This window comes from Lissotriton helveticus, chromosome 12, assembly GCF_964261635.1.
Source record: "Lissotriton helveticus chromosome 12, aLisHel1.1, whole genome shotgun sequence".
Taxonomy (NCBI): domain Eukaryota; kingdom Metazoa; phylum Chordata; class Amphibia; order Caudata; family Salamandridae; genus Lissotriton; species Lissotriton helveticus.
Genome location: NC_136073.1, coordinates 221,697,009 through 221,985,366, shown reverse-complemented (window position 1 = coordinate 221,985,366; position 288,358 = coordinate 221,697,009). Strand labels below are relative to the sequence as shown.

Sequence of the window (288,358 nt, the reverse complement as noted above, 5' to 3'; positions counted from 1 at the left end):
TGAGCATTCCCTGCCACACTTATGGCGGCCAAAAGCGGTACAAAAGGGGGTGGTGATGGACGGAGCATCTGAATCAATCAAACACTCACACCCAGTCAAAAGATCTGGGTTTAATCCATCACCGTTCTTTAGCCCACTCTGCCACCCCAGTTCAGACATGGCTATATGCTAATCAGTCTGACTCTGTGCCTCATGGGAACAGTCCAGCCCGAACTGCCAAGCCATGTCTTTCCTGGACCGGAAACAAGCTTCCGGGGACCGGAAATAAGCTTCCGGGGACCGGTTTCTGGCATTCCAGCCGTCTTCAGCCCGGCTTGCTTGAATCCAGTGGCAAAGTGAGCAAGGGACTCACGTCTGAGCATACCCTGCCACATTTATGGCAGCCAAAAGCGGTACAAAAGGGGTGGTGATGGACGGAGCATCTGAATCAAACAAACACTCACACCCAGTCAAAAGATCTGGGTTTAATCCATCACCGTTCTTTAGCCCACTCTGCCACCCCAGTTCAGACATGGCTATATGCATATCAGTCTGACTCTGTGCCTCATGGGAACAGTCCAGCCCGAACTGCTAAGCCATGTCTTTCCTGGACCGGAAACAAGCTTCCGGGGACCGGTTTCTGGCATTCCAGCCGTCTTCAGCCCGGCTTGCTTGAATCCAGTGGCAAAGTGAGCAAGGGACTCACGTCTGAGCATACCCTGCCACACTTATAGCGGCCAAAAGCGGTACAAAAGAGGGTAGTGATGGACGGAGCATCTGAATCAATCAAACACTCACACCCAGTCAAAAGATCTGGGTTTAATCCATCACCGTTCTTTAGCCCACTCTGCCACCCCAGTTCAGACACGGCTATATGAAAATCAGTCTGACTCTGTGCCTCATGGGAACAGTCCAGCCCCGAACTGCCAAGCCATGTCTTTCCTGCACCGGAAACAAGCTTCCGGGGACCGGGTTCTGGCATTCCAGCCGTCTTCAGCCCGGCTTGCTTGAATCCAGTGGCAAAGTGAGCAAGGGACTCACGTCTGAGCATACCCTGCCACACTTATGGCGGCCAAAAGCGGTACAAAACGGGGTGGTGATGGACGGAGCATCTGAATCAATCAAACACTCACACCCAGTCAAAAGATCTGGGTTTAATCCATCACCGTTCTTTAGCCCACTCTGCCACCCCAGTTCAGACATGGCTATATGCAAATCAGTCTGACTCTGTGCCTCATGGGAACAGTCCAGCCCGAACTGCCAAGCCATGTCTTTCCTGGACCGGAAACAAGCTTCCGGGGACCGGTTTCTGGCATTCCAGCCATCTTCAGCCCTGCTTGCTTGAATCCAGTGGCAAAGTGAGCAAGGGACTCACGTCTGAGCATACCCTGCCACACTTATGGCGGCCAAAAGCGGTAAATACCAGCATAACAATTTGCATCGGTTTTGCATTGCAAAAGTAAAACAAACCTGGTCAAAGCATTAGTAAATTTGGGTCTGCTTGCTTTATGAAAATATCTTTAGATAAGCTTGTATCATAGCTCACAGAGTTGAGTGCATGTGTGTATACTGTAAAACAGGCTAAAATATGAATAAGAGAGCTCAGGGAGCTAAGGTTAGTTGCAGAGATCATGTAATTAATGTTTCACTGTGTTCGTTCGACTTACAAGTAAAGAAGTTCTGAATAATCACCTGTCTCATTTGTCCATCGTCTGAGTCAGTCAGTGTTGGGTTCTCTGCTGGTGTCATCCACCTCAGAGTGCACATTGCTGTTGAGGTATTCACTAAGAGGCCTCCATCTCACACAGCTAGGTTATTAACTGTACAACACACAATACTCACATCACACATAGTGGCAGTAATTGATTGTTTGAACAAAGTAAATGGATTCTCCCGCACCCCAACAGCGAAATGGTGTCTTCTGAAGAGTTGGGAGGAAATAGACCTGGTGGGTAGGGAATGTATATAGTTATCGTTGGGGTTGACCATCTCAAAAAGGAATATTGTCAAGATGTGGGGAGCGGAACAGGTGCCCCAGTTAGAAGGTTGGAAACACGACATGGACTAGTGCGTGCTGGCCGAAAGGGTTGTCTATGAAAGCTCGGGTTGCCCTTGAAAATGGGTAAAAATATGGGACACTAGAATGACTGCAGTGGTAATATTTGTGGTGCCCCAAACACTATTATAATTTCCGAACAAAGGGTTATGGCAGAACCATCCAGTAATGTTGAAAATTGCACTCAGAGGGGCAGGTCACAGGAAGAAAGGTTTGAAAAAGTCTTGGTGTGATACCTTGTTTTTTGTAACATTGCTCATTTTGTATTGTTCTCTTTATTGAAAATGTCAATAAAATGATTTAGATAAAAATAATCACATCATGCACAATCTTGAGATGGTGAAGATCTTATATTAGACAGGTCTAGACATCGGAACTGGAGTATGCCTAAACCCTGTTTAGTAAAGCCCCATGTCCAGGGCATAAGTCGTAAAAAAATAATTGGGGGGACGCTGTCACCGGAAGTGATGTCACGACAGGAAGTGACGTCACGAAAGGTGCCGAGCTCCTCGTCCCAGAGAGGCCAAAGGGGGGACGGAATCCCCTCGGTAAAATAAGTGGGGGGACGCCGTCCACCCGCATGGTACCCCGACTCGAGCCCTTCCCATGTCCTCTTGTGTGTGTGTATTATATGCTTATAGTGCTGTATTCCCTGAATTTGTGAAGGATGTCATCAGCCAAGGTCTCAATGCAAAAGCCTGGTCACCTATGGTGGGGGACTGATTACAAATGACTCATGCTGCCTTTTATCTGTCCCCTTCTCATGTTTACTTGGCCAGGTGTGTCCTACACACAGGCTAATATTCCTGAAGATTGTTGGGGGGCTCACCTTGCTCAGAGCTCTGCACTATCGTCCAGTTGTAATATGAATGAGATTCAAAGCAGCTCGCTTGACTATCACTGCTGTTCATGGGAAGGCTTTTGTGATCAGACTCCATCAGTTGCTCAAGTCTGGAGACATTAATAGTTCCACGCTTCAATCACACAACAGATCGTAGAAGGAGTATCAGAGTGAAGAGTTTCCTACTAGCCTTTCACAAGGTGCATAAGCAAGTTTTGATCACTTACATGGATGGCAGCTGTTGCTATCCAGCCTTTGGATAGTTAATTTAATCGAATTGCACTATGTGAATGATTTTCCATCACTCAATCAAGATGACCCACAAATCACCACTGAACAACAAACCAAATGCCTGGACCCAATATTCTACTGGAAAAATTAAGATTCTTCTGCAAAGGTCATATGTGATTTCACAAACAATTCCACCTCAAATGTTTAATTGGCATTTTCATGCCAATTGACTATTACACTTTGATTGAAATAATTCATACAATGCTTTTTATAAATTGGATTTTTTTCATGCAAATTGTAAGAAGCAACTGACACTAATCATGAAAAAGTTGGTTGTGTCTGTTGGTTTTTCAACAAGGTGTGCTGAAATTCTTCCAATCTTCATCCCCTACCCTTCCCACGTGCTGGAACTGGGTGAAGCTTAACTTTATTTAGTAAATTGCTGTTACCAGGAGCTCACCCGCATTTTCCTTTTTTCCACTGCATTTTCCACTCCCATGTTCCAACTTCCTTCTTCCTACAAAGGTCTATGGAAATCTTTGCAATTTCGTGAAGTTTATTCTTTGCCCCACCTATGTGAAAATCATGATTTGTGCAATGCTTTGTGTCACACATATCTTCATTTAAGGCTAACAAAACGTTCCGTCGTAAGATATAATTTGCATAAAACAGAGGGGCATATTACCAACAACTAGCGATAATTATCGCTATGTTGGCTTAGCGGCAATATTTTTATCGCCGAGCTGCGGCGATTTTTATCGCTTAGGAACCTTGCTATTATTAAGGTTTATCTCCTAAGAGATAAAAATCGGCCGAAGTGCATGAATATCGCTGAAAAGTCAGCGATATTCATGCATTACCGAGCTAATGCTCTTAGCCATGTTATCCACCTGCCATTGGATAACATGGCTAAGAACTGCTCAGGGGCAGGTGTTAGCTTTTGGAGATATTCGCGCTTAGCACGAATATCTCTAAAAGGTGGTAATAGGAGATAGCGTTGTTAGCGACTGTTTCCAGTCGCTAACATCTTGGCACGCCCACTTTGCATGTCATTAGTGATAAATTTCACTGACATGCAAAGCGGGGCCCAAGATGGTCGCTATCTCCTACTAGTTGTCGTTAACTGGTGTTAGCGACAGCTAGGTAATAGGGAGATAATTTTATCTCCGCTTTCTTGGCTTTTAAAGCCAAAAAAGCGGACATAACCCCCCTTGATAATATGCCCCAAGGTTCCTCTGCCCTGCAATGCCATTGCGCATAGAAAAGTTCACCAAAGGTAAACTTCCGGAAAAAAGCATTCAACATACAGTTTCAAGCTCAGTGTTAGAGTGAAAATGACTCCACTGTGCAGTAAACACGATCCTCCGCTGCGCACACAGGCAAAGATAAGCCGTGAAACCTTGGTGACTTCATGGAGGGTGGAAATCTAGAACTTCGTAAAACTGTGCCAGTGGAAAAAGATTGTGTACACCTTCGTTATTGTGCAGAAGCAGATAGACATGACCTTTCATAAGGTGAAGAAATAAGTCTTAAGTGCTTAATGGATGTTAAAGGAGATAGATGCTTTATCAAGAACTGTGATCACCATAAACGTATATTTTAGGATAAAGAGTTTAGAGGCAGCTTAAAGGGAAGAAGCAAGCAAGTGCCAACAAACTCAGGGGCATATTTACAATGAAGCGCGGAGCGTGGTGTTAGCCTTGTTGGCTTAAGGCCATGCTCCACCACTTCTGAAACACAGGGCTGCACCCTGCACCTTAGTTACAAAAATACAGAGCAGCCTTGCGTTTCCCCCGTGCTGGCGCTAATTTAGCTGCCTAGCGCCAAAGCAGGCACCCTGGTGCCTGAGTTGAGGGGAATGGTTGTTTATGTGCAGGAAGGTCTCCCAGGTTTCTGCACATAAACAATCCTAAATGACATTTGTAAACTTCTATGTGCGCTGCTTAATGCAGCACACATAGAAGTTGCAAAACTTTTTTTTAATGATTGTTTATGTGCAGGAAGTATGGTGTTTTGAGTGCCTCTATGTGTGCTGCAAAAAGCGAAAAACATGGAAACAGCAAAACCACTGAGAAAAGAAACAATTCTCCTTGTTACGCTAGGGTAAGACCAGGTTTTCCCTGGTCTAATTTTTGGCTCTGCCCCATATTTACGCCACCCTTGTAAATAAGGGGCAGTGTAAAATCAATTGGTGTTGCCCTGGCACGCCCACCAAAACACCCATTGCTCGCCCCTTTCTCGCTAAGTATAGCTTGAAAGGGTGCTTTGTTAGCAAGGCGGCGTTAAGCCGCATTAGGTGGCTTAACGCCGCCTTGTGGATAAGGCAAATCCCCTATCGCCACTGCGTTGAGAAAAGTGACATTGTGGTGGGGATAGGGGCTTGTAAATATGCGCCTCTGTCTGTCCATGGCTGCTGGGTCAGCAATAGCATCATGCATAACGGCGCCATGATGCACTCAAGATATTGCATATTAATGACGTGGAGTAACGTTCTGCACCTTACCAGCTTCCATTGACTCACTTCTTCCTTCCTGGCACCTCCAACGCTTCACAGCGCTGACCTTGGTCCATGACCAGCAACAGCACCTGGGCCACCCTAGTAGATGGCTCTGAGGCACTGGGATCTGCCTATGTTCCACAAAGCCTACCGCCTGAGGGCAAATGTTTGAATTTCCAGGAAAATAACAGGACCTCTCAATGGAAGACACTAGGACAGATTTAATGGATAGAGAACAGGAGCAATCCTTGAAACCACACTGGGTAACTTGCTCAGCGAATCCCAGTTCAGGGACTTTGAGAAAGCCTTTGAGTTAAATTGTACCATAGTCTGGTCTGCGATTGACGCCAACCCGTCCGCTGAGGTCTGCCTCTCGCGGGCTGGTCTTGGTGTCTAAGATTAACAGACAACGTTGGGGAGGGAAGAGCTTCTCACATCTGGCCTCGAAGCTTTGGAATGCATTACCTCAACAGCTAAGGCAAATCCCCAATCATTTGTAGTTCAGGAAGGAAATTAAAACATGGCTCTTCACTAGATAGGATAGTGGCAAGTTCTTCAGCATGTTACCCTACACAGCGCCAAGACGCCTCGGCATTAGTGCGCTTTACAAATACCAGCACTCACTCACTCACTTGACGAATGTTGGGCATGATACCCAGTCTACAGCAATGGAGTTTAATAACTTGAATTTCCACCAAACCACAAGACGACTTCGCTCCGCATACCTCTTCCTACCACATGCCCAACATCCACAGAAGCAGGAGCGGTGTCCGAGCCTTCTCCCACCTGGCCGCTAACTCCTGGAACAGCCTTCCCCTCCACATCCGAGCGGCCTCAACACTGCAGGAATTCAGGCGAGACCTAAAAACCTGGCCATCCCTCAGCAGCTAAACCTCCAACCCCCCAACTCACCCCCCAGCACCTGGATACCCTCAAGGGTGATAAGCAGTGCTTTACAAATCTCATTTGAGTGATTGACTGATTGATTGAATGTATGTATTTTTTCGCGAGAACTATCAGCCAATATCGAACAATGATTTCTATTAAACCAGGTGCTTCTTCGAAAAGGAAAGAACAGTGATTTGAAATTCAAATACGATTCAATTAAATTAATAAGTTAACCTGTGCAATTCAGAAACAGTTAATGTATTGTGTGATATTCTTATTGTGATTGATTGACATGCATCAAAAGCGACTCCCATGTGATCGCATCCAAAACGTTAAGAGGGAAGCACACAACGTCACCTTTAGAAGGACGTATTAGTCAATCCCAGAAGACAGGTCTTCCCTGAATACTGGAGAGATGACGACGACACTGAATCTTCTCACTCAATTCCCAAACCCCCCTCCACCTGTGGAACAATTATTGACTCACATTCTTCAGTTTGTGTATTGGTACTTGCCTCAACGCGATTGGGTAGACTTGCATCACTCGGTAGGAAAGATCAAGGTGAGTGGCTCATCCTAACACATAGGTTGGGTGGAAGGTAGCAGAATGAGTTGCGGAGAGTGGAAAGTGGTATGTGAGTAGGTCCTTTGAGTTCAAAGATGCTTGCTTACTTGTGGTGCAGTACCAAGAAGCCCTAGGGATGATGATGATATCACACTCTTCTTATGAGTGTGGTTCATACACTGTCTGGATGTGCGGTCTGTATATGATTGTAGAGATAGGTATTGTGAGGTGTTTGGTAAAGCACATGATGAGATCATACCATGTAGGTGCTTCCTATGGATCTACCCCAAAACCCTTCCTGACGCTAACATCCCCGAATAGGTGAGATACCCTTGTCTGTGTCTGCGGCAGCTGGGGACACTAAAATACTAGGACACTCTGAAAAGCTGACTGATAATAATAATTCCATATTAGTAAAGCGTGAACTTATCACCCCTAAGGGTATCCAGGCAATCTTTTATAACTTCCGGCGTCTCGTTGCGTGAAGGCAGTACGTATGGACGCCGGAAGTTACAAAAGATTTAGTACGTTGAAGCACCCGGGAGATTGATGGTCCTAGCACTAGAGTGATTTAGAACATATCCACGAGCGGAGATAGTGCAGACACGCCTATTCCTAACCACTGCATGACATAAAACGAACACATATAATTGGACCCTCCAATTAGGGTGATGGAGCAATAATGTCCAGCTAAGGATTTATTTACCCATTAGGATTCCATATTGTATTAGGACAATCGTATGAGTCCCATTGGTTATATGAACAAGGATTTCTAAGAGGGATATAGAAAGTCTGTCTTGATAAAGGTGGTTACTGTTTGCAGAATACTGCCAAAATTCATCGACATATTGGATAAACTAAATCTACTTAACAGGCTGGCTTATTTAATAAGGAAGTCTGTACCGATCATATGCCTGGTTCGGGATTTTCTTATTATATATATATTTAATGGTCTAAATAAATACATTATATATTTGTTCACCATTTGAGAGTTTTCTTGTTGCATTGCAATTATTGCCTCACTGGCCTTTGGTATGTTTGATGTATGGGTGTATTAAGGTTCTCAACAAAAGTATTATACGATTTAGATACCGAAGGGAATATAAAAAAAATGTTGTCTTGTTCAACCCTGTGCCTTTGGCACGAGGGTCCTATCTCATAATATTAGTTGTCATTAGCAATTGCAGCCATCACAAGTATTGTGGCCTGGTGGGGTCAGCAGACCACCATATCAGTGATTGCTTTTTACTACAGAAATCTTTTTTTTTTAATTCAGTCTGTTTTCCTTAAAGGAAAACAGGATGTGGTTTAAAAAAATAAAATGAAATGTTTAAGTTTCATTTTTTAAGATTAGGCAACAGTCCCTTGAACCACTGCCTGCTCTTAAAAAATATTTTTTTCAGCATTCACAAAGGGGAAGATATCCATCGGGACCCAGTCCCATGTGCAAAGGGTTAGCAGCACCCTTGAGATTTCTGTAAAAAAATGAATGTCTTGTTACCGTAATTCAGTCCCAAAACATTCATACATAGCAATGGAATTCGTATTTGGCCGGGAAGCCCTAAACACGCTCCTTCCAAATACCGAATCGCTAAACACAGATTGAGATTCTGTAGCATTACAGAATTGCAATTTGTGTTTTGTACATATGAAAACATTTTTTTGCTGTGGTTAATGCCCCGATTCTGCGAATCAGGCCGTTTCCTACCATAAAAATGTGTTTGTACCCTAGTATATTTTGTTTATATGCCACATGGACAGTGGGGAATGTGATGATTGGTGAATTTAATACTATTGTAACCATAAAAGCCTGGAGATCATCCCAATAAATCACATACCATGTCAGAGTCCTTTTCAGGACACATCCTAAAAGTCTGGAACTCCCTCCCTCCCAAACTTAGAATCAATATCTCACCCAACATGTTCAACAATGACTTAAAACAACTTCTCTTTGCAAGATATTTCCATACTGAATTGTAAAATCACTCCCATATGGCTGATTTCCGGTTACCTATATTATCAAAACTGAGGGAGTGTGATAGCTCGGTGAGTAGAATTCTTGCTGCTGACAAAAGAGTTAATCTGGAGGCCGGGAGTTTGAATCTCAGCAAAGTAGACTCAGTCTTCTGTCCTCCAGAGATCAGTATTTTGAGTACCATGATTTGGGTAATATAATATCTGTTATTTACAGTTCCTAAAAGTTGTAGAGGTGCAGACTGAAGCACTATATAAAACACATTATTATCATTCTCTAAGGTGAGGGGTTGCATGCTTTGATATCTGCATTGCATCAATTTTATACAGTTCGGTCGCAAGTTCTCCCCCAGGTGTTTAACGATAATCTCCTTAATACTTACTACTGCTTCTCTGCAATACACAAATCAGAGAAAACAGCCACTTTAACACATATTGGTCGTTTCCTCTTCCAGACACCCTCACACCTATACTGAATCACTATTTTAATATTAATAAGTGGCTTCACTGACTCTCTACGTTTTTCGCTTGTACACTACTATAGCAAGACATTTTTTGTTTTCTTTTACAATATTAATCAGTTTATATGTTTCCTCCTCTTTCTTAAATACTTGAATACCATGAACGAAGATTATCTGCAAGTTTGTTGTTTCTCTTTTTGTATTTATTCAGTCTCCCTTAAAAGATTTTATGTAGTTACTTTATGTTACATCATTACATCATATATATTACCTGTATGTAATAGGGGCATTTGTCCTTCTGCATTTTTAAATCCTCTCTACAAGTCACTTGATGGAAAAAATTATTGTTCAAATGATGCAATTTTTGAGAAAGTGCTCTAAAGCGCTTCTGGTCTAGATGAATGAATTAAATGAATTGTTGAAATGAATGAACTGAAATGAAATGAATGAATGAATGAATGAAATGAAATGAAAATACGTTTTGTAAAGCGCGAATAGCTGCCCGGAGGCGTCCAAGCGCTGTGACTGAAAAGGTGTTCTTACAGTTGGGCGGATAACACAGAGGTTGAAAAGGACCTATTTATTGAACAAAAAAGTTTTCAGATGTTTCCTGAAGGAAGTTAGGTCGGAATTGGACCTTAAGTGGAGGGGTAGAGTGTTCCACAGCCTGGCAACATTCAAGGTAAAAGAACGGCCTCCCAATCTGGTCCGTTTAACGTTGGGCACGACAGCAAGAAACGCGTTGGCGGAACGTAGCTGTCTGCTGGGGATGTAGGGGGTGATTAAGGGATGATGATTGCTGGACCAGTTTCCCAGAATGACTGATGGACAATACAGAGGGACTTGAAACTAATCCTGTCCCTGACAGGGAGCCAGTGCAGTGTTGTTGGTCCAGGTTTGGCAGAGAGCCTACGGGGAATTTGATGTAGGGTCCGGGCCGCACAGTTTTGAATCACTTGTAATTTCCGCAATGTGAAGTCAGGGGCTCCAAGATAGAGGGCGTTTCCAAAGTCCAGCCTAGAATGGATCAATCCCTGTACGACAATTTGTTTGGCTTTGAATGGTAACAGGGGGAGAATCCTCCTTAACATTCTAAGAAGGCCAAAACAGGTGGCAGATAGCTTGACAGCCTGGTAGTCTAACGTTAGGTACCTATCCAGACAAATGCCCAAGCTCTTAATGGCATTTTTGGGAGCTGGAGGGGGACTCAGACAGGCTGGCCAAATCGAGCCCACCGAGGATGGAGCCGATCGTCCCAACAGCATGACCTCTGTCTTGTCCCCATTAAGTTTGAGACAAGACAGGGTCATCCAGCTGTTCACTTCACTCAGGCAACCCGCCAGATCCACCATGGCCGCAGAGCCCTCGGCCCGCGTCAGAGAGACCACCAGCTGGGTATCGTCCGCATAGGCAACGATCTTAATACCATATGGACAAACGATCCCAGCCAGCGGCCTCATATAGGCGTTAAACAACGTCGGGCTAAGCGAGGAGCCCTGCGGGACTCCACAGCCCAGAGGTCTACTAGTGGAGATGGTATTTCCCTCAAAGACCTGAAAAGTTCTATCGCTCAGGAATGACCTGAGCCATTTCAACGCTCCTCCCTGAATCCCGATGTCATAGAGACGCTGCAGTAAGATTTCATGATTTACAGTGTCAAAAGCGGCACTCAGATCGAGGAGGATGACTGCCACCGATCCTACCCGATCTAAGATACCTCTACTTTCCTCCAGAACTGCCAACAAGGCAGATTCTCTCCCATGTTTGGGGCGGAAACCCGTTTGTGAAGGGTCAAGCAACTGATTATTTTCTAGAAAATTAGTCAAAACACTGTTGATATATTTCTCCAGTATCTTGCTGACCCAAGGGAGCAGGGAAATGGGACGGTAATTACTGAAGTTGTTAATGTCCATGTTGGGTTTCTTCATGAGTGCCCTCACCCTAGCCTCTTTCCATGCTGGTGGAACCGTGTTAGTGGAGATTGAGGCATTAAGTACCTCCAACATAACAGGAAGGATCGTGTGGCTAACGGCCTTTAAAGAGCTCGGGGGAGCAGGATCACTGGGAGAGCCTGATTTAACCTGCGCCATTAAAGTGGCCAGTAGGTCCGAGTGTAGCAAAGGGAACTCATCCAGCACAGGTGACAAATTGCCTATTGTATCCTGCTTGGAATACGCCAAGATGTCTACTGAAGCGTTTGGAATGATGGTTGAAAAGGATGAGTAGATGAGATCCACTTTGTTATAAAAAAAGTCCGCTAGACCATTACATCGGGTTTGTAAGTCTTCACTATTTACGGGGGGCTGGGGAAGTTTAGCGAGGCTTTTTACAATCAGATTGATCTCCTTAGAGTTGGAGCTGGCTTCGGAAATCTTTTGTGTATAATACAGGGCTTGTGCTTTCTTTATTTCCTTCTTGTAATCCCTGATGGATTTTCTTTACCGGGTTTTATCTGGGTCAGTATAACCCAGACGCCATTTCCTCTCTAGCCTTTTGCACTTGCGTTTAATATTCCTAAGCTCCTCAGAATACCAGGGGGCCGAGGTCCTAGATCTCTTTGCCAGGGTTGTCTTAACTGGGAGTATGATGTTCAGTGCTTTGGTTATCCAGTTGTTGAATTCATCATTAGCTACAAAGGGATCTACGTTAATCAATCAATCAATCAATCATTGACACTTATAAAGCGCGCTACCTACCCGTAGGGTCTCAAGGCGCTGGGGGGGGGGGGGGGGTGCCGCTACTGCTCGAACAGCCAGGTCTTCAGCTTCTTCCTGAAGGAGAGGTGGTCTTGGGTCAGGCGCAGGTCGGTCGGGAGGGAGTTCCAGGTCTTGGCGGCCAGGTAGGAGAAGGACCTTCCTCCTGTAGTCGCTCTTCGGATGCGGGGGACGGCGGCGAGGGCGTGGTTGGCTGATCGGAGGTGGCGTTTGGGAGCGTAGAAGTTGACTCGGCTGTTGAGGTAGCTCGGGCCTTGGTCGTGTAGGGCTTTGTGTGCGTGGGTGAGGAGGCGGAAGGTGATTCTTTTGTTGACGGGGAGCCAGTGAAGGTCTCTCAGGTGTCCGGAGATGTGGCTGGTACGTGGGACTTCGAGGATGAGTCTGGCCGAGGCGTTCTGGATCCGCTGGAGTCTCTTCTGGAGCTTGGCGGTGGTACCGGCGTAGAGGGCGTTGCCGTAGTCCAGTCGGCTGGTGACGAGGGCCTGGGTGACGGTCTTCCTGGTCTCGGTGGGGATCCACCAGAAGATCTTCCGTAGCATGCGTAGGATGTTGAAGCACGCCGAGGAGACGCTGTTGACTTGCCTGGTCATGGAGAGGGAGGCGTCCAGGATGAAGCCCAGGTTGCGTGCATGGTCTGTTGGTTTGGGTGCGGTGCCCAGGGCGGGGGGCCACCAGGAGTTGTCCCAGGCGGAGGGCGAGGAGCCCAGGATGAGGACCTCCGTCTTGTCTGAGTTCAGTTTCAGGCGGCTGGTCGTCATCCACTCGGCTACCTCTTTCATCCCTTCGTGCAGGTTGGTTCTGGCGGCGGCGGGGTCGTTGGTCAGGGAGAGGATCAGCTGGGTATCGTCGGCGTAGGAGATTATGCTGAGGTTGTGTTTGCGTACGATGGCCGCGAAGGGGCTCATGTAGACGTTGAAGAGGGTGGGGCTCAGAGATGATCCTTGGGGGACGCCGCAGATGACTTCGGAGGCCTCTGACTTGTACGGTGGTAGGCGAACTCTCTGTGTTCTTCCGTCGAGGAAGGAGATGATCCATTCCAGTGCCTTCCCCTGGATTCCGGCGTTGTTGAGACGCTGTACTAGGGTGCGGTGGCAGACCGTGTCGAAAGCCGCGGAGAGGTCTAGGAGGATGAGGGCCGCTGTTTCTCCCTTGTCCATCAGGGCTCGGATGTCATCGGTGGCGGCGATGAGGGCGGTCTCGGTGCTGTGATTGGCACGGAAGCCTGACTGTGAGGGGTCGAGGGATCCGTTCGTCTCGAGGAAGGCGGCCATCTGCTTGTTGACGGTCTTCTCGATGACCTTGGCTGGAAACGGGAGGAGCGAGATGGGTCGGTAATTCTTGAGGTCGGTGGGGTCCGCTGTTGGTTTCTTGAGTAGAGCGCTGAGTTCGGCGTGTTTCCAGCTCTCCGGGAAGATGGTGGTGTCGAAGGATGTGTTGATGATGTCTCGCAGGTGGGGTGCGATGACAGCGTCGGCCTTGTTGAAGACGTGGTGAGGGCAGGGGTCGGTCGGTGATCCGGAGTGGATGGAGTTCATCGTGCGGATGGTGTCTTCGGTGCTGATCGGGGTCCAGGCGTGGAGGGTGGTGGTGGGGGGTGGTTGTTCGGTCCTGGTGTGCGCAGGTTGGTTGTTGAAGCTGTTGTGTATGTCCGCGATCTTGTTGTGGAAGTATGAAGCGAGGGAGTTGCAGAGGTCTTGCGATGGGGTGATGTCGTTGTTACCTGCGCTGGGGTTGGAAAGCTCTTTCACGATGTTGAAGAGTTCCTTGCAGTTGTGTGCGTTGTTGTCCAACCGGTCCTTGAATGCTGTTTTCTTGGCGGCGCGGATCAGCTGGTGGTGTTTCCGGGTGGCAAGTTTGAAGGAGGTCCTGTTGTCTGGTGTCGGTTCCCTTCTCCAGACTTTCTCGAGGGCTCGGCAGTTCTTCTTGGAGCTCTTGAGTTCGTCGGTGAACCATGGGGCCTTCTTGCTGCCGGGTCTGCTAGGCGGGGTCCTCAGTGGGGCGAGTTCGTCGGCGCAGTTGCTGATCCACTTCGTGAGGTTGTCGGCGGCCTGGCTGGGGTTCGCTGAGCTGGCAGGAGGGTGCTGGCCCAGGGAGGTGGCGAGCTGGTCTGCCGTGATCTTGTTCCAGCTTCTGCGGGCGGCCTGTTGCTGGTGTTGGTGGGTCGTTGTTCTTTTGAAGGTGAAGTGGACGCAGCTGTGGTCCGTCCATTGAAGCTCTGTGGTGTGGCTGAAGGTGACGTCTTTGCTGGATGAGAAGACGGCGTCGAGTGTGTGTCCGGCGAGGTGGGTGGGGGTGGATACCAGCTGCTTGAGTCCAAGATTGGCGAGGTTGTCGAGCAGGGTGCTGGTGTTGCGGTCGTTGTTGTTCTCCAGATGGAAGTTGAGGTCTCCCAGGAGGATGTAGTCATCGGAGGGGAGGGCGTGCGGGCTGACGAAGTCGGCGATGTCCTCGCTGAATTGCGTGCGTGGTCCAGGGGGTCGGTAGATCAGGGTGCCTCTGAGGGTGGTGTTCGGGTTGGTGTGGATCTGGAAATGCAGGTGTTCGGCGCTGGTCGGAGTGTTGTCGGTGCTGGTCGTGAGCCGGATGGTGCTCCTGTGGATGATGGCGATGCCTCCTCCCATCTGGTTGGCGTTGCGGTCCCTCCGGACGATCTTGTAGCCCTCCGGGATGGCGATGGCGATGTCGGGGGCTGAGGAGGCGTTCATCCAGGTCTCCGTGAGGAAGGCAACGTCAGGGGCTGTGGCGTCTAGGAGGCTCCAGAGTTCGATGGCGTGTCTGTGGACGGAGCGGGTGTTGAGCAGGATGCACTTGAGGTGGGTGCTGCTGGTGTTCGACTTGGCGGGTGCTGGTGCGAGGCAGGTCCGGATGCAGGTGAACTTGCAGGCGTGGCAGCTGAAAGGTCCGTGGGTACGTTAATAGAAGGTGTTGTGGCTTGTAGCTCGTCGGCCCACTTATCTAATGAGAGTTTGGACCAGTTTCGTGCGTCCCGTAATCCTGGCATCAGAGCAGGGGGTTTTTGAGTGTTCCAGATTAGAGGGACTAACCAGTGGTCAATCCACGGGAGCGCAGTGGGGAGCTCTGCCTTCAAATCGGAGCAGTTACTAAATACAGGATCCAGCAAATGCCCTTTAATATGTGTGGCTAGTAAGACAAGCTGAGATAACTGTAATGCGGACAAATCGGCGATTAGCTCTTGGGCCGTATAGTCCCCAATATCATCAAAATGCTTGTTTAGGTCACCCAACAGTGTGAAATTCGCAGAGGTGGCAGCAAGGTCTGCAACTACTGAGGGCAAGGAGCATAAGAACTGTCTAACCGGTCCTGGGGGGCGGTAGATCAGTGCTCCAGAGAAACTTATGTTTGGCGAAAGCTCCAGACTGAAGGACATACTTTCACAGTCCAAGAAAGGGCTGGGGGAGCAGCGGCAGGAATAATGATCTTTAAATATTATTGCTAATCCGCCGCCTTTCCCAGATAGGCGGTCTGTCCTTGCTATTTGATATCCCTGTGGCAGTGCTTGTATTATATCGGGCTCCGAGGACGGGGTTAACCATGTCTCAGTGAGAAAGAATATATCCGGGTTAAGCTCGTCAAATAGCAAAGATAATTCTGTTTGGTGCTTAGGTAAGGACCTACAATTGAGAAGAAACATCCTGAAGGTATGCTGGGTCTTAGTAGTGGAAATGACTTTGAGATAGGAGTTACAGTGCTGACATTGGGGGGGCAGGTTTAGAGGGTGATAAGAATGGTTGCATGATGCCTTCGCTGGAGGTCGCAGGCTGAGCAGCTCGCTGGAGCTGTATCCCCTTGAATAACCTGGTAAAGGGGCAGGGGTTGTGGCCCCTGGTCCCGTCCGGTCGCGGACGGGCGCAGACAGGCTTGCCTTCGGCGCGCCACCGGCGCGCCCGCTGCGCCCGCCCGCTTCGCGGGCGGGATGACAACATCTTCTTATTCAGTCTAGAGGCGGGTGGGAGGTGTCCAACAGCTCGAGCGCAACCCTTAATCCCCCCAATATGGCGTCCTAGAGCCCTTCCTCCCACAGCGTCAACACTCAATCTGCTGCGCTGGGGGCGGGATCGAATGCGGCAGAAACTGACTGGAGTGGTGAGAGTTGTTAAAAAGTTTATCAAGTAACACAAGTTCAAACAAAATTAAAATGCACACAGCTAAAAACAATACAACCCCCGGCTTCCGCCTCAGGGGTCCGAACACGCTAGCAATCAGCGCGCTCGCGCCTTTGTGCAGATTTTATACCTGGGCGGGCGGGAGGCGTCCAACAGCTCGAGCGCAACCCTTAATCCCCCCAATATGGCGTCCTAGAGCCCTGCCTCCCACAGCGTCAACACTCAATCTGCTGCACTGGGGGCGGGATCGAATGCGGCAGAAACTGACTGGAGTGGTGAGAGTTGTTAAAAAGTTTATCAAGTAACACAAGTTTAAACAAAATTAAAATGCACACAGCTAAAAACAATACAACCCCCTGCTTCCGCCTCAGGGGTCCGAACACGCTAGCAATCAGCGCGCACGTGCCTTTGTGCAGATTTTATACCTGGGCGGGCGGGAGGCGTCCAACAGCTCGAGCGCAACCCTTAATCCCCCCAATATGGCGTCCTAGAGCCCTGCCTCCCACAGCGTCAGCACTCAATCTGCTGCGCTGGGGGCGGGATCGAATGCGGCAGAAACTGACTGGAGTGGTGAGAGTTGTTAAAAAGTTTATCAAGTAACACAAGTTTAAACAAAATTAAAATGTACACAGCTAAAAACAATACAACCCCCGGCTTCCGCCTCAGGGGTCCGAACACGCTAGCAATCAGCGCGCGCGCACCTTTGTGCAGATTTTATACCTGGGCGGGCGGGAGGCATCCAACAGCTCGAGCGCAACCCTTAATCCCCCCAATATGGCGTCCTAGAGCCCTGCCTCCCACAGCGTCAACACTCAATCTGCTGCGCTGGGGGTGGGATCGAATGCGGCAGAAACTGACTGGAGTGGTGAGAGTTGTTAAAAAGTTTATCAAGTAACACAAGTTTAAACAAAATTAAAATGCACACAGCTAAAAACAATACAACCCCCGGCTTCCGCCTCAGGGGTCCGAACACGCTAGCAATCAGCGTGCTCGCGCCTTTGTGCAGATTTTATACCTGGGTTTTATTAGATCACACTTAATAAAACCAAAAATTAAATAAGATCACTGAAGAACAAAAGAGACTTGCTTCTTGATGTGGCAGAATCTCCAAAATGTGAAACAAAATGAATGTTAAAGATATGTCAGTGAGTACCCTGCCACGAATTCATGGATCAATAATGTAGTATTTGTAAATACTTCAATAAAAAGTACTGGAAATCAAAAAAAATTTAAACATTTTCCTCATTGTGTGTCCACTATCCAAGCTTGGATAAAATGGACACAAAGTTTTTATACGCCCTCGATTCATACATCATATATTGTGTTATCAAATGGAAATGCAATTGGGGACACAGCTGAAGAACCTGTTAGATTGTTGTTGTTAAACTTTGGATCTCTTTCGGTGTATATCAGCATTCTGGCACATTACTTTCCAAATTTTTTAAAATAAAGGTTTTGACATAATGGTGGTGATGTAGTTGCGGTGGGGGACTTGCAAAACGTAATTGATATAAGGTGCAATCCTTCTTAAATAATTTGGAAATTAATTTAAAATTTAAAATTTGTGAAAGAAATATCGCTTCATAATTATAGTTGTAAGTGTATGAAGGACCAAGTTACTTTCTTCTCTTGTAATCGGAATACATGTGTAAACAAAGAATTGTGGAAACTTTTCTATGTCTATGTACTATTGAACCTATTTCTAGAGGAAATTGATGTAAGGAAAACTTGACAAAGGCTAACGCCGAAACGCATCCTCCTTTACTTGGTGCACAGTAAATCATTGTGCTGTCTTCTGGTATGCCGCCTCTTGAGTTACCGTCGATTGGGGCGTTTCTCAAGAAATCGTAAAAAAAAATATATATATATAATATATATATATATATATAAATTATATTTATATTACAGGTTTATGTATATATATATATGTGTGTATTTATAATTGTTATTATATTTCTAACATTTTATAATTAAATCAAATAAGTATTTATTAATAGTAGTAAGTTAATATTTATATAATTTTTTTAAATATGTGTTTCATTTTTTATATTACATTTATTATTTATCAGTTTTAACTTTTTTAAATAATTCTGTTTTTATTAAATATATTTATTATTTAATTAATTTTATATTACTTTTAAGACATTTAAAAATATATATTTTTTTTAACAACGATATTTTAAACAACGATAGTGGTTTCGATATTTTTGTACTTACCTTTGTAGAGATAGGATGTCGATATTCTGTCCATCGACATTCTGTACTCGATATTCCTGTAGGTCGATATTCGGTCCGTCGATATTCTGTCAGTGATCCGCCATGGATCTGGTGCAAGCAAAGGAAATGGTACATTTAATTTCTATTGGGGAAAGTAAAATGCAACCATTATCAGGAGTCAATGGGATCCTCAAGCCTCTGTGCCCAGGTGACACTGCTCCAGCTGCACCAATGGTAGCTATGCCCCTGAGCATGCAATAGTGGTAAGATTGGGTATATGAGCCTGTTACTAGTTTACTGTGTACACAGTTCTACCCACAGCACTGAGCACAAAACTCTTTGCATAAGGTAAATTTGGGAGCCATCATGCCTAAAATTCTGGTTTATTGCCGCGCCTGCATCCCTTCTGGAGAGTGGTGCTTGATCAGATCTCCGAGATAGTGAGTCCAATAATTGCATTTCTCCTAAAGCTGATCCTTTTTCTTCCTATCGTGGACATTAGTTCTAACATATTGTCTGGAAATATGTTAATCCGCTGTGCAACCTTTGTCGCGACTTCTTGCATAATTTTTTTGTGTAATACTGAACCTCCTAAATCCGATGATTGGTGGAAGGGAATGAGAGAATTTATGGCGATAGAAAAACGGATAGACAGAATGTCGACTAGAGGGATTGAGTTAGACAGAATCTGTGCAGGGATTCAAGGAGCTGCTGAGAGAAGGAAGGTTGTGCAGGCTGCACATGAAGTGAGGTGGGCTCATTCCACTCATTTAATTAAAATATAACTGATACCGGGCTCCACACATCAACCAGCGTTTCCCAATGAGTGCACTAACCTAACCCCTCAGGTGGCATACTTCAACCCGAATGTAAATATTGTTTGCCGCTACCTGCACAGGGGTGGGACCACTATTTGGTATTTTCAAATACTATAGGACAGGACATAATTCACTATAAATCAATATGCCACTATTCTGGATAGTGAGCATAGAAAAACTTCATGCAACTTTTATTGACACATACACAAATGACTGGGTGTTGTGTTCATCTTTTATTCACAGTATCGTCTTTTGGAGAGTGGTGAATTAATAGGACCATAATATGTCCACGGCTCTCCAGAAATTAGGCTGCAGATTGTAATGTGAAAAAATGTTCTCACTCAAACTGTTTTCATCCTCAATCCCACGTGCCCTAGTGGCTCACTGGCATAGCCACTAGTGAAATAAGTACTCTCCCTCCACTCCTTCTCTTGGGCATGGGCGATCCTTGGTAGTGTCCCTTCAACTCTGGGTAATCAATCAAACAATCAGGGGGGTTATAAAGCAAGGCCACTCATCCGTGAGGGTCTCAAGGCACTGGGGGGGGGTTGAGTGCAGTCCGGTTCAGGCGAAAGTCTTGAGGTTCTTCCTGAAGGTGTGCAGGGTGGGTGAACGTCTGATGTTGACTGGTAGCTGGACTGTAAATGGTGAACACGTAACTTGTCTCGCGAGGAGGTGTGGAAGTAATGTGCCATAAATGCCTATGCTGGGTCCACATAGTGCCAATGATATCCATCTGAGAATACAAAGGTCTGAGGCCTTGGCTGTGGATCAACCTCTGTGAGAAGGAACCTACCACTAAGAGTAAATACTCAGTGCCCTGTTTCTCGCCCATAATGTTGGCAGCCCTTAACAGTTACTAGCTATACTTTGCTCATATACTGCCCAATAAGAACCTGCAGCCGCAGGTCCAGCAGATCCTGTCTATTACTGCATCTTGGCGTATGGATCCTTGACATGGGGATGCTCAAGGAAATCGGTCCATCAGTTCCGTGACTGGGATTGATACCTACTTGTCTAGTCCTTGTGCCCCTAGATGGCTCAATCGTTCTTATCATGTGCAGAGCAATAGACTAAGGCCCTGATTACAAGTTGGGCAGTTAATTCCATCCTGTGTGTAAACCCCTGTTTACGCACAGGGCGGAATTATGAGTTTGGTTTTATTCAAAACATCCCATAATTATCGGATGCGCTAAATAACCCAACATTGGTTATATTTCAACAGGGGAAATGTGTACGGTATTTACCATGCCATGTGGCTTTTGGTGTGTTAAAGACCAAAATCTGCATGTTATTCTCCAGTGACTCGCAATTATCTCACCTGATAAATGACGAACACCAGGGTATCGTTATTTGCAAAAGTAAAAAAACCCATCCAAAACGAATGTGCAGTGGAGTGGGCCCATCACACTGTTGGGCACCAATACCACTGCACCAGCTGCACATACCATTGATAGCCACGCTCATGACAGCACATCCCCAACCCTCCCAAATCACCTCCCCCAAACAGGTACACTCCATTTCCTCACCGGTCCTTGCATCAGCCTGCCTTCCTGGAGCAGATACAATGTATGCTTCCTTCCAAGCTTGTAAATACATGTCTGGCCTGGTGGTGCATGCAGGGTACCTACTGCAGTCCTTAAACACTAAAAGACATTTCTAAACACACCTGTGGGCAAACGTAGGCCTACATATTCCCCTTTCAAAGGTGGACAACCACTGTGGACCAATCAAGGGCTTGCATTTACACCAGCAGACACCAATTATCCTGCCTGATACACACCAATCTTCACACGCATCTTAAGAGCTCCCCTGAGACTCTACCTCTCCTGCCCTTCCAAGAAAAGGGCATGCATAGAACACAAACTCTAAAACCTGTACAGAATGAGAAACTGGTATCACAGCATATAAAATACACTACCTGTGTACCCTACAGTTTATGTTCGCATCTAAATCTGATCTGTTCTTGTGCAATTTAATGGCTCTTCCACTACTAGAAACGTACCAAAAATATGCTGTGCTAAATGCTAGAGTAATTACAGTTTCCTGCTTTCAGTATGCATTCTTAATAGACTCCAGTGGCTTGCTAACTTTTAAAAATCAGCTCAGCCCCTATAAAAAATATTCCAATAAGGTGTTTTCAGATGTATTCGAAAAAATATGTTAGTGTATTGCAGTGCGTGTACAAGTTGTATATTTGATATGAAGCAAGAATATAGCATGGTAAATAATCTGCCCTTCCCCATTGCCTTTACATGCAGTTGTGTTCTGGTAGGCTGGCTAAGAAGCAGTGGCGGCTTGTAGGTAATGGTGGTGGTAGACAGGAAGAGGGGTTGGAAACAAAAAAAAGACATACCTGCTCGTCACATCGTCTGTAACCAGCGGGAAACGGCCACTATAATGCGGCCATTTCCACGCATAACTTAACCACGCATGCATTACAACGTATGCGTGGTTACCACGAAAACCTTTACACGCATACCTTTACTAAGAAATACGTAGTAAAGGCATGCGTGATAAAGGCTAAAAATATAAAAAGCGGCTTGGGGGGTCTCCCCCCCCCAAAAAAGAAAAAACGTGAAAAAAAACCAGGGGACTTGGTGGGGGTTTCCCTCCCCAAAAAACCGCACCTGTTAAAGTTTCTATGTGGAGGCAATCCGTCTCGTTAGAGGCAACGGAAAAACACTTCCGTTTCCTCTTAACAACGTGTGACGTCAACAGGAAGAACATTGAGAAGAGCCGACGTGGAGGGGTAAGGGGAATATTAGATTTAAGGAAAAAAAAGGTCCGATTTAAAGGTTAAGGGCAGGGGAGGGGTATTTGTAAGAAGGGTTTAGGGGTGAGGGAATAACCTTTACCAAGAGTATGCCCTTACCATGCATAAATTTACAACGAAAGTTGTTGTAAAACTATGCGTGGTAAAGGAATATTCGTGGTAAAGGTTATGTGTGGGAAAGGCATTCCGTTGTAACGCATGCGTGAAAAAGGCATGCGTTACAACAGAATGCGTTGTAACATCATACAACCGTAACCAGCTGCAGTCTCTTCCTAGTCCTCGATATTCTGTTGGCTCCTGGCAGCACTAAGGCTTTTAAGCCAATCACGACGCTGCTGTCACCATGACAGCAGCGTTGTGATTAGTCTGAGTGCCATGGTTCGGTGCTCAGACGGGGACTGGCAGACAGCCTGTGCATGTTCTTCACTTAGACTGTGCATTAAAGCCTGGGTGGAGAACATGCAAAGTGTGCATGACTGTTTGGCCGACCCATGGGGGCCAGCCAAACTATCATGTGCACTTCATGCATCAGCAACCATTCCTCCCTCAACGTCATGGAAGCCCGGCCCCGCCCCTCCCTAACCTGGCTGGAAGATACTAAAAATTAAATGATGATAACTTTTGTTATTATCATTTTATTTTTCCTTTTACACAGCTCGAAGAGCAGTGGGGCGACTCTCCTGCACCTTAGCGGAGGAGCCGCCACTGCTGAGCAGTTTCTGCATGAATGTATCTGTCTCACACACTGTCCACAATCACTGCCTCTCATGCTCTGAGGACTCAGCAGTTTACATCTCTATTCATGGCCTCCTACTTTATTGTCCTGTGAATATTGTTTATTAAGCCAACTCCTGCTCACTGTTGGATGTCATTGATCCCTGCTTAATATTATAATATTTTCTAGGGGTGGGAGATTAACACATTCCTTTGTGGAATTACACATGTCCCTGAGTTGCACCAGATTAATTTGTATCTGTGCATGCTTAAATATCCCGAAAACTAATTCTTTCAGCGAGCTCAACACTGCTGCTCTGCATTCTTTGAATACCTACATAGAAGTGATGTTGCTATTATGGCGAGAATCACAGCTGCTAAGTGGCCCAATGCCAAGTGTAACACTTACTTTCTTTTGTGACTTTTTAACAAACTTGTTCTTAGAGTCTGAGATTTATAATTCTGATTTTAACTTTTCAGTATAGGCTTAAATACTCGATTAGCAAATGTTTGTTTACTAAAAAGCCACGAGTGGCTGAAGGTGCCACAGACATAAGTTACTTACTGGGCATTATTCTGTTTTTGTATGTGGAATTGTTTTCCATCTGCTTGTGCCTCACTTCATTTACTTTCGGATAATATTTAAAGTTTTTTTTTAATCATCCTTTTCTATTTGTGGCAGACACCTTACTTTGGAGGAGGGAAGTCTTTTCCGGTGTTTATCTGTTTACATCAATAAGGACAGTTTCCCTTTCGATTGGGGTTTCCTGGCTTTTAAAGGTAAAAACTGAAAACGAGAAAGCACATCTATAACACATGACTAGCCAATGACCTATATGCTGCAACCACAGCATCACTTCAAAATCCTATAACTCACACTTCTCTATTAGATAAAATCATGTGACATTGTGGGATCTGTTACATCCTAGTCACTAGACTTGAGTTTAACAGTAATTTCATATCCCACTCTCTGACACTCCGTGAAGCATCCAAACCGACACCTCAGGATCCAACATCTGGTTTTGCGAACGGGTATTATCTTACTACACCACGGGCTTGCCCGCAACCCAATTTAGATTAACTTGGGTGCATCAAATACACATCTTTTGGGCACTCACAACTGTACAATTACCACTCTCATTAGAGGGCCAATGTCATTGGCACCAATGCAATTGCAGTCATCATCAGACAAGTTCTCCAAATACCCTCACAGTCTCTCAGAAAAATATCATCTACTTGACAAAGTTAAAAAACAACTAATACATATATTTCCTGCCTTGCAAACCAAAATTTCCATAGGATGTGATACTTTTTAAATATATTTTGGCTGGGGTCCCCGCCAGTAGAATCCAAGAACTCTATTTTTCATTATCAGACAAAACTGAGTCAATACGAATTGGGAAAGGGAAATCAGGCTCAAGGCAGATCCTGAATCACTACCTGGAAAGCCGACAGGGAGAAGGAGCCTTGATCCATCACAGCTCTCTGTATATCACATACTCATCAGTGGACCGCGTACCTACTTAGGGTGTGGCCTGGCCATGTTTCTTTCTCTACTTTATTCTTCCCTTCCATGGAAGCTTGCGGATGGTTCTGTCTGGCTGCCAAATTCCATTTTTGATGCTAACAGCATTTCTGAGTTCTCCAGGGAGTAGTTCTGCCATATACCAGCAAATATATTGTTTAATGCGGCTTCTCATGCTTTTTTAACTATTCATTCTGCTTAACTTCACTATGGATAGTTTCTGCTAGCAGGAGTGTACTTAAATACTTGTTGATTTTTAGCTAACTACTTACTCTATCAAATAGATCAGTCCTGCGACTTTCTGTACTTCTCTGGTGACTCTCTTCCCATGACCTCTAAACATATCAGAAGATCCAAGAAGAGACATGTCTGACCAAAACAAGCACATCCTAGTAGTGCCTCAATTGTGTAACCAATCTTCCCACTAGGTTTCTCCATATGGATCTTAATGCTGTTAGGCTCTACTTGCACAGGGGCAGGACAGCCAAACTAGCTGTTCTTGTGCTTAATGCCATAAGGGAAATTACACATTCTAGACTGCAGGCCCAGAAACCCACATTTGCCTATCTTTTCACAGTATCCTCTGCCACAACAAGGTACGATAATGTAAAACATAACCATGCAAAGTTGCTCCAAAGATATCAAACTTTCTTCCACCGGAAGCACACAGAATCTCCTCAACTACGGCTTTCTAAGTGGAAGATAAAAGATTCTTCCTGAATAAATTCCTACCTTAATTGGGCTAGATTCACCTACTCGAAGTCACTGATCCTACAACCATTGACCATGATTCGATACTGCTCTTCTTTACAGCATATTGTGATCTCCTGCGTAGCTCGCTATATACTTGATTATTGTATTATCATCATTTAAGTTTAGTATTACTCCCCTGATGTCATTTGTCCTGTAATTGCGATCGTTCCTGTTTCTTACTCCCACTTGATTTCGATATTATATTTATGTTCTTCCTTCCATCCTAATATAAAGCGCTTTGATATCCTTTGGGATCTTGTTCGCGCTATATAAAACCTTATAAATAAAATAAAATAAATGAACTCCAGAATGTCTGGCTCGCGACCAGGGAAACCTATACTCAGTCACACTATATCTCATTCTCATGTGCCATGGTGCCCCCTGACACTCATATTAGCGAAGTAATTAGATTCCCTCCATTAACTTCTTTTAGGCAGGGACACTGCAACCCTCCCAATGTGGCAGTGACCATACTTGTTCCAGAGATGCACCCAGCAGTGATGCATTGTGAACCATGAATGCAAAATTTTTCAACTGAGCAGATTGTGGACTAATGTCCCCTACAAACTCATTTGATTGTACAACTATATATTTAACATCAATCAGTGAATATGTCACATTTGTTTGCATGCGTTTACAACGCATGCCATTACAAGGCGGATGTTACAACGACCGAGTTGTTACATCGCATACCTTCACAACGCAAGTCGGAACAACGACTTGCTGTAGGGGGGGCGCTGGATGTTGGAATAGTATAATTTACTATTCCAACTCCAGTCCGTGCAACAGTAGGGAAGGTGTTGGACTTTAAACCACGAGATCCAGCGGGGGACAGCTAGGTGCCGAGAGGGTGCAGAGCGTTGCGGGCGGTGTGCCATTGTCGCTCCCACCCCCCTCCTGAATCTATGGGGCGTGGTTCACTTTATGTACAAACTTCTAGGTTCCTCGCAACAGAGGTAATTCCCCAAGCCTACTGGTTTGTACTTTTTATGCACCAATTTTACACATAGTGCTATTTTTAACTTTCACAACCTTTGGCAGGGTGGGCCTTAGCGCGCCCACACCTGTCGAGGTAAACACTCGCTTATTGGTCCTGAAGAAAGCCCTGTAAATTCACACATACAAAGGGCAGAAACATGTTGACCTTTCCCTAACAGGGAAACACCAGTATATTTTATTTGGCTAGTTTTCCCTGCACATAGTCAATTTAATTCTATTATGTCGGGTTGACCAGTTAATAAATGATTTTTTGGTACAACTTTAGACATTTTTAACCACACTTAACTTTTTTCACTCTTCACTCTCACACAACCTGCTCCGCAGTCTCCTGGCGTCGCAGCACACCGGGGAGGTATTCGATCTCTCCCGGTGGACCCGATGATGAAGCATGTCACCACTAGGGTGAGTGAGGGTTTCCTGAAAAAAATCCAGCATTTTTTCTTGAAATTTGGTCTAGTCATCTGACCACTTTCATCTGGCCTCATTTTTTACGTGCTACAATCAGTTCTAAATGCTTCTCCAATGGACACTCTTCCTTTGTTTATTTGGTTGGACTTTAAACACCTTCTACCCCCTACAGAAAGTCGTTGTTCCGACTTGCGTTGTAATGGTATGCGATGTAACAACGCAGTCGTTGTAACAACTGCGTTGTAATGGCATGCGTTGTCTTGCATGCGTGGAAACGATGTTTGCCCTATCAGTGATCTTCAGCTGAACATACAAACTATGAGGCCATAGCAGTGGGTCAAACTCTCTGTGAGAATAAGCCCCCCTTTGAAAGTAAGTGCTTCCCTCAGTGCCCTCATATCACCTATTGGGTTGTGAGCTCTTAGTGTTGACTTGTTGACTATTGCCTATGTAAGAAAATCAAGCTTTTATGCCATGTTTCCCACTGATTTGCTTGAGTCTCTGTGTGCATCTGCCTTGTCCTAAACACTGAATGCTTTTGGAGCAAACCATGTAGTTTGAGCAGTGGAACGGATTTGTAGAATTACAGCCTAGGGCTGGATGCTTAGTGTAAATAAAACTGAACAGCTATTAAAATTGAAATTATATAGTTAACACTGTGTAAGTAAGGGGTGCCTATACCTTGTCAAAGTTAGGCCCAGTTCAATGCATGCATGCAACCTAAGATGTTCCATTCGCACTCCCTTATATTTAAAAAATTGTATAATTAACTGAACTGCTATTTTAAAAGTGAAGCTGCAGCCAGTCTGCATGCATTGTAAACTTATGAACTTTCAAAACCTATTTCTTCATAACTTCTGGAATTCTGGCTTGATTTCCCTAGAAAAACGAATCTATTACACTTAAATACACCTTATAATACCTGCTCCAATCACTCTCAAAGATGGGTGCTGCTTGGGACTGAGAACAGGTTCAAAGACTACATGATTTAAGAATTCTCTCTGTCTAGTAATGGACTGAGTAGTGGTGACACCTGCTTTATCTTGTATCTCTGGACCTGGAAGTTTTCTCTGAGGGTCAGGGAAGCGATCTGTTGCTGATCTACAAGGGGGAAAAAGGATATAGGATAGGATTAGAGAAGCTTGTCTCCTGTGAAACTTCTTTCCTAAGGATTTAGTATAAAAGATGCAAGGAACAGAGACACACAGTGAGGAGAGTGGTGACCGAACATTTCTATGTGAATTGGACTTTTGACGTGACAGAGAAGAAATTACATCCCTCATCATTTAGATGTTTAATCATCAGATACTGTGACATGAAAGGTTTATCTGAGGGTCAGAAAAGCTGGTCTCTCCCTGACCCACAATGACTGAAGGATCCGAGGACTAACTACGAAATCTTTTCTGTTGTGTAAACTCTTTCCTGAGGGAGTAGTATGGAAGATCCAAAAAACAGTTACAGATACATCTGTCTGGAAGAAATCCAGCAAGACTAACGTGAATGGACTTTTGGCTGTGGTCCTGACTAAACAATGAAAAAGCCTTTTTTCCTAGCAAAAACTAATAATGTAGTGGGCACCCCAAAAATCAAATTCTATAATAGGTGCATGTTAGAAATTGGGATTCTGTAGGCAAGTGTATGCATCCTGTCCAAGCAAAAGCCACAACTCTATTCAGGGTAAGCTAGATACACACTAAAAGATAACCTGTGCTCACCCTCTGGTAACTTGGCACAGAGCAGTCATGCTTATCTAAAGGGGCAATGTGTAAAGTACTTGACAACACACACACACACAATAACACTATGAATACACCACAAAAAGACTCCACACAGGTTTATAAAAATAGGTTTTTATATTATAAACAAAACAAGACATAGAAGTAGTGATATTTAATTTTAAAAGAATAAATGCAGTAAATTGCTTAGAAGCAAGTAGTGCTAAAAGGCTACTTTATGTCGCACCGGACCAGGGTAAAGTCAAAGTTCGGGCTGACCTTGTGAAGCTTAGGCTGGCTACAGGAGCTACGAAGGCCCTGGTGAACAAAGTACCTTTCCTGGTCGCAAGCAACAAGAAGCGTCAATCTTTCCAAGCAGTCAAGGCAATGCGTCAGTTCTTAAGACGGGTGCTGGAGTCGAGAGACGTCAAGTGGTGCGCTGGATTCTGCAGATGCGATCTCACCAAGCTCCAGCAATGGCAATACGCTGTCCAATGCGTCGATCTTGGGAGGCAAAGCGTTGGTTCCGATGTGATGCGCAGATTTTACTACCCCAACCAGGTCGGTTCTCGGTTCTGTTACACACAGACAAGAGATTAGTTAAAATCTGTGTTGCAAGTATCTGGGCCACTTTCAGTGAGCCTAGCACAGGAGCAGAGGTAGAGACTTTGATTTCCCTGAGTCTCAAGCAACACGAGGCAAATCAAGAAACCCTTGGAGTTCATTTGAAGTGAAGGCAGAGTCCAGCTCTCCTTGAGCAGAGTCAGCAGACAGCAAGGCAACAGACAGAAAATTAGGCCTTCCAGATCAGCAGTCTAATTGAGTCCTTTAAGCAGCACCACAACTCCTCTGGCAGGGCTTAAGTTACAAGTCCAGTAGTGTCTACTTTTATGAGATCAGAGGCTCAGTACTTATACCCAAAAGTGCCTTTGATGTGGAAGATGACTTCAAAGCAGCCCTCTGAAGTGCACAAGTATCCAGTCCTGTCTGCCTGGATACCAGGATATTTGGGGGGTGGGTAATCAGTCTTCTGTGTGGGGGCTGGACACAGTCTAATCAAGTGAAGTGTTAGCCCCTCCCGTCTATCCTGCCCAGGCAAGGTTATCAGTATGCAGAGATACATAGATGGGTACTCAGACACACCTATTGTTCCTTTGTTGTGGCTGTCTAGAGGGAATACACAAAGTGTAACTGTCACCTGTCCCAGATGTGTAGTGGAGCTAGGCTGTCAGCCACACAGAACAGTAAGTGCAGAGAAATGTCCGCTTTCTAAAAGTGGCATTTCTAAAATATTGATGTTAAATCCAACTTCATCAGTAGATAGGATTTATCAATACCATTTCCAAACATATGAAACATGAAAAAGCAACTCCTCTTTGATCAGGAATTACAGATTAAAAGTGTATTAAGGAATTCCCAATGCTAACCTATGAGAGGAGTAGGCCTCACAGTAGTGAAACACAAAATAGTTTGTCACTACCAGGACAATCAAGACATAACGGTTCATGTCGTACCTTTTACTTACATAGCAACCTGCCCACAGGGTCTATCTAGGGCCTGCCTTAGGGGTGACTTATATGTCATTAAAGGGGAGTTTTAAATGTAAATCCAATTGCAATGCAGGTAGTTTTATATGCCAAGTCAAAGTGGCAGTACACTGCACACACAGGCACTGCAGTGACAGGCCTGAGACAGGTTTGAAAGGCTACTTTTGTGGATGGCACAATCAGTGCTGCAGCCCACTAGTAGCATTTAACTTACAGTCCCTGGGTATATATTACACACATTTAGGGAAGAAGCACATGCACTTTAGCACTGGTTAGGTGTGGTAAAGTGCTCAGAGTCCTATAGTCAAGAAAAGATGCAGCAGAAGGTGTAAGCAAAAAGCAAAACGATTGGTTGAAGACCACCCTAAGTCTAGCAGGTCTAACAGTGCAGAATACAATGCCTATTGTTTCGTAATTGCACCTATTTTTCATGTCATATGAATAATTTCTTATATACAATAAATCAATCAGCAAAATGATAAGATAATAGAAAAGAGAATGTCATCATCTGAATATAATCATAATACAATCCTCTAATGCTGTTATATATTTATTTATGCGTTTTTATATAGCGCAGACTTTACCCGAAGGTGTCAGGGCAATTCACAATGGGAACAGTACTGATACATGAGGAAAAGATTACAAGTGAACAAATTACAAAAGCAAAGGTTGAGTTACATGAGGCAAAAGATTTCCTGTATATAATTTCAATGTAAGTACAAACAGAAAAAAGTAAGCTAACTGATAAAATTACAAAGTAGAAATGATCATCTCACTACAAGATCCGTAGTGTGTTTCTTCAACGTAAATATAGTGATTCTTCGTACATTTTTTCAAAATAGGTACAGTCAACATGTTTTTGGTGATTTTTGTAACTTTCTCTAAACTAATTCACACATTGAAGACAATGCGACATTACTATTATATCCAAGGTACTGCCCACCACATCCTTGTGTTAAATGCTTGAAGTCACAGAAACGCCCTTCTCATATACATATCACCTCCTTTGCACACATATTATCCTGTCAGCAGGAGACTGATTAACCAAACATCCAGAATAAATGTAAAACATGACCAGGAAACTTAGACTTCTCCCTTCTAAATACTCATATCGGCACAAAAACTACTTATCTTCCATTCAAAAATTGAATTGCACACAGATGAATTCATCTTAAAGGTTATTTTCTTCATACACCCATTGTAAGGTGTGCAGATTTCACCTGCACCATCCAAAGTCGCCCACTTAATCAGGAGCCTTTTTCCAATTTGCTCCCCATAGCTGTTAGCTAAGTAGTCCCTGGACCGTGGGAGGACTTTTGGAGCATCCCTTAAGAAATTACACTCCTAGAGGTCTGAACATTAGCTCATCAGCTACTTCTACAAAAAAGTACATTTGCTGCTACATGTGCCTGAAGTTCTCTTTTTCAAATACAGTATATTTTAAAAACTATTCTCATTCCTAGGATATTTGCTTTATTGTATTGCAAACAAAGAAATACTGCCTCAATCGTGAACTATTGTAAGAATCACAGCCAGCACATTAGTGTGGTTAGATGCTTACGTTCACATGCTACCTCTGGTTCAAAGCATCTAAATGTGCTCTTTTCTGTAACACCTAGGGCCTCATTTATGAGGCTATGCGTCACTTTTACGCCGCTGGTGCGTCACTTTTTGTGACGCACCAGTGGCGTAAAAAATGTGCCTTGTTGCGCCAAATTTACAAAGTGACGCATCTAGGTAGATGCGTCACTTTGTAAACCCCTGGGCACATTATGCATGCGCCAGGTATAATGTATGCAAGGGGGGCATATTGACGCAAGAAAGGGTCGTAGAAGTGACGCAGTGAAATCTATGTGATTTCACTGTGCCACTTCTAGGACACAAATGCATCCATTTCTTACGCCTGCCTCACATCAGGCATAAGACTGACGCAGGCCCTTTCACATGGGGCTTGCCACATGTGAAAGGATACATTGCTGGAGTTGCGTCACTTTTGTGACACACTCCAGCAATGCGCCACTTTTGCGCCAACAGATACGTCAGAAATACTGACGTATCTGTAACTCCTTGTGCAATGATGCATCATACTGTAAATATGACGCATCATTGGTGGTGCAAGGAGGGCGCAGTGAAAAGTGACGCATCGCTGTTTTCACGCAGCAATGCGTCACTTTTCATATATGAGGCCCCTAATCTCTAAATCATCCCTGAATCGTTAAATTATGCTATTTTTAACTATATTGGTTTGGGAATGTTATCATATTTATTTTAACCTTAGTAATGCTTAGATGTTGCTATTTGTGTACCATGTGCAATTTGCTCCGTGGACGGCTTTGCTCACTGAATAATGCTACTGATGGCAGACTCCTAATTTCTCAAAGAAACATGCTTACTTAATAGGAACTAGATTGCATGATGTTTGTGGAAGCTCAACCCTCGCTGGAATTCGGTCCCCTCTCCATAATTTAACAAACAAGGGGGCATATATACAAGGGTGTTGAACCACCGGAGCGTCACTTTTTCCGACGTTTCGGTGGTGCAATGCTCTACTCCATATTTCCAAGGTGGCGCTCAGTCACTGTGCATGGCTTAATGCCGTCTTGTAAATATGGTCTTTCTTGCCGCAGTTTTCTGTGACAAAGGAGCATGCAATGGGCGTTGCTGTGGGAGTTCCCGCACAACAGCCATTGTTTTTGGACACTGCCTCAGATTTAGAAGAATCTGTAAATCTGAGGCAGCGCCAAAAACTAATGCCTTTGAAAAGGAGGCACTAGAGTGGCACAACAAAGAGAAATATTTTTATTTCTCCTAGTTTTTTGTTCATTCCTTGAGCCTCATTTATGAGGCTGTGCGTCTTTTTTACGCCGCCGGTGCATCACTTTTTGTGACGCACCAGTGGCGTAAGAAATGCGCCTTGTTGCACCATATTTACAAAGTGACGCATCTAGGTAGATGCGTCACTTTGTAAACCCCTGTGCCACATTATACCTGCGCCAGGTATAATGTATGCAAGGGGGGTATTTTGACGCAAGAAAGGGTCATGGAAGTGACGCAGTGAAATCTATAAGATTTCACTGCGCCATTTCTTGTGCGCTAATGCGTCAAAATCTTACGCCTGCTTCATGGCAGGCGTAAGACTAACGCAGGCACTAACGACATGGGACTTGCCGATGTGAAAGTACACATTGCTGGAGTTGCGTCACTTTTGTGACACACTCCAGCAATGCGTCACTTTTGCGCCTACAGATACGTCAGAAATACTGACGTATCTGTGACTCCTTGCGACATGATGCGTCATATTATAAATATGACGCATCAATCATGTCGCAAGGAGTGCGCTCTGAGAAGTCACGCACGCTGCTTCCACGCAGCGATGCGTCATTTCTCATAAATGAGGCCCCATGTGTGCTGCATTCTGCAGCTCACATAGAAGGAACAAAACGCCATTAATGATTGTTATGTGTAAACAATAATCCCTGCAACGCAGGCACCCTTGCACCATGTTGCAAGGGTGCCTGCGTTGGCACTAGGCAGCTTTTTTTTGTGCCAGCGCAAAGGAAAGCACAGGGATGCGCCATATTCTTGTCAGTAAATAAATAAATAAATAAATAAATACGGCTCATACCTGTGTTTTTTATATGACGCAGCACGGCGTAGCTAAATTGCTTAGAGAGCCACGCTGCGCCATGTCATTGTAAATATTCCCCCAGTTTCCTACAGTCACTGCCCACCAATGAACCACGTATTGGGATACACCTCACAGTCACTATCATCTTGAACAAATTATTCTGTGCTTGTTTAAGATAATATCCACTGTGGCCTCTGCATGCCAGTGGATCAACGAGGCCCAGTGCCTGGCTGTCAGGCCCTTGAGCCCCCAACTGGTATATTCCTTCTTGTTAGAGACTAATGCTAACTCCTCGAAAGTTTCAAGCTAACACATTCATGCATGGACGCTCAGCCAATGAGGCCGCAGCACCTCACCCCAGGCAGGAAGACACCATTACCTAACAGGTTTCTGCACCAGCCTCACTTCCGGTAGTAGATCGATGGCATACCTTTTCCAGACTTCCAGACAAAGGGTTTTCTTCGTGTTCAGTATGTAGTGCACCTGCTGCAAACCTCAAACACTAACACACACTTCCAAATGCACCCTGAAGTAACCCCCTAACTTGATTCCTCGATATTTGTCTGGCGTGGCAGTAGTTCGTGGGGAGCAAACTCCTTTTTGGAGAACACTTTTCATGTCTGCAAGGAAGCAATGTTGCCAATGCACATGTTTCAGAAAAAAAGTGTTGAATGGTGTTAATTTACTCTTATTTCAATATTAATATCCAACCATTACTACTTAAAAAAAAATTAAAGCAGCATAATTCAGTTGCTCTTTGTTAATGAAAAATTTACCTTTTAATGCGCTAAACCAAATAACTTATTTTTTTTTAGTAATTTCGATGCGCAATTGTCATTTTAAATGTAAAAGAGATGCATGAACTTACAGAAAATGAAAACAAAATGTTAATACGTTTCCATAATTCTATGTGAGACTATTTATTATCTTTGTTTTCATTATACAGTTCTAATAGAAACACGAGTTCACGGTGTTAATAATGCAACATGGCCATGCATCTGTGCCACGTTTTCTAAATGTTTCGAACATCACTTAACGCGCATAAAATTTTTAGGAATTAGGATAGTAGCATGTGCATCGCTTCCTAAAGCAATCTTTTCTTGCTTAATTCATGTTCCGAGATTGCATGGCAGGTACACAAGTGTAGACCTTTGGCTTGCAATATGAAAGGCACAGCAGGAAAACGATCACTTTTTTAATGAAAACTCACTGTAAGATTCTGAAAAAAATCAACATTTTGCACTCTTTGTTAATTTTCTAAAAGCACTCACCAAAATGCATTTCAATAAAAAGTTTAAGTAAGATAATGATTGTAAGGTCAGGGGAAAGGACTCTACATTTTTGAATGAACTATGAGGCAGGCAGACCTGTGTGAATTGACCTTGTGCCAGTGGGGTGGCTGACCCAAGGGTATGGAGGCTTCAATGTTCCTGTCTCAGGAAATCATGAGATTGCATGTATTTTGCTAAAAGTATTATTACCAATGGTCCCAGTTAAGGGTTCAACAGATATGTTTAATGATTTATTAAATTCTTTAGCAGTGCATTCTTAGAAAGCATGATCAATCTGACGGTAGTAGGATAATGTACATATAACAGGTGAAAAAGTGAAACTGGTGGGAACATTAAACATTATTACTGAGCAGGCAATGGCGAGAGAACCAGGAAAAGGCAAATGTAGACCATTGCATAAAAATATGGTGTGACAGAAAGGATGGCGAGTGAGGGTGGCGAGACAGTTAAGAAGGAGTTAATATGTATGTGTGGGTGTGTGCGTGTTTAAGAATCAAGAATGGGGTTGTGTGGCTGACATTTTCTAGCATTTTCACCTAGAGCAGCAAATGTTCTAGATACTGTCCTGACACACCAGTAGTGAAAGGGAGGCCTGCCACACCCCGAGCTGTTTATTTAGAGTTTACAGTAAGGTGATTTGACAGCTCTTCGTGCTATTGTAGAATGCCTACATTGTGTCAAAAAGTACTTCCTTCATGCCAAAGACCGCATGTCTAGGCGCTTTAAGTTCTGGTAGACTAATACATTTGGTAGCAATTCAAGTTTCTGGAAATACATTAAAAATGTTGCATTCGTTTTTTTCAATACTCAGTTACTGATGCAGGTATTCTTTTTCGTGCTGTATGGAAGACACCATTAGTTCATATTAGTGGTATGTGAAGATTCATAACATTTGCCTTGTGTTATTGTGACTTTATACTATGCGCTATTTTTTTCTGACTCCTTTGCCATTATCCCAGTGGGGATGCCACTTTGCATAGGAATTTAGGGGCATTTCAAAAGCATGCAATGAAATAAATTGGATAGAATAGAAAAATGTAAGAACAGGGCAGACAGACATCTTTCCATCTGGTCATGAGACACCATACCAGTCAAGTTCTCTCTTCTACACATTTATAGTGAGGTGGAAAGCCAGTTGCTTAAGCAGTCTTCTCAGTTGAATGAACTTCTTTGTGAGCCTTGTCAGTCGATCATACACTTGCCACCATGGAGGTTTTTTGTTATTACTATTTAATGCCTGACAACTCAACCTTGTTTGGTCTGTGTCACTAGTGGGCCACCTTTCTCAGAATAAAAAAAAACATATAGGCCATTTGGTTATGTTTTGCTGCTCTGGAATAGCCAAAAGCTGACAGTAAAATAATTTGTGTAAAAATTGCAGTATTACCCGGTACCTGGCAATTAGCCCTTTATTTGCTTTAATAATAATTAAATCAACCCTCAAATACTTTCAAACATTTTTATAATGTGTTTGCTGTTTTAGGTTGTCATGTTTAAAGGAACAAAATCGTATTTCACAACCTTTCCCATTTTTGCACTGGGATATGCATAAAAAACACAGGGCAGTGCAGATGCCAGCCAGGTGGCAGGCCTAGCGGTGTCACCCCCTTTTTAAGTTGCAGCCTACCAGACAGCGCAGTTGTGTAGTATGCAAAAAACATCTTGGGGAGTTTCATAAGTTGACCAGTGAACGCATTCTACCTGTTGCTTGCCATTGGCTTTGTGCTTTGTAACTCACATTTTTTTTCTTGGTTTTTCATTTGCTGGCTTAGGCTCTTCAGGATCACTTCATCCCTCTCATGCTAAAACCTTTTTTACCATTATCCTTCTGACAATTCCCTTTCCGTAAACGGGCATGCAAATCTTGGGGCATATTATCAAGGACCGGTGTTAAAATTATCGCCAGGAAACTGCCGATAAAACGGCTTTAATTGGCTTGATAATACACCCTTCTTAATTCACATAGAAGCCTATGTTCTTGTGTTAACATGGGCTTCTATGGGAATTTTTGAAGGGCGTATTATGAAGCCCATTATCGCCGTTTGATCAGCAGTTTCCTGCCGAAAAAACGGCGATAATTTTAACACTGGTCCTTGATAATATGCCCCCTTATTCTTATCTCGTCACATTTACTGTGCATTCAAAGACTGAGGTCAAATGTCAGGCTGTGTCTTCGAGGGAGCATGGTGTTTAATATGCTTTCGGCTAACTTCAAAGTGAGAGCATGTTTTCAAGTATTTGCAGTGGCTCTGAAGCATGCCTAACACAGTGATCCCAGCATTAGGTTCTCAAATCGCACTCTCTTTCGCCAGCATTGATTACAACTTTTGCATTTGCAATGGTTGTAAGTAGAACGGAAAGATACACTTGCCATGTAAACATGTTTCCAGTGATGGAATAACATCGGAGCAGGTAACAGTTACGAAAAGCTATTGATAGGTTGTGCCAGACAGGTTCCATATGGCATATCAAGCTGCTGTATGTACAAACAAATTATTAACACCAGGAAGCATAACCTTACAACGAGCATTTACCCGGGAATTCATGGCAGGGTGAACGGCTGGTGCACGAACAAGCGCCTGGAATCGGTCTGGCTCAACCTGAGGCACGTTGGTGGTGTTAGAATGTTGCACGTTGAACCTGTTGCAGTGCCCGATCTTGTTTCAATATTCCAGCAGTCATGTTCAATGCATATGAGTTATGCATGTGCATGATGTTTATTGGAGTAAGTAAAGTTCTTTACATACATGGAATATGTTTACATCTCACCACTCTTGAAAATTCCGGACCTGCCACCTCAAGTGCTCAGTTGGGTCTCTATGAAACCCAAAAATGAGTAGATGCCCAGTTGTGCGAGTTTCCCCTGGAGTCTCTGACTACTTTGTCATCCTTAATTGCCAAAGAAGCTCTAATGGCAGCCTGTTACGTCATGGTTAAAAACACAGTTTGGTGTTCTTTGCTGATCTAGTAACACTCGAGCTGTGGAGATAGTGTGCACAGTTCAGATCAACAATCGTTTTTTAGGTCTCGTGGCGTTGACCGCGCGAAAGCGCGGTCCCGCCAGAGACCTATTGTTAGCGACGCAGCTTTCCAGGAGACAGGACCTGGCCACGCGCATGGCGATCGGAGCGGGCCACACGCGCACGAACGCGCTCGCTGTGGCCATCTCCTGTCTCCTGGGAAGCTCCAACACACACGCATACGCACACACAGAGACACACACACCAGCGCCCATGCACGCACATACATACAGAGACACCCCCCCGCACACATACACACACGCGCGCACACACACACACAAGTGCACTGAGCCCCCCCGCCGTCGCACACATACATACACATACGCGTGAGCACACACACACACACACACACACACACACACACACACACACGAGTGCACCGAGACCCCCCCCAGCCCGTTTGAACTCACCGGGCCAATCTCGGGGGACTCCGCTCTCAGCACGCGGCAGGGGCAGGCACCGGGCATGTGCCTCGTGCCCCCTCTGCAGAGTTCACGCTGCGGCTCTTGCCAGCTCCTTTCCTGGGGCTCCCTCTTGGTCAAGGGAGCCCCGCAACACTTGCGCAACCTCCTGCTGGCTGCCCCGGGGCTCTCCACCTCTCACAGGAGCCCCTGGCCGCGAGACACATTTACTCCGCTTGCCTCCTCTTCCGGTCCGGACAGGGCCCCGCCCCCGTCACAGGCGACCTTGCCTGACCTCCGGTGCGGCCGCGGCGGGATTCCGGGGGCATTTTCTGCCATACAAACCTTGCCAGAAATCGCATTTGTGCTTAGTGGACACATCTCTTTCTTTAACATTTCCTGTTCTAACTTTGAAAACTTTTTAATCGGGACGTCCAGAATTACTGAATTGTGCCTTTGTCCTCTCTATCAATTCTTCCTTGGAGTTGTGGTAATAAAGGGAACTGTTTGCATATGTAGGAGTATTTGCACACTTTGCTTTTATCCCCACCGGCAGAAAGGTAAGCTTGGTATATTTTAATACTATTGTCCAGGTAACCAGTCATTCCTAAATCTCTCCCATCCGCGCTTTTCTATTTCGTATAACCCCATGCAATGTGCCTAATTGCAGATTTTACAGGAAAAATGTACAGGCAGTAATGGTAGCGAAAACAAGTTGATTAAACCGGTCAAACGACTCCAAATTTAGAATCTTGCAATGATGCAGAACATACAAAGGGAAATAACAGAGTGCAGTAGCTTGATACACAACTTGTGTCTCACACGTTGGGACATTTGCTGACATTTGCTGGCATTGACACCTGGAGACAACTTGCTTTTCCTATGATCTATATAGTCCTGTACTCTAGCATCTCCCCATATTTATGTTTTGACGTAGTGAGTGTAGGGTTCTTGATCAAGTGTGTGTGATGGGATTTGCTAGGAAGGTGTGTAGCTCCATGCCGTGCATGAGGTGCATCATCAGAGCTGTGTGAATAATAACTGCGTCAGCCCCGTGCCTGAGGTGCATCATCAGAACTGTGTGAATAATAACTGCGTCAGCCCCGTGCCTGAGCTGCATCATCAGAGCTGTGTGAATAATAACAGCTGTGAGCCCGTGCCTGAGGTGCATCATCAGAGCTGTGTGAATAATAACTGCGTCAGCCCGTGCCTGAGGTGCATCATCAGAGCTGTGTGAATATTAACTGCGTCAGCCCGTGCCTGAGGTGCATCATCAGAGCTGTGTGAATAATAACTGCGTCAGCCCCGTGCCTGAGGTGCTTCAGCAGAGCTGTGTGAATAATAACAGCTGTGTGCCCGTGCCTGAGGTGCATCATCAGAGTTGTGTAAATAATACCTGCGTCAGCCCCGTGCGTGAGGTGCATCATCAGAGCTGTGTAGAGCTGTGTGAATAATAACAGCTGTGAGAACAAGGAAAAGTCCTTCAGCCTCCCAGTCCAGCAGGCATCCAGGCAGCCAGGGGCTGGGCAGGGCCCAGTTATGTTTTACTGTAGATATGCCTCTCTGTGTACTTGTCTATACAATTCCTGTATCCACCCATTCCTTTCTCTCATTTATCAGTCTAGTGGCTGTCCTTTGTCCATATTTTGGTACATTGATATGTCAATCCAGTTATCTCTCCCTTCTGTCTATAAGTTTAATGTTATTTATCTGTCTTTGTCAGTCTGTTGTCCTTCCATATATCTATTCATCCGCCCATCTATGCGTGTCTGTCGGTTCGTCTTTCAGTCTGTTCCCCGATTCCCCTGCAACCCTCCGCCTGTCTGTCCAACCAACCGTCTTTCTGTCTGGCTAGATGGATTAATATCTGTGTATAGCTTTATATTTTTAAATGCATAAAGATATGTATATTGTTGGTGCCCACATGTTGTTCACTATATTACCACACCAGGAGTAGTGTACTATCACTATCTCGTGCATGGCATCGAACCTCTTTAGCAATAGTTACCCGGAGTCCTGCTTCAAAAGCACACGAGTACCACACACTGACAATTTTTTCTTTAGTTTTTCCAAAGTGCTAGTTTGTTGCTGCTTCCCAGATTGTAAATGGCTGCCCCCTCCGTTCCCATAAAAAAAACGTCATTTTGCCTCTGCCTCTAATATGACCACTAGTCTAGTGTCACACTCCAATCCCTAGCATGGTCCAATTTGCACCTATATTTAAAAATATACTTATTTACCTGCCACACTGACCCCCCCTCTCATTGGTCTTCCCTCACCGTACATTTCCCAGAACGGTAAGATATATCTGAGGTACCTACTGCCTCATACCCACTTCTGTCTGGGTGTGTCTCCTCCTTCATTTATGAGGGCTGTGCTTCTGTTCTCTGTGAGAGTGAAGTGAGCAGGCATAGTGCTTTCAGTGGCTGTTACAATGGCTTGATGATAAGTATGATAGAAATCACAATCTACTGAAGGTCCATGTAGACGGTTGGGAGACAGAGAACATGGCAGCACCAGTCACACACACATAAACACACACAATCACACACACACAATCACACACAACCAAACACACACTACACACACACACACAATACACACACAACACACAACACACAACCACACACACACAACCACACACACAAAACCACACACACAACCACACACACAGCCACACACAACCACACACACAACCACACACATACAACCACACACACAACCACACACACAACCACACACACACACACATAACACACACACACACACAACCACACACCACCACACACCACCACACCATCAGTGCACACTTTCACCAGACACAAACACCAACAGTCGTCAGTGTACGCTTTCACCGGGCACAAACACCACCAGCCATCAGTGCATGCTTCCACCAGGCACACACCACCAGACGTCAGTGCACACTTTCACCAGTCATCTACACACCACTAGCCGTCAGTGCACGCTTTCACCAGGCACACATACACCACCAGCCGTCAGTGCATGCTCTCACCAGGCACACACACACCACCAGCTGTCAGTGCACACTTTCACCAGTCACACACACCACCAGCTGTCAGTGCACACTTGCACCAGGCACACACACCACCAGCCAGCAGTGCACACTTCCACCAGGCACACACCACCAGCCATCAGTGCACAATTTCTACAGGCACACACACCACTAGCCATCACTGCACACATCAATTGTTAACGCATCCACAATTAACTATTGCAGCAATCGCAGTATGGCACACTTTAATTTTAAACATATTCATCTAAAGTGCAGCATGCCACCATTGCTACAAAAATAAAGACACTTTTTTTTGGCCTACAATTTATTGACTTTTGTTGCAATTAGTGTTGCAATATTTAGCAATGCCAAAAGCTCAAACTTAATTACTGCGAGACCTATTGCATTGCAAATGCTTGTTTTTAAATGGCATCGCAGTGTTGCTCAAATTATTGAGTTCAGAAAAACAAATCAGCAAATGCGTGGGCAAAATGACCTTTATTTAATTTGCACACATGTCTCTGCAGTGTGTACATTAACTAACTGAGCTATCTATTTAACAAGCAGTAGCGCCTGCAGTGGAAGTGCAGCAGCGTCTTTTAGGTCTGACTTATGTCTGCAGTGTGTAGGTTAACCCATTGAGCTATCTATCAAATAAGCAGTGGAGACTGAATGAATGAATTGAATTTATTTTTATTGCAGTTACTTAAAACCATTTGCAAGATAACTTACATGCATAAAAATGTGTTAAAAACAAAATTGCAATTGTTTAAAATCCATACAAAATGGAAATCACTTGGGGCTTATCTAATTCCAAGAGTAAAGAGACAAGGTAGTATGATAATTACATTTAAAAGGAGAAAGGTTACCAGTACTTCATTGCAGCAAAATTAATATGTCTTATTAAGGTGAACATTTAGAGCAGGCGGCTACAAGACTAATTACTGGAGGCTGACTTTTGTCAGACAAAAAACCTTCAATGTTGCCAGGACCAACTACTTCAATAAGTCTAAAACGCAGCTCGCCCATGTCTCTCCCAAATCATGCCAAGTCTGATGGTAGGGTGCAAGAAAATAAAACCAAAGCCGCTTCTTTCACTGTCCGAGCACCATTGCGTAGCCATATTTGTTTTAAAAGCATCTGACGGGGCTGTAAAATGCCGGGACAACAACAAAGCAAGTGTAGTAGAGATTCTGATTTAAAATTGCAGATTCTACATTTGATTTTAGATTCGAAGGACTTCCACCTGGGATTTAATTCTGTCATTGGGAGGGGTATTAGTCTGGCCCACAGAATTTTTTTTAGTGCCTTTCTCCCCAACGCTTGATTGAGGTAGGACTGGATTTATGCTCTACATAAGCTGTAATAAGCCCAGGTTGTCCTCCTCCCATTTCGTAGTCTGCTAAGTCATTTGTGCGTGACAGTTGATAGCATTGTTTGTTAATTGGATTTTTAATGGCAGATAGTTTATCTCTTCTTGATCCTATTTTTGGTATTGCTAAACCAAGTTTTTCCACTGCTTCCTCCATATAGCGTTGCCATGAGTTGGTTGACCCCCCGTAGATCGGTTTCAGCATGCTCTTTAAGCTTTCTGCAGGGGCTGTAAGTACTTGGTAGTAGTATTTCGCCTGCATTCCCAAACATTCTTGTTTTTGTTGCTTCAGGCCAAACTCCAAGCGGATCAGGCTGTTGCTGGTGTATTTTGGCAGCTTGGAAATGTGTTTGCACGCCTGGTATTGTGCTTTTTCTAACATGGAATTCATTTTACCTGGGAATGCCTGTTGTGCGTGCCCTGCAGTTGCCCTGATTTTGGCTTGTAGAACTTTAGTGATGGGGACTGTTGTTGGGCTTTGCATTATCTCGTGTAATTTGCACAGGGCATAGATTGTCGATTGTGCTTTGGCGTTCATTTTATGCTGATGTAGCGTCGCTTTGCCCGAGTCACTTAACCAGCACCCAAGGTAGTTATAAGATTACGCAGTCAACATAATCTCTTTGCCCACCTGCCATTTAAGTAATGCTTTTTTTGGACAATGACCAAAAATAACTACTTTAGTCTTTTCAGAATTTATTATTAATTAATTTCTCTCATTATAATTGTTAAGGGCGTTTAGGCCCCTTTGTAGTTCAATTTTCATGTGGTCCATCACCACTAAATCGTCAGCGTATTGTAGTATTTGAAGTTTATTGGCTCCGATTTTAGGGATTGCAAGATTGGCATCGCGGAGCATCTTTCCTAGGTCAGCTGTAAATAAATTAAACAATGTAGGGGCTAGTACGCATCCCTGTTTTAGACCACGATTTGTGAAGCACTTACTTGTTGAAGTGTTATCTGCTAGTTTTACTTTGATCCAAGTAGCACTATACAGCAAAATGATGGCGTTAAGAAGACCTGCTGGGATTTGCCAGTTGCGTAGTTTAGCCCAAAGCTTATATCAAAGCACCCCATCAAAAGATGCTGAATAGTCTACAAAGCAGGCAAAGACTATTTTTTTGTTTTTGACATTTGCTTGCTGGCTTAGGTACGACATGACCACGACGTTGTCAATTGTAGAGCAGCCTTTGCGAAACCCAGTTTGATGGGGGGAGGATTTCATTCTTCTTGATCCATCTATTTAATTCTATCAATAGGGTACTTGCATAGGCTTTTCCTTCAATATCTAAGAGGGCAATCTATAGTTTTTTGGTTCTATAATATCGCCTCTCTTGAATATTGGTTGTAGAAATGACCCGCGCCATGCGTCGGGCAGTAGTGCCTGCATTGGGAGTCGAGCAGCATCCTTTAGGTCGGACTCATGTCTCAGAAGTGTGTGTGTTAACCCACTGAGTTATCTAACAAGCAGTATTGACTGTACTGGGAACACGAAATGCAGCTCCCCCGCCTAGGGAGAGAACACCTCCGAGCACAACCCAAGTGGACCAAAGGTCTTATTCCATAATCACATGGTAGTCATCCAATGTTAATCCAAATATAGTTATCCAACTTTCAAAGTTTATTTAAACAAGAAAATGTCTTAATTTATCGGCATGTAAAGATGATGTTATTCCACATCAGGTTCAAATGGTGATTCATATTTTAACACACATCCCGATGCATTTCGGGCGGAGCCCTTCGTCAGGGGATTACTCTACAAAAAAAGCAACAAAACCAAGCTATAATATAATGTCACGTCCAAAAGTACAAAAATTCATAATGCTACCGTATCATTCATTAAAAGATAAAATAAACATGCAAAACTGCGTGAACCAGTGATAGTCGACCTAAGTGTTAAAATAGTGCCTAAATCAGAAAAAAATCCACCAAAGTCAACATGCGTCGTGCACAGTATTTATAATGTTAACCATACGTCGTGCACAGTATTTATATATGTGATCAACAAGTAAAACCCGGAACATACCAAAAAAGTGAGAGGAGTATAAGCTGATTCACTCGTGTGTTCAAAATATAAGTGAAAGCGGTAAACGAAGACAAACCTACGTGTGCTAAAGCCCGGTTAACTCATACGGTGAAAGAACGGTGAAAACAGTAATGGAGTCCCCAGTAGGGTACTTACGTTAGTGCGCTAAATGTGTGGACCCCGCGGAGTTCCACAAGCAAGGATCAACCGCGGGGACGGAAACAAACCAAAATAAAGGCGAAGCCGGGTGTATCAACATAGAAAACGGACTAAGTCACCGAAGGTGAAAAAGGTGCACATATATTCAAGCGCCATATTGAAACGATAAAAAATGATGATAAATGAGTGAACACACAACAATAAAGCATGAAGAGGTAGAAAATAAAGAGAATAGCGAGGAGAAATAGAACTAAGAGGAATAAAAGAAATTACAAAGTGGGAAATTCAAAGGATAGAGATATACAATGAAGAACAATGTAAATAGAACAAGCATAATACATTATAGGTAGCAAAGAAATTCAATACGGTCATTGAGCCCATGGGGGACCATCGTGGACAGAAAACGGATCCAGAAGTTTTCTCGTTTAAGTAAGGTATTCTTATTGTTCAACTTGATTTCAACTCGTTCCAGTATCTGAAATTTAAGTTGTGCAACAGTGTGTCTATTCTCCAAAAAATGGGTAGCAACGGTAGATTTTAGATTCTGTGTCCGAATGTTGCTCTTATGTTCTAAGATCCTCACACGGATCTTCCTCTCAGTGTGGCCAACATAACACTTGCCGCAAGGACATTTAAGAACATATATGACATTCATACTGTTACATGTAGCATTGACCTTGAGTTTAATGGGGTTACCTTTCATCGGGTGGTTGATGGTATTACCATCACTTGGGTTGTGCTCGGAGGTGTTCTCTCCCTAGGCGGGGGAGCTGCATTTCGTTTATCACTTTCCACTGCCTGGCCAGACAGTGTTCCCCCAGCAGCACACCACAAATCTTCAAAACCCTTTCCTCTTTCGATTAACTTTGCTGTGCGAGCTCCTCTCCATTTCTGATATTGTACTGGGAACACAGCAGTGTCTTTCAAGTCCCCTTCATGTCTCAGCAGTGTGCACTTTAACCCACTGAGTTATTTATCTAACAAGCAGTAGGGCCTGCAGTGGGAGTGAGGGAGCATCCTTTAGGTCGTACTCATGTCTATGCAGTCTGTACATTAAGTCACTGAGCTAGCTTTCTAACAACCAGTAGTGTCTGCAGTGGAAAATGCAACGTCCTTTCTGGTACTTGTGCCCTTGCTGGTCCGTCCTGGGTATGGAGGCAACAGTTTGTATTAGGCCTCGACTCTGCGCCCCCAGGATTTAGCAAAATGCTGCAGTCACTGTTTCAGCTATTCCACCATAGCGATATCAGGCTGGGTTGAAATCGATCCACCGCCCACGAGGGCGCAGGGGCCACCTAGTGCCTCACCATTGCTGTAGGTAGGACAAGAGGTGTGTGAACTGAGAGCAGGACATAACAGACATTGATAGCGGTAGATACTTAGGGCAGTAGCTCAGTGGGTTGAACTCTGTATGTAGGACAACATCTGCTGATTCAGTCTTTCATCTTTTCAAGAGAAATAATAGAAGCATCATTGCATTGCATAAGTAAAACACCTACTATGCAAGTGTGAAGAGGCGATTAATAATAAGGTGTAGAAACAGGCAGCAGCTCATTCAAACATGCTTATTCCTCTTTTCACATAGCTAGTCCTCCATGTGTGACTGGTACCAGAAAGTACCTAATGCAAGAGTTGCCATTTGTTTGTGAACTACTTGGAATACTGAATAAATTATGCATTTCTTAAAAACAAATTCGGTATCTCAGTTATTTAAATGCCCTTTATTGTCTCAACAAAAGCCATACAATAATAATGACTCATTAAAATCAACAGAAAAACACCAAACATACCATACCATACCATACAATACTATACAATTACAGGCCTTACCATACAATGACAGGCAACACCATGCCATAACTTAGCATACTATATCATGACAGACCATACAATAATACACAATGAACGACAAAACATATTATGCCATACACGGGTAAAAATAAAAATAAACACTGGCAAGGCCAATAGCCTCAGCTTGCTAGTTACCAAATACACATGCCATAACTGTACAGATATTTATTTACCTGTATCTATGTCATTGATGTAGATTGCTCAGTCTTGACTGTGTATCAATGTCCTTTTTTTCCAGATAGCTGTTTTTCCTTTCTGAAATATTGTAAATTGCATGTATTCGATTTGCTCTTTTTTTACGCTAACCTGTTTGAATTCTTTATAAACAATTTTTTTTACTCCTGTACTATACTTTTTAATCATGTAAAGCGCTCTGATACCCCCGGGTCTAGCCAGCGCTATTAATAAATAAATAGATTTCGAATAGAGGCGCCCTTTTGGCTTTGCTATTGCTTGTCAATTTTACAACCTCCTAAAATGTAACAAGCATCGATGGACTTTAATTCAAACCTTCATCACCCTCCTAAAATAAGTGATCCTTTATCCACGTTACAGGGATGCCGTTAAGCATCGGATTTCACTCTCATTCCCAAACTGCCGTTGCAAGGTGTTGTTTGCTGCCTGCTTTACACAGCTGTAGTAATCTGCGGTGACTCGAGGCGGCGGCCTGGCAGAAGTACACCAAGCGCGAGCTGCACCGGGCTGCGCGGCCACAAGATGGCGCCGCCGCTGGCGCGCGCGAATGCCGGGTTGCATCAGTGAGTGACGCACTTGACTCCGAAGAATAAAAGGAAGCGTTGGAGGCTGAAGCTACCGTTGGTCCATCCCGCAGCGCCGCCCGAGCTGTCATCGCTGTCACCGGCTCTCCCCGCTGCTAACGCACCCTCGCCATGTCGGGCTCCCTCAAGAAGCGCCACTCCGGCCCGTCCTCTGAGGAGGGCGACGGGCCGGCTCTGGAGAAGATGCTGGGGGAGAACGGCGGCCCGGCAGTCCCAACGCCGGTCACCGAGACGGTGGAACTGAAGCGGACCATCACGCTGATGAACGGCGTGGCCATCATCGTGGGCACCATCATCGGCTCGGGCATCTTCGTGACGCCCACGGGCGTGCTGCGCGAGGCGGGCTCGCCGGGGCTCTCGCTGGTGGTGTGGGCCATATGCGGGGTCTTCTCCATCGTGGGCGCCCTCTGCTACGCCGAGCTGGGCACCACCATCTCCAAGTCTGGCGGCGACTATGCCTACATGCTGGAGGTGTACGGGGCGCTGCCCGCCTTCCTCAAGCTCTGGATCGAGCTGCTCATCATCAGGCCCTCCTCGCAGTACATCGTGGCGCTCGTCTTCGCCACCTACCTGCTCAAGCCGCTCTTCCCCAGCTGCCCCGTGCCCGACGACGCTGCCAAGCTGGTGGCCTGCCTCTGTGTCTGTGAGTACCGGGGGGTGAGGGGGCAGAGGGAGCCCACGTCATACCTCTAGGCATGAACAATAGTGCTTTGAATGGGAATATGGAAGTGCAGATACCCACTATTTAAAGTACCTGCCTGCTCCTAAAAAGTGCAGCCACTCAGTACCGGACAGTACCTGCCCACAGAAAGCACTGGGTATAAAAGGTAATAACTGTGATGTGCACCTTGGGGGGCCTAGGGAGCAGGAAGGCTACTAAGAGGTCACAAAGTGACACACGTGGATTTACACACACTAGTCAGACAGGCACACCGGGTTGTGGTGGTTCATAAGAGGGTATATGTAGAGGCAACTGGGCGAAAAATTGGAGGGTCATAGGTGGACATAGTGGTACGTACGTAAGTGGGCATGTTGGAATAAAATGATTGTGCAGGTTGGCACACAATCATGGTCATGATGTGGCATATTGCGCCAAGGCACCACACAGTGAGTGATGATGGTGTACGTAATAAGAGGTGGTGGTGAAGCACATGGTGGCTTCAGCGCCCACTGAGGACGACAGCTGTTGGGTGCAAAGGTGCATAGCAAAGACTGGGGCTACTGAGTGTTGGCACTGGAGAAAACAGTAGGTTAGAAGTTAGAACTAAATGCTACACAAGGGGGGAGAGGCAATGAAAGGTAACCAAAGCACATGAAGAGGCGGGAGAAGGCTAAGAGCATATTGAAAACACAGCATGACTGAATGCAGGGCAAACTGAGGGCATGGAAGGCATACAGGTGGCATTAAGGGTTACAGATGGCGAATGGACATGTACCCTAGTTGATTTTAGAGCATCAGCTGGAAGGTGCCTGTATGACTTGTAATCTAAGACATTATCACAGTTGTTGGTGTTTTACTTGATAGATTGAATGGGTTGTTTGCGTTTTGCGTTATTTAGTCTGAATTTGATGCTTGTGTTAAGTTTTTCTTTTAGCTTGACATGCACTAAGTCTCTATGTAATTAATGTGCCACTATTAGCCACGCCCACTACTAATAAGCAGAGAATGGGATTAACTTTAAACTTGATGATCCCCTCACCAGCTGCCACTCTAAATGACAGCGTTGCCTCCATCATCCACAAATGCACACTAATATATGTGCACAGCACCTAGAGACGTGGCACCCTATATTGTGCTGTAGTACTATTATAGCTCACGCAAAAGTATCCGCCTTATGACTTTAGAGCTGAAGGATTGGGTAAGCTACCACTCGCCTTCCAATTTACACAGCCCACGACCCCCAAAACATCGGTTGTTGTATTTAAATGGGAGGCGAAGAAAGCAGAGAATAAATTCTTCTGTATTAGCAGGTGCGTCCCCGTTGCCATCGACCCCGCAAAAATCCCTTGGATAAATCCTCTGCCCAGTAGTCTGTAAATGGGTGACTTTGTATTTAATTACACACTTCACTTTAATTAACTCATACCTGTACCATAAATCTATCCTGGCGGTAGAGTACATTCTGTGTGTACATCATACGTTCATGGCGAAGGGGGCCTTTTGTTCTGTGTTTTGGTCGTCGAAAAGAACATTTTAATTGTTTTCCCGAAAACAACAACGCACACACTTGGCACCAGATATCTTTCCTCGTTAATAAACGCAATGGATTCTACACAGCAGCGCTATGTCTGCTCCTTCCAACAGCACATGGAAGACGCGTGGTTCCTTCTATAATATATTCTTCTGTTCCCTTCCTTGTTCACTCAGGCCCACGTGGACTTGCGCGGCCTCGTTTATCACCAATGCCATTTATGTGTTGTACTGTAGGAAATCCGGTCTAGGCCGGAAAACCTGCTTTACTGGAAAATGTCCCCGTCTCTTGCGCATTCTCACAAGGGCTGGAACAAAGAAAACGTATCCAAAGCATGGTCTGAGGTGAAAGCATGGAGGGAGATTGCATCACCTACTGTCCTGGAACCCCCTCGGTTTGGTCTGAGAGACTGTATCGCTAGATTCGTCCTATACACAATCTTCCCTCAATAGTGCTTGTTCTTTTGCTAGAAAGGCGCTCGCAAGTGCCAACAGAATATCTTTCTCATTGTGCTCTGAGTTGAGAGAAACGTGTACTAACTAACGCTGCATATTTCGGGTTATACAGCTGCCTCAGGCGCGCGCAGGGGCGAGGAAGACATACATAAGAGACATTTTTTGTGTAAGAGTCGAACTCTGTCAGGGGTACGTGAGGTAATTCAGAGTCCCGCCGTTTAGGGTATTCTGCCTGTAATGGGATCTGCGGTTCTTTCCAAATAGATGTTCGCTGTGCAGTTGAAAAGTGGATGGAAAGAGAAGTGATTACCTTTCTTTGCCGCAGACATTTGAGGTTTCTTTTACTTTTTCCTAAGTAACTTGCTACCTCCCCCACCTTTTCAAAGAGTGAGGATTTGTGGATGTCGAGATTAGGGAAAATCCTGTACATATCGCTAGTGCTTAAAAGATTTCAGCTTGACAATGCCATAACTATTAGGGGCTTCTCTGTCTAAGCGCTGTTCTTGTGATGTCGAATATCTTGGTAATGCCTGTGCTGTTGCCAAAACAAATCTGACTGTTGCAGTAAAAAAATATCAGCTGAGATCTACGTGCCTTTTCTCTGTCTATAATGATGCATGCTATTCGTGGAAAGAATGGTGTACAGGCAATTCCCTCAACTTGTAAAAACCATTATTTCCCCTTGTGTGTAATTACCAGGATACCGGTAACGTTAATTCAGTTATGGGGTGCTGTCTAGCATTATACTAGGCTAATGCAAAAAGAACAGAAGATGGACAGAATACTGAACAAATCAAACATTCTACCCCAGTCACAGTTCTGTGTTAAATCCATCTCTTTTTGCTCGCCATTCCAGTTTGGACCCAGCCATTTGACCCTGTGGCCCATGTGAACAATGCAACCTGAACTGCCAAGCCAGGGCCCCCCTGGACCAGAAATAAGCATCCTGGGACCGGTTTCGGGGTATCACCCTTCATCAGCCAGGCACGCTTCAATCGGTGGAATAGCGAGCATGGGCCCCATGTCTAAGCATACCCTTCCCACTTAGGGTGCCAATTCATAATTATGCTAAACAAATCAAACATTAACCCCAGTCACAGATCTTGGTTGAATCCATCTTTTTTTGCTCGCCATGGGGACGAATGTTTGACAAACTTCAGCACTCCATAGATCATATTTTTGTGCTGCCATTATACTATGCCACTCATGGTTAGAGCCTCTTAAAGCAATACCTCACAATTCCGATATGGCCCATATAGCCCATTAGAATCATATCTGTGGCAGTACCTCAGATCTGCTTTTTCAAGCAGATGTTCTAGTGAGATATTACTGGGATAAGTGAAGAATTCCCTGTCGACTCAGAGCGGAACTAACAATTCCCCTGGAAATTACTCATTTCTAAGGGAAACCTGAGGGTCCCAATTGTAGCTCTCCTTTTGGAGTTGCCAGTTAACCCTCCCACCCAACCAACAGTAACACCATAAGAAAGCAGAGAGAAGGTAGGACGCCACTTTGAAACATGACCTTCGTATTTTAGGAAGGCTGCAAAGAAGGTGGTTGCAAAGGAGTGCTCTTCTGCAGTGTTTGTTAATTGTTCATCCAGTTTATCTCTTGCTTGGTGACGTCTAGTGGCACGGACATCACGCAGAGTTCACATTAAAGACGCCCCCTCTCTTTTGACTGCACTCTTCCCTGGACTGGTAGTGTGATTTATGATGCAAGTTTTGATATAGATTAGCACGTTTTCTTGTTTGCTAACATTCCACTGATATCAGTGCAGGCCTCTGAAGTGTGGCAGGATAGTTGTGCATATATGATTAATGTGTTTTTACTTGATTTTGAATACCCACTACCCAGTGCAGTGCTTTAAATGTAATTAGAACATTGGAATGTTGGGAGCTCCATTGAAAACAATGGAGTGCTCTGGGCTTATAGTGGCTGGTATAAGCCTGGAGCTCCAACATTCCAATGATTCTTTGTTCACAGCTCTGGCTGTGAACAAAGGCTTCAAGGACCCTGAGGGGATTCCAGTCCCCTCACGCTCCCATAAGGCATTGTTCTTTTTTGTTGGAACATTCTGCCCTCTAGTGGCAGAATGTTCTAATAGCCTTATAGCTCTTCGTAGCTGGGCTATACCGGCTATTAAAGTCCCTCTCCCTTGTTAAAGGCCCTCGCCTTCGGCTCGGGCCTTTAACGCTGGAGAGGGCCTTTAATAGCCGGTATAGCCCTCTATGGCGGGCTATAAGGCTATAATATAGAATTGTAGGTTCTCACTATTTAAAGTATGTTTGCTCTTGAGAAGTACAGATTCTCTCCCATTCAATGTAGCGCTAGGAAGTGCAGGTACTCTCCCTTTCAAATTAAATAGGTGCAGGCTGGGCGTTAAGTGGTCCTGTGGGTGCTCAGCACCTGTTGTTCTAAAAAGTAGGTGCTGAGACGGGTCTCTATCGGGTCCTCCATTTTTGCCCTCACCATCAGGGTGAAAAACCAATCTTAACTCTATAGCAGCCTCACCCATCACAGCATTTGTTGTAACTTCAAAGAGACTCATTATAGTACTTTCACATTCTCATCTTTTCAGAACTGAAGCATGTTCAATACTATATACAATGAAGCTGCTGTTGTTTATTATTTATCTTGTGCAACTAATAACCAATTGACAAAGCAGAGAGTTCTGTCTTGTAGATGTAATGTTACTTGTTGTATTATATGTCTGAATGCAATGACGGATTTTTGTAGAGTTTTTTTTATATAGCGTCAACTAGACCCGAACCGAATCAGGTATCAGAGCGCTTTACATAGAACAAGTTACTTTTTAAAAAAAATGTTATTACATGAGGACACACACTTTCATTTTTAGGCACGGGGAGATTAAGTGATTTGCCCAGAATCACAGGAGGTTTTGGCGTCGTTACCGAGACTCGAACCCAGATTCCGAGGTCGAGCGTCTTTGCCGTTAGGCCAACTCCTCTCCCCACGGATGCAGCAAAATACCAGTGGGTCGGCACACTATGCTAAACACAGGTTTTTAACTTAGGTGTTTTTAAGCCACGTCCTTAATTATATCAACCACGCACCTTTCAGAGACCCCATCAGTTTTTCATTCCACTTAAAGCCCTGAGTGCAGGTACTCAGGACCAGACAGAACCTGCTCATTTAAAGCACTGACACAGTGCCTTTCTCCAGAAAAGAGTTATATGTGGCATGGAATAGCGATTTGGAGGGCGGTGTTGTGTGTGTTTGTGGGAGGTGGTGGGGGCGGGTGATTTTGTAGCTTCGTTATGGTGTGCTAGGGCAGGAGGGTATTGGAAGAGTATATAATGTCAGGCATTACATTATCAATTGTACTACTAAATGTGGCCTATTAAATGCCTGTTTCATAGCGTCTGCGTTTGCATGCTGGGATGGACTATTGCTGGCCATGTGCCAATAGCAAGCGTTGGGCTCCAGCAAAGAACATCTGCCTTCATTGGTGGGCACTTGAAGTTCCAATGGCACCACTGCGACTACTTCGGGATTACAGACCGTGAGTGGCAAAATGAGCAGTGATTCTTGTGAGGGCGTGTGACAGGGGCGCAACTAGGGCTTAACTTCGGGGGTGGCTAACATAGCAAATGCGGGGCGTGGCTAAAGTTAATCAAGGGGGGCGGAGCTAAAATGGCAGACAATCAGGATCAGGTAATGCTCAGGCCAAGCTGAGAAACAGAAGTGGCGATTCTGCATTACAAAACTGCACGTTGGTATTCATCATGCACCGCATGGAGACGCTTTCCGCAGAGGCTCAAAGCAAAGACAACACTTCCAACCACACACGCCCAAGGTGTAACCTGCTACTCGCATGGACAAGTGCTTCAGCATCGCACATAGGGGTAGTAAGTGCTCTACAAATACAATATAATACGCCCTGCATTGTGTGTCTCTCTTGGAACACAAAGACTATGTGAGGACTGTGCCTGCCCTCTGCATTAACGTATCTCAACTATTGATGAAAAGTGTCAGAATTGGTAGGACTGATCTGTCCCGTCGAAGGAGAATTCCAAACAGGCTATGGCTGAAGGATGCACTGGTTGACAGTATAGATTGGGGTCACAGAGATGGAAACACTCATGGCACAGATTTGGTAGAACACTGGGTATGGGAGCACCCAGGAAGGGAGGAGCAGAGATAGAATAAGAGCCACAGTCCCCTGAGTATTCTCACCTGCGACAGCATTTGGTGAGTTACCGTCACTCCACGATATTCTATCACATGTTTGTGTCACTACAGTTTTATTTTGTTCCGTATGGGGTTGGCGCTATGGTCTTGAATCTGGAGCTTGCAGCTACTTCACTTCTTTCTATGGGGTTGACAGTGTCTTCCACCTCAGCAAAGTATCCTGCCTTTCTTCTCTCAGGTTCTCTGGCTGGATCCAGGCTGCCGGGAGACTGGTCACACTCTTGTTCTGAATGTTAGCAGTAAAATTCTCTGTGCTAATGTAGAGATCTTTTGGTTCACCATTTCTTAGTTTGTATTTGATCATATTTTCTCTAACCTACTCCAGACTTTCCCTCGGATAGATGGACCATGGCAACGCATTGATTGGCGCGTCCTTGTGGCTGAGGTCTTTTGGGGGGTCTCCCTTTTCTCTCTCCGTTATCCCTTTTTCCTCCCAAGGGTCAGTGACAGACCTCACCTCAACCGCTGTTGATATTCACCATCATAGGAGACTGAGTGAATTTGACGGCAATGATGCAGTCTCGTCCATACTGAATCTCGAGCCTAACACCAGCCCATGATGGCCCAGGTGCCTTGATGCTCATGTACCATTTCTCTTAAAACAACTGTTGACATGTGAGGCCCATGTGCCCAAAACAACATGCACCGCCTATCTTCAAGCATAGTTCTCCGTCTGGGGCCAATGTTCCCCTCAAAGCAGCTGCTGCCTTGCCTTGTTAAAACAACTGAAGACAAATTCAACACACCAAAAGGGCTTAGGTGAAACCTCCGCATTCAGGCAAGGTTATCACCTCGGTGGCAGACCCTTTCAAACAAAACAAGAGGTGGGGGCAGGGCAGGTTGTTGAAACCTTTCAGAGGCTGGCTGGCAGGGGCTGGTTCTGGGCCTCTCAGAAAGGGTCATTAAAGTCACATTCTCGGATGCTAAAGCATCCGATGCTACACGCAGCCTAAATAGAAATTCAACTGGAGAAGAAAGGTTTCCATGCTTTAATTATTTATTTTAATGCGTGTCAGGAAAGTGTCATGCGGTCATCATCATCTTAGCCGGGCTGCAGAAGACGAAAATGGGGGGGAAGGGAGGCGGGGGGGGGGGGGGCTGAAGCCCCTTTAGCCCAATGGGCGTTGCGCGCCTGGCGTGTGGCAAACTCTGCCTGTGGGACTCTTAAGCTACGAGACCACCCCAGCATCATTGCCATTACGATTGCAACAATCAAGATACAAGGAGAATGTGAACCAGTGTGTTAAATGCACAAACATAAGAGGGAGGAGCGGTAGGTACGGCATCCGTGGGACACACTCGTACCCTGGCAGTATGTTTTTTTTTAATTAAGTCTATTAGTGTTTTTGTTTACGAGTGTGAGCTCCCCGTTGAATCTGGCCTTATATGTAGATTGGTGGCAGCTCTTCCGCTGCAGGAGAGAAATCCGATAGCTTAGGTATCCCAAAATAAGACAGAAACTTGGCAGCATATTTCTGAAAACCGTTAGACTGAGTAAGAAATAGAGGCTGGGTGTATGAAAGAGCAGGCAGACACACCATGGTCATGTTGTGGATGGCCTGTGTCTCCTATAACTAGCTGCCCCTGTCAGGCATCGCCATCTGCTCTCAGCTCGCCTCACAAAGCTCCAGACAGACGTGCAGGCATTGGATTGTAAACAGCCACCCGGCCATCTATTCCCTACTGATAATTCCAAACCTGCACCCCTATCCGCCAGGCCTGTAGGACGTCTGAATGTGATTTGAAATAAAGATTGATTTGAGATTTTTACAACTTAATAGACCTTTAAAACATTTAATGCCACCAGACGGAGTGTCCTCTAAGGGCAGGGGTTATTGTGAAATCACATCAGTGGACTGTAATCAATTATAAATAGCAGAGTATTTTTATCGGGGCAGCTGATTCGTGCCAGCCATATAAACTTTCTCCGGCGGGTTGATTTATGATGTGTTGTAGTGTACAGTGATTCATTCGAGAAAACGGCAACAAAAATGTGTTCAGTAATTGAGAGTAAGAGTCGCCAGTTCCCCAGGCAGCTAAGAAACGTTTTACCTTATTCTTTAATATTTTGGCTACTACGGTGTTGCTCACCGTGGAATGGGAACAGTCTGTGTCATTGCTAGTTTAAATCTGGGTGTGATAGTACATGCACTCCAAGGCACGCGCTAGCATCTGCTACACACATCTCTTAGTAACGGCGGGAACACAGTGTACAACATCATTCTGCTAACACCGAGGAACTGACGATATGTAGCCCAAGTGTCTCTATGACGGTGATTGTCGCCGAGACACTGCCCAGCGTGGCAGGTTGTGGTACTTCGTTAGGGCCACAACACAGGAATACTCTGGCAGCGAGAAAGGTTTCTGCCCGTTTAGGGATGGAGGTTCACGGTGGCTTGGAAGAGGGCCTAGTGTTCGGTCCAGTGGCAACACTACATCCAGAGCCTCTGACAGGAGAGGGGGAGTTTCAGGCCCAGTGTGATGAAGAATATAAGAAAGCTTTTAGTCTCAGAGACAGAGAGAATGTCCAAAAGGGATGTTCTGCTGCCTCATGGTGAGGGATACTCCCAAGTATGAGTGAAGGGTCTGTAGATGGTGTGTGACACATAGTGACTTTTTTATATATATTTTTTTATTTTCTGCATTATTTATCACACCATTACAACATTTGGTTCCAGCACATTATGCTGTTAACGTTATACTGTGTACATAAAGCTTGAGAATACTTAATATTGCAGTTTTTTTGTTCAAGCAACTTATCCCACATAATTCTTAAACCCCTCTCCCGCAACTTCCCTCGCACTCTGGTCAAAGCATCTGTGTGGTTCATGCTGTACTGGGTCATCTCTATACATTACGATAATATCACCCGCTCCTCCTACTGACAACACCCCTGTCTTCTGTATTAGCTTCTTCCAAGTTTAACAACTACTGCACTCTTCGGTGCGCGACCACTTCAAGCAGGGGGGGGGGGGCGGGAAAGGGGGGGTGAGTTGTCTCGGGTTTCTGCATCCGTTATTTGTTATACCTATCATACTAACAACATTTGCCTATGCCAATGCAGTGATACCATATGCTTCAAATTCTGTGAGTATGGCCTGCCATTCCATTGAGATGTGCGTCTTACGGAGGCCTCTACGCTCCTCCCTCTGCAGTTCGGTCCATTCTGCCTTTCCCCATTGTATCACCTCCCCGTGCCAGTCACCAGGGTCAGGGGGTCTGGCTGATTTCCACCTCGTTGTTATCGTTCTTTTGGCCAAGAGAAGTGCCAGATCCACGAAACGTGTGGCGGCAATTTTCTTCTTTTCAGTGAGGCCTAAGCCTAGTATACAGTATGTCAGGGAGGAGTAAGGTCTTGCGGGGGCAATCGCTGCCAGAGCCTTGTGGATTGTTCCCCAGTAATGACCCAGCCTGGGGCAGTGCCACAACATGTGTATTAGGCCAGCATCCGCGGCCATGCATCGGGGGCACGTGTCCGCCGCGTCAGGAAACATGATGTGCAGTCGGTGGGGAGTAAGGTACGCTCTATGCAGAATCATTAGTTGTATACATTTAAATTTAGGGTTCTGTGACACCTTTTTGGGGAATTTCCCATTCCTTATCTCTGAGCGCCCGCCCTATGTCTTGGTCCCAGCGCTCCCGGGTGGGTTGTAGTGAGGTCGCCTTGCTAGCGACACATAGTGACTCTAGAAGGAGAAGTTGGGGTTCCTCTATGTTCAGGTGTGACGTTGCTGAATGAAGCTTCTGCAGTTCTACACGTGTCCTGAGAATCATTTCAAGGAAAGAGACTCCTTACTCTTGCGAACTCGCTGCTCTGTATGTGGTGCAGCACCCTGAGGCTGCTTTTAATACAAGTGTACACAGCTTGCGTATGTTTAGCATATTCTCTGAGGCTAATGTAAATCACACGAGATGTCCGCATTCGCACTTCTCCCTATTTCAGTGTTACAGCGTGTTCTTGTTAAGGGGATTGAACGCAAAGAAACACAAATACATAAAGTAGTCACATCAAGAACACGAGAGAGACCAGATAATGATTATTCCATGCAACTTGGTCGAGTGGGATGTGCAGTCTTTACCTTGGGTACTAGACCACGTCTCCTCTCGTGGCATTTCACAGGAACTGTATACATTTAATTGACTGGGTATGCTGAATAGGAATAAACACTGAAAGGGCCATCATATGCATCCCTCATATAATCTCAAAACAAGTGCGTATAGGATAAACAGTAGGGAGTAATAGCATGTAGCAGTTTACCAAAAAAGAAAATAATTTGAAAGAAAATATTTAGATCTATGTTTTTCAAGAATTTTCTGCCACTGCCATGTAGACAATGTCCAGACCCATAGCTGGAGTAGGAGCTCACCTGGCGAACTTGTGCTGTGTAACCGTAAGCCAATTTATGGGAAGTATACAACTTGTCCTTAGGAGCTCTGTGGTGTCAAACGTATAATTGTGGGTTGGCCCAGTTCAGGAGACGCTTGCCTTATGCGATCAGGTTGTACTTGCTTGGAAGCGGGCTAGCCCAGATTCTGCCTCGTGTTAGTTCTTTTGCCAAGCAAACGTGACTTCTTCCACGCAACTGATGAAAAAGTGGAAGGGTAGGAAATGTGTACCTTTCAGATGCCACCATGCTGTGTGTAGTCTAGACAACGGCTTGCTGATGAGAAGCAAACCGAAATCCCCCCAATGGCTCTTCTGTGTAGAGACTGTAATTCTGGAAAGGGTTTTGCGTCCTGGAAACCTCACCTGATGCCTGATGCCCTTACCTTTATTTATCATGGCTGCACGCTGCATACAGTTAGAACCAGTTTTAGGTCCTGTTGCAGCAATATATTCTTCAATTGTGTAATATTATGCCGGCAGCAGTGCAAGGGTGACTTTGACTGAACAGTTAATCATAGCTTGAATTTCAGAGATTGTGATGTTTTGAAAGCAAAGTTGACATCCAGTCAACTGAAGTATTGCATTGAAATTTGTTCGGACTTTTATCAACATAGGTTAGTATATAAGGCTGGTAGAGAATGGTAGTGTTGTTTGACATTTTAAACAGATGCAATGCCTGATCCTGCTGAGGTAATGGCATCCTGCTCTGTACTTTCCCACATCAAATAGTATCCCGATTGATACTGTGACGATGCGGCAACCTCTGCAGATGTTGCTTAACAAAGTACAGTCAACATGTGTGCCTTGTTATGGGGTCAGTTTTATGCCGGTATAAATGATTCGTATGTGTATGTGTGTGTGTGTGCATATATATTTAGAGAGAGGTTTGTATTTGTGGATAACTAAGATCTAAAACGATGTGGTGGTCCAGAACAAAGTGAAGAATCTCTTTGGAGGTTATGACTAAACATTGCATGTCATAGGAGTGGGTTAACTAAGCATCGTTATTCACCCATTAGCAAATATAGTGCTTTATTTTATTTATGAGGATTTATTTAAAGGTGAATGCTGTTGATGGAGGTGCTGGCTTGTATTTTATTGGAAGCTGATGCATAGAGGTTTGGTGGCTCTCCTTTCATTATCTGTTTCTAACTTTACTCTTTTATTCTTGAAAAGTTTGGGGATGAATGTTGGCCTAATCTGTTCCATACAGGCTTCTCAAAAGCTGATGTCTGCTTGAGCAACCAGCAATCTTTTCAACGATGAGGGCTCCCAGGAATCCAATGCAAATCGGAACACTTAGCCACTTAGTCAAGATGATCCTGATGTCACCTGCATACCCCTTTTCCTCCCTACGTTCAGTGTACATATTTAGACACTTCAATCAACCTAGGACCCCCTTCCCCTGTTAGGAACTGCATACTCACCGTGTTTTGACTTGCACACTGATGTCTTTAGCCCAAATACGTGTGAGCATAAAAAGGACTTTCCCAATTCAGTCAAGGGTGGGCACCAGGTACAAAAAGTTACTTAATATTTAGCAACGCTCTGTTGCTCACTCAGCCAGTTGTCACTTTGGTGGCCCTTCTATTTATGTAGACATCTTAATTTTAAAGAGATAATGTGTTTTTTTCAGGTTTTTATTTTAAATTACCTTTTTCTAGTTATTAAGTAGATTTTGTAAAGTGCATTGCCCCACAACCAGATTTTGAAATATTGGGAGCCATTAAAGGCTCAAGCAAGTACCGATTTAGGAGTCTGTATACTTGTGCGCAGCAAAGCACTGGAACAGTGTACATTGTCAAAGGCAGAGATACAGTGAACAAATGATTATAGCTGAGTTCTGAGAGCAGACATTGACTGTTACTGCTTTGTGATGTAGTATTCTTTAAAGCAACATATCTTCTGCTATTTCCTAAATTGTGGTAGTCCTGATGGTTACAGAGATGTCCTTTACGGATCCTGGAGAAGGGCTGTTGTCTTATTTTGTCTTTTTTACACTTCGAGTCTCATGGTGTCCTGACTATTCGTGTTCCGAGAGGTATTGGGCTTGTCTGCCAGAGAGGCAATGGCATCGATCTTGATGGCATTGTAGATGATGCAGCTGGTTCTGACGATGGTGCAGGCCCGAAAGGGGAACTACTTGAGTTTCGTCATGTCGGGGATGCATTGTCCTATTTCTTCAGGCCCTTGAGGCATATGATGGCGTGTAGGACACCCTTAAGTTGGCAATGGTGGAGCCAGGGAGGCCACAGAGCAAGGTGTTACTGCCATCCAAATGCAAGCTTATGAGGACTTGAAGGGCAGTTCTGAAGTCATTTTGTAAGAGAAAGATTTTCACTTTCTTTAATGGGAAAGCTTGTTCCAGGCTGTTTTTATTTCTTCATGATGTATTACTTCAGTGTGAGATCTGTGTCCTGGGTCAAGTGACTTGGCATAGGACCAAAGATGGATTTCGAACCCGTCCAGGTTTAGACATGGAGTTACTTGTTCATCGTAGCAAATATCAGGAATTCTGTTTACATGGGGATTGAGCTCCAGGTAAGACCTGGATGTCCAGTTCTGGACAAAGCAGAGACGGTGTATGAGACATGAAGTGAATAAGACTATCATGTAGAGTTGAGTGTAGTTAGCATGTTGGTGAATGTTGATTCTTTTATTGGTGAGTAATGTCTAAAGGATCTCTGTGTAGATGTTGAAGATGACTTGTGACCGGATGGAACTCTTGAGGGTGTGGCAGGTAATAAGGAGCTTCAGGTACCTGTAGGTGCCCATGTGAACAAACTAGTGTTAGTTGATTGGGAAGAGAACTACTGAAGAACGTTGCCATTCAATCCCATTTGAGAGTTTGTGGTTGAGGGTGTAGGTTGTTAACAGTAGCGAAGGAGGCTGAGAGATCCAGTAGTGTCAAAAGACATGCCATCTTTATCTGTTGTCAAGAGGGTGTTAACCATATTCCTTTGTGTGGTAGCCCATCTATATTTACCTTGAGTAAAGGATTAGAAACGTAAGTGTAGCCCACCCTCCCCCCAACTAAAGCGTTCTTTTGTGGCAGACTTTGTGGTGCGCAAGCACTAACTGGACTAAGAGATAGCGTCAGATGCCGACATTGTGATACTCCACTACCACAAAATATAATATGGAACATTTGAAATCTATCTCTGCTTCACCTATAGAATTTCGAAATATTTTTATTTTTGAAATAAATAATACTACAAAAATGTTTTTGAAGCTACAGTTTGATTTTAACGGTGCTTTAAAAACAAATAACACAGCACAATGCATATCAGAAAACACAGTTTTCTTGTTGCTTAATGCTTGAACACGTCCACTCATTGAAAAAAAACATAAATTGGCATTTTTTGGGTATGGAAGAATGGAAATCTGCAAAACACGACTAGGTTACTGCTGTGATCACCATCTCAGGTTAACATTTTCTGCCATATTTTATAGAACATGTTATTGGGTGGTTCGTGCACTTGCGCTGCTACACATAAAAATAGATGCAAGCATACCTTCTTCTGCAGTAATCTGGTGACTTAACTACGGCCTGTGGGCACGAGACTGTGAGGCTCTGACTGTGACTGCGAGATAGAATATACCAAATTTGACATTCAGGTGACCATGTGTAACTGAGCAGAGAACATTGTTTAAGAAATGACTTACTATGAGCTTACTAAACAGTGTAAGCTGCTATTATAGCACAGGCATTTCAATCTCTATCACTACATATTTTTGTCCATTTCTTCTATAAAGTTATATGGCCTTGCACACTTTGAAACATTTGTGGTGGTGTCAGCCCCTTGTGTGCTGTGCTGGTAGACCAGTTCCAACAAATGATGGACGGAATGCAGACCGATTCAAACATTCTCCCCCAGTCAAGAGATCTGGGTCAAATCCATTGTTACCTTGCCTACTACGACACCCCAGTTTGGACTCAGCCATATGCAAATCAGACTTGACCCTGTGCCTCATGGGAACAGTCCAGACCGCCAAGCCAGGTCCTCCCTGGATCGGAAACAAGGACCGGTTGTGGGGTATGTCAACCTTCATCAGCCAGGCACCGTCTTTGATATGCATCTTTGTTCTGCTACTTATTTCCTACCCAGTTCTGGCATTCTCGGCTCCTCTCGTGTACTCGTTCTGTAGGTGGTTCTTTTATTTCCCTCCTTCTTTCCCTCCATTCTGCCAATTCACCCCATGAACTTATAGGCCTATTTCCCATTCCAGTGATCCACCCTCCCATCTCCGTTTGGCTTGCCCCCTCTCCATTACAAACTAGCACACCATCTTCTGGGGTCTGGTAAATAAAGGATGCCTTGTGGGGTGAAAACGTGGGGCTCTCACATTGACTTCAATCTGGAGCACACCACAGTCGACATCCAGATGACCATTGTCAACAGTATACTAATCAGCTACTGTAATATCTGGGGTTGCTCTATATCCACTTCTGAGTGTGACCATGGTTATCTTTGTTTTCTGCTGTATCTTCTTCTGAGTGGACACCATAGACCCTCTACCATGGTACTCTGATCATCTAAGGGATGTGCCATCTCTGCCTGTGGGTAAACCCCGTTATACCCACTGCTGTCATACCTATGATCTTTGTTCTGTCCCTTAGCAATTAGAGATTGACCCTATCACCATACAGCCATGCTGTTGTTATCCTGATTCAGCGCTTACACTGCCTCCACTCCTGTTTCTCTCGTTATTGTCATGCCTCAGGTTATCCTTGGGCTGTGCCCTCTGTGCACTTTAGGCCCACAACTGCCGATCCCGGATGGATCCACCCGTGTTGGAGCAGCCAAGAAGTAAGAAACTCAGTAAGGTAGTTACGATAGGTATGTGTAAATATAACTCTATCCCTCTCATATTTTTAAATCACACACCGTGCCTTAGTGGGACACGCTCTCAGTACACTTGTGAGGTGCATGCGAAACAACATTATTTCCACAAAAATAACCTGAAAAAAACAAAAGTCAAATCTATCATCTGAAGAGCACTCTAGACCTCAGAAAGGGCATACACAATAGAGTAGAACAAGTATTCTGTTGAAATGTTTACTTCGTATCCCATAACATGGGGTTGCATGATTCTGTTACAAATCCCACAGTAACAAGATGTAAAAGTAATAATAAAGGTTCCCTTTGTGAGGTAACGAGGTGTGTAGTACAGTTCTTCCAGTGCTGGGGGAAGCTGTCCCTTGTCAGTGAGGTAGTTAAAGAAGGCTGCAGCGTTCATTCTCTCTAAATCTGTATCTCATTTCCCAGCCTCTGTTTCAGTGTGACACCCCCCCCCCCCCCCCCACCCCCCTCCCGCCTCTTGGATCTGGCCATATCCCTGCTGCTGTTCGTGCGAGTTAATCAGTCCCATTCAGGTCTGTGTGGCCTTATCTCCCCATAGCAGAGTGTCTGGCCTCAGAGCCTAGGGTGTGAAGACTGGCCCATCAGGTTTCATGGGCTTGAGCCACGCCTGTGTCCTACGCCGTACTGCGTCGAGCATTACAATCATACACCCATTCAAGTCGCATACTTACATTTTATCTCACTTAATTGTTCATTTCATTTTCAGCATAATTATAAACCAAATAAATATTCGTAACAAAATGTTAACATAATAAACTCGAGTTTAATGTAGTAGGTGAAGTCTTATAGCGAATTAGTGGAGATGTTTGTGTTTGACTTCTAAAGGCCTTCTTTTACCATTGGACTTCATGCACGTCGAACAGAACATACACATGTTAATTGCAGTGCTCTTGCTTAATATTTAATAGTGCGTGAGTGTTGTGAAAGCGGCCTTTATCTTTCTATCCATCTTGCTATAAGCTTGGTCAATATTTAAAACAGTTTTACTGACTGGCTATCCTGATATCAGTGCTACGTATACGGGTGATACTGCCCCAAGAAAACAAATTCGTGCTCCATGTATTTTGCAAACCACCAACAAAAACGGGCAGGGTTTACATGCCTTTCCTCATCGGTACCATAGATGTCTGTCCAGTGCTTTGAATGGAAATATAGAAGTGCTGGTACTCTCTATTTAGAGTGCCTTTCTGCTCCTGAGAAGTGCAGGCATTCTCTCATTAAATGCATTGGAGTAGTTTAAAATTAAAGAGGTGCAGGTACTCAGTGCCGGCCAGCACCTGCCTAGTTGAAGCCCTGGTTCTGTCACAGTTTGAAATGGCTGGTCCTGCCCATCTCCGGTTCAGGCGTGTGCAGCTTCCTCCCTCCTCGTCATTCGACAGGGCTCACCAGCCAGAAGCACCTATTCGCCTCCTCCCTGCCCTCCCCTCACACACCCCTCAATCCTGCCTGATGCAATCTGCTCCTGCTCTTTCTGCATGGTGAGTCACGGCAGTGAGAGTAGCGTCGGTGATTCACGCATGCAAACTACACGGTGTCGGCAAATACGAGATGCAGGAAATGCCCCAGGCAACCACTTCTGAAGGGCCGACACGGCCGAGGAATGCCAGAGGACGCTCTACCCACGAGTAAACTAACCAGGCGAGGACGAGTGGGTTGTCAGTACAGCAGCAGACACGACAACGCCCAGAAACCGCAGCGGCAGCGTGGTTTTAGACAGTTTCGTCAAATTTCTCTGGGCCTAAGAAGGAATGTTCTGTGTGGCCTTGGCCAGTGGTTCATACTCCAGTGGTGTGGTAACTAGCTGGCTGTATAGAACAGTTGCACATTTTAGCTGCATATCTCAGTGACCTGGCATGTTAGAACGGATTACGTTTCAAATCCCTCTGGTAACTACAATGATGTGTCCCTTGATGAGCGAAACACGAATCACGTGGTTTGTCTGTTTATTTAAAAAACAAACAAAAAGGTACCTTATGAGTATATAGTAATGTACATAGTATATTTGATACCTTGTTATGGTCATCTGCAATCTTTAAATGTCTATTACCTTACATGAAATGTGCTACGACCTGTTTAAGAGCTTTCCATCCCTAGGGAAGCCTTACTTTACAAATTAATGATGAAACTGGGAGTGGCCCAAACTGGCTCTGGGAGTGGCCCAGAGTGGCTCTCGTGAATATGGCCATGAAATGTGTGTTAAAATATCTGATCTCACGGCCTGATGGCAGTATTTGTGCGCTGACGTTCATATCCACCATCATGCACATCCCCAAACTCCAGCCTTCCCTGGACTCATATTTCTAGCTTTGGCCTCGGTCAGCATCCCTTGTTCGAATTTTATTACACTACTAAACGCCACTACAAATGCAAATCTAAGTGCTGTGCTCGCCCAGTGCGCGTGTAAAGGTTACCACCTCCATGACCCATCCCAACATAACACGGGCTGCCCTCTATATATCAATCTGTTGCTTTCTGAGCTAGATCTGCGTTATATAAAAAGAAAAAAAGACCAAGAAAGCAACGCATGGAAGCAGGTTTAAAGCTGAATTTCTGAAAGTGACAGTCTTATCTTAAAATGTACATGGCATGTGTGCTTATTTCTCTACATTCTTACGCGAATAGGTGAGTTTAAAAAACAACATCAAAACATTAAAGTCACACATTTGAAATCTTTGAAAGGTCTTATTAATATTTCTCTGTATGGGCCAATGCTTTCACTTACATGCCTGTTTATGGTTAAACGTGCAGGGCTAATGGTTGTCTCTGAGGTGTACGTTGAAGATCTTACAAATCTTTATTGCCACTAGAACATTTTGTGAGGTCGTCTTTCAGAAGTCCAGAGTTAGCTAGGTGAGTAGGTATAGCACACGCTCCATAGATAGATCTGTTTGTAGCCTGTCACTCTCTGGTTGAACGCCAGCAGCAGCATCCAATACTTTTAGCTGTCCAAAATCTATAAAGTAAGTAGCACTGATTTGTACACTAATTGATAGTGGACCACAAACCGCTACAAGATTACCAGTTTACAACAGTTCAGGCGATTTAGGATTTTGGGCAGTTTGGCTGGAATCTCACCTGTTTCTCCAGTTCACCAGTGGAGTGGGTCTGGTTGTTTTTTGTAGTCAACTCACACTCTGCAGGTGAACCAGAAAAAGGATGGATTCCATCCGATTCTTTTTTTTATTTCAGTAGATTTTTATTGAAAATTATATTTACATGGTGCAGAGGATATACAGGATTTACATGGGAGATAACTGAAGACAAGGGAAAAGGACCCCGGGGGGGGGGGGGGGGGGGGGTTAAGTAGTGATTTGCGGCCGTTTGTCCGTTTTATTCTTGCTTCTTCTTCCGTTTCTTTTGGCGTTCCCCCTTCCCCCTTGCTGATTGTCCAATTGTCTTTTCGTTCCCCTGGTGGCGTGGAGAGAGAGGTATAGAGAAAGAGAGTAAAGAGAGTAGAGAGTAGAGAGGCTCAGCTGGTTAACAAAATAGGCGATCTTAGTAGTCTATTCAGTGGTGTCTCATCTTGCTTGGGGCTTATTTCCCGGTTGTCTCTCTAGCGTTCAGGGTGGCTTGTGTGAAGACAGGTAGTTGTCCAGCGGGAGCCACATTTCGCTTTTCTTCCCTGCGTTCGGTAGGCTGTTGGTTGTTTATGTTGTCAGCCCCCCGCAGGAAAATGACCCAGTTAAACCAGGCTTTGAAGGTGGCTTTCGCTGTGTCTTTCCAGTTGGTCAATACCGTCTTGACAGCGGCTGTGAGCAGGAGGTCAATCAGGTCTCTGTCTGTTTCGGATCTTATGGAAGGATCGGTGTACCCCAGTGCTAGATGGTGGAAGTCAAGTGCTAGGGTGGCCCCTGTGACGTCGTTTATTAGTGTGTTAACCGAGTCCCATAATTTCCTGACCTTGGTGCAGTGGAAGAGGAGGTGTGCCAGGTCTCCTTTCTGATTGTTGCAGTTCCAGCAGGAATCGTTTTCTCTAATACCCATGGATGCTAGTCTGGCTGGGGTCCAGTAGGCCTTGTGTATCAGCCAGAATTTGGTCTGATCCAGTGTTGTTGTCACCTTCCTTCTTGATGTGGATGACCAGAGGTCGGCGCTCTCCTTGTCAGTGAGCTCCCTCCCTGCCACTGTTCCCCAATGGGCTGTGATCCTGTTGTTAAGTTTAGAGGTCTTGGGGCACAGGGCTTTGTACATGTGTGCTACTTGGTGTCCTATTATGTTTAGGCTCGTGGCATATTGTAGTATTGAGGGTGTGAGCTTGTTTATGTTTGCTTTGGTGATTGCAACTCTTATCTTTAGGAAGTTATAGAGCTCCGCGCTTTCAAACTTATGTTGTTCCTTGAGTGTGTCGAAAGTGGCTTGAGTTCCCTTATGCTGTAGCTGGCTTACTGTGGTTATACCGTGTCTGTACCATGTGTGCATGTCAAGTGTGTTGTTCCTGTATTTTATTTTAGGGTTGTGCCAAAGGGATTCTAGCTGCGTTTACCTGATGCTGGTGTCTAGTAGCTTATCTATTCTTAGTAGGGCTTGCCTTGTGTTCCTTAGTATTGGGTTTTGTTTTATTGCGGGGTGTTTCGTTGCCGTGAGCAGGGCCACTGGTTCCATCCTGCCTAACATTCTCCTTTCCAGAGAGAGCCAGGCCGGGGTGTAGTCATTCTTCGGAGTTAGCCAGTACAGGCCTTGTTTTGCTATGCATGCTGTTTGGAATAGCTGAAAATTTGTCAAGTTGAGGCCTCCTAGTGTCTTGGACAGTCTGAGCTTTTGAAGGCTAATTCTGGGTTTCTTCTCTCCCCAGAGGAATGTGTTGATTAGCTTGTCTAGCTTTTTGAGGAAGTCTGTTGTACTGGTTAGCGGTAGCATGTTGAGCAAGTAGTTAACCATTGGGGTGACCATCATTTTGGTGGTTTCTATCCTCCCCCACCATGTAGTGAATTTTGGAGACCATCCCTCGCGCTTCTCCTTAATTTTGTTTAGGATGGCTTGTTCGTTCTGGTCTAATGTGGTGTGCAGGTCTCTCTCGAAAAGGAGGCCCAGGTATTTGATGGCTTTCTTTTGCCATGTCAGTCCAGAGGACCCCAGCATCGTCTTGTTGGTGTGGATATTTAGTGGTTTGCACTCCGATTTTTCCCTGTTCAATTTATATCCTGATACCTGGGCGTATTGATCTATAGTGTCCATTAGGGCTGCAATGGATCTTTCTGGGTCTTCTGTTACAATGAGTACGTCGTCAGCATATGCCGCTAATTTGAAGGTCTCTCCCTCTATGGGTATCCCTTTTATGTCTGCGTTTGCTGGTATCATGCTTAGAAGGGGCTCTATGGCCAGTAGGAAAAGGGCTGGTGAGAGCGGGCATCCCTGCCTGGTTCCTCGTTTGAGGTCTAGCAGCTCTGATGTGCCTCCGTTCACTACTACGCGCGCCTTGGGCTCGTTATATAGGGCCATTACCATCTTCCTAAAGTTGTGGCCTAAGCCGAATTTTTCAATGCATTGATCTAGGTACGGCCATGATACCCTGTCGAAGGCCTTTTCTGCATCAAGGGCGATCATGACCGCCGCATTGTTGCTTTTGGCTGCGTGGTTAATTATGTGGCAGAGTAGTCTTGTGTTATCGTGCGACATCCTGTTCTTCAGGTATCCCACTTGAGCGCAGTGTATGAGGGAGGGTAGGTATGAGTTAAGTCTGGTTGCTAAGATCTTGGCGTATATTTTACAATCCACATTTATGAGTGAGATTGGTCTGTAGTTTTTGGGGTGTTGTGTGTCTTTGCCTTCCTTAGGGATTACGATGATGTTGGCCTCTGCCATCGATTGAGTCATACGCCCCTTGCTTACACAGCTTGTGAATACCGATGTCATCGTTGGCCTGAGTGTGGCGATAAAGTGTTTGTAGAACTTGGCTGTGAACCCGTCTGGACCTGGGGCCTTGTTGTCCTTTAAGCTTTTGGCTGCTCTTTCTATCTCCTCACTTGTTATTTCAGTGTCCAGCCTCTCTCTTTGGGCTGAACATATTCGATTCTTTTTTTTATATGCAGTTGTCTTCGCCCAGTCATTACATATATGTGTGTGTGTTTGTTTCAGAAGGCCTTTTTGTGCCCTAGGTGGTAGAATCGGGTATCAATAAGGAATCCCTGGATTCCCTGGACTGCCCAAACCCCAGACCAGCAACCGCGGTGTGCAGAGAGAAGAGATACACCCCTTTCGGTATTTTCTGTTCAGACTCTCATTCTTTCCTTATAATTTGAGCAGAAATCTTTCAGTCTGATGGCATCTCTAAAGAATGGATTATGTCCATGCTTTATAGATCCAAGCCCTCCCAATCCTTATTTTACCAACCTCGAATGAATAGACGTATCACAGATTGCATCAATAATGAAAATCGTCATGGCTTGTAGACTGAGTGCAGGAGAGTAACTTCATCCTATACGTAAGTGAGAGAAGTTTACTCCCAATACGTCCTAATATTACAAAGCAATGAGTGTGTGCAGGCGGACATGGATTATCACCAGAGTTATTGTCCATTGATTTCAGTAGGAGGGACCATTGTAAATTAGTACCATACTGACTTCTGTTTAACTCTTATTTTAACCGTTGTTTGTTGCCCAATCTAGGTAGCTTGCATATTGCAATGGCTTCATTTTTTTACAGACATTGTCCTTGTAGTGAAAGGCTAGAATGTGTCATTGCTAAGATATTCAAGTATGTTCAACTGAGTGCGTGAAGCTCCAGCTGGTCTTATTCCTGACATCTGTGTAAGGATGGCTAACTTTCCTTCAGGAGTGGAAATATTCGGACTTTTTGTAACTAATCTGTCCGTGCACTTTTTGTCCATCTGTCTAAAACGCATTAAACTGTTAACTGTCTAGAGAGACCTGTGCAACATCGTTTCGGTCTGAATGTTCTTTTTCGTCATTGCGATGCAAGATGAATATTGATGTAAACAAGAACAAGTTTTGCTGCAGGTCTTACATTGCCAGTGGCCTTGGCAGATATACCAGTTCTGGCCTTGAGAAAGGCTACTTCAACGTTTAAGCAGAGCCATCGCTTGCTTCCAGCCCTCGATGCGCTACAGCATTACACACATGTCGTTCCTTCGAGATCCTTTTTATCAGGTCTTTTATTATCAGCGGGCTCTTCTTTTCACTCCAGGCTGTGATTGCTACAATTCATTTATGGGAAACAAAGTCCGCAAGATAATGGTATGGTTACAAAAACATTTCTCTATGCCCATTTGAATGTCGAGTGTCTAATTTGAAAGTGTAAGCCTTTTTAGTTTTAAATGCTGCATCATTTAACTCATCCCGTTCCTGTGGTAGAAGACCTAAGAAAGGAGAGATTAATTTAAGCAAAGTGTTCGAACTTTGTTCCCTAAGCTGAGGGTGATGGCCGATCAGCTGAGAAAGATCAGCTACTCATCCCATGAAGGCACATCTATGGAATGTTAAGCTGAAAAGTGTGCTTAGGGGTCTTTCGGGAGGTGTGGATGCAGAAACATCTGGCGGAATTCACCCTCCACAGACACTGGTGGTGACAAGAACTTCAATATTTTGCAACAGGAAAAATATAGAGCATTTGACAGAAATTATGCAAAAACAAGCCTCTAACAAATACATTTGTTATTCCTAGCATCTCGTTGATCAGCAAGCAGTGATGCAGTGTTTGTAGGACTCTTCTACAGTGTAAATGGTTTCACAAAGTTCAGGTTTGTTGAATACCACCTGTGTTCTAACCTATGGAAGGGCAATAATGGAAATTAAAGATGATCAAGCAGAGGAAACAACATAGAGTGAAGGATGTGGCCTGACTCTAAGTGCCTGTTTTCACCAGTAGAGCCATGAAAATGTTTAGCATGTAATTAATGTCAGAAATTTCATTCAAAATTCGATTCAAGATTTAAAAAAAATATTTCTTTAACATGCAGACGTGTGTCACCTTAGATTATATCATTGCCTTGAGAGCCATTTATTAAAAGTCATAGTTTTATGAAATATAAACGAAGAAACATTCACTTTTACCCACTCCCTGATTGGAATGCTATTAGGGCACTAAGAGGCAAGTCTGCTGTTTTACACCCTACATGTGTAGACTAGTTTCTTATTATACATGGAGGAACATTATATTGTGTTAAATCAAACACAAACGTTTTTTGTACAGCACAAATCCCGAACTCACACATTTGAAACTGTTCTTATACTCAGTAATGAAGAAAAAGGCAGGAGCAGCCCATGCAGGTAAGAGCGGTGGGGCCTTGTTTGGGAGGTGGGGGGGATTCGACTGAATACCACGAGGAAAAATTAAATAAATAATTAAATTTCCCTCATCGACGTCTTTCAAAATCCCCCCCCCTCCCCCCCCACACACACCTAGCCTCACCGCTCTGACCTGCATGGGCCGCTGCTGGTAAAAGGAGGCACTGTAAAATAAAATGTTTATTTAGGATTACACAGTTTGGTCAAGCAGGGAACTGGTGACTGATTCCGTTTTTTCCGGTTTCAAGTTGTGCAGCTCACCTAATAGATGGGTATCTGTTTCTCCCTTTCTTGTTTTACATCAAAGGATGAGACTTTGTCTTTTTCATTATTGGCCCCTGAGGTTAAATTGGTGGCAGGTAGGAACCACATGAAAGATTGGCTCATTTTGGTCTCACAGCTCAAGAGGACCTCGAGCTGAGGCAGTGCCATACATCTAATTCAAGCCTTCACAAGTATCCCCCCTCTAATGAAAATCCCACCAAAAACAGGGGATTCTCGTCCAATCTTACTCTTTCTCACTGCCCTTTAATAATGACGACTAAAGACAGACACCCCACAGGATGATCCTTATCTGGCTACAACACTGGTCTGCAGTGGTGGCAATGCTACCTGAACTTGAGGCGGAGTGGCAGCCTGTTCTGATGACTGGCCTGCCAACATATTTGACAATGTTGCAACCATGAAAGACTGTCATAGTAATGATTTTAGGGAGATCCGCAAAGTTGGTTCTAACAATTTACCTTTACTTTGCAGATACAGGGCCAGTGTTGTGTTATGCTGGCAAAACGTCAACCTCCACCATGTTTCTGGTCGAATATCTGACAGTGACTTCTCCCCCTATAGTGGCTCCTATAGTGGAGAGCCAGCCCCTTAGTGGAGAAAATTACCACTGAAATAGTTGAAAAAGTGTGATTCCTCAGCCATATTGACAAACATTAGTTTTGTCATGTAAGCCTAAATCGGACTGTTCGGCTCACACCTTCAGTTTGATCGATTCATCTTGCAGCATTATAACTCCACCTTATTATTAATGGCAGTGGCGTCCTGTGTGGCCACAATATTAAAAGAGGCTGTGGTGATTTTTGTATATTGAGCCGTCAAGAGGCCTTCTCGAGATCTTGTGTCCTTGCTCCTTTTTTCATTATTAACCAATTTGTCTTATTTTTTGTTTTCTCCCTTTAGTGACGCTTACAGCGATCAATTGCTTTAGTGTGAAAGCCGCCACCCGTGTTCAAGACGCCTTTGCAGCAGCAAAACTGCTGGCCCTCGCACTCATCATTATCCTAGGCTTCGTTCAAATCGGCAAAGGTAAGAATTGCTAATTTCTTACACGAAATAGTTGCAGGATACACATTTTGTGTTTCTTATTATCAGTATTTGAACTGTGGTAATCTTCAATGCAAATCTCAGAATCGATTACTTTGTTATATAAAACCTGAAAACACAGAGTCCTGGAGACATGACTTTAGCCGTGTGTTCACCCTATCAACTTATGCAGTTCTTCCAGAATCAGGTGTCCCCCTTATAGGTTTCAGATCACTTCATTAGCAAGAGCCGTAATTTATTACCTTCTGCCTTTATCTCAGTCTCACCTCGAAAGGAATTCCAAGTTCGCATTGACAAGACTACTAAACACATTTACATACCCGTCCAAAGGCTCTTTGTTAGAAAGCTTTGACATATTAGAAGCATCAGTAGGGCTACAACACACTCCATGCTCATTGGAGCCAGACGCTACACATGGGGTATGGGGAAAGAAAATACGTTGAAAGATAAAATAGCTGATAAATTGTGACTATAAACTTTGGAGGAGCTATGCTATGCTGTAAAGGTCTTATAATGGCGATGATTGTTAATCAGACACACCAGTTTGATAAGTGTCCTTCTCGTTTAGACACCTGCAATATGGTACATACAGTTGGATGTTATGAGAAGGCGTGGTATTTAATCTGTCAGATAACTGTTACATTCTTGGATACATCAAAGAAGGTGTCCTGCTTTGTCACTAGTGATTATTTTGTAATGTTTGTATATAGCTCCCACACTGACTTAAGGCGGCTTCTGACAGAAAGATGAGGTCAGGGGAACAACAGAAACAAATCTAAGACATTTACGTGTTAATAAACACATTATCAAAAAGTAAAGGTTAGCAATTGAATAGTAGGCCAGTGTTTTATTCTTCCAGATAACAGACCAGGAGGTCAAAGAAAGCTTTGGTTGAAAAATATGCGTTCTGTGATCTTCTTTTTGAGGATCACTAAAGAAACCTCCAAGGTAAGTAAAAGAAGGTGAAGGAAATGGATGGAAAAGGAAAGAAAGAGAAGAAAGGTTGGTCCATTAGTCTTCCACTCTTATTCAGTAATTATGTAATGCAACGTTTACTCTCCTTTAAACTACCTCTGGCAAGAACTTGATAACATAACATCAGTGTAAGGAAGGAGTGATGAACCAGCATTTGACAACTTTGGTCTGTTAAATCTCTGACACAGAATAGCCTCTACACACTCCCTGAAACTACCTCGGGCAAAAACCTAGTGACAGCACAATTACATAACATTAATGTATAGAAGGAGTAAGGTTAACCCTCTGACATGGGCTAGCCACTACACATTTTGTCACCCACTAAACCACATCCACAGCCATTGATATAGCTTAATATTTACACTCTCAAACAGCCTTCCCAAAATATTGCGACTTTGCGATTTGCAATAAAATTGTGAAATTGGCACGTTTGTAAAAATGCTGCGATTTCACAAAAGTGCCTGCAAAATTGGTGGGACAAAAACTGACCCTCTCTTTACTGGCTCTACACTGACGCTGAGACAGTAAAAGGAGGGTAAGGCAATAGGCTAGCAGAGGTGTTAACTTCCTCTACCGTGTGCCTTTGAAATGTACAGAGCCCCCTCTAGTGCACTTAGCCTGCGAGTCTTACCTTCTCTGCAGCCGCTTGGACCTCACTCCTGTTTATCCCTAGCCTACTCCATATCTCTCTCTCTCATATATATATATATATATATATATATATATATATATATATATATATATATATATATATAAGAACATTAAAACAGAGCAGTCACGTTATCTGACAGTTCATATTATTGCGGCAGACCCTTTTCAGCAAAATAACCTTTTTCAATGCTAGTCATTTTGTTTCATAGACCACAATTTAAACACTCATGTCCAGCTTCCCATTGGACAATTTACTTTCAGGTGAGTAGGAAACAGACGATTTCTTCTTTTACTCTCTCGTAATAATGTCCGCCATCTTGGTATGTCACCATACCCCAGTCTCTCAGTGAGGGTTGCTGCACACCTTTAAAGACATTATAGTAAAGTCAGTCACTTTAGTAGAAACGAGCGTGCAGTTGCAATCATTTTATAAATGTTCACTCATGAATTGTGGAAAATGTGTCCATTTCTTTCCCTGCCGTGCTCTGACTTCTCACAGGTAAGTAACCGTAGGAACTGGTTTGGTAACCAAGAACCTTACATTTGTTAAGTGTGACCTCGTGCCAACAGGCGCTTAATCCATGAGAGTCGGTGGCGGTTCTGACCGATTCATAACAGTTTCTCACCAAATTCCACTTTATCCTGCCGAACAACTTGCGGGCGAGTGCATCCTTTCATGGTAGTGACCACCATGAAAAACACAAGAACACCAAATCGGAGCACTCATGGTATCTGACAGTTCTTTTTATTGCGGCAGACAGATTTCAGCAAAATAGCCTTTTCCAAAGCCATTAATTTTTTTTTTTTTTTGCATAGATCACAATTTAAACACTCATTTCCAGCTTCCCATTGGACAATTTACTTTCAGGTGATAGGAAACGGACCATTTCCTCTTTTACTCTCTAGTAATATTGTCCGCCATCTTGGTATGTCACCATTGGCATTGAAAAAGGCTATTTTCCTGAAACGTTTTTCAGCAATAAAAATAGATGTCAGATACCGTGAGTGCTCCAATCCATCATCCAAGTCTTAAGCACATGATCCATAGCCCTTGACCATGGCAAATCCGCATTCTATCAAAAGCCTCAAGACATAACTTCAAAACAAAATCACCCACAATTTCTTGCACACACATTAAACAACATACTCCTCCCTCAACCATCAATAATTCACCTTATTAAAGCATCCAACACATCTTGCACACTATTTTGGTCTCACACCCGGTGTTCTGCTTTGCCTACCATTTCTTTTTTCACTATTCCCTCACTCATCGGCATATACCCACCCAGCTTCAAATCTGCAGTGGTTCTACCTCTGCTTAGAAAACCTACAGCTGATCCTTTCTCCCCACAAGGTACCATCCAGTACCTCAACTAATTGTTTACTATATATATCAGAACAATGTTCTTCAAATGCGTGGATTTTTCTTTCCTACCACAATCTTCTAAACACTCTTCAATCTGGCTTACATAACTTTCATTCAACTAGATCAGCACTATGACCTGTAACTAACTTTGCTCACCATAACCTACTAATTTACATCATAATTCTTTTCTACTTCTCTGAAGCATTCAACACCTACTCTTCTGTCCTCTTTATGTTCACTTAGTATTGCTGACAAGGCACACAAGTGGCCCACTACGTACTTCTTTGATCGATCCTTTTCTGTTACACGGAGCTCACAGGCATCAACACCCAGCTCCCTACCAGACCCATTCCTATTTTCGTCTCTAGGTGATGCATTCTCCTCATTTGACTTCTTTTATCACATTTACTCTGATACCTAAATGTTTTTCTCCTTTCCTGAGTTGTATACCAGCTCCTGTCGAGCATCACTGACTCCCTCACTGCAATCAGACAGTAGGTATCAATATGATCATGAATGTAAAGCTGTCAGTTACTAAGGTCATCCGGTTTCCCTCTTTAATAGCACACATCTTTCTTACAAGCCCCATCTTTATTCCTACTTCCTTCAAACTCCCAACTTTCCATCTCCTAGGTATGTTGCTCTTAATTCTGTGCTACATAATATCTAGTCCTCTTCCTATGGTGCGTTAAAATTGCACTGAAACTCACCGGTTGCAACTTGAGAGAAAACGGTGATCACTCCCCACCTTGTTTGCAAATAAGTTTATTCTCATATCAGAACACAGTACTCCGCCGCCCTATTCCTATTGATTAGCTCACACTCCTAGGATACTATGGCTAGTTCTGTCCTAGTAGTAGTCGGTGCCTATGTTACTGTCAATGTTGATCTTATGAATTGGCGCAATTCCCACAAACAACAACTGTTATTGTACGTAAACTATGGTAACTATTCCGTCCTAACTCGTCTACGTACTGCCGCCAAAGCGGTGTAAAACTGTTCTGATCTAAATGTTGATGCTATAAAACCCTTAAAAAAAATCAATGTAAAAACACAAAGAGATACAACAAGGAAGACAAGAGTTAAAAATGTTGGTAAGTAAAGAAAATACAATTAAAAATCAAGGAAGGGTGGAACTAAATGGGAAAATAATATAAAAGGAAGGAATTAAAAAAGAAATAAAGACAGAAAATAAGAAAGATAATGAAGATCAAAATCGAACTGTAATGGTTAAGCAGACGGACAAAGGGCCAATGTTTTGGGAACCTTGTCGTCATGTGCTCTAATAGATGAATAGTTTGAAACATTTCCAACCCTTCTCATGTCCCCCAATAACAAACCCCTGAATCGGGGCACTGTATTCACTGGGCTAACTTAATTGCATAGTCAGCAAAAACTGATAGAACGATGGACCCTTCATTCAACGAGATATGTTATTGGTGAGCCAGGATAAACTAGGAAAAAGAAGAGGGAAAGTCCGTGGGAAAAGAACGCCAACATTGGGTTTCCTTCCACTCACTGTCAGCAATGTAAAGCTGACACAAAACATAAATGATTTTATACACTTGCATAGGTCAGTAATGAGGGCTTACCATCGGCCTTTTTGAACTGAAGCATAACGGCCAACGTATTTTGTTGAGAAGGAAAAAGTTGCTACCCTGCATAGTATAAGTCTGTGCTGTTGCAAACCTGCAGATATGGTCTGGTTTGACAGTGCAGCTGTCGCCAGACACTCAGATGAGAATTACCAGTAGAAGGGCTTTGGCACCTGTCACATGTTAGAAGTGGGGAGTACAAGATTTGATTGTGCAAAAGTTGTGCACTTGCTCTGAAAAAAACTGCTTCTTGCTCCCAAGGGATTTCTCTTCCCTCAAGATGGACACTGCATCAAACGTAATTACATAGTAACACCTTGGAGGGAAACATGTCATTATTTTTATTTTTTTTTCCAAATCAAAAGTACGGACACCTCAGTCTGGGTTGACTTGTAGTGTTCTTGTGATCGACTGCTTTGCATGACATGTTTGCTGAGAGCACACGGACTGTGTCTCCCAAACTCACAGCGACCACATCAGACCTGTGCTGCTCTCCATCCCTGGAGCAACATCACAGTGCAACCCATGAGTCCTCAAATATACTTCCTCCTAGCTGTGCTGTCTGCAGTGGGAACTAGGATAGTGTCATCAGTACACCAGTGTGGCTGCTGATCAGCATGGCTAAAAGTTTATGGCATAGAGGAGAGTGGGGCAGAGTGTCATAGCGTGGTGTGTCGCTGCGCCATAGTTTGCCGTGGTGTAGATTAGAGTGGTTCTGAGTAAACTAGAGTTACCTAGAGTGCAGTGGCATACAGTGCAGTGATGTAGAATAGCACAGACAGTTGTGATGCAGAGTAGAGTGGAGTAGGGTAGAGTGGAGTGGAGTGGAGTAGGGTAGGGTAGAGTGGAGAGGGGTCGAGTGGAGTGGTGCAGAGTGGAGTAGTGCAGGGTAGAGTGAAGTGGCGTAGAGTGCAGTGGTACAAATTAGATTAGAGTGACGTACAGTTGCATAGAGTGGAGTTGTACAGAGTAGAGTTATTGACATAGAGTGCAGTGGCGTAGAGTGCCATGTTGCAGAGCAGAGTGCTGTAGAGTAGTGTGGAGTGGAGCAACATGGAGTGGCATCGAGTGGCTTGTAGTGGAGTGGCGTAGAGTGCCATGTTGCAGAGCAGAGTGCTGTAGAGTAGTGTGGAGTGGAGCAACATGGAGTGGCATCGAGTGGCTTGTAGTGAAGTGGCATAGAGTGGAGTGGCGTAATAGATTGTTTCAGAGTAGAGTGAAGTGGCATAGAGTGCAGTGGTACAGAGTAGAGTGGCATAGAGTAGACTGATGTAGATTTCAGGGGTAGAGTGCAGGTAGGGCAGTGGCATAAAGTGCAGTGTTGCAGAGTAGTGTGGCTTAGACTGGAGTGGTGTAGAGTGCAGTGGTGCGAAGTAGAGTAGGGCGGAGTGGAGTGGTGCAGACTAACGTAGAGTGCATTGACATAGAGTGTATGTAGAGTGGAGTGGTGTAGGGTAGAGTGGAGTCAATAGAGTGTATGTAGAGTGGAGTGGTGTAGGGTAGAGTGGAGTCATGTAAGGTGGAGTATGCACCATTTCAATTAAAATGGTAGCGCCATTTCAATTGAAATGCATTACATGTGCACAACCATACAGTTTTACTTATAAAAGTACACGCCACACTAACGATAATGTGTGGAAATGTCATCTCCTACCGTATTGATGTGTTTTGATTGTATTTAAATATTTGTTTCCACCACACTTCAGAAATACAAAAAAAGTGCTTAATTTGTGCTTTCCTAATTCTGATGTATTCTGAAATATCTGCACAGTTAATTTACAGACATTGACATTTTATTGTGTACTAGAAAAAAGTCTTTCTTTCGCAGCAAGATTGTCAAATAAATGCTCTCACTTTAAAGTCATAGAAAAAAAAGTAAACCCAAGCTCCAGTGGAATACAGACCCTGACATTTGACCTCATTATTTAAATGCCAGCAAATGTGACAAGATAAGAACAAAATTTAAAGACCTGTTTACAGAAAGTCAGTACTGGGTAAAATAATAAAGGTAATAGGGTATGCTCCTGGGAGGGACTCATTCAATCTGGACAGCCTAAAACAAATAAAGCCATCAAGTAGAAAGCAAGCTAATGTGAGGTACAAACCACAAAGCCAATGGTAAGCAATGGGCAGGATGTATTCCCAGGGAAACTTTCCGAATGTCACAAAGATGTCTGAGCAAACCAGGCACCTGCACTGCCTGGTAGGGTTCGACCAAAAACGGGACAGCTAGTTTGAAATAAAAGTTGCTAGAGCGGCACTGAGGAGCAGAAAAAAGTCTGCAAGTCTACATACACACTCGTCATTTTGACTGGTTTTATTGTCCTAGGAGCAGGGCATCACACAAGCCCATCCTTGTTTTGAAAGTTGTTCCGCTCATGTTCTTTCTTCCTCATGGCTTTGAAAAACCCATTATCGCTCCTTAAAGTTTAAGTGGTTTTGTAATTTTTGTTACCATCTTATTTGTAGAATATTGAAATGTGGTTTGAAAACTGAAAGCATCAGCTTAATGGTGAACGTATCGTCGCACGTCTTTATACCCGTTTGCATAGTTCTAGCATTTAATCTAGTTTTGTATAATGTTTCCACCCATTTTCAGATTGATTTATTATTAATGAACTTGTTTGGGGTGCTGAGATAGTAGTCATCTCAGAGTATAAAATAACACATTTACAGGTTTATGAAGCCACAGCCCGAGGCAAAACACGCTACTTAAAAGAACATTCTTACCCTGCTCCAGCCGCGGTCGGCAGTAGGAGTTCCTGCAGGGCGGTGACGTGGGGAGGGAGAGGGGCAGGGTGGGGGTAGTAATGTATGGATTACGGAGTTTAACAGGCAAGTAAACATATAAATAAATAAAACTAATTTTGTTGCGCGCACTGCATCGCATTTGGTGCTATTCACTACTATTTTATCTGATTCTTGACTTCCATAAAAAAAATGTCTCAAGTGCGACTAACAGAGCATGATGGGTACCCTATATATCCAAGCTCCTGAGAAGACTACGACTAATCCAGAACGCCTCTGCACGACTGATCCTCGACATCCCCCGACGCGGCCACATCACACCCCACCTGAGAGGCCTGCACTGGCTCCCAGTCAACAAGAGGATCACCTTCAAACTCCTCATCCGCGCACACAAAACCCTTCACAACGCCGGACCAGCATACCTCAACGACCGACTCAGCTTCTACACCCCCTCCCGCTACTTCCGCTCTGCCAACCTCGCCACAGTTCCCTGTATCCGGAAAACCACCGGCGGCGGCAGATCCTTCTCCTACCTCGCCGCCAAGACATGGAACACCCTCCCTATCAACCTACGACAGACCCAGGACCTGCTGATCTTCAGAGGACTCCTTAAGACCTGGCTCTTCGACCAGTAGCACCTACCCCCCCCCCTCCTCCCTTCCCCAGCGCCTTGAGACCCTCACGGGTATGTAGTGCGCTCTATTAATGCATTGATTGATTGATTGATAGTGTGCTCTTCCTTAAAGGAGCAGTGCCAGTTTTTTCTTCCTTTAGGGCTACAGCCTGTTGAGCTACCTTGCCCCTTAGTTACCCTCATTCTTCCTTAAAAAAATATTTATGTTTTGGTGTCACTTTCTGAAACTAGTGACTGTGGTTTTTAAATTGCTTTTAAGTAAAGAAGTGGAAATTGGCTTGTTTAGCCAGTTGTAGACTCAAAATATTTAGTTTTAAAACAATAGCTTTTCAAAAAAGAAAAATGTATTAAATACATTAAAATAATATACATTTTTATAAACGAAAGTGCTTTGAGATTCTGTGTGTTGGTGGGACACTTCGCAGGATCCTGCACGAGGCTGGAACTAACCTGTGCTTATGACTATAATTAAGATATCCCTGGAAGAGAACTAGACGCACAGTTAATTATTCCGCCACTAATACTTTCGCCTACACCCACATGACTCAAAGGTATGTGCTAAGACTACATTTACACAACCCTTTTGCCTATCTTTATCTTAATTATGTGCTCCTTAAAAGAGTTAGGTTCTTTGAAATGTAACCAAGATGTTTAGATTTCACCTCTTTTTAAATTTGGTTTGTAATGGCGCTTACACCATCCATGAGAAACTTATTTTATTCTAATATACTTGGAATTTGGCTCAGCAATTTTCTGTTTCTTTGCCCCTTACTGGATCTTTTTTGAATATTGATAGTTTGATTCTTCATCCCTCGTTTCGATTGCTGAAGTTAGATCCTTCTGCCTAACATAGCAGCTTATTTACATTTGGGCACACTTGAGAACCTAACCATCACAACACGGACAGGTAGACATATTCAGCCAGTAGGCAGTATGAAGCTAGCAAATTATGCAAATTATTTGAATGCATCATTGAACTGTTTTTCATATTTGACCTCTACAGATTTCAAAGTTAACTTCTGTAAAAATTGCTTGTCTGCAATGGAAGCAAACTTAAACACTCGTGTTGACACATGTTCTTTTCAAAATTAGACTGTGAAGTCTAACTTCAATTGCCTTCTCCGTGACTTTTTTGCTCCTGTTTCAGAACTTTCTCATCAATTGGATGTTATCGAGCCTTGGCCTCGCACATGCATATCCCATCTAGATCCTAGGTATTTTGTCATAAAGTCTAATTTTCATGAAATCATAAAGTTTGGTAGCTATAACGTAGCTTAATTAGAAAGATGTAGGACATTTTTGCTCCGAAGAACACACCTTGTTTTCCACAAGGTCGAGATTTTAATTTATTTTCCTTTACACTCTCGTCTTCACTTTGAAGTGACTTTGCACAATTTTCAGCGCTTCAAAGCATTACTTAGAAAGGACAATCCTTTTCAGACTCTTTGTGCATCTCCAAGTCACATATGGTGGCTCCATGCATAATATGATTGTTCTAATGAGTTGTTCGGTAAGATAGCAAAGAGCTACTTGAATCATGTTGAACAGGATAATGTGTGCCTGGCAGCACATTGATACTGCTACTTGAACAAGTGGTATTGCAGCCGATGTCTACGACCAGTTAAAACATACAGTGCTACAACACCATGTTAAACAAGCATTAGAAATGCAATCGGGCTCGGATTTATTTGAGTTTGAGCTAATGCCATTGTAAATGCCAATGTATTGTTGCTATGTGTTATGGAACGTGTTCATGTGGTGTGTACTGCCAGTGATCTCCTTGTGAGTGTTAGAATATTGCACCGTTACTGCCTGTGATGTCCTTCCTGTATTTCCAAGACTATTTTAATTTTGCGCGCGTGCACATGAAGCTGCACGCAAACGCAAATCCATAAACTTTCGTACACAGCAGAGTTGAACATTTTAAAAGTGTGTACTTTGCTCCAACTAAATACTCATTCTGAAAAGTGCCTTTCATGCAATTCAAAGGGTTCCTGAAAAAGCATCTTTAACTCAAGTGTCTAAATTCTAAATCGGTCCCTCCGTTGTTCTAACCATGATCACCAAAGCGCTCGAAGCCCTAACTGGGTGCGTTAAGCACAAAGTATGCATTCGTTTAGACACTGCTTTGTTCACTCCTTCAAGCATTTATTTATTTTCAGGTGCTCACTAGTTGATTCACTCATCCATTCAAACTGTATCGTGTGTTAAATACGTGATCAACCACCCTGTGAGGTATCGAAACTTGAGCCTGTGCACGGTAAAGCAGGTGCTAATGTTACCCCACTGAAACCACTATAATTCCAGAGGTGGCAAAAGACAAGCAGCGAGCTAGAAAGCTGCCAGTACATACTTTTCATTTACATTGAATTTTCTACGGAAAAATGTACCGTAAAATCAGAACACGCGAGTGTCTTTTTATCAACTATTATCTGCGCGCCATTTAGGAGTTTTTAAGCCTACATAGCGACGGGGCTTCCCATAAAAGTCGCTCTGTGCGAGTGTCTACTTAGTTTCTAAAAAGCAATCTGCAAATATTCAGCACACACGCACAGTCCGATTTAAACTAAGAAAAAAACAGGGAAAGAGTCCATAAAAGCAATAATTCCTTGATTAGCCTCTCAGTGCGTCGGAGCGCTATGGTTAAACAAGGGGAGTGGGGGTCATCTACAGTCCGAGACTGGCTCGGGTCGGTTGTAACCAGAAGTGACTTGTTGCACACCGCCCGGCCTCCGTACACGTCCAGAGAGGCCCAAGAAGAATGCGCGACCCGCCCTCAATCACACAAGAGTGGGGACGTCACCTCATAGGGCCAGGGCTTGACATTAATGTGATATAGAACACCCCTCAGTAGAACACATGCGTAGTAGCGTAACTGTGAGTGGGGACGAACGGGGGTGATGCTGCCGTCTGAGGAGGAGACGAGGTCGAAATGCATCATACTTAACAGAAGCCTCGAAACTCACCGCCAGCGTTAGTAACATAATTAGCTTCAAATGCAATATCGAAATCAGAATAAATCAAAAATTGGAGAAAAAAAAGTGCCAGGGCCCATCACGGAAGACCACTGCAGCTTGCACCACATATTGCCCCTCCCTTTTTTTTTTTTGCCAATACCATTACCAACAAACCACCTAACCATCTCACTCCTAAAAGTGTGACAATTCAAACTGTTTTAGGCCACACTAAGCTACAATAATGGCGTGGAAGGCTGGAATTCATTTTTAATCTATATTGTCTTAATAAATAAGTTTGTTGTGCACATGTCAAAATTAAAGACCGCGCCACCATGTGGTGGACTGTCACTGAAGCTGGTGCGGACATTTAAGTGCTAGTGCCGAGCACCGAAAACCACCGGCTCAAATTAAGCGCTGAAAGCATCAGTAATATGAAAATATGTATAAACAGTTTTAGCAGTAACATACAGCAGTGGCAATCGGGCCCCGTTCGCTTTAACCTCGGGTTCTTTAGGAACAATATATGTATAGTAGGAATGATCTGATGCCTCTAGTGTGTGGACACTATGCACAGTCAACTACAAGTGTTGTTTAAGGAAATAGTGTAGGAGGCATTTCTTCTGAAGTGGGCTATCTGGCTCTGGGCAAGGAGGCTTCTGTTCAAACCTCGCGGTCCTGGGCAAATCAACCTATCTCACGGAATCCGACAATACTTATAGGGCAACATGGAGTACATAAAAAGTTAAAACAAAACTTGAGTGCTATGCAAAGGATTGGAAATTCGTCTTATTAATCATTATTATTAAGTGTTGCCTATTTTAGCTTCTGGGCGCTGGGCCTTACCTAGCAGTTTGCTGAGCTCGGCGTTCTGCACATCCGGGAACCGTAGAGCCAGCCGCTTGCGCTCGTCCTTGGCCCACACCATGAAGGCGTTCATGGGCCTGCGGATGTGGGCCTCGGTTCTGGGGCTCCCTCTTTTGGGAATGCTGCTCGCCGCTCGGTCGCCCGTACTCTGCAGAGAGCGGCAGAGCAGCTCCCCGGGCCGGCAGGAAGGAGCCGCACACGGCGTATATGCCTGTGTGCACGTAAGGAGGAGGACGCGCGCCCGACAAACACACTGCTAGATGGTGAACGCGCGCGCACCATCTGCAATGCATTACACGGCCACCCTGACAGCTCCTAATTATAATTAATGTACTTCTTTGCGCGAGCACGCACGAAATATGCCTTAAAATGGCGGAACAAAACTACATTTACCCTATCACTTCAAGCCTATTAAAAAGAAAACACAAGGAAGACGAATCACTGACCAGATGACAGAAAACGCTAAGGAATGTCTGGAATTTCTCTCTCCAAGGCCCTCTTCTTCTTTTTTTTCTCCTTTAACATTAGTTCTCAAACTCCTCCCAGCTTTATTCGGTTGAAACAAACAACCATAATAGCACAATATGTAATCACATTACATAAAAGAACAATTAGAAAAGTTCGACATCTATAATGATAATAAAATTCAAATACGTATTCCGTTAAAACATCATAGACTGCGTCAGTTCTCCTAAAACTCATAGCAGTATTACATGTTTTTTTTGTAACAGAGATCCAGGGCACGTAGTGCATGTAGTCAATGTGCCTGGAAAGAGACCTACCTGCACTTTTTTTTCCTTATTGTGGTATTGACTTACATTGCCCTGAATCATCTGTGCTGTTTGTTAATGTGTATAGTGCTGCATTTTCAAAGTGGAGGTTGCTCTTTTTGCAATAAATGTGCCTTTAGCTGAAGTAGTTAGTATTCAATGGCAGATTGCTGCTGCTCCACTATTTTTAACAGTTGCACGCTGACTGGATGTCAGATCTGAGACATTTTAGTGTGTTGATGCTGATGTTGTAGTCCGAAAGAGAAGGGTGAGGAGGAACGCTGTACGGATCCAGAGTTTCATGCATTATACAGGTGAAGATTATTGCCTGGGGTTTATCTTTGTAAGATTAATGGTGAATCACCCTACTGTGTCTTATGGGATCCGATGCTGTTAACTGATGGTCTTTTATCTTAGCATGGGTGCAACAGCGTGAAGGTCGCATGGTTGATTGAATAGGTGTGTGAGTAAACACCAGCTAGTAGGCCCAGTAATGTTATCTGGCCACATTAGCACACTGCAAGAGTGCAGACACCTTTAGTTGGTAAGACGGAGGGATGATCTGAGTTGAGCTGGTGAGAGAATCACACCTTAATGCAGGTGAAGCAGTTAGTCCTTTTAGACTATGCACCCCAAAAGCTATGGATACCCAGTTTGCTCTGTATAGGGAACACGCATCACAGGATGGCCTCCCAAGATCAGGCGACTTAGGTTTTGAGTTCAATGTGAAACATCTAATCATAGGTGTGACTGTCTGTCACAGAATATCGGAGTTATCCGCTCATTCGTAAAGGTTGAGAATGTAAATCGGATCATATGTGGGGCGCGGTAAACTGCCTCAAAACTCCAGAGGTGTAGATTGTTAAGTTTATGTATGACGCTGCCACACACATGGAGACATAATCAGAAAGTCATTAGGTTGGAGACCCGTCATGACCTAGCTCTATTTAGAATGCAGACCACCTTCATGAATTGAACATTTTAATTTGTAGTAGAGATGATCGAGCCAACAAATTAACAGTGAGAGCCAAGCCCAGTCAAGGGTTTGGTTTGGCTCTAGAGCCTGTGCACGAGCCGAGCCCTTAAAATGTTTGCTATGTAAAACATACAACAAACTTCACGTAAAATATTATAAAACAAAATGTGCATTTCCTTAACATGTGGAAACTTTGATATTAATACGTCACTTTATAGCTCTGCACTGAGAAGTACTTTGTACAAGTGATCGTTTTTAAACATGAACCATTAGTGAACTAAAAGGCAGGACAGTTGTCATGTAAACCCTGTAATGGCCCAGATTATTATAGATGAACATTATAGTCTATTGAACACAATCGGTGTTTGTACAACTGGTATCCTGAACTCACATATTTGAAAGTGCTTTCATATGCGATAATGAAGAAAATCTTGCCCTGTTTGTTGTCATTTTATTTTACAGCATTTCTAGGTTTAATATCCTAAAACCGCTAATGTCGGTCATTTTATCAATCCTAATGTGGTGATGATTTAATGGCCAACTTGATCGTGACTTGATAGCAATGTATTTCAGTCTTGATTGTGTTAATCGTATGTTTTTATAAAATAAAAAACAATGACGCTGAAATCAAAGATATACTGGAGCCCCCTACTGGTATAGTAAAAGACAACCTTCAAATTTTCAGATCCTAGGTACCATCTCTGTTTCTTGACCTTGAGCAGTCTAGCAGTGTGCCTACCCCCCAACTTTGGAGAACACTTTAGAGATCCCCCTTCCACGGGTGAATCGAAAATAAGGGTGGTAAGAAGGCAGCCCCGTCTCTGACCCCAGTGGCAATGGTGGTTTCAAAGTATTTACTGTGTCTTTCCAGCAAGCCGTGATGTGCCCAAACACTTGTGTGTGTGTTGTCACCATGTCTTCAGAGGCCCAGATGTGTCTGTATGTGAAGAATAAACCAGGCGCGTGCCACTGGTGCAGCAAGTGCAGCAAGTGCAGTGGCACTGGGGCCTAGAGGCCCAAGGGGCACGTTGAAGCCTGATCATTTTACTATCCCTACAGCAGTGAACGGGTGCGTTTTCCTTGCTTGGTCCAGGGCCCGTGGCATCCTTCCTAGCTACTGGGCTAAACACAATCCATCATCCGTATTTTCTGAATCCTTTTTGGGAGGGTTGCATTTGAACTGCCTCGAAGTGCACTGATAGGACTTCAGCTAACTCGTGGTCATTCGATGTATCTGCCTCGATGTAAGCGAGCTCTGAAGCCGCATTCCACTGAATGACATTCCCTGTTGAAAATGAATCGCAGAAAACAGCGCCGTGCCTACTATACAACACAAGTATGGAAACGTCTACCATACATACCCTCCCTTCTTACTCCGCGACCCAGAAGTCACTCCATTCTGATGCCAGGAGCAGGTGGCATACCGGGGGGCTGCCTCGGGCCCTTGAAGCCCATGTCATTTAAGACCACGGTAACAGGACACGGGTGGAGGGGCCACGCTCGAGGGAAATAGCTCAAAGGTCAGCGACTCACGAGCACAGTTCGCAGAAGTCCCGCCTCGTTATGAATGAACGAACTATCTTGGGCAATACCGCGGGCGGAGCGAGGAGGAAACTGGAAAAACACTGCGTTGATGGAAGGGGGCTCAGCGGCGGTGTTGCTATTTACAAACACTCGCCTGTCCATTTAAAATACTATTTCTCTCAAATGTTACCCTTACAGCAGATCATCGAGACCTCTGCCTCGGAAAGGATAAGATTCTACGAGGTGCTTGCTCGGCGGGTGGCACGGGTGCAAATTCTCCTGTGTGGCTAAAGTTTGTGTCACTACGCAAATATCAGAGTACCGGCTTGTTTCTGCGAAGTGCCGGTACTCTCCCTCTTAAGATAAAAGCTTACCTGCCCTTTCACCAGGCTGGCGGCGAACTGCCTCATGACGGCCTCCACGGTGTAGGCGCTGGACCAGCCGCGGGGGGTGAGCAGCTCCATGCAGATGGCGCCCCCGTCCAGCACGTAGCCGTTCTCCAGGCGCGGGCTCAGCACCCGCATGAAGGGCGGCGAGAAGGGGAAGTTGTCCGGGAAGGTGAGGTTGAGCAGGATGAACTCGGTGCCCGTCTCCTTCATGTCCTGCCACAGGGTGGAGTCCTTGTCCAGCTGGTGCAGCTTGACGTTCCAGTCGAAGAGGCTGTCCTCCACCAGCTCCACCGTGATGAAGCGCTCGCTCAGCTTGCGGATGTCCTGCAGCTCCTTCATCAGCCGCCGGCTGCGCACCCGGCAGGAAGGAGCCGCACACGGCGTATATGCCTGTGTGCACGTAAGGAGGAGGACGCGCGCCCGACAAACACACTGCTAGATGGTGAACGCGCGCGCACCATCTGCAATGCATTACACGGCCACCCTGACAGCTCCTAAATATAATTAATGTACTTCTTTGCGCGAGCACGCACGAAATATGCCTCAAAATGGCGGAACAAAACTACATTTACCCTATCACTTCAAGCCTATTAAAAAGAAAACACAAGGAAGACGAATCACTGACCAGATGACAGAAAACGCTAAGGAATGTCTGGAATTTCTCTCTCCAAGGCCCTCTTCTTCTTTTTTTTCTCCTTTAACATTAGTTCTCTAACTCCTCCCCTTTCAGGGGGTGGAGTCCGAGCCCTAATAAGAGGTATTCCCCAATCCTGAACTATGATGCTTACATACTTCTCTCAAAAAGTAGTCACATAGCTGGCGATCCCACTTGCCACATCGGATCAGTGGCACATTTTCTTACATCTTCTGCAAAATCATAGTTGTGCCCATGTTTGTGTTTGTACACTTGCATGCACACGAAATACAGCACAGCACCATTCCCATCCATATCCCCAGGAAATGTGGCGTACATGGTGTTAAGATTTTTTGAACGTTCGAACCACAAAGTCCCAGTGTTTGAGATTGCACTTAACTAAGGGTCCCTAGCATGAATTAAATTGAGAGTGAAAAGTAGCCAAGTAATTCTCAATTTGCCAGGAAGTCTTGCTAGAACTCTCAACTCCCCAAACGATCAGACCGTAAGAGCATATCTAGAAAACGCGGCCTTGTTTATTCATGCAACTATAAGATTAAATTCAACAGGAAACATAAGGGTTATGTACAAAGGCTGACCTCCATGTGACAGGATTGGGAAATTTAGGAGAATCATATGGTCGGAGAACTGATCAGATTCTCGGCAATTTTCACACTTCTTTATGTTTCATGGCAGTCTTTCTTTAAGCAAAATTCTTGGGGCTTATGAGAGGCAATAAAAAAGATTCCCAGTTGTGTAACGGGCACAAGAAAGGGGGCGCATTCCAGTGATGCTTTGGGAATGCCACATTCTCTCGGGAGCCAGTCATTTCCTATCTCATATTTTGACAGATGAAGAGCTCAATTTGTTATTGCCCGTAGTAAAAAATGTACTCCTTCCAGACCGCATGTATAAAGTTTTAATTTTTTAATTTTTTTTAAAGAAAGTTACAAGTGAAGGTCATGCTGCAATCTCTACTGAAATAGGGCATATGCACACTTTTTGTCTATGTATTGTGGATAACCTGAAAGCCCTTTTGAGAATTCAGCCCTAACTAGGTATCGGATCTCTGCAATGCCACCTCTTGAAGATACATTTTCTATATTCACGTCATTAGTCCCAATGAAAAAAACACACATGTATATACAACACATCTTTAAGACCTTCAACCATATAGTAAAGAAAAATCCTACCAGTAACTAGATAAGTGAATCCAGTCTCAAGATATCTTTCCACCTCCTAGTCACCATCTCTGTTATTGGATGCGCTTTTCTTTATAGTCTCAGTTTTTCTGAAATAAAATCTATTGGAGAAAATCCATGTAACGAAAAATGAGAAAACAAGGACCTTAAACCTACATCTTTACTTTAAGTTTATGAATAACTCTTGAAAAAAAATGAAACCACTCCATGTAGCTAGCTATAAAACTTTTATAGTTTAAAAAATATGAAGCATTGTTAATAAAAAGATTCACATATCTAATTGTTGGTAAGGAATTGACTATATGGTTGAATATCTTAAAGTTAGGTTGCTTATATATGTGCACTTTATTCTTTGGTATTAATAATATTTAACTATAGCTGTTATATCTTTGAGAGGGGCTATTGCAGAGTCCTGATACTTAGATTGGGCAAATAGATGGGACAGATGCTAAATTGTCATCTGTATAGTGTTACTACTGTGGTTAATTTTGGAATCCAAGCAGCTAAGCCAAAGCCTATCTGCATGACCTATCAGTTTGGATTTCAATTATGGAAAGAAAGAAACTCTGGAGTGCCAGCTATATGGAGCCCCTTTCACTACCTGTAAATAAAAGATATACAATTCAAGGTTTGAACATATTTTGCAACCTCGAAGCTGGGAAAACAGGTTCGAGTCCCTGCAGAGACGCTCCACATCCTGTGATTCTGGGCAAATCATTTAATCTTCCAGTGCCTAACAAAATAAATGTGTCCTTCTGTAACGCAATTTGGTGCTCAGGTAAAGCGCTCTGATCCCTTCGGATTGAGTTTGCGCTATATAATACTCCATCCTCTCCCCCTCCCCGCCTCCCCAAAAAAATTGTTATTCCAGTCACCTCCTGGAGACTATTGGACTGCTTTACCAACAGGTTGAATCCGGATATTCCAGGAAGAATAAAGATAAATGAGGAAGAGTGAGTGGTAAGTAGCAAGAGCACAAAGATTCCTGCCTAAAAAGGAATGTAAGAAAACGATGAAAATGCAAACCCGAGGGGAGCTGGGAGCAAGCTGGAATGAGAAGCAAGTAAGCCCACCGACACAAACATTTGGCAGGCGAAGACTGATTATGAATGAAGGCCTTAAATACTGCCCTGCCTATTGTGACCTGAATGGAGATCCTGGTCACAATCTTGGTTTGGTCAGACCGTAATCCCTACACCGAGAATCTCTGCCATATTGAAATGGGTAAGACGTCAATACTGTCTTCATGACTCTTCAACTTCTGTCTCTCTGGCGGCCACGAGTGTCATGTCGCCCTTTAGTTTACGAATCTTCTGTGGATCTGCAAACCCCTTAGACCTGCTCTTAAGTAAGCCATGTAGTTACTGAATGACTGTATGAGAAGAAATGATTGTTCAAAGGGTGATTTTTACTCTAGCATGTTGCCAATATTATATATTCAATGTGAAAAGTTCACAAAAATTGGCAATACTTAGCATAGGTATAGTTGCGAATATGCTTCAAAGGAATATCATATGATAATATTAAAAAGTTAATAATGCTATTTATCATTTGCGATATCTAAGAAACCCTCTCTAATGTGGTAATTTCAGTACTGTTAAATTGTATAGTACTAACACTTACTGTTATATTACTTAGTTAACAATATTATTATGTACAAAGATTATAAAAGAGAAGTTGGAGATATCCAAAAGACTACCTTGAATCCAGATTAGAGTTTGCTCAGATTGATTTTAGTTTATGGTAAAAGGGCCAAGCTTCATAGTATTTTTAAACATCATAACAGTCATTAAAAAGTCATCCAAGTAAAGATACGGATATTCATTTCGTATAAATAAGTCCAGCCAACTGGTCTTTTCCAGACATCCGATTGCTTTCTCAAAGCATTCCAGAAGCAGCATTTTATTTGAACATCTTACTCCTTAAAGCATCAATAGTACTCAATACAAATTTGCATGAAGGGTCCATGATAAGGCATTCATAGAGCACAGTGACAACCTGTGCCTACAGGCAGTACCCTTTGGGTTCTCAAGTGCCAAGCCATAAACAGTAAGCAATCATCTACACACATCTTACTTCTATAGAATAAACAGTCAAATCCAGTCAAAGTTGAAAATTACCCCTGAGATAAATATCAATATAAAAGAAGAGCAGTCAATCAATCAATCATGCCATTTGTATAGCGCACTACTCACCGGGAGGGTCTCAAGGCGCTTGGGGGGAGGGGTATGCTACTGCTCGAACAGCCAGGTCTTGAGTTGTTTCCTGAAGGCGAGATGGTCCTGGGTCAGCTGAAGGTGGATGGGGAGGGAGTTCCAAGTCTTGGCAGCCAGGTAAGAGAAGGATCTTCCTCCGGCGGTGGCTCTTCGGATGCGTGGTACGGCTGCGAGGGCGAGGCTGGTGGACCGTAGCTGCCGGGTGGGCGTGTAGAAGGTCAGGCGGTCATTGAGGTACTTGGGGCCCAGGTCGTGGAGAGACTTGTGTGCGTGGGTGAGGAGCCGGAACGTGATCCTCTTGTCGACGGGGAGCCAGTGCAGGTTCCTCAGGTGGCTGGAGATGTGGCTGCGTCGGGGGACATCCAGGATGAGTCGGGCGGAGGCGTTCTGGATGAGCTGGAGTCTTTTCTGTAGCTTGGCTGTGGTTCCGGCGTAGAGGGCGTTTCCGTAGTCCAGTCGGCTGGTGACGAGTGCCTGGGTGACAGTCTTCCTGGTCTTGGTCGGGATCCAGCGGAAGATCTTGCGAAGCATACGCAGGGTGTTGAAGCACGATGAGGAGACGGCGTTGACTTGTCTTGTCATCGAGAGGGAGGGGTCCAGGTTGAAGCCCAGGTTGCGTGCGTGCGTGCTCGGTTGGCTTGGGTGCGGTGCCCAGGGCTGGGGGCCACCAGGAGTCGTCCCAGGTGGAGGGCGAAGATCCCAGGATGAGGACTTCCGTCTTGTCCGAGTTCAGTTTCAGGCGGCTGTCCTTCATCCACTCGGCGACGTCTTTCATCCCTTCGTGTAGGCAGGTTCTGGCGGTGTCGGGGTCTCTGGTGAGGGAGAGGATCAGCTGGGTGTCGTCGGCGTAAGAGATGATGTTGAGGTTGTGCCGGCGTGCGATGGCTGCGAGAGGTTTCATGTAGATGTTGAAGAGGGTGGGGCTGAGTGAAGATCCTTGCGGGACGCCGCAGATGACTTTGGTATCCTCGGAGCGAAACGGGGGGAGGCGGACCTTAAGTTATTAATATAAACTTACCCCTTGAGAAGCAGAGATATATTCCAGTATTTTACTCTTTCAAACATCATTATCCATTAACAATTTGCATGAAGACCCTCGATAAGACATTTACTGTATATTGAAAAAAAAACATGTAATAGGCCAAAAGTAAAGCCTACAAATAACAAGACCAACTTACGTTTTAGCTGAAACCCATGCAACTCACCGGAACACTGTGGTGCTGCCTAAAGGCTACTATTAATTTCTGAAAATGCTGTCTCCATCTTAATTTACCTTTAAATAGTCCCTCACCTCAACCATGTAGTCTACCCAGAAGGGAACAGCCACCCTCTCATACCGCTTTATGGCCTGTCCAGAGAAACACCGTAGTGGTGCATCAGGCTGCAAACTGAAAATAAAACGTGAAAGAAGGACACCAGCACAGCAGCCAAATTCAACCACTAAATCAATACACTATATTGGGTTATGTACGGTGACATACCCGCTCAGACACACTGCAGCCTGTCTCACATTCTAAAAGTGAATCCAAAATTGTTGAATGAAATAGACATTGAAAATATGTACAGACAAGCAACAATATAGGAACTGGGGTTGATTCCCAAGATCTCAAATAATGGAATGCTGTGCTACAGAATAGTCACTTGCATAGCGTCCAGGAATTGATCTCAGGTCCTCATCTACTGTTCCTACTCACATTCATACCACTAGCATTCAAATGCAAGAGCTAAGCTCGTGATGCTATTCAAACCATGTTCAACAAGGTATGAGTCCATAAATATAAAACTCTGCTAAAGCTCTGTTCTATTTACCACGCATTCTCTGAAGTTTGAGATTAATGTTAGTTTATTGGATCAGTGTCAGATCTTTATGCTCCTGTTGTTCCTTGAAGTGTGCAGCCATAGGCCATTTCTAAGCAAAGTTTTTCAGAGCTGTGATCTGTTACTTCCATCTAATATTTAAAGGTCTGATTGTTAGTTTTACATTTTCCTCACACAATGATAAACAAATGCATACATTTCTGTGTTGTAGTCGATGAATTCATGAGTATTGTGCCTATTCCTAACACCAGCTTCTGTAATCTAAACAGTTTTATTTGGCGTGTGTTTACAGCAAAAACCATTTTGTAATTTGCAATGACTTTTAGGTAATTGAAAGAGCCAAGTATGATTTTTTTGAAGAGAAAATGTCATATGATGACTAGGGCTCACAAGGTCTTGCATGTAGACCCATGTCTGTATGTAGTGGTAGGACTAATATATATTTATTTCACAAGGTTCTGTCAGGTGTTTTTGATTTAGTATTTGGTTTCAGCTGATGCCCTTCCACTGCTTCTTCTTTAAGTGGAGCTAGCAACGTCTGATTGTTAAAGGCATTTAAGCTGCTCCATATTTTTTTCTGCTTTGGTGTCAAGTTTGTTCAATTCTTAAAATGTCTTTGCTGAACGTAGGTCTGCGGAGCAACATGCGGGTTTCCTGTTAGTTACTGAATGGAAAAACTATGGGGAAGGAAAATAGAATCAAAGTGATGTAGAATAGGATGTGACTCCAGTGACAACTGGGAAATCTTAGTTAAGGGGGCCTGTTTCCTGAGATGTTTTAACAATATTTTGTTTGTATTTCTTAGTGAATTTTAGCAGTTGTAAAGAAAATGACGTTTACGTTTCAGAGTTTCTAAGAAGTTACAGTTTTGTCTTCATATATTTTGGATTGCTTATCTAGTGTACACTTGCTGAGATGGTATTCTTTGGTTCTACTAAAGGGATTTATCACATGGGTTTCATTCTCATTAGACATATGTTGGTCTGAGTAAAAGCCCTTTATTTGGATTTCATCCGCTAAGTTTCTGGGCGATTAGTCTCAGTGTTACTTGATATGAATGTAATATATGGGATCATATATATTACATACTGCGACTGATGAAAATTGAGATGGTGCATTTTTGCAACGTGATCTCCCCTCTCTTGCACCAATGTTGGCAGCTATACTGAGGTATATTGCTCTGAGAAATAAATCAGGACTTGACGATTCACTGACCCTGATTTCCCTAGAGAGCTTCATGAAAGTATTCACTGTCAATTCAGAACTTAAATATTCTTTAAGATGATAGCAGAACAGTGCCACATACTGTGTTTCACTTGTAAATATTTCATGGATCATTTGTTAACATTTATTTTTTCCTTTTAGGAGACGTGATAAATCTTACTCCTGAACACTCCTTTGATGGCACCAGCACAGACGTTGGGAAATGGGTGCTGGCATTGTATAGTGGGCTTTTTGCCTATGGAGGCTGGTAAGTAGCAAAACATTTACAGCACCTCATAGCCTGAGACTTCCGAGCACTGGACACTGGACTCTCAAATGAGACACACTTGGTTATCGTACTAGAATAAAGCCTTCAGTGCTTTTCTGAAGCAAAGGACGTGGTCGTCTAGCCTCATGTTTGTGTGGAAGTTTGTTGCGCAGGTTCTACACCTGATCTTTGCATTACATGAATCTAGTTCATTGTGTTAGATCTAAAAGATGTGGTGGGAAGATATGGTTTAAACTGCTCTTCCGTAAGGGGCTTTGCAAAAAAGTGATGGTGTGCCCAGAGTCCGTGGTTTGAATTTAACTCCTGCTGGCAAGAGATTTATTTCAATTGCATATAAAAGATTAAAATCTAGACAGTTTTGTCATCTTCTTTTACTTTCTTTCCAATGAGAACTCATAAAAACACATACCGGCAGGACTGGTTTTCTTTATTTTTAAAGTTGTCCAGCTTTCCCCCTTTTTCAGAATTTGTAGTTTAGTCCATAGGGTCCTCCTACCTGCAGCCACTTTCAGAGGATCTTGAGTCTCGCTGAATTTCAAACGCTCCCATCATGAAACCCACTGAGGTGGTGATGTCCTTTCAGGATCAGAGTCTGCAATATGTGCACCATATCCAAGACTGGCTGGTGGGCACAGTGTCAGTGTTTCAATGACCAGCTGAATAATATGCATTTCATAGTTACACTTTTTTTGGACCAAAATCTGCAGAATGCCCCCTTTAAGACCTGAGGCCAAATTCCTCTATCAGAGCATGAATCTTTTCTCAAATTACACTGCTAGGTCACCGCTACAACATTACGGTTGAGATCTGCTCCCAACTCTACCTTTCTTAATGGGCCTGGAATCCTTTTAATTTATTTTACTTTTCAAGGAGTATGCTGTTAATTTATATTCCAAAACACCCTTGAAACTACAGCTATACTTTTGGTCATAAAATGAAGAAAAGAAAATTAGAACGTTCCAGCTTTTATTCGGTGCATCTGTTTTTAGTGCTTTCGTTTCTGTTTAGCAAAGAAAATGTAAACTGAATGTTATCAAAACCAAAATTGTTACAATGTTCGTCATCTTTATTCAATGTTTTATTTGTGTTAAATGTTAGCTATTATCTTTATTCAGTGTATTATTTGTGTTAAAAATTAGTCATGATCTTCTTTATTCAGTGTTTTATTAGTAAGTGTCTTATTACACCTTTTTACGTTGCAGGAACTACTTGAATTTTGTCACTGAGGAAATGATTGAGCCCTACAAGTAAGTAACTAATAGCCATTTTGAATATTAGTTGTACACTTTAAGAAGCAGCAGGTTGACGACAACAATCAAATACACCCACTCTGTCTCTCTATCTCTCTCAAGCATTGTCCGCTTTATTCAACCTTTTAATTTCTCTGTTTTGTTTTTGTAGTAACTGTCCACTGATATTACGACTCCTCTCTTCTTGTTAGATTCAGCTGTGTGACAGCACTAAATATGTGTGGTGGGATTGAATACGAAGTTAGAGGAGAGGAAAGGGGGGAATTCAGTGGAGAAGGAATATAATACCGAGGACAGTTGAGATAACAGGAAAGGGATAGGTAAGGAGAAGTGAGACAATTTGAAGATAGGAGTGTTGTAAGCTAGAGTAAGGGAAGTAGAAGAGTACGTTGTAGAGAATTTAAGATGAAAACTAGTGCTTTAAGTAAAAGAAGGGAATCGAGAATTGCATTTGGTACCTCAGCCGTAATAAGTGAGTGAGAAACATATGTACGCTAGATGAAAATAGCATGATTTGTTTCCAAATAAAATCATGAAATTATATTCTGCTGTGTTCGATTGTGCTCATTTTCTGTCAATGGATTCTCTCTGATCTCCATAAACAGTTAGAATAGTGTTGTGCACATGCGAGACCAGCGGAACACCATTTAAAATACATTTTAAGTGAAACTTGCCTATAAGAGACAACATGTTCTATTACCTTATTTTCATTTTTTTAAAGTAGTTCCACTTAGTCAAACTTAAAAAAAAGAACTATATATTTGGCTGAAAGCCCTTCTGTGCTCCCCCCTTTTAAAATCCACAAACTAGGTAAAATGTAGTCTGTAATAGGCTATACCCTGTAAATTCCAGAGCCAGGCAGACTTCTCCTCGTGCAGTTCGGTTATATGTTCTTACAACGAATTCCGTTGCAACCCATGCCTTTACCACGCATGCGTTGCAACGGAATGGTTTATCAACGCATAACATTTTCCTCTAATTCATGCGTGGTGACGTCGTACGTCGTTAAGAAGAAACGGAAGTTTCTTTCCGTTTCCTCTTAAACGACGACGATTTCAGGTGAGGTTTTTATTTGGGGGGGAGACCCCCCAAGCCCCCCATGTTTATTTTGAACCTTTACCACATATGCCTTTACTACATACCTCGTAGTAAAGGTATGCGTGGTAAAGGCTTTCGTGTTAACCACGCATGCGTTGTAATGCATGTGTGGTTAATGTATTCGTGGAAACGGCCGCGTTGTAATGGCCGTTTCCCGTGCAGTTCAGGTTGCTTAACTTGTAACAAAATAAGTGACAGGGCCCCAGTCAGGAGGCCACTGTAGTTTGCTCCAGCTGAGGCCCCTACCAGCGCTGCTAATGACAGTACCAACACAAATACTAATCATCAAACTCCGAAAATTGTGACATTCAGACTATTCCGCACCCCATAAGCTATAAGAATGGCTTGGGTGATAGGTATTCATTATTTTTAATGTATACTGAATTAATAAACAACTGTTTTTGCGCTCATTTCTAAATTAGACAGGCAGTGCCACCATGTGGCAGACTGTCATAAGCGCCAGTGTTGACAATTAAGGGCCGGTGCCGGGGAACCAAAACCACTGGCTCCAATTAAGCACCCTTTGAGGCAGTTTGTTTTTTCGGCTCACCAGAGAAACATACTTTAATAATGTTGTGTTTCTCAGGCTGTTTTATGGCTGACCACCTAAGTTTTTTTATTGGTATTTATTTAGAGATGATAAAGGCTGGCTTTACTCATCCTCTCAACTATCCACATAAACTACAGATCTAAACACAAATTACAAGATGCAGCCAAGGGATACGAAGTTGCACTGACTGATATGTCGCAATAGTTTACAAGAGAATCCGTAAAGAACAATGTTGCCCACCTCAATGGCCTGCTGCTCATAGACCATACATTATAGACAATACATTCATGATACAGAGGCAGTAAACATGTAAAAGTAATAAGAAAATGTTATTTAGTCTTCAGTGTAGAAGCTGAAATTTGTCTTTAATATATATTTTCATACAAACGCAGCCAACGCGTTTCACCTTCAAAAAGACTTCATCAGGGCCATACAAGTCCGCCTTCGTTCACACACCACAAGGTTCTAGGGTCCCTTGATATATGATACATTTGCAAAAAACACATAAAGTTCGAAAACACATATATATATTGTGTGTTATATCAGGTTGCACGTCTAATTCCCGATTGATCCAAAGGCGAAGTCTTGCTAGATGCGTCAAGTGGTTCAGTAAACAAAAATTCTCAAATTCTCACTGAGTCGCTGTAAATAGAGTGAGAATTTGAGAATTTTTGTTTACTGAACCACTTGACGCTTTTAGCAAGACTTCGCCTTTGTATCAATCCAGAACTAGATGTGATTACCTGATATAACACACTAAGTATTTTCGAACTTTATGTGTTTTTCGCAAATGTTACATAGATCAAGGGTGTTGGACCCGGGGTTACCGGCCCACCTAGGGTAGCCTGGCTCAAGCGGTAAGGCTCAACTCGGCAGCAATGTGTTGTGCCTGCTTCACACTTAAACAGTAACCCAACATAACCCCACTTAAAAATGACACCACACCTTTTGTATAAAAATAAGGAAAAGCTTTATCTTTTGTTCTTAGATCAACTTCAGTCCTAAGCAGTGAAAAACTTACATCACAAGCATTTCCATGTATAATTAATTCAACATTGAATCATTGCAGTCCCTTTTGTTTACATTTCAGTAACCAACCTTTGTAATGAGTTATGCAGATTCCGATCTCAGGCGGTTACAACATTAATACATTATGCAGCTAGTCACACTTTATAAATGAGAAGAGCAGGTTATCACATAGATTCACCAAAGTAGGGTCCTACATATCAGTGGGCTTGGGGAGCAGATTTTTGATGTTTCAAAAAGGCAGCCAACTAGATCCTCCTAATCGAGGCTATTGGCCAAATCTCCCCAGCGGGAAGTTAAACTTTATTCCACTGTTATTAATCTGCCACTGCATCTGCACGTTTTCCCCCCCAAGTCTTGTTACACCAACCCAGGGGGAATATGAGGTTGTTTACCCCTACAGGTCCCACTTCCTGTGTCTGCAAACCGCTATCTATTCAGTTGGGATAATCCGGTTTCTGGATTTAGCATCTCGAGTCAACCTTTTTCAGCGTACACAACGGGAAGACCCTGAAATCACACTTCAGCTGTTGCTGCACTCGGGTCTCTTACCAGCTCTTTACACAGTCAGAGACGGCACTCCCTTCCAGCCTCGGCCCAATCTCCAGTCTCCACTCGGGCGGAAGGTTAAATGCGGGGAGGGTCACTGAACCAGCTTCAAAGCCGGGTCCCCCTCGCCTTTCCTCCCGACTCTGAAGGAAGCGTCCAGCGCCCTTCCAACGCGGTGCTGCGTCAGCGGAGCCAGTCACCTCCCGACTCCAAGGCCGGCCCCGTTCCTTTAGGTAGGCGGAGCCGTCGACGTACACCAGCCCAGGCAGTGATCAACGGGGCGGTCCGCTTCCTAGGTCGGACCCGCCCCGATCAACTTCCCCGCCCTGATCAACTTCCCCGCCCTATGCTGGAAAACAGGATCGGTCACTCTGTCTGACAGAAGCTTCGCGGCACCACAGAAAAGGGAAGCTCTAACCACAGGCAATTTGGGATCTTCTCGGTGTCGCTAGAATTCTCCCCCTTTCTCTTCCTTCTTATCTGTGGCAGCGGCGGCAAGGCGCCTATTGCTACGCTCATCAAAGGTGACTCACTACCCCCTTCTCACTATTGCTTCAGTTGCGCTGACGTATAAGGGAGCTCTCTCTCTCTCTTACAGCTGTTGTTCTTCTGGCTCCCCCAATTCTCTTCTGGGGTGGGGCTAGTTCCTAAGAAGGACGTAAGAACCCTCTCAGTCCGTTCTCACTCCTTTGAAAAGTACATCAGCACTCAAGTCCCCTCATATTTTTCTTAACTCACCACCTTCTCTGCAGGTGAAAGGATGTCCCTCTGTGACCTGGTGATCTCAAGTTCAGAATGGGGGGGGGGGGTAAATGAATGGAGATTCTTAGTCACTCCTGTACAGGGATATTGGACCCCCTGAGTCTCTTTCTCAGCTGGGTCAGTTCAGCAGGTAGGGAGGCAGATTCACCGCACTGGCAGCAGTCCTTCAGAACCATCAACCTGGACAGGATCACCCTTCCCCATTCACAGCAGTACGCACTCCAGTCTGCTCTCTGAGAACACAAACTGGCCGACCAGGGAGCTCCCTTATATAACCTAGTCCCATGTCACCAGAAGGTTCTAGATCCTCCTAACACTGTCCTATGGGTCAAGTTCTGAGGTAAAACTTTGACAGTTGGTAGGCCACCATTTTGTAGAGGATCACTTACTCCCACCTCCATTTTAAAAGAGCACCTGTGCCTCTACACTGTATAGGAGTAATGAGGCACCCAAAGCCCTAAGGACAACACCAAAAATTAGAGTGGACACAAAAACAAACAAAGGTTAGGAGGCAAAAAGGGGACAAAATAAATAAATAAATAGGAAGGACCACCCAAAGGGCTGACGGGTCTAACAAAGGGAACCTAGACTCTGTTCTTTGCAGCAGGCTACTTTATGGCGAGTCAAAACCGCCACTAGACAAACCCTGATCTCTCTCTCTCTCTCTAGCAGGAACATTAATCACAAGAGTTATCTTGACATATTTATTGCTGTCTGAAAGCTGGACACATCAGGAACTCTTCAGCAGATGCTTTTAAATGGTAAGTTCTCCAGTATTGGATCGTTCATAAATTCACATGCTTGAATCATACCCCACCATCGAAGTGGGAGTCCCAACCGATTCAAGCATGGGAATCTATGAAAGATACCAATACTGGAGTACTACAGTTACAGGTAAGTCACTTAGGGCTAGATGTAGGTGGCTAAATACCAGTCGGTAACGCCAAAATTCGGTAAATTTCAGCGTTACGGGCCGGTATTTAGTCATGTGCGATGTTGGTAAGGAATCGGTAAATAAGGAATCGGTAAATACAGATTCCTTAATACTGATTCCTTATTGCACTTGCATTTAAGGAATTGGTAATACCGATTCCTTAAATGTATTGTAGGTAGCACTTAAAACAGTGCACCTCAGCCTTAAGGAATCGCTATTTTGCACCAACTCCAAGTTGGTGGTAAATAGTGATTTACCTACAAAAAACACTTTTTTGCTTTTTTTTATGTGCCATGTGGCACACATCCATGCCCTTAGGGCATGTATGTGCGCCACATGTGCACACATGCACATTTCAGGGGTGCAACAGGGTGTACTTTGGACACCCTGGCACCCTTGAAATACCTCCTGCTATTAACGATTCAGTAATACCGAATCGCTAATAGTGAATGTCTTCCCAGTCATTCCTATGGGCCTCCTGGCCCTTAGGAATGAATAGCCAGGTATTCCTTAATAACGAATAGGTATTACCAATTTGTTATTAAGGAATGGCTAATACTTTAGTGATTCCTACCTACAGTGCATTTACCGATTCCTTAATAGCGATTCGGTAATAATCGCTATTAAGGAATCGGTAAATGGCAGTTACCTACAGTTGGTTCTTATTTTCTTCTCCAGTATTGGATCTTTGAAATTCTTAAACATGCAGTGCCTTAATTTGGCACTGTGTAGCCTGCCTAAAAAAGGCTACATTTCCCTAGCTTTGTGGTTTAAAAAATGGGTAGAATAGTAGTGTTTTCAGCAAAATGTATAACGTTTTAATTTGGCTAATTGAAACTACTGTTCAAAACTGAAAATGGTAGTAGAAAATGATGCCTCACTTAGGCATGTTTTCACTTGTTTTTTTTTAGTGTGATCTGGGGATCCCCCACATGCGGGATATTCAAACAGTTTATTGTTCCAAAGAGAATATCCATGCAGAGAACTAGGATTACATGTAAGCAACTGTTCCTTCTCCTTTGTGGATCCCTCTGGGATTCATATAGAAGGAAGGGAACGCAAGTAGTTGCATATGCAGACTCCGTTATTCCAGCAATGGCTGTTCTTTCCAGGGCCGGACTGGCATTTGCGGGCACCGGGCATTTCCCCGGTGGGCTGGAGGGGTGGGGGCTGGTTTTGTGGCTGCAGGGGGCCGCTTTTCTTACAGACTACCGGTTTTGTAGCAGCGCTGCAAAATCGGCTTTCTGTAAGAAAAGCGGTAGCAGTGCTTTGCGGGTAACAACCCCCTCCCCTCCCGTTACCAGGGCCGGTGGAGAAGCAACCTGCCAGGGCTGGTTGCTGGTCTCAGTCCGGCCCTGGTTCTTTCATTATTGCCTGCAAAAGGTACCTCTCTGATTGGCCTCTGGCTATTCATCAGCAAATATGGAATGCAAACAAAGAACGTTTGTTTACTTTTAATACTATGGCTTTTCTGAAGGCATGCAAGGTGCAACATAGTCACAAGAAACCTTATTCTTAAATTGTAAACTAGGCATACACTCAAATTAAATGTAATGTATTATTACAAACAATTGGTATACAATTGATCAATATATATTCCAGATTAAGAAATGAATCGCCAACAATTCTGAAAAGAATACTAAAAAGTATTCTAAGTAAGCAGAATATTGCTTCATAGCACCCAAGTGGCAGCAGAAGGAAAACAACTGTTAATATCCTTCATGGTAAGCTTTTCACTGCGAGACAGATCAAAAAAGGATCCTCACTCCTGTCACCTGTTGAGTGTGCAGGGTAAGGTGGAAAGACAGGAGAATCACATACCATTGTAGAGGTAGAGCCATTTAGGCCCTGATTACGAGTGGGAAGAGTTTTCTGACTCCTGCATAAATCCCTGTTTGCCAAGGGGCCGGATTTACAAGTTGAGTGGCATTTGCTCATTCAGTATTTGCCGGGTGCATTAAAGAACTCACCCTTCGTTAAACTTTGGCAGGTCAAACCTGCTCGAATTTAACAGAGGAAAAGTGCAAGTTTTTTTTGTTAGAGTTAAGCCATTGTATACATTTGTTTTTTAATTCAAAATGATCCTCACTTTTTCCTTGGCTTAAAGGAGGAACCCCAGCAAGCGCCACAACATATGGTAGAGACTCAGGAGGGGGATCAAGGGAGGGCAAAACAATTAGAGACCCCTCCTCTGAAGTATTTCTGCTAGCTTGGGCTTGTTGGTCCAATTGCTTTGCCCTCACTTCAGTGCCCCCCCCATGGAAGTGTGGTATTTCCTGTATCTACTTTTCCAACCCTAGACAGGGATACAGTAGTGTCAGAGGTAGAATAGCCAATTACCTGAGCAGGTACAGCTGGTATATTTTTACTTGCTGGTAAAGTTTTAGGGTTGGAAGTGGAAGTGGGCTTAATAGTTCTAGAATTCCCCGATGGACTAATCGGCTGGGCTCTCCCTAGACCTGTATTGTTAATGATGGAAACTAATCTATCAAGCCTAGATGTCAGAGATTTAAAATGTGCACCAATAATCTGTTCCATATAAGCCTGGAAATCAGATAGTAGATGAGTAACCCAGACCGGTGTTCCCACAGAGGACAGAGAAGGACCAACAGCAACCTGTGCACAGTCAGATAATGTCGTAGATCTTTTGGCTAATTTTTTTGCAGGTTTATTTTTCTTACTTCTGGGGCGGGGTTTAGAGGCCTTTCTAGCTACAGGGTGTGGAGGGGAATTGGCAACCTCTGGGGTATCATTTACATCAAGAACAATCTGGGCACAGGGCAGCTCAGCAAAGGAGCACATGAGAGAAGAACTGAGTTGACAGTTACAGCTGAAAAGTCCCCTGCAGACTGGAGAGGGGGGATGGCAGGAGTAATTGATAATCGCCTCTCAGTGTTCTCTATGGCAGTTGCCACAACCCCGATTGTCTTCTGTAGCATCTTATCAATGGCAGTAAGGCTTGTGAGGTTGTGCCGTAGCAGCCTGATGCCTAATCATGGGACGAGAGGTAGCAGGCCTAGTATTTTTACCCTTTTCGCTCATTCTTACAACCGGGTAGACAAATCCCCTTATGCACAGTACTTCCCCCCACAATATTCTAGAAGGACTGATGGAGAGAGAAAGATATTTGCATTAACAGTCCTGCGACGAAAAGTTTAAGAAAAACTTTAATTAAATGTCCAAGATGAAGTTTTTATAAAAGTACCTTTGGGTATAAATCAAGTCCAGGGGAAGTGGTAGAGATGTTAAGGGGGTGGCCCAGCCCAGCCTCCTCTGGCCTCTGACGGCCACAGACAGTCCTGCCCTTGTCGCAGGCTTCTCCCAGGACTCTCCCGCGCTGCGGGGATTGTGGATGGCTTAAGTAGTGGGAACCGTTGTGGACGTTGCTCAGTCCCGGTCCAGGTGCGATGGAAAAGGGAATCCTGGGACTTGGAGTGCGCCCAGGAAAGTCCGGCGTCTATCTCCAAGCACGCAATATCCTCGTGTTTCCCCAGCAGAGACCTTGGCAGCTGGAAACCTCCCAGTAAGTTCCCACAGCAGACTCCAACCTAATAACAAAAACCTCATGCGGTGCGGCGAGGTTTAAAGCTCCGCCTGGGGCTGGGGCGTTGCTCAGTCCCGGTCCAGGTGCGATGGAAAAGGGAATCCTGGGACTTGGAGTGCGCCCAGGAAAGTCTGGCGTCTATCTCCAAGTACGCGATATCCTCGCGTTTCCCCAACAGAGACCTTGGCAGCTGGAAACCACCCAGTAAGTTCCCACACCAGACTCCAACCTAATAACAAAAACCTTATGCGCTGTGTCACCCGCAAAGCGGGTGCAGCGAGGTTTAAAGCTCCGCCTGAAAAAGGGAATCCTGGGACTTGGAGTGCGCCCAGGAAAGTCCGGCGTCTATCTCCAAGCACGCGATATCCTCGCGTTTCCCCAGCAGAGACCTTGGCAGCTGGAAACCTCCCAGTAAGTTCCCACAGCAGACTCCAACCTAATAACAAAAACCTCATGCGCTGCGGCGAGGTTTAAAGCTCCGCCTGGTGCTGGGGGTGTTGCTCAGTCCCGGTCCAGGTGCGATGGAAAAGGGAATCCTGGGACTTGGAGTGCGCCCAGGAAAGTCCGGCGTCTATCTCCAAGCACGCGATATCCTCGTGTTTCCCCAGCAGAGACCTTGGCAGCTGGAAACCTCCCAGTAAGTTCCCACAGCAGACTCCAACTTAATAACAAAAACCTCATGCGCTGCGGCCTAGGTAATACTAAATACACTCTTTCAATGGGAGAAAATTGGCTAGAGGTCTTGTAGATGTGTACTGATTAATTGAAGTAATGTGGTTAAACGGGATCAAGGTTATATCTCTCAATTATCATGATTTTTTTTTGCATGCCTGGATATTCAAAAGGAGACGAAGCATTGAGTGTATGATCCCTGATATGTGATTAACAAAGCAATGAACACTAATCTGCTATTTGTTTTGTGCCGTACATGTCCCAAGCTCTGCTTGCTTGAAATGTCCTCAAAAAACAAATGTCGCATTTGTATCCCTCATGGAGCCAAATTGACTATTATTTTAATCAAAATTGGACATACACTAGTTTCTTTTTGTACCCAAAATCTCAGAATTTTTGCTTCTAACTTAGTATTTATAATGTTCTTCTTTTCCAGAAATCTGCCCCGTGCAATCATCATCTCATTGCCCATTGTGACAGTAGTCTATGTGCTGACCAATTTGGCATATTTTACGACCTTGACACCAGATCAAATGTTGAGTTCTGAAGCTGTTGCAGTGGTAAGTCTGCGTGCCGTGCTGGGTTCATGTCATGTATGAGCTATTTAAGCATAAATTATTTCAAGCTACATTCTTCAGCGGATATCTGACCCCATTTGATAAAGTTAATAAAAAAACCAAGTATTAACAGTTACGTCTATACAGCAGACTAAAATCACTGGTCACATTTTTGCTTATTGCTGGTTGCACGAATACAGATTTCTTGCTGTTTTTCACTGCAGTTTTGTGTAGTAAGATTTTAAGTCATATATTCGCTTTTTAGGTGTGCCTAGAAATATAGAGAGAGAGCGAAAGAAGAACAAGTTAATTACCTTCGGTAATGCCTTATCATGCAGAGATGCTCGACATCAAATTGAGATATGTCCGTCGGTCCTGCAGACATCTCTCTACATTGACGGGAATCTCTGTCACAGCTGTTCCTGTCAATGAAGGAAAAGTTTGACGGGCGGTTGCCATTGATGTTGAAAGATTCACCAAGAAGATGTACGCTGGTAACATTCTGACTGTGATCATTGTGATCACATTGATGATCTTTGTGACATTGAGAAGGACTTTGTTTTAAATACTTAATATCGAACGCCATCAAATTGAGACATACCACAACATTAAAGTACTCGAAGTCTAGCTTTCAGCATTCAGACAATTCCCCTCAACAACTGACCCTGACCGATGAACACTCTCCTCCAAGAAACTAATCTTTACTCGCCATTATCCTTCCATGTGACCCACTTCCATTTGTATTTCTAGTATTCTTCTAAAGCGGCTCTGCAGATTTAAACTCCATAGCAATATGTCAGTTTATCAGAGTCAAGAAGACACTGAATCGTGACTGCTCCTAGGAGATAAAATGCTCCAAGGTCAGTACGCCAAAGCAAGACAAGACTAGGAGAGGAAACTTTATTCTTAAAAGGACATGAACGCCTAAAGAAAATGCACACCGAGGCAGGTTGAAACTCCCAAGGAGAAACACATGCACTTTGTTGAGAGGACAACCCTTGAGACACTGCACTAGACACAAACACCTTGATTGGTGCACTTATTCGCCTGCTTCACCCAAAATGTCTTGATCAAACTTCTCTGGTTGATGGCATCACAATTTTTGGGGATTTCTTGGAGAGGGGCTGTTGGACCCGGCCTCGTGGCGTGGTTCACCTCTGTCCCTCCACATCCTGCGAGCGTAAGCCTGTACCCCTAGTCCCCTGCGCAGCCTCCCCGCTAGTATACCCTGCAATCGGAGCCTGGTCGTCCTCCCCCGATTACACCTAGATCCCCCTGGACCCTCGACCAGGCCTGCCTTCCCCGCTCCACTCCCGGCTCCGAGCGCCTAACATTGCATGCCCCACAAGGCCCGGACGCCATCTTCCCTTCCGACATCCCTGTCTCCCTGGGCCTAGCGTGACCCCGGCCCCAGCGAGACCCAGACTCCAAAGACGCGCCAGTTCCGGCTGGGGGGTAAAGAGCTCCCAAGTGAGATAAGCCAGGGAGTATCGATGGCACCTCCGGCCTCCCCCGAGGGGCTGGTTTCTGTCACACCTTTGGCCCTCCCCGGTGGGCCAGGTTCGATCACCCCCCTGGCCTCCCTGAGGGCTGGCCCCAGACCCGCTGGGCGTCTGGGAATTCCCGGACCCATCTTTCAAAGGGATCAAAGAGCCCACCGCCGGACCTCGCCAACGACCAGCCCCCAGGGCCTGAGACCTCCGCCTGCGAGGGTCCGGAGATCAAAGAGCAGAAGAACTATAACTGGGCCCGCCCGACAAATAGCGGGCAGTTGTATCTTGGACCTAAAGCCCTGCTGATCTGATCGCGGCTGAACCTAAGAAAACTCACCCTGAACCTCAGAGCCCTGCTGACGCTGTCGCGGCTCAAGCTGAACTGAACCATCGGAGCCCTGCTGACGCAGTCGCGGCTCAAGCTGAACCTGCAACCATCGGAGCCCTGCTGACGCTGTCGCGGCTCAAGCTGAACTGAACCATCGGAGCCCTGCTGACGCTGTCGCGGCTCAAGCTGAACTGAACCATCGGAGCCCTGCTGACGCTGTCGCGGCTCAAGCTGAACCTGCAACCCTCGGAGCCCTGCTGACGCTGTCGCGGCTCAAGCTGAACTGTAACCATCGGAGCCCTGCGGACGCTGTCGCGGCTCAAGCTGAACTGTAACCATCGGAGCCCTGCTTACGCTGTCGCGGCTCAAGCTGAACTGTAACCATCGGAGCCCTGCTGACCTCGTCGCGGCTCGAGGAGTACTCTGGTCCGGCGGGACCATCGAGCCCACCATCACGACCGAGCCGACTCGACAGAGGCGAAGCAGCCAGTACGACCATCATCCCGTACCCCCCGGCTCGAGGATTGAGAGCTGTGCGTAGGGCACGCCTCGTACTGAACCAGAGACTAAATACTGTCCCGCTTCCCCCTTCCCGAATCCTCAACGAACTTGTGGTCCCTCGACCCCTGTGTATATAAGAGTGCCTTCTTCGTTTTATTGCTTATATAAAGACCTTGTTACTAAAACCCAACGGTGTGGTGTCTGTTCGTAGTGTTGTGTAAGCTCGGTGTGTACGATCCCAAACCCGAAGGCCTCCCCGGCGAGGACCTCACATCAAGACTCGGCAAGTTCTGTGGGAGAGGTGGATCTTGGGGTGTCTGGGTGAGCACAACCTGGCCCTCGAAGATTGCCCCTTCTAACAGGGGCGCATCCAGTCTCAGTATCCAGGTGATACTTCTGTAACCCAAAACCATGATAATAATTGAAACTCTTATCCTGGATTCCAGCAGAATCTTCCACTGATTCTGGAGCTGGTAGAACCAGGAATGGAGAAAGGTAGGTGTATCACAGATGACCAAAAATTATTGTAGAAGCTAATCCAAATTCAGCTATAACAGTTACTGTACTTATTCCTCATCTCATTAGCTACAGTCCCATCGGACAAAGATAGGAAATGGTTGGATGAGGCTGCAAAGAAAGTATATGGATATTGTGCCACTCCCTTGAAGGCTGCCAGTGCCTAAAGCATTGATGGATCACTAGGATATATCCTTTTGGAAGTTTATAGAAAGAGCCTCAGAAAAAATACTTAAAGACAAGTATGATGATTATGGAGAGGTGCTGATTTAAAGTCCGCTGGTGTCAAATGAGGTAATGAATGCCACTACTGTTGATTCCGATCTTACAGTAATTGGATATTGTCAAGGCTTAGCCTAAAGAAATGTTTTGTGAAAGGAGCTGACAGGTCTCAAACCTAATGTGGAGGAAAAATCACAAACTTTGCAATTTTTAGCTCTTTGCTTTTTAATCTACAAACTACTGATGAGATGCATCATATGAAGATGGAGGCAGAAACATTGAAAACAATTGAATTGAAAGATAAAGTAAACACCAAAGATCTCTTTATAGATCTCAAAAGAAGAAGTAGTATAAGCATCATCAGGTTCAAACCATGCATTTGCAACAACAATTTCAACAGAGATAATACTTACGTCAGGGAACTGTCGTGTGTTAGAAGATGGCAATCATCTTCTGTAGGCATGGGGGAAACGCTTACGCCTGGAAACAGTGCCTCCCATCATCCCCCTCTACTGTCACTCACTCATGGAAGGGAGGCATTTCTAATTAAATCAGTGATAAGCAGAATATAGCAGATACAGATGGGTTCTGAATATTGTGTAGAATTGCTATGTGTTATGAATCAAAATGCCTAAATTTGCCATTTCACCAAAAGAGGCGTCTCTCTACTAATCGGACTGCCTGTTCCATCAGGACCGTTTTCAAGCAGAAACCAACACTTTACTGCACAAACAGGCAGTGGAATCTATTCCATCTTGTCAGAAAGGAAAAAAACTACAGTATTTTCTAATATGAGAGAAAGACCAGTAGCTATAGGCATGAGCCATTCTCGACTTACAAACTACATACAAACAAATAACTTAGGAGAAATTCAGAACGCAATTTCCTCGCCACATAATTCACCTATTCCATCAGGGCGGATGGATGGGTGCAACTTGTAGAATGTGTTTTTTTAATATAACTGCTGCAAAAAAAATAACGAGAATTCCAAAGGTTTGTGGTCCAGAAAGACCACTGCCACTATAAGTTTTTGCTTTTGTCCTAAAACCAGCACTATGTAATTTCAAAAAGTGCATGGCAGTATTTGTAGCATATTAAAGGAGGACAGAGGTCTTCATCTGGCTGCACATCGGATCTTTGCACTTATTTGTGCTGGCTCCTGGGAGATTTAAAAAACAAGTTACTAGATTCATCATAAGGGTTACTGATGTTTAAGCTGAAATCATAAAACATTTATCTTTAGTATTTACTTTTCCCTGTGACCTAGTCTTGCTAGCAGAGAATAGACCTAGGTTCCACCTTCAATAATTAGTTTCTGGAAAACATATCGGACTACTTCTAACTCATTTGCACCTTCAAAGATGTTAATGTCAGAAAACCATGTATATTTCACTTTATCTCCTCTACGTCTACTTTTTAGTCAGTTTATGCGCATTACTGCTGATTTTGTGTAAGAGAATAAGCTTGACTGGGAGCTTGTTTCATTTCAGGATTTTGGAAACTATCATTTGGGTGTTATGGCCTGGATCATCCCAGTATTTGTTGGACTATCATGTTTTGGGTCGGTCAACGGATCCCTCTTTACTTCTTCCAGGTAAATATTTCTGATCCTTTTGAAGCACCTACATAAGTTATTTTTTTAAGGGTTTGGTATTTTAGGTCTTGGTATATTTCATGTTATGATTTTTGATACCTGCGGCATACAGCTATAGAAACCATTTTAACCTGTTTATTAAAGCAAACTGTCAGCTGTCATCATTATTGATTTGTCTTTAGTGACTCCAAATGTGAACTGTAGATTGTGTTTAGGTGACCTATGCCTCAGGATAGAGTTTGTCCCTGTCTCTAATACTAATCTATATCTTAGCATTTACAAATACAAATAGATGTTATGCGATCCTATAATAATGCCCTCATTCAGTCTGGGAGGGTATTAGGTCCGTAGTATTACCAGAGTAAACATATAAACTGAGTTTGATTTTTGCCTGGTACGGTATAAACCTCCTTTTCCCATTCCTATTTGCACAGAACAAAATGGGGGATGATACGGTAAGTAGCATCTTTCTCCTCGAGGGCACTTTCATTAATATCAAACACACAAAAGATAGTGGGAGGAATACTTGCAAATTCCCTAACCACTGGCAATTGCGAAGTCTAGCATTCCAACCCATTATTCTTTTGTCCACTATGCCACCTCAGATGTCATTCTCAATAGGAACAGTCCAGCCCAGATTCCAAGCCAGGTACTCTCCGAACCGAAACATAAGCATCCCAAAAAGGGTTTCAGATTCTCAGGCCTCTGCAGTCAGATGCAGTTTGGTTCCTGTGATACAATGTGCATGGGGTCCACATTTGAGAATATCCTTGACCACTTAAGGCATTACATCAAACGCAAAAAAGGTGATGGGGGAATGCTTGAAAATACTCTAACCACTGGCAATTACTCGGTGTTGCATTCCAACTCATATTTTTTTGCCCACTATACCACCTCAGATTAGAAACAGCGGTATGTATATCAACCTTGCTCCTCCTCCAGTAGGAACAATCCAGCCCAAACTGCCAAGCCAGATCCTCTGTGAACTGAAAGGCAGAATTCTCTCTGAACTGGAACACAAGCAACTCAAGACCAGTTTGGGCGGTAAACAACATTTAAAACGCATCGTTTGCAATGCATGCCATTACAACGCAAGTCGTAACAACAACGCGTTGTTACATTGCATGCCATTACAACGCAAGTCGTTATGACGATTTGCTGTAGGGGGCAGAAGGTGTTGGATTTTCATTCCAACACCTTCCCTACTGTTGCACACACTGGAGTTAGAATAGTAAATTATACTATTCCAAACTCCAGCGCCCCCCTACAGCAAGTCATTGCATTGACTAACGTTGTAATGGCATGCGGTGTAACAACACATCGTTGTAACGATTTGCATTGTAATGGCATGCGTTGTAAACGCATGCGTTGTAACGAGTGCCATTCAGTTTTGGCATAGTGGGGGCGTTTGGATTGTGTGCATCTTACTTCCACTGGCACAGTGTGCACGGGAGCCACGTCTGGGTTCCCTGAGAACATTACATCAAAATAGACATGGGTCACAAGCAAATCCCTAAATAGTCCCAGCAAAAACCCTACCACAACACAAAAGGCCTCTCCTGCATCAAACTTCAGCAAAGCGGATAGTTGGTGACCAAACTCCTGCGGCTGCTGGAAAACCTCTGGCAAAGCAGTGACTTATATTTGTAACCCCTCTATTTGTCACTCCGAATGAAACATCTAGAATCCTCTCAAAGGGTGGCTGTCGTTTACTGAAAAAAAATTAGGTACTGAATAGTGTACCAGTGGCTATTCTCATAGGTTTAAGTCTTCTCCTCCAGCCATACCAAAACAGTTGGTGCAATATCGATGAGACATCCAGCGAAGAGATCAGCTGTTTTATGTTTAAGGAGGCTGTAAGGACAGTGCCTCAAACCCTTAAAGGAAACAGAATTTATTCGTGATACTTTCTGGTTTTAAACACCTTCCATGCTGATGACGAGCTCGTCATCAGCGTTACCAGCCGTGTGCTGATGACGAGCTTAGCTCGTCATGAATCGCGGTAATTTTAAAAATGCCGCACACAGCGGGAAAAACGGCCGCACGCATGCGGTTAAGAAACAATACTGTTGAGAGGTCAGGCCAAGCCAATTCTTGTCCGAAATACAGCAAACAAATGGAGAAAGAGGGCGAACTTAACAGTCAGGAGACCCCCTAATTCATGAGAGCTGAACATTATGCTCTAAAAACGTATGTGCCCACGTTTCAACCATAAACCATCCTTACAGCATTTGACTTGGACATTTGACTTTGAAGACTGTGATCCTGAAATCTATTACCTTGACTCACAGAGTTAGTGAGATACAATTTCTTTGCTGCCATGGACCTTGCACTGTGTTCCAGAAGAACATAGTGGTCCTGATTACTCATCCAAGTGTTGCTACTGAAAGTAGTGTACAATTTCAATGAAGATTAGACCATTTCATTTTCAGCCTCTCTAGCAGAAACATCTCTCCACACTCTAGATGTTAAGAGTTCTCTCTCAAGGGACCTCCATTGGTAATCTAGATATATCTAAAGATTTTAGGCAGTCAGAACATGTTTTTGTAAATTTGGTATTGCTTCTGACAAGTTTAGCAACAACAGAGGATTCCATTTCAAGATGGATTCTTTAATGAATTCTCCTTACCAGTTAGTGAACAAAAATCTTCCTCGAAGGCCTGAAAACGACCCTACCATGGGAAGAGCTGCAACACATCTAACTAATAAATCAACCCAATTTCAGTGATAGGTAAGGTCTCCATGTGGGAGCCCACACGTTCAACAGACATTCCTGTCTGGAACCAGATTCCTGTGCTGATGCCCAGTTAGGCCTTGTTTCTGTGAGAATTATGTTTGAGTGAGGTGCATTCCCCTTAGTGTTTTACCTCCACTTTTTTATGAGGGATGAACTTGCTGTTCTCTTCAGTGCTTTCGACTATTAATGGAGAATCCCTAGAGCAGAAGGAAAAGTTACTTACTTGTAATCTTAGTTTTCCTCCAGGGGAATCTTCAATAAATAAAGTCATAAGCAGCCCTCCTCCTCGCCAGAGGAAACAGTAAGAAGTTCTTGTGTTTTAATAGTCAGGATATTTCTTTCCCCAAATTAAAGTGGCTTTTACTGCCGCGGGCAGGGCATGACGGCATTCTGGTGAAGTGTGCTCACTTAAAGGAGCAGTGTCAGTGTTCCAAACGTTTGGTGGGTTTGCAGCCTGTCTACATTGTCAGTCCTTGTCTTCTGTCTTTCTTTAAAAAAATAGTTTCTTCCTACTTCTAATATGGTTTACTAATCCCCTTAGATGAATAATTGACTTGTTAATGTTTTTTGTTAAATTAAATTCAACCAGTGTAGCCTACTTATAGGCTGCAAACAACATACATATGTTCTTTTTAAAATGTGTTTTTTCTGTTATAAAAGTTAATATAAACATGTATGTGTTGTGTGTGTGAGCTTGTGCGCTTTGAATCCAGCGCGAGGGCAGGGACAATTCATTGCTTATGTCTTTAATAAAGATTTTCCTTAAAGGAGAACTAGGATTAAGGCAAGTAACGTTTGCTTCACTCCATAACCTCTTACAACATGTGAAGCTCAGAATATTGCATTTTTTCTTCATATAAATATTTTATCGGGGTTTACCTGTGGAAATGTGTGCAGGTCAAACCATTGGGGCTCTGCTGTCGTTTCTTACATGTTGCAATCCCGATTTTGGCACAAACTTCTGTTTGCTTCCAGGTTGCACGCTGATGTGAAAGTATGTGGATAAATGGATTCAGGCATTGTCACACAGATATGAGTGTCATAATGTCCCTTGAAATATTAATTTGTAGCTTATGCATTTGTGACTTTAAGAAAAGTGCTTGTCTTTACGGGAGTCTAAATTAATCATAATAAACAATGAATATCTCTGCATGGATCGTCAAACACCTTATAAAGTCAAAACATCTATGTTTAATTTACGTCTATTTAAAGATACTTTTTATTTTTATTTAAATAACACCTAGAAATGCTGCAGCCTATGAACCTTTTTGAGCCCTCTCTGCTGGCAGCACAGCCCCAAAGAGAGGAAAAGATTTGTACAGCGCTAGTTGAAAAACAATATTTTTTGTTTACAGTCTGAGCCCCAATACTAGTTACAAATGTTTCTTGAATGGATTTATTTTTTGATTTTGTTTTCTGCCTGCACACAACCATTCCTTCACTCTAGGTAAAGTGCCTATACTGGGGGCAAAAGGCACACATGGACCACCATTGAATTTGAATTATGTGCTTGCCTCAGTCGTGTTTTGAAGACTGTTCTGTCAGAAAATGTCACACGGTAGTACGAGACAGAAGGAATCTAGTTTCCTCCTTTAGAGTCTCCTGCGATGTGTCAATATTTTAAAAGTGATTGGTCAGCTCTTGCCCCCTCCATACCACACTGTCAGACCTCACCGGACCTCTTCTTCAGGGAAGATATGGTGCAATTCTTGTTCCTGCCATTCCAGATAAATGTTGACTTGTATGGCATTGAAAACTCAGTTTAAGAGTCAGTTAGTCTCCCCAATCGTTTGCCCCCCTTAAAGTTGTTGTCAGACATTTAACACCAAAGTGGTCATTATGATTCGAGCTGTTCAACGCTGTTACACAATCTGCCGAGATGGTGGGTGCCAGGCAGGCATATCCTTTTCAAAGTTGAAGGAAATGCCTTTGAAAGAACTTCATAAGAAGTCTGGGTGCACTACTCTGTGAAACCCTTGTGTGTGTCATCTCTGCTTGATTTTTTGTTTACATTTATGCTCAGGCTATCTCTACTAAGGCATACACCACTGAGGTCTCTACAACAGAAGAAACTATTCATTTTGGACAGGGTAGCTCTAAAAGAAATGTAAGTTGTGAAGACACAACATCCAAGAAAGGAGCACAATCCAGTCAAGTATCCTCATTGAGTACAGTTAGCTTTTGCACCCCAAACAAATACCAAATACTTTGTAAAACAAAATTCACTTTGGCATCAACTTGGTGGACATTATCTCTGATGTCTGCAAAAAATGTATGTCTGTTGTTTCACTTGGGGACAGAATCTTCATAGTTCATGAACTTCTGAATGGGGGCAGCACAGCTGATTATTCCTTTCTCTAAATTTCAGGCTACGTCGTTTTATGATCATTCAGATTTTACATTAGCTGAGCTGGTATGTGTTGGGTTTGTATGGTACACAAACCTACCACAGACAATTCGAAGACAACCAACGATAAATGTGGCAACTTCAGATAACCGTCTTCCAGAACATGTTTTGCTATTCTCCAGATTATATGAACACATGGATTCAGTTACTGTCTCCACTGTGTGTAACAGATACCAGATTCTTCCACACCTGAGATCTAACTAAATGAGGACAATAGGAACATTGAAGTAGTGGGCCTGAAAATATATGGAACCTCTTGTGAAACCAAGAAAGGTGGAAATGCCCTGCCTTCAAGCAGAGGTATGATAGTTATGCATCGTAGAATTTTCAGTGAAAATCATAAACTTTTGAATAATTCCCCAGTGCTGGGGTGGATCCTGGACCATGTTTGTGTGTATATATATCCAACAAGAAAAAAAGGCACCAAAGCCTTATGTCAGGGTTATATTTTCAGGTTCAAAGTGGCAGCATACATTTTGTAAGATAAACCTCCTTTCTATCGCGTTTCAGCTCATTTGCGAGCCTTGATCACAGTGTGGCAGGTTACCGGGTCAAGTAACCACGTGGCTTTAAATGCTGGCTCTGATGTGCTACAGTAGTCAGAAAATACAACACCCAGCATGCATATGAAATATTTAATTTTAACACCATATTTGCGGTGAATCACTTCCAGGCTAAATGCCATCAAACATCGCAATAGCTTTTAATGTTCAAATCCAATTATGCTGGAAAAATAAGTGACTACGTGGATTTAGTGGTTTAATATATATATAGATATTACGTAGTAATCTCCACACACCTTCTACAGAGACTTCAGACCATACAGAACGCTGCAGCCAGTCTCATCCTCGGCATTCCCCGACAAACTCACATCACACCACACCTCAGGAAACTCCACTGGCTCACAGAAGAGATGCCATTTCAAGCTGCCCCACTCACACAACGCTCTACACAACCTGCCGACATTAACCACTGCCTCAACGTCCACCCTCCTCCTCCCTTTCACATTCCCATACTTCCAGCATCTACTGAAGCAGAAGTGGAGGATGCTCTTTTTCTCACATCGCAGCAAAAACCTGGAACACCCTCCCCACACACCTCCGGACCATCACCACACTACCAGAATTCCAAATAGCATTAAAAACCTGGCTGTTCGAATAAGCCTCTGGGGCCTCCAAGCGCCTGGATACCCTATTGGGTGATTAGCCGTGCTTTATAAATCATGATTGATGGATTGAAGGTGCTCTAGAAGCTAAAATGAGTGCATATTTTCTGTAAATTCACACTATCTTTCTCAACCATATGAGAATGAAGTCTGACATTCTCAGTAAAACCTACTTCCAACAGGAGCAACCTCAGTAGATTCCCTTGTGTTCTACCTCAGCCTCCCAGAATGTTCTAAAGAACAACTAGTGCGCTAACAGTCTTCCTTACGACAAAAGTATGGCACACCTGAAGTTATCTTGATTGACTCAAACTGGTACCACGTAAAGCATTTAATTTAGAAAGGACACGTTTTAAGTGAGTTCTCACATTTCTTCCTCTTCTGTTTCATTAAAACATCCTGACATGCACACTGAAACATTCACTTTCAACCCCAGAACCAGACTGCCATTTAACTTCTCGGTGATCGGCAATTGAATGTTTTAGGTCAGATCCAAAACAATACTACATCATTATTACTGCTGTCATGTAGAAGCATTCTTCAGCTCCTAAGTCCGCTGCACCCTTTCAGAGAGAAAGGAAAAGGCTTGACGAAACCTGAAGGAAAATGTCTGGTACAGTGTGAGCTCATCTTAAAAACAACTCCTCCAGAGATATCTCAGTGAAATTTGGGGTGATATGAGGTAATCAATGGGAGACTTACCAAAACATCATCAAGATTTCATGGAAATAATTAATGAAGATTCATTACACTCCAGTTAGGTGATTAGTGCTGCTGTGGACTGGACAGAACTCTCTGCCACTGAATACTGTCACAGCATATCTTTAGTGCGATCTTCTTAGCTAAGACAGTCCTTTTTAAATCTTGAGGTACAACTTAAAATAGTCAACATCCCTTTCTTGGTACAGCTCTCTTCAGGCAGCATATAGAGGAAGAAATGCTTTGTTTGAAAAATGAAGCTATCATGTTGGTCTTCAAGAGCAAAAGAAATCTTCAGACAATGTAGGCAAAAGGGACACCATTTTTCCATCAGAGTGTTCAACACCCAAATGGCCTTATCAGACACAACAGAAACAAGGCCAAACATTACAATCTAGTGGAGGTATCAAAAAAGAAAATCGACACCTCCGAAGACCTCACATTCCAGAGGAAGGAATTCTTCTGTCAATTTCAAATGATGTTTCAAACTATCTCCCTCCCACCCCCTTTAGTTATCAACTCCTGTAGGGGGAGCAGTGATGTCTCACTGTGAAGAGTGACCATCCATAACAAAAGACAAATGGGTACTGAACATTATAAAAAGGGGCAACTTCATCCGCTTCAAGACACTTCAACCGCTTCAAGACACTGCCTCCACCAGTTCCACCAAAACAAACATTGAATTTTATTTATTTTGCAGAGTTTTATGTATCGCTGGCTAGACCCGGAGTTATCAGAGCGCTTTACATGAGGATCAGCGAGTTACAGGGTTCATAGTTATATCAGTTGGATCAGAGAGTTACCGGTTACATAGTTACAACAGTTTGAATCAAAGAAATAGAGGGAGAAGGAGGGGAAGGGAAGGGAAGGGAAGGAGACACAAACGGGGAGACGAGGAAGACCATGCCAGATGACCCTCTGGGTAGGTGACGCCCAAGGGGCCAGACTACTCTATAGCTGCATAGGACGGCTCCACTGGGCATTGGCCAAGGTTGCTCAGGCTTCGCGGTAGGTATCTACATCAGCTGAATCAATGAGTTACAGGATACATAGATACATCAGTTAGAACCCAGACAATCATAGAGGAGGGAGGAGGGGGAGGGGGAGGGAAGGGGACTGAATGGGGAGACGAGGAAAACAATGTCAGATGTCAGGCTGGGTAGGTGAGGGCCAAGGGGCCAGACTCCTCTATAGCTGCATAGGGCAGCTCCACCGGGCATCGGCCAAGGTTGCTTGGGCTCCACATTAGATATCTACATCAGTTAAATCAGCGAGTTACAGGATACATAGTTACATCAGTTAGAATCCAGAGAATCACAGAGGAGGGAGGAGGGGAAGGAGATTGAACGGGGAGACGAGTTAAACAATGTCAGATGTCAGGCAGGGTAGGTGACGGCCAAGGGGCCAGACTCCTCTATAGCTACATAGGAGAGCTCCACCGGGCATCGGTCAAGGTTTCTCAGGCTCCGCAGTAGGTATCTACATCAGTTGAATCAGTGAGTTACAGGATACATAGATACATCAGTTAGAATCCAGACAATCACAGAGGAGGGAGGAGATGGAGGGAAGGGGACCGAACAGGGAGACGAAGAAAACAATGTCAGATGTCCGGCTGGGGGTAGGTGATGGCTGAGGGGTAGAACCAGTCCAAACTCCTCTATAGCTGCATAGGACAGCTCCACCGAGCATCAGTCAAGGTTGCTCAGGCTCCGCTGTAGGTATCTACATCAGTTGAAACAGGGAGTTACAGGATACATAGTTACAACAGTTAGCATCAAGAGAATCAGAGAGGAGGGGGAGGGAAGGAGACCAAACGGGGAGACGCGGAAAACAATGTCAGATGTCCGGCTGGGTAGGTGACGGCCGAGGGACCAGACTCCTCTATAGCTGCATAGGACCGCTCCACCGGGCATCCGCCATGGTTGTTCGGGCTCTGCGGTAGGTATCTACATTTGTTAATTCCGCAGGTAAGTACAAAACAGTATCCGTTTCTTCCCATGGGGCATCGTCCAAGATCGGACTCATTAGAGGACGCAAGGAGAGATCGAAGGAGGTGGAAACGGAAATGGCTACCTGGAGGAGAGTGCTGTAGAATCGTCTTGCTCGGGGGGGGGTGAGGGGGTTAGGTGCAATCACAAGGCACCAGGCACACAGGAGGCAGTTGGGACGCTGTGCAAGCCTTATGGGATCCTGCTGATACATTGCATCAAATGCTGCTAGAAAGACCATGTCTGGTAAGGTATGACCTCAACATGTGCTGTCACCGGTGGATCTTTAATGCATGTGTTGTGAGCTCTGGGGCCATACACCACCGTCCTTCTGTTCCCCTCATTGGTGTGTAGCTTTTGTTATTTTACCCTTAGGGAGAGGATTGAACTACCCTTGTTTTTCCTTCTGGGCCTCAGTCTTGTAGTTGCTCCATCCCTCTTTATTATCTACCTCGCAAGCCGTCTCTGGCCCTCGCGGAGTTATTGAAGCCTGTGATTGTCTCAACGGCCGCCATTTTGATGTCAGGCAGGTTGCTTGGGGGCTTTCTTATTCATTTTGATGCCGCTGGGTAGCCCTGGCCCTGTTGTTCCCCATGCCCTCAGTGCCAATGCTCACTCCGGTGTCTCAGCTCACCGGTTGGCTCTGGCGGTTCCAACGCTCCTCTCCGTTGATGTGCTCCGCTCTACGAGGCTCCGCCCACGGGGCACTCAGTCGTTTTTGTGAGCCGATTCCTCCCCGCTAACTCATCAAAAAATTGGCCCCTTGTCGGTGGATTGCTGCCGTTGCCGTGCTGTGGACACGATCGGTTTCTTTCCTGCAGCTTCTCTGCGGCGCTGGTGGCTGCAGGCCGCGTGCTGGCCCCCGTCCACCTCCAGCCGCACCCGTAACGCAGTGGCAGTGTGGGAAACGAGTGGCATAATGCGCGGTCATCTCCCCGGGGGTCAGCCGTCAAGTCGGGTGTGGGCCGAGTGTAGGGGGTGTTTCTAGATGGGAAAAGACAGAGGTCAGAGGCCTCCTGAGGCACTTCTTTCTGCCTTGGGAGCATTCTCAAAAGGTTCCTTCTCATCAAGAAAACAAAGTGGCATAATAAAGGTATTTCCTAGTACCCAAAAAGAGTCAAACAATCGAGTATGGTCCTATATTAGACCTGTGATTTTTCAACAGATTTATTCGCAAAGAGAAATTCAGAATGCTCTAAATTTTGCCAAAAGAAAATTCTGAAAATGCACGGCAGTTGTTGCAGCCCAACATAGAAAAAACTATTTTTTTATACCCATCTCTAGACAACTGGCTTGTAAAAACAGACTCTCAACAGAAAGCAGCACAAGATGTTCAATCCTTAGTAAACATACTGTGCAAACCTCAATCTGGCTCACTGTGCTACTGGATTCAAGCTATCCTGGCTGATGAGTGGTGAAACCCTGAAACCGGTCCTAGGATGCTTGTTTCCGGTCCAGGGAGGACCTGGCTTGGCAGTTCGGGCTGGACTGTTCCCGTGAGGCACAGGGTCAAGACTGATTTGCATATAGCCGTTTTAAACTGGGGTGGCATGGTGAGCAAAAGATTGATGGATTTAACTCCGATCTCTTGACTGGGGGTGAATGTTTTGATTTGTTCTGCATTCCGCCCATCAGTTAAGTGTTACCTTTTTAGGAGCAAAGATGGACACAAAAAACGAAAAAGTGTATCTTTTGGAGGAAAGAGCCTCATTAATGCCACATTAATGCTTCGATCTGAAAAACAGTGCCAGGTTGCTTCTCTCCTAGGATCCATGGCATATTGCATTACATAGGAGCGAATGCAAGACTATTAATGAGACCTCTTTAACAGTCTCTCAAGGATCAATAGTCTCAGGAAAGATAGTTAAGAACACAATACATCCTTAACATTACAAGAGACATAGTCACCAACTAGGTAGTACAATGCTTTGAGTCTCATGAAAGGAGAACACATTCAAAATAAAACTCTGAAACAAATCACAGTTACACATGCCTCATTGACAGGATGGGAAGCCCAGCCCACTTCAATCAACTGACAGTACAAGGTCTTTGGCCAGCCCAAAGAAAAAACTTACAATGTCAATCATCAGAGCTGAAAGTCGGTCATCTTACTCACTAGGCCTTTCTACCTTTGCTGGAATCAAACAACATCATGATTCAAACAGACAAAACCACTACCATGCATTGTGTAAACAAGCAAGGGGGAACACGATTAAGACCACTGTCTCTTCTTACTCAAACAATGTGGCATTAGGCTCCAGCCAAAGGGAACACTCCAACAGCAATACAAATCAATGGAAGCCAAAATCACAAACTGGGTTTTCTCAGCTGACATCACAAGGAAAGTCTCAAATGTGCCCTAAACAACAAAGTTGCAACAAACCTCTTTCTAGAAAGGGGATTCCCAACAATAAATGTAGTTCCCCATAAAGAAATAAAAATTGCGGGCCTTTGCAAAAAGGGCACATGAACTCAGTGTTCCTTTTGATCAAATGGTCAACACCGTTTGTCTACACTTTTCATCCAATCCCACTCATTCCTATGGTGATTGTCAAACTATGTAAATCCAAGTTCAAGATGATCGTAATAGCCCCAGATTAGCAAAGACAGTCGTGGTTCTGGACCTTCTGGATCAGACAATCATATGACATAAGAGACGTCCTTGCAGACCATAACTACTGACCAGAATTCAATGTCAGATTTAGCACTCAAGCCTGCAGTCATTAGATTTAACTGCATGGCTCCTGATGGCAGGCAGCTCAAATATCTAAATCTTCTTCATGCATGGACATATTTAAAGAAAATGTCCATCAATGAGATGCTGTTAAGCATCAAAATGGAAGAGATTCTTAATCTTGTGTCACAATAAAGGTTTTGGTCCAATTTCTTGCCAGAAAGAAGAGCTCTTCCTTACTCCTTATAGTTCCAATTCTCTTTTATAAAAGTCCACTTGGAGGCTATAATGGCATATAGAAAATTATTGCATCACGTTTAAGTCATTAAAGACTTCCTTGAAGGACTTAAAGTTGTCCCACCTGTGAATAATCCCTCTCCACCTTGGGCACTTAACCTCATACTTTCAAAATTGATAAGCTCTCTTTTTGAGTCTATTCATAGAGCAAAATTGAATTACGTTTCAGGGAAAACTGTCTCTTATTTACTGTCACTTCAGCTAGGAGAGTCAGCGGACAACAAGCATTATCAGTAATAGAACCTTTTTCTGCTTTTCATTCAAATAGGGTTGTTTTAAGAACTCATCCTTCTTTATGAAAGTGGTGCCTGCTTTCCCCATTAATTAGACCATTACCTTACCAATGTTCTTTCCTAACCTTCCTACACCAGCTAAAAGAATTCTCCATTCCCTGGACATCAGACGAGTCCTTCGTTTCTGCGTTATTATTTTAACAAAACCAGTGACATAAGACAAGCTAAACAGTTTGCTAATTATGGTCACATTAGATAAAGGTTGGCCACTTCAAGACAGTCCATGGCAAAGTGAATAGTGACTTTTATTTTATTAGGTTACCAACTGTTGAACACATTTTTGCTAGGGAAACCCAGAGCTCACTCTACAAGAGGAAAAGCAGCTGCTACCGCATGGAAAGGAAAGTCTCAGTTGCAAATATTTGTAAAGCAGCAACATGGAAATCCACACTTTCAGTAGGCGCTACTGTTTAGAAAATTGTGCCCAGGAAGAAGCCAAAGTAGGGTAGGAAACTCTTAGGAACCTTTTTAAATAAAAAGCCCTATATATATTTATAGATAGATATAGATATAGAGGTCGCCACTAGGTAGTTATAGTTAGGTCAGCTGTTCCACAGGAAAAGCTTTTTGTGTACTACTAATGATTATATACATATATATATATATATATATATATATATATATACAAATTCACTAAAACAAAACCAAAGGTTACAGGGATAATATATTTAGGTTCAGATTTTACACACATAAAACCATAGAAATTTGGGTATTTATAGTTATCTCAAGTAACTATAACTCACGCCCCACCATGCACAGTTTTCTCATCAAATGTTGCAGTGTTATTATCAATGATGTCAAAGAAGATGTCATGACGGATGTAACGTGGGGTAATTAGCATTGCAATGGCGCAAGTTATAGTTGCCTTCGGGCACCCACTATATCATTGCTGGGACCCGCCAGGGGAACCCCAATGCCCCCATGTCCCCAGCTAGCTCCTTGTCTTCATCGGCAGCTGGCATTGCTCCACCCTGCAAGGAGCAGCTAACAATTCTGCTCCCTGTAGGTGGGAGCAATATTTTCATCTACTTCCCTGCCCTGTTTAGTGGGGTCAGGAAAACAGATAAAACTCCACTTCCAGCGGGCGGGAGCATTTTTCATGCTCGCACCTGCTGGGAGAGGACTTAGTGTTTACTCTCGCTTGGCAGGAGCTTTGAAATTGCTCCTGCAAAGCAAGAGCAAACACAGGCTTCCCTGCCCGCACCAACCGCTATGTCCAGAGGGGGGACACTCTGGGACAAAGCTGGAGCCCGCCCTGGGGATGGGGTCCCTAGGGCCATTAATTTCTTTGGGGGGCACAGTGCATGGCCGGGCCCCGGCAGTTGGTGTCCCGGGGACACGTGTGTGAGTACCAGTCTGCAGAAACACCACAATCTATCTTTAATTTGCCTGCATTGAATTTAAAAAGAAGCAGAGAACGTTCTCCTTAACCAGTGGTTCAGTTGTGGTTAGTCATCAGTGGAACACCATATGCCACATATCGCCAACGTATATAGCTTCACACACCAAGTCAGTCACACAAGGAACCGTCTCGTGTGCCATATACCACCTTAAATGTGAACGAGCAACTCCCCTTGGGAACGTCTATAACTCTCACTCGATTGGTGTGAATATTACAAATGGCAAGGTGCTGTCCAAAACGTATGCCCAACTTGCATACTGCTGGCCTATATCGCAAGTGGTATCCCTCTCCATAGTGATCCTCATTGTAAGCCCAAAATGTCAACAATCATATGGCCCATACTGATTAAAATACCAGTGTGTGGTCCACGGCCATACTAAACTTTTTCTCCTCATATAGTTCAGAGTCTGAAAACAAAGGCCCAGGTGAATGTTGAACATATTCATGCATGACCCATGTGGTCTGAAATAAGACCATATTTAAACCTTACTTGGCTTTGGTGCTTGTTCAAAATGAGAGTGTTGTCTTCTTCTTTTTAAATTCATTACAAGCCAATTAAAGATGGATTGTGGGGTGTCTGCGCATTAGACAGTATGCAGAATTGTACTCACACATTGGCGAGTGGTTTAGAGACCTATGGCTCTCGGAATATGGTACAATATTTTTTCTATGAGATGCAATTGACTGATGATTGGTTCTGGATTTCTGTCTCCATTTATATACAGGTTGCTTAGCTTAGACCGATGACTTTGTCCTGCGGAGACCCCTTCATTTAAGCAGGGTGGAAATGTCAACTCCCGCCCTCCCCTTCTCATTTCCCAGATTCGTTGTAATCACCTGCAGGTTGCTCCACAGCGTCCTTATATGCATATTTGAACATTCTGTACAGAACCATGGGCATTTTACAGTGTCTTATTTATATGATATATATAGTTGTTCACCATTTAGAGTACTGCGTCGTTTGCACTTTTCTTCACAGTCTTAATGACCACTGTGTATGAACTGTGACTATATACTAGTGACAGTAACCTCTATCAGTCCTGTGTTTTCTTTTTAATTTCAAGTAATAAGATATTACTAGGAAAGTATGATATGACATTGATTGATCGAGACCCCAAAATTTGTTAAGAGGTAGCCCACAGTTTGAATGAGTCACACGGGATACTGCGCATACTGTCATGGAATAGCCATGTGATGAACTTCATGATTAAGACTTGCTGGCTTACAACCAGAAGCACAACAGCGTATCGTGAACCTGCCATTTTCTGGCACTACCCTTTTTGGTTTCCACACTGATGAAGAAATGTAGTAAATGTAGAACGAGATAGAGGCCTTCTAGGCTTTAGTTATGGGAAAGAAACAAGAATAGAGGAAGCATTATAGGTCTTACAATCACCAATACATCCATCTAAGGGCTCAAATGCTTCAGTGTACACATCAGCACACACAGCAGCAAAACCTATATCAACATAAGAGGTCTTTAAGAGACATATGAGGCCAGCGACTATCAGCCGCTGCAGGAAACCCTCCTACAAGAGGGAAACAGTGACTTTTTCCTTCCTACATTCCATACACAAGTCCGGTAGGAAGAAGTATCATGAAGCATCTGCAAGAGTTACAGAATATCACAGAAGACAGATGGATATTGAATATTGTGGAACATAGCTGTTCTCTGATGTTCATGTCATCTCATCCAGCCACTTCTGCAAAGGAACTTGCCCATTCTCAACTGAAAAAACGTAAACATCACCCTTCTAGAGAGAGAAGCTGTAGAAGCACCGCCATCTTTCCAAAAAGGAAGGGAAATGTATTCCTGTTACTTTCTGGTTTACAAAAAAGGGGCCAAAACAAGAATTCAAGAACTATTGCAGATTTGAAAATGGTCAACAAATATATTAGGAGGGGAAAATTCCACACGTTCACTCTTCGCCAAATCTGTTCTCAACTCACACAAGGGATCTTCAGGGCATATATGCTCATACTCCAATAGAAGCATCGAAAGTGCCTGAGGTTTAATGTTGGAAATCATTATTACTAATTAAAAAGTCCTTCCATTCGGCCTCAAGTCCACGCCAAGGACATTCTCAAAATGCAAGGCAGTACTCTTATCTCATTTCCAGACAACACTAGACATTTGAAACAAGCTGTGACTGCGAGCCAAACATACGAAGTCTACTTCGAAGTCATTTCAGTCCATTACCACTTAGCAGTGCTGGATACGCAGATGGCAAAAGAGTATCCTTCTGAGGAGTGACTGTTAGCTATAGTTTCATTGTTGAAATCTTCTGAAGGCACCCCAAGTAACAGGATATCCTGCATTTTTTCAGTACCTTATGATTATATATATCAGTGAGGCCCCTTCAGTGTCTTGATGATCACAGTTGCCAGTAGTAATCAAATTAACTCTTACTCCAGCTGCAATCTATTCACTTCCATTGTAGTATAAGGCAGAACATCTTGTAAAAGAAGTTCCAGTTTATCAAGGCATTTCCACTCGGATAATTGTAACATACACCTCCCTGTTTGGATAGGAAGCTCATATGGATGATCTACGAGTACAAAGCACATGGTTTCACAAAATGTTTGCCCCATATCAACATGAGAGCAGTCCACCTGTTTCTTCTAGCAATAAAGACCAACTGTTTGTTCAAATGGACAATGTATCAGTCCTGCATTACCTGAACAAAAAGAGAGGGACCAGATCCAGACTATTCTTTCTTGAAGAACAAATGATTTAGAGACGGCTCTTTGCCAGAGACCTGTAAATCTCAGTGGTTCACCTCCCAGGTGTTCAGAATTTGGAAGCAGACTCGCTCAGAAGATTTATTCAAGAAAACCACTAATGGTTTATAAACAGCGATGTGCTTCACTTCATCTTCGATGCACAGGGGTATCCACAACTAAATCGGTTCACTGATGTGCAGAAAAAGGAAATGCCGAGACTTCACTTCTAGATACTGCCAACCAAGGGGAATGTTCTTTTGATAAACTGGTGAGGGAATTTTCTGTTTGCATTTCCACCAATATCCCTGTTTTCATCACCATTCATCAAACTGACCTACTCTGGAATAAGAATGATACTCATGGCGCCAGAGTGGCCACGCCAGTTACGATTTAACAGTGTTCATCTGTCAGAGATAAATATGAAACTTTCTTGCAGAATGGATCTCCTCCACATGTTTGGTGGCCAAATTCTGCTCCCTGTACCCACCTTTCCCCCTCCAAGTTTACCATCTTTGAATTTGGCAGCCTGGTTCCTAGACTCATTCAGTACTACCTTGTCTCCTTTATTTAGCCAGATCAGACCTTCAGTTCTCTTTAATGGTAAATGATGCTTTTATTGCAGTGTTCAGAAAAACTTATTCACATACCTCTTTTGACAGGGTCCCTGTGGCGGAAGACTCCCTTCAAGGCATTGAAAACTGTTCCCACCAGTTAGAAGACCTCCTGAGAGATCAGTCTGGTTATTTAGAAACAAATGGATCCTCCTTTCGAACCTATTCATAGGCCCTTCTTCAAGTGCACTTTGTGCAAGGCTGGATGCTGTCTTATTAGTGGTAGTCGCATCTGAACGCAGGGTTAGCAAAATTCAGGCGTTTTACCTCATATGACGTACACAGTCTTGCACAGGGCAAGGTCATATGAGACTTCCATGTTTTCTTCCCAATGTGGATCCTGATTTTCAGTTAAATCAGACTATTTCTCCTTCTTCTTTTTTTCAGAATTCATCCACTCCTTCTGAAAGGCCTATGCACACTATGGATGTTAGGCAGTTTCTTAAAAGTTTTGTCTTGATAAAATGAAAGACATCCACACGTCTGTCATGTTTGAACTGTTAGAAGAGGCTTAATCACCTCAAAGCAGTCGGTTTCAAGATGGATTATTTCTTCTATTCTCTTTGTATCAGAAAGCAAAGACGTCCTTGGCAGATAAGCCTAAGGCTCATTCTACCAAGGGTAAAGCCACAAATACTAATTTGTTAAGGCATATACCTATAACAGAGCTTTGTATGGTGGCAACTTAGTACCCGGCCAATACAGAGCAGATGCCCAAATTAGTCAAAGTTTTTTGTGGAATCCTTTTGCTTATATATATATATATATATATATATATATATATATATATATATATATATATATATATATATATATATATATATATATATATATATTTTTTCTCACAAATGCCCCAGCTTTGAGAGGTCACACGCACTGTTCCACCATCCTGCTATTCAAAGCAGCCTGCCTTCCAGCTTTTGTTTTATTATATGTGCCAACGCGTTTCGCGGCTACACGCCGCTTCTTCCTGGGCTTGCAACATCAAAACGCTGAACGCACACCTGTAGAATTTTGCTTTTTATTGACATGCTCGCATAGGTGGGCGTTTGCTTACAAGTTCCGTTTCAGGTGCATGATGGACTTTATAGTCCTGTAGTTGTGAGTTCAGCGTCTAGAAGAAAGTTTTTAGCAAAATGTTAATTCCTTATAGTAAGGTTCAAAGCTTTTCAGCATGCCAATTATCGCTCCTTGAGCAGTGCACTTGAGTATTCACGAACAGTTCGCAAGCTGGGGCATTTGTGAGAAAATATATATATATATATATATATATATATATATATAACTCGCAACAAAACACCAGCGCGAAGCACTCGCCGACGGGTGCTTTCTAAATGCGGGGGTGTGCCCGCACAATCAATTTCTCATAAATCTCCTTTTATCTCCACGTTCCCATGAAAAAAGGAAAGCACTCCCGGGGATCGTTTCTGTTATTTAATCACAGAAAATAGCACAACCACAAAACAGATGCGTTTCGGTACAGAACCTTTGTCGATGGATATATATATATATATATATATATATATATATATATATATATATATATATATCCCTTCACCACCTGATGTGTAATAGGCTTGCTATTCTATTCATTGCTTATGATTATCAAGGGAGACTTCCCCCGAGGAGAAAGAAAAGTTGGATATTTGTACTCCTTGCTCTTTTTCAAGGAAATTTCAATTGAAACCATAAGAAGCCCTCATTCCTCCGCAATGGTAGAATAGATCAAAGAATAAACAGCTTGCAGGATCCAAAGTCTCCATGCAAAAGAACTGGACCAACGGTCATTCACAAGGCAAGATGGGAGATTGTTAGCATGTACCCACTCAAAGGAGCAATGACGTTTTCCAGCTTAATCAGGTTGCTGCCTATTTAGCTACATTTTCCTCTTTTTCTATTTAGCGACCTGTCATTTGTCTAAATTTGAATTGGCTCCAATTTAAAGACAATTAAACAAAATATATCTAATTTTGCCTTCAATGGACTGTCAAAAATGTTTTCTTTTAAAAAGAAAAGATTGGCTTTTTTAGAGGTTTATATTTTTAAATTTAAAAGTGCTCCAGGATCCCACCCTCGGGAAGGACTATTCAGTGCTTATGATTTCAATTGGGATTCACCTAAAGAAGAACCAGGATTAGAGGTAAGCCACCTTTACTTCCATTAAAATCTACTTTCTTCAGTGTAGAAGTCTCTGAGGTCATTGTATTATTCCAATTAAAAAACTGAAGAAGCTTCCAAGTTCATACAACTGTTAATTGTGGCTCCATCTGTGTGTGGTTTGAGCAGCTACAACCAATGATGATTTTCGCTTTGTGAGACGCTTTCTGAGATGTATACATAGCCAGAGAATATACAGATTTTATGACTTAATTGAAAGGTTCTAGGATGAAAACAATTGAATTACAAGTAATTTTTCCATCTCAATTATGCATGTAAATTCACATTATCCTATGCCCGACTAAATGTTAAATAGGCATTTTCACGGCTGATAACCTCTTTGTTTGTTACACAAATACCAAACACATTCAAATTGCATGCTATACCGAGAACCCCATGGTCTTGATTGTCCTCACTTTAGAAGATTAATTCACCCGATTGCAAAGATGGGGCATTTTTTGCTTTCTGTAAAATAGAATGAGAGTCTCTTGAATGTGGACTGTACCACTGTGTATGACAGATGTTATAAGTTTTTGGAATCACTTCATATTTACCCTTTTTCCCTGATACAATAATATTTTAGCATGATTTGTATTTTAATCTCCAGCCATTAGACACTTGGGTTTTCCTCTCATTCCAGGTTATTTTTTGTTGGATCCCGTGAAGGTCACCTACCCACTCTCCTGTCCATGATCAACCCCAGACTAATGACCCCTGTGCCATCTCTCATTTTTACGGTAAGCATCCGAATATAATTTTTATTCTTTTAATATTTTCCTGTTGAGTTGCAAAGGTTCTGCATCATAGGCTATGTATGGAGTCATTTCTTAGAAATCAAAATTTTTATTTTCCTAGAGCATGTGGGGATCTTTGACCAGTTTTATAACATATTAAGAATAGCACTAAATGATGAGCATCCAGTATTTTCTAACTACAGATACTAATATAGAAGAATATATTAAGCAACATTTCCCAAAACTGGAAATGCTTTCTTTTCCATTTCAGAATGAAACCACACAGCAGCATAATTACTAAAATTCTTTCTACTTGAAAAGGACAACAAATGGCTAAAAAAATAGGGAAAACAGCCACATTGATAGCTTACACAGAGAAGCCTGAAACCGGCACTGCCCTAATTAGTCAATAGCTTCCATATACCAGTATACCTGGTACTGGCAACTGCCATTTCCTGTATAGGGTCAGTTTAAAAAAAGAAAATAAACTTGTGTGAGAATGAGATGTCATATGCCTCAAAGGAAAACTGGAAAATATTAGCTGCAAGGAGGTGCAAAAAGAAAGTGATAGAGCAACCAGAATAGGGACCTCTTCCACTGTAACCCATTGCTCAACACCCAAGGTCTCTTATATAGGGAGATCAGGAGAAAGAATGAAGCACAACACAACACTCGGACCACTCCCAATCAATGTTAAACACCTGTATAGTGGCGACTGTTCATGAGCAAGAATTGATACAGTGTCAGGTGTGACATCCAAGAGTAGGAGGCATTTCACCTCATGAAAGCCAGTGAAATAGATCCACATGCTGGTGTCTGTTCATTCGATGTCACACCGTTCATGGTCATACTACTCAGCATGACACTACTCAGTATCATACCACTCAGCACTGACACCACTCAGTATCACACCACTCAGCATCACACCACTCAGCATTGACAGAGACACAACTTCAGCATTGATACCAATAGATTCAATTTGAGAAGATTTGTACCGTTTTCATATTCCCCATGGCTTCTCCTGAGTGTCTTCAACTGCCTAAAATGGTGATTATCCAGTATTGGGGTATCTTTCATAGATTCACATGCCTGAATCATTCCCCGTCGCCGAGGCGGGAGTCCCACGGTAATTATATATACAAAATCAGTGCCTTAGAATAATCTGTAGTAGGCTGACAAGACTATAGGCCCCAAAAGGCCCAAAACTTAGCAGCCTATCTACCTCATTATATGAAAAGAACTGAAAGTAGTTCCAACCAATCCGCTGTCAGCACCCTCTAGAACCTTCCCAGCAGAGGCAGTTCTCCTCAGATTTTCACCGCATGTCAGATATAGCTTGAATCGGAATCAGTCGACTCGGTTTGTGACATCTGTTTTGCCTGTACCTAGATGTGTTACACCTTGGCATACAGCTCCAGCTTCTGCCCCAGTACATGTAAGCCTGTGAGTTCCTCTGCCTGTACAGCTTCCATAGATCTCTCGATCTGACTCCAGTCACCCAATGTTGGTTGAGCCTTCTTCCACAAAAAGAAGAAAGAGAACTCCAGCTCCTTCTTTGAGAGAGGCTTACCGAGATACGACCTCAATCACACACTCTACCTTATTCCCCCCTATGTCTTTCTTGTTATATAGAGTTTTGCCTTTTGATAATAACACCACGTTCCATAGGTCATTATGAAGCGGGGTCACTATGTTCAATATGTCATTAGAAACACAACAGACTTCAGTGTCTGTCATAGTGCAGCATGGGGTACAAGCAAGACTACTCCTATGACTGGTTCCTGGTTTTGCAAGTTAGCAGAAGGGGATTTCTTGGCTTTAGAATAAATACTGTTGTTCAAGCATGTTCTGCTGTTTCTGTTGTCCGATCCTACACCCGATTTGCTGATTAGTCTCACCTGTAAAGAACAGGCATGCTTTAACTCTTGAGACTTTTCTGCCTCCTCAAAAAGAGGAAAATACTAGGCGTAATTGAGAGAAATGTTTGTGGAACATTAGAGACAGCCTAAAAAGAAGACAGTACTACTGCGTTATTAAGCTGCTATGACAGATCACTATCAATGTAGGAATCAATGCAGAGTGTTACTGAGGACCTTCCTAAAGAGTGCAAATAGACCTTCATGGTGGGCCTACTGGTCCCCAACCATGTGTAAAGGACTCCTTGGATTCTGCAGACCTTTCAGTATATGAACATTATCATGATCTTCCTGGATTAATTTGATAACTCGAATGATGCACCTGATTCTGAACTTTTCTTCAACTGGCGCAGTTTTATTTGGTCCTCACATGGATGAGAAAATGCAAAGAATGAATAACAAGGCTGAGACACTGAAACCAGTAGACCTTATATGTCAAAATATGTCTGAGGCATGTGAGCTGAAGATCACATGCCTTGCAGACTCCTGCCATTTAGTGTTGGGTCCGAATGTTCCTCTGAGCCACGGGAAATATCCACGTACAGACTCATCCGGTGTGTAATTTATGCTTGTCCCCCGAGCACAAAGAGCAAGACTGTGACACATGCTGATCCTTCAGATCAAAGAAAACTCTCTGTGATCGTCGGGCTCAACGTCGAGAGATGCAGCGGCAGCGGTTGGATGTCCCACCGGACCCCTGCAGTGAAGATTGCAAACAATCAGCGGCATGGGAAGAGCTGGCATCAGCTGCGTCTGACTCCGAGTCAGACTTACAGATCAACCTTGAGGGAAATGATTTTCCGCAGGTACAAGGGGATGTGAGTACCGAAGACACCTTCTCCCCACTCCCACTATCTCTAACAAATCTAAGGCTTCGGCACCATCTCTGCCTCAAGGCCAAGGTCGGCACCGAGAAGAGGTTTCTCACATTCTGCCTCATGGCTCCGCACCGAAACGCCTTCTGGCTCAGGACCGAGTCAGCAAAATCCCACTTCCGAGCCGAAACCTTCAAGATCTAAATCTAAGATGAGTTCCGAACCGAAACCTTTGGAACCGAAACCCAAGAAACAACCCTTGGAGTCGAAACTCTCCGCACCAAAAGGGCATTCCGGCTTGGCTCCGAAAGTTTCGGTGCCGAAAAGCAAAGACTTGCCTACTACACAACCGGATCCAAACATAGATACTGTACCTCCTAAATTGGTTCAGAAACAGAAAAAACAGTATAGTCACCTTGACACAGGGCATATCCATGCTAAACCACCATCCAAGCACAAGCTTTCTAATGATGACAGCCCATGCAAAATTCCTTTGAAGAAAAAAAGTGTAGGCACTAGGCCTTTCCATAGACTTCCATCTCCTCCTCCTTCCTCTCCACCACAGCTTGATCCATTACATATTACACCTAGTCAGTCTCCTCCACCTCCGTTTGAGGCAGTTGACACGGACAATGATGATGCACAATTACCAGATCCTTGGACGTACTGCACAACTGATCTTCCACAGGATACAGACCCAGATCTTTATCCTGCCAGGCCATCTTCACCTGATGACAATCTGTCATACTAACAGCTTATAGCTAGAGCAGCAGAATACCATTGGGTGGAGCTACATAAAGAGTCTTTAGAGGAAGGTTTTCTCTTTGACACTCTAGGATCACATAAATCCAGGCAGACGCTGCCTATGCTCAAGGGTATGTTAAGGCACACAGACGATATTTTTAAAGATCCTGTCCGTGCCACAATCCTTACTCCTAGAGTAGATAAAAAATATAAATATTTCCCCACATATCCTATTTTTTGTTAAGGGCCAGTTACTACTTGACTCTTTAGTGGTATCAAATGCTAGAAAGAGGGCTAACTTTCAAGCATCTAGGGATGCTCCTCCCCCAGATAAAGAATCGAAGCTTATCTATGCTTCGGGCAAATGTGTAGTTGCACAAGCAGCTAATCAATGGTGTATTGCTAATATGCGGGCTTACTAGCAAGATACAATAGAGCCCAGTGGGACAAAATGGAAAAATTACTTAGTTCCTCCCAGAGGAGCATATGGTAAAGGCTAAGGATTTAGTCCAAGAAGGCAAACTAATTTCTAATGCCTCTTATCAGATGTGCTCTAGATGCAGCTGACACCGCAGCTAGAGAGGTAAATACTAGCATCTTACTAAGACGATATGCATGTATATGGATATCAGGATTCAAACCTGAAGTCCAGCAATCCATCCTGAATATACCTTTTGATAAAAAAACATCTTTTTGGCCCTGAAGTCGATCTAGCGCTTGTAAAAATGAAAAAGGACACTGATGTAGCAAAATCAATGGGAACGCTTCAATCTCCCTCAAATAGAGGTTCCTTTAGGCGCTCTTTTTAAAGGGGATGGTCCAAGACCACAGGCACTGACCAGAACACTTCCTCCTACAAACGCAGTTCCCAGTCATCTTTTACAAGAGGATTTTTCAGTAGAGGTTATAGGGGAAATAGTCCAAGGGGCAGAAGTATAAACACCACACCTCGCACTTCCCCTTCCTCAAGTAAACAGTGACTTCCCAATACTTCCCTCCCACTATTTCACACCTTTCGGAGGAAGACCTCAAGACTTTCTCCCCATTTGGAAATCAATAACAACCAACAAATGGGTGCATAGAGTTATCCAACATGGTTATTACCTGGTGCTTATCAACAAGCCTCCAAACATTCCTCCTCGATCTCACAAAACGTCACCAGACCACCAGTACTTTTTACAACAAAAAGTGCAATCTTTATTACTCAAAGGGACTATAGAACCAATCTCACTTCACTACCAAGGGTTAGGGGTTTATTCCCTTTACTTTCTGACTCCCAAAAAGGATGGCTCCATGAGACTTATTCTAGATCTCAGAGAGGTAAACAAATACATATTGTCAGAGCACTTTCACATGGTAACTCTTCAACAAGTACTACCCCTCTTGCAGCAGGGCGACTTTGTCTATTTTAGGTCTAAAAAGATGCCTACTTTCGTATTCCAATTCATCCCGCTCCTCGCAAATACCTCAGATTTATGATAGCAGGCAAACATTACTAGTTCAAGGTACTTCCATTTGACGTCACCACAGCCCCCAGAGTGTTCACCAAATGTCTTGCAGTAGTAGCTGCCCATCTCAGAAGACGATGTATACATGTCTTCCCTTACCTGGATGACTGGTTTATCAAAGCGGGCACTTACCAGAACTGTAAACTACACATTCAGACAACAGTACACCTACTTCATTAGTTGGGTTTCACAATAAATGCACACAAATCTTCCTGTGTCCCGCACAAGTGCAATCTTATCTGGGAGCTTCCCTCAACACTCTCAAAGCTCTAGCCACTCCCAATGTAGCCAGGATTCACAATATTCAAGCCACAATATTACAATTTCAACGCAAAGAACCATTACCGGCCAGAGTCTTCATGCAGATGCTGGGAACGATGGCATCCTGCATTCCAGTCGTACCTCATGCAAGGCTTCACATGCGTCCACTGCAAGAATGTCTAGCACGTCAGTGGAATCAATCACATTGTCTATTAACGGATCTAGTGTTGGTAGACAGCCGCACCCATAACTCTCTGCAGTGGTGGAACCGTCAAAACTGAGCAAAAGGGCGGCCCTTCATAGACCCGATTCCACAGACTACACTGCCGGCAGACGCATCGAACATGTTGTTTGCCCATCTTCAGCATTACACAGTACAGGGGCTGTGGTCACACAATCACAAACGTCTCCACATTCACTATCTGGAACTTGTAGCAGTGTTCCTAGCACTCTAAGCTTTTCTCACCCAACTTGTAGGCAAGACTGTCTTAGTTTGCACGGAAAACATCACAGCTATGTACTACCTACAGAAACAGGGAGGAACACACTCTCTCCAGCTGTCGCGCCTTGCACAAATCACTTGGAATTGGGCGATTCACCACAAAATCTATCTCCTAGCAAAACACCTTCCAGGAATAGACAATCAGATTGCAGACCTGTTCAGCAGACACAGGCAGCAAGTACACGAGTGGGAACTTCATCCCTAAGTTCTTCTTCCCTACTTTCAAAAATGGGGATTTCCACGGATAGATCTATTTGCGACTGTACTCAACGCAAAATGCCCAAACTTCGCATCCAAGTTCCCACACTGAGCATCCAACGGCAATGCTCTATGGATGAATTGGTCAGGGATATTTGCTTACGCTTTTCCGCCTCTCCCACTATTTCCATTACTGGTTCGGAAGCTCAGACAAACGTCCCTTACACTGATCTTAGTAGCCCCCCACATTGGCTTGTCAACCTTGGTACACCACCCTGTTAGAACTCTCGGTTGTTCCACATCAAAAGCTACATCTCACACCCTGTCTCCTCACTCAGAGTCATGGAGAAATCAGGCATCCAAATCCTAGAGAACTCAACCTAGCGATTTGGCTCCTGAAGTCATAGGGGCCGATTACGATGGTGGGAAGTCCGCCACCGCTGGGCCGGCGGTGAGGACCGCCGGCGTGGCGGACTTCCCACCATCACCCTTAAAATTCCCACTGCCAAATTAGGAATGTGGTGGGAAGGAGAGAGGTACCTTGGCGGACGGAAAGACCGTCCGCCGTGGTCCCGCAAGACGGGCCTTTTCCGCCCGCCTTGCAGGACCAGGTGCAATGGGGCTATGGCATTATGATGCCTGTCTTTTGCGGAGGAGTTCCCGCCGCAATAAGACAGGTGGAAAATACCTTCGGGGGCCTGTTGCGGACCCCCAGGGGGGTGGGGTGCTGCATGTAAGGGGGTACCTATGGTACCCCCCAACATTTGCATGTACAAGGTGGCAGGCACCGCGCGGTGTCTGCCACGTTGTACATGCATATGCAAAACATGTATTTCTACAATGTGGCGGGCGCTGCCACCCGCCACAATGTAAACATACAGGACGCGCCCACCAGTGTGGCGGGTGCATCCTAATTCGTTTTCCGGGACCGCCGCACCTGTGACAGGCGGTCCCTTTTCCAGCAGCGCACCCGCCCGCCATCGTAATCGGCCCCTTAGAGTTTGGTTATTTATAACTACCACCAGACTGTATGAATATTCTCAAAGATGCTAGAAAGCCCACTACTACTGGGTGACTGCACACATTGACGTCACAGGTACCGAGTCTCGCCTCCTCCTCGGTACCGGTCACATCAATGTGTGCAGTCACCCAGTGGACAGGTGATCAGTTGACACGTGTGCCATAAGGAGGTGGTTGCAGGTATAAGGAATATTCACAACCACCCAGTTTGGAGTTAATCTCGGATGAAGTGAAAACTGATATCCATGGTAGTCCTGATGAAGTTGTGCAAACTGTTGGCAGCGAAACATGTCGGCTCTTTGGAATTGAAAATGGTCTGATGTAAACCATTTTTTTAAATTGGGGACGCTTACAGCACTGAATAAAGTTATGTCAAGCCAGTAAGCAGTACCTCATTGTAAACGTTGGGAATCGTATCTCTATTCTCACAGGGTCCAGTGGGCACTTTAGTGACACTTTGCACTGACATTGCATTTATATTTGTTTTTTCCTTCATTGTCAGAGAATTTCATGATGGAACACACACTTTTTCTTTACGGGGAGAAAGCAACCGATGATGAGAAGTGGGTGTGCTACTGAGTACCAACCAGCATGCCCCCCTTGGTGTTACGACCGTGGGGTGCTTTCTCTCCTTTCTCACATTTTTTTCCTGTAATTGGTTGGGAGTCTTTCCTATGGTGTATTGACATTTCTTGTTATAAACAGAACACATGGACACTTGGATTATCGACAGTGAGTCGCTCCTGTGAGGGAGTGTCTGAAAAATGTTAAAGACTCCTCTAGGGTCTTGAATGTAATGGATGGTGTTCATTTTAAGTCAGGCCCTTTGCTGTTGATAGTCTATTGTAACAACAACAATATCAATCCACTTGATGCTTCTGTACAGAACATCCTTTGTTTAATGTTGCATTTACAGCAATGTGGATTAGCTGAAACATCCATTTGTTTACATCTAGCAACTGTAGCTGCATACTTGCAAAATAGACGACGCTTATTTCTATTCAGAGTACCAGTGATTAACGCCTTCATGGAAGGATTAAAAAGGGTGATACCACCGAGGATTCCCCCTGCTTCAGAGTGGAACTTGAACATAGCCCCTACAAGGCTAATGGGTCCACCTTTTAAACCTATGTACAAATGTAATTTACCATTCCTATCATGGAAAGTTGCTTTCCTCATAGCGATAACCTCACTAAGGAGAATTGGTGAACTTCAGGCATTAACTATACAAGAGCCTTTCTTTCAACTTTACATTGATAGTGTTTCTTTGTACCAATCCTAAATTTCTCCCTAAAGTAGTTTCTGCTTTTCATATCAATCAATCAATTGAGTTACCTGTGTTCATTCCTCAACCTGATTCTGTAATAAAGAACCAAAGAATTTAGGGGGGGAAAAAGCAACTATTTGTTTATTTTTCTCAACCTCACATGGGCAATCCTATATCTAAGTCGGGTATTGCAAGATGGATTGTAAAATGTATCCAAACATGTTATGTTAAAGCAGAACTTTTTAGTACCCCCCTAGAGCTCATTCTACTCGCAAAATAGGGGCTACTATGGCCTTCTTGGAAAATATTCTCATAGCTGATATTTGTAAGGCAGCAACATGCTCTACGCCGCACATATTAACCAAGCACTATTGTGTGGATGTGTTAGCAAGACAACAGGCAAATATAGGCCAAGCAGTACTTAAAACACTGTTTCAAACAATTATAACCACTACAGGTTAGCCACCGCTTTTGAAGTTTACTGCTACATAGTCTATGCAAAGCATGTGATCTACAGCTCACATGCCTCGAACGGATAATGTTACTTACTTCCCCAGTAAGCATCTGTTCTTGGCATGTAGGGCTGTAGATTCACATGCGTCCACCCACCTCCCCGGTCTCCTGTAGTTGTTGTAGTTCTTAATTCACATTCATACGAATGGACATCTCTATTCTACACATGCTAACTCCATTCTCACCCTCTGGGGGGAAAACAATCTAACAATGGAATCGATGCCCATGTGCTTTATCACCGATAGGAGGAGTCACCTACCTTGTGACTGGAAAGACTTCTTCGGACGAAAAACAACTTGTAAACATCCGGACCCAACACTAAATGGCAGGAGTATGCAAAGCATGTAAATCTACAGCTCTACATGCCAAGAACAGATGTTTACTGGATAAGTAATATTATCCTTACTATAAGTCCCTAAACAAGCACAGAGGAAGGAAGTAACAATAGCATCAAAAGATGTTTCAGACCCTTCATTTGCCATATCAGTAGTAACAGCAGCTCCATCAGCTACCCCACGAAAGAAGATCATCTAGGGGCAGAGGATTTTAATAACAGTCATCCTCTTCGGGAAAATCTTGGGCCAAATCAAGGCAATGCCTTCCCGCTTCTTTTCCACAAGGTTCCATTCCTGTAGAGCTAAATATTTTGAGTCTCTTGAAGAATGGTGGGCTATCCGAAGACATGTGAGCAGTGTGCTGTTCTTTCCAAATGTCTGCCTCTATTGATCCCACCGAAAAACACAACCTAACTACATTTGGATCTTTTGTACAAAGATACAAGTATCTTTGATCGACAACAAGCCATAGAAAATGTCCCTCATCAAAAGAAGGTATTTACTCAAAATACTTCTAAATTCGTTTTTACTTTTAAATGTTAGATTTAAAAACTGACAGTACTTGGATCACAAGTTCTGCATGCCTATTCAGTAGATCTGCAAGATGCATACTTTAATAGCCCATTTAATTAAAAAGGCTGGAATATATTGAGGTTTGTGGTGGGTAAGACACATTATCAATACAAAGTCCATGTGTCCTCCCTCAAATCTGCGCCTCAAACTTTCTCGAATTTCATGGTGGTGATGGCTGTCAGCTGAGGAAACAGAAAATCTTCATCAAGAATGATCAAAGTCAGCAACCAGCAGAACTTGCTTAAGAATTTCCAAGATCCAACTTCTAGATCATCATCATCTCCAATCCAAATTCTGGCCTTCCTCAAAAATGTTTCTGGAAATAAATCCATAAAAATCGTTTTCTTTAGAGGAGAGAGCTGCTTCTGTAAACTACAAGTTTTGTCTGCTTCACAGAAAGCTGGTGGCAGTCAATATTTCATTTCAGACTGAAAGTAGCAACACCATGTACTATTTGAAAAAAGTGGCATCTAGTCCAGAACAGTCATTAGAAACCACAGCTATAGTTAGGTGGCTTCTTTCTAGACACCTGCTGCTAAAGGAAGTATATCTTCTGGGGGTAGAAAATAAGGTACAGTTGTGTAGCCAGCTGTATCAGGACATTTACAAATGGATCATCAGTGTTGATGTTCTTCAAGACATCTGTTGCAACTTGGGTGGACTTCAAAGCAGTCTTTTTGCTTCAATTCAAAAGGCAAAATGTCCAAGCTTTACTTTCAGATTTCAAAAGCCAGGGACAATGCACAATGTGCTTTTGATTAATTTGCCAGGCACATTTCTGTTTGCTTTTCCTCCAATTCCCCTGATGCCCTCAACTCTGGTGGAAAAAAAAGTACTCCAATGCTAGGATGATCCACACTGCACAAGAATGACTTGGGTATTGATGGTTTATATATTTGTATTAAATGGTTGAAAAAACAAATAACATAAGACAATTCTATGCAGACCAGCTCTGCTGCCCAGGCATCAGGAATAAGTATTCCATCCCATTTTTTAAATCCTTGATCTTGGCTTCCTGACTCCTTAGTACAGCAATATGGCCTTTAAAAAAGGTCACAATACTGCATGGTCATTTTGAAACAAACTACGGGGCCAGCTTACAAGTAGAAAAGTGTCTGCAAATGTTATTTATCAGTATTTTGACCCCATCACTTGCCAAGATGAGGTAGCATTGCCCTATCTCAATAACTTGATGAAGTTGAAGCTACATTTTTCCTCCTTAACCCCTTCCATGCTGATGACGGCCCCCGGAAGTCATGCATCACGTGGGCGTGTGCTGATGACGGCTGGGGGCAGTCATGAACCCGCCCACTCTTCAAAACGGCCGCACAGGCGCAGAATCGCGGCCGCGCCCAAGGAGTTAAAGGTACACTTGGCAGCAATTGCACCCCACATAAACAGTCCCCCCTCAGGGGTGTTTGTTAAACTCCCTATCATAAAGGACTTTTTAAGGGTTTTTAAAATGTCCCTTATGCTCCCAAAAACTTTGGAAGCGGTATCCTCCTTCGTAACCTTATTTACTCTTGTCTTATATAACTACTCATCCTTATATGTAAGGGCCTGTTACAACACTTAAATTGGAAAAAGGCATTCTTAGTTGATTAGTTACATCAGACAGTGAACGTTTGGTACTTTTAGTACTTCAAACTTGTACTACTTTTCCCTCTAGCAGTGAATCATGCCCCTCATTCCACCCCAACGACTTTTCATATTTTCACATTAATCAGAAAAATTATTTGGCAGTATTCTTTGTTAGAATGACCATAATATTTTACTTAGACATGACAAAAAAAATGTTGTCAACTCTTTATCAACTATGGCTCAGCTTGAAGAGCGTTCCCAAAAGTAGACTTTGTCCAGATGGATTGTGTCCTTTATAATACTTTGTAATTAGTTAACTGATAAGGTGCTAACAAAGAGAACAAAATCTCATTACCCAAGAGGCGAAGGAGCTACTGTTGCGCAGATGAGAAATGTGACACTTAATAATATCTGCAAAGCAGTTATGTGGAGATCCATCAATGCCTTCCCAAAGCACTATTGTTTAAATCCAAATGCCAAAGCAGACTTCATAGTGTGTTAGTAGAACATAGTTAACTGAATATTATTGCCTCCTATCATTTTTATCTTTCCTTACCATCCTTTATGTTTAAATTGTGATTTGGTATGGATCTGCTTGTTAGTATTTTTTGCTGTTTATGATTATCAATAAAAATCTTTGATGCAGAAAGAATGGTTTCTTCATCATGGTAATCCCAGTTGTGCTTCATTGGGAATCTCCATTGAAGTCATAAACACCTCTTCCAAGTTCACAGCATCGGCCTTTGTTTGGTAAAACATCTCACAGTAGCGATCTATCCAGACTTAGCACAAGGACTGTATCCTCTTGTGCAACGGCCAGTAAAGGACATGATGGAATGTGGAAGTTACTAGCTTCTTAAAGGAGTAGTGTTTACTGCTTCGCTGTGGATGCTGCCTAGCTTTTTGTTTTCCCTTTGTCCCACATCTCCTCCTTTTTCCTAGGCAACAATGTTAGGGGTTGTGCTGCACTGTTGTTTTATGTCTCATTTCATTCTGAGTAAAAAGAAAAACATTTGTAAATTTAGAAAAGCCTCAGGTAGGCTCCTACATGTGTACCGATTTGTTTTTTTAAATGCCACATTTCCACCATTTAGAGTTACAGTTTATTAGTATAAAAGTACTCCACAAATATTCTACTGTTTGACTTCAATCAAGATTTTTACAATGCAAATATTTTATATTCAGAACTAGAGCTGGCACAACAATGGTTAAGCTAATTGTCTGAAGCATGCAGAGGAGACCAGCTTCTAAGTATGTGTAAGGGCCATTATGTTTATTTAAAAAGTCCATATATTTAATAATTCCCTAAATGGGAATCATTTCACTGACCATAATTCTTTTTGTCTTGTGTTTTAACTTTTTCATTGTCATTGTTCAAAGTTTAGAACTACACAGCATAGGAAGAGAATGAAATATACAGAATAATTATATTCAGAAAATTGTTCCCCATTCTAAGCAATGAAAACACATCCAATATTGCTTCTGATAAAAAAAAAGCCTCACCATGTTCAAACATAACTCTAGAAATATATATTATTGTGAGTCTCACTTAATCCCATTAAGGTTCAAGGACCAAGAAAAGAAAAACCTGAGAAATAGAGAATCCTAACCTGATAATTACGGGCTGCTGCAGGGATAGGGACTGTTGGCAGCATTACAGCCCGCCTGGCATGACTCCTGCACCAATACTGTGAGAGCAGACAATGCTCACCATCACAGGCAAAAGCCTGCCTTGCACCCCTCACCATCGAACCCATACCCCCTACCACCACTCCCACTGATTACCCCCGCCTGCTCATAGCAGATGGTAAATGTCAGCGTTTTCCCCTCTGGAATAAGCGAGCTGCTTGGAAAACGGAGCTAATATTACTGTGTCTGAGTATTTATTCCCCCTTCTTGGCAAAACATGCAATCACCTAATGTTTTATGGGAATATCATTCGATGGGTATCCCTAATATCCGGCACCAGATTCTTCGTTGCCCGTAAGGGGAGCCGAAATGGCAGAGTTTGTGAGGGCACCCCTATGACGATCAATTAGATTCCGTTCCCTGGGGTGTACACAGCTTGCAAATGTTGCCTAGATGTTTTTCATTCACTGATATAGTCGGATGTAAATGAGTATTTTCTTAAGAATGTACGATTAACATTTGAGCTGCGATTTTAATATTGCCGTACCTTTTCATTTTTGCAGTGTGCAATGACTCTATTGTATGCCTTCTCCAATGACATATTCTCCGTAATCAACTTCTTCAGTTTTTTCAATTGGCTGTGTGTTGCACTAGCAATTATCGGTATGATGTGGCTTCGCTACAAGAAACCTGAACTGAACCGGCCCATCAAGGTGAGTGAGAAATATGGTCACCAACCTAGCTAAATGAATCACTTTCAGATTCTACTCGTGCTATAGAATTCCGAGGGATTTGTGATTAGATATAGTTCCAAGAATTACAAGTGGCAGATCTGTAGGGTGGTAGCAGGTTCTAAACAAGCATTTACAATGCAACGGTTTCGCCTTTGGAGAAGTTAGAGCTATTGGCATTGTAAATGACAAAATTTGTATTTATGTGCTGGTTTTGAAAACAGATAAATAAATGGCATTGTCATTTACATTGCCAATAGTTTAATCTCTCGCAAATGTGAGAACTATTGTCTCCTACGGACGAGCTCAGCAGACAGCAATTACTACCACACACACACACACACACCCAGAGCCAGCCACACCCAGAGCCCCCCCCCCCCCACACACACACACACACTGGAGCAGTCACACACACACACACACACTGGAGCAGTCACACACACACACACTGGAGCAGTCACACACACTGGAGCAGTCACACACACACACACACTGGAGCAGTCACACACACACACACACACACTGGAGCAGACACACACACACACAAAATGACTGTTCTTTCTCCCTACTGACTTCTGTTGACGCCCCTGGATAGGGTCTTTTTGATTGTTCTATAACTTTTGAGTGGAGGGCGACCCTGTCTGTTTTTCCCTCTTGGCTCCTATTGAGGTTTTGAGCTGTCTGGTCTTACCTGGACAAGGACTTTCAGATAGGGCAACTTTTTACAGTATACTCCAACATGATGAAAATAGATTCCACCATTACAAACCAAAACTAAAAACCATCCATTCAGAAGAAGGACGTGCTCTGCACAACCAACTACAGACAGAGGGAAAATGCATGTAGACCACGTTGGGACCCTTAATGAACACCCTACCATGTGGCCATGAGCTATGCAAGGCCATCTGAAAGGCAGACGTTGCACCAACTAAATAAAAAATACAAAACAATTAAAACCTTTCAATCGAGTTTTTCCTCAGTGTAGCATCACCCTAGCCAGGCCCAGGGTAAAAGAAGAAATATTTAACAAATACAGCCACTTAGCAGATTCATTCACCTTTCACTTATTTATACTATTGCACTTGCATGCACCTTTGGGCAACTTTCAACCATATGCAAAGCTATATAACAAAATATATATATATATATATATTTTTTTTTTTTATAAAAAGAGACTGCCTGTTCACTGTTTTAGAGGCCAATGAAGCAAGGGGACCTGCAATCAGATACCCAGAAATGCCCGCCTATCAAATCCAGTTTCATTCGGTTGAACCTTGCAGGTCTGCTAAGAGCTAAAATGTGCATCAACTTTTTTTTTAAATAATGGAATAAAACACTATTTTAATGACACAGCAGATAAGGAATGAACATGGTTAACAGGGAAACCTGATTAGGTTGAGCCTACCAAAGAGCACAAAAGCTCTGGTTGCAAAAATATGGTGGGCTTCCAGCCTAATCATTGCTTTCCACTGGCTGGCTTTACAGTCACTCATTTGCATGCCTTCTATAAGATTGCTTTCCTTATTTCAACATGTCCATCTTGTGTTTGTCCCTCCCATGGAGTGAGCCTCTTTACCAACTCTTTGAATGGCTGGCTTCTGTGCTTGCTTTTAAGGAACTACTTTTTTTTTTAATGTATTTAAGCACTCCATGAGTATGGGTTTATTAGCCGTCTCCCTCGTATGCTTTTCTCACCCTTCACGTTCTTCTCTCTCGCCCATGTGCTTCTCCCCTAGCACTCCAAACTGCTTTCACCTATGTTCTCTTGCCCCCACCCACCTTATGGCTTCTCCTCACTGACTCCTCAACTCGTTCATCAGTTTAAATGTTTTTATTTTAAAAGCGTGTTTTCACGTTTTAAATGAGCACTTGAAGACTCTTTTAAAAAATATATATATTTACCGATCCATCCAAAAAAAAAAAAAAAGAATCTAGTGTCTTTTTGTAGGCATGTGCATGCATGTTGAATGAATCAGTGCACCTACAAAATGACCCCGCGGCTGCATCAACTCATCCTTTCTTGAAGATATGCACACACTAGTGTCCGTGCTGTACATTATGGCAAAAAAAAAAGCACAGGCGAAGTCAAATGGTCCACCTTTTAGCCTTTGCCAATGCTTGTAAGAAAACACAGGCGAAGTCAAATGGTCTGCCTTATAGCTTTTGCCAATGCTTTCGTTGTAATACACCTGCGGAAGATGAGCACTCAAGACCTTGGGTTGAAGGCACCCTAATGGGACTGTGGTGCGAGTTTGTACTAATAGCTGAATGCACCCTATACTCTGTCCACATAAAAAGTAAAAAATAATAATAATAATAATAATGAAAACGTACAATTACATCATGGTGAATAAAGAAGCCCAAATGTACTGGGAGTAATATTTTCCACTCATGAAACTTAACATACTGTAGCACCAACGAGTGTATCCGAGATACAGGATGTAAACTGCAGTATTCATCCGCCGGGCGCTCTTATCGGCCCGACACAAAGTGCAGCCGTCAGCTTATCCGGCATCTGGGCTGGTTTCCCGCGCCGCTCGCCAGCTGTCGCATCAGACATGTGCCTCATGAAAGGACCGCGCGGAGGACCCACTAGGCCCGATAAGGAAGCAGCTCCATTCCGCACAAAGGCGCCATTCAGGAGCCATAAACTGCTGCAAAGGGAGGGCCGGGCAAAGTCAACAAAACCCCATCTGCGAGTTTTATTAATAACAAGCTCGGTTAGCGATACATTATCAATGCTACAGTGCATGACTACTAAGAAGGCTGGAAAACTGTACACGTGAGCTTCGTTACAACATACATATAAAAAAATCACATATATAATTTATTTGGAAAAAAAGCTTCTTTTCCTTTCTGCGAAAGCCTTTCAAATGTCACTCTAGCAGCCAGCCGGTGTGAAATGCTCGGGGAATTTTCTTCCACACCGCCTCACATTCCTATTCCAGCAAAAAGCTGGCTTTCCATGATTTTTTTTAACTGTAAGTGCTGTCGTTGTAAAGTCATTCATTCCGGCAAGTTAAAAAAACTTAATAATTGTCTTCGAGTGAGGGTGAAGTGCCTCGGGGGCAGAGACGATGTAAAAGCGCTTCCCCGTGATGGGGCTGCAGCACGGTTCCAGCGGAGCCAGCAGCAGAGGTAACCTGGGCCTCCCTGTCGATCATCACAGGATCAGTCTCTGGTTGATTATTTTTCTGTTTATTTCTGCCAGTGCCACTGAGAACACAAAAGCCTTCTCGTCGGAAAGGGTTGCGTACATATCCACTTCCTTTTCTTGCTTTTCTGTTGAAATAAAAAACAAGTCAGGTCCCGGGCCGGCCAGCCAATCACAGCGCGGCCCGGGGAATGACGTCACGGGGGTGTCCCGGGCCGGCAGCCAATGACAGCGCGGCCCGGGACAAAGGGGCGGGGCTTAAAGCCTGAGAAACGCCCCCGAATCGCGTTTTCTCGAGAAAGCGTGATTGACAGCCTCTGTCTCCCAATGGCTAGCCTCCATTTATGGAGCTAGCCAATGGGAGACAGAGGCTGAACCAAAGTCGATATGTAGGATCATGAGGTTTCGCCGTGGGCGGAGCAACTGCTACGCAGTTGCAACGCCCAGGGCGAAACCTAAAAATATGGACCATTAAATATACAACCTCAGGTGATCTCTAATGGTACCTTGATCATGCATGCTGCTTCCAGCAGCTCATGTCAAGGATTTCAGGACGTGACAAATACTAAAAGGTTTTGATATAAAAACAGACATTTTAAACAGTGGTACATGCATAGAAGTGTATGTTCAAATGTCGTTATTCTTATGCATTAAAATGTTTGACTCTATCTTTTTTAAAGAAACAGCACCACTCTTCTGTAACAACTTAAAAGTACTTTGGCTTTCAGGTGTAGCCCATTTAGGGTTGCCTTTAACTGTGTGAGTCAAGTATTTCCTTGGTCGGGTGTTTATCCTTTTTTCACTGATATATGTTCTGGTCCGTAAACCAGCATTGTTGTTTTATTTTTCCAGTTAACTGTGTCAATTCCATCATAACATTTCTGCCAGATATACTTACATGCAGGTTGTTAAATAATGTACTATACTTTTCAAAATAGGCGTTTTCAGGTCTATTGATTAAAACAAACTATAGTAAAAATTTAAACTGGAAAACTATCTTTTTTTTAACTTCCTTCTAGTACTAGAATTTGTATTACAAACTGGCAGTCAATGCGTCTGATGATGTGAAGAAAACACTTTTTATTTTAATAGAACTATCTTTTGAACATATACACATAGCCGCCCTATTGTGTTGTATTTTGCTATCTCCGAGGTGTCTTTAGAAGCATTACATTCCCTATATTGATAAATTGTACCTTCTCTAAGTTTTAATGTCTAGTAGTTAGCCACATATCTTCACACACGCACTAGAATAAATGGCTGTCAGGCTCAATCAGGGCATTCCAAGGAATTACTGTTGTCCTTGCAGTGATCAATACATTCAGAACCCAATCTTTTTCTCTAGCTAGCTTATCGCTATCCAGATTCAGGCACATCATTTTTATTTAAAGGTTTATCAAGCCATAACTATATGCTGTCTGTGGATTTAAACAAAACCACCATCTGAGAAGGTGACTTAGGTTGCCAAACCTTTGGGTAGAAAGAGCGAAAAGAAGTCCTTTAAAGGATGTGTACATTGAAGAAAGCCATAATTTCCTCAATTTTGTGCCACGTTCAGTATTGAATGACAAACAGGAAGAGATGTAGTACAGGACAAGCGGTTACTACTAGCAATAAATATGTACTGTCTCCTTAAATATTCCAGCAGGATGTAAATTGGTTTTGTTAAAGGCCTGAATCTGTCCTCTTCTGTTTCTGCAGGTGAACCTTCTTTTGCCCATATTCTTCGTCCTCGCTTGTGTATTCTTAATCGTGGTTTCCTTTTGGATGACGCCTGTGGAGTGCGGGATTGGTTTTTTAATCATCCTTTCTGGGGTGCCAGTTTACTATTTTGGAGTCTGGTGGCAGAATAAACCCAAATGGGTGCTTCAAGGCATTTGTAAGTATATGAGCCTTCCTCCAATACTGGTTCTTAATGTTTATACCCAGTGATTCTATTATTTAACTGTAGCATGTAGCGCTGCTGAAGGCAAGGTTTAACTCAAGGAATCTAATGCAGTCGGCCTACAAACGTTTCCGGACAAGACCCTGATGATTCGATAAATATTAAATTGCTTTTCTGATCCATACACCATTTTGGACAGATAACGGTTTTCATTCGGCACAGGTCATTTTTGCCAGTTGCCACTGTCACTTTTTGTTTGTTCAGTATTCACCTATTGTAAAAACTCGAGTTCCGGTTCCTTGTGTCCACACTGATGCAGTCAGCATTTTTGTGGAAAAGATTTCGAATAACCACAACTCATACTGAAAGTTAACACTTCATGTTGGAACGCTTAATATCTCTATTTCATACAGTAATCTTCATTACACTAAGTCGAACTCTTCCTCATCTCAGTCCTTAGGTTACGAGGTGACCCACCTCTTGAGAAATGGAACCCCGCTGCCTTCTATAGTTTTATTTGTATAGCACACAGAATGTTAACCTCTCTTCATCTGGGAGGATTCAGGATCTAAAGTGAAGTATTTGAAAGAAATTCATAAGCAATTCGGCTTCCCATGATGGTCAGAAAGTATTTGAGAAAGGAGCAAATAATAGAATATGGTGTAGAGATCAGTACTCCTCTTCCAAAAGCTGCAGCACAAGAATCGACATCCAAATGCTAATATCTGATGAAGGGGTTGTGGGACTTCTAGATGGCAGAGCTAAAAATGTCAGCCATTGGGATACTGCTGTAGTCAGCATCTTCCCTCTTATGGAGCATCCAAGAATGAACAATTTCCTAGCTAACGTAACGGAAAGTTTCAATTCTATTAAGAACTCGGAGGCGAGGATTATGCCTTCTTTCTTCACTTTAATGCATAGCAGCAAAGAGATAACAGAAGACTACATTTCCCATGAAACAAAGGGAACATGTATTCAAAACAAAAAATACATGGTACCAACCAATCAAAGCACATAAATCCAATGTCCAATCAGGGCCCAGGCAGCCCAACATAGTCCATCAACAGTGTCCTCTCCTCCTCTTTCTGAGCGCGTAAACAGCCTCCCTCCGCTCTTCAGGAGTCCTGTTTGTTGGAGTCCGAGCCTGAGGGCAAGAGGAAACCTATTACCGGAGGAACCACTGAGAAATTATTACAAGAAAGTCATACACAGTGTAGAATAAGCAGAGTCAAAAGCATCCGAAATAACAACATTACTTACTGTAGTACGAGGCAGGATCTCCTCCAGGAATCAAGGGCGGGATAATCCTCGCCTCCGAGTCCTTAAAAAGATTGAAACTTTCCGTTACGTTAGCTAGGACATTTTTTATTCTATGTCAGGACTGGAGGTGAGGATTATGCTTGTTTAAAGCTTGCCCACAATCAAATGAGCTATATTCAGAATCGGTTTGAAATAAAACCGCTTGAATGTGGAGTCTTAAGACCAGTCTGCCGCGATGAGAATATCCTCTAGACGCGCCCCTAGACTGAAGGCCTTCAAAGCCATGGCACCCCTTGCGGAGTGTGCCCCAAACTGGCTAAGGCTGATGCTTGCTTCCTGCATCACCCAACGAACCCACCTCGCAACAGTGGGTGAAGAAACCGCCTTAAAGGGCTTCCGCAGCGAAATGAGGAGCTGTTTCTCCCCTGGGGGATGGAACTCCTCCGTCATCTCCTCATAAGCTTTGAGGCAACGAATCACACAAAGCTTTGGGGAATCAGGAAACTGTGGGTAGAAATTTGATCTGGTATGGCACTTAGTGCGTCTGAGCAAAGTAAACGTCACACCATCAGGAGTAAAAATTCTGCTAGAAATGTCTAAAGCCCGTACATCTGACACTCGCCTACAGGAAATGAGGCACAGAAGCATGGCCAATTTTGCTGACTATTCCTTCCTGGATCCTGGAGAGGTACCTATTCTGCTGCCAAGATAAAACCAGGGTAAGGACTTGATTAACGTCCCAGAGAGTGGAATAATGAGGCTCCGGAAGTAGGGACAGGTGTATTACCCGCAACTGACGACAAACCAAGGGGTGTTCACCCACCGGAGCGCCATCCACTGGGACGTGGCCAGAAGAAACTGCCAACCTGAAGGTATTAATAGACCAATAAGCCAAACCCTCGGAGGCCAGTTAGGCCAAAAAATTTACTATGTGGACCACATGGAGAAGTGTGGCTCACTGGTTAGAGGAGGCAGACCTGGAAGCAGAGGTCAGCCTGGGACCAGGGTTCAATTCCCGGCTCGGCGGGGTCTTGAGTCCTAAAATGTCCATGGACTCGACAATTCTCGCTCCGGTGCCTACTCGAGTCACGGGTTCACACTCTGCGACTCTGGGCAATAGCTTGCTTAATCTCCACAACGGCCCCTCGCGGCGGGATGCCTGGCTTTCACCTTGCGGATACCCTGCCGGGGTTATCTCACAGGGGAATACCAGGACGGGTTCCCTAAGCAAGTGACCAAGGGATCAAAACCCCGTCGCAAACACCAACGGGTCCATCTGTTCCATGCAGACTTGTACCTCTTTACAGTATTGTCCGCCCACGCTTTAGAGAAAAAGGACTCAGCCTCTCGTGAAAGGCCAGAGGCTTCCTATCTACTGCGGAAATCTGCCACGCCATGAGCCTCAGTGAGTTTGTGGACACTAGAGGATGAGGACACCCGTCCGGACTCATGAGGAGAGTCGGAAACTGGAGAAGTAGGATTGGAAGATCCCAAGAAAGTTCCAGTAGAACTGGAAACCACACTTGAGACTTCCACAGCGGGGTGATCACAACCAGATCTGCTGCTTGCCTGCAAACTTACGCAGTTACCCTCGTGATAATTGCGAAGGGCGGGAAAGAGTAACCCAGTTCCTCACTCCAACTCTGGAGGAAAGCATCCGTCGCTGCTGCCAGAGGGTCCGGCCGCCAGCTGAAAAAACACGGGACCTGGTGATCCAGTCTGGACGCAAACAGGTCCACCGATAAAGGACCCAAAAGGTCGCTCAGCCTCGCAAAAACTGACTGGTCCAAGCGCCAGAGACTGGAATCCCGGAAGTGGCAAGATTGGAAATCGGCTTCCAGATTGTCTCGGCCCAGGAGATACTCCGCCGTGACGGAGACCTGATTGTCTAGGCAATACTGCCAAAAACTTGCCGCCAAATCCGACAGGGCCTTTGACCTGGTGCCCCCCAGATGATTCACGTAACGGACCGCTGAGATGTTGTCCATTTTCAGGAGCACACAAGACTGTACTGAATCTCTCGTCCAGCAACGTACTGCGAAGGACCCTGCCAGAAGCTCCAAACAGTTTATGTGTAACTTCTGTTCGTTGGGTGACCACAACCCTCCTGTAGAGAAGTCTCCGCATCTGGCACCCCAACGAGCCTCCTGGCATCCGAATCTATAGCCATGTCCGGGGCGGAAACAAAGATTGCCCTTCCGTTCCAAGCCTCCATGTGGTCCAACCACCACTGTATTTCCAACCTTGCCTCGACGGACAAGAGGACTTTGTGTGAATACGGATACCCCTTGCGAAGGAAGAAGCCTTTGAGGCATTGCAGGGCTCTGTAAGGGCGCGGACCCGGGAAAATGGCTTGTATGATGCAGACAAAAGACCCACCACCCGAGCCAACTGGCGAAGGGAAATCCGTTGTTTGGCAAAAACACGACGCAGCTCGTGACGAATTTTGGTCACTTTCCTGCCGGGAAGGCTGAGTGTGGAGGCAGTGGGGTCTATGACGAATCTCAAGAATGTGATGCTCTGGGTAGGCTGCAACAGAGATTTCTTCTCTATGATCACAAACCCTAGATCCTGAAGGAGCGATACTGCCATCTGAAGCTGTTGCAAGAGGCGGCGGGGCAAGCCGCCATCAAGAGAAAGTTGTCGAGATATACGATCATCCTGATAGTCCTGGACCGTAGGAATTCCACTACCGGTTTGAGAACCTTGCTGAAACACCAAGGAGCCGACGAGAGGCTTTAAGGGAGAGACGTGAACTCATAAGTGTGGTGACCCAAGAGGAATTGGAGAAACCGCCGGTGGGGCTGGAAGATTGGAACCACCAGATAGGCATCCTTGAGGTCCGAACGGACCATCCAATCGAGAGGCCGGAGAACATCCCTGAGAAGGTGGATCCCCTCCATCTTGAAATGGCGATAAACCAGCCATTGATTGAAGTCGCTCAAGTTTATCACCGGTCTCTTGCCGCCATCGGTCTTGTCGACCAGAAAAATGTTGCTCAAGAATCCCCGGGCATGCTGGGTAGTAAGGGAGATAGCGCCCTTCCTGAGAAGAAAAGAAACCTCTTCGTCCACCAGGAGGGCGTCCTGCACGGAGAACTGGATAGGACAAGGAGGGGATTTTTGCACTGGGGTCCCTTCGAACTCTATGTGAATACCCCTCACAGTTTGCAGAACCCATGCATCGTGCGTGATGGTTAACCAAACCTGAAAACATCTTGCCAACCGCCCTCCTATGTCTTGTGGGGAAAAAGGGAGAACTCTCACCTGAGCTAGAGGCTGCAGCTCTTCCACGGTATCCTCTCCCTTCACCTCTCTTTCCTCGTGTGGGGTAAAAGATTCCGAACCTGGACTTGTCCTGATATTGTCCGTACCCTCTCTGGTTGGTCTGGCGTTGCTGATGACCGGCCGAGCGGCCCCTTCCTCGGCCGGCCCCGCAAAAAACACAGGGGAACACCTTTTTAATCGTAGACTGAGCTCGGTCTAGCAAGGTGAAGTGTTAACAAATTTACCGAGCTCCATCACAAAGGGCTCGCCAAATAGACCACCTTGGGCGATAGCACCCGCTTCAGAATCTGGCAGGTCCCCTAACTTAGGGTCCTCTTAATAAGAAGAGACCGACGGCGTTCTGTGGAAAGGGCACAATTAGCAATGCCCATGAAGATCACGACGTTGTGCCTAGCCTGATAGGGTCTCGGGAAAATAATAGAGCCTGACTCCTTTGCCTCTTCCGCCATATCCAGTATTTTTGTGATCGGGCCTAGGACGTCCAGGAGTTTATCCTGGCAGACCCTCCAGGATCTGTCTATCCCCTTTTTGGGGTGCCTGATAAATTTCTGGAGGAAGTTGCAGATCCGCAAATTAATTTCAGGTGTCAAAGCTACTTTACCTTCTAGGGTGGGGTTGGGGGCACTCCGCCCGCAGACAATCAATCAATCAATGACACTTATAGAGCGCGCTACATACCCGTAGGGTCTCAAGGCGCTTGGGGGAGGGGGGGTGCCGCTACTGCTCGAACAGCCAGGTCTTCAGCTTCTTCCTGAAGGAGAGGTGGTCTTGGGTCAGGCGCAGGTCGGTCGGGAGGGAGTTCCAGGTCTTGGCGGCCAGGTAGGAGAAGGACCTTCCTCCTGTAGTTGCTCTTCAGATGCGGGGGACGGCGGCGAGGGCGTGGTTGGCTGACCGGAGGTGGCGTTTGGGAGCGTAGAAGTTGATCCGGCTGTTGAGGTAGCTCGGGCCTTGGTCGTGTAGGGCTTTGTGTGCGTGGGTGAGGAGGCGGAAGGTGATTCTTTTGTTGACGGGGAGCCAGTGGAGGTCTCTCAGATGTCCGGAGATGTGGCTGTGTCGTGGGATGTCGAGGACGAGTCTGGCTGAGGCGTTCTGGATCCGCTGGAGTCTCTTCTGGAGCTTGGCGGTGGTACCGGCGTAGAGGGCGTTGCCGTAGTCCAGTCGGCTAGTGACGAGGGTCTGGGTGACGGTCTTCCTGGTCTCGGTGGGGATCCACCAGAAGATCTTCCGTAGCATGCGTAGGATGTTGAAGCACGCCGAGGAGACGTTGTTGACTTGCCTGGTCATGGAGAGGGAGGAGTCCAGGATGAAGCCCAGGTTGCGTGCATGGTCTGTCGGTTTGGGTGCGGTGCCCAGGGCGGGAGGCCACCAGGAGTCGTCCCAGGCGGAGGGTGAGGAGCCCAGGATGAGGACCTCCGTCTTGTCCGAGTTCAGTTTCAGGCGGCTGGTCGTCATCCACTCGGCTACCTCTCTCATCCCTTCGTGTAGGCTGGCTCTGGCGGTGGCGGGGTCGTTGGTCAGGGAGAGGATCAGCTGGGTGTCGTCGGCGTAGGAGATTATGCTGAGGTTGTGTTGGCGTGCGATGGCCGCGAGGGGGCTCATGTAGACGTTGAAGAGGGTGGGGCTCAGAGAGGATCCTTGAGGGACGCCGCAGATGACTTCGGAGGCCTCTGATTTGTACGGTGGTAGGCGGACTCTCTGTGTTCTTCCGTCGAGGAAGGAGATGATCCATTCCAGCGCCTTGTCCCGGATTCCGACGTTGCTGAGGCGCTGTACTAGGGTGCGGTGGCAGACAGTGTCGAATGCCGCGGAGAGGTCTAGGAGGATGAGGGCCGCTGTTTCTCCGTTGTCCATCAGGGCTCGGATGTCATCGGTGGCGGCGATGAGGGCGGTCTCGGTGCTGTGATTGGCTCGGAAGCCGGACTGTGAGGGGTCGAGGGATCCATTCGTCTCGAGGAAGGCGGCCATCTGCTTGTTGACGGTCTTCTCGATGACTTTGGCTGGAAACGGGAGGAGCGAGATGGGGCGGTAGTTCTTGAGTTCGGTGGGGTCCGCTGTTGGTTTCTTGAGTAGAGCGCTGAGTTCGGCGTGCTTCCAGCTCTCAGGGAAGGTGGCGGTGTCGAAGGAGGTGTTGATGATGTCCCGCAGGTGGGGTGCGATGACAGCGTCGGCCTTGTTGAAGACGTGGTGAGGGCAGGGGTCGGTCGGTGATCCGGAGTGGATGGAGTTCATCGTGCGGATGGTGTCTTCGGTGCTGATCGGGGTCCAGGCGTGGAGGGTGGTGGTGGGGGGTGGTTGTTCGGTCCTGGTGTGCGTTGGTTGTTTGTTGAAGCTGTTGTGTATGTCCGCGATCTTGTTGTGGAAGTAAGAAGCGAGGGAGTCGCAGAGGTCTTGCGATGGGGTGATGTCGTTGTTTCCTGCGCTGGGGTTGGAAAGCTCTTTCACGATGTTGAAGAGTTCCTTGCTGTTGTGTGCGTTGTTGTCCAGCCGGTCCTTGAAAGCAGTTTTCTTGGCGGCGCGGATCAGCTGGTGGTGCTTCCGAGTGGCCAGTTTGAGGGTGGTCCTGTTGTCCGGTGTAGGTTCCCTTCTCCAGACTTTCTCGAGGGCTCGGCAGTTCTTCTTGGAGCTCTTGAGTTCGTCGGTGAACCATGGGGCTTTCTTGCTGCCGGGTCTGCTGGGCGGGGTCCTCAGCGGGGCGAGCTCGTCCGCGCAGATGCTGATCCACTTCGTGAGGTTCTCGGCGGCCTGGCTGGGGTTCGCTGAGCTGGCAGGAGGGTGCTGGCTCAGGGAGGTGTCGAGCTGGTCTGCTGTGATCTTGTTCCAGCTTCTGCGGGCGGCCTGTTGCTGGTGGTGGTGGGTCGTCGTTCTCTTGAAGGCGAAGTGGACGCAGCTGTGGTCCGTCCAGTGGAGTTCTGTGGTGTGGCTGAAGGCGACGTCTGTGCTGGAGGAGAAGACGGCGTCGAGTGTGTGTCCGGCGAGGTGGGTGGGGGTGGACACCAGCTGCTTGAGTCCAAGATTGGCGAGGTTGTCGAGTAGGGTGCTGGTGTTGCGGTCGTTGTTGTTCTCCAGATGGAAGTTGAGGTCCCCCAGGAGGATGTAGTCAGCGGAGGGGAGGGCATGCGGGCTGACGAAGTCGGCAATGTCCTCGCTGAATTGTGTGCGTGGTCCCGGAGGTCGGTAGATCAGGGTGCCTCTAAGGGTGGTGTTTGGGTTGGTGTGGATCTGGAAATGCAGGTGTTCGGCGGTGGTCAGGGTGTTGTCGGTGCTGGTCGTGAGACAGATGGTGTTCCTGTAGATGATGGCGATGCCTCCTCCCATCTGGTTGGCGTTGCGGTCCCTCCGGACGATCTTGTAGCCCTCTGGGATGGCGATGGCGATGTCGGGGGCTGAAGAGGCGTTCATCCAGGTCTCCGTGAGGAAGGCAACGTCAGGGGCTGTGGCGTCTAGGAGGTTCCAGAGTTCGATGGCGTGTCTGTGGACGGAGCGGGTGTTGAGCAGGATGCACTTGAGGTGGGTGCTGCTGGTGTTCGACTTGGCGGGAGCTGGTGTGAGGCAGGTCCGGATGCAGGTGAACTTGCAGGCGTGGCAGCTGAAAGGTCCGTGGGTGCGTCGTGGGGTGGCTTGGTTGCAATCTGGCAGTCGGCCGGTGTTGAGTGCGATGAGGGTGGCGGCGGAGTACGTCAGGCGGGTCGGTCGGGGTCTTCGTGTGCCAGGGGTCCTGGCCCTGGGCGCGGTCCAGGCGCGGACGGGCGCAGACGGGCTTACCTTTACAGTTGCAAGCTTTGTTCTCCAGAGGACGCCGGATATGGGCGGCCACATAAGTAGCTACCTTATCGGCTGGGGTCCACTCAGAGGACCGTGGGTGGACTATATCATTGGGATCCAGCATTTCCGCGGTGCTCAGGGGATCTTGGGATGTCCCAGGAAGAGACTGAGTGACTGGCACTGTCTGGTCAGAGAAACCGGCACTGGAGCAGGAGGAACTTCGGAGGGAGCGGCCGGGCGACTAGCCATGAAGGCCTGCCTAAGGCGGTCAAAAGCATCCCCATCCACAGCCGCCTCGCGGGAACGTTTAGGTGGTGGGGAGCCAAGAGGATCCTTAGATGAAGTGGCTGAAGTCTAGAGGGGAGGGGGGGGGGGCGCAATCTGTTGCGAAAGTTTGGAAAAAGCCTGCTCTATTTGGCGTGAGAGCCTATCCTCTAAAGGGGAAATGGCCTGGTCAACCACCCTATAAATAGAGGTATCCACTGCCTCATAAAAGGCGTCACTCCAGGGCATGTCAGCGAGGGACTCTTTCTCCTCCTGATAATCGTCATAGTATTCCATGATGACGAACACCGACTAGAGTCGTGAAATGAACCAAAGTGGATTCCCACTGGGCCTGCAGGCAGAGGCCTCAACAGGCTGGGTGGCAGCCTAAGTATTCTTTGTAGTGCGGAGAAACAGCAAAATAGACGGGTTCAAGCCCATGGACAAAATGCTGGCAAAGCAAAATCAAACAAGCCCTTTAGCAGGGCAAACTGGTCTGGGTAGCGTCCCTTTACATGTACCCCCAAATAATACTGGACCTCAAGAGGCATTCAACAGCCGCAAACTGCACATACAGGCTCTGCCTTTATCGGGATTTTTGAGCTAAGGCACAGAGCGTGGGGTACAAGAGAAGCGGCAGGCAATTAACGATGTACAACCGCTTAGGTGTCTCCCTCAGACCAGGGCTCCTCCGCAACGCGGGCGTGACGTTTGAAACTCTCTGAAGAGAGATCAAACGGTGCGCCGTACCTGCACTGCCTCCCGCACCCTCTGGCGGCGGGAGGACCGGAACCACAGACAGCAATGAGCTACGTAGGGACGGAAAACCGTGCCCGCGGCTTACTCCCCGCAGCGTAGCCCACATGTTGTGGGAGATTAAGAAAGTGAAACGCTTTTCCGGCGAAAGAATACCACACACCAAGAAAACAAAGCAGTGCGTGCGAACATACAAAGCTGACAAGCGGAAACCGCGCGCATGAAAAGGTACTTCATACAAGTTCAGAAATAGTAATAACTACGGTGCGAAGCACCGCCCGCTATAGCACAATCAAAATGACCACATCAAAGCACTAAACAAGAGAAAAAACCTGAAGAGTACTTATCTTGCTGCGTAGCAGCGAAGAAAGAGGAAGAGAGGACACTGCTGATGGACTATGTTGGGCTGCCTGGGCCCTGATTGGGCATTGGATTTATGTGCTGTGACTGGTTGTTGCCATGTATTTCTTGTTTTGACTACATGTTCCCTTTGTTTCATGGGAAATGTAGTCTTCTGTTATCTCTTTACTGCTATGCATTAAAGTGAAGAAAGAAGGCGTAATCCTCGCCTCCAGTCCTGACATAGAATTCTAGAGCGCAGAGGAACACCATTCTGGTAAGCGGCTAAAGAAGTGTAAAGCTGGATCTATTTGCTGATTGTGGCCGGAGAAATAGTAACCTCTTTCTCTATAATTGGTTCATTATTTTCTTTGAATACTGATTAGTTACAATCTTGTGTTTTATGCAGTTTTATATAGCGTGAATATGGCCCAGAGGTATCGTAGCAGTTTGCAAAGTAACATGTACTTGCAGAAATGTTACCCTGATACAAGGAAAGGGGTATGATAGTGATTGTATAAGCAATACAAAAAATAATAAAAACATTGCAATTAAAATATGTCAAACAAGAATACATCATTGGAATAAGGTAGAGAAGACATATACGCTAACTTATAGTAACAATTGTAAAAAAAAAAGAATTAAAAGGAAACAGAAAAGTTCTAGATATGAGTCTGAAGGTGTAGTTTAGTATGACATTGTGTAGGAACTTTGTTATTTTTAGAAATTGTGAGCCTGAAATGCCTGTGCATCATAACCTTTTAGGTGCAACTTATATGTATGATGCCAGGAGTCCAGGATCCCATTTTTTCTGTTTGCTTTATTTTGATGCATATTGTAAGCAGAACTACCCAATAGTGGTCTTTCAAGACATCAACACCCATTGGCAGCCTTCAATGTCATATTCCCCTACCCCTCTTGACCATGAACGTTGTCCCCTTTAACATCCTGGAATCCCCTTGATGTTGAGAACCTATTCATCATTAAGGCTTGTTGCAAAGTACCCTCCTCAGCTTCAAGGATCCTTCTTAAAGTCCAGAACATCTACCAGGCATCAGTGACCCCTTACAAGCATCAGTGGAATACAGCTGACACAGGACTCTTGATACCGAGGCCCATGAGGCAACGGCCTTAAATTGACTGGCTTCAGTTTTGAACTTTGCATAAACAGATGTTCAGTGTTTATCTTGGAAAGTAGTGCTCCTGGTAACTACTACTTCAGTCAGTACAGTGAGTGTCTGTGCACAGAAGGGCATTACATGGTTCTCCATGTAAGTAAGATTGCCTTAAGAACACACTCATCCTTTTTTCCCCAAAGTAAAATCATAATTCCTTCTCAACCAATTTCCTTTCCAGCTTTATTGCAAACTCATCTTCTGCTTCAGAAAAGGCTTGAAATATTACTCCGAACAACAAAAGACTTAAGGCAATCCAAACAACTGTCTGGCAGTTATGAGGTTGCCCCACAAGAATGCCCTCAACAAAGTAGAACATTGCTTTATGGATAGCATAACATTCTGCCATTGTGTTGTGCACAAGTTGCAACTTTGCTGGGTCATTTTGTTAGTCTCAAGGTAGAGCACATTGCAGTTGTCTATCCTTGAAGTGACCAGTGCAAGAGCTACATATTTTCCAAATTAAGCTTTGGGTGGGAAGGAACATGTAGCTGCTTGGTATTCCTGGCCCTCTAACTCATTATAATCCTGGTCTCTGGAGGGACAGATACAAATTTCACAAATTTTTCTCTGGCCAGAATATTCAAGCTACACTAGTCTAAGGCTTTAGATTCCCACGCCTAGAGGAAGTTGTGTATATGCATTCCATGTGGATCTACCTACTCAATGTAGCCCTGTAGGGACACCTCCAGACAGACGGGAGGATGTTGGGTCTGAGAAGAAGACCAGTGTTCATTTGAAAAATGATTTGAACCTCAGTCCTTGGTGCACTCTCTACTGAAATCTGGCAATATGAGGGTATCAATCGCTCATTTAAGGCGGTTGATGCTGTGGTTCTGTCCACTTGAGGGACAGGAGCCTGCGCCAGAAATGGACCACCAATTTCACTATCCTGAGCTATTTGTTTAAATAGTTCTAATATAGATCAAAAGCATGTTTGCTCCAGAAAAGGATGGTTCACTGGATTGGGTTGGTCTTCTGTGCTCTAAACCAGAATTGCCTTAGGGCTGCCAATCCTAAAGCAGCTTCTAGGGATGTCGCCCTGTGAACGTCAGAGAAAACATCTGATCGATATGATCTTTTTCTCAATGATTTTTAAGAAGTCCTTACAATCAGATACCTATTCCCAAGCAGGGTCTAGAAGCCCCTCATGAGGGGTTGGGCAGTTTCTCCAGTATTGGGGTGTCTTTTATAGATTCACATGTCTGAATCATTCCCCATCGTCGGAGTGGGAGTCCCACGGTACATAAAAAAGCAATAATATGCAATAATATCCTTAGAAAAACCTGGTAATAACCAACCAGGAAGTAAAGTAGCCCAAGCTACCATAGAAAAAACTTCCACACTCATGACTATCCTAGTCATGTTGTATAGCCCAAACTGCAGCCAATCAGGCAACAGCACCCACCAGAAAGTCCTCCTCAGAGGCTCAGGCTCTCAGATTTTCTACTGCACGTCATGTGAAGGGAGTCTCCCTGAGCTCTGCTCAGTACTTCTCTATTTCCTTCAAGTATCTGGATTTGAAGATGTCTTCATCTAAGAAGTCTTTATTCAGGCCTTGTGACTCTTGTGGTAAGCTCAGACTTTTCAAAGAAGATCCCCACAAGAGGTGCATTTACTGCCTGTACCCTGACCATCAGGTGAAAGACTGCAAGATTTGTAGGACTTTCTCTCAGAAAAATCTCAAGGACAGAGAGGGACGCTAGCTTTTGTGGCTACAAAAGCTCAAGGATCAAGAAAATCCTGTTTCTGAAGTGGGCAGTATTGCCTCTGGGTTTACTGCAGCTTCCAGGAAGAGAGCTGCTGATGAGGTGTTATCTTCTCCTGGAGCCAAGATTGTAAGGAAGCAACAATCTTCTAAGGGGTCTGAGGGGCCTTCCACTTCTAAGGCTATTCCCCCTACCAAGACAAAACTGATGTCATCCCCGAGTAGAGCAACAGAAATTTTACCTCGAAAATCAACTTCTGAGAAGGCTTTACCTCAGAAAAAGACCCTGTCGTCGATGACAACGTCGGGACTCCTTCATCGACGAAGATTCCCGTCGACGCAACATCTACGTCTACGGTAACTTTTACTTCTCCAAAGCCTGAGATGTTAATGTCAATGGCGTCTTCACCGTCGACGATGGTTTATGGCACTGTCAGACCTATCTCGTCAACGAGAGAATCGCCGACGGCCATCGTCAGCGCCCCGTCGACGGCCAGGCTGAAGAAGATTCCGTCGACGACCGCTTCGTCGACATCACCGTCGACAGTTGCTCCATCGCCGTCGACTAACATCCCGGAAGACACCGTCGTCGACGAAGACAACTCAATCGTCGATGACGTCCTCTTCATTGTCTGAATCTAAACCGAGCCCGTCGATGGGCCCTCCGTCTACGCCGCAGCTGTCTACATGTACCACCATGCAGGTTTAGTTCCCGTCTACGGTTTTTATGTCGACACCAAAGTCATCCTTGCTTCAGAGGCGCGGTTCTGACCTAGAACCTTTATCTCCTCTACGACTGTCACCTCAATCTGTACCTCTACAGGTCCCTGACAAGTTACTGGACTCTGAAGATAGTGAGGAGGATTCTGACATGGATGAAAGGTTTGGGACGGCTACAAGTCCTTCAGAATTAAACCTCAAATACCAGGAGGACAAGCAAGACGACCAACATTCACCTAAGCATGTGGCATCGCCTGTTACTAATGTTCCATCAGCTCAGATGCAAGTAACATTGCTAACAAATCTACAGCACATGCTGAATAACTATTATAGACGTTTTCCACCATCTGAGTCAGCTGACTCTGTGCCTCCTACACCTGTGGTGCAAACGCCTATATCGGATTTCAGACCTCCAGGGTCTCCTCCACCTGTAGCATCCCATCAGCAGGAACAACAACATTCTTCTGACGAAGAAGGGGAAGTCGATGATGCCGGAGTGGGACGATTATCAAGTCCAAACACCTTCTCCTTCACCTCCGGTAACCGCTGATTAACCTCCTGTAGATGTAGGAGGGTTCCATCTTCTAATGGAAAGAGCTACAAAACGTTTCCATATTGACATGGACATTGCACAGCAGGAATGCTTCCTCTATGATTTCAAAGACCAGCCTAGGAAGCAGGTTAAATCTATTCCTATTATTGATTTCATCTGGAAAGAGGGAATTAAGGTCATGTCTACTTCTGCATCTATCCCTCCAGTACTGCAGAGGATAGATAACAAATATAAGGCTCCTGAAAAGGCCCCAGCTTGTCTTATAGGACATCCAAAATTGGATTCGGTGATCATTCAGGCTGCACAGAAGCGATCTAGAAATCCATCCTCTCCAATCGCAGCCCGACCGGATAGAGACGGCAGGCGTCTAGACGCTATTGGGAAGCGTGTTTCTACGATGGCAGCAACTACAGTCCGGACTGCCAACTCATTAGCCATTCTGGGCAGATATGACCGGCAGATGTGGTCTGACATCTCGCCATATGTCAACATGCTTGCAGAGCCCTCCAGATCAGAAGCTCTGAAAATATTGCAGGAAGGTGAAAAGATCTCGGCTGAGATAATCGATTCTGCAATTGATGTGGTCTCAACTGGATTCAGGTAGTTAGCAGGAGCTGCTGTCTTGCGTAGACAAGGCTGGCTAAGAGCGACTTCGTTCCGTCAAGAAGTTCAAGCTAAGGTATTAGATATGCCTTTCGACGGGGAGTTTTTGTTTGGTCCGCAAGTAGAGGAAGCTTTGCAGACGATCAAAAAGGACACAAACAGCCAGATCCCTTGGCACCTTACAATTTCGGAAGCCGCCCCTTCGAGGTGCGAGAGGACGTGGATCGTCCTCTACTAGAGGAGGTTATAATCAGCAGTCCTCCTACAAACAAGGGAATCAACGTTGCCAAACTCCACGTTACCAGTCCTACGGCCAGCGCAACACTAAATATTCCCAAAACAAAAGAAAGCCTGCCTACCGCGGAAAGGATAAGAGACAATGAGTATCATCGCCTGCCACCGCTACTGCCGCAGTCTACCATAAAAATTGGAGGAAAAATCTCAAAATTCTACTCGAAATGGTCCTCAATAACAACAGACAGCTGGGTCTTGGACATTGTGGCCAAGGACCATGCCCTCGAATTCGAAAAGTTTCCTCCAAACATTCCCCCAAGGGGCCCACCTCCAGCTCATCTCAAAGAGCTATTTTCCCAGATCAATTTTATGCTAAAAAAAGGAGCAATCGAAAAGGTTCCTCAGATTCAGAAAGGAGCAGGATTCTACTCCAGATTCTTCCTAATAAAGACAAAGTCTGGGGAGTGGCGTCCAATTCTGGATCTCTGGGCCCTAAACAAGTATTTGAAAAAACCAACGTTCCGGATGCTAACACTTCAGGAAATACTGCATCTTCTCTCGGCGGGAGAATTCATGGCCACCTTGGACCTCCAAGATGCATATTTCCACATCCCCATTTTACCTCGTCACAGGAGGTTCCTGCGATTCAGAGTGGCTGGCAGGGACTTTCAGTTCAAGGTCCTCCCCTTTGGGCTGCGTTCAGCACCCAGTGTGTTTACAAAGGTCTTGGCTCCGGTAGCAGCATACCTCCGGCTGGAGAGAATACAGATTTTTCCCTACTTAGACGACTGCCTTATCAAGGCAAGTTCTTACGCAGACACAGACAACCATGTAAATGTAAATGTAGTTGAGCTTATATAGCGCACAGCTACCCGCAGTGGGTTTCCCGGCGCTTGCTTAGGGAACCCTTCCTGATATTCCCCTGTGAGATAGCAGGGTATCCACAAGGTGAAAGTCAGGCATCCCTCCGCGAGGGGCCGTTGTGGAGATTAAGCAAGCTGTTGCCCAGAGTCGCAGAGTGTGAACCCGTGAGTCGAGGAGGCACCGGGACGAGAATTATCGAGTCCGTGGAATTTTTAGCCCAAGACCCGCCGGGGCGGGGAATTGAACCCTGGTCCAGGACCGATCTCAGATTCCAGGTCTGCCGCCTCTAACCCCTGAGCCACACCTCTCCACCTGATCGAAAACGCATTCCCCAGAGAGTTTATGGGGATGCCTGCTTGCATCCCCATAAATGGCTTCCGTCGGTATCTCTCTCTATTCCAGTCACTGGGTCTCTCCATCAATGTCAGCAAGTCACAGACCCATCCCAAAGACCAGCTTTCTTGGGAGCAACCTTGGACACACAGCTGGTACGAGCCTTTGTGTCCGACGAAAGGCAAGAAAGAATACAGAACATGGCTCAAATCTTACTCTCAAGAGACTCAGTTTCCGTCCGACAGTACAAGTCCTTTCTGGGAATGGTTTCTTCTTGCATTCCTTTGATACCGAATTGCCGTCTCATGATGAGACCTCTTCAAGAAGAACTCAACCTGCAGTGGCTGCAGGTCTCCGGCTCATTCGAGGACATCATCCGGATCATCCCTTGCATCCGAGGTGCTCTTCGCTGGTGGATTCAAAGAAAAAATGTACAACAGGGTTGCGCGTTCCTCCAAGACGCGCCAAACTTCACAATCACCACGGACGCATCCCTCGAAGGCTGGGGAGCACATCTTCAAGGGCTGACGGTCAGCGGGAGATGGAGTCCTCAACAGAAGGTCTGGCACATCAATCTGTTGGAGCTAAGAGCCATCTTCATAGCCCTCAAGTCCTTTCGGGCTATCGTTCAAGGGGCCACAGTATTGGTTCGCACAGACAATACTACAAGCATGCACTATTTGAACAAACGGGGAGGAACAAGATAGGCTCTTCTGTCTCAGGAAGCCCAAGATATATGGGCATGGGCAATACGTCACAGAATCAATCTTCTGGCGGTCCACGTACCGGGGAAGGTGAACGTTCTTGCGGACACACTCAGCAGGAAAACGGTGTCCACCCACGAATGGGAACTTCATCAACCTACGGTGGATTGGATTTTTCAACAGTGGGGTCATCCAGATCTACACCTCTTTGCGACCAAGAAGAACAGCAAATGCCGGTTCTTTGCAAGCAGGCATCCCCATAAACTCTCAGGGGAATGCGTTTTCGATCAGCTGGTCTCAAATATATGCTTACGCCTTTCCTCCGATACCGTTGGTCCCCAGAGTGCTCCGGAAGATGAAAAAAGAACTGTCGCCTGATTCTTATTGCCCCCAGATGGCCTCGCCAATACTGGTTCACCGAGCTCTTTCTCCTATCGGAATGCGAACCAATCCAATTTCGCCCAATACCGGATCTCCTCTCAATTCAGGACGGTCAGATTTACTATCCGGACCTGACATCTCTGAAATTAGCGGCTTGGCGCCTGAGTACCTTGAATTTGCCCATCTGAATATCCCTGCAGATTGCAAGGAGGTACTAGCAAAAGCAAGAGCACCTGCTACGATAAAGACATACAGGCTTAAGTGGAAGAGGTTCTGTATCTGGTGTCAGTCGGCTGGGATTCATCCTTTTCAGGCAAGACCAGATCAGATATTGCCTTTTTTCTTACATCTGGCAAAATCGGGATTATCTCATGCAACTTTGAAAGTTTTCCTAGCTGCCATTTCAAGATATCGTCAGGATGGGTCTACTTCACTTTACTCTTCAAGATTATACAGCAATTTTTTTAAAGGACTTTTTAGAATGTTTCCTCCGGTGCGTCGTCCACCGCCATCGTGGCATCTCAATGTAGTGTTAGCGCAATTAATGCGCCACCCTTTTGAACCAATTCACAGAGTGGATTTCAAGTTTCTTACATGGAAATTCTCACTTTTGTTGTCCTTGACTTCATCTAGAAGGGTCAGTGATGTCCAGGCTTTCACGGTCCATCCACCCTTCTTACAATTCACGTCCGATTCAGTTGTGCTCCGCACTAACCCAAAATTCATGCCTAAGGTGCCTTCCCATTTTCATCTGAACGAACCAGTCATCTTAAGGACATTTTTCCTAACCCACAATCCCCTGCATGGAGGGCATTGCATACATTAGACATCAAAAGGTGTTTAAAGTTCTATTTACAAAGAACCTCTACAATACGCAAATCTGACCAGTTGTTTGTCGCCTATGGAAAGATTTGTCATGGTCATGCAGTGTCTAAGCAAACAATAGCAAGATGGATCTCTGCAGCTATTGATTTTTGCCATATACAAGCAGGAAGTTTCCAAGCAGCTCCAAGTGCTCACTCTACGAGAGCCATGCCTTCCTCGACTGCGCTTTTCGCTGGGGTTCCTCTTCGGCACATTTGCAGAGCAGCAACATGGGCCAGCAGGCATACTTTCACCAAGCATTATTGTTTGGATGCAGCCAGCAAAACTGATGCTTCAGTGGGTCAAGCAGTTCTGGGTAATCTTTTCAGATAAGGTGAGCCTCTGTTTCCCTCCTCCTCTTTATTGCTTTCCAGACGCTTATTTCATGTTTATTCTTATTATTATTATGTACATTCTTATAAGACTACGAAGTTTCCTGCTTCTAGGAATGAGGCATTTCATTATATGATTATGTGTCTTTCATATGCACTGTCTTATGCTACAAATAGCGTCTTCCAAGCATTATTATATACTGCTATCTACTCTGATTCACAGAAAAAACAAGGTAAAGCCTACGGAACAATAATACATCTATCTGATTATAAGACTGGATACAATCAATTATCCAATCTTGGATTCAGCCTTTTCCACACAATTTAATTGAAATAATTTTAGATATAGAGTATCTCCAAGTAGATAGCCATAAGCAAAGAGCAATAAATATCAAATGTATGGTTCAACTTTTTCTTTTAATTAAACCACAATAAGCCTTAAATATTGGTCTCTCACATTGAACAAAACTGTACACAATTCATATATACAAACAAAACACATATACTTCTGATTTACATATATATACACTTTTTTTGGAACCAAACTCACGGTTCTTGTTGCCCCACTTTTTTGAACAAGGATGTCAATGTATAATTCATTCACATAACATTCCTTCACGTTTAGATCACCAAAACAAAGACATAGGGAGTATACGAGGTTTAACCACTTTTAACCTCTCTTTAACTAACACTCTCTAAAACGATTATTTCAACAACAATACTCAAACAGATTTCTTGTTTTGGAGTCTTCAAATCGTGTGTGTCGACGCGTTTCAGCCTCTGTTTAATCCAGGCCTCATCAGGACTACGAGGGCAAATATACTAGAACCCTAAAAAAAACAACTAAATTTGTATTCATCATACGTTCACTGGATTAGTAAAGGGGGTGTATATAGAAGCATTGCGCTTTCAACACGTTGTCCTGTTGGAGGGTCTATTCTCCTTTTTTATTCTTTATTCGTGTGTATTAGAATACACGGAATAAGGTGCTCACTAAATCTATTTGATGCCATACACCTCAGGATATGACACTCGATATTGTCAATAGAGTCACATTGTAAATAGAGCCACAGGGCATAGGTGCATGGGAGGGTGACTTGTTATCTCAGTGAACTTATGATGAATACAAATGTAGTTTGTTTTTTTAGGGTTCTAGTATATTTGCCCTCGTAGTCCTGATGAGGCCTGGATGAAACAGAGGCTGAAACGCGTCGACACACCCGATTTGAAGACTCCAAAACAAGAAATCTGTTTGAGTATTGTTGTTGAAATAATCGTTTTAGAGAGTGTTAGTTAAAGAGAGGTTAAAAGTGGTTAAACCTCGTATACTCCCTACGTCTTTGTTTTGTTTTGGTGATCTAAAGTGAAGGAATGTTCTGTGAATGAATTATACATTGACATCCTTGTTCAAAAAATTGGGGCAACAAGAACCGTGAGTTTGGTTCCAAAACAAAGTGTGTATATATATGTAAATCAGAAGTATATGTGTTTTGTTTGTATATATGAATTGTGTACAGTTTTGTTCAATGTGAGAGACCAATATTTAAGGCTTATTGTGGTTTAATTAAAAGAAAAAGTTGAACCATACATTTGATATTTATTGCTCTTTGCTTATGGCGCTCTACTTGGAGATACTCTATATCTAAAATTATTTCAATTAAATTGTGTGGAGAAGGATGAATCCAAGATTGGATAATTGATTGTTCCGTAGGCTTTACCTTGTTTTTTCTGTGTTAGATACCCAAAAGCCTATGGGTTACATGGGTGACCCCTGCAGTTTGTTCATTCTGATTCAGGCATGTGAATCTATGAAAGACACCCCAATACTGGAGAAGAACAATAGTTACTTACCTGTAATCTGTGGTTCTCCAGTATTGGTGTCTTTCATAGATTCACATGCAACCTGCCCACCTCCCCTCAGAGGCTCTTAGGCTAGGTTGGTATTACCTTCACTCCTGTGCGAGTAAATCTGAGAGCCTGAGCCTCTGAGGAGGACTTTCTGGTGGGTGCTGTCGCAGTTTGGGCTATACAAAATTACTAGGATAGTCATGAGTGTGGAAGTTTTTTCTATGGTAGCTTGGGCTTCTTAACTTCCGGGTTGGTTATTACCAGGTTTTTCTAAGGATATTATTGCATATTATTGCTTTTTTATGTACCGTGGGACTCCGACTCTGACGACGGGGAATGATTCATGCACGTGAATCTATGAAAGAGACCAATACTGGAGAACCACAGATTTTAGGTAACTATTGTTCATCTGAAACATTTGCGTGTGTACAACTAAATGAGTGGTTAGAAGAGGGTGACATCTGTTATGCATAGACTCTTCTTTTGATATGAATGTAAGTTTGGTGTTCTAAACCGCCATGTGAAGGTGGAGAAGATGCATGGCTACCCTCAAGGCCAGTGGCTTGTCGTGTTTACCCCCTGCTCTTAAGCAGTTGCCTTCTCTCCCATTTTGATGAAGGACTGAACCACCTTTTTCACCCTTGGAAAATGTTGGGTTTTACCTCAGGAGTAAGAAATCCCCTCACCTAGACTTCTGTGACTATGCCCTCAACCAGTTATTGGAGTTACACTGACTGCGAGAGGGCACGCCCACAGGTGAGCCGCAAATTCCTGAGGAGGTAGGGCGGTACCTGCACAGGAAGACTTGTTTAGATTGGAATCACAGTGAGAATCAGGAGAGTGGTGAAAGGTGCTCACGGAGTTTCTCCTGTGTTGCTAACCTATCCCTGTCTTCATCCTGTCTTTAAGGAGGCTATGCCGAATATTGTTTTATTCTTACTCCCTCTGGCATTCCTTCTGGCCCCCATGAGTCCGCAGAGGCCTCCAGTCTGTTTACCAACAGCAGATCTGTCCTTGGCGCCATCCAAGCCCCGCGATCCTGCCTTGCTTTGTGCACCGACTTACAATCTGGCTTGAAAACCAGCGCCAATCCATCTTTTACCGATGCTGAAACCAATGTCGGTGCCAGAGTGTGCCGACTCAGATGTCGGACCACAAACCGAATCCATCATGACACCAACCGAGGTCGCTCTCAGAATCAACTCCTGCAAATCTGGTTCTCTTTCAGGGGATCCTCATGAAAGTTATAAGCACTGAATAGTCGCGCCGATGTATGGAAATGCCGGAGCACTTCTTTAACAATATATATATTATTCAATGCATAAAGTTCACCTCTCGCCGCTCCTCGCGACGCGGGTGCAAAACTCCAGTGGTGGTGATCCGCTTTACACTACGTCCACACAGGCAATCAAGGCGACTGCCAGAAACTAGTGCACTCACAGGAAAGTAGTTAGCAAAATTCTTTAATGTGCAGGCCCCGCAAAGCACTGACAGACGCGTTGTCATCACAACGCCTTTTTCAATGTACATTAAAGCAGTTTGCTACCTACTTTCCTGTGAGTGCACTTGTTTCTAGTGGTCGACTTAACTGCCTGTGCGGCTATATAAATATATATATATATTACAGCTGCTCCTTGTCACAATTTCAGGTATATACAAAAAGAAGTTTTGCACATGCACTTTTATATTGTCCCACTTGGGATACATTTGCACATGTTTTTAAACCTGGAAACTTTAGGTCTCAAATGAAATTATATGGAAATATCTTTCAATGGTGTTTTTTATATATATATATATTTATTTATTTATATATGTATTTATGCCCATTGCGGTATTTTGCACATATTTAATACATTGCATGAATTGTGTACTGAGTTAAAAATATGATTCACTGTATTTTCAATGTTAAGGCGAATGGTTGAAAAAGATTTACCTTAGTCTTTCTTTCGTTTCCATAGTTAAAATATATGAAAGTTGTGGGCGGCAATAAACAGTCCGCCCTTTATGTCTACTATATATATACCTCACCTGTGGCAATGCATTCATATCATGTGATCAAGACTGTGGAGACAGTCGAAACGCGTCATGGCGGGCATGCTGAGCATTAAAAGGCACGAATAAAGGCACCAGAATTGGGTTCTACTCTTCGTCATTTATCCAATTAAAAAACTAGTTGGTGGCGCTGCTGGCGTCTGGCGAGTTCCTGTTCATATTACGCACCAAGGAGGCTTTCGGGGGTGCGAGTGGAACCCCTCCCCCAAAAAGGCTCGGCGGCAGGAAGCGGTGAGTTCTGTGTCCCGGAACTGATCTTTGCAAAACTTCGGCGAGAAGTTAGCCGCCAAAAGCCCCTGGACACTGCAGAGTCCTACCGCACGAAGGGAGTCGGCGCCATCCGAACCAGGAGAACGGACGGTGTACCGGTAGCCCAGTGGAGGTAGGAGACGTCGGATTGTCCGGTGGGGAGTGTGCCTAGACTGGAACGCGACAAATCAAAACTTCTTTGAGAACAGCGTTTTTTCAAGTCTATCAACGGTGTGGTGCTTATACAATATCTGCTACAGCGCTGAAATGTCCGTAGATGTGTTGCGGAGCAGAGAGGAGGAGCCAGCCTTGTTTTTGTGAATCTCCCGGCTGGGGCATCAGATATAACACGACAGACTACCAATGCGATTACAAACCCCACTATAAGGGATCTATTTAGAAAGTTGGAAAAACTTATGATGAAAGAACAATCAAAATGGTGGGAAAATAAATCCAGAGTACCTAGGGGTCTGCGCATAAGTTTAGCCCCAAGCTATGAGACGCCCGATCCGGAGATGCTCACAGAATGGGCGGAAACCTACTTAGAATCTTCAGCCAAATTAATAGCCATTCTTGTTAAATATGCTGAATCAGACCACTGCAAACTTCAGGCACAATTTGAGGAGCTCGAGGCGGAAATAACTAACATGGGATCGAGTGAGCCTATGGACAAAATGAGGGCGGATATGATGTTTAGGCTGAATAAGGAGGAAGAGGTAATAAAGAAACGCAAAGCATTTAAATTCGAGCGGGATAGCTTGGACTATTTAAATGGACAAATATTTACCTATGCCAAACGATATGAAAATGTAAAAGCGCGTGCTAGGAAGACGCGCGTTGTATCAGCTGGCAACACGCCAGCCACTCCGTCCTCATCAGATGCGAGCTCAATAGTGAGCGAGTCAGATAACGAGGGAGCAAAAAATACGACGGTAGGGTTTACAAAGTTGTCCCTGGCCCAGGAAGTAAGCTGCATGTGCCAGGACCGCTGGGACACTCTAAGACCAAGAACACAAGCTGGCGGACAAAACAACAAAGGGCAAACAGGAGGCGCAACGAAAGGCGCAAATGCAACACTTGGAAAAACAAGCAGCGAGAAAAAACCACAAAGCGGCCGTTGGAACAAACAGTCTGTGAAAACACAGGGGCCAGTTCCTCCTCAGTAATAAACCTTACATTGCTTCAACTAACCGATAAAGACAAAAAGATTCTCAGCCTAGGGTTAACATACTGCCCACCGTGTAATTTCACCTACGCGGAAACAAGAATGGACGCTTTCAGGTTCATCAGGAAGCTCAAACTAAAGAAACATTTTAAGCTTCAACCTGTGAAAAAGTAAAACATAGGAGTACTAAGCAGTCCCACTCTGCTGGACGCAGGTGACCGCATAGGATTTGAGGAAATTTGGGCCTTGCAAGAAGAAGGATGTCCATCTAGTCCGATCCCACTAGTAACATCAAGGGTAGACCAAGCTACTTGCAGTACCCCCTTTAAACCTAAATCCGTCTTCCTACCAACGATGACACATGATAATTTAGATGTGTACCAAGAACTCATCACTAAAGACCTTGAGAAATTGTACATTACTACGAATAAAAGACGTATTGCGGTCAACAAATTGAATCAAAGCTACAACAATCTAATAAAAAAACTAGTCAAATAAAAACATTGTTGTCCGCCAAGTAGACAAAGGCGGAAATGTAGTTTTGTGGCCGCGCCAAATGTACATTGATGAGGCAGAGTTTCAACTAAAGGACCAATCCTGCTACAAAAAGAGCAACTTGGCGGCACAATCAGGTTGGCATGGCAGGACCAAAACTCTAAATTGGTTGCGTGGAGAAGCGGTAACCTGATTACAAAAGAGGAATTTGGATTTCTAAGAAAGGAATATCCAGTCATACCATCGTTCTACCTGCTTCCAAAAGTCCACAAACAAATGGACAAACCACCGGGGCGTCCAATAATTTCCCCTATTAATAGCTCAACGGAAAATATTTCAACTTACATTGACTATTTGTTGCAGGACAGTGTTAAAAATCTAAAGTCTTATGTACAGGACTCATCGGATTTTGTGCGTAAATTGAATGACATATCGTAGAATACAGAATGTCTGCTTATCACGTTAGACGTAGCCTCACTATACACGTCAATAAGACATAGCGATGGGATCAGAGCAGTTAGTCATTATTTAAATCGACGTGCCAGCAATTTTTCTGCCCATAATAACATGCTAATCTCTATGATCAGGATCTGTCTGGAACAGAATTACTTTCTTTTTAACAATCAAGTGTACCAGCAGACCAGAGGGGTGGCCATGGGGGCCTGTTTCTCACCCAGCCTAGCGTGCTTGCACATGGGTTGGTGGGAGGAACAGGTCCTCACGGGACAACATCGGGCCACTATGCAGAATCATCATGTCCCACTGTATTTAAGGTACATTGATGATCTCTTTCTGATCTGGCAGGGATCACTACAGGAGGCACACACTTTTGTGGAGCAATTAAATAATGACTTAAATCTGAAATTTACATCCGCAATCAATGCATCAACAGTATGCTTCCTTGACATAGAAGTATATGTAGAATCCGGGGGGTTAGCTACTATGTTACACAGGAAGCCGACAGCGGGCAATACAGTCCTGCACGCGGCCAGCCAGCACCCCCATTATTTGATACGGAGTATCCCCTTCGGGGAGGTGCTGCGCATCAAAAGGATCTGTAGTACAGAAGCTGATTGTTCTAAAGCTCAGGAGGCCAGTAAATTACGCTTTCTTGCTAGGGGATACACAGAGGGTGTCATACAAAAAGCAATTGACCGCTCTAGAACTATAACCAGAGCGCAGGCCCTTACACCCAAAGCAACCCCTAACACGGCGGGAACTGTAACTACATCTGACCCACCCAGAATTGTTGTCACTTATAATCGACAACATAGGGAGATCCGAAAAATCTTCTCCCGTAACTGGAAGATGGTGACAGGGATCCTATCATTGGGGGTCTAGTGGGTAAAAAACCTGAACTCTCATACAGAAAATCCACTTCTATGGCAGATAAATTGGTTAAAAATTATCTGGAACAGCCAATATCGGAGACCTTTATGGCTCTAAGAAAAGGCTTTAAGAAATGCTCAAATTGCAAAGCTTGCAAATATGGGTGTAATAAGACACAATACCAGATACCTTTTAAAGATGCGCCTGTACAAATTATTACTAAACAACTGACCTGCAAAACAGAATTCGCAGTTTGTGTTGCAATGCCCTTGTGAGCTCCGGTATGTAGGAAGTACCCGACTGCCGGCTCACAAGCGAATTTTGCAACACATAAGAGCCATTACTACTAAGGATCAGTCGTATCCGGTAGCACGGCATTTTGAGAGTACCCATGATAGCGATCCAAAACATCTACAATATTACATCATAGATTGTGTGATGCCTTTGAAACGGGGCGGTAACAGAGATGCTCTTCTACGGGTCCTAGAGACCCGTTACATATTAGAGCTAGATAGCCGCACCCCGGGGGGTCTTAACGCTAGCGAGGACCTCTATACATGCTTGTGAATCCCTTTGTATACTAACAATATGGGTTCTTCGCCGATACGGGGAACTCTCATACTCGACATATGATGCCATCTTCTCATATCCTAATATAGTCTAATGGCCATTTCATTACAACTAGCCTGTCAGTAAATATCGGTTAATAGAACAACCATTGAATGGAGGGGCTCCTCCTTTGCATTTTAAACTTTAATTATTTATTACTAGCACTTTGCACTCTTTTATGATTTGCACTATGCAATTACAGCTGCTCCTTGTCACAATTTCAGGTATATACAAAAAGATGTTTTGCACATGCACTTTTATATTGTCCCACTTGGGATACATTTGCACATGTTTTTAAACCTGGAAACTTTAGGTCTCAAATGAAATTATATGGGCATATCTTTTAATGGTGTTTTTATATATATATATATATATATATATATATATATATATATATATATATATATATATATGTATTTATGCCCATTGCGATATTTTGCACATATTTAATACATTGTATGAATTGTGTACTGAGTTAAAAATATGACTCACTGTATTTTCAATGTTAAGGCGAATGGTTGAAAAAGATTTACCTTACTCTTTCTTTCGTTTCCATGGTTAAAACGTATGAAAGTTGTGGGCGGCAATAAACAGTCCGCCCTTCGTCTACTATATATACCTCACCTGTGGCAATGCATTCACATCATGTGATCAAGACTGTGGAGACAGTCGAAACGCGTCATGGCGGGCATGCTGAGCATTAAAAGGCACGAATAAAGGCACCTTTGTTTTGGCACCAGAATTGGGTTCTACTCTTCGTCATTTATCCAATTGAAAAACGAGTTGGTGGCGCTGCTGGCGTCTGGCGAGTTCCTGTTCATATATATATCTATATATATATATATATCTATATATATATATATATAGTTGCCAGATTACATTTACTTTCCTTTAAAAACCATAGCAATCAATACAATTCATGTTAGCAAAAGAAAAAGCTCACTTTAGGAATCCTTCCTCAAACCTTTATTTAAAAGCAGGAAAGGGATTGTGAGTCATTGTTAGCAAATAGGCTGCATTCAAAGAGTACATGTAAAGGGGTCCCAGTTGCAAAACCTCTGGAACACGAGGACAACAATTCATAGAAAAATACAAACTAATAACACTCTTTCGTTTGAGTGATGGTTTTAATTCACATCCTCATTTGTAGATCAGTTACGATACATTTATCAGAGTAACAGACTTATATTACGTTGCCCATAGCAGAAAGGGCGTGGGAAAGAGGGACAGGTAAAAGCGATATAGTGTGGTGAGGGTAGTGTAGAAATAAAGGAAGGTTCAAAAGAAATCAAATGTGGTCACATGTACATCCAAAAAATGGTACCACAGGGGCACATTTACATTGCCATCAAGATACTTCTCAACATTTATACATTCCTATCCCAAAACAATTAACACAGCCAAAAATGATCTGTTGCTGTTGGGTAGGACAAATGGATGATGTGTCGACGTTTCGACCCCAGTATTGTAGGCTGATTAATGCCCTACTGCGGGGTCTTCATCAGGACTAGTGGGGACGTGATTCTGGGAGAGGGAGTGATGGCACCTATAAGTCAAAAAATTTAAATCAAATAGGGAATGGCAAGTGCAGTTACTTAAAAGGGCCGAAAAATTGGTGAAACATTACCGATAGGGCCACAGTGGATTATGTGGCACCGTCTGGGTAGGCGTAATGGGCCCTAAGGCTCCAAGGATCAGGGCGGGCTTCAACCTAAAAGAATTAGGTTACTATCAGAAAAGGTGGGCATAACTCAAAATCGTCCCACACATTTTATAACCTAATTGTTCGAAAACGTGCTTAAGTAAACCAGCATCAACAATTACCCAGCCGGGTTAAAAAGAGGTAAATATCACATAGGAAGGGACATCACAGCCTTGCCCCATCTAGACAGTTATAAGTCACAGTAACATTTAGGTGTACATGGTGTTATGAAGATACAGACATTTAAGATAAAGTCGGGGGATATTCAGTACGTCATACCAGCCTGGGGTAAGTCAAATACAGCCCAAAATCTATTAAAACACACTCAAGGCTTTCAATCAACGAAAAAAGAGGGGGCCTTTGTATACAAATAGAACAATTACCCGAGGTTTCAAAATGAGCCGAAGCTTCTGCATACGTTGAACTAAATGACAGTGGTGACCCTGGTCGGTTCGGTATTATTCATCTAAGTAGGAGGGAAAGAGGGGGTTCAGTCGAAAGGCAAACAAAACCTAACCAATTATTTTACATATCCATAAACATTATTTGGTGACAGAATCCTCTAGTGGAACTCACCCCGAGCATGGCGGCGTTAGATCTCGGTCCAGTCCGAGCTTCAATCTAGAATAGATGAAGAGAGCGAGGCGCTCAGTAAGATGCTCGTGAAAGCGCCCACTCGTAAAAAGCTACTCCCATAAACCTTATTAAGCTGGTCAGACACAGAGTTGAACACTCATCACGGAAAGGCGGCTACTGCATCTCACGCACGCATCATCCGAAATGAATGCGGGCGGGACATTCGTAATTATTTAAAGAGTGTGCGCGCCGACGCCGCGTGTGCTTGCAGCAGCTCAATGCCTGTTGTCCGCGTTGCCGGTATCCTCGAACGGTAGGGCCATAGAAAAAAGACTATTTCAGGAGCAATGAGTTTCAAAATAAAGTCTCTTGTTTTTGGTGGTGGAATCTTATTTACAGATCAAGACATTGCAAAACAGAGGGATTGTTAGAGTGTACCTGAAAATTCAACATGAAGAGACAATTATAGCATAGCTTGTATCCTGTTCATTGAGCCCACTCTGGATCGTGTCCAGACGGGTCATCCATTTGCTTTCTCTTACATTAAGGACAGAGCCAATGTTACCACCCCTGGGGCCTAAGGAAACTTTATGTGGACTCTATTAAAGGTTATTTGCTAGCTCTTTCTGCTTTTTTGCTTTTTCCAGACCAACTTCTTTGTTTAATCGTCTGTTGTGATGTGATTTATTAAAGGTTTAGCACATATATTACCTCCCAAACCATTTGAGATGCCACACCTTTATTTGGTGCTACTATTCCTTATGTATAGCCCCTTCGGGTCAATGTGCATCTACTCATTGTTTCGTCTGACTAATTAAACTGTCTTCCTCTTTGTGATCACTTTACCTTGTTGCATGATTAATCTCTATGCTCTTTTGGTACAGTCGACCTACTCTACCTTTTTCCCAGACACACTAGTTCTGAGGAGGACCCAATTGGCCTTTTGCCAAAAGTCATGCCTCCCTTTCAAGTTGGACAGTCCATCACTATTCCAACGTTCTTTGCCCTGTCTCACCCCTAGAAAGAGGAGAGACTCTATTGGCTGAACCCCAGAAGAGCTTTATGCTTTTACATCATTCGTAACAAAGACCTTTGAATAGGCAGTAAACTTTTATTGGGGTTCTGTGGGACAAAGAGAAGTAAAGCGGTGCAGAAAATAACTGTCAAGGTGGCTAGTCCTTTGTATTAAGATCTGAAATTCAGAAGTCAAGAATTAGCCTCTGAAAGGATTTAGGGCCAAAGCTGCCACTACTGCGTTGGCTCATGGAGTGCCTGCCTTTGACTTGTGTCAGACCACAACTTGGGCATCAGTGCACTTATTCACAGAGCATCATTGCCTTAACAGTCAGGTGCGTCAGGAAAGACATTTCATCCATTCAGTCCTGCAAGACTTTTTGATCGGAGCCCACTCCACAGACCTTCTACCTTAAGAGGTCCTGATTTATTATCTCTTCTAAAGGTGAAAAATATTTGGTTAGAAGTATCCATAAAACTTACCTTAAGTAATGCTCTTTCTGGTGGACACCCTATCTAACCAGAGATTCCACACTGCTTTCTATCTAAAAAGGTCCCAAATTAGAGATCTGTCCACTGATGCCACAAACTGTTTTGTACTCCGCGTCTGAGGGTGCAGAACCAATCAAGCTAGAATTTGACATCAGCGCACAAGGGTGGCACTTAAGTACAGCTCAGCTCTACTACTTCCAGGGCAGAACAAAGTCAAAACTGAGCCACACTGCATCACCAAGCAGTGTGCAGGTGCATTGTTGAGAACATTTCTGGATCCATTCTGGTGGCTTGGGATGTTCTGAAGTTGTGGAATCTGTGGTTACATAGTGTCCACCAGAAAGTGGTACCAAAGGTAAGTAACTTGTTCATTCAGCGTTGGTATTCGGCAGTGAACGCATAAGAAACTGATTTAAGTGTTACACTTACCAAAGTTAAGTCCTGTTTCCTCCATTTGGCTAAATCAGGCTTGTAGTTCACTTCTGTCAAGAGATATTCACATTTCTATAAATTCAAACAAGTTAATTGTTATGGAGAAGGTGAATATATTTGTGCGAAAGGATTCATATACCCTTAAGCGTTTTCTATGATAATTTTACAGTCCCCAAATGAACTTTTTGCAGCATAAGCAAAAACCAAGGTCTTATCAGGTACTTGGCTCTCAAGTGCCAAGATCACTGTAAAGTAAGAAGGGTTCAGTATTAGGCACAATCAAGTATACAGTTGCTTGCTGCAGCGGTTCTCCTCCATTGATGGCCATAAAGGGAGGATTCCCTCAACATATGTCTGTGAGAGTAGTCCTCATGCGTCAGAAAGTAAAATAGGAGTCGACTGTATCAAACCAGCAGATTCATACATGTTCCACTAGCGAAGACAGGGGTGAACCTCAGAGTGTGCCTTCATTATCCCTGCACAAAGTCAGTTGGCCTCCTTAGTAGCCTGCATTTGAATATGTAGAGGTACTGTAATCTACGACTATCTTGTGATTCATAGTTCTGATGACTTAACATGCACAGTATTTCAGCTAAAATGATTTTGGCACATTAAGGATGATGGACAGTTTTTTCAGGCAGAATGAACGCCATGGCAACTTTAGTGATTTTGGGAATTTCTGAGGGGCTTGAGCTTTTCAAAAATGTCAGGGTCACTAAAACCAAAGATTAAGAAGTTTTGCTGTATTCTGAACGAGGTCAGCCTAATCAGATATCTCAGCGTGACCTAGTGCCACGTTTGTCCATATTTCTTGTACTCTCGTGTTTATTTTGTAGACACTTCTGTAAAAATAAATTGGGTGTCACTGGCAGGTCTTGCAGTTAAATTTCTTCAGATATACTTGCAAACATGCTCAGCTGCTTTGAGTCGTGATTTAATGTGTTCCTTCTCTTTCTTTCTGCCAATCCAGACTCCACCACTGTGTTTTTCCAGAAGCTGCTGTCAGTGGTGCCACAACAATCCTAATTGTGATGAAATGGTTTTAAAGACAAATCCTTCAAAAGACCCATCCTACAAATCTACTCAACGGAAGCATGAAGCCTGGTCAAGGCTGTGTCTTTCGCTACTCTGTGAGCTGCACCTTGCTGCCGGCGAAGGGGGTTGAACACTCCCAATGTATAGCGTGACCCCTGGTAGAAATTCCTTGTAGACATGAAGGAGGTAGAACCACCTTCAACATGAGGACTTGAGATATGATGTCCACCTTTGTGTTACAATTTCTTCATCCCATAGTTGTTTCATACTTTAACATTGGAATCTAGTTACCTCACTGGAAAATTAGGTGAGAAAACAAAGAAAGAAAAACAGGACCAACAGCCAATTGAAATTTAAGATGTCGCAAATTCTTCAACCTGCTAAAGCACTTGCGCCAGCCGAGGGGAGAGACAGTACAACTCAGCTGGCATCAGAAACGAACAAGAATGTACTCTTCTTACAATGCCTCATCGGCACATGAGAAAAAAACATTAGCCTACACTGAGGAGAAGAAAGAATGATTTAGGTCATCTGTTGGAAAATTCTAGTTAAGGCAAACTGTTCAGCGATAGGTTAGGAGACTGATCGGAACCACTGAAACACAAAGGACACTATCTTGATAGGGTCTTTGCACTGATTTCAGGTGGCCTGGCCTGCCAGACTGCTGCTCTGTAGTGATTTTTTTCTTTATATTGTATGTTTTAGGTGTTTACTGGATACTGAAATCCCGTGCGATTCTACTTCCCCCTTCCCTTTCCCCCTCGACCCTTAGTTTGGAAACTTCTTTAGTTAGTATTATTTTGCACAAAAAAGAGCATGCCTCAACAACTCTCAGATGGCTTTTGCAGAGGAAAAATGTGTCGCAAAAGAGTTTCTTTTCGAACGTCGCTTAGATTTAAACATAACACGCAGAGCCCTGGGAGACACTCTCTTGCATTCTAGTAGATCATGAGGCCCATGACTTGGCAATCTTACAATGTACGCCATGTATGCAAGCGACATTCCGATCCTAAAACATTGTCACGCACAACTGATGACTACAGAATGTCTGGTCCGCCTGCTCCTTCTTCTAGGGATTTACTAATCTTTATGCACTCCTAATTAAGTTAAAAAGGGCCATTATTTGCTTAATTTTAAATTGTATCGTATGTCGTCTGTAACCTGCTTGATGTATGCCACTGCTAGCACGGAAGATGCACACACTCCAGAACATGAAAGATTTCAAAAGAAATATAAAAGGCACATTTTTTTATTTTTATAAACCTGATCATGTTCTCCAGTAATCCTATCTCGTGTGTCTGCATCAGACATGGGTGTTTTTCGGTGTACTGCAGGTATTAATCATTATAGATAGTCTCAGAGAGACAACAAAAGACAATCCGGGGCTGGTTGTCTAACAGTTCGTTTTGTTTAAACAAGTTGAGGTCTCTGAACACAATTGTGTAATTGGGGTCCTGACATTAATTTTAACTTGTCTTGGATGACGCAATATTTCCTAAAATAGGTTACAGACTGGGAAATTGTGTGGTTGAGAGGTTTAAGCATAGACGTGGCAGCCTGAACAAATCCGAGGTTATCCTATCCCAGCGCTGACACTGCTTTTGTGGCCGTCAGCATATCACATTGCATCCCTTGCTCACCTTAGCATGCCAGTGCAAGTGGATAGTGAAACAAGTCGCAAGTGCTGCACAACAGCAGAGAGCTTGTTTGTCGTAGAGCCAATGTCTCGCTCGCTAAGAATCCAGTGCACGTCGAGAAGCCGGTTGAAAGAAACTATATCCAAATAGTGATAGGGATATGGCAAACAAGCCTATGTGGACCAAAAGATATCTCCTTTCAGTGTGAATTCTAAACTGAGGGCGTAATCTATGCACAGAAGAGGCTCCATTGTGCTATTTCACTGAATGAAGTGTCAACTGAAGCAGGCAATGGACTGTACCTCGCTGTACTCGTACACTGGGACCATTGTTCATGGCCAGTTAGGCTGATATTTATATTTCACTCTCGCTATGTTTGGGTACCCTTTTATGTTGGATGATGCTTTGTTTCACAGTGCTGGCAAAGTACTTCTTTATAAAGGAAAGCAGAATTGTCTAGCATTGTGAGGGGCATTAAAATAAAATGATTAGATTTGACTCCGAACCCGAAACCTTCACCATTGTACAACTTTTCTCTGTGTTTGTCCTTGGGATTATTGACTCCATCCAGACTTTGATCAAGAGCAACTTCTCCTGTGTAACCAATTCTACCCCATCACTATGCAGCATAATAATAATTTACCTAATGGTATCTGGCTAGTTTCTACATTGCTTGAAAACAGTCCGAGGTGGTCTTTCTTATAGAAGAAAAAGCCAGTTGGAATTCTAAACGAAATTACAAAAGGACATATGGAATGAAGGTTATCAATCCTCCTTTTGAAGTTATAAATGTGTTCAACAATCTACATCATGTTAGATTTTTGGGCAGAGCGAGGAGGTTTTTAATGGAAGTTATGATTACCTGGTTAAGCAGTGGGTATACCTTTACTTCCTGTTTATTGAATAATCTGGCCAAGAGTTTGCTTCATGAGGAAAATCTTCGAAACCAGTGCACATATTGGCCTGGCCGTTGAGCTTCCTGAATGTGTTTATATAGTTTCTTGATGTAGCGGTATTTTTTTTAGTTTTTTTACTGCTTTGTTGTGTTTGCTAATATACATGTTGTAAGGCCTTTGGGGATATTTGTATACCAGAAAATATGTGGACTACCTAGTAAATATTTTTGGTCCCAGTGTTTTCACTGATAGATAGTGGGAACATAACTTCCCACGTTGGGAGTATATAAATGTGGGACCCAGTTCCAAAAGTTTAAATTTCCAGTTATCTGATTGGCAGGGTCCACCCTGGAGTGAATGGAACCATTTACTCAGAATGCACTGGTCAGTGTTTCTAGTGACACCTTTTTACAAAACAAACAAAATAAATCAAAACTGTCTCGGATAAAAAAATTAAGGATGATTGAAATAAGTGCAGTAAATGCACAGTGCTGCTATTGCCAATGTGATTCAGCGCATACATTTAACTAAGGACTTCTTCCTTGGCAGGTTTCCTTTCTAGTCCTCCACCTTTTTCTTCCAGCCTTTCTCCCGTATGTCTATTTACTTTCTCAGTTTATCTAAGATGATCTGGGAAAGAGAGACGATTGTGTTGTGACAGTATTAAACTAAGATGTAATACTAAGGATACTTGGGTAACATTAGATAACACACATTTATTTAATTTCCTTATGTTTGCTTTGTTTACGCACTGTGTCAGATAAGAGTGCTAAACTTAACCGTTTTAGGAACATCCCCTCACTGTGGGGAAATGAGTAGAGATGATACAACTGCAATAGCAAAAGAAGTCAGTACTTAAGAGCTTGAAATGCATTCCTAGCACTGTTGTGTTTGGCTTCTGTCAGAATAAAAATAGGAGTGATGTATATCCCCAACAGTGATGCATTGTCAAAAGGGTCCTAGATGTTCTTAAAGAGGCTGCTGCTTGGGTAGAAGTAAGATCAATGGAACAGTTCCATCTAAATAACTTGACAGCAGAATAGGAGGTGTCCATTGAAACCGTAACATTCAACTAAAAATTGATTAACCACCCCCTCTGAGCCACTCCTTGCTTGCTGCTGCCACGAGGAAGACCCAGAATCAAAAGGCAACCGTTCTACTTACATAGCTAAATGTGACCACCTAATGAAGTTTACCTTTATATCTCGTCTTTATGAAAAGCATCACAATTTTACAAATTGTAAATGTATTTAAGTTGAAAGGAAAACAGGAGATGTATCAGCTTCTTGTTTCAGTCTTGTGTAGTTGCTGTTTTCATATTTCTTCGTGTGTTGTTTGTTTAAGTAGACCCTCTATTTATTAAGTTTATTTTGGTTTTAGTCTTAAAATTAAGTTTATTTTAGTTCTAATTTTTCCAGATGCTGTTATTGGTTTGTTATGAGGCTCGTTAATTAGGAGCAACAAAGAATCAAGGTGCATTCTATTGTCACTCCTTCATTGTGAAACGGATCTCTTGCAATGTTATCTTGTTTCATAACTTGCTCCTTTAGAAGACTTCTGTTTCAGACATCACAACAAGCAGTCTAACTTATGGTGTTGATTTTTGACTACTATCATCTATTTTCTGACAACTCTTAAAATCCTCTGGTCCCTTGTGGTGAAGCTAGTTTCTTTTTCAGGTGTTTACTTGACTTGCTCTAGCACCATTCAAGGATGTCTGGCCTAAATCAGGAGTAAGACCCCTTTCTTGAGAGCTAGGCATCTATCAGCCAATCCACAATGCCTTGTTAGCAGGATAATGGTCGGCCATGTACAACATTTTCTGTTATATTTTTGGACACTGCAGGATTACATCCCAGCACTGCAGTGCTGGATTTCTTCTCACACAGTGTGACTGAGGCAGAAAGCAAGCGCAAAAAAACACTCCCACCAGGACCGGGCTACAAACGTACCAATGTTTACATCAAGATTATCTGTTCAGTCTTGTCTGCCACAATGTTCTTATTTTTGTATTCAAATAAAAAAAAACTAACACAGTGTTTTATCACTGAAAGTCTTTTTTTATTTCATACTTGTTTTGCTTTAATGTTTTAATTTAAATTTATTGTATTTCAGTGACATTAGATTGCCATCAGAAATGTATGTTCAGTTTGAGTATTACTATTATTATGTTAAAGAAGAGTGACAATAATCCTTCCTTTTCAGTGTTAGCCTTGTCATACGCCATCATGTCTGCATAGCTCAGCAGGGTCAGCAACATTAAATAAAGAGTACCATGTCTTCCATGGGAATTCCCTCATCTCCATTTGAGTGACAGCCCAAAGGCTGATGAAATAAATAACAATGGAACTCAGGGTTGAAATAATTGACACTAAGGCTCTCACTACAAAAGCCTGATAACTTCCAAGATATGTGGTAACTCTTGTTATGGCACATATCAGAATTATGAGTTCTCTTGTAGGAGATTTTAATTCCATGTATAGTCCTAAGCGCTGAATAGTTCCTCCAGCCTGGGCGACCCTGGAGCAGTTCTTCAATATATATCTTTTTAAGTTGAGATTTTTGCCTTTCTTCAGGAAGGCCAGTAAAGACACTTAAGAAAAAGACAAATAATGCAGCTTATATACCTGGGCTACAATGGTCAGATTCTTCATCATGAATTAAAAAAAGGGTCAATACATTAAGTACGAGTATAATTTGAGATACTTTACAAACAATATAAATTTCCTTCACAAACCCCTCCTTTGAGACGTGCTGTATTCAGGTATGGAATTGAAGTTCCGCCCATTATCCACCCATCTTTTCAATTGGCTCCTGTTACTGTTGCTTTTGATTCGTGAATAGGCTTAGTAGTCCCTCCTTAGTACCATCTTTTCTACTTTTGAAAGACTCCCATTAGGCCAGGCCCGTTTACTTGTTTTGTTACTCTGCAGGGTTTATTAATAGTCTTTGGGCACTATTTTCTTGAACTACTTGCACCTACCAGCTGTTGCAGGCAGGACACTCTCTCCTGCACCTGTTTGTTTTTGTATACCAGCGGGCACGTCCTATGTTTTATTTTTTCCAACGTGCAAAAGGAGCAGCATAAAGTGGGGGCGGGGGGGTATCGTGTAGCTAAAACATTTGTGTTTTTTTTTGTTGCTAAATGCACAACCTGCTTTATCTTTAACACAACACCTGCTTTTTTTTAAACATTTTTAAACATTTTATTTACCCAGAATGCATACTACGCTTTATTTTTAACACGGACGCACACATTTAACAATGGCGCCTGTGGCTCGCAGCCCGTCACCCCTGTCCCGCCCCCAGTGCTGTGCTTAATATTTTAGCACACCACCCGCTTATACTTTCATAATGGCTGCATGCCTTTCTTTTCGTGTGAGCAAGCAGCCAGTGGCTGCTGCGCGGCTTAATTTTGAAAACACACGCACCTGTTTATCTTTAACACGGCTCCTGCTTATTTGAAAAACATTTTTTTGCTCAGAACGCATACTGCGCTTTATCTTTAACACGGATGCACACATTTAACAATGGTGCCCATGGCTCGCAGCCCATCACCCCCTCCCGCCCCCAGCGCTGTGGTTACTGTTTCTGCACTGTGCTTGCTTATAGTATCACAATAACAGAGCGCCGTTCTTGTCTTGTGAGCAAGCAGCCAAAGGCTGCCACGCACCTTTATTTTGAAGACACGCACTTCTCCCTCTTTTGATATCCGAGTCATGGAGATGCATGTGTCGTCCTCCCCCCCCCCCTTTTTATTGGATGAAAAAGAAAGTGGTAGCTCTCAGCCCATGATCATTGAGAGCCAAGAAGACTTTTAGGCTGCAGCCCAGGTGCCTTCAGTGGCCAACGGAGAGGTACAAGTTGGCGAGGTCTGGGAGTTCCAAAACCTAGGCACCTCTGAGCCCCTCATAATCTTTTGTCACTCCCATAAACAGTCCATTCTGGGGCTCCCGAATATTAACACGTGCTGCAGCAGTGCACACAGACTTTGATTGAAATCATATGAATACGGCGGACCTTCTGATAGATACATCTGCCGTGTGGATTCCTCACCTTGTGAATATCCCCCTTGCGCCAGCAACGTTCGGAAATTTTCTTCGTAGTATGCCGACGTCACAGGAGCACGGCATCGCGCGCGACTCCGTCTGACGTCACCGACCCCATATCAGGCCCACGCCGGCGTGATGACGTCAGTTCCCTTTTTTCCGCGTCTTCGACGCTAACGGTTTTCGGGATCTTCTGCGATACTTAGTATCTTTCTGTTAATTCATTGCCACTGTTTCTCTGTTACGACTTGATTCTTCTCCGAAGATGTCGTCGAGGAAAACAGGCTTTAAGCCATGTAGGTCTTGTGCCCGCACGATGTCCATCACTGACCCACATAAGGATTGTTTGTGGTGTCTTGGTTCGAGTCACGACGTCAAGAACTGCAATTCCTATTTTAAGATGAATCCGAAAGCACTTCGAGAGCGTGAAGCTAAATTACTTTTAGCGAAGGTAAAACAGGATTCTGGACGTTATTCAAGATCGACGTCACGGAGATCGAAGTCGAAGCAAAGGTCTCGATCGAAGTCGAGATCGGCGTCGAGATCCAGAGCGGGTTCGAGATCTGGTGAGGATACGAGATCTAAGGAGAAATCAAAATCCAGGGAAAGATCTAGGTCTAGATCTAAATCGGCTTCCGGTCACGCTTCGAGCTCTTCGAGGAGAAAGCATAAGAGGAGGAAGCACAGTTCGAAACATCATTCGGAGAAGGAATCCTCTGACTCGAAGAGAAGGTCTCATAAACATCGTAAAGACTTTGTCTCTCCTTCACCTGCTTTATCGAAAGAAGGTTCTCCGGCCCCGGAGCCAGAACCGGAGCCGGATCCGGATCCGATGTCCTCGGAACATGAAGAGGAAGAAGAAGTGATTCCTCAAGAACCGACTCCAGCGGAGACTCCTGCGGATCCGGAAGGTCAGAGTGAGAGTGTGTCGGGGCGACCTCCATTGGATCCGGTAGGTCCGTACCCTCCCTTTCCTGGTCCTGGACAGGATCCCTCGCATTTTTTAAATGCAATGTTCGGAGTATATTCCAGGGCAATGTACCCCACTGGAGCACCTGTTGGTCCCATGGGTCCATTATCATACAATCTGGGTATTCCTCAGTCGTACGCCCCAGCTCCATTTATGCCGTTCATGCCGGCGCCTCTTCCACCATGGCTCGGTACGGCTCCACCGAGGTCTTCGACTCCGCATGCGGCTTCGCCGACTCCGGATCGACCTCGCAGTCGAGATCAAGGTACCACACCTGTTCATGACTCTCGTCCTGTTGCTCCGGCTCCTCGATCGACGTCGGAACCGGCTCCGTCGGAGTCGTTACCGGATCCGTCGACTTCGATTCGATTGGAGTGGTCGAGACGAAGAGCTCAGCGTCTTCTAGAACAAAAAGATGATGAAAGTTCTGATGTGGAAGAAGGCGAGCTTCCTGATCATGACGATGATTTCGATGAGCTTCGGGATGCTAGTGGTCTAGAACTCTCTCCCGATTGGGTTCTGCCTTCAGCTTCTGATGCTCCATCTAGGGACGTGGCACCCTATCACGTGGTCATTAGGAAGGCTGCTGACCTTCTTAATTTAAAGCTGCCCACAGTGGAGTACAAACCCAACATCCTCACTGAAGTCTTACATTCTCCTTCTTCAATTGTGGAACCTACACTGCCATTTACTGATGCCTTGACGGATCCAATAAAGGAGATTTGGAAGAAGCCTTTATCTGCTCCTGCAGTTTCAAGAGTTATTGCAAGACGCTATAGGGTGGCTCCTGATGACCCTGCATTTCTTTCTACACATCCATCTCCGGAAAGTCTTGTGGTTCAGGCGGCTTGCTCTAATAGGGCTGCTGGCTCCTTCCCTCAAGTGCCAGCTGACAAAGAGTCTAAAAAATTAGATCTGTCTGCGAAGAAGACTTTCTCTTCTGGGAGCATGGCTCTTAAATCATCAAATGCTACTTGCCTTTTAGGTAGATACGTGCATGCGCTAATGGACTCAGTGAAGCAATTATCATCAAAACTTCCTGAGGATGATAAGAAGAACTTTAATGAAGTTGTCTCTGACACTCAGGCTGCTGCCCGCATGGTCATTCAAAGCGGTATGGACACTGTGGATTCTGTTGCTAGAATTATGGGTTCATCCATTGCGACCAGGAGAGCCGCATGGCTAAAGTCTTCAGATTTCTCTGCGGATGTGCAATCTACATTGCTGGACTTACCCTTTGATGGAACTGGCCTTTTCGGTAAGAAGGCTGATGTAGCCTTGGAAAGGTTTAAGGACAGCCGTGCCACCGCGAGATCTTTGGGTCTGCAGATGAGAGGGTCGACGACTAAAAAGTTCAAAGGATTTGGCAGATCTTCTTTTCGTCCCTTCAAGCAGGGCCAACAACAACAACAGCAACAGCAGCAAAACCCTCTATATAGATCGTATAGAGGTAAACAGAGGGGTCGTGGACGTGGACGTCAAGTCTCCTCTTCCTCAACTTCCTCCAATAATGCCCAACCCCCACCCGCATCAGCAAAGCAGCCCTAGATCCACCATTCTGGATCATGTAGGGCCAGTAGGGGGTCGGCTTACTCATTTTCTACGAGATTGGGAATCGGTTACATCAGATCTTTGGGTTCTCAATCTCGTAGAGAATGGGTATGCACTTCCTTTTCAGGAATTCCCTCCCAATTACCCTCCTTGCCAAGGTTATTGTTCGGAGGACCACCTGCTTCTCCTGCAGGAGGAAGTCCTGGCACTGTTTCGAAAGGGTGCGATAGAGGTGGTTCCAGAGCAGGAGAGGGGTCAAGGGTGCTACTCCCGGTATTTCTTGATCCCCAAGAAGGATGGCAGGCTTCGGCCGATCCTGGATCTCAGGATTTTGAACCTCTATCTCAAACAGGAGAAGTTCAAAATGCTCACCCTTGCTCAGGTTCTTCTAGCGCTGATGGAAGAAGACTGGATGGTATCGATCGACTTGCAGGATGCATATTTTCACATCCCAATCCTGAAGTCGCACAGGAAGTATCTCCGTTTTACGGTGGGATCGCAACACTACCAGTTTGCGGTTCTTCCCTTTGGACTTACTACTGCGCCTCGAGTCTTCACCAAGGTGATGGCAGTGGTGGCTGCGCATCTCAGGAGGTCGGGGATTCCTGTATTCCCTTATCTAGACGACTGGCTGATCAAAGCAGAGTCGCCGGAGATGGTGCTCCATCATCTGCAGGAGACAACTCAGTTGTTACACAGGTTGGGTTTTTCGATAAATGTACCCAAGTCTCACCTGGTGCCCTCCCAGCGCAACCTGTTCATAGGTGCGGTACTGAACACTTCTGTATGTCGTGCATTCCCTCCACCTCAAAGAATTCACGACATTCAGGAGATGATTCCTTTATTCTACAATGGAGCGGTTGTTCCAGTCCTGAAGGTCCTTCGTCTGCTCGGTCTGATGGCTTCTTGCATTCTGTTGGTCAGTCATGCACGCTGGCACATGAGGGCACTCCAGTGGTGCCTCCGCAAGCAGTGGTATCAGCACAACGGAGATCTCAGGGAGTCAGTGAAGATCTCCGGAGAAGCTGCAGCGGATCTGTCTTGGTGGAGCGTGGAAGGCAATCTGTCACAAGGAAAGCCTTTTCAGCTACCTCCATCAGTGGCCACAGTGATTTCGGATGCATCCACTCTCGGGTGGGGTGCTCATCTGGGAGACCTGGAGGTCAAAGGTCTTTGGTCTCCGGAAGAAAGGTTGTTTCACATCAACCTTCTGGAATTGAGGGCGATACGTTTGGCACTCAAGGCCTTCCTCCCTTCCCTTCGCGGTCGTTCGGTTCAAGTCCTAACGGACAACACGACTGCGATGTGGTACATCAACAAGCAGGGAGGAGTAGGGTCGCAGTGTCTCTGCAGAGAGGCTCTGCGTCTCTGGTCCTGGGTTCAGGACCATCAGATTTGTCTGGTGGCAAATCATCTGGCCGGAGTTCTGAACGTTCGTGCAGACAGTCTCAGTCGGCAGTTCTCTGCCGACCACGAGTGGAGGCTTCACCCGGAGGTTGTTCACGACATCTTTCGGATGTGGGGGACTCCTCGGGTGGATCTATTCGCCACTCGCGAGAATGCTCACTGCCTTTCGTTCTGCAGTCTCCAGTATCCGATGCAAGGAGCATTGGGGGACGCGTTTCAGCTGAGTTGGGGAGATCAACTCCTTTACGCGTTTCCTCCCATACCTTTGATTCCTCGGGTTCTGAGGAAGATTCGTCAAGACCGGGCCCAAGTCATATTGGTCGCCCGGATTGGCCAAGAAGGGTGTGGTACTCAGACCTTCTCCGCCTCTCCTCTCACCCGCCGCTCCGTCTCCCTCACAGGGCAGACCTCCTCTCTCAGATGGAGGGGCAGGTTTTACACCCCCACCTCCAGACATTACACCTTCATGCCTGGAGATTGAACGGGGCAACTTGAGTTCTTTTTCTCTCCCTCACGAGGTGGTGGATGTCATTCTTTCTGCCAGGCGTGACACCACTAAGTCCATTTACTCCTATAGGTGGTCAAAATTTGTTTCTTGGTGCAGGGAGAGAGATGTTGACCCTTTGAAGGCTCATTTGTCTAATATTTTACAATTTGCCCTTTATCTGGCGCAGCAAGGTTTGGCTGTGGCCACGGTCAAGGGGTATCTTTCTGCCTTATCGGCATTTCTATGTTTGCCGGATCAGCCATCTCTCTTTAAATCTCCGGTGGTTTTGAGATTCTTGAGGGGTCTCATAAATATGTTCCCTCCTACTCCTTTTGTTGTTCCTCATTGGGATTTGAATCTTGTGCTGACCTTCTTAATGGGTTCTCCCTTCGAGCCCTTGCATAAGTGTCCATTGAGGCGTCTCTCTTTTAAAACGATCTTCCTCGTTGCAATCACCTCGGCAAGGAGGGTGAGTGAGCTTCAAGCTCTAAGTTCTAAACCCCCATTCCTGACCATTCATGCTGAAAGGATGGTTCTCAGGACCAGGGCTGCTTTTCTGCCTAAGGTGGTGACTCCTTTCCATCTTGGGCAGTCCATTACCCTTCCTACCTTCTATCCTCCCCCTCACCCGTCTAAGGAGGAAGAGAGACTGCACCGTCTGGACCCTAAGAGGGCGGTGTCGTTCTATCTGGACAGGACTAAAGACTTCCGGATGGATGACCAGCTGTTTGTTGGTTTTGCTGGCTGCAAGAAGGGCAGAGCGGTGCACAAGCGCACACTTTCCAGGTGGATAATCCTGTGCATCAAGATCTGCTACTCTCTTGCTGGTAAGGACCCTCCTGAGGGTATTAGAGCACATTCTACTAGAGCAAAGTCTGCAACATCTGCTTTGTCTAGGGGTGTACCTGTTGAGGATATTTGCAAGGCCGCGACTTGGGCCTCCCTCCACACTTTCGCGAAGCATTACTGCTTGGATACCGAGGTGAGGAGGGATGGCCACTTCGCGCGCTCTGTCCTCCAAGACTTCCTGGTGTAGCAGAGTGGGCACCCTCCTCCGGGAGTGGGGACTGCTGTGGGAATCTATTCACAAGGTGAGGAATCCACACGGCAGATGTATCTATCAGAAGAACAAGTTACTTACCTTCGGTAACGCTTTTTCTGGTAGATACTATATCTGCCTGTGGATTCCTCACTGACCCACCCGCCTCCCCGTTGTCCACTCTGCTATACCTGGTCTTTCTGTATATATGTTTATACTATTGATTTAGTTCTATGTGTACTGTGTACATTGTATATTTGCATATTTGCTGTCGTTGGTCCGTCCGTGTGCCTCGAAGGCACGGAAAAAAGGGCGGAACTGACGTCATCACGCCGGCGTGGGCCTGATATGGGGTCGGTGACGTCAGACGGAGTCGCGCGCGATGCCGTGCTCCTGTGACGTCGCCCACGTCGGCGTACTACGAAGAAAATTTCCGAACGTTGCTGGCGCAAGGGGGATATTCACAAGGTGAGGAATCCACAGGCAGATATAGTATCTACCAGAAAAAGCGTTACCGAAGGTAAGTAACTTGTTCTTTACTGCCATAAATGGTAAGGCAACCATTAGCTGAAGAGTCTAATTCAGTTTGATAACCTCGTGGTGGGAAACAACCCTTACAACGCAACTATTACAACGCACACCGTTACAACGCACACCATTACAACGCAGGATCCGTTACAACGCATGCCTTTACAACGCATGACATTACATAGCAGATGCTATTACAACGCATGCCATTACAACGTAAGTATTGGTAAGTATGTTATTTTTTAAAATCATTTTTTTAAAATGTAAATTAAATACATTAATTTAATTAATAGTATATATTTAGTTTTGGGTTATGGGGTACAGGGGTATTTTTAGGTTTCAGGGCTAGGTATGGGTTTTGGGGTACAGGGGTATTTTTAGGTTTCAGGGTAAGGTTTGGGTTTTGGGGTACAGGGGTATTTTTAGGTTTCAGGGTTAAGTTTGGGTTTTGGGGTACAGGGTATTTTTAGGTTTCAGGGTTAGGTTTGGGTTTTGGGGTACAGGGGTATTTTTAGGTTTCAGGGCTAGGTTTGGGTTTTGGGGTACAGGGGTATTTTTAGGTTTCAGGGTTTGGTTTTGGGGTACAGGGGTATTTTTAGGTTTCAGGGCTAGGTTTGGGTTTTGGGGTACAGGGGTATTTTTAGGTTTCAGGGTTAGGTTTGGGTTTTGGGGTACATGGGTATTTTTAGGTTTTAGGGCTAGGTTTGGGTTTTGGGGTACAGGGGTATTTTTAGGTTTCAGGGTTAGGTTTGGGTTTTGGGGTACAGGGGTATTTTTAGGTTTCAGGGCTAGGTTTGGGTTTTGGGGTACAGGGGTATTTTCAGGTTTCAGGGCTAGGTTTGGGTTTTGGGGTACAGGGGTATTTTTAGGTTTCAGGGTTAGGTTTGGATTTTGGGGTACAGGGGTATTTTTAGGTTTCAGGGCTAGGTTTGGGTTTTGGGGTACAGGGGTATTTTTAGGTTTCAGGGTTAGGTTTGGGTTTTGGGGTACAGGGGTATTTTTAGGTTTCAGGGCTAGGTTTGGGTTTTGGGGTACAGGGGTATTTGTAGGTTTCAGGGCTAGGTTTGGGTTTTGGGGTACAGGGGTATTTTTAGGTTTCAGGGCTAGGTTTGGGTTTTGGGGTACAGGGGTATTTTTAGGTTTCAGGGTTATGTTTGGGTTTTGGGGTACAGGGGTATTTTTAGGTTTCAGGGCTAAGTATGGGTTTTGGGGTACAGGGGTATTTTTAGGTTTCAAGGATAGGTATGGGTTAAGGGGTACATGGGTATTTTAAGGGTTCAGGGTAACGGGTATTTTTAGGGTTCATTTTTTAAATAAATAATTTTAAATAATTTAAATAATGAATTTTAATAATTGTATTATTTTTTAATATTAGTTCTTTAATAATTGTTTTTTTTAAAATAAACTATTTTTTAAAGTATATATATTTACAAATTAATTATTAAAAAATAATTTAATTTATTAAATTAAATAAATTTTAATAAATTACATTTAAAAAAATAATATACTTACATATACTTACGTTGTAATGGCATGCGTTGTAATAGCATCTGCTATGTAATGGCATGCGTTGTAAAAGTATTCGTTGTAAATGTATCTGCGTTGTAAAAATTGCGTTGTAACGGTGTGCGTTGTAAAAGTTCGCGATGTAACGTCATACATCCCCTCATTGTAGACCATATCATTATTAATTCATTCGTTTACTTTGTGTCAAGCACTCCATGCACTCTGTGTTGCTGTTTCCCAAGAAATTCTCCCTCTTTCACTCGCTGGTGTGTTTCTCTTCATTACTTTCCCCAAATGTGGCCCCTCCAGCTCTCCTCCCCCAGTTGGGTTTTGGGCCCCCTCTTATGTTGCTGTTACCTCCCCATATTGCTGTTACCCACCTCCCTTTCTCGTGTTGCTTCCACGATCCGCCCACCCATCCGTGTAAAAAAATAATAATTTACAATGCAATAGGTCAAATAGCTCAAACTTTTGCAATTGCGAGACCGATTCCATTGCAAATGCTTGTTATGATAGAGATTAGGGATAGCAGGGCAGAGTAAGCCCTAAGGCTTCCATTATATGACTAAAAAAGAGGCTATGGATTTAGGCCCAGATCTCTGGGGTGAATGTATGACATTGTTGTGCATTCTGTCTGTCAATTGTTCTTTTTGCATTTGTCACCCTGAGTGGGACGGGTATGCCCAGACGTGGGTCCCTTGCTCTCCATGCCACTGAAGTCAAGCTATCCTGGCTGATGAGGGGTGAAACCCCGAAACTGGTCCTAGGATGCTTATTTCCAGTCCAGGAAGGACCTGGCCTGACAGTTCGGGCTGGAATGTACCCATTGGGCGCAGGGTCAAGACTGATTTACATATGGCTGGGCCCAACCTGGAATGGCATGGTGAGCAAAAAAACGATGGATTTAGGCCCAGATCTCTGTACTGGGATTAATCTATGACATTGTTCTGCATTCTGTCCATCAATTGTTCTTTTTGCATACAAAAGAGGCTATGCCTTTAAGAAGCCAGAGACCATCAGTATCCCATCATGCCCAGCTGGTGGCAGTTACTTCAATTATTTTTTCCGGTTCCTGCTTACAGGACCCTGAAGCATTGAGCTCGACCTTTTCATAGGTATTTTCTCAAACCATATTAGTGACAACTCTTCTACACGTCTTTTTGCTTTTTTTGCTGTTATCTGTGATTTTTTTGACAGAATACTGAGGCATTTGGCCAAACAAAATGCCTTCATTGTTTGATAAGTGTCCTTGTTGTGGCAGGAAAAAAGGCAAAACAGACCCTCATGGGGTCTGCATCAACTGCCTACCTTCCACTCATTTTCCTGAAGCCTGTGACAACTGCAGGAAGTTTTCCAGGTGCACCCTACGCGACAGAAAATATTCAACTTCAAGGGAGAGAAGAGAGACGACGCCAGCAAGTACAGTCTGTTGGTGGGACTTCAGAATGAGGGGAAGGTCAGTCTTCCATCAGGGCTCTTCCCTCGGCCTCCAGTGGACGTGGAAGGTCTGAGAGGTGTTTTTCTGGGAGAAAACGGCAGTGGTCCTGGTCGACTTCCAGAGGTTTGATGTCGAGACAAGGTATGATGCTGACATGTTCGCTGTCAAGGGCTGGCTCGATGTCGCACAAGCGTCGGCACTCGCCGTCTACTCAACACCACTCTATGTCGAAGGATTACACACCATTGAGTCCTAACCGGCATAAGACATTGAGAAGTGCCTCATCGTCGAGAAGGGCCGGTTCGCCATCGACACAGCGAGGATGGTCAACATCGAGAGCCAAACGTCGACGTGTGAAGTTAACATCAAGGAGAGCAAAAAGAGAAGAATTTCTTCTTCATCAGAATCTCATCATTCCAGGACTTACTCACCTTCATTGGTTTTTGTACCGACTCCTCCGCCAACTCCTCCTCCAACCTGCTACAGCACCTCCTGATCCGCTGCTTCCTGCAGTGCTGTCTCCAGCCCTTTAACTCCAGCTCCCAGGTCTCGTACGCCTTCACAATTGCGCCACCACTCGCGGCATCGCCATCGTCCATCTGGGCGCTCTTCCACTACTTCAAGGCATTCCCAACCCTGTAATAGATCACACCAAAGATCAAGATCTCACTGACACCATACATGTGATTCCTTTTCTTCTACCAGAGACTATTCACCAACTCTGTCAGATACTCCACATCCTTGTATCTCAGTGGACTACATTACTAACTGTCAACAGGTTCTAGTCCGAGGTGCTGCCAAATTAAATATACCGATGTCCGTTCCAACACCGTCCACATCGGTAAGCTTTGAGAAGCTACACCAGCGGACGACCTCAAGGCATTTGCTTCCCCTGGTTTCAGGTCTTCTCGAGCCTGCCATGGATTTGTTCCTAACACCAGCCATTGCTAAGCCTGCCCCATCCAGGCTTCAAAAGAAATACTGGCCTCTGGTTTAAGACCCCTTGTTTCTACACTCTGACCCTCCACCTCATTCAGTTGTAATATTGGCTGTGCGAAAGTCTCATTCTACCTCTCTATCATCTTCTTCGCCTCCAGCTAAGGAGAGTAGAAAATTGGATACCGCAGGTCGAAAGGTCTGCAGTACAGCAGCCATTTCTATGAAGGCAGACAGTTCTACAGCCCTCTTGGGCAGGTACGACTGAGCCCTTTGGTATTCCATCTAGCATTTCGCTGAACACCTGCCAAGAGATAAACGGAACACTTCTTCGAGATCACTAATGAAGGCGCAATGGTCTCAAATTAAATAATCAGCACAGCGGCGGGCTCTTCTATCCTTGCCGCTCATGAATATTGTCATGGTGTGTCCTTGTGGAGGCATTCTTGGCTCTGGCTAACATCTCTGTCACCGGAAGCACAACACTGCATTCAAAATTTGTCGTTCTCATGTTCCACTCTGTTTGCCAGTCATGCTGAGAAGGAGATGGCAAGAATGAAAACGGACATGGATAAATTAAAAGCTGTGGGTCTGGAGAAACCCAGAGAACAGCGAAAATCATTGGCTTCCATGAAGATCTCAACAACATCAGAGATCCTACCAGCCACAGCGCAAGTAGACATTCCGCCCAACAGCCACCCAAACAAACATCTGTCACAAAACCTTGAGTCCACCCTCTTCTGTTATCCACTCCAGTAGGGGAAGTATCTCACATTACCTGGAAGAGTGGCAACGCATCACATAAGACGCCTGGGTTTTGAATATTGTGCAGAATGGGTACTGTCTCACATTTACCTCCCCACCACCGTCCATTCCACCAAAGTCGTCCACTTTCCATCCCAACTTACTTAGGACAGAAGTCAACATCCTGTTGCAAAAGAAGGCGGTGGAAGCCATCCCTCATAGTCAACAGGGAACAGGCCTTTACTTTTGATATTTCCTAGTACTAAAGAAAGATAAACACGAATTCAGATCCATTCTCGATCTCAAATTCACCAACAAGTGAATTCAGAAGGAGAAGTTCCAGATGCTGGCTTTACATCAGATATATCCCCCAACTGCACCAAGGAAATTGGCTCTGCTCCATCGACCTTCACAATGCCTACTTCCACATTCCCATTACCAGGAAGCATCGGAAATTTCTCAGGTTCGTCGTGAGGTGCGACCATCACCAGTACACAGTACTACCATTTGGCCTGTAGTCAGCACCCAGAATATTCTCCAAGTGCATGGCAGTGGTAGCAGCCCAACTGAGAAAGCTCCAAATCTTCAGCTACCCATAACTAAACGACTGGCTTATAAAGGCGTCCACCTTTCACAAAGCTCAACTACATTTCAAATGGACTTGTTTTCATCACTTGGGTCTTCACGTCAACTTCATCAAGTCCACATCAACACCAGTCCAGACGATGCACTACTTAGGGGCCTCCATCAACACCGTTCATGCAAAGGTGTGTCCTTCGGAGGAGCACTGCTTATCGATCCTTCAGTAATGTCAGACTCTCAAGAAGGCACCTTATCCAACAGTAAGAGCAGTCTAGTCCCTTCTCTGCTCAATGGCCTTCTGAATTTTTCTCACTCCCAATGCCTGCCTCTGCATGCGGCCCCTCCAGGAGTGTCTAGAGGACCTGTGGGATCAGCCGACGGGCAGCTGGGACGACAGCATCACACTTTCCTTACATGCGCCACAGTCCCTCAAGTGGTGGTGCTCCCCAAACAATCTCCTCCAAGGAATGCTGTTTCATCAACAGGCCCCTTCACAGAGCATTGTGACGGATGCCTCACTACTCCGATGGTGACCCCACATGAATCCCCAGATTCAAGGCACATGGTCTCAGAGAGAGATGTCATACCATAATAATCTCTGTGAGCTCCGTTCAGTTCATCTGGTGCTCAAGGCTTTTCACCCATTATTCACCATTGACACCCCTCTTGTTCAGACTCACAATAGAACCACCATGTACTCCCTGAACAAGCAGGGGGGGCACCAAGCCCAGAGCCTTGTCACTAGAGGCCTAGACAATTTGGAATTGTCTCTTGTCCAGGAACATGAAGGTAATAGTAACTCACCTCCCAGACGTTTAGAATGTTCAAGCAGGCACTCTCAGCAAACCATGAGTAGGTTTGCACGAAGAAGTCGTATCTTCCACTTGTGGGGCACCCCTTCTATCGACCAGCGGAAAACAAAAAATGCCACGGCTTTGCATCCAGGTATTGCCATCCAGAGACGCTGGGGAATGTTCTAAGGATCAACTGGTCCGGCAAATTTCTTTACGCCTTTCCATCGATTCCCCTGATCCCAGCAGTCTTGATCAAGCTCTCCAACGTGAAAGCCAAAATGATGCTCATCGCTCCAGAGTGGCCACAGCAGTGGTGGTTTCCGTACCTTCTTATCCCAATCTCTTCTCTTTGAATTTGGCGGCATGGCTCCTGAGCTAGTGCAGTACCGACACTTTAACTTGCCACAAGACTGCATGGAGATCCTCAAAGACGTCAAGCGGCCTTCCATTTGCTCAGCTTAAGCCTTCAAATGGAAGAGATTTTGCATTTGGGGATTCCGCTAAGAACTTGAACCCGACTACTTGCCAAGAGGATGTGATTTAATCATACCTTCTACACTTTGCTAAATCTGACTTGAAATTCTCTTGCTTAAAGGTTCATCTGGCAGCTCTTAGTCCCTACAGGAAATGTCTGTCACAAACTTCCTTTTAACAAATCCCATTCATAAAGGATTTCTTAGAGGAGTTGAAGAAGATTTTCCCTCCCATTAGGCGTCCTTCACCTCCCTGGGAATTTAATATAGTGTTTTCTCACCTTATGCTGGATCCTTTTGAGCCCATCCCCATTCCTCCCTACAACACCTTACCTGGAAGGCAGCTTTCCTGGTAGCAATAACATCAGCTCGCCGGGCTAGCCAGATACAAGCACTGTGTTCTCATGAGCCATGTACTCTCTTACCATCTAGCAAAGTGGTTCTGAGAACTCACCCAAAATTCCTTTCTTAAGTAGTGTCGGACTTCCATGTAAACCAGACTGTCTCATTGTCTACATTTTTTCAGAATCCCTCTACTCCAGCAGAACGGCTCCTCCATTCTCTGGATGTTGGGGAGGCCCTAAAATGTTATCTTGACAAGACAAAAGATATCCGCAGAACGGACCAATTGTTTATTAACTGGTCCTGTCCACACTGGATTAGCCACCACTAAACAATCTATCTCCAGATGAATTGTTTCATGTATTTTTTTCTCCTACCAATAAGCTCACAAATTTCTAGTAGTTAAACCTAAATCACACTCTACTAGGGGGAAAGCCGCTACTGCTGCTTTACTGCGCAATATCCCGATTCCAGAAATTTGAAAAGCAGCTACTTGGAAACCAATACATACATTCACCTAGCACTACTGCCTAGACTCTGAAGCTAGAGCAGAAGCTCAAGTAGGACAGGCTTCCCTCAGAAATGTATATGCCTAAACTCTCTAGATTTCCCTATGTCTTCTCCACCGCATTACATGGCGGATGGGCTTGCTACTCTATTCAGTGCTTATGACATACATGGAAATCCCCTAGGAGAGAAGGAATAGTTTCTTACCTGTAAATCCTGTTCTCCCGTAGGGGTATTTCCATGATGAGTCATAAGCAACTCTCCCTTCTCCCCGGTGGAATAGACTGAGGTATCCTTGTACTCTTCATATGACACACATCGCCTTCAAAAAGAACTGAAACAAATGCCACCAGCGGGGCATGATGCGATACTGGTGGTCTCTGGCTTTAATAAAGGCATAGCCTCTATTTTAGTCATATAATGGCAGCCTCTGGGGCTACTCTGCCCTGCTCACCCTCATCTCGGTCATAAAAAGGGGTTTGTGAAGGAGATTAATACGGTTTGCAAAGTAACTAAAATGATACTCCTATTTAATTTATTGAAACTTCTCTGGAATGAGGCACTTCTCGATGTCGTACGTGGTGAGGACTCAGCGGTGTGTAATCCTTTGGTGTCTAGTGGTGTGGAGCAGCTGGCGAGCGGCGATGCTTGTGTTATGCAGGGCCGGACTGGGAACCACAACCGGCCCTGGCAAAGTGCTCGGCCGGCCCTCCCCACCCGGGGCGGGGGGGGGGGGGAGTTGGAGGTGCCGCGGAGCTCTTTGCGGGGGCCGGTTTTCGGCCGATTTTGGTACAGGGCCAATTTTGCAGCTATGCTGCAAAAACAGCACTGTAACAAAAACGGCCCCCAGGGACCCAAAACCGGCCCCCACCCGTGCAGCGCACCTGGGGATTGCCCGGTGCCCGCTATGGTCAGGCCGGCCCTGGTCCCTTGCTCACTTTGCCACTGGATTCAAGCAAGCCGGGCTGAAGAAGGCTGTAATGCCAGAAACCGGTCCTCGGAAGCTTGTTTCCGGTCCAGGGAAGGCATGGCTTGGCAGTTCGGGCTGGACTGTTCCCATGAGGCACAGGGTCAGACTGATTTGCATATAGCCATGTCTGAACTGGGGTGGCAGAGTGGGCTAAAGAACGGTGATGGATTAAACCCAGATCTTTTCACTGGGTGTGAGTGTTTGATTGGTTCAGATGCTCCGTCCATCACCACCCCCTTTTGTACCGCAGTCCGGCCCTGGTGTCATGTCAAGCAAGCCCTTGAAGGCAAACATGTTGGCACCATACCTTGTCTCAACCTCGAGACGTTGACCAGAACCTATGCCGTCTCCACCCAGAAAATACCTCTCAGATCTTACACATCCACTGGAGGCCGAGGGAAGAGCCCTGGTTGAAGGCTAATCTTCCCCTCGCTTTGATGTCTTGCTGGCAGACTGTGCTTACTGGCGCTGTCTCTCTTCTCTCCCTTGAAGGTGAATCTCTTCTCTGTTGTATAGAGTGCGCCTGGAAAACTTCTGCAGATGTCACAGGTGTCAGGAAGATGAGTGGAAGGTAGGCAGATGATGCAGACCCCATGCTGGTCTGTTTTGGGCTTTTTCCTGCCACAGCAATGACACTTATCAAACAATGAAGGCATTTTGTTTGACCAAATGCCTCAGTTTTCTGTTAGAAAATCACAGAAAACTGCAAAAAAAAGCAAAAAGACGCGTAGAAGTTGTCACTAATATTTTTTTAGAAGAAACCTACGAAAATATCGAGCTCTATGCTTCAGGGTCCTGTCAGCAGAAGCTGGCAAAAAGAATTGAAGCAACTACCACCAACCGGAGCATGATGCGATACTGGTGGGCTCCAGCTTCTTAAAGGTATAGCCTCTATTTTAGTCATATATGGCAACCTTAGGGGCTACTCTACCCTGCTCTCCCTAATCTCTATCATAACATGCATTTGTAATGCAATAGGTCTCGCATTTTAGAAACTTTGACCTATTGGTATTGAAATTGACAATGTTGTATTATTGCCTTTTTTAAACACATAAATAAAAGGCATTGTCATTTAAAATGCCAATAGCTCAAAATCTTGCAAAAATTAGACCTATTGTATTGGAAATGCTTGTTAAGCGACAGAAGTGAAGATGCACTACTCTATTAATTTACCACACCGCATATAACATTAAAGATAAACTGTTATATTCATCACACCAACCATGTACCCAAGTCAGGCCTTCCATACTGGATAAGGATGGCAGAGCGCAACAGTAGCAACGTAATACATAGAAAATAAATACTGCATAGTACTTGCAGGAAAGTCACATATTTTCATACTGGAAATGGAAGGAGGTTTGGCCCCATCCTACATTTCCAAACTTCTGCTCCTAAAGAAGATTTGAAAGCTGGACCTGACTGTAGTGCAGACTTTGTGCGACATCTGTCGATGCTTTCTTGACACACAAATGCACAGTGAATAACATATGACTCAATTTAAAGTCCTGGTTGGCAGGGTGCAAATCTCGACTTCATTTGAAACATACCCAACTACCCACAATAAATGTCAAAAACATTCCTTTAGTTAAATGCTTTTCAACGAACAGTCCTTTATTGCAACTGGGATAAAGTCCAAAACGAGAGTTGGAATGTAATGCATTTAAAGTTAGGATTAAAAAAAAGAAAGATATAGATAACAAGAATACTAACAAATCAACAATGGTTTGGATTGTAAGATTCAATATGAAATTATCCTTGGTCTTTCGTTGGTCAGCCGTGGCAGTTTTTTAAACGTGCAAAGCGCAAAAAAAATTGTAAGCAAAGTAGCGTTCCCAGCGAGTTGTAAATCTAGCAGCGAAATTCAAACATTTGTATTAACAAAAACTTCATAAAACTTGCAATAAAATAATAGTTCTGGTAGGTCGTTGCTAGCCGTAGTTCTACTCAACGTAAACATTTGACAGAAGGTGCCTGTCTAGCATAGCTGCCAAGGTTTCAGATTGCGTATGTTTGACATTTACAAGGTTTCAGTGTACTTATGAGTGACATTCAATAGCAAAATGTGTGACACTTAGAGTGACAATGTCCCTCCAGTAAAAGCAAGCAATCAAGTCCATTGGAACTGATACATATAAGATATGACACCCTTCAGAGCGACGAGAATATCTAAAGGGATGTTGAAACTGCTGCAAAGCACCTGAATTGGAAGGAGATCGAATTGTAAAACAATTGAGAACCCTGATATGAAGTATCATAGGAAAAAGAGAAAACTAAGTGTCCCAGCGTTCAAAGTGCTTAGGGTTAAAAAGTCAGGACTCACCGAAAGAATTACAAATTACTTCATGATGGTCCCTGGAGATTGGCCACATAACACACCTTGGTGCCATCTGATACTCAGCCACTCTCTGAAACAAATCACCTCATAAGTAATGCCTCCTCCCCACAATAATGTCAAGATTTCAGACGACAGGCCACTTAAGTAACACCTAACTGGGCTAATCAATTGGCATACGAGAGGGGTACACTATCATGATGATAGTGTCACTCACTAGACAGACCTCCCAACATTAATCCATAGGCAGGCCGGGCGGGGCTCAACTTGAAGAGTGATCTGAAGCCCCAGCCCTCCTTTCAGTGTTTCTCTGAACACCATGAAGGGGCGTAGATGAAGTACACTAACTCAAGTAAAGGGAAATCCTATTTTTGTTCTTAAACAACATCGCAACATGGCACCGACTGGAACCACAACAGCCTTTACACTAAGGAGACAGAGCAAGGGAACGGAGAACATTAAACCACTGTGCAGGGACATCTTAAGGATTTTGGGGGCCATGGGCCAAAAAATTTTGGGGGCCCTGTACAGACAAGGTTTGAATTTATGATCCAATTTCAAATCTTTCATGCCCACTTTGTCCAGGGATAGTGACGTGTTTTCAATATAACACAGCAGCAGCTCACTTCTATTACTGCAAATAATCTCTGTGACAGTCTCCCGTTTCTCATATGTGAGGTCCTATTTTGATCTAAAATAAACTCTTTTTATGGATTTAGCATGAAATATAAACACATTTCTCTGCAAAAAGTCTGTAATAGTCTGTAACATCGGCCACATTTTTTTCTATATAAATAAAAATGTAAATGTTTGCTTGTTCAAAATCGCAAATCTCTGAAAGTTCTTCACCGATTGCTTTAAAATTTTGACATAGCGTTGGATTCGAATATGGGGGTGTTTTTATATACACAACATTGGATTCCAATACGCGCGTGTCGAATCCGCACTTGTTTATAATCGAAAGCATGAACAGACACATAAAAATGTCAATGTTCCTTTGTTCAAAATCTTAAATCTCCGAAAGTTCTTCACCGATTGATTTGAAATTTTGACACGTTGGATTAGATTAAGCGCGTGTTTATATAACCACAACGTGGGATTAGAATACGCGCGTGTCCAATACGCGCGTGTTTTTAATCGAAAGGCCGAACAGACACTATCGATTTGGTTGCTGCGCAAAAACTACAAGGGACGCATAGAGACAATAGTCTACATATATTAGGATGGACAGTTGGTGTCAGGATGGCAGACCGGGAAGTGGGTGGAGGAGTTGGTTCACTTTGTAACATTAAGAAAGGACGCATAGAGACAATAGTCTACGTATATTAGGATGAACAGTTGGTGTTAGGATGGCAGACCAGGAAGTGGGTGGAGGGAGCGGGGAGGAGTTGGTTCACTATGCAACATTAGCGCGTGTTTATATATACACAACGTGACAATAGTCACAAAAGCATATTGTGTACCCACAAGCATTGTGGAATTAAACATATTAGAAACGTGTGCTTACTCTTTTCTTTCTCTTCAGTGGCAGGGTACAGCTAGTTAAAAATAAATTAAAGGAAAACGGTATATAAAACACCCTGTTTAAGAATTATTCAAGGTCATCGGAGCAAGACTCTCTGCAGAGCATAGTTGGCTCTATCAGGGGCCCCCTGAAAGGCAGAGCCCACTTTGCCCATGCCATAAAATATCTCTGCCACTGTGCATTAGTATACTCACACCTAGTGCAGATAGCCACTGAGGTGCACAGACATAATATCGACTCCAAAATATCGTTTGGACAGAATATCGAGTTTTAAATATCGTTTGGAGAAAATATCGACAGGACAGAATATCGACAGCCAAAATATCGTTTTTAAGGTAAGTGAAGTAATATCGACTGTAAATAATATAGAAAGTGAAAATATCCAAGTATATAATCTAGATAGTAAAAAATATCGTTTTTTAAATAATATGTAATTATTTATAGTGTTTTTATGTTATAATATGTGTGAAAAGTGTCATTTTATGTTATAATTATTTTTAATTAATGATTTTTTTTAAATTATTGTGTAATTTTATTCTGTAGCGGGTTGTGGGTTTATAGGGGAATAGGGTGGGAAGTAATTTAATTATAATTAATTAAATATGTAAATTTATTAATTGGTAGTAATAATTAATTAATTGGTAATTAAATATTCTCCAGTATTAGGGGTGTCTTTCATAGATTCACATGCTTGAATATTCCCCGTCGTCGAAGTGGGAGTCCCACGGTACATAAATAGCAGTAATATATGCATGTATACATGAGAAATACAATAAATAAAATATACATACTGTGGAAAATTAGTGCGTTTTGGTGAACATTATCTGCGCCATCTTGCCTCTTCCCTGATGCCACACTTTTGTCGTGCGCGCCCGCCATTTTAAGATGCCCCGATCAGAACAAACCCTTTTTCATGCCGCTGGCCCCTGACATAGCCCTTTGCCTTCGCTAAGCCCGCACGCTGACCACCCCCTGCTTGCACCTGCCTTGAGTCATAAACCCCTCTTCGGCGCTGCTCTGCCCCAGGCCCTCATCCTGTTCCCAGCGCGACGCCTCCCTGCTTCCCTTTCATGATCTCCGGCCCTTAGATGCAAACCCCTTTTCCCCGTGTGCCCGTTTTGTCCTCCCCGTTCCCAAGCCGACACCCAGCTCTGCCGATACCATCCTTGCCCCTCCCCGTACAATAGAAAGCTTCCCCCATCAAAGAATCCCCGGGTTGATCAAAGCCCCCCACCCCATGAGATCCGATCAAACTCCCCACATTCCGTGAATCGGCGGATTATCCAGCTGCGCGATGCTCATCACCTGTTGTGACTAGGGTGGGGACTTCAACTGTAAATGTGTGTGGGAACGGGCCCAAAGGGGAGTTCCGAGAATGTCTTTTCCATACATCAAAGCTTTAAACGTGTATGTGTAATCTGCAATAAAGTCATAAATGTGGATATAAGAGGCCAGGCCTCAGAAATACAGTTAGAGCACCTCAGAACGATACCTTCTGTCCGTTTCGTTGTGTTCTCCTCCGGAGAGAATAAAAAAACCTTGTTTCCTGCTTTCCAGTCTCCAGCGCCTGCCTCTTCATTGATTTAAATAACTAGAGGGTCACAGAGGCAATACCGCCGGGCAAATATCGATTGTCCCCGACCCGATTGAACTTTTTACAATTGGCGTCCCAAGCGTGGGGCCCATCAGCGACTCGTGGATCCAGTGGGAGAGGTCCCGACGACAGAGTGAACGACTGCAACGATCGGGAGAGCTCTTGCCCAATAGACCCTCGTCTGGCAGCCGATCATCCGAACTTCACTAGTTCCGAACAGACCTCTCTCGAGTGATCTACGGTCCTGACTGGGAACCATCAGGAGTGCCGTGAGAAATAAGAGAAAAAGAGGACGATCGGGCGCTGGATTCGGAAGACAAGAAACTGTCCACATGGTCCGGGTAAGGTCGTGTTGCCACGACAAGTTGCGAAATTTGTTTTGATTGCTTGATTGTTCAAAATACTAGTATTGCTCTGTTTTTTTTTATTTAGAGATTCACTGTCTGCAAACGGAGAAACAACAGGCTCCCTCTCCCTTTGCAAGCAGTGGAGGATAGGTAGGGTAGCAGCCGTGCTTGTTCTTTTTCTCCCCCACTCAATAATTGCTTGAAACTGAACTGTTGTTCACAAACTATTGTTTCCTGGAGATTCCCTGTCTGCAAGCAGGGAAGAGACCATCCTTTTTGCAGATAGTGAAAAGGGTAGGTAACGCAGATCTTTGCGGTCCTACTCATTCTCCCCATTGTTATTTTGTTGGTCTTTTGTTTTTTTTTTGGATCCATGAGGTATTCACTACCTGCAAACAACGTAGAATAGAAATATTCTGTCTAGTCTTTGCACCTAGTGATAAGATAGGCAGTGCTGACTTTTTAGTCCCTCGTTACGAGCCGTCATGTCTGTCTTCTCCCCATTGATAAATAGCCTGTTTAGCCCGGACCGGGTGCTAGAGGTGGACCATATAGCTCCACTAGAAGGCACCCCTAATAAGGACATGTTCATAAACTATGGGTTAGTCACCATAGCTTATAATAAATTATGGCACAGGTATACCGAAGATAGCCAAGACAAACAGTGGCCACTAGCAGGATCCTTTGACCTTGATAAAATAGAAACGTTAGAAATAGCCCTTCGAAATAATAAGACGACGCCAATCATGCTCGACAGTCTCGGTATGTGGCGCAGAGAGGCTACGAAACGACAGAGAAAAGACGAGGATAAACCAAGTAGGGAAATATACCGACAGGACAACCCCAGGACACCGCTACCCACAACTTATCCCCCGACACTATACAAAGGACGACCAGACTTAGGGTCAGACCAATGCGCTTTTTGTAGGTATGTCGGACACTGGAAAGCCCAATGCCCGACTCTACTGAGCGTGAGTAAAGGCAAAGGGCCGACAAGAACGACAGACCAACAGTACGAGAAAAGGCGCGAGACAGAGAAGAACCCGACTTACATAGACAGACCAGACAGAACCACCACGTTTGATTATGCCCGATGGCACAGATTTCGCCAGGAAAATCTCAGCGGCATGATCAAGTTCTCCTAGGTCGGGCAATGTCAAGACGGGAACCCAGCCTCGTTTAAAATTCACAGACGGAAAGAGATAATTATGACCAATAACTGTTTTTATATTTGTCTTGGGTCTTTTGTATGTCGTACTTGTACTGTCCCCCGTCTGAGTTTGTGTGTATGTAATGTACAAATCTGCGTCATCCCTCTACACGTGTTTCCGTGTTACTCAACCCCTGTTAGCAGAAACTTAGCATAAAAGCAACCTGGAAAGAAAGAAATGATAAAACAAAATCCGTAGACCATTAATAAACTTGAACTTTTAATTTAACACAACAAACAAGGAATAATAACGATAAACTGTAGAAAATGAAAGTCAAACAGAACATTCGCCCCCCCCCCCCTTCTGGAACCTTCCAAAGTAGGGCAGGGTTACGGCTACGCCCAACCAACGGCAACCCATATAAGGCGAGCCCCGCCGCCAACTCTTGGTCAGGAAATCTTAACGTATGGGGGAGCCGGAGGAGAGGCAGGAGCCCGCAGCCTGGGCATTTGCAGGTAGTCCCGCCACATGTCTCCTTGGCCGGCCGCGACGGGCCTGGAAAGACTAAGGTAGTCCCGCCACATGTCAAAAGGAGAACGAGGCACCTCTTCCTTTTCTCTTCCGTCACAGCCGCAGCAGTCCTGGACGGCGGGATGTCCTGCACGTACCTCCACAACAATTTGTCCAAGTTGGGCTGGGAGGGAGAGGCGACGCGGACGAGCCTCTCCCACCTCCACCGGTAGGAGGTTTCCCAGCCCCCAGCCCGACGCCGAACACCCCCAGTCAGGCGATGGTGCCAATACTTCCACAGCACCGAACGTACAATGGTGGCACCCCAGTACTTGCGCAGCACCGAACGTACAATGGTGGCACCCCAGTATTTGCGCAGCACCGAACGTACAATGGTGGCACTTGGAACACCGGATGTGGAGAGGCCTTCATGCGAGGCGATGAAAAGCAGCGGCATGGAGTGCACCGGGAGAAGGAGACGATGTGAACGAGTCTCCCTCGCCCCCCCCCAGGTGGGGGCATCACAGCTGCACCCCAGCTGAACGTCCCGCTTACGCAAAACAGGGACCTTTTCCTTTCACTCCGAAGGATCTCTTCCATTCTTGCAAACTCGACGAGAGTGGCCCCTGTAGGGCCTCAAAATGGCGTCTGGATCCGCTGGAAGGCGGGCCCCGGCCACTAGAGTAACTTTGGCCAGCCATACAACTCGAACATTTGTCCCATGGAGCACGACCCCCCATCTCCGACAGCACCTCCGCAGCCTTGAAGATCATACAAAGGTCCCCGGCGGAACCTTCGGCCTTTGCAGGTTTCCGGTAAGGGACGGCTGCCTTGATCGCCAACGAAACAAACATGACATTGCCACACCTTCTGTTAGCGTGAATTCTAGAACTGCCGAAAAGGACTCTGGTCCAAACTGCCAGTAATGGAAACATTTCCCCCTGATGCTGCTTCCGGACTGTGCCGGCCCCGCCCAAAATGGCGCTGGTATCAATCGGAACTTACGAACACCTCGTGGTGTTCATTCGCACTAATATAAACTTGATGTTCTGAGATTTTATATGATCCTTTGTACACTTGGCTAGAAAAGACAAAGAGAACTCACTCGACGAACAGTATGAAAAGATCCCCGTTACAAATGTTGATTACAAATGTACAATGTATTATATTTTTATAACTGATGTAAACCTCATTTACGACGCACACGTACGGTATGCATATAGGAAAACTGATTACAACTATTATGATTATGCTTCTAAATTATGAAATTAAAATGCCCTCGAACCCCCAGCCAATTAATAGACGTCTTAGTTTCTTGCAAATGAACGAGTAAAACTTTCCGATGTTTTTATTGCTGCAAGCGAAACCCCCACTGTATGCACTTTAGCCATTACCACGACCGGCCAAATACGACCGCACCCTCATAATCCATATGCTGAAATGATTTTGCAAAATAAAGTCTTTGAAACTATGGACGGGTATTGCATGCTTTATTTTAAAACAATATGGGATGGGTAGGAAAGTTCTTTTTCTGTGCACCCTACTCTGCTCTCTCTTTTAAGGTTAAAGGAAGATGGTTGCCCAGCCCTGGAGGACGGATCGGATCGACAACACGACACTCCGCCTTAAAAGTACGCGACTGACTCATGAACTCACGCGTAGAGGAAGACCGTGACTTCCAAGGATGGGTAAAACGAATGGCGTAAATGAGGGAATGTAAAAGGAGGGTGAAATGAAATAATGTAAATATTGTAAAGTACAACGTTCCAAAGTAGCAGGGACCCAAGAACCGAAGAACTTTAGAACGCCACGGCGTTGAAGGAGGTTTAAGGATCCCGATAGTGAGATATATCCTTTGACTAGATACCTCGCACTAGGCACCTCTGGTTTCCTTTTTATGTTTCCCCGCACACGCCCTACATGAACACACTGCCCCCCCCCTCGACTCCGAAAACTATATCCCCGGGGACCCTGCCCCAAGGAGGAAAGACGAGTAAGAGGTAAGTAAAGGACTTATGAATCCATGTATTTGAATGCGCGCGAATGCTGTCTCCCCCACCCCCCCTTTTTTTCCTCCCTCTGCAGGTTACATCAGAGATTACAGCCAAGGTGTGGCGAAGATCTGAGACCTTGCCATGTCTAAATACACGAAACGGACTAGCGCCGCAGGGTGGTGTCTAAGCACGCCTGCAAACTACTCACGTATCGAACAAACCCGAAAAATTAGCACAACCTGATAAAAAGTGATCACCCTTAAACCAGACCGGACGAACGAACCCATGTCACGTATGATGCGAAGCTGTGAGGGAATGCGTGTGTGTGTGACTGAGGCGTTGACCCAACTGGTCAATGGACCGAAAATGCGAGAAAGTGCGACAAAATGGTACCTCCTTTTTTTCTTTCCTTTTCTCAAAGCACGTCCCCTCTACCCTGTCTAATGCTCAAACTGCATGATTACAAGATTCTAACGCGGACTCGTGAATACCCTTTACTGTGTAATGCACTAAATAGCCTTTCTTGAATGCACTGCCGCCCCCTCTGCTGCACGTGTACTATTTAGCCTGCCGTTGCACTCTCTCTCTCTCTCTCTCTCTCTCTCTCTCTCTCTCTCTCTCTCTCTCTCTCTCTCTCTCTCTCTCTCTCTCTCTCTCTCTCTCTCTCTCTCTCTCTCTCTCTCACTCTCTCTCTCTCTCTCTCTCTATTTTTTTTGCACTACCACTCTTCCGAGTGGTTAGCACCGAAATTGGCAGATTGCCACCCCTAGCACACCACCTAATTGGCTTCAAATACCGTCAGTATTTGCACAAACGCTTGTCTTTAACACAATCACCCTGAGGCCGCGTCATTACCTCTCCTTTTTCCGCTAGAAGTCAATAAACCCAGGTTGGGCCGTAAGGGAAAGGACAGGTAAGACGACAGAGGTTCCCTAATCTGGCCCGAAATAAGGGAACCACATGTCAACGGCTCCTATAGTATAAAACAAGGACCTCAGAATACGCGACCCTCCCCTCCCCGAATCGGCGCAATACCCAGACCAGAAAAACGATCACCCCCGTTACCTCCCCTGTCTATGTCCCTGGTTGTTTCCCATAAAACCCCTGTCCTTCCTAGTTAAGTAACCGGGCTGTAAAAGGTTACGTAGGACCCAGAATGATGTTTTACAAGGTTAACAGACTAGACCAAGGTAAAGAAATCATCCAAATGAACCCCGCAGTAGTTGAAAAACAGGATGCACCGATAGAAAGGAAATGTTTAGCCATGTTCGTCTCTCAGCGAAATACCTGTGTAGTACCATGTTGACGACTCACTGTACCCTTTTGTAAATGTGAAACTCTAGAGAACGGCATATCTTTGCCAGATTTGTCTCCCGAAGGTGGGTTACCATCAGATGAACTGTCATGCCCGTAATAAATGATTATGAAGGAAAGTCATAGTAAATCCAACAGGTCCGCCACCGGTCATTCATATGCCAGTTGTGAACATTAAAAATAACGGACATTTTCATTCCTTGCCTGGAGCTGGGAGAGAAATAGACTTTTTGATTATCTTCATCTGCAAATTTTCTAAAGACTGTCTTTTCAAACTTGTTTAAGGGTACTGCTGTTGGAGGAGAGAAGGACCGGATGTGGGAGCACGAGGCCCGACTGCAGACTAAGGGACACCTGCGACATTAGCCAAGGCGAGACCACGACTGAAAGGAGCTGCAGGACGAGGCACTGTTTTCGACAGCATGAAAAGAAAGGGTCGACCTGATGCCTCTGCTCGACGTCCAGTGCCTTTCGACAAGTCCCCGCTCTCTGAATTCTGTCACACGCCCGCCTAATTGGAGTCTCTCGTTCCCCTAGTTTGTTCCCAATTTGGCCTTGCTCCATCCCCCTTTTTCCTCTGACCTACCCTATGGACTGTTTTGAACGCTCTTCTTCCATCGGAACTTTCTGACAATCACCTCAAAGGACACAGGGCGAAAAGGACCTTTCCGACCAGAAACGCGAGGAAAGGGTCGTGCCCTGCAACGCAGAACTTAGAACAGAGCTGGACTTGTAGCTCCACCGCCGGTGCTCAACAGCGCCAACGAAAGACCACAAAGAACAATGAGAACTCATAAAACTTCGAACATTCGACATCCTCAACCACCGTTTTGCTACGCCTCATTTCTCTCGCAGCCGCCATTGTATTGATCCTGCTCCAATCCAAATCTGAAATATGTAATAACCTGCCAGTTCACGTTATGATATGTACTTGCTGCTCGCTACAGAACCGTTTTTTGTATTACATTCCTATGACTTTCCTGCTGAACAAGTTTATCAAAGTTTATCAAATAGACCCGCCTCCTGAAAACTAGAAATGTTAAAATGTATTGTTTACAACTCCTTTCCATCTAGGGTTCCTACCGTTTTCTTTCTCATGCCCACCACAATAGACCCGAGTAGAAAATGAACCAGCAAGATGTCTTGAATATGTTAAAGGGAGGACTGTGGAAAATTAGTGCGTTTTGGTGAACATTATCTGCGCCATCTTGCCTCTTCCCTGATGCCACACTTTTGTCGTGCGCGCCCGCCATTTTAAGATGCCCCGATCAGAACAAACCCTTTTTCATGCCGCTGGCCCCTGACATAGCCCTTTGCCTTCGCTAAGCCCGCACGCTGACCACCCCCTGCTTGCACCTGCCTTGAGTCATAAACCCCTCTTCGGCGCTGCTCTGCCCCAGGCCCTCATCCTGTTCCCAGCGCGACGCCTCCCTGCTTCCCTTTCATGATCTCCGGCCCTTAGATGCAAACCCCTTTTCCCCGTGTGCCCGTTTTGTCCTCCCCGTTCCCAAGCCGACACCCAGCTCTGCCGATACCATCCTTGCCCCTCCCCGTACAATAGAAAGCTTCCCCCATCAAAGAATCCCCGGGTTGATCAAAGCCCCCCACCCCATGAGATCCGATCAAACTCCCCACATTCCGTGAATCGGCGGATTATCCAGCTGCGCGATGCTCATCACCTGTTGTGACTAGGGTGGGGACTTCAACTGTAAATGTGTGTGGGAACGGGCCCAAAGGGGAGTTCCGAGAATGTCTTTTCCATACATCAAAGCTTTAAACGTGTATGTGTAATCTGCAATAAAGTCATAAATGTGGATATAAGAGGCCAGGCCTCAGAAATACAGTTAGAGCACCTCAGAACGATACCTTCTGTCCGTTTCGTTGTGTTCTCCTCCGGAGAGAATAAAAAAACCTTGTTTCCTGCTTTCCAGTCTCCAGCGCCTGCCTCTTCATTGATTTAAATAACTAGAGGGTCACAGAGGCAATACCGCCGGGCAAATATCGATTGTCCCCGACCCGATTGAACTTTTTACAATACATATAATGCAATAGAAAAGTAAACTTGAAAAAGTACCATTGAACAGAATAGGCCCATTGAAAAGCCCAAGGGAGAAGTCACTTTAGTAACATATTAGAGTCATTATGTGTTGGTCCACATTCCAGCCAATCAGGCTGTAGCCTCCTCTAGAACCTTCTCCTCAGAAGCCCAAGTCCTCAGATTTTCTACCGCACGTCGTGTGAAGGGAGTCTCCCTGAGCTCTGCTCAGTTTTCACAGTTCTAGCTGTTTTTTCTCTTCAAAAATGTCATCTACAAAGAAAACCTTGTTCAAGGCCTGTCCATCCTGTGGTAAATTGCGTCTTTTTCATGAGGACCCACACAGTAAGTGCATTTACTGTCTTTACCCGGATCATAATGCCTCTACCTGCAAGTTCTGTCGCACTTCTCCCCCTAAGACTTTGAGGGATAGAGAGGCCCGTCTCCTTCTATGGTTGCAGAGGTTGAAAACTTCAGAAAATGTGGTTTCTGATGCTGAGAGTATGTCATCTGGATTTTCAAAATCCTCACAGAAGCGTGGGTCTGAGACCGAAGTACCCTCTCCTTTTCTAAAGAAAAGTAAAATGTTGGGGTCTTTTAAGGATGTCTCCCCACAGGATTTGCTTCAGGGCGCGCCTACGGGACCTGGCTCTCTGGCGAAACCCAAAATTATGCCCTCCTCTTCAAAAACGGGCACCGGCTCGTCGACGGGCTCGTCGACGCATCCGTCGACGTCCTCAGCAACCACTAAATCAGTCACGGTTGTTTCTACGTCGACGACCACTTGTTCTCTGTCAACCAGCTCCGTGACGACGACGACCATCTCGTCGACGAGCAGCCACGAGGTGAGGCCCATCTCTTCAATTATAAAGATCTCGTCGACGATCAAACCGTCGACGAAGAAGTCCTCGTCGACGCGCCTTCCGTCGATGGGTCCTCCGTCGACGAAGAATAAGCCATCGTCGTCGACGACAACTCTGACGACGGGATCTTCCTCGTCGACGAGTGCTTCGTCGACGCCTGCCTCGTCGACGCCTGCCTCGTCGACGGCAACAACATCGTCGACGGTGACCGCTCCGTCGACGGCTGGTCCGTCGACGGCAACTTTATCGTCAACGAAAGCATCTTCGTCGACGGCGAAAACTGCAACTTCGTCGACGACGTCGTCGACGACCAAAAAATCAACGTCGACCAAGAAATCCCTGCCAATTCATACGCCTGTTTCTGCGGCAGCGGCACATGATCGTCAGAGTGGTGCTAAGACTGTGGAGATCTCGTCGACGGGCTCGTTGACGTCGCACCAACCTTTACAGACTACTACCACTTTTAGAGTAGTTACGGCCTCGTCTCTCAAGTCTGTTCCACTCATTCAGTTAAGTCCGATAAGGAGTGGATCTCAGCCTCCGGACAAATTACTCCAGTCTGGAGAAGAGGAATCAGGAAATGACTCTGAAATAGATCAAATTTATGAACCAGCATCCAGTCCTTCTGAATTAAACATTAAATGTCAGGAATACACTGACGAGGATGAGGATGAACATACTAACGTCGAAGATGGGAATGAACTTTTTCCACTTGATGTGGCAGAACCAACTACTTACGAACAGGTTACACAAATTCCTTTGTCTTTGGTACAAAACCTGCAACATATGCTGGACGACTACAATCGTAGGTTTCCACCATCATTACCTACTTCTCCAGCGCCACAAGCGCCCCGGCAGTCTCCGACGCCTCGGCCAAAGTCTCCGACACCTCGACCTCAGTCTCCAGCACCCCGACCTTCGTCTCCAGCGCCTCGACCTCAAGCTCCGGCGCCGGTTGCACCTACGTCTCCATCGGGTGTTGGTTCGGATCATGGGAACCAGACTCCTCATGACACTGGAGATAATGACACCGATGATGACATGCATGATTGGGACAATTATAGGGCACAGACGCCTTCTACTCCACCGGCATCGCCAAGAGCTTCTCCACCAGTAGATATCGCAAGTTTTCATAACCTTATGGTTCGTGCTGCAAAAAGGTTTCACTTAACAATCGAGGCACAACAAACAGATTGTTTTCTTTACGATTTTAAGGACTTACCTCAGAAACAAACCCATACCATTCCTATCATAGACCACATATGGGAAGAAGGTCTAAAGTTAATGGAACGTCCAAACTCAATACCAGCTGTTCTGCCCAGATTGGACAAAAAATATAAAGCGCCTCCTTCTTCTCCGGCCTGTTTAGTTTCCCAACCTAAAGCGGATTCAGTGATCACTCAGGCTGCACAAAAGAGGTCTCGAAATCCGGCCATACCTCTGACATCTCCGCCTGATCAGGATGGCCGAAAATTAGACTCCATTGGTAAAAAATTTACCACTATGGCAGCGACAACCGTGAGAGCATCCAACGCCTTGGCTATTCTAGGTCGCTACGACCGACAAATGTGGTCTGAGATTGCTGGTCTGATCCCTCAGATGCCCGATTCCATCCGGGATGAAGCGCAGGCCATCATTCTCGAAGGAGAAAAAATTTCGGCAGAAATAATCGACTGTGCCGTCGATATATCCTCCACTGGTTTCCGCCAGCTAGCGGGTGCAGCAGTCTTGCGCCGTCAAGGCTGGCTAAAATCAACCACCTTCCGTCCAGAGGTTCAATCCAGGGTTTTGGATTTACCCTACGACGGCGAATCTTTATTCGGAAAACACGTTGATGATGCTTTGGAATTGATAAAGAAGGACACGGACACAGCAAAGTCCTTAACAACTTTACAATATCGGAAAAAGCCTTTTCGTGGGGCACGCGGTAGAGGAGGAGGAACCTCTACTTTTCGTGGAACGGGTCAATATCGATCATTCCACTACAATGATAATAGACAGAGGGGCTCCTATCAGTCCCAGGGTCGTTCATCCAACTCCAGACCATACCAGCGTAAGTCCAATTACAGAGGTGGTGCAAACACCAACAAAAAACAGTGACAATCCAAAATTTTACCCTCTTCCGATTGTACATCTTGGAGGTCAGATCTCAAAGTTCTTCTTCAATTGGTCCAACATAACCACCGACCGATGGATCTTGGACATTGTTTCAAAAGGACATACTCTGGAATTCACGAAATTCCCCCCCACTCGTCCACCTTCGGGTCCACCTTCTCCCCATTTCAAAGAACTGATGGCTCAGGTGAAGCTATTGATCCAGAAAGGAGCCATAGAAGTGGTACCGCAAGGTCAACACGGCAGGGGATTTTATTCCCGCTTTTTTCTTGTAAAGAAAAAATCAGGAGAGTGGCGTCCCATCTTAGACTTGAGGGCTCTGAACAAGTTCATCGCCTCAAAGACTTTTCAGATGCTAACCCTGCTTCAAATCTTGAATTTCCTCATTCCGGGAGAGTTCTTTTCAACAATAGACCTTCAAGATGCATATTTCCATTTGCCTATTCACCCCAGTCACAGGAAATATCTCCGTTTTACAGTCGGCCAATTTCATTATCAATTCAAGGTCCTACCATTCGGCCTTCGATCAGCACCGAGGGTTTTTACCAAATTTCTCGCCCCGGTCGCTGCCTATCTGCGTCTACAGGGCATCCAGTTCTATCCGTATCTGGACGACTGCCTGATAAAGGCCAAGACTTTTCAGTTAACGGAACAGCACACACAAGTATGCATTTCCCTATTCGAAACATTGGGATTGTCCATCAATTACCAAAAGTCCCATTTTCAACCATCTCAACAGCGAGACTTTCTAGGAGCCTCGCTCGATTCTCGGCTGGGGCAGGTCTTCGTTTCTCAAGAGAGACAAGTTCGAATGCTAAAGAAAGTACAGTTCCTACAGTCAAGACAGTACGTTTCTGTCCGGATGTACAAATCATTCCTCGGCATGGCCTCTTCGTGCATTCAGTTGATTCCCAACTGCAGACTGCACATGAGGGCTCTACAGGAGGAACTGGACAAGCAGTGGAAGCAGATATCGGGTTCGTTCGAAGACAAGATCCACCTAACGCCCCGCATTCAACACGCTTTGGAGTGGTGGGCTCATCCTCCGAACATGGCGACAGGTCGTTCATTCAGAGACGAACCACCAACACTTACGCTGACGACAGACGCTTCCCTAGAAGGTTGGGGGGCGCATCTCGACGGGATGTCCGTGAAGGGGAAATGGACGGCGTCCCAGCGCGCTTGGCACATAAATCGCTTGGAACTACTAGCGATTTTCTTGGCCCTGAAGTCCTTTCAGAGATTAGTGCAGGGACAAACATTGCTGGTGAGAACGGACAACACCACCAGCATGCACTACATCAACAAACAGGGCGGCACAAGGTCCCTCGTGCTGTCTCAACTGGCACAGGAAATATGGGATTGGGCTATCCAGCGACAAATACATCTCACAGCTGTCCATGTACCAGGTGTGGCCAATGTTCTGGCGGACTCGCTCAGCAGAGCCTTGTCGGACAACCACGAATGGGAAATCAATCGACCAACGTTGGATTTCATCTTCCGTCAGTGGGGCCGACCGCAGTTGGATCTCTTTGCAACTGCTCTCAACCGGAAGTGTCCACGTTTTGCGAGCCGGCATCCACACAAGGAGTCGAGCGGGAATGCCTTTTCTATAGACTGGTCGAACGACTTCATCTATGCATTTCCTCCACTTCCGCTCATCCCTCGCCTGTTGCACAGGATGAGGTTCCAACAGTGTCGAATGATCCTGATCGCACCCAAATGGCCGAGACGTCCTTGGTTTTCGGATCTTCTTCTGTTCTCTCTGACAAATCCGATACAATTGCACCCTCTGCCACATCTTCTCACGATGCAGCAAGGTCAGATATGCCATCCGGATCCAGCATACCTCCAACTTCATGCTTGGAACCTGAGTACAATGAATTTGCACACATGAATATCGACAAGGATTGTAGGACGGTGCTAGCTAGTGCTCGCGCTCCGTCTACCATCAAAACTTATCAGCTAAAGTGGAGGCGATTCTGTACTTGGTGTTCCACTAAAAATCTGGATCCCATGTGTGCTCAGCCTGCACAGATCTTGCCTTTCGTCCTGTCTTTAGCAAGATCTGGACTATCACACTCCACTCTGAAGGTGTTTCTGGCTGCAATTTCTCGCTTTCGCCATGATGGCGTAACCTCCTTGTACTCCTCCAGAATCATTAGACAATTCTTCAAGGGCCTCTTTCGGATGTTCCCACCAATCCGTCGGCCTCCACCTTCTTGGCGTCTGAATCTGGTTTTGTCTCAACTACTTTTGCCTCCTTTCGAGCCCATCCATTCTTCCAGTCTCAAATTCCTCACCTGGAAAGTGGCTCTTTTGCTGGCTCTGACTTCATCCAGACGCGTCAGCGACATCCAGGCTTTCACTATACAACCACCGTTTTTACAGTTCTCCAACGAGGCTGTTACTTTGAGAACAAATCCCAGTTTTATTCCAAAGGTTCCCAGTGACTTCCACCTTAATGAACCAATTATTCTTAAGACTTTCTTTCCTGCACCACAATCTGCAGCGGAACGCTCTTTGCACACTCTGGATGTGAAACGTTGCCTCAAGTTTTACATTCAACGCACAGCAGCATTTCGAAAGACAAATCAACTATTTGTAGCATATAGCCCAGTGTGCAAAGGTCAATCTGTGACCAAACAGACTATCACCAGATGGATTTCGTCTGCCATATCCTACTGTCATCAACGGGCCGGCAAGCCCCTTCCTGCTCCAGCTCGAGCTCATTCCACGAGAGCTGTCTCGACTTCTGCTGCCCTCTTTGCGGGGGTACCTCTGAGACACATCTGCAGAGCTGCTACTTGGTCGAGCAGCCATACTTTTACGAAGCACTACTGCCTGCAATCAACAGATGCCGCGGATGCGGCAGTAGGTCAAGCGGTGCTGCGGAATCTTTTCCAATAAAGGTGAGCCTCTGTTGCTTCCCGCCTCCAGTCATAAAGGTTTTTTCATGTTTTGTTATTTATGGCTTATTAAGTGCTATGTTTTGCCATGATTTTAATCGTATATTGCCTTTATGAATAATGTATGGTTTACTGCTTTCTACTCTTATTCAAGCATGTGAATCTATGAAAGACACCCCTAATACTGGAGAAGAACATAAGTTACTTACCTGTAAACTGTGGTTCTCCAGTATTGGTGTCTTTCATAGATTCACATGCGACCCTCCCGTCCTCCCCTCAGAGGCTCTCTTCTCCTCAAGCATTTATACTTACTTGTGCTACGAAAATCTAAGGACTTGGGCTTCTGAGGAGAAGGTTCTAGAGGAGGCTACAGCCTGATTGGCTGGAATGTGGACCAACACATAATGACTCTAATATGTTACTAAAGTGACTTCTCCCTTGGGCTTTTCAATGGGCCTATTCTGTTCTATGGTACTTTTTCAAGTTTACTTTTCTATTGCATTATATGTATGTATATTTTATTTATTGTATTTCTCATGTATACATGCATATATTACTGCTATTTATGTACCGTGGGACTCCCACTTCGACGACGGGGAATATTCAAGCATGTGAATCTATGAAAGACACCAATACTGGAGAACCACAGTTTACAGGTAAGTAACTTATGTTCATATATGTTAATTATTTAAAATTTAATTGGTAATTAATTTAATTTAATTTATTAATTGCTAATTATGTAAATTAAAATAATGTATTTCCTGTAGCGGGTTGTGGGTTTATAGGGGAATAGGGTGGGAAGTAATTTAATTATAATTAATTAAATATGTAAATTTATTAATTGGTAGTAATAATTAATTAATTGGTAATTAAATAATATATGTTAATTATTTAAAATTTAATTGGTAATTAATTTAATTTAATTTATTATTTGCTAATTATGTAAATTAAAATAATGTATTTCCTGTAGCGGGTTGTGGGTTTATAGGGGAATAGGGTGGGAAGTAATTTAATTATTATTTATTAAATATGTAAATGTATTAATTGGTAGTAATATTTAATTAATTGGTAATTAAATAATATTTGTTAATTAAAATGCAATTGGTAATTAATTTAATTTAATTGATTAATTGCTAATTATGTTAAATTAAAGGGGTATTTTTAGGGTTCAGGGTCAGTTTTTAGTTTTTGGGTAAAGGGGTATTTTTAGGGTTCAGGGTCAGTTTTTAGTTTTTGGGTAAAGGGGTATTTTTAGGGTTCAGGGTCAGTTTTTAGTTTTTGGGTAAAGGGGTATTTTTAGGGTTCAGGTTCAGTTTTTAGTTTTTGGGTAAAGGGGTATTTTTAGGGTTCAGGGTCAGTTTTTAGTTTTTGGGTAAAGGGGTATTTTTTAGGGTTGAGGTTCAGTTTTTAGTTTTTGGGTAAAGGGGTATTTTTAGGGTTCAGGGTCAGTTTTTAGTTTTTGGGTAAAGGGGTATTTTTAGGGTTCAGGGTCAGTTTTGGGTTTTTGGGTAAAGGGGTATTTTTAGGGTTCAGGGTCAGTTTTTAGTTTTTGGGTAAAGGGGTATTTTTAGGGTTCAGGGTCAGTTTTGGGTTTTTGGGTAAAGGGGTATTTTTAGGGTTCAGGGTCAGTGTTTAGTTTTTGGGTAAAGGGGTATTTTTAGGGTTCAGGGTCAGTTTTTAGTTTTTGGGTAAAGGGGTATTTTTAGGGTTCAGGGTCAGTTTTGGGTTTTTGGGTAAAGGGTTTTTTTAGGGTTCAGGGTCAGTTTTGGGTTTTTGGGGTACAGGGGTACAGTGTAAAAATAAAGTAAAATTAAATTTACATTAATTTAATTTAATGAAATTAAATTAAATTAAATTATATTTAAATAATTTTAAATAATTTAAATAAAAAAAATTATTATATACTTACCAATACTTACGTTGTAATGGTAGTGCGTTGTAAAAGTTGCGTTGTAACGTCATATATCCACTGTTGCACTCTTTGCAGTGGGAATAGTAATTTTTACTCTTTTGTATTTGTACGTTAATAATATTGGCTATTATTTAATTAAATTTTGTTACTATATATATATATATATTTTAAGAAATATGATTAAAAAAATATTATTTTTTTACTTTCATTAATTATTTAATTATTAAAAGTTATTTTAAGTATTGTTAATTATATTTTAGTAATTAATTTTTTATATTAATGTAATTAAACATTGTTTTTATTAAAGTCGATATTTTTTACAACTATATTTTTGTAAACGATATTTTGTACTCGATATTTTTGTACTTACCTGTTTGTACATACAAACTCGATATTTTGGTTGTAGATATTTTTTCCTCGATATTTTGGGTAGTCGATATTTTGGCAGTCGATATTATTTCAGTGATCCAGCCACTGAATATTACAAAGGGTCTGAAAATCGCCAATTACTTTCCCTATCTATAGTTTTGCGCACGTGAGATATGACAAAACAGTAATTCAGGCTCAGAAATAAATTACAGAATTACCTCAGTTAAAGGTAGATTCACCTTCATAATCTCATCAGATCAAGTGTTTTTTACTGTTGTTCTAACTGCTGGTTTGCAAATTCTCCGCCTCTGTCTTGTTCTTCACTTTCGCTGATCAATTGGAATCGGACGTTACTTCGAGGATGTGTACAGCATGAGAGTTCCCAAAAAAAAAAGATATTTCAAAAAACGTGCAGTGAATGATGAGCTCGTGGGCGGAGCCAGACAAAACGTATTGAAGTTAGAGCCGGGAAGGCATCGACTAAAGTAAAAGTTTTACTGGCTATAGCATGGCTGGCGCTTCAAGTGATGGATCAACTGCTATCAGAGGCAGAACGGCGTATTCTGAATGTTCAAGGAAGAGGCTTGGTCGTTTTTAAAATAGTTTCTACAAATGCAAAGTGCAGCGGACGTAAAGCATGTGTGTCGCTGAGGCAGGGTAACACAGGAAGAAGAAAAGCAGTCCCCAAAGGAAGTTATAAACACGTAACAATATAGTATTTGGTCTGTGCTGCGTGGAAAAAACTGGAAAGGAGGGACAAAGACTGTGGATTGTCCATTGGCAAGTAAGTATTTCTAAAGGACACTAATTACCACAAATTAAAATCTGGCGGCAAGCGATGGGTGGAGTTCAACTCCTAAAGCATATACAACAGGTCGCTAAGCAACAACTCAAGCGTTGTAAGGCTGACCTAAAAAGGTGATTGTGAAGAAGATTTATACTGTTTGCAAAGTATCTCAAATTATACTCATATTTAATGTATTGACACTTTTTTTCTTCATTATGAAAAATCTGACCAATATGGCCTAGGAATATGGGCTGCATTATTTGTCTTCTTCTTAACAGGCCTTCCTGGATAAAGGCCAAAATCTCCACTTAAGATATATATTGAAGAACTGCTCTTTTTTTAATAATTTTTTTTTTTTTTTTTTGACATCTCCTCCCCACCCAATCCCAGGTCACTTCAATGTCATATCACAATATCAACACGACTACGTTCCTGGGCCATCCGGTTCCGGGAAGTCGCTGGCAACCCACCCCATCCCTCAACTCCTACTCTAAGCCCCCCCCCCAACTGCTGCTAACACGGGTATCTCCAAGCCCCTCCTGCTCTAGGGTGACAGCTATCAGGAAGTTGTAACAAACAAGCGGTCACATGGAATCCCTGTTCATAATTGATCAGTTTCGTCGCCTTCAGTCAAGTGGTCCCTCAATGCCTGCACCACCATCTCCCATGACCGTGCCAGATCCAAGCTCTTCTCATTACCCGTTCTAGTCGCCTGGCGCATTCGTGACACACTCTCACAGCCCGACCACTTCACCAACTCGTTCCTCCACCTCCGTGCAGACGGCCCCTCTTTAGACTTCCAATGCCAAGTGAGTTCTCGCTGCGCCAGTATCAGACCCAACCCAATGAATTTACTCGTCACCTTGGTCTTTTTGGTATGCGGGAACCAAAGAAGCAGGCACGCGGCCATGTCAAAGTCCACCTCCCGATCCGTGACAGCATTCAAGAGGTCTCCCACCTCGGCCCAGTAGTCCCCTAACCTCGGGCAACCCCACAGCATGTGGTCAAAATCTGCCTCGGGCTCCAAACATCTCGGGCACATGGCGTCAAGCACCTGGAAGTGTCGACGTAACCTCTCCGGGGTCAAATACGCCCTATGGAGCACAAAATAATGCACCTGTTGGAATCTCGCATTCCTTGTCTCTTTCCAGGCCCTGTGTAGCACCTGACCCCAAACAGAGTCCGGAATTGGCCTACCGATGCTGGCCTCCCAACGCGACTTCAACTCGACCAACGGAGCCAGACCCTCGTTCAGCATCCTATTGTGGAGGCAGGTCACCGCCTTGACGGTGCCCGCAGCCATCACCACATATTGGCACACCGCCGACACCTCCGGTTCAGCCAATCCGCCCCCCCAGTGCTTCCGCAGAGCCGCGACCACTGCCGCATGCAGCAAGAAGGAACCATTCGGCAGGCCGAACTGCTCCTGCAATGTCTGGAACGGGGCCAGCGTCCCATCCACATACAGGTCACCTACCATCTGCAAGCCCAGGTCCTCCCACTCCAACAATTGGGACCAATCACCCCCGTGCGGTAAGGCAGTGAGCATTCCCAACGGAATCTCCGGGGCGTACGGCCGGCGCTTCCCAGCCCTTTTCATACATCTGTTCCAACACAATCTGAGTGTCCACTCCTCCATCGTGACTTCCCTACTGGCCAGTCTCTGTTGCATCACGATAGACGACAAGACATGCCTCTGAACGCCGACCCCCCGGCCAACCTCGGGCCCCCTGAATTCTCTGGCCACGTTCTGCGTCAGGACCTGGAGCTGCGCTGCCAAACAGTATAACTCGTAGTCGGGGACGGCCATCCCTCCCTCACACTTGGGTCTCAGCAGGGTGGTCAGTGCTACCCGTCTGCGACCGTGGCCCCAGAGAAAACCAGTCACCATCGTCCTCAGCTCCCGAAAGATGCCCTGCGGGATCCACACCGGCAACGTTCTAAAATAGTAGAGCAGTCTCGGGAGCGCTACCATTTTCAACAGCGCCACTCGGCCCAGTACAGATAGCGGGAGGGAGGCCCAGAATTCCATACTGCCTCTCAACGCCCTGATGCAGCGCCCCACATTCCCCTCAAGGAGGTCCGCCGTGGCATGGTAGATGCGCACCCCTAAGTACAGAAAACAAGATGGTTCCCACACCACCGGCCTCGTGAGCTGTGGGCAGAGCGTGGCCTTCCGCAGCGTAAAACACACAAGTTTTAGTCCAGTTCACCTTGAGGCCTGAAAGCCTCCCAAACCTGCCCAGCATATCCACCGCGCCTTCCAGAGCCCTTCCAGCGTCCGCCAGGTACAGTAATAAGTCGTCAGCGTACAACGATATATAATGCGAGTCAAGTCCCTGCGCAATCCCGTCGTAAACAACTCCCAGCCTTGCCTGTGCCGCTAAGGGTTCCATCGCCAGAGCAAAGAGCAAAGGGGATAGCGAGCAGCCCTGCCTCGTGCCCCTACATACCGGATAAACCGAGGAGACCAGTGTCCCTAGCCGCACCCGTGCCTTAGCCGATGAATAGAGCACTCTTGTCCAGCCCCGGAACCCCTCCCCAACCCCGAACTTCAACAGCACACCATCTAAAAAATCCCATTCCAAACTATCAAACGCCTTTTCAATATCAACCGCCAGCACCACCGGGCCCGGATCCGACAAGGCAGCACTATCAATGACCCCGATCAGCCGACGGATATTCATCGAGGTACTCCTGGAGGGGATGAATCCCGCCTGATCCCTATGTACCAAAGAGGTCATCAATGGCAGGAGCCGGGTGGCCAGGATACGGCTCAGAATCTTATAATCCACAGTCAACATAGACAACGGACGAAAAGAAGCGACATCTAAAGCATCCCTGCCCGGCTTCAGCAGAGGCACAACCAGCGCCTCCGTCATAGAATCAGGCAGTCGCCCCAGGTCTTTCGCCTCCGCATACACGGCCTGCAGCCTGGGCGCCAGCACTTCGATAAATTTGGCGTAGAACTCGATCGGCAGCCCATCCACCCCAGGGGTCTTATTCCGCGCCATATGGCTAATCGCCCCTCTAATTTCGGCCAGGGTGACAGGGCCCCCTATACCCTGGGCCCCTTCCTCATCCAATACCGGCAGAGGAATCTGATCTAAATAATCGCTAATGTCCGTGGCTTCCACTTCGAGGTGGCTGGTGTAGAGGCCCGTGTAGTAGGATTGAAAGCGCTCCAGGACCGCGGACTGCGAGCAGACCACCACCCCATCCCCCTTTCGTATACTCAGCACCGGACAACCCCTAGGGTTCGGATCAGCCAGCTTCGCAAGGAGCGTGCCCACCTTATCACGTTCCTCATGCACTTTCACCGCATACAACTTATAGTCATAGCACCGCAGTCTCTCAGTCTCAGTCGCCACCGCTTCCTTAGCACGCAACAGGCTGTCCTGCAGCTCTGGCTTCTCCGGACGCTGCAGTTCCACCCCTCTCAGCACTGTCTCCGCTTTCGCGAGGTCAGACAGCACGGTTCCTCGCACAGTCAGAAACCGGCCCATACATATCCCCCTCACCACCACTTTCATCGCATCCCATTCATTCGCTCTGGTCGCCGTCGACCCAGCATTGATCGCGAAATAGTCGTCAACGCTTTGACGGACCGTATCGCAGAACGCTGGGTCCTCCAACGTCTCCGGGCGGAGTCGCCATGTGGGGACCGCCGATCTCGCCAACTGCCATTGCACTGAAATCAGCAGCGGGTTATGGTCCGAGATGGTTCTAGACAAGTACTCAGTGTGCCGCACCACCCTCGCCAGAGACTCACAACACAGCACCGAATCCAAACGAACATGCAGATCATGCAGCGCCGAGAAATAGGAGTAATCCCGAGTGTCGGGGTGCTGCGCCCTCCATACATCCACCAAGCCCCATCTTTCCTGCCAGTCCCGCCTATGGGTCGCAAGTCTGCGCACTGGGGAGTCCACCAAAGGCGGGTGTGACCTGTCCAACTGCACATCCGTAATGGAGTTAAAATCCCCTGCCAGGAGGATAGGGCCTGCTAAGTAGCACGCCAGTGAGCGCGACAAGCTCTCAAAGAAGTGGGCCTGCTCAGCGTTGGGGGCATAGATGTTACACAGCACTACTTCCCTTCCATACAGCCGTCCCTCCACCACTACATAACGACCCTCCGGATCTATTTTCTGACTCGTGACCTGGAATGGCGTGCCTGCTCTGACCCATATCAACACTCCCCTGGCAAATGCCGAGTAAGTCGTGCCAAACACCTGACCCCGCCACCTCCTCTGCAATGCCCCGCATTCCTGCTGTGTCAAGTGAGTCTCCTGAAGCATTGCTATCTGAACGCCCCGCCTCACCAAGTAGGCATGCACCTTGTGGCGCTTGGCCATAGTACGAAGACCCCGGACATTCCATGTGACACATTTCAAATTAGGTAACGTCCCCATAGAGCATCAAACCCAACAGTGGCGCACGCCAATAAATGTGACCCGCATTGCAGCAATTGTACAACCCCCTCAATACATCCCCTGCAACTCCCACCCTCCCCCTCCCCAGGACAGGGCCTAGTAACCCAGCTTCAGCCCCGTTCCAAACCTCAAACACCCCACACATCACACTAATCTGTGGTCGACACCACAGAAGACCTTAAGGGTCTGATGAGGGCTATGGAGCCCCGAACCAGGACGACAGAGCAACCACCCCGCGCCCATAGCCCCGTGTTGCCAATGCAGCCCCATACCTGGCAGTCCAATAGAAATCAGGAGCGTCCAGGCCATGCCAAAGTCCAGCCGCCACAAGCCTCATCCATTAAAGATACCATTGGATGTCTGTGGAGTAACCTCCGGCCCCTGCGCTCCCCCCACCTCTGAGTCCTCATCACCAGTCTTCAAACCTTCACTCTCCGAAGCCGAACCCCTTGAGGCGTCCTCTTGCTGCGATCCCGTTATGCTCGCTGTGGCCTCCAACGCACTCCGTCTATCGGCCAGCATTTGCGCCTCTCGCTCGGCCCGTTGACGTCGATTCCGGGAGCGGATGCGCTGCGACTTCCTGACCCTGACCGGTTGTTCCCGATCTCTGGCTGGCCTGTGCGCCCGATCCGTCCCCGCACGATACAGTTCCAGCCAGGACCAAGCTGCATCGGGCGTTTGGAAAAATTGAGTCTTGCCGTCAACGATGATCCGCAGCTTGGCTGGAAAAAGCAAGGAGGATTGAATCCCCTCCTCTCTCAGCTCCTTTTTCACCGACAGGAAAGAAGCCCTGTTCCGCTGCACCTCTTGCGTATAGTCCGGAAAGATTGTCACCTTGCTGTTGTCCACTTGGAAGGGCCCACGATCTCTCGCCTTTTGGATCAGCAGATCCCGATCCTTATAGTGCAGCAGTCTGGCCACCACCGGCCGGGGCGGTCGGCCCTCCAGGGGAGGCTTCGCGGGCACCCTATGCGCTCTTTCCAGGAAGAAGAAGGGGGACAGGCCCTCAGGCGCCACCACAGTGCGGAACCAGTCTTCCAAATAGGCCACTGCATCATCCTTCTCAATCTTCTCCGGAAGCCCCACCACCCTCACGTTGTTCCGGCGGTTGCGACCTTCCGCGTCCTCCACCCTACGCTCCAAAGTCGCCAGTCGATGGACAACGTCATCAAGTTTATGCTCCGCCGTGACCACCGCTGGTTTCAGTTCCTGGAGCAGTTGTTCATTGGACTTCACCCGGTCCGAGAGCTTGGCGTGGTCCGCCCTCAACAGGCCGAGCCCGGACGCCACTTGCGCAATATCCTGGCGCAGCTCCTCCTTCGTAGCGGTTATCGCGGCTAAGATTGCGTCAAGGCGGAGGTTGAGCCTCTGTTCTTGCGGCGAGGACTCCGTCGGGAAGCCGCCAGCCACTTCCTCCGGCCTCCGGCTCCCCTGTCCAGATGGCTCGGCGTCGCCATTCCCCTGCGCGGCCATCTTGGATGCAGTTATTCAGCCACTCGAGCAGCCCCTCCGGACAAAGGCGAGGCCCACCAGAAACGCCCAGCAGAGCACCCCCACAAGCGCAGCTCACCAATCCTCAGGACAAGCGGGGGCTCGTGGCGTCAACTGCACCCCACGCACAATCCTCCGATCAGAGCCAGTCCGGAAGCGCGCTCCACGGCGCCCCGCAGTTACTCAGGGAACACCCGCAGCCCACCAGGGCTAGGGGGAGCAGAGTCCATGAAAGGGGCGGCCAGCGAAGCAGGCGAGGCCCCGGGCAACACCGGCCCCCGCGAGACACTACGCGCCGTGGGGCACCACGCCACCAGCCAGGCGCGTCCTTACCGCCCAGCGGGCGGGACCCCCGCCTCCGATCGGGCCGACAGCCACCTCCAATGCACCGGTCCCCTGGATGTCGAGTCGCCGTGGGCGGCCGCCCCCCCCAGCGCTCCACCAGCTAGCTGTCCACTCCTGTGTCCCGTTGGCCCTTATGACGGGTCAGCCAGTGTGTGGGCGGCCTCCCAGGCCAGCAGTGCCCCTGCCGGCCCAGCGCAAGTGCAGGCTCCGCTCCTCTGCCGTCCCAGGATCAGGTGGGGGAGGGGCGCCACACACGCCGCACACACCGGCAATGCTCCGCCGGTCTCCCCTGCGGCGCGGGGTCCGCTCCGACGGGCCCCCGCTCCGCTCACTGCCGCTCAAGTGCTCCGCAGGAGCCCGTAGCCGCACCGGTGCCCCACACCGCTCCGCTCCCGGAGCTCTCAGGGAGTCGGCGCCGCCATCTTGGCTTTGTCCGCACGCCAAGCGCGCCGAGCACCAGGTCCGTCCGCGGCCACCGGCCAGGGTCCCGACGGAGCCAAACGCTCCTCCACAGGTCGCCAGCCCCCTGGGCCACGAATCCAGCCGCCAGGCAACTCGGGGCGACGGTCAACAGGAGAAGAGACGGGGCATGGCGCGGAGCAACTCGCTCACGCAGCCATCCCGGTCGGCGCTGTAGCCACGCCCCTATTGAAGAACTGCTCTGGGGTCCCACAGGCGGGCGTAACTATTCAGTGCTTATGACTTACCATGGAAATACCACTACAAAAAACAGGATTACAGATAAGCAACTATTCCTTCTGCATTGTAGGATCTTCTCTGATATTCATTAAATGTTTTAATCATTCTGCACTGCTTGCATTGAATTATTGAAGCATCTGTGACTGCATTGAGGAGTTCTACAATGCAGAACAGGACTACAAGCCTTTTCTTTTGCAATCCTTATCTTACCCAATGCACACTGCAATCCTCTTGATTTCGATAAGTCAAACCAACTGCGTCCTCGTTTCCCCCAACATTTTGGGGATTCTAAAGTACCCAGGATTTGTGGACTCCCCTAGAAAGAACCAATAAAATATACAAAATATAGCTGCATTTTGTGTCTTTTGAGAAAAATAGGGAGAAATGCTCTGGATAAAAGTTCATTTTTTCCCTAAAAATTGCATCAACAAACTGCTGTGCTAAAGTCACCATCTTCCTAGCATTCAGTAACTTATCATAGTTTTGACATTTTTCAAAATAGGTAGCCCACTTTTAGGTCGAGTTTTTGAGTCTTCAAGACGCATCGCAGCACCAGGTAGCGAGAGGAGCAGCGGGGGCAGACTCGCGCCTACATGCACCAAGAGGCAGCGGGGGACGCCAGCGTGACCGGCAGCCCCTCCCCCCACTTGACCGGGTACTTCTAGACCTCGCGTTTCCCGCTCTGCGGGAAACGCATCGCAGCACCAGGTAGCGAGAGGAGCAGCGGGGGCAGACTCGTGCCTACAGGCACCAAGAGGCAGCAGGGGACGCCAGCGTGACCGGCAGCCCCTCCCCCCACATGACCGGGTACTTCTGGACCCCGCGTTTCCCGCTCTGCGGGAAACGCATCGCAGCACCAGGTAGCGAGAGGAGCAGCGGGGGCAGACTCGCACCTACAGGCACCAAGAGGCAGCGGGGGACGCCAGCGTGACCGGCAGCCCCTCCCCCACTTGACCGGGTACTTCTGGATCTCGCATTTCTAGCTTCGCGGGAAACGCATCGCAGCACCAGGTAGCGAGAGGAGCAGCGGGGGCAGACTCGCGCCTACAGGCACCAAGAGGCAGCGGGGGACGCCAGCGTGACCGGCAGCTCCTCCCCCTCCACCACCGTCACCAGGAGGATTTAATTGCCTACGTACTTCCGCGGCGGGGACGCACGCGGGCGGCGCCGGGCTAAGCCCGCGCAAAGGGCGGGCAGTCTGTGGCAGTCCAGGGCTGAACGAGGCTGGGCTGGGCCCCCTCCCTTGGTTGTTGCAGAAGAGACGACTTACAGACTTAAGTGAGACTTTTGATTATTGTGAACCCTTGTCTGTTTTTAACTAATTGAGGTTGATTCTTTTGCTGGCCTAACCTTACCAGCATTTCAAAATTCATGAAAGCTTTTCGTTTTTAACTCTAATTCATCTTACACGTTTCGTGGGCTATTCATTTGTATTAAGTTATATAATGTCTAAACAGAAGGCTATTAAAAACCCCCCAATGTTGGCCACTATGGACAATTATTTGGTGAAAGTGGTCAGTAAAATTAATAAGGAGCGAAGGATGTCATTAGGTAAGGAGAGCTCCCCACCTAAATGCCCAATTCTGCCCGATTCACATGCTGTCTTACAAATAGCCGATTACCCTGATATCGATAACCCTGATATCTCGACTGAAATTAATGCCCAATCTGTAGATACCCAGGATATTTCTGATGCATTAACTGTGTCCCCTGTACAGTGCTCACCGCCACCTAGAGCGCTGAGAGCATGTAGAAAAGCACCAACTAACCGGGGGGGTAGGGGGAATCGCACCCTAATAAAAGAAGAGGTGAAACTCTACCTAAATGTACTGTAGGGGACGTGGAGTTAACAGCCAATAATGTTACAACAATTATGAATACGGAACAATTTGATCTTTTAATTAGCATTATAGATGCCAAGGTCGATAAAATTATCAAACCCCTTGTGGCAAAATTAGACCAGATTTTAACTGAGGTAATTAGATTAGGCGGTCTTCTTGATTCCCATATCGCTCTGGTTGAAAAGTATAGGCCTGTCGATAAGGGTCTAATATCCACCAAAGTAGCCCCAAAACAGATAACAGGGGGAAGAATAGTTAAAGATGTTGTTATATCGGTCCCCCCACTTTCTGACCCACCGACCACTATCTGTCAGAATAAGCAAGCTGCCACAGCAGTGGTTTCATCGAACCCAGCTGTAGCTATCGAAAATAGGAGAAAACGCCCTATTAATCTGCCCCAGATTGTGCACCATATGTGGTCGTTTTAACCAATGTTCCACCTTTTGAGACAGACCCTAGTCGGCCCCAGCAGGAATCTCATGATTCGTTAAAAAACAAAACTGTTTCATGGTTGCATAATCATTGCGGATTTCCAACTACCTATTCCGATCAAATTTTAACCACCAGAAGGGCAGACGGGATAGGTACTTCTAGTAAGACGTGCAGGGGTGATTGCGTAATTGTCAACTTTAAACACCCCCAGCATGTGGCTACAGTTTTGTTAAGGGCAGCTTCTTTAATCCCCAGCGAAGATAGAATATCCGTTCGCCCACTTGGCTATTTTTATAGCCACTTAGCTAAAATGCCCCCGCATAACAATGGAAATAGAAATCCACCACTCACCCATTACCCGGCGTTCGGGGTCTCCACGCAAAATAGATTCCAAGCCTTAAGCTCTTTGGACTCTAATGACTGACTCGTCCAGGTAGGTGAACCTGCTCCATGCGTGCCCGCAAATGCCCAGGTGTTTAATCATAGTGAAAGGTTTTCTAACTCTGATAAGACCAGGGTGGAGGACCAACCCCTGACCAGTGGCACTAGTTCCATAACAGCTGGGAATTCTAATGAAGGGGAAGAGGCAGTTGGTACTATCCCCCCGAATATTTCTAGTGTCAAGGCACATAAGGGTATATCGATAGTCAGTTGGAATGTCGCCGGGCTTAAATCTAAGGGGGATGTCCTGGGCTGGACGGATTTTATTAATACCCACGACATACTCTGTTTCCAGGAAACCTGGAGTAGGGTGGAGTTACATTTTGAGGGGTTTGTATCTTATAATATGCTGGCATTAAGATCTGCATCGGGGAGAGCTAAAGGAGGCCTTTTGATTTTGGTCTCTAACAATAGGCGCATCAAGGTTATAAAATACCTGACTGTGGGGTCACACGTACAGATTGTATGGCTCCGTTATGACCAAGGCCGAAATGTTCTTCTAATTAATTACCAGTCAAGGGGAAGTCCCTGGATGCACATTCATGTATGGCCTTATTAAATCTCCATACCTATCTAAAGTAACCAAACAATTTAAATTTCCACACTAAAATAGGAACGTTCAGAGTCTTTTTTAATAAAACATAAGACAGTTTATACACAGTAACAAATTAAAATTTCAAAGGGCGGTCTTTGAAAAAATATAGTAAAAACAATTAATTTTAACAATCAATCATAACAGTTCATTACATTTGATTACACATACACAAACATTATTAAATCAGATATTAAACATCAGAATCATTTAAGGCAAAGATCACATGCAAGAATTACATAGAGTCACAGTAAAAAAAAAAATTTTTTTTTTATAATATAAAAACAATCTTCAATAAACCCCTACACTGCGTGGCTTAATGATATTATTGCCACTCTTAATTATTTGATCCAAAGGTCATTAGTTCATAGGAAAGTGACATCAATAGTACTACTTTTGTGTGCGTATCAATAGTTCACTGGACCTTGTTTGGATTCTACATAAAAAAATGTGTCGACGCGTTTCAGTGCGGAGAACAAAAGATACTGTAGCACCTTCCTCAGGACTGCCGTTTCTTTGGGGTCACCGGCTTCAAAGGTTGTTGCTAAAACACCCTTTCTGTAAATATATGGGGAAAAAGCAAGGTATCACTATTTTTGGGTAGTTCATGACATTATAGAATAGGCTCATGGTATCATCACACAGTTAATTTATACACCCTTTCTTTAATATAATAGTGTTATCAGTTTGTCACATTTTTTCCCCTCCCCCCCTCCTTGCTATGGAATCTTAGGAGAACTTCATTTATTCCAAACATTTGGCCTTTCTCCAATTGAAGTTTATACTATTACATTCATGATCTATGAACAACATCTGCGTGGCTCATGCAATTTATCTTAAGAGAGCATAACATCATCTTATGTCCCTCCGTTTCCCTTTTAGTGTGGAAATAGGACGGAAAAGGAGGCCAAGTGTTCTACTGAGAGCCTAGTCTGATCTTATCATGTCATAGCTTTCATCAGATTAAACTCTTTTTAATCTCATAAGTTCTTACCATATAATTTTATGGGCAGGACACCGCTGTTGGTGGAGTTTAGAGATTCAGGTCCTGGCTTCTGATATAAATTTCAATTTTCCTAATGGGGGCATGAAAGATAATCTCAATTTCTTTATTACATGAGTTCTTTCCCTGTTGTGTACTAGATAAGTGAGGCCATTTACCTTTGCAATCTAAAAATGGATGTTGGTATGCTTCTTCTCCTCCTTGTTTGTATGTCCTGGCACTTTCACTTTTCTTGCGCCAGCTACATAGAAATCTAATCAAAATAAAAAGACATGGTACTATTTCTAGCTATAGCCCCCCGTTTATTCTGATATTGTGTCATCTTTTGTTTTCCTCATTTTCTTTGGAAACAGTAGCCCCTTATCCACACTTATATGTTTGAGCTATTTACCTTTTTTGTGGGGTGTGGAGTGCGGAGGTAATGAGCCACTCCTCTATCTTAGCGGTGTATAATGGTATTTCCACTCTTCTTGGTCCGTTAGGGTTTCTATCTATTTAAACAAGGGATGTCACATTAGAGTCCTAACGGTGTTAAAGGGCTGAGCCCCCCTCTATTATACATGTTTGATTTACTCTATTTTGACCGACAGTAACAATTGAACCTATCTTACCTTAAAAATTATTAAAACTTATCTTGGACGGGCATATATCCGCGCAGTTTCGTCAGTGAACTGGATATGACCTGTGAGAATAGATAAACGGGCATATATGTATGTGCCTCTGATGTTCGTTTTCAATTACATTTAATCTCCCCCACTTCGGCTCACTGGTTTTGGTATCTCTCTATCTAATCTGGTACTTAATGGGTTTAGCTCTCTGCTTACGCTTAAGCTATCCTACGTTTCCCGGTTTCCCTGACAGGTTAGCAGTAGGTAAACTGTGTGGAGTATATTATTTTTGCCATTCATTATTTAGTGGCATTTTGTTTTATTCCCTGGGACGGGTTACCCCTCCTCTTGTCACTATGCAGTCTGGGTGTAACACTCCCCGTTACCTCCTTTGTTAGTAAGTTATCCCTTCATCCCACGGGGCTTTAAAATTTAGACATTATAGTATTTTACCGGCGGGTTCCCCCTCGTTAACCCTCTCGCCGTTCGGGACTAAAAAGGGAGAGACTAACCCCGTGTTCCATCTAATTGGTATCCTGCTCTCACCTTTTTCATTAGAAGATCGCGTTTCTGCCTCGTCCTCTCGCCTTAGATAACAGGGACCGCAAAGCGCTGTATTTATACAAGTTAGCAGATAGGATAATTGTTTACACATGAATCGCGCGCATGTTGGCAAATAGTGGCGCCATCTTAAGATGGTATTATTATCGTTTTATGCAATGGTTGCACCCCGTATCGTTACGTAACCTGTACTTTTATTTAAGATACATCTTAGTATCTCTTAACTAAAAATGTTCTTTAATGAATTTTAAATATTTTATTTTGTTTTATTTTCATTGTGTCTGAGTGCTCGTTCCGGTTTTTACCTTTTCTTTTTTGCCCTGTTCATAATTTCGTTTTATGTATATAATTCAGAAGCCGGTATCAACGTATTATATCTATAAGGGGAGATTATTAAGAGGGGATTACTATGCACATTATACCATTATTGACTACCGTCTAAACAGATGATATTATTCCCCGGTGATGTTCGTGATAAGTAGTTTGAGCCCCTCACCTGCCGTTACATTCACTTGCCACGGTGAACTAATATATTTTTTATATTTTAACTGAGGGATAATTCATTACCAGCTATTGGGCCCCCATTTCCCAAGGTAGTATCAGCTATTTCAACAGTCTTAATTGTTATGGGGCTTGTGGTAAAAAGTGTCTGTTAGTCCATTTTATATCTAATGGGTAATTATTCAGACTTGCCTACTCTGTTCTATTTGTATATTGTTTTCTAGCGTCTCAGGATGCTTCTCATTCTATAGCTTTTCTTTAATCAGTTACATTTATATTAGGGCTTCCCACTCTTCTCTTGAATTCAAACCGCATCTAATGGTGTTGAATTTTACCATGAACCATTGTTCCTGCTGTTTCCTCCTATTCTTACTGTTTCCTAATCTATAATCTAGGAAACAGTAAGAATAGGAGGAAACAGCAGGAACAATGGTTCATGGTAAAATTCAACACCATTAGATGCGGTTTGAAGTGGGGGAGATTAAATGTAATTGAAAACGAACATCAGAGGCACATACATATATGTCCGTTTATCTATTCTCACAGGTCATATCCAGTTCACTGACGAAACTGCGCGGATATATGCCCGTCCAAGATAAGTTTTAATAATTTTTAAGGTAAGATAGGTTCAATTGTTACTGTCGGTCAAAATAGAGTAAATCAAACATGTATAATAGAGGGGGGCTCAGCCCTTTAACACCGTTAGGACTCTAATGTGACATCCCTTGTTTAAATAGATAGAAACCCTAACGGACCAAGAAGAGTGGAAATACCATTATACACCGCTAAGATAGAGGAGTGGCTCATTACCTCCGCACTCCACACCCCACAAAAAAGGTAAATAGCTCAAACATATAAGTGTGGATAAAGGGCTACTGTTTCCAAAGAAAATGAGGAAAACAAAAGATGACACAATATCAGAATAAACGGGGGGCTATAGCTAGAAATAGTGCCATGTCTTTTTATTTTGATTAGATTACTATGTAGCTGGCGCAAGAAAAGTGAAAGTGCCAGGACATACAAACAAGGAGGAGAAGAAGCATACCAACATCCATTTTTAGATTGCAAAGGTAAATGGCCTCACTTATCTAGTACACAACAGGGAAAGAACTCATGTAATAAAGAAATTGAGATTATCTTTCATGCCCCCATTAGGAAAATTGAAATTTATATCAGAAGCCAGGACCTGAATCTCTAAACTCCACCAACAGCGGTGTCCTGCCCATAAACTTATATGGTACGAACTTATGAGATTAAAAATAGTTTAATCTGATGAAAGCTATGACATGATAAGATCAGACTAGGCTCTCAGTAGAACACTTGGCCTCCTTTTCCGTCCTATTTCCACACTAAAAGGGAAACGGAGGGACATAAGATGATGTTATGCTCTCTTAAGATAAATTGCATGAGCCACGCAGATGTTGTTCATAGATCATGAATGTAATAGTATAAACTTCAATTGGAGAAAGGCCAAATGTTTGGAATAAATGAAGTTCTCCTAAGATTCCATAGCAAGGAGGGGGGGAGGGAAAAAAAATTGTGACAAACTGATAACACTATTATATAAAAGAAAGGGTGTATAAATTAACTGTGTGATACCATGAGACTATTCTATAATGTCATGAACTACCCAAAAATAGTGATACCTTGCTTTTCCCCCATATATTTACAGAAAGGGTGTTTTAGCAACAACCTTTGAAGCCGGTGACCCCAAAGAAACGGCAGTCCTGAGGAAGGTGCTACAGTATCTTTTGTTCTCCGCACCGAAACGCGTCGACGCATTTTTTTATGTAGAATCCAAACAAGGTCCAGTGAACAATTGATACGCACACAAAAGTAGTACTATTGATGTCACTTTCCTATGAACTAATGACCTTTGGATCAAATAATTAAGAGTGGCAATAATATCATTAAGCCACGCAGTGTAGGGGTTTATTGAAGATTGTTTTTTATATTATAAAAAAAAATAAACATCAGAATCATTTAAGGCAAAGATCACATGCAAGAATTACATAGAGTCACAGTAAGATTTTTTTTTTTTTAATATCTGATTTAATAATTTTTGTGTATGTGTAATGAAATGTAATGAACTGTTATGATTGATTGTTAAAATTAATTGTTTTTACTATATTCTTTCAAAGACCGCCCTTTGAAATTTTAATTTGTTACTGTGTATAAACTGTCTTATGTTTTATTAAAAAAGACTGTGAACGTTCCTATTTTAGTGTGGAAATTTAAATTCTTTGGTTACTTTAGATAGGTATGTAGATTTAATAAGGCCATACATGAATGTGCAACCAGGGACTTCCCCTTGACTGATTGTCAGTGTACCCTGTTCCCTGGTGTCAGTGGGGTACTCTCTCTCTAGATATCTTCTAATTAATTACTACAATAACATTTTTGATGATAGTAGGACGTCTGTAGTTAGTAACCTAGCTAGCACTATTGATAACTTAACTGACCAATCTAAGTTTTTTTTTTACTATATCTGGATGGGTGATTTTAATATTTCATTATGTGAATTGTCCTCCCAGAAAGTTTGTGGGGTTGTGAATAATGCTGGAGGTGAAGATCTCCATTTTAGGCATAATAGCTATGGAGAATTGCTGTATAAATGTATTAGCAACTTTGACTTGGAAATCTTGGATCTTGCTAAAGATGTAAACGGGCAGACCATTCCTACTTTTAAAAACTGGAGGACTAGCTCAGTAATCGATCATGTACTTGTCTCCTCTAGTATCAGTTCTTATTGTGTAACCCCTAGGATTGAAGTTAAATTTCTGAGCGATTACAATTATATCATCCTAGAATGTTCTTTGTGGAGTGAGAGTCCCGTAGCCGTGGGTCATACTGTCACTAATGTGGAACCTTACAGACCGAACGGAGTTAGAGTCAGATGGATTGGGGAAAGAGCAAATGAATTAATAGGCTCTATTGTTTCTGAATGTTTGTTACATATTACCCTTATCCTTGAAAATAATACTGACTGTGAATGTGTCCATACAGCTTTTAATAACATAAATTTATCTATCGATGCCAGGTTCACCGGACCAACAAGAGATAAGTGCAGCCACGAACTAGGTTGGTTTGACCATACGTGTACCAAGTTACTAACAGAGCTGAAATATGCACTTGCTAAAAAACCTAGGGACACTACCCTAATAATTAAACTAAGAGCAGAATATAATTATGCCTTGAAAAGGAGGAGGGGAGATTTACAGCAGGAAGCATGGGACTCTCTTAACCAAGCTGCAGAGTTACATAATAATACTTTATTCTGGGCTACGGCTAATTCCCCCTTTCTCAGAGAGGATAACATTCCGGTATTAAGCTCTAATATCCCTAGTGATTGCTGGGATACACACTTCTCAAACATTTTTGATTCTGACTGTGGCCTAGTTACTACCCCATGCAGTTGGCCTGTATTACCTTTGAATTTTACTGTGGCTGAGGTCGAGTCTGGAAGCCGTGCCAGCAAGGGGGGAAAGCCCAGGGACCCGATGGGGTCCCCATTGATGTCTATAAAGCTGTCCCGGAGATCTGGAGTCCCCTCCTTGCTAATGTTTTTAATGCAGCTGCATGTTTGGATGCTCCAAAAACCTGGGGGGAATCTATCATTATCCCGATTTTTAAGAAGGGTAGCAGGTCTGATGTAAAAAACTACCGCCCCTTTTCCCTCCTTGACTCCGCTATAAAGATCATGAGCCGAGTCATGCTAGCCAGGCTCGAGGAGTGGGTTGATGAAAAGGGCATTCTGGCCGATAGCCAGTATGGATGTAGGAAGGGAAGGGGCACACTAGACCAATGTTTAAATCTTGACCTCATAATTGGTAAATACGTCAAAGCAAAAGGCGGTGCATTATATCTATGTTTTGCTGATTTAAGCAGCGCCTTTGACATGGTCGATCACGCAATTTTATGGGCGATTTTGTTACGGTTGGGAGCCCCTGAGGGTATAATTTACTTCCTTGCTAGGCTGTACCAAAAGCTGCAAACTTGTGTGCGCTATTGAACCAAGGGAGAATGTACCCCCAAAGTTAGCGTTCAACGCGGCATCAGACAAGGCTGTGTTTTAGCCCCGTTATTGTTTATTTTATTTATAAATGAAATTGATGGAATTTTAAAGAGTGTCCAAGCCGATGCCCCTAGGTTAAAAGGCGTATCCTTGCCGGTGTTATTATACGCTGATAACGCCGTGCTCCTCTCTAGAACCCATCTGGGTCTTCAGCGCTTGATGGATAGATTTTCTCTGTTCATTAAGGACAGGAAAATACTCATAAATAAGGAAAAAACGCATACTATGACTTATGGGGTTCAATAATAATAAATAATAAATCTAATGCCTTTTTTATTGATGATCACAAGGTGCAACCTGTCGATTCATTTTGCTATCTCGGAATCACTTTTTCCCATGATAGTAAATGGACCAACGAATTCAATAATATTAGTAATAAAATGGCAAAAAGCGCCCATGGTATTTTCAGATTTGCAGCAAAAATTGGGGATAGGCGAACTAGGGACATGTTGCAAATTTATCAAGCTAGATGCGCCACTATTGCACTGTATGGGGCTGCTATTTGGGGTTACAGCTGTGACCATAAATTACAGCTGGAGGAAAATTCTTTCCTGAAAAAGCTTTTGTGTTTACCTGCCTCTGCCACCACTGTACTGATCCATCGGGAATTAGATATCAATTTCTTGAATGATCTATTATCTTTAAGACCACTTATGTTATGGCGCTCTATATGGCTCCTGACGAAAAGTCCCTCAATAGATCTATAATTGAGGATTGTCTTTCATTGGACTTATACAGGAAAATCCCATGGATAAAATATGTCGCTGATTGTTTTCTGCAAATATTTAATCTTAATGTCCTGACTGACCCTAAGGCTGCTCTGACGATACCTAAAGCCGAGTTGAAAGTAACATTTCTGGATAATCTGGCAAGGAAGAGAGCTTTTGCCAGTGGATCCATGCTAACTGTCACATTTTTCAGTAGATATTCCCACACTGAGGGTTTTCCACCTTATCTAGCTTTGGTGACTAGGCAATCGCACAAGTTTGTCCTAACCAGACTAAGGTTTGGAATCGTACATCACTTGGTGGCTTTGCCTAACCTTAAGCAACATCCTAAAGGTCCTTGTTTGTGTGACGGCATACCCAAACAGAGCACCTTGCACTTTTTACTAATATGCAAACTGTACTTGAACTTTCGTATTATATATTTAAAACCTATGTTTGTTAAATATGGGGTACGTACAGTTGATGAGGCAATGAGTCTTATTTATAACATGAAATCGGCTGATATTTGTTTTTATACTTCTGTGTTTTTAAACAAATCTATTAATGTGCAAAAAGGCATGATATTTTAGTGTATTTGGTCTGAATTCCATGATATTCTTTTTATAAATTGTTGATTCATGTATTTTGTATTTTAATATGTGCTTTTATGGTCATTTTACATGCACCGAATAAAGCTTCATGAATTGAATTGAATTGAATTGAGACCTCTTGTATATACTTTAGTGTATACGTCTTTGTGGGTTTACAGCCCACCCACTGCTTTACATTTGTTTGTTTCAGTGTCCTATACAAATCTTTACTTGCTAGTGGTCAATCCTTCTCTTTGTCCCCCCCTTTTTAGGTCTCGCCTGTCGATGCGCATGCGCATCGAGCTTGCGAGCCTATTGCGGCTTAAACAAGCTTTAACTAAGAAGCAAGGAATCGTGGCGATTCCTTGCAGTGACCGTGACTTTTAAGCTCAATGCGCATGTGCATTGAGCTTAAAAGCGCGCGCACATGCCCCCAGCCGCCAGGATGTCTTTTCCCTCAGCCGCACTCCTCCCACACCCCCGCTCCGCCCCCTCCCCTGTCTGCCGTGTCGCATTTCTTCAGGGCACTTTCTCCACGGCCGCCAGGCCACATCAAAGGCTTCCCCAGCACTGCCCCACCCATCAATCACCATCCCACTGCCACCCCCCTCCCTCTCCATATGGTGCGCTCTGCCTCAGGCCTCTCTAACTCGGCCCCCTCCTCTGCCCGTCGTGTCGCATTTCTCCTCCCCCCTCCCCTTCTCTTCCTTACCTCCATCTTGTTTATTTTAAACATTTGCACGACTTCAGTGTTTGCCTTCCTCTCGTCGCAATTTGTTTTGAACAGTAATTGCCGATGAAGTGCCTCAAATCAAGTTTGCTTTTCTCTTGTTTTTTTTTTATCACGTCTTTCCGCATCTCAGCTTGCTGCCCCCTCCCCACTCTCTCTCCCAGCACACCCCCCCCTCAAGCCCCCTCCCCTGCCCGCCGTGTCGCATTTCTTTTCTCCTCTTTGCCGCTCTCCCTGCTCCGCCCCCGTACCCGCCCCCTCCCCACTCTCTCTCCCAGCACACCTCCCCCTCCAGCCCCCTCCCCTGCCCGCCGTGTCGCATTTCTTTTCTCCTCTCCTCATGTTTACAACATGGTATGTTTCCCCTATCAGTGCTGGGGGGGCTAGGGTGGCACCCCTGTGTCCCAAGTGTTCTCTGTCGGGAGCCTGCATGTTTCTCCCCACTCGGTGGCATGCACGGACTGCACGGATGCACCCAGCTCGCACTCGGTGGCATGCACGGACTGCACGGATGCACCCAGCTCGCCTGCCTGCAGTGTGAGTGGAGGCCATTAATAATCCCGGGGCGTGCACCCATTGCACTCAGCGATGACTTCATTCCCAGGGCCACCCGGTCGATGGCAGATGCACGCACTGCATTTCAATGCGCACCACTGGAAGGCAGCCCTCGAGCATGAGCACACCCCGACCTGACCGCATGCAGACGCCAAACCCAACTACCCCCAAAGCAGAGAATGCACTCCCAATATCCACCGGCCACTTTTCCTTCTTACGTTATTATGCATACAACGGCGCATGTTCTGAATGTAGGTTTGCAGGATTGTTTCTGAGGCATGGTTAGCAGTGCATTATTTGTTGGAAATGTTGTGGCGGTTTCTGTCTGGTAACTTTGCATCCAACAACTTACTAATGCAATAGGTCTTGCATTTGCGAGAGTTAAACCTATTGGTATTGTAATTGACAATGCCTTTTATTTACGTTTTAAAAACCAACACAAATAAAAGGCAGTGCCATTTACAATGCCAATGGCTCAAACTCTAACAACTGCGACACCTATTGGCTATGCCAATGCTTGTTTCTTTCTGTTTCCTCCCACGGAGCAGGGACCAAGCACTGTATCTTTACAATTTGGTTGCTTATTTGTTGTCTGGAGGGCTACTCTATTATTTCTTTCGTGCTTGTGTTAAACTGTGGGTGTGTGTTCAGCTTTAATCCCATAGCTGTTGCATTTTATTGCAGCATTCATCCCTTCCACCTCCTCCCCTCCTGGGAAAAAACAGCTGTTGTGCTCTGATCAGAGCTGCTGCGATGAGAGTGCTCAGTGAGTGCAGGTGCGCTCTCTCATTAAAGAGAGGTGGCACGCTGTAGAATAATAAAGTTAATTTACTAAAGATTGCAGAGGAGAATGTAAATGTCCAGTTTTAAGGTTAAGTTGTTTATTTGAACATGCCTAAGTGATTTGCCCAGAATCACAGGATGTTGAACCGGCGCCGATACTCGAGCCTGGGTCCTCAGCTTCATAGACAGCAGCTCTGGCAGTAACGCCACAACCTCTCCCCCTTTGTGTTGCTTATTTCTGTGTCCGGGCATTAAACTAATATGAATAAGGTGACGTCTTTGCCCAGAGAGTGTTAAGCTGTGTAATAATAAAAATTAAGGTTTCCTTTCCCAGCAGGGTAAGGTGGGCCAGGTCGCTGTGGGCATCTGGTGCATGCGCTTGGTGACTCAGTGGTGGTTAATATCTTGTCAGCTGTAGCCCCACCTCCTCCCTGTACAAAAGCCTGGCCAGAGGCAGCATGGGCATAGACCTGTGCTTTGAAGAAGTGTTCCCTCTGTGACAGCTCTGTACTAGGTGGCATCACTGTGGGGACAGCAGGATAGGCTAAAGGAAGGTACAGTTGAAATGCTGGGAGCAGAGCTGCTTTCATCCCTCGCTGCTACCCTGTCTGTCTCTTCCCATGGCTGTAGCAGCACTTTCTAATCCACTTCTTCTTTCAAATACACCTGATCTCTGCCCAATTCCTCTCTATGTGCTCACCTGCCCATCACCATTGTTTGAGAAGACTTCACACTCCATCGGAAATCTTCATTTCCATCCCTTGACCCCACCATTAGAGTCATACCAAAGTGCCTCTTATTTGTGTAGAGTCTTCCAGTCGAAAGAAGGCTTCCAAGCGCTGTAGGCAAACAAAAAAGAGAGAGTGCCTTGAAATATAAATAGAGAGCAAAACTGAGAAGGAAGATCCAATGGAGAAGAAAAAAAGAAACAATATATTTGTTGTGTGCTTTATAAAACTCCACATATTGACATAATACTGGCTCAGCGCTTCTTAGGCAAGTGTTCCATGGGCATAGGCTGCTGTCTCCATCCCCCTCCCAACCTTCTGTCTCGTTTAGTTTGTTTGTGTTGTTCTTTGTGGTTTTTTTTAATGCGTTCCCCGACTTGGTATTTTTTGCAGGCCCAGGGAGCGCCAAGACCTGTTATCCACTCCAACCACCCTCCCATTCACCAACAACCCGCCCTCCCGTTCACCACCCCCACTCGCCCTCCCGATCACTACTGCCAAGCCCTCACTGGACCAGAAACAAGGCGCAGGGTTAAGACTGATTTGCATATGGCTGGGCAGTGGCGTAACAAAACTTGAGGGGGCCCCCCTGCAAACTACATGGAGGGGGCCCCTCTCCATCCTCCATGCCAGTCTAGAGCTCTCAGGCCAGCGACCCGCCATACTGCAGGGGATGCGGGGCTATTGTTACGCCACTGTCACCAATCCAGCCGTTATAAGTAACACTGGATGGTGGAGTTAAAGGTGGGGCTTAGTCTGCCAGCAGGCTATCATAGGTGGTGGTCCATTCATTACAGGGTCCCTGCCATCAGTACGCCGAGGAAGTTTGCCCAATTTTAGGTGGGTTTCCTGATGCAGACTCCTGTCATGATATACAACATCGGGCCCACTCATCGTTCAGTTTTGACAAAAGTGCATCTACTCGTTTCCGTTTTAAAACATTAGACAATGCGACAATGCAGTATTTCAAAAGCGGATATAACTACAAAGAGCAAATTCTGATAATACATTTTTATTAGTAGACAATAGCAATCTTAAGAGGCATTGCATAGCTTCATACAAACTGTGACCCCAATTCCATCACAGTCTCTCTCTCTCTCTCTCTCTCTCTCTCTCTCTCTCTCTCTCTCTCTCTCTCTCTCTCTCTCTCTCTCTCTCAGTGAGTCAGTCTCTCTCTCAGTCAGTCAGTCTCTCTCTCTCTGTCATTCAGTCTCTCTCAGTCAGTCTGTCTGTCTGTCAGTCTCTCTCTCTCAGTCAGTCAGTCTCTCTCTCTCTCTCAGTCAGTTTCTCAGCCAGTCAGTCTCTAGGTCAGTCAGTATTCAGTCTCTCAGTCAGTCAGTCTCTACTCTCTCTCCACTCTCTCTCTCTCCATTCTCTCTCTCAACTCTGTCCACTCTATCTCCACTGTCTTTCTCTCCACTCTTTCTCCACTGTCTCTCCACTGTCTCTCTCCACTGTCTCTCTCTCCACTCTCTCACTCTCTCTCCACTCTCTCTCCACTCTCTCTCCACTCTCTCTCTCCACTCTCTCTCTCTCCACCTCTCCACTCTTTCTCTCTCTCTCCACTCTCTCTCCACTCTCTCTCTCTCCACTCTCTCTCTTCTCTCTCTCTACTCGCTCTACACTCGCTCCACTCTCTCCACTCTCTCTCCTCTCTCTCCACTCTCGCCACTTCACTCTCTCTCCACTGTCTCTCTCCACTCTCTCTCTCTCTCTCCACTCTCTCTCGCTCACTCTCTCCACTGTCTCTCCACTCTCTCGCCACCTTCTATCTCCACTCTCTCTCAACGCTCTCTCTACTCTCTCTCTCTCACTCTTTCTACACTCTCTCTCCACTCTCTCTCTACACTCTCTCTCCACTCTCTCTCTACTCTCTCTTTGCTCTCTCCCTCCACACTCTCTCTACTCTCTCTCTATTCTCTCTCCACTCTCTCTCCACTGTCTTTCTCTGCACTCTCTCTCCCTCCACTCTCTCTCCCTCCACTCTCTCTCTACTCTCTCTCCACTCTCTCTCTCCACTCTCTCTACTCTCTCTAACTCTCTCTCCACTCTCTCCCCACTGTCTCTCTCCACTCTCTCTCTACTCTCTCTCAACTGTCTCTCCACTCTCTCTCTCCACTCTCTCTCTACTCTCTCTCTATTCTCTCTCCACTCTCTCTCCACTCTCTCTCTCTCTTTACCCTCTCTCTCTCCACTCTCTCTCCCTCCACTCTCTCTCCCTCCACTCTCTCTCTACTCTCTCTCCACTCTCTCTCCCTCCACTCTCTCTCTCCCTCAACTCTCTCTCTACTCTCTCTCCACTCTCTCTCTCTCCGCTCTCTCTACTCTCTCTTACTCTCTATCTCCACTCTCTCTGCGCTCTCTCTCTCTACTCTCTCTCTACTCTCTCTCCACTCTCTCTCCACTGTCTCTTTCTCCTCTCTCTCTCTCCACTCTCTCGCTCCACTCTCTCTCCACTGTCTCTCTCTACTCTATCTCCACTGTCTCTCTCTACTCTCTCTTTCTCCACTCTCTCTCTCCACTCTCTCTCTCCACCCTCTCTCTCTCCACCCTCTCTCTCCACCCTCTCTCTCTACTCTCTCTCTCTACTCTCTCTCTCTACTCTCTCACTCTACTCTCTCTCCACTCTCTCTTCATTCTCTATCCACTCTCTCTCCACTCTCTCTCTCACTCCACTTTCTCTCCACTCTCTCTCACAAAGTAGTGTTCGTTGCCATGGGTATGCGGAGAAATGTTTCCGGGGGGGCACATTTTTAACTTCATCACCATCCCCCTTGCACCATTCTCCCCCTCCGCCTTGCACCCTTTTCTACCTTGCACCATTCTCCCCTCTGCCTTGCACCCTTCTCCTCTCTGCCTTGCACCCTTCTCCCCTCTGCCTTGCACCCTTCTCCTCTCTGCCTTGCACCCTTCTCTCCTCTGCCTTGCACCCTTCTCCCCCTCCGCCGTGCACCCTTCTCTACCTTGCACCCTTCTCCCCTCTGCCTTGCACCCGTCGCCTCTCTGCCTTGCACCCTTCTCTCCTCTGCCTTGCACCCTTCTCCCCCTCCACCTTGCACCCTTCTCTACCTTGCACCCTTCTCCTCTCTGCCTTGCACCCTTCTCCTCTCTGGCTTGCACCCTTCTCCCCTCTTCCTTGCACCCTTCTCCCCTCCGCCTTGCACCCTTCTCCTCTCTGCCGTGCACCCTTCTCCCCTCTGCCTTGCACCCTTCTCCCCTCTGCCTTGTACCCTTCTCCCCTCCCCGTTGTACCCTTCTCCCCTCTGCCTTGCACCCTTCTCCCCTCCGCCTTGCACCCTTCTCCTCTCTGCCTTGCGCCCTTCTCCTCTCTGGCTTGCACCCTTCTCCCCTCTGCCTTGCACCATTCTCCTCTCTGCCTTGCACCCTTCTCCCCTCTGCCTTGCACCCTTCTCCCCTCCCCCTTGCATGCTTCTCCCCTCCCCCTGGCACTCTTCTCCCCTCTTCCTTGCACCCTTCTCCTCTCTACCTTGCACCCTTCTCCCCTCTGCCTTGCACCCTTCTCCCCTCTGCCTTGCACCCTTCTCCTCTCTACCTTGCACCCTTCTCCTCTCTGCCTTGCACCCTTCTACCCTTTGCCTTGCACCCTTCTCCCCTCTGCCTTGTACCCTTCTCCCCTCCCCGTTGCACCCTTCTCCCCTCTGCCTTGCACCCTCCTCCCCCTGCCTTCCACCCTTCTCTACCTTGCACCCTTCTCCCCTCTGCCTTGCACCCTTCTCCTCTCTGCCTTGCACCCTTTTCCCCTCTACCTTGCACCCTTTTCCCCTCTACCTTGCACCCTTCTCCTCTCTTCGTTGCACCCATCTCCTCTCTACCTTGCACCCTTCTCCCCTCTGCCTTGCACCCTTCTCCTCTCTGCCTGGCACCCTTCTCCCGTCTGCCTGGCACCCTTCTCCCCTCTGCCTTGCACCCTTCTCCCCTCCCCTTGTACTTTTCTCCCCTCTGTCTTGCACCCTTCTCCTCTCTGCCTGGCACCCTTCTCCGCTCTGCCTGGCACCCTTCTCCCCTCTGCCTTGCACCCTTCTCCCCTCCCCTTGTACTTTTCTCCCCTCTGTCTTGCACCCTTCTCCTCTCTACCTTGCACCCTTCTCCTCTCTACCTTGCACCCTTCTCCTTTCTACCTTGCACCCCTCTCCCCTCTGCCTTGTACACTTCTCCCCTCCGCCTTGCACCCTTCTCCTCTCTGCCTTGCACCCTTCTCCCCTCTGCCTTGCAGCCTTCTCCCCTTCCCGTTGCACCCTTCTCCCCTCTGCCTTGCACCCTTCTCCTCTCCGCCTTGCACCCTTCTCTACCTTGTATTTTTCTCCTCTCTGCCTTGTGCCCTTCTCCTCTCTGCCTTGTACTCTTCTCCCCTCTGCCTTGCACCCTTCTCCCCTCTGCCTTGCACCCTTCTCTCCTCTGCCTTGCACCCTTCTCCCCTCCACCGTATACCCTTCTCCTCTCTACCTTGCACCCTTCTCCCCTCTGCCTTGCACCCTTCTCCCCTCCACCTTGCACCCTTCTCCTCTCTGCCTTGCACCCTTCTCCCTTCTGCCTTGTACCCTTTGCCCCTCCCCCTTGCACTCTTCTCCCCTCTGCCTTGCACCCTTCTCCTCTCTACCTTGCACCCTTCTCCCATCTGGCTTGCACCCTTCTCCCCTCCCCCTTGCACTCTTCTCCCTTCTGCCTTGCACCCTTCTCCTCTCTACCTTGCACTCTTCTCCCCTCTGCCTTGCACCTTTTCTCCTCTCTACCTTGCACCCTTCTCTCCTCTGCCTGGCACCCTTCTCCCCTCTGCCTTGCGCCCTTCACCTCTCTGCCTTGCACCCTTCACCCCTCTGCCTTGCACCCTTCACCTCTCTGCCTTGCACCCTTCTCCCCTCTGCCTTGCACCCTTCTCCTCTCTACCTTGCACCCTTCTCCCCTCCACCTTGCACCCTTCTCCCCTCTGTCTTGCTCCCTTCTCCTCTCTGCCTTATACCCTTTTCCCCTCCCCCTTGCACTCTTCTTCCCTCTGCCTTGCACCCTTTTCCTCTCTACCTTGCACCCTTCTCCCCTCTGCCTTGCGCCCTTCTCCCATTCCCCTTGCACTCTTCTCCCCTCTGCCTTGCACCCTTCTCCCCTCCGCCTTGCACCCTTCTCCTCTCTGCCTTGCACCCTTCTCCCCTCTGCCTTGCACCCTTCTCCTCTCTGCCTTGCTCCCTTCCCCTCTCTGCCTTGCACCCTTCTCCCCACTGCCTTGCTCCCTTCTCGGCCCCCCCTTGCTCCCCCCCCTGCGGACGCCCACATGGTGCGTTCTAACAAGAGTGCTGGACTCTGAGGGCCCCCACTCCAACCCTTGTCAGGGTCCCGAGCAGTGCTCTGTGCTGCCTCCTACTCTCAGGGGCCCCCACAGCTCTCACTGAAGAGCTGAGGGGACAGGGCCCCCTTTATTTACTGAAGAGTGGCGCCCCCGCACGGTGGGTGCTTTTGTTACGCCCCTGTGGCTGGGTCTAAACTGGGGTGGCATGGTGAGCAAAAGAACGATGAATTTAACCCAGATCTCTTGACTGGGGTCACCCTGAGAGAGATGGGGTCCAGACGTGGGTCCCTTGCTCACTGCCACTGGATTCAAGCTAGCCTGGCTGATGAAGGGTACTACCCAGAAACCGGTCCCAGGATGCTTGTTTCCGGTCCAGGGAGGACCTGGCTTGGCAGTTCGGTCTGGACTGTTCCCATGAGACACAGGGTCAAGACTGATTTGCATATGGATGGGTCTAAACTGGGGTGGCATGATGAGCAAAAGAACAATGGATTTAATGTAGATCTCTTGACTGGGGGTGAATGTATGATTTATTCAGCATTCCGTCTATCATTTGTTTGCATAGCACTTTTCACCCTAAGTGGGATGGGTATGCCCAGACGTGGTCCCTTTGAGGTTCTTTAATTTTGACTCCATCTTACATTTGTCATCAATTTGTGTTGCCTTTACACAGGCTGCTCTATTCATGAAGTGTCTCTGCCCTTTGGACTGCAACGTGTTGAAACTCCCCCTCTGTCCTTGCTTTGAAATCAATCTCAGACACCAGCTGGCCTAACTGCATACAGACATGTCCTACCATTACTGATTGACCTATAGGTGCTGTAATTAATTTACTTGTGGGTTGGGCAGAAACACGACATAAGGGGGACGTTCTGGTTATATGATGCTTTTTTTAATGTTCTCCTATTGGCTAATATTTTGCAGATCTTGTATGTCCATATTAGGTATTTTGCATGCTTGCAGAAGCTAGGACTGCCCCTTTCTTTTATGCTGAGTTTGTAACCCTAAGCATATAAAAGGCCTCTGTGTTTTGTACTCTTTAGACTGCCTCATTCAGTTGCTAAAGGCTTCTGTGTGACGTAGTCTCACTTAATTAGGTTTAATAAAGATGTCTTTTCATATTTCAGCTTCTGTGCCAAGTTCTTTGTATTAGTGAGACCCCTGAGAATGAAGATTACAGTTCTTCAAATGGCGCGGCCAACGTGGGCTTCATCAGAGAAGTGACTTTCTGAAGGAGTGATCTTGTCAGGAGCCTGAAATCTACTGAGGAGGACAGGACGGGACTCTACTACTCTGTGCACAAGGATTTTGGAGATTCTTTGTCTTTGCGGCCCAGTATATTTCTGATCTTCCTGAGTTTGATCCTCCACATGGTGTCACTCCTGACTGAGAACCTTTTTGGCGTGAGTATTCTAAAAAAGGACCGTTAGGTCATTTAGAACTTGGCAGTTAGAATTTGGACAACCTTTTGATTGGTAAGAGTAAGGTAGTTTAGTAACGCTTACTGTAGCTTTGGAACTTTGGAATTTGTGTTGGTCAACTTTTGATTTGTATGGATTTGAAATGCAAATTGCAATTTGTGTAGACAGGTAAAGAGGAGATTTTTCTCTATTTGGTTTTGTTGAACAGTGCACGTACGAAAAGTACATTAAGCACTACTTTGATTATAATATTGTATATTTTGCAATATTTTTGGCATGCCTGTTTCAAAGCTCACATAGAGGAATGTGTTGCTTTATTTGGAAGGTACCCTAGTGTGATGTGAAATTAATTAGCCGGCTCTCCTAGAAGGAATACCTAAATAGGTTTAGGTATACAAACATATTTCTTCCTTGGTGATTCTGTATCCCCAGGGAATTAAAATATGGACATAATACATACAAGGATCCTTTGTTCTGTGCAATTTTATGAATGAAGATATGCAGAGCGATTTTTGGTGTTCTGCCAGCTAAAGCTAGTGAATTGAGTGTGTTTTGGCTTCTTGGATATGTAGCAGTCTGTTTTTGCAGAATTTTGGAACATTATTGAGAAGCGTTTCTTGTAAATATGATTTACAACTAGTATTTACAAATGGTTTGGTTTAAGTACAGTCTGTGGGCTGTCCTTTGTTTCAGTCCTAAGTATTGGTTTGTGGGTTAAATGTGTGTTTAAATGTCTATGTGGTTTTCCCATTAGTGTAATTTTTGTAAGTGAATAGCGATGGCGATATTTATGAAATGCATGGCTAAAGCGCGCCGTATTGTGTGTCCTGAGTGTTGCACCCCTTTCTGTTTATGTCTGAAATGAGCTTGAATGTGTGTTTGTGTTTCTTTTTGATGTTTTCAGTCTATTAAGCAAAATGTCTAAATGCTTAAAAACTAAAATGTAAATTCACATTCACTAGGAATAAAAAAAGACCCCAAAAACGAAATTGGGTGTTTTGCACAAAATAAATAAACTTACAGCATTTTCCTTAGATACATTGTATTAGATATTAACAGGCAAACACATCATCTGCATACATTGGACCTTGCTGTATTGCACACGCATTTTGAAACTTGAAATGTCTTAGTTTTACTTTTAAATAGATTGCCATCGTGCTCATGTTACAAACATTGAGAGACAAGTTAAATAGACAGGAATATTTACTCAAGCCAGGACTTTGGCCTCAGTTGCATGGGTGAAACTTTGCATTTCAGAATGCTGTTTTAAAAAGGTTCCAAAACTAAGGTTCATTATTTTGTATTATAGGAAGACATTTCAATTAAGGGTTTTCCTCTCTTTATGCATTTCTGTAAGCATATTCTTGGCTCTGTTGCTAAATAATAATTAACCCATGTAATGAAGAAACATTTAAAAAGAAAGAAACTGTAACAGATGCTGAAAGAAGATAAGGCAAGTGCAAGGAAACTAAAAAGTTAACGATGTCTTGAACATTGATTGGGAATCTCAGATAAAGATCAATCAGGGAAATTGGTTTTGCGAGGTCAGTTTCGGATGAAGAGGTCAGTTTCTTACAGTTTATTTCAGAGTAAATCTGGTTAATGTGTACCACCTTGTTCGCCAGGCTATCTTTGCAGGCCTACGTGGCACAGAGAAAAAAAAAAAAAAATGAAGTCAGATTCGAGGAATTACAGAACCTTAATATGTGGAATTATCAAAAATGATTGGGTTTATTACAAATAATTATTAATTAAGCAAAATAATTATTAAAAATAAGTGCTACAAAATTCGTTTTTTTCTAATCATGAAGCTTAATACTTATACTGTGACCTCCTAGCATTATAATTTAATTTAAGTTATGTTATACTGCATAATGAGGACATTAGCATATAGAATTTCACTTGGCGCAGGCGTGACAAACAAATTTTTCTAAGGAATTACATGAGATATGTCTAATGTCCAATCTCTGCAATTTGTAAAGAACATCCTGAGGATGATTAATAAGTAATGCAATTGTAGGATCTTTATTTTTAAGTGCCCCAAATATCAAAGTCGAATTTGGGTAAAATTTGGGCATTCTTGCCATTTACAATAGCTTTAAAGTGCTTTAGGTTTCAGTAAATGCATACATTTGGGTATAATACAAATTTGCAGGTTGTTCCCATTTGGGTTTGCTTTTAAATGGCTCAGTGAGCCAATGTGCCTGGTGCAGAGGTTTGAGTTTAATATCAGGGTGGAAGGTTTTAACTTTGGCTGGACCTAACTCAGACCTTCATCCATTTAAGGTTGATGAAATGGGTACCATTGCAAACAAGCATTTGTTCTAAAAACTGGTATGTGTATTATTATGTTCTGCGAATTATTCACAGTAACTGTTTTAATAATCTAAGTATAGAAATAAGTTGTAGCCCCTAACAGGAATAATATATATATCATGTGTTTTTAAATAGGGTTGGTTATTGCAGGTTAGAAAGAGTTGGGAAGGTTTTTTGTCTTTTTCAGCCTTAGAGTGAGGAAGAGATAGAGGGCTGAGGAGCCCGCAAGGCAGATTTTGACCTTAAGGTCAGTGAGGTAGGATAGGAGTAAGTGTACACAGATGGAGAAATCATTGCTTGGAAAAGCAGGGCCTCAAAGGGTGTTGGCGCACGGGACACGCAGAGTGTCTGTGAAAGAGTTTTTGGGACGTCACAATTAAGGTGGTTTAGCATGTTTTCAAAAGATGGTTGGTTACAGTTGATATTTTGTGTGTTATGTGCAGTGTCAGCAGTATGTTGAAAAAGATGTTTTTTTTTTATTATGACTTCTTTTGAAAAGAAATGTTCGTGCGTTTTACATATTTTTGCATTTTATCCTTTTATGAATTGTTCCTGCTGGTCCTGTGTGTCAGAAGCGATACAGTAAGTTGTGTTTGACAGCCAAATCTCCACTAACTGGTGATCTGCTGTCAAAAGGAGGGTGAGGATTTTAAACCTGACAAATTAAGCAGGCCTGAATATTAGATTTGGGCTGCAGGCTTACAGTGCATAAAGTGCATGCAATGGTGTTGTGTGTTACCGCTTATTTACATATGCTATTGTACTTTGTCTATGCTTTTTGTGCTTGATATACAGCGCGTATATCTGATGGCTTGGCATGTGTGTTTTAAAAAAAATTTATTTTATGCATGTTTTTGTTTTATGTTGCTGCTTTAGATACTATTACAAGTTCACCTGTGGTGTGAAGGGTTCTACATGACGATGTATATCGCTGCACAACAGTTGGGTGAATTTGCTCTGATACTAAATTTCACAGATATGATTTTTTATGCCGTGAACAAGACAGACAACACTTCACCAGTGTATGTCAAATTTGGCTATATAGTATTGAAGTAAAATAAAAGAGATATACAGGATCAAAGTGTGTCACCTGCTGTTAGTCACGCTAATGCCCTCCCCTTCCCTTAAGGAACAGGTAGCCCTAAAGGTATGTATCCTGATTGGACGTAAGGATACAATATAGATTTGTGACTCTTGTACATGGTGACCTAATTTCTATATTACATTAGTCAGTTTTGTTCTGCTTCCTAGGTAGTGTATGGCTTTGTACCATAAAGGAAACAAGGCTTCATTTTTCCCTGAAGAAGGAACTGGAACATTAGCTGAGATTACCGTATATGGTTTAGCGGCCAGTGGTAGAGTTAAAATTTGTGAACTATTTTTGATTTTTGTTCACCCAAGTAATTCCTTGTTCTTCCTATAGATTGTTCTTTTGTTACTTCTCCCCTGACCGATGTCGCATCGAGCCTAGCTATTGGGGATTTTAGCTGTGTCCTAGTTCCATTTCTCTTTTCCATATTCCTTTCACCAGTTAGCCCTTTTATTATTTTTGTATTGTTCAGGTTCACACTTCCAGATTGCAGTAATGTACCAGAGACACCCATATTATGTATAATTTCCTTTTGTATGACCAGACTGGTTTTCAAGAATTTTCTTTAGGCCTACTCTGATGTTTTCCAGTCTGACTGTCAGGGTAGTGATGGACTGGTTAACTGACTCAATACTATAGTAAGACAAGTTTTCCACCTCAATAGGAGACACCTTACGTTTTTCGAATATGACAAATTCAATGCCTATTCTAATTTGGTTTTTAGTTCCTTTTTTCTGCTGCTTTAATTTTTGGTGGATTAGATGTGTTCCAAATCATGGAAATACCAGGACTCTCTAGTTCTTGTCTTTTGTTTCCACATTTTGATCATTAGCTTTTGTATTGCATAGTCCACCTGATGCACAATTATTAGAGGGAGGTATCTACATGTCCCTGATAATATGTATTATGCGATTTCTCTTTTGAGGTGTTGTAGATAAGGAATTTAGGAACACCTAGATGTAATCATTGAGAGAAAAAAATGTGTTTGCCCCATTAGACAATGCCACCATGTGTGAGGACATCCATTCAGATAGAATTCCCATGTCGCTATCTACCCTTAGATGGTAGAGGATATGCTCTCACATGGAAACCCAATTAAAGAGGCTAGAGGCACTGTTTTGCCTACTGCCTTTGTCTTTGTATTGCCTTTGAGAATGACAGTGTATTTTAGATCACAATAGTCCCATGGCGTATGGCCATTTCTTTGAAGATTGCAGGCCACTTGCTTGCAGTCCCCTTGTTATACAATGAACTGTTATTGTACTAAATTGAAGGAAACTAACAACTGTGTCACATCTCCTACGTCACTAGGTTCTGTGGGATTAAGTCATAATAACCTGCGGAACTCACCCACAATCCCATCAGTGACAGCTAACAGATGAAAAGTCCCAGCACCCAGACAGCGATCGCCAGCGTGCCATCAATGGTATCTCCAAAGTATTGTGCTTGCTTCATCAGAAGGCGTTGAACATCAGAAAAGAAGGAGGAGCTGGTTTTGCCACAGAACCAGAGTTTCAGTGCAAAAGAGCAAAAGTATTGAGGCTTCAGTTTTCCACCTGTCATGTGCTGGTAACCTCTGACAGTGTGCAGTCCCTTGAGCCCCTTGGCCTGAGTTTTGGCCACCCCCCCCCCCTTTTCTTTGCTCCAACGGAAGTGCAGTGCACCGGAGGATCCAGGATTGGCAAAAGGCACTACATTGTGGTACCTATGATTAAATGAAAGAGCAGCCCGAGCATCCTCTGACACTGAATAGAGAGTGTTGGAGCCTGAAAGTGTTGCTGAGTGTGACTGTCTGTTGCTCTTTCCTGATTAATAGTACTTGGGTCTGCATGAGATGATCTGTGCCCATGACTAATGAAGAGCACAATATCTGTAGTGCCTGCAGCACAGGAAATATTGGTGCACTGCATTGAGACATTGAGACTTTTAAGTGAGCTGTGAGTGTTTGCCAGGAGGGCACTCCAACGGATACTGAGAAACATCATTTTCATGAAAGGCCTGAATGAAGAGGCCCATGCGGAAGAAAACAACAGAAGCAGATTTGATGGACAATAGAAGCCTGCCAGAGAGGCTTCGACGGACTCTGGGTATTTCCCGTGCGATTGCATAGAATGGGTGTTTGGAGACTGATTCTTATTGTTTTACTGGCATTGTCAATAGTCACTGAAATAACTAGGAGCCCTGAAAATGTTTGCAAAATAATTTTAGGATTTGCTTTTGCCTAGGGTTGTGAAAAAAGTATGATAAACCTGTCTGTAATAGTGGTCATCACTTTATTTTGCTATCTGAATGTTAAATGCTTTGTTCTCTTTGTATTCCTGCTGATAGTTTATATATACCTGTTTGTATAAAATGAGTGGAATGCTCACCTAGCAATTTTAGGATTTGCCTGTGTAATGGCAAAAGGAGGGTCTGAGGTTCTTTAATTTTGACTCCATCTTACATTTGTCATCAATTTGTGTTGCCTTTACACAGGCTGCTCTATTCATGAAGTGTCTCTGCCCTTTGGACTGCAATGTGTTGAAAAACCCCCTTTGTCCTTGCTTTGAAATCAATCTCAGACACCAGCTGGCCTAACTGCATACAGACATGTCCTGCCATTACTGATTGACCTATAGGTGCTGTAATTAATTTACTTGTGGGTTGGGCAGAAACACGACGTAAGGGGGACGTTCTGGTTATATGATGCTTTTTTTTTAATGGTCTCCTATTGGCTAATATTTTGCAAATCTTGTATGACCATATTAGGTATTTTGCATGCTTGCAGAAGCTAGGACTGCCCCTTTCTTTTATGCTGAGTTTGTAACCCTAAGCATATAAAAGGCCTCTGTGTTTTGTACTCTTTAGACTGCCTCATTCAGTTGCTAAAGACTTCTGTGTGACGTAGTCTCACTTAATTAAGTTTAATAAAAATGTCTTTTCATATTTCAGCTTCTGTGCCAAGTTCTTTGTATTAGTGAGACCCCTGAGAATGAAGATTACAGTTCTTCACCTTGCTCACTGTGCCACTGGATTCAAGCTAGCCTGGTTGATGAAGGGTAATACCCAGAAACCGAACCAAGGGTGTGTGTTTCCGGTCCAGGAAGGACCTGACTTGGCAGTTCGGTCTGAACTGTTCCCATGAGGCACAGGGTCAAGACTGATGTGCATATGGCAGGGTCTAAACTGGGGTGGCATGGTGAGCAAAAAAACAATGGATTTAACCCAGATCTCTTGACTTGGGGTGAATGTATGATTTATTCAGCATTCCGTCCATCATTTGTTTGCGTAGCACTTTTCACCCTGAGTTGGATGGGTATGCCCAGATGCTGGTCCCTTGCTCACTGTGCCACAGGATTTAAGCTAGCCTGGCTGATGAAAGGTAACACCCAGAAACCTGTCCCAGGATGCTTGTTTCCGGTCCAGGGAAGTCCTGGCTTGGCAGTTTGATCTGGACTGTTCCCATGAGGCACAGGGTGAAGACTAATTTGCATATGGCTGGGTCTCAACTGGAGTGGCATGGTGAGCAAAATAACAATGGATGTAACCCATATTTCTTGAATGGGGGTGAATGTATGATTTATTCAGCATTCCGTCCATCATTTGTTTGCGTAGCACTTTTCACCCTAAGTGGGACTGGTATGCCCAGACGTGGGTCCCTTGCTCACTGAGCCACTGGATTCAAGCTAGCCTGGCTGATGAAGGGTAATACCCAGAAACCGTTCCCAGGGTACATGTTTCCGGTCCAGGGAGGACCTGGCTTGGCAGTTCAGTCTGGACTGTTCCCATGAGGCACAGGGTCAAGACTGATTTGCATATGGCTGGGTCTAAACTGGGGTGGTAATGTAAGCAAAAGAACGATGGATTTAACCCCGATCTGTTGACTGGGGGTGAATATATGATTTATTCAGCATTCCCTCCATCATTTGTTAGTGTAGCCCCTATGTTTGGCATGAGCCTTAGTCTCTCCTTTGTGAAGTGGAGGACACTCCTCAGCAATTGCCTGCTAGCTAGAGTCTGCACTGGCTCTTTGATGTCAGAGGCTTTAGGAGTGGAACGGTGCACCCACCAGGGTTGTCCTCTATAATGGCTATTATTCACCCTTGCCATGGAGCCATTTGCTTGAACGGCTCACTTGGGCCAGCACTGTAGCAGTTCATGCATCACTGATGAATGTACATACCTCCCTCAATAAGCAGATAATTTGTTATTGTATCTGAGGGGTGAGGAAGCTGACTTAAGGGGCAGTGTCAGCACTGTCAGACTTTGCCCATTTCTCGGGTCTAGAGGTCAGCTGGAGTAAGTTCTGTAGTTATGCTATTCGGGGAGACGTGATGGAGTATGAGCCCATTCCCTCAGCCTCTATACTGCGGTGGGAACACCATACTATTCGATACCTGGGAGTGGCCATCTGTCGGTTGCCAGCACTTTTGTTTGATGGCAATTATGGCCACGCTCTTGCTGGTTGGAGAAAATTGGTGTCCTTCTGGACAACATTACCACTCTCGTGGATTGCCGTCTCCTTAATTTGTTCGCGGCCCTCCGTGTAGAGCTAACCCGGAGGTTTTTTCCAGAACTCAGCAGTATCTTGTTGTCTTTATACTGGGGCACCTCATTGCGCTGTGTGTGGTGCTCTAGAAATTGCACCTCCCAGTGCTCAAGGGTGGTTTGGCAGCCTCCGACATTGAACTTTATTATGTAGCAGCAACACAAATACAAAGGTTAGCTCAATGGTGGTCCTATCTCTGGTATAATGTAGGTACTTGAGAGTGGGGTTCCTCATCCAAGGAGTTGTTGTTGTTGTTGTTGTCTTGCTAAACCAGATCCTCCATCTAGCCTGCAGAATTTGAATGCGCAAATTACTACAGCATGTTCTGTTTGGGAGGTGTGTTATGTCCCTTTCTGGCACTTTGGGAGACTTATGATCTCCCAGCAGGGCACTTTTTTGCGGCACTGAGCGCTGACACGCAGGATACACGAGTGGTGGGGTCATGGGGTAGCGGAACCACCGAAGCATGACTGCCTTCACCTTTTTTTCCTCAACACGAGGCAGACAAAAGCAGTCACACTGCTATATAGAGCTCTCCTACAGGGGTCCTATTGGACCTCACAGAGCTCCAGTTACGCTGGTAGGCGGACCTAGGCTCGCCCCTGTCTGACCAGGCCTGGAGGAGGGTTCTGGAATGCACCCCAAGTGTATCCCAGAACACTCGCTTCAAACTTATCAAATTGTATTATTTGCATCACGTTTACCTCACCCCCTGGTGCATACACTCTAAGGGGCAGATCTACAAGGAAGTGCCGCAGCGTGTCACCGCAAGCCCTTTGGCTGCACCATGCTGCGGCACTTCCGAAACGCAGGGATGCAACATATTTACATGAATATGTTGCATCTCTCTGCTTCCCCCTGCGCTGGCACACAAACTGCAGCCTTGCGCCGGCGTAGGCACCCTTGCACCATGGTGCAAGGATGCCTGCGTCATGGGGAGATTGTTTTTGTGCAGGAAAGGGGCACCTTCCTGCACAAAAAATCACTACAGGCATTTTCCTCTTTCAATGCGTGCTGTAGAATGCAGCACTCACTGAAAGAGGAAAAAACAAGGAGAAATTAAAACATTTCTCCTCGTTGCGCCTCGCTACGCCACCTCTAGGGTGGCATAGCATTCAGACGCATATCCAGATTCACGATTTCTCGTAAATCTGGAGATGTGTCTTTTTCCCAGGGTGTTGCGTGGGAACACCCACAGCAACAACCATGGAGCGCCCTTCAATGCAAAGTGCTGCGTGTGAAGTGGCCGTATTTACAAGGAGAGGAAAAGTCATGCAGAGTGGCTTTTCCTCTCCTTGTAAATATGGAGGAGCCCCCTGTGCCACCAAGTGACGTACTGGTGGCGCAGGGGGCTTCTACATCTGCCCCTATGTTCCCAGCCACGACGTTGGAATGCCCTAGATGTTTTGCAGAGGGTGGCAGCCTTTTCCATATGGTATGGTCTTGCCTCTCCTCTTGTCACCATATTGGGCTGTGTTTCTCCAGGTAGTCCATAGAGCCACCGTCCGGCAATTTGTGCTCAGCCCACAGCTGTGTTTTCTGGGCCTCCATAAGTGCTCTGCAGCCTGGAAGACTACAGATAGGTTTCTAGATCTGGCCGCCTTAATTCTCGCTAACTGGCAAATACCTATAAGCTAGAAGTCCGCTCGTGCCTTGAAGATATATAGATGGGGTTTAGAGCTCGCGAGGTGGGCGGACTGTGAGAGAGAAGTGAATCGCAGGGCGGAGGCCAGGGGACTGCGGAAGGTGTGGATTCTGACTGTGGGATGCCATATTGGTGGCCTGTCCCCTAATGGACCCGGGGGATCCCCCCTCGCCCCTGCTGACCCATAGATCGCGGAGTCATCCCTGGAGGTCCATCTTTGAGGACGCCTCTCTAACATGGCAGCCCTAGATGTATGTGCACACGTATGTCTGAGTGTGTCAGAAGATGGATGGGGGGGTTGGATAAATATGCTGAAGTGTGGTGATGTTGTTTTGTAGGATTGCGGGGTCCTCTCTGTGGGCTCACACCCTCCACTTTTTGCAATACATGACTCGTGCTACTGATCTCTCCAAATGTTATGTATACTACCTTGGATTGCACTGCATGATGAATATTTTGTATTCTTTTCCTTTCTTTCGACTATCATGCTGGGTTGCAAAGTTTATAGAAATATAAACAATTTAAAAAAAAAGGTTCCTTTGGCCGCAATATTTAGGTTTTCAATATCTCCAAATATTTGAAGCTTATTTTCACAAAGAGCTGTGAAAGAATTCATAATGGGCTGATTCAGAAAATGTCCTCCCTCTCCCAAATTCGCTCCAGGATGGGAACTAAACTCTTTATTGTCAGCCCTTTATGAGGTTGCTGACTTTTTGAACCAGTTAATAAACATTTGTCTTGGAAGACAGTATTTCTATTAGCCATAGCATCGCAAAGAAGGGCCAGCGAGCTTCAAGCTCTTTCCTGTAAGGAACAGTTTTTTTACTTTTTCAAAGGATAGTCAGTCTGGCAACCTTTTCAAAATTCATTCCCAAAGTGCCCATGACTTTTCAGATGAGACACGAGATTACGTTACCGTCATTCTTTGCAAATACAAGCTCAGAGGCTAAAAGGTCTACATTTTTGGTACATAAAGAGATGTCTAAAACGTACAAGAAACAAAAGAATTCTGGAAAATATGTCAGGGTTTCAATAATTAGGAGATCTATGAGGCTATGCCAGATCACCACCAAAGCGGGAATTTTGTGTGGCAAAAATCACTCCACCACAGCAGAAATTATATATGTCAGAAGTCATAATCTCAAACTAATTAAGGGTAAGAAGTAGTTACTATGCCAGCACAGACACTACATGAGATTAGGATGCATACATAGACACCCTGCGATGGGCAGACTTGCAATGAGGGACTACGAATCCCAAGAAACCTAGCATGGCGGCCATCATGGGTGGAGCGCGCATCCCAAGAAACCTAGCATAGCGGCCATCATGGGTGAGGCGCGCATCCCAAGAAACCTAGCATAGCGGCCATCATGGGTGGGGTGTGCATATAAAAACCAGCCCTAGCCAAAAAGGCACATTTACTATTCATGAGGAAGTCTAAAGAAAGATCGGTCGGACGTCTTCAGGTAGGGCACAGTGCCGAGTGGGTTGATTTTCGTTCATTTATGAGAGACATTGTTCACCCTAAAGGGTTTCCATCGCAGTTCATTGAGAGATAACTGTTGCAGGCGATTGAGGAGAACTACAAAGAATATCCTAAAATTAAGAGTGCATGTTGGAAAATACCAAGTTGAAATAGGTTTTCGTTTTCCAGTAAACTTCGCAAAAACAAAGGGCTACAAAGTAATCGTGGACAGAACCTATATTAACAGATCATCAGAAAAAAGTAAGATGTTTGAGTATCAAAAATTCGAATACGAAACAGCAAGAACTAAAGTAACACTTTTGTGTCAAAGAATCTGGTCTCTTGTAAGCAGGGAGAAGGAACCACTACATATTTGGAAAAAGAGACAATTTTAAATGCGGTATGTATAATAGTTTCTAAAAATTATAGAACCATAATTACATGCACAAAGATCTAAAATAAAACAAGTAGAAGCAATATCTTAACCCTTGATTCTGTTGCTATTGTCCTAACAGAAATCCCCTTGAGTGCAGAAAGATATTCTGATGGATACTTCTAAACCCTGGATCCAGAGATTTTTCAGCAGTACTTCTGCATGCCGATAGGAGGCACCATGCGACTTTGGACTGATGTTGTTTAGCTCTGAAAGTGATTTGCGGGTGCGGCACTGTATATGAGGTTCGCTCCCTATCTTCATCAGAGGAGATTCCGAGTATACTCCTGATGCACCCTGAGTTCCTGGTCTGTCAGTGGTGTAGCAACAAGTGGAAGCCTTCAGAGAGAGTTTGCTGCAGATGACTGGCTTTTTCGGCACCAAGGAATGGCAGGGGCCTCCAATTCAACTTCTGTCAGTAGGTCTGCCCTTAGCGCTGACTTTGCCCATTGGATCCACATTGGGTCCAGCATTGTCTTTGGTGCCCAGTTTAGCTCCAGCCTACTTTCTGTGCCGGCCCTGTTTGCATTGAATGCCAATTTTAACAACATTCACTCTGGATTCAAAATATAGAGTCGATAGTGGTACCTGACTCTAAAGTGAATCTGCCATAACCTCAACGTAAGTCGCACCCAGTGCTGACGGGCACCCCACCCTTGGCAATCCTTCTGACTCTGATACTTTGCCCTTACCATATGGTAGGGCCCAGACATCACATTACTTACCTGCAAGGAATCTGACAATGACAAATCTGATGAAGGGGAAACATTTGTTCCCCAATATAGGGAGGCAAACAGGTATGAAGAGCTGGAGGATGCCACTCTTCCTCTGAAACTGGCCTCATGTCTCCCTTGGGTCCTGCAACGGAGGAAAGCACCTCTTTCGCTGTTGTGATGTGAAGGTCAGCTGAAGTATTAAACTTACAGTTGCCAACCATGGTAGTGAAAATTAATGTATTAACGGAACTTTTCCAACCTGGCCAGGCTACCACTGAGAAGCTCCTACCCTTCAACAAGGCACTTACTGACACCCTTTTGGATAACTGGGGAAAGCCCTGTTTGGGGCTACCTGTCAATAGACATGTTATTCGCCATCGCCCTGCGCCTTGTGACCCTGACTTCCTAACACAACATCCCACTCTAGAGACCCTTGTGGCTCATACGTCTACCAGCAGGGTCAACCAGAAAGTTTTTTCTACTACTCCCAACTATGAGTCCAAGCAAATTGGGACTTTTGGCAAAATAATTTCCTCCTCCAGCAGCCTTGCTGTATGCTCAGTCAATGTGAGCAGTCTCCTTGACTGTTATTCGCTTGCCCATTGGGATAAAGTGGCTCAGCTTTTACCAGCTATAACAGACTTCCTTCTGGCGTCTTTCACACAGGCTATTAGGGTCAACTATGATGCGGAGAAATGTGTTGGCATTCAGGACTGGATATGACTGACTCCATAGGGAATGTCATGGTTACCAGTGTAGCACTGTGCCGCCATGCCTGGATGTGGTGCACAGGTTTCTTAGAGGATGTCCAGGCATCTTTAATGGACATCCCTTTTGATGACATCTCATAATTGGGGATAAAGTGGACATATCTCTGGAGCTCTTTAAAGAGAGCAGAGCAGCAGCAAGCTCCCACAAGGCAATTCCATCAGTAATTTCGACCTCTTCATGGCTACAGTAGAGGCTACTGCACAGTAGAGGTTTCCCCATCAAAGTCAGACCCCTCCTCTACCCACCAGGCTTTTCAGCTCTTTTGTAGTCCAGAGATCATGAGTTCAGCAGTCACAAAGTGCAGCCCCTCCTTTCAGTTGCTGCAAAAGCAAAACCGCATTAGTGTGTCCTAACCGGCATACAACCACCATATTAGAGGCAGGCTCTGTTATTTCCCACAACGGTGGCAGGCCATTATGATGGACAAGGGGATCCTACAAACAAATTGTCTACGAGGACTATGCCCTTCCCTTTCTTTCTACCCCGTTGAACCTTCCAAAACCTTTCAGGGCGGCTCACAGAGGGCCATCTGTCCACCTTACGATATGAAGTGCAGACCCTTTTGGCCAAAGGGACCGTAGAGTGGGTTCCGGATTTGAAAGTAGGAACTGGGTGTTACGCTACTTCCTTGTGCCGTAGAAGGAGGAAGGAATTTGTCCTATTTTAGATCTCCATCCTCTTAACACGTTCATGCAGGAGGACAACCCAAGATGTTTACTGACCCTCCCAAATCCCCCTTTCTATGACCTGGACTGTACTCCATCTAAAAGATCCCAATCTAGTGATCACACTGGTCATACCAATTTGCCGATGGCCTCTGCGTCTGAGGGTGTGGACAATCTAGAAAGCAACTGACGTCCCTATGCACGGGTGGTGCTTATATGTGGATCTGCATCTGAAAACGTCAGCGTGGAGCCATGCAGCACCACCTGTTGGTGTGCACAGTTACTGCTAAAACGTTTTCGGATCCAGTCTGACGCCTGGGAAGTATTCACAAGGTGAGGAATCTGTGGTTAGAACATCCACCAGAAAGAATATTATCAGAGGTAAAGTCCTTTTTTCTTATTCATGACAAGATAATAGATTTCAAACTCAAACCTTCCCTCACACAGATGATTTATGTTACATGGTATTTGAGGGTGTGAATGTAAGATAGTCTATGATCAGAAGGGGATAAAGACATTCATTGTTTTTACAGATCTCTGTCCCCGGAGTAACTTCCCTGACACCTTTTATCTCACCTGGCCTCTCTATTCATCTGAGCTATTTTTTCAGAGTTGGTGGTGCCGAGAAGTGGACTCATAAGATCTTTGGGCATGCTCAGAGGAGAATAATATTGCTGACAAAACCGATCAGCAGTTTTTAGCTTTTGGTTCAGGAAATAAAAAAAAAACAATTGCTAAGCAGACTCTAGCAAGATGGATTGCTGCTTACATTACAACAGCTCATGAATTAATGAACAGACCATTAACAAGGTCAGTCAAAGCACATACCACAAGAGCTATAGTGATAACTACTGCCTTGTTTGCATGGATTCCTTTGAGAGACATTTGCAATGTGGAGGACAACACATGCTTTTGTAAAGCATTACTGCATTGATGTAAAAAACCAGCAGAGAAGAAGCTGCAGTGGATCAGGCAGTTCTGAAAAACCTTTTCTCATAAGGTAAGCCTCATTATCAATTTCCTTTGTGGTTTACTGTAGGGCTATAATAATCTGAATTCAAGCATGTGAATCTATCATAAATCCAATGGTTTAGAAGGAAAATAGTTACTTACCTCTAACTTCGGTTCTCTAGCATTGGTATATTTCATAGATTCACATGCAGCCCATACTCCTCCCCTTGAAATGGATCTTACTCGTATGGATATTGTACACTTTATGTGTTAGAAAATCTGAGAATTGGAAGCCTCTGACGAGGGACCAGCTGAGGTGTCTAGCCTCTGATTGGCTTGAGTTCGGACTGTGTACAAGGGTGTGGATAGGATGGCAAAGGTTTGTATTTCAATGTTATTGAGTGTATGTGTATACTGTGGTATTAACATCTGCAGGGAAATTTATTACTAAACCTACACCATATAAAATATGGCATGAAATAATGGATAGTTTTAAAATGTATGCCTATACTCCTGGAGGCCACACATATCACTTTTAACTATATCATCAAAGGAAGTATGGTGGCTACCAAATATGTAGTTAAGGTTCCGGTGCATTTTCCATTAAAATGGAATTTTTTCCCAAGTAACTTTTGATCATTCCTTATGGGTAAAAAAAGTTGTGTTTTTCCATTTGAGGTCCCATTGGAAATGTTGCCAGCACCTACAGCAAAACCAATTCAATAGATGTAGGAATGTACTCAGAAAATATGTTTTCATTGGTTTGGCATCAACCGCTTCTTATTTTTAGAAATATCACCCTTTAAGAAGTTGCCTATGGTGTTAAAAGGGTTAACTCTTGTGTATATCTCTGCCATTTACTGTGTGTGCCCAAACAATTGTGACTCCTGTCAATCATATTTGAATATTTTAACATATGTGACTGGTTGGAGAAGGGCTGAAAAGTAAGAAAAAAAATGTCAGCATTTTTCGAATTTGCAATTGTTTTTTTAGAAAATCACAATTTTCGTGCAGTGGAAAAAAATATTTCCACAACCTTGCGGGGGTGGGGCATCCTGAGAGGTGCCTAGGTTCAGCATAGTGCTTGAGGCCCCCATAAGCATAGAAAAATGCATCAAAAACCCAGAAAAAAACATTTTTAGGCCTTCTGTTACTCTGTTCCTTTTTCTCTTTTTCCCTTAATTGAGGTTTTTCCCAACCTTAGGGGACCGTCTCCTGAAAATGTTCTGGCTTCCTTCTGACACCATTTTTCAGGCCATACCTCTGGATGGTTTTTTCTTTCCTTGCGGCTTTTTCCTTCCATGAGGGCTCATTCTGGAAGGCCCAAGTTATCCAGTGGTTTTCACACTGGACAGCACTGTAGTCAGTGAAAAAGATCATCAGACAATCCCACCAGAAGATGAGAGACTGAACAATTTAGTGTCTAGACCTTGAGAGGTTCCGGCACCAGCGAGTCCAGAGATTAGGTCTTGGTATGGATTCCATTGTAGGGAATCTGGCAGGTCCAGGCCGTGCCTGGGCTCAAGCCCTGCAACAACAGTACTTGGAGTTGCAATAGTTATGAGATGAAAATCATGCATTAAGGCAGTCTTTAGCAAACATATCCACACATTTGCCAACCATACCTCCAGCCACCCTTCGTTTTTCAGGGGATTATACTAAACTAAAGCACTTTTAAGATTTGTTAGGTCTAGCCTGAGCTAGCGCCATGCAATGTTCTGCAAGGCTTCTTGTAAGCAGTCTAAACTAACCTTGTGTGGGTCTAACTCCCCCACGCATTGGGTTGGTTGTTGCCTGCGTCATTTTGGAATCAAAGCCTGTAAATGGCTAAAGCTGGGTGCATGTCCCGCCTCTTTTGAAAAGGTTCACTCCCACAGCGTTCTGCTTGCGGGAGCGAGCAGCGGCAGCGCGCAGGGCTGCAGTGCCTCCTTGGGTGGCAGTTGCATTCTTCGTGGGTCAGGTTACTCTTTCCCGCCGTGCTTTCGCTTGTTTTACTTGAGTTCCTCCTGCTCGCCCTGGTGGCTGAAGCGAGACTCTCTGCTGCTGTAGTAGCCGTTGCCTGTTTTTATTGAGCTCCACTTCAAACTTCTGCTGTTGTGTGTGGGTGTTCTGAATGTGCATGTGGAAGTGCAGTTTGCTTGTACACTTTTGTATCTTGGCGAGTAATTATTTATATACGTAATCCGTCCTTCTCCTGAAAGGTTCTTAGCATTACAATAAATGGGCCCGCAGAGTGAATTGAAGTGAATAAAAGACGATCAGTGCGCCGTGCTTCTCACAGCCGAAGTGAGGACACTTTGTGACAGGCGTGCAACGCCCATTGGACTCACAGGGCTTCAGCCCCCCCCCCCCCCCCCGTCGGTGTGGCAGCCCAGGATGAGACAGCTTCCCGGGCACACACACAGCTGCACCCGAGCACTTTACAGGTTTTTAAAAGACCCTTTGCATGTTAATGTGGCACTATTGTTGTTTTACCCCTTCTAGCTCCACTCTGCATGTTGCTCAAACATTCAGCCCCCCCTGAATTTTTTTCTTAGCCCCCCTGAAATTTGGCTCTAGTTGCGCCTCTGCTTTGTGACGTATTGCCCTGGACTCCTCTACAATTGATTCATCCCGGTGCTGGCCCGACTGAAGATGGGGGAAAGAACCAGTGCCTGAGACGCCCCACAGGACAGGCATGCAGATGGTGAAACGCATGCTCGCTCCCATTATGTGCCCCTGCCTTTCAAGGGTCGATGGAGGCGTCATCATCGCTTCCATAGGATGAAGGGCTGTTGTCAGCAATACTGATCTGTGCCTCACCTCATGACTCACACCGGCTGACTGAGTGGAAATAACAAACGTTCATGCATTACCATTGAACTTCGGTGCAATAGAATGATTGCCCAGCTTTCACTAATGCGCAGATAAATTGTAACCAAACTTATTTGCGAGAGCCCACACCACCCTCAAGATCCTGCTTCCCGTTAATTATGAAAGTCGTGTCACTTCGCCAAGACCTATCACTTACTCTTAAGCTGAAATAGGGAAAATGCTAGTGACAACACAGTATGACGCAGAGACCGCCTCCTGGACCACAGCAGGGAACACATAGACAGACCTTTATTTTCATTTCCAACCAGTTAGAATGATTTGAGATGTGAAAAGGCAAGTTAACAATATAACCAGTCAAAAAGAGGAACACGTGCTTTAAAAACATCCCACTCTGACCAAATCCAAATTACAACAGGGTCAACAGGGTTTATGTGGGATTTACTCTTCATCATCCACCAAAAAGGAAAACGAAGGCAGGGTGGGCAATGCTCGACTGGAAGGCTCCTTCCTAACTAAGCAGGATGCCAAAAAAAAAAAGGAAGTTGAGTGGCCCTAAGCACAGGGTTTTAAAACCTGGGGGCATATGTATCAAAATCCGTTATTGCGATTCTTAAATAGCGATTTTTTGAGAACCGCTGTTTGAGAATTGCAAAACGGGATGTATTTAAAAAATCGCAAATATTTTGCGATTTTTTGGTATTCCTTAATTGCAATTAGCAAATTGCAAAATCGCAATTAAGGAATACCTTCCCATTCATTTCTATGGGCCAGGAGGCCCATAGAAATGAATGGGAAGTCATTCTCAATTTGGGATTCGCAATTAGAGAATCGCAAATTGAGAATAATTTCAAGGGTGCAAGGGTGTCATAAGGACACCCTGATGCACCCCTGAAATGAGCATGTGTGCGCATATGGCGCTCATACATGCCCTAAGGGCATGTATGTGCGCCACATGGCACTTTGAAAAATGCCAAAAAGTGCATTTTTCAAAGAAATAAATCGCACAACTTGGGTGCTTGCAACATAGCATTTAAGGAATCGCAATTTGCAATTCCTTAAATGCTTATGCAAAATTGAGAATCGCAAAATTAGCGATTCCTTAATAATGCGATGTGAAAATGTCTCATACATCGTGTTTAGCAATTTATTTTACTCGCAAACGCTGTTTTTTTGCGAATCGCAGCGTTTACGAATAAAAAATCATTTCATACATATGCCCCCTGGTGCCCAGCTTCTCGCCCCAATCCACGACAGCACAGATATTTAGACACGGGCTTTCATTTAACAGCCTAACGTATCCTAGGTTTTGTAGTTCTGGTTTGCTTCCTTCGCACTAATGAACCCTTTGAGCCCACCTTTCAGAGTGTTGACCTCAGTTAACACTATCTGTGTACGGCATTACCCACCATTAAGTGCCTGTGCTGCAGGTAATAATGAGCCCGGGCCAAAGCTAAGAGTACATAATTACGGAAAGGGCAATAATCAGTCGTAAACCCCCTACTACATGGGACAATAATGATACTGGTACCTGACCCTCCACCCCCATGGGGTAAAGGAAAAACTTTTCTCTTTCTGCCGCTTTGTGCTAGATGCGTTTATGTACTGCCTTCCTACACCCAATTCCATTAGCCAAGCGCTAGCTTTGTCTAGAATAATGCAGTGATCTTATTTATTTTGACAGCCATATTTTGTCGGACCTCCAATGCAGGGATTAATTAGTCCGATTTCCAAATACAGCTTTGATTGCTTTTAAAGACGTATTTCATGAGTTTAAGTGCTAAGCCTTCTTCCACAGTCCCACCCCATCGGTGATACAATAAAGTATGTATTTTCAGTTCACCCTGTTATTTATGGTTTAAGGACGCCGTTTATGTGCCAACTCCTTATAGGGTACCTTTTAATAAACATTAATTTGAGATAATGGGCTGCATGGCTAAATAATTATAAGGTCCCAAGGGTGAGACCGATTGCACTTGCAAATGCTTGTTAACTTTGCAATTAACTTTTAAAAAGATGCTTGAGGGGCCTGATATGGAGTTTACGGTTGACGAGGTTCCCCGTGGCATTCAGGAGGGAACCTCAGATATTTTGTTTTATCATACCAAGTTTCGTCAACTAGACTTAGAAACTAACAAGGTTGACCAGACCTTGATGACTTTGTTTTGTCATTTACTAAAAGATAAGATTAGCGATACGTTGAGCTATACCCCCTGCCAGCAGATTTTTCCTAACTCATAGCTCTTTCTCTGCTGGTCGAACATCATTTGAGGGAGCAAATGGCGGAACCTTTTTCTACAAGAATGTAGAAGCTCAGTTTCCTGAATCCTCAAGTAACTCAACAGAAAAGCCAATGCAGATTGGATTGGAACTTCTTGAGGTGCACTTACTGAATAGGGAAGAGACAATCACAGCAGGAGTGGTCTGTGTATGTATTGTGTCTCTCTTAAACACCTGATTCGCTCTTGCTCAGTTCGGCCTCTATGTTCATCAGGTAACAACAGATTCTGTCCTTTGTAAAAGGAAAAAGATAGGAGAGCATCAAATCCCCTTTGTTGGTTCATCTGGAATTAACTCAGCTTCCTAATTTCTTAGCCCCATAAGGATAACCGTGCAAGGAAGTCTAAATTCCTAATTACTGCCTTGCTAGATGAAGATTGGATATAAGAAAATTGAAGTCCCAAAAGACATTCCTGAGCAAGCCCAAACAGTCGATGATTCTCAACTGGCATCATTGCCAGTCAAAGATAGTTCTATTCTCTTGATCTTGGCAGATGGGAACCATAAAGAGATGTTCTACCTTGTCAATATTCTCCAAATGATGTTGTAATCCTGCACGTCCCTTACTTAGTAAGGCACAATCCCGATATCAGCTTGGTGGCTAGGATAGTGTTGCTTTCTTCTCAGTTCTGCTATGACAACTGGTAATTTTCCATTAATTATTGGTCACCAAAAGAAGTCCAGTCTGAACGGAAGATGCTGCAACTGGGAAGATTATACGTAATTTGTTATACGTTCCAGAGAAGAAATACCATGGACATACAGATATTTTTCAAAGCCCAAAGATTTGGCTCTACCACCACATCAAAACATAAATTGCATAATAACCCTTGAATCATGATCAGTAGTTCCTGTTTTTTAGGATCTATATTTTGTCTGAAAAGATGGTTTTGAAAAGAATATTTAAAGGAAAATCTCCCAAACAGGTTGAGTAATAATTCAACTTCTGCAGCCGGAGCGTCTTTATGTATGTGTCCAAGAACGCCAAAGATTTGAAATCCTGCATCTATTACAGAGGTTTAAGTCAGGTGACTATTAGGGATTCCTTTCCACTCACCTTTATTAAAGATATGCTACAATCTGTAAGAGGACCCAACATTTTTACCAAGTTGCATCTTTGTGGAGAATATCACCTACTGCGTGTCAAGGCTGAAGTTGAGTGAGGAATGGCATTCTAGACTCCATTTGGTCACCATGAGTACAGAGTCACCCTTTGGGTTGTGTAGCGCTCAAGCTGTGTTCAAAAGGTTTATGGATCATGTGTTTTCTGACATATTATACCAATTTGTGGTAATATATTTGGATCATATTCTTATGTTTTCTCACAATGAGGGAGATAATGAGCGACAAGTGACATAAGTACTATCCAGGTTGAGACAGAACCAACTATTGTGTAAACCTAAACAATGCAAATTTGACAAATCCCAAATAGAATATTTGGGGTACAGTCTGAACTCTCAAGGTCTTTCCATGGACCCTAAGAAAGTTTCAGCAATTGTGGAATGGCCATCACCTTCACATAACAAGAAAACCCATTTTTTTTTCTCGGACTGGTTAGTTTCTACTAGCAGCTTCTTTGTTTTCTCAATTAGCGTCAAACATAACTTGAATTTTAAAGCAACAACTTAAGGGTTTTTGCTGATAGTCTATTACCGAACAAGCCTTCTGTAAACTGGAGGATGATACAGTTGGCATAATTCTGCATCACCAGGACCAACAAAGACATTTTTATAAGAGGCAGATGCCTCAGACAGAACAGGTGGAGCTGTGCTTTTACAAAGCCTGGAATATGATGGCCTTGGACATCCAATATTTTACTTGTCCCACATTCTGATGGATTGTAAAAATGCTATTCGGTCTTAAAGTTATTGACCACGAAACTTGCCTGCACTGAATGACGCCGTTAGCTAATGGGTATCTTCTTAGTAAATAATCCTGTGAAGAAGCTTCTACTGTCCATGCCCCAGTCTTAATTATTCAGTTTTTCAGACAACATCCAGACAAACAGGTAGCTTCTTAAATGGGGTAGACTGTCATGTTCGTTCCTAAGCAACACTTGAGGTCCAACCAGTGAGCACACCTGAGACCCGTGGGTCCTGAGATACTTCCCTGTAGTGCCAGATATACTAGTTATATCGTTTTTCATTTATTACAAGCTGTGCTTGTTTCCACCTTGCCGTTTGTCATCATTCCTGCCACACTTAATCTGAATAGACCCTGATTACTTACTTTCATTTCTTGGGTTCCTTGCTGTGCATGTCGTCTTCTTCCCACAATGCCTTACTGGGACCGTATTACACAAAAGGCGCCTTTTCATTGTTTGTGCTGGACGCACCTTTTAAAAGGTGTGCCCAGCACAAGCAATGAAAATGCGCTGTATTAGCATGAATGCTCTGCCCCCAGGACAGCTGCGAACCCGCCATGCGCTGGGGCGGTACATTTTGGTGAAAAGCTGAGCTACTGCTTTGAAGCTGCTCCATGTTTTCACAGTGAAGGTGGCAATCCAATTGCACTGTGAAGGGGGATTAGAGATCCCCTCGCAGGCGGGTGCAGTAAATGACTGCAGCCGCTTGCAAAGGGATGTCTGGGTGGTCCATGGGATCCCCTTTTTCCCCTCAGGCGGGCGGCTATCAAGTGGTACACTGTCAGTGCGCGCCCTGAGAGCTTCTTTGTCTTTGTGCCCGTGTCTGTATTACAGTGCGGGAGCAGAGGCAAAGGGATTCCCTTATTTGGGGAACGTCGTTTACGACGCAACTTTTAGCACGCAGTGCTATTACAACGCGGTTTTTAAATCGCATTCTATTACAAGGCATGACTCTGGGGGGCGCTCAAGGATAGGGAATACTTTTAATTTACTATCCAACACCTTCCCTAGTGTCAACGGGGACTGGTGTTGGAATAGTAAATTAAAATATTCACTATCCAACACCCCTTTCTGTTATGCGTTGTAAAAGAATGCGTTATAAAAACCGCTTTGTTACAGCATGCGTGCTAAAAGCATGCGTTGTAACAACGTACATCCCCCTTATTTGCATGGGGCACGCCCCTATGCAAATGAGGGTGCGCCCTCTGAAGATAGCACTGGTGATTATGTGCACCGGCGCTAATGTTATTACTGAAGGGGCTGCACAATCGTCTGCAACCCCTTCTGTAATACCAAAAGTAGGCGCAAACACTAGTTGTGTCCCCGGGGCACTCCAGTAATACGGCCCCAGGAAGTTAAGCGGAGTCTCTCTTCTATGAACCTATCTAAGATGGTCATTGTTTTATTATGGTTCCCTCAGTCAAAGATGGTAAAAAAGAGGATCCTGGTTTAGCTTCCTGCTTGGAGAGTACTTAAGCAATAGAGGCCAGTGGGAAGGTGCACCACAGTGCTTTTGGAGTATTTGTTGTCACTTTCATCGCCCATTTAGTTATGCTGTTCCTTTTTGTCTCTTTCGAGGGTTTTTTTCTCCAGCTTTCTTAGACCATCTCCGGGAAAATTCCTGGTTTGCTTCTGACATAATTTGTCAGCTCCGTTACATTATAGTGCTTTTTAGGTCTCGTGACCTATCAATGCGCATGCGCATTGAGAGAAGCGAGACTATAGGGCATTAAACAAAGCTTAACTAACTGTGGCGATTTGGTGCTGTGCCCGTGCGCTTTTAGGTCAATGCGCAAGCGCATTGACCTAAAATGCGCGTGCACAGCATCAAATCGCCAGCCATCTGTTCCCCAGCTTGGATCTCCTGGCTGCTCCTCCCCTAATTATCCGCACATCAAAGGCTGCTCCCGCCCCCTGCTTCACACTTCAAACGAATGCTACCAATAGCATTTCCCGGCCGGCCGCTTTTAATTTCATTTCGCAAGCAGTTCCCCCTCCTCCCTCTCCTCCCTCTCCTGACTTTCTCCTGCCTGCCACACCAATCCAAACTGAGGCGCTGCTGCTCCAGTCCCTGTATTACTCCCACTCATCTATGATTAGGAATAAAAGACTGTCGGTTAAAAACAGTTTCAAGATAAAAATGTTTTCCCATTACTTTTGCAGAATGTTCTGCATTTCCTTAACCGCCTCCAACTCTCCGACTTTCACATGCACATACCACTTTGCTGATACTGACCGAGACATGCGCTTTATAAGCAGGAAATAGAATTCTACAGGAAACAATACTACCGAAGACCATTCGAGGGTGTGAGCTCAATGCCACCTGAAGAGTACGTACAATTATTATACTTAAAGTTCAGTCAACTACCCTTGATGCACGGACAACCTTTGAAGAAAGTGAAAAGCATGTACCCTCACCCTCACCCTCACTCACCCTCAACCCCTCACCCTCACTCACCCTCAACCCCTCACCCTCACCCTCACTCACCCTCACCCTCACTCACCCTCAACCCCTCACCCTCAACCCCTCACCCTCACTCACCCTCACCCTCACTCACCCTCAACCCCTCACCCTCACTCACCCTCAACCCCTCACCCTCACTCACCCTCACCCTCACCCTCACCCTCACTCACCCTCACCCTCACTCACCCTCAACCCCTCACCCTCACTCACCCTCACTCACCCTCACCCTCACTCACCCTCACTCACCCTCACCCTCACTCACCCTCACCCTCACTCACCCTCACTCACCCTCACCCTCACTCACCCTCACCCTCACTCACCCTCACCCTCACTCACCCTCAACCCCTCACCCTCACTCACCCTCACCCTCACTCACCCTCACCCTCATTCACCCTCAACCCCTCACCCTCACCCTCACCCTCACTCACCCTCAACCCCTCACCCTCAACCCCTCACTCACTCTCACTCACTCACCCTCACTCACCCTCAACCCCTCACCCTCACTCACCCTCACCCTCACTCACCCTCACCCTCACTCACCCTCAACCCCTCACCCTCACTCACCCTCACCCTCACTCACCCTCAACCCCTCACCCTCACTCACCCTCTACCCCTCACCCTCACTCACCCTCAACCCCTCACCCTCACCCTCACTCACCCTCACCCTCACTCACCCTCACTCACCCTCACCCTCACTCACCCTCACTCACCCTCACCCTCACTCACCCTCACTCACCCTCACTCACCCTCACCCTCACTCACCCTCACTCACCCTCACCCTCACTCACCCTCACTCACCCTCACTCACCCTCACCCTCACTCACCCTCACCCTCACCCTCACTCACCCTCACCCTCACTCACACTCACCCTCACCCTCACTCACCCTCAACCCCTCGCCCTCACTCACCCTCACTCACCCTCAACCCCTCACCCTCACCCTCACTCACCCTCAACCCCTCACCCTCACTCACCCTCAACCCCTCACCCTCACTCACCCTCAACCCCTCACCCTCACCCTCACTCACCCTCAACCCCTCACCCTCAACCCCTCACTCACCCTCACTCTCACTCACCCTCACTCACCCTCAACCCCTCACCCTCACTCACCCTCACCCTCACTCACCCTCGCCCTCACTCACCCTCAACCCCTCACCCTCACTCACCCTCACCCTCACCCTCACTCACCCTCAACCCCTCACCCTCACCCTCACTCACCCTCACCCTCACTCACCCTCAACCCCTCACCCTCACTCACCCTCAACCCCTCACCCTCACTCACCCTCAACCCCTCACCCTCACTCACCCTCAACCCCTCACCCTCACTCACCCTCAACCTCACTCACCCTCACCCTCACCCTCACTCACCCTCACCCTCACTCACCCTCACTCACCCTCACCCTCACTCACCCTCACTCACCCTCACCCTCACTCACCCTCACCCTCACTCACCCTCACCCTCACTCACCCTCACCCTCACTCACCCTCAACCCCTCACCCTCACTCACCCTCAACCCCTCACCCTCACTCACCCTCAACCCCTCACCCTCACTCACCCTCACCCACCCTCACCCTCACTCACCCTCAACCCCTCACCCTCACTCACCCTCAACCCCTCACCCTCACCCTCACTCACCCTCAACCCCTCACCCTCAACCCCTCACTCACCCTCACTCTCACTCACCCTCACTCACCCTCAACCCCTCACCCTCACCCTCACTCACCCTCAACCCCTCACCCTCACTCACCCTCACTCTCACTCACCCTCACTCACCCTCAACCCCTCACCCTCACCCTCACTCACCCTCACTCACCCTCACCCTCACTCACCCTCACTCACCCTCACCCTCACTCACCCTCAACCCCTCACCCTCACTCACCCTCACCCTCACTCACCCTCAACCCCTCACCCTCACTCACCCTCAACCCCTCACCCTCACTCACCCTCACCCTCACTCACCCTCAACCCCTCACCCTCAACCCCTCACCCTCACTCACCCTCACTCACCCTCAACCCCTCACCCTCACTCACCCTCAACCCCTCACCCTCACTCACCCTCACCCTCACTCACCCTCACCCTCACTCACCCTCAACCCCTCACCCTCACTCACCCTCACTCACCCTCACCCTCACCCTCACTCACCCTCACCCTCACTCACCCTCACCCTCACTCACCCTCACCCTCACCCTCACTCACCCTCAACCCCTCACCCTCACTCACCCTCACCCTCACTCACCCTCACCCACCCTCACCCTCAACCCCTCACCCTCACTCACCCTCAACCCCTCACCCTCACCCTCACTCACCCTCAACCCCTCACCCTCAACCCCTCACTCACCCTCACTCTCACTCACCCTCACTCACCCTCAACCCCTCACCCTCACCCTCACTCACCCTCGCCCTCACTCACCCTCACCCTCACTCACCCTCAACCCCTCACCCTCACTCACCCTCTCCCTCACCCTCACTCACCCTCAACCCCTCACCCTCACCCTCACTCACCCTCACCCTCACCCTCACTCCCCCTCACCCTCACTCACCCTCACCCTCACTCACCCTCACCCTCACTCACCCTCACCCTCACCCTCACCCTCACTCACCCTCACTCACTCTCACTCACCCTCACCCTCACCCACCCTCACTCCCCCTCCCCCTCACTCACCCTCACTCACCCTCACCCTCACTCACCCTCACTCACCCTCACCCTCACTCACCCTCAACCCCTCACCCTCACTCACCCTCAACCCCTCACCCTCACTCACCCTCACCCACCCTCACCCTCACCCTCACTCACCCTCAACCCCTCACCCTCACTCACCCTCAACCCCTCACCCTCACTCACCCTCAACCCCTCACCCTCAACCCCTCACTCACCCTCACTCTCACTCACCCTCACTCACCCTCAACCCCTCACCCTCACCCTCACTCACCCTCACCCTCACTCACCCTCACCCTCACTCACCCTCACCCTCACTCACCCTCAACCCCTCACCCTCACTCACCCTCACCCTCACTCACCCTCAACCCCTCACCCTCACTCACCCTCACCCTCACCCTCACTCACCCTCAACCCCTCACCCTCACTCACCCTCAACCCCTCACCCTCACCCTCACTCACCCTCACCCCCACTCACCCTCAACCCCTCACCCTCAACCCCTCACCCTCACTCACCCTCAACCCTCACCCTCACTCACCCTCAACCCCTCACCCTCACTCACCCTCACCCTCACTCTCACTCACCCTCACCCTCACTCACCCTCAACCCCTCACCCTCACTCACCCTCACTCACCCTCACCCTCACTCACCCTCACTCACCCTCACTCACCCTCACCCTCACTCACCCTCACCCTCACTCACCCTCACCCTCACTCACCCTCACTCACCCTCAACCCCTCACCCTCACTCACCCTCACCCTCACTCACCCTCACCCTCACTCACCCTCAACCCCTCACCCTCACCCTCAACCCCTCACCCTCACCCTCACTCACCCTCAACCCCTCACCCTCAACCCCTCACTCACCCTCACTCTCACTCACCCTCACTCACCCTCAACCCCTCACCCTCACCCTCACTCACCCTCACCCTCACTCACCCTCACCCTCACTCATCCTCCACCCCTCACCCTCACCCTCACTCACCCTCACCCTCACCCTCACTCACCCTCAACCCCTCACCCTCACTCACCCTCACCCTCACTCACCCTCAACCCCTCACCCTCACTCACCCTCAACCCCTCACCCTCACCCTCACTCACCCTCACCCTCACTCACCCTCAACCCCTCACCCTCAACCCCTCACCCTCACTCACCCTCACCCTCACTCACCCTCAACCCCTCACCCTCACTCACCCTCAACCCCTCACCCTCACTCACCCTCAACCCCTCACCCTCAACCCCTCACCCTCACCCTCACAACACATATTGTGTTACAATAGGTGTCACATTTGCGAAAGATAAAACTATTGGCATTGTAAATAACAAAGCTATTAATTTCGCTATTTTCAAAACAAGCACATAAATAAAAAATGTGTCCTTTACAATACCAATAGCTCAAACTTTCCTAATGCGAGACCTATTGCATTGCTGTGCTTCTCTCCCCTGCTGCACTCTCCTGCTCTCTAGAGATGTGGCCTAACGACCAGAGCTGCCATCTAAGTCACGTAAATACAAAACATGTTGCATTCCAAATGCTATAGGTGTCACATTCGCGAAAGTTATAACTATTGGCATTGTAAATGACAAAGCCATCAATTTAGCAATTTTAAAAACCAACAAATAAATAAAATATGTCATTTACAAGACCAATAACTCCAACTTTTCTAATGCGAGACCTATTGCATTTCCAATGCTTGTTCTGCCCTTGCGAGTCTATTGTGGGAGGCACCAGTTATCCTTTAGATCTTTGACACTGTGGTTACTGGAAAGGGTGGTCTACATCCCAGACAGTCCCAATAGAAGAAGACGGATTCAAGAATTCAGCATCCTGCCCTTGACATTCTTGGCTACTCGACAGTGGTATCCAACATATGGAACCCTAGAAATTGATTGCTCTAAAGAGCCCAACATAATAAAGGGAGGGAATGTCACTATTTTAAATATTAGTAATCTTTGAATGAAGAAAGTGCAGGAATGCGGCGAGAACCCCAGTCAGCCCCGGCCCCTGCCCCCTCGCCCCTTGTCCCCTCCTTCTTGTCCTCTTCGTCTCCCTAATCGCAACAAGTCCCCCCTTTTTCACCTCCTCTTGTCGTGTGAGCTTATGGAATCTTGAAAAGTGAAGTGGCTTTCCAATGCAACAATACTGCAGAAGTTGAACTGTTGGCAAGTTCTTGCCGTCCATGTTGATAAACTGCAAACCAAGAAAAACTTTAATAAAAACAAGTTAAACAAATATATGAGTAATCTTCCCTCAATTGGATCTAATAAGAGTCTCCTGCTCTGCTGAAGGGTTTATTAAACTTAACCATTACAAGAAAGTCCCCAATATATTGATCAATTTAGAATCTATATGTGAACCTGTGGTCATGTGGCAACCATGAGATTATTGTAGAGGGTGGATCGACTGGTCGAAAGACAAGAGGGGAAGTAGTACTGGTAGATACTGCCAGTCCTGCAAATGCAAAAAATGTTTAATTCGTGGGTAAAATTCAAACCAGTGGAAGCAGCCTCTGGGCACTTTAAAGCTAAAACATATACAAACACCTGCTAAATATATACCCTACTAGACACAGGAAATGTTACTAGGTTTCAGGGACATGCCCAGTGTTGTGGTAGAGAGTTTCTCCATGTAATGTAACCAGTCCAAGTGGGATTGCGAAGCCTTTCATGGCAAACTTCGCAAGTGTAGCCGGAAATACAATGCAGCCCTTGTGTGAAATAGGTGAATGCAATGTTAAATGAACTTAAATCTCGCTAGAAACGTCTTAGGCAACAGAGGTTACAAACATGGGTCAAAGCATAAATACAGTTGTTTCACTAGGTTCACCTACACCCGAAATAAATCCGAAAAACTATTAAAGCATTGAAAGGAAAAGCATTCACAAAGTGGGACGAGATTCCCTTTTACTTCCCTCGAAAGACTAATAATAGGAAGGGCCATACCCTCAGGCTATGCTCCAAGAGACGCAGAGAATACAAACTATGGGCCTCATGTATGGGGATTTGATGTAAGGCAGTACAACAAGTTACCTTGCTGCTCTCCCCTATGTCAAAGTGATGGGATGCACCGTATTTATCTAGTACGGTGCATTCCTATCCTTCCCCCAGCGCTGGTGCTGTTCGAGCAGTCTAGCGCCAATGCGGGCACCCTTGCACTATGGTGCAAGGGTACCTGTGTTGTTTGCAGGATTGTTATTATGAAGGGGCACCTTACTGCACAAAACAATCCTGGGAGATGATGTCCTCTTTCTGCTGCAGCACACATGAATAGAGCAATAAATGAGGAGAAATAAAGTTATTTCTCCTCATTACACCTCACCTTTGGAGGCATAAGGGTTTGGCACTTCGCCAGGTTTACATGGTCTTTTAAATCTGGGGAAGCATCAAAATACATGGGTGTTGCTTGGGAACACCCACTGCAACGCCCATGGAACGCCTCCAAAGTGTGGAGTAAGGCATCATAGCCTTTTGCGTTGCTTTGCTCCATATTTTTGAGGCCCTTCAAAGCCTCGCAAAGTGACTTTGCGTAACCTCATAGATATGATTTTGTAGTTTGCGCCACCGGAGCGTCACAAAAAATAACATTCCGGCTGCTCAAGAGGCCCATAAATATGTCCCCATATTATTTCCCCAGGGTACGGTGCCTCCTTTAAAAAATGAACTACATGTCGAGTTATTAAAAGTTTGCTTTTGCCACACCTGGGACCCCCATCACCAGTGTTACAGCAGATTTAAAACAAATTAGAAATGAACATGGAGCATCTCCAGCAGTAGATTTGGGGACAAAAACTAATAGAACATTTTGTGAGAGTTTCTGAAGTTGTTCTGTTAGAAATAAAACACAACACACAGTGAAGCTCATTGTCTAACTCGTATGGGGCCGATTATGATGGAGGATTTTCCGCATCCTCCGGGCCGGCGGAAGCCACCGCCGGCCCGGAGGATGCAGAAAATCCTATGCAGACCCACCAAAGACCCACCGCCACATTAGGATGGCTGGTGGGTCCTGGTTTCAGTCCGCAGCTTTTCCGCCGCGGTTGGCTTACAACCGCGGCGGAAAAGCACTAATATGGTGACGGTGTCTCTCAGACACCGTCAGCCATATTAGGATGCCCGAAAAGAAATGCTTTTCCACAGCGGATTTTCCGCCGTGGAAAAGCATACGGAGCTTCACTGCGGGGGCCCGTTGCGGGCCCCCTGGGTGAAGGGGGGGTGGGGGGTGCACATGGGGGGTACCTATGGTACCCCCCTGCATTTGTATGCAGTAATCGGCAGGCACCGCGCGGTGCCTGCCGCTTGCTGCATACAAATGCAATGTATGCATTTTTAACATTGCGGCGGGTGCAGCTTGAAGCTGCACCCGCCGCAATGTTAAAGATTGAGGATGTGACCGCCACCCTGGCGGTCACATCCTAATCTGCACGGAGGGACCGCCGCAGCCCCTGCGGACGGTCCCTCCTACTCTATGGTGGCGGACGGACTCAGGTTCGTCCGCAATCATAATCGGCCCCTAATGCGAAATAGCAACCAGCACAGAAAAAAAATAAAAAACAATTGTTGTGTCAACTGCCCAGGGCTTTCACTAGAAAAGGGTCAGCTGAAGCATAATGCTAAAATTTCTAAAGTTTAGGACAGTTTATATAACCTTTCTCTCAATATAAGTCTATGGAAAGTAATGACGTGATAGAAACTTGTTACCTTCAGCAAAAAAGTTATATAATGAGCAGGTGGCAGGATTCTGTTCCTGAGGAAGTGCACAACGTCCTTGATGAGAAGATATTATTCATAAGTACAATACTGAGCTCATTATTCTCCTAAAATACTGCTTCCACTTGCCAGGTTTGATCGCGAAGTTACACTTTGCAGAAATGTGCAAACGTACAGCCTACTAGAACCATGAAAGTTATCAGACATATTTAAAGCTACTGGATACTTCAAACCAATATGAAAAGACATGAATATTTTCTTATAAAATTACAGTACACTCTGTCATGTGTGATTAAAACAGCAGCACTGTAAATCATAGGAGGTATAATACATGAAAATCATGAATAGGTTTTCACAATTTTGAGCAATTTTAAGAGTGATGCGGCACTCCTGACTTGAATGCCACAATCTCACTACAGTACAAGTGACCACAGAGAGGTAAACATCTGTAACATAATTTCAGGAATATATAGCTCCATTGGCAGAAATAGCTTGGATTTTCACCCTTTGCAACTCAAACCAAAGGCAAAGAAAAAGCAGAAATTCAAGTCCCGAACTGAATGACCACATCTAGTGAGGGCCATAAATTCAGGGATCATAAATATTTTAAAACAGCTGGATTAATCGATTGGACACTATTATTTCTGATATGCCCAGGGCACTAGGGACTCTGAGGAAAGGAGGAGTGACGTGACCAAACTGTCTATTAAGGAAAGGAGGACAACTACAGGGCTAGGACTACAGAACAGGACATGGGTGATGGAGTTCCTAGACTCCTAAACATGGCGGCTGTTAGATCTGGGGGTCTCTAGTTGGCAGAGGTAGGTACCACTGTCCAAATAGGGACCCTTGCTTCTAGTCAGGGCAAGGAGATAACCCTCTGAGATAACCCCTGCTCACCCTCTAGGTAGCTTGGCACGAGCAGTCTAGGCTAACCAGAGGCAATGCGTAAAGTATTTGTACCAACACTCACAGTAACACAGTGAAAACACCACAAACTGACTCCACAACAGTTTAGAAAAATACAGGTATTTTTAATCTAAACTACACAAGACCAAAACGACAAAAATCCAACATACACAGTTCAAGAATATGGTTTCAAAAAGAGTTCTTAAGGTTGCGTTAGAATTCTCTACGTTGCGATAGAATTCTCTACTGATGCGTGAAAAGTTCACAGTTGCGTCACGTTTACTCACAGTACCTTTTAGTTGCAACAAAGTTCCAAAAGCAGAAGCTGGTGCGGTGGAAAACAAGCAATGCATTGCTCCTGAGACCCTGGGGAGGCGATGCGACAGCCCCGCTGCAGCAGCGGGCGTGTTGCGACGAATCCGGTCTGTATGGGGAGGAAGGCCACTTGTATGGATTCCGGTGCGTAGGTTCCGTAGGAAGTCTGTTCTCGCAAAGGCACGGTGCGACGATCTCGTAGGGGCTGCGACGATCTCCGGGGCGACGATGCGCGGTCCAGTGGGGATCCTCTCTCTCGCAGCTCCTCGATGCGTTGATTCTGCGACGATGCTCGCAGCGACGTGATGCGGTCCGCAAGCAAGCGGTGCGGCGATCTCACCCAGCGACGACAGGCTCTGCGACGATACTCGCAGCGATGTTCGATTCTCCCGCACCGGTCTGGTGCGTCCCGCAAACGAAGGATGCGACGTCTCTGGCAGCGGCATCAGGCGCTGCGACGATCTCGACCTCCGTAGCGGCGGGAAACTTCTCGCACTGTTGGGGATGCGCTCCGCAAGCGAGCGATGCGACACTTTTCAGTTTCAAAAGTCACTCAAGCTTAGTTTCAAGCTTCTCAGCTCAGGTACAACTTCCAAAGGCCCCACAACTGTATCAAGCACTCTAGGAGGGACAGAACTCTCTCAGCAGGTTTCAGGGAAGCTGGGGGTGAAGTCCTTTTGTTCCTGGGACTTCAAAACAGGGAGCCAGCTCTACTCAGGCCCTTGGAGTTTCCTTCAAGACAGGGGACACAGCTCAGCAGCAAAGTCCTTCCCCTCTCCTTGGCAGCAAAGCAACAGGTCAGTCCAGCAGAGCAACAGCAGGACAATCTTCCTTCTTCAGCTTCAGCTTTCTCCTTGGCAGAGGTTCCTTCTTGATTTCCAGGATGATCTAATTTTCTGTTGTCAGGGGTCCTGTACTTATACCTCTAAAGTCTTTGTTCTCTTGGTGCATGTGGGCCCTGAGCCCGGTCTAAACCAGTTCTGGGTGGATCCTGAGCACTTTGTTTTGCTGGCTGCATCTTTCCTTTCAGAGTGAGGGGCAGGGTCCTCAGCCGCCCAGCAGGGGGGTGGAGCCAGCATTGTGGAAGGCAGGCACAGCCCTATTCAGCCCAGGTGCTAACTCCTCCCACCACTCCAGTTGCAAATGCAGTCATTCAGCCTAGTGCTGACTCATCCATCCTCCTGGGGAATTCCCCAGCCCCTGTCACTCTCAAACCAGACAGTCAATACACAAACAGGCCCAGGCACACAGAAGGGTCAGACAAGAGAACAGCAACTTTCTAAAAGTGCTGTTCTCAAACACAGGATTTAAAAACAACCTTTCCTAAAAGATGTGTTATTAAATTCTGAGTTCAGGGATACTAGATACTTTTGTCCTATCTTGTTCCTATGGGAAGAAATGCTGTTAACCACTGTAGCCAGCATCCCCCATGTTAATCTATGGAGCAAGATAGCCTTACAGTAGTGAAAAACGAAAATGGCTGCCATTCACTACCAGAGCATGTTACCTGCACTAGTACATGCTCCACCTTTTACATACACTGCACCCTGCCCTGGGGGGTACCTTGGGCCTTCCATAGGGGTGACTGATGTGCACAAAAAGGGAAGGGTTAGTCCTGGTCAGTGGGGACACTGACCAGGAGGACATGGCAGTTCTAAACTGCACACAGGCACTGCAGTGTCAGGCCTGAGACATTATTTTAGAGCTACTCCTGTGGGTGGCACAATCAGTGCTGCAGGCCCACTAGTAGCATTTGTCATCACCAGCCCTGGCACACCCAGTGCACTTTACTAGGGACTTCATGGTGATACAAATATGCCAAACATGTATATCCAATCAGAATAACAATTTACACAGAGAGCATATGCACCTTAGCACTGATCAGCAGTGGTAAAGTGCGCAGAGTCCTATTGTCAACAGCCACGGGTCAGGAAAAATAAGGGAGGAAGAAGCAAAAAGTTTGAGGATGACCCTGCAAGAAGGGCCAGTTCCAACACAACCCCCTTCCAGCCTAAAGCCAGGGTAGACCAAACGATACATCGATGGGGTTCCCTGCTTAAGGCGATAGAACACGGAAACTGGCCCACACAGCAGGGCAGTCCTGTTCTACGCCGTCCTAAACCCAGTTGGATCACTCTATCCATACTCTCAGGGTCCACCATGCCAATCCATGTGGAACCCTTCTCACCTGTGGACACCACCTGTGCAGCACCTAACCTTAATCTCCTCACAGGTGTGTCCCAACAGACCAACAGCAAGCCACAGTGACCACCAACAGTGATCAGGGATGAGACCCAGGCCTCATGCCTCTCATGGCTCTCAAACCCCTGTGGCGTCAGAGGGTGGGGGGCAGTAGCCCCAGGTGCTTGGCACCCTTTGTCCATTCCCTCTCTTGTCATGTCAGGTCTAACATCCTGGCACTGACCCACCAGTCCCGGACCTGTATCCGGCGGCTGGTCAGGAGGCTGAGGTGGGCTTCTCCACACCCGGTCCTCCTCTTCCTTGGGGCTCTGTACCCTCCAACCTGGAGCGGTACCCCCTTCTAGAATAGCCAGGGCACCTGTGGCAGGTGTCCCGCACCATTCATCCACCAGTTCAGGGGTGCTATCCTGCAACTGGTATTCCAGGTCAAGGGGGATACCCCGGGCCTGGCCCTCAAACCTAGGCTCCCAAGCCTCCAGGTCAGACAACGCCTGAACCTGGCTTCCCCACCCAGGGACTAACCCCTGCAGTGGAACACTTGCCTGGTGCACCAGGACTTCACTCACTGAGGTGCCTATACTGGTAGACAGTACCCACCTGGCCAACACAACGGTGTGGCCCAGTCCACCCCCAGGGTGAGACTCCTGCCCTCCTTCCAGGGGCAACCCTGTCCACCAAGACAACCAAGAACACAACTTTCCTACCAGTTCAGGACCTCCCTCCAGCAACTGGTCTCCCAACCTAGGGTTTAACCCCTCAGGTTGTGCCGGGGTCAGGGGCGAGGACTCCCTCCTTCTGCACCCCCTTCCAGAGCGCTGCACCCTCCCTACTGTAGGGGTACCCCTGGGAACCATATTGGTCAGGGCACTGGTTACAGATGCCCTTCCTTCCAGGTCAGGCAGATCCTGAACCTTGTCTCCCAACCCAGGGACCAAAACCTGCGGTTGTGCAGTTGCCTGACACGCCAGGACTTCTGGTGACTCATACAGTACCCCCATGAGGGTGAAACACAACTCATGTGTCCTGTGACAGTCTGCCTGGCGCAGATCTCCCGACCCCTGTCCACCTGACAGCGCGGGAAGATCCCCCAGGACAGAAGTGAGGTCACCATGGTCACTCACTGGGGACTCAGCCCTTTTGACTGGTCTCTGACCCACTGGTTCTCCCACTGGGGACTCCTTCCCCCTCTCACCCCTCAGTCTGGACTTCTGCACCCTCCCAACTGGAGTGGCACTGCCAGACACCAGAACTGATGGAGGCCTGGTTACAGGCACTCCCCGTTCAACAGACACTAGGAGATCCTCCTCAAATGGCCTACTAGTACAGTCTAGGTCCCCAACCTGGTGTTCCCTTAAGGAACCCTCCAGGCCCTGAGACTGGGTTCCGGGCACCGTGAGACACACAGTCCCACACTCATTCCTTCTCCACTGAGACCGGACATGAGCCCCTACACCCTTCCCACTACACTGGGACCTAACCGGGCTACACTGAACCTCTTCCACCTCACAGGTCTGGAAGATATTTAAGCCACTCCTTTTGGGATCACTCCCCAATGCCTCCTCAGACTCTCTGGAATCCACCCAGAGGTCTACCTCCAACGCATGCTCTCTGGGATCAGAGAACTCACACTCCACCAGATGTTGGCATAGCTCTGGAAAACAGGGACTTAAAATATGCTCTCCAACAAATGAATCGCACAGCCCCCCACAGTTGTTAACCAAGCTACCCTTTGCCTCACCCTCCAGTGCCTCACACAAGTACCCCACACCACTCTCCTGAGACTGGCAAGACAGTATCTGACTGTCTCTGTCACACAACCCACACTCTTCTGACTGGTCTTCACACACACACACCAAGGTTTCTACCATGGGGGAACCCCTCTCCCTGTACCTCTCATCTAGAGTCAGTAGAGTGTCCCTCCCACCACTAGGAATATGGTCCCCTGTGCCAGTAGCCCAATCTACTTCAGGGACACTGCCCTCCACTGGAACTACATCATAAACCTGAACCCCCTGGTGTATGTCGACC

The 288,358-nt window shown here is 45.1% G+C and overlaps 1 protein-coding gene and 1 pseudogene across 1 annotated transcript; one reads left to right on the top strand and one right to left on the bottom strand.

Annotated features, from left to right (window-relative positions):
• Nucleotides 1-47,272: 47,272 nt before the first annotated feature.
• Nucleotides 47,273-185,665, top strand: SLC7A5 (solute carrier family 7 member 5). The gene is made up of 10 exons (XM_078669945.1): nucleotides 47,273-47,986; nucleotides 72,886-73,011; nucleotides 95,714-95,819; nucleotides 97,043-97,087; nucleotides 106,662-106,785; nucleotides 111,333-111,436; nucleotides 131,231-131,327; nucleotides 144,750-144,899; nucleotides 149,773-149,950; nucleotides 181,029-185,665. The coding sequence occupies exons 1-10, from the start codon at nucleotides 47,455-47,457 to the stop codon at nucleotides 181,082-181,084; spliced, it is 1,518 nt and encodes a 505-aa protein (XP_078526071.1). The 5' UTR covers nucleotides 47,273-47,454; the 3' UTR covers nucleotides 181,085-185,665.
• Nucleotides 88,392-88,832, bottom strand: LOC144799231 (ubiquitin-conjugating enzyme E2Q-like protein 1 pseudogene; annotated as a pseudogene).
• Nucleotides 185,666-288,358: the final 102,693 nt, after the last annotated feature.

Coding starts and splice junctions, on each gene's coding strand:
- SLC7A5 (XM_078669945.1), top strand. CDS start 47,455: ATGTCGGGCTCCCTCAAGAAGCGCCACTCCGGCCCGTCCTCTGAGGAG. Junction 106,786..111,332: donor GTTCTGAAGCTGTTGCAGTG/GTAAGTCTGCGT, acceptor GTTTCATTTCAG/GATTTTGGAAACTATCATTT. Junction 131,328..144,749: donor TGCCATCTCTCATTTTTACG/GTAAGCATCCGA, acceptor TCATTTTTGCAG/TGTGCAATGACTCTATTGTA.